Genomic DNA, 288,358 nt, shown 5'->3' with positions numbered 1-288,358 from the left:
AATCCTGCATAATTTTTAAGATTGTGAAAAATGTAAATTTGTCATTTACTAAATTTTATAATTATTCTGACAAACTTTTAACATCACCTGTAATTATGTTTTGTAGTCTGAACATAATTTTCAAGATCCTTAGGTAAATTGAACACTTGGATTAATATCAAATCAAACTAATTAATGAATAATTTTTGATTGCTAGATAATTTCTAAGTAAAATGGAATACTGAAAAAATTATTACTAAGCATAATTTCAAACTAATGTACATTTACTTATTTTTCTAATGTGCTATAGGGTGGCTGTGTCTTTGGTCATGTGAACGGACATGCTCATTTTTGAAACTTTAAGATGTAAAAGAGATGTGTGAAGCTATAGAAAGTTACGTACTTACAAGCTTTGCTATTCTACTTAATTTTAGTGTACAGTAATTTTCAATTACTTACCTCCCAGATTTTTCTGTGAAATAGAAGTTGGTTATTTTGGTTAAAACCTAAAATTCATATGAATATACTAGGAACAACAGTAATAAAGAAATAAACCTGGGTACACAAGGTAATGCTTGTGTTTTTTTCTTATCAAGGTATAAAGAGACTAAATTTTTTTCTTTAAAGCATCTGGTTATTCCAGAATGTAAAAAAAGGACAGAGAAAGACAAAGACTTAATGGGTGTACAAAGTTATAGGAGATTTTCAGAAAGGGAAATTTTTTTTGCCTTGGTTTATAATACTGAATCTGAAAAACGGCAATGAAATGTGTTGAAATTTTGCCAAGGTTTAGATTAGTTTTGATGGGTTTGTTCATAAGGGAAAAAAGCTTCTGAAATTTTACTACAAATGTTATATTAATGCAAAACTAGACCTTGATTTTCTTTCGGTTAAAACAATAAATTGCAGAGGGATAGACACATAGATCAACAGAATAGAATATAGAACCCAGAAATAGATCCTCACAAATATGCCCAATAATTTTTGACAAAAAAGCAAAAGTAATTCAGAGGAGGAAGGACAGCCTTTTTTAAAAAAAATTTTAAAAAGATTTTATTTATTTATTTGACAGAGATCACAAATAGGGGAGCAGCATTCAGAGGAAGAGGGAGAAGCAGGCTCCCCGCTGAGCAAGGAGCCTGATGCAGGGCTCCGTCCCAGGACCCTGGGATCATGACCTGAGCGGAAGGCAGACACTTAACCAACTGAGCCACCCAGGTGCCCCAAGAACAGCCTTTTCAATAAATGGTGGAGAAATTGGATATCCATTGGCAAAAAAAAAAAAATGCATCTTGAACTAAACTTTAAATGGAAATTAACTCAAAATGGATAATGGGCATAAATGTCAAATGTAAAACTATAAAATTTATAGAAAAGAATATGGGAGAATATCTTTGGGATCTACATAGGACTAGGCACACTGCTTAGACTTGACACCAAATAGCACAGTTGATAAAATGAAAAATCGATAAATTGGACCTCATCAAAATGAAAAACTTTTCCTCTGTGGAAGATTCTGTTAAGAGCATGAGAAGACAAATTCCAGTCTGGGGGACAATATTTGCAATTACATATCTGATATGTACATAGACCTTGCATCTAAAATATATAAAGAACTCCCAAAACTCAACATTACAAAAAAGAAGCAATTCACTTAGAAAGTGGACAGATGACATGCGCAGATACTTCACACAAGAGAATATTAGAGATGGCAAATGAACACATGGAAGGATGCTCAACATCATTAGCCATTAGAGAAATGCAAATTAAAACTACAATGAGATACCACTGTACACCTATCAGAATGACCAAAATAATAACAACACCAAATGATGGTGAGGATGTACAAAGACTGGATCACTCATACATTGCTGATAGGAATGTAAAATGGTACAGCCACTCTGGAAAATAGTTTGACAGTTCCTTTCAAATATAAAAATGTACTTAACATATGATCCACCAACTGTACTCTTAGCATTTATCCCAGAGAAATGAAGGTTTATTTTCATGCAGGAATTTGTACATGAATGTTCATAGCAGTTTTATTTCTGTTAAACACTGGAAACTACCCAAATGGCCTTCACTGGGTGAATGGTTAAATAAACTGTAGTAATCCATACCATGAAATACTACTCAGCAGTAAAAGAGGATGAGTTATTGATACATGTAACAACCTCAGTGGATCTCAAGGGCATTATCCTGAGTGGGGGAAAAAAGCCAATTTAAAAGCTCATATACTGGGGCGCCTGGGTGGCTCAGTCATTAAGTGTCTGCCTTCGACTCAGGTCATGATCCCAGGGTCCTGGGATCGAGCCCAGCGGCATCAGCATCGGGCTCCCTGCTCCACAGGAAGCCTACTTCTCCCTCTCCCACTCCCCCTGCTTGTGTTCCCTCTCTCGCTGTGTCTCTCTCTCTGTCAAATAAATAAATAAAATCTTAAAAAAAAAATAAAAGCTCATATACTGCATGATTCTATTTATGTAACTGAAATGGCACGGTTATAAAGATGGAGAAGAGGTTCATGGTTGCCAGTAATTAGAGGTGGAGGATACTAGTATGACATAAATGAGTAACATGAAGAAGTCTGTGGTAATGTTACAAATGAATATCTTAATGTGGTGGTGATTATAGAAGGTTACACATGAGATAAAACTTCAAACACACACACATGCACACACACACACGTGCGTGTATAATTGTTGAAATCTGAATAAGCTCTGTGTAGTACACCAATATCAATTTCTTGGTTTTGACATTGTACTATAGTTGAGTAAGTTGTAAACATTCGGAAAAGCTGGGGGTAGAATATGTAGAACTTCCCTCTATATTTCTTTGCAACTTCTTATGAATCTATAATTATTTCAAAGTAAAAAAATGTAAAAGATGATAAGTTGGTCTCCATGCTCTTTTCAAGAGACAATGAGAAGTTATATTTACCTTCTGTGTAATCCGCTTTATAGCAGAGATTTCACATATCACAAGAATAATTTTGTGTGCATTTTATTGCCTTTATCATGTCCTTGATTAAAAAAAAAAGTACCCAAAAATGCAAACAACAAAGGCAGAAGAACTAAGTTTTCCTATAACCATGTTACCTTCCCCTATGGTTATTTTAAAACATTATATTATCATTTTGATTAAATTGATAGCCAAGTATTGTTTCTCAGGTACCCATGTAAATATTTCAGAAATTGTACAGTTTTATAAAGGCACTAGAGACTTGTCAATGTCTTTTGCAGTTTAATATGTTCTTATACCTAGGCAAAACATTGGTCAAACTCTTATGAAATCATTCTGTACTATGTGCAAATAGAGAATTTTACTCTCCCCTATTCTTTTATTATTGGTGACTGTAATAAATTAACCATAACCTGTCAGTCTCTTGTGAAACAGATTTCTATTTCCTGATGCATGCCTGAAATCTTTGCTATAAGGTACTGGCTAGAATTTATGTCTACAACAAAGGAGGACTGCTGCAGAGGCTTGGGAATGGGATGTTACCAGATACTCTCAACTATTGCTACTTTAAGAATATACTCTTGGTTACAGGCTTCTGTTGCTTAGATGAGTTTTAGACTGAATGAATGGAGTGAATCAGAGTTTCCGGACTCTTGATAGTCCAGAAATAGATGTATTTCATGAAGGCAAACTGCTCATCCATGATGCAATGGACACAAGTGGAACAAGAATTAATGACATAGGCATGAATGAACTGATGAGAGAATCTTATTACAGTTATTTCCTTGTAATATGGTAGGCATCACTTTTTTCTGATTTATTGAGTTATCACTCATATACTCTAATATCAACCTATTGTAAGTATATGACTCAATGATTTATAGTTCTTTTATAAAATTGTGCAACTGTCACAAAATCTAGTTTTTGAATATTTCCATTCCACCTAAAAATGTTCTCTGGTCCTCCTGCAGTCAATTTCCACTCCCATCCCAAGCCCAGGCAACAACTGATCTGCGTTCGGACTTTATAAATGGCCTTTTCTAGATATTTTATATAAATAGAATCATGCAGTATGAGGTCTTTTGTATCTGGATTCTTTCCCTTAGCATGTTTTTGAGGTTCATCCATGTTGTAGCATACATCATTATTTCACTCTTTTGATAGCTCAATAATGTTCCATTGTATGAATATACCACATTGTGTTTATTCATCAACAATGCACAGTTGAATTGCTTCCAGTTTTTGGCTGTTATGAATAAAGCTGCTATGAATTTTTGCATACAAGTCTTTGTGTGACCTATATTTTCATTTCTTTTTAAGATTTTATTTATTTGACAGAGAGAGACACAGCAAGAGAAGGAACACAAGCAGGGGGAGTGGGAGAGGGAGAAGCAGGTTTCCAGCTGAGCAGGGAGCCCGATGCAGGGCTCAATCCCAGGATCTTGGGATCATGACCTGAGCTGAAGGCAGACACTTAACGACTGAGCCACCCAGGTGTCCCTATATTTTCATTTCCTTTGGGTAGATTCCTAAGAGCTCAATCACTGAATCATATAGGTTTTTTTGGATCATATAGTAAGTTTATTGCCACTTTTTAAAAAATTAATTTTATTTATTTGAGAGAGAGAGTGAGCACAAGCCCCGGGGTAGGGGCAGAGGCAGAGGGAGAAGCAGACTCCCCGCCAAGTAGGGAGCCCGACGTGGGGCTCGATCCCAGGACCCCGGGACCATGACCCGAGCCGAAGGCAGGCACTTAACGACTGAGCCACCCAGGCGCCCCAGTTCATTGCAACTTTTTATGAAACTGCTGAATTGTTTTCCAAAGAGACCATACCATTTTACCTTTCCACAAACAATGTATGAAAATTCCTTTTTTATAAGATTTTATTTTATTTATTTGAGAGAGGAAGAGAGAGTGAGAGAGAGCACAAGAGGGGGTAGGGTCAGAGGGATAAGCAGACTCCCCACTGAGTAGGGAGCCCGACGCGGGACTCGATCCTGGGAGTCTGGGATCATGACCTGAGCCGAATGCAGTCACTTCACCAGCTGAGCCACCCAGGTCCCCCAGTGTAGGAAAATTCTTGTTTTTCCCACCAGCATTGGGTTGGTTTTTTTTTTTTCTTTCTTTCTTTTTTTCTTTCTTTGGATATAGCTATTCTAGTGTGTGTAAAGTGGTATCTCACTATGTTTTTAATTTGCATCTCTCTGATGATTAATTCTGTTGAGCATTTTTTCATGTGCTCATTGGCCATTTGTATGGCTTTTTTGGAGAAATGTCTATTCAGGTACTTGGCTCGTTTTTAAGTTTGTAGTCTTATTATTGAATTTTAAGAGTTCTTTTTATATTCTAGATTAAATTTCTTAACAGTTAAATGACTTGCAATATTTTCTCCCATTCTCTGGGTTGTCTTTTCACTTTCTTAATGGTATCCTTTGAAACACGAAAGTTTTTTATTTTGATGAAGTACAGTTTATTTACTTTTTTGTCATTGTTGCTGGTGCTTTTGGTATGATATCTAAGAAAGCTTTGTTTAACCAAAGGTTACAAATATTTTCTCCTAAAATTTTTACAGTTTCAGTTTTTACATTTAAGTCTATAATTTAGATTTATTTTTCATTTATTGTGTAAGGGTCTAAATTGTTTTTTGGCATAATATAGATATTTAATTAACATAGAACCATTTGTTGCAAGGACTGTCCTCCTCCCATTGAGTTGTCCTGGAGCCTTAGTGAAAAATCATTTGATCATAAACATATCAGTTTATTTCTGGGCTCCTAGTTCTATTCCATTGATCTACATGCCTGTCCTTATGCCAATACCACAGTGTCTTGATTACTGTAGTTTTTTTTTTCTTTCTCCAAATTTTTATTTAAATTCCGGTTAGTTAACATACAGTAGGAAATGGGAAAAAGAAAGTCTCTTCAACAAATGGTATTGGGAAAACTGGAACATGCAAAAGAATGAAACTGGACTACTTTTTTATACCATACACAAAATAAACTCAAAATAGGCTAAAGACCCAGGGTACCTGGCTGTCTCAGTTGGGAGAGCATATGACTCTTGATCTCAGGGTTGTGAGTTTGAGCCTCACATTTGGTGTAGAAATTACTTAACAATAAAATAAAAAGTTTAAAAAATGGATTAAAGACCTACATGTGAGACCTGGAACCATAAAATTCCTAGAAGAAAATATAGGCAGTATTCTTTTTTAAAAAAAAGATTTTATTTATTTATTTGAGAGAGAGAAGGGTGAGGGGCAGAGGGAGAAGCAGACTCCCAGCTGAGAAGGGAGCCTGATATGGGGCTCAATGTGGGGCTCGATCCCAGGACTCTGGGATCATGACTTGAGCTGAAGGCAGATGCTTAACCAACTGAGCCACCCAGGTGCCCCTTTAGGCAGTACTCTTTTTGACATTGGCTACAGAAACATTGTTCTAGGGGCACTTGGGTGGCTCAACTCTTAAGCATCTGCCTTTGGCTCAGGTCATGGTCCCAGGGTCCTGGGATCAAGCCCTACATTGGGCTCCCTGCTCGGCGGGAAGCCTGCTTCTCCCTCTCCCACTCCCCCTGCTTGTGTTCCCTCTCTCGCTGTCTCTCTCTCTGTCAAAATAAATAAATAAAATCTTTAAAAAAAAAACAAAACATTGTTCTAGATATGTCTCCTCTGGCAAAGGAAACAGAAGCAAAGTTAAACTATTGAGACAAAATAAAAATAAAAAGCTTTTACACAGTAAAGGAAACAATCAACAAAACAAAAAGACAACCTACTGAATGGGAGAAGATATTTGCAAATGATGTATTTGATAAAGGGTTAATATGCAAAATACATAAAGAATTTATACAACTCAAACCAAAAAACCAAATAATCCAATTTAAAAATGGGCAGAGGACCTGAATAGACATTTTTCCAACGAGGATATACACATGGCCAACAGACACATGAAAAGATGCTCAGCATCCCTAATCATTAAGGAAATTCAAATCAAAATAATAATGAGATACCTCACACCTGTCAGAATGGCTAAAATAAAAAACACAAGAAATAACAAATGTTGGCAAGGATGTGGAGGAAAAGGAACCCTTGTGCACTGTTGGTGGGAATGCAAACAGCTGTAGCCACTGTGAAAAACAGTATAGAGGAAAACAACTGGCTGTTTACCCAAAGAAAACAAAAACACTAATTCAAAAAGATATATGCACCCATATGTTTATTGCAGCATTATTTACAACAGCCAAGACATGGAAGCAACCCAAGCTGTTGATGGATGAATGCATAAAGATGTGGTATATACAATGGAATATTCCTCAGCCATAAAAAAATGAAATCTTGCCAATTGCAACAACATTGATGGATCTAGAGGGTGTAATGCTAAGTGAAATAAATCAGTTAGAGAAAGACAAATACCATATGATTTCACTCATATGAGGAACATAAGAAACAAAACAAATGAACAAAGAAAAAAGACAAAAAAACAGACTCTTAAATATAGAGAACAAACTGGTGATTGACAGAAGGGAGATGGGTAGGGGAATGAGTTAAATAAAGAGGATTAAGAGTACATTTATCATGATGTAATGTATAGAATTGTTGAATCATTATACATCATTTATACCTGAACCTAATATAAAACTGTATGTTAATTATACTTGAATAAAAAAATATTGAGACTTAACAATCTATTAACATAGAATGTCTCTCCGAGGGGCCCCGGGTGGCTCAGTCGGTTAAGTGTCTGCCTTTGGCTCAGGTCGTGATCCCAGGGTCCTGGGATTGAGTCCCACATCCGGCTTCCTGCTCAGTGGGGAGTCTGCTTCTCCCTCTCCCTCTGCCACTGCTCTTGCGCTCTCTCTCCCTCACTCTCTCAAATAAATAAAATCTTTTTTTTTAAAGAATGTCTCTCCCATTTATTTAGATCTTTTAAAATTTATCTTAGTGGGCACCTGGGTGGCTCAGTTGGTTAAGTGACTGCCTTTGGCTCAGGTAATGATCCTGGAGTTCCGGGATCGAGTCCTGCATCGGGCTCCCTGCTCAGCGGGGAGTCTGCTTCTCCCTCTGACCCTCTTCCCTTTCATGCTCTCTGTCTCTCACTCTCTCTCTCTCAAATAAATAAAATCTTCAAAAAAAATAAAAAAATAAAATTTATCTTAGCAATGTTTTGCAGTTTTCAATACACATATTTTGTAATTCTTTTGTTAAATTTGTTCCTAAGTATTTTATTATTTTTGATGTTACTAGAAATGTTTTCCCAATAGTTTTTTCTTCACTGCATTTTTTTTAAGATTTTATTTTTAAGTAATCTCAACACCCAACATGGGGCTCAAAATCAAGAGTCATATGCTCTTCTGACTGAGCCAGCCAAGTGCCCCCTTGCATTTTTTTCCTTGTTCACTGCTAGTGTATAGAAGTACAATTAATTTTTCTATATGGATCTGGTGTCTTGTGACCTTGCTAACTAAATCCATTTATTAATTTTACTAGTTGTGTATGTGTTTGTATGTATTCCTTAGAATTTTCTTAATATAAGATCATGTCATTGGCAAACTAAGAGAGTTTTTATGCCTCCTTTTCTAATCTGAATGGTTTTAATTTTGTTGTTGCACTGGCTAGAATCACCAGTACAATGTTGAATACAAGTGATGACAGTGGACAGTCTTGTCTTGTTTCTGATCTTAGAGGAAAAGTATTCGGTTTTTCAAGATTACATAAGATATTTGCTAAAGGTTTTTCATAGGTGCTCTTTATCAGGTTAGGAAAGTTGCTTTCTAATCATACTTTGTTGAGTGTTTTTATCATGACAGGGTGTTAAATTTTGTGAAATGCTTTTTCTGTGTCTATGTTAATGTGCTTTTGTCCTTTATTCTATTACCATGGTGCATTTAAATGTTTTTTAATATTATGCCAACTTGCATTTCTGGAACAAATCTCACTTTGCCATGTTTTATAATCCTTTTCATATGTTGCTGAATTTAGTATGCTAATACTTTTTAAGATTTTTTGCATGTGTATTCATGAGGGGTATCAGTCTATGGTTTTCTTTTCTTCTGATGTCTTTGATATCAGAGTAATGCTGGCCTCATAGAAGTTAGGAAGCATTCCCTCTTCTACTTTTGAAAATGTCTGTAAAAGATTGGTGTGAGTTTTTTTCTTTAAATATTTGATCAAACATACCACAGAAGCCATATGGGCCTGGGCTTTTTTTTGGAGGGGGGGAGAATTTAAATTGCTGAATCAATTTCTTTACTTTTTTGTCAATTTACATGTCTTATAATTTTCTGGTGAATATCAGACATTTTGGATAATATGTTGTAACAACTCTGATTTCTGATTTTGCCTCCTGAGGCTTGTTACTGTTTTTTATTGTTTGCTTGTTTGATTACTAACTTACCTGAACTAAGTTTATGATCTCTGTCTCTACTACAGTGTGTGGCTACTGATGTCTCTGCTCAGATTTTTTCCCTTTGCTTTATTTTCAAAAACTACCTTCCTAGGGGTGCATATGTATCTGCATAGTGTTTAGCTAGAGGTTGTTTAAACACCTCCAGCCACCATGTATCCATTATCTGTTAATGGATCTGTGTGCGGACTGGGGAACATATGCAGACTTCAAATTGCTGTCATGTCTGCTCCAACGTTTTTTTTTTTTTTTTGAAAGATTTTATTTATTTTTTTGACAGAGAGAGAAAGAGAGAGTACAAGCAGGGGGAGGGGCAGGGGGAGAGGGAGAGGGAGAAGCAGGCTCCCCGCCAAGCAGGGAGCCTGACGCAGGGCTCAATCCCAGGACCCTGGGATCATGACCCAAGCTGAAGGCAGACACCCAACAGACTAAGCCCCCCAGGCGCCCCATGTCTGCTCCAGCTTTTACTTTCTGTCGGTCTCACTTGCTTTTCCTCTGTATATTCACATAGGTGCCAAAGGCCAGGGATCTGTGGACATGTGCACAGGATATATGGATAGCTTATCAAGTCCACTGTGGCTGTCTCACTTCCTGGAATTCCCTGTTATGTCCACTGTTAGTCCATTGCCTGCCCCAAACAGTCCTGTAATCTCAGGCTAGCAGGCCTTCTTACCTGCTTGCCACTGAGATCACTACTTTAACCACTGCTACTCTAAATCACATGAGTTCTTTACAGCAGCAGCAGCAGCAGCAAAGCTGCTAGGTCTTATTTTACAGCCTGCCTCACTTTGGTTCAACTACTGTGCTAACAGAGCTGGGGTGGGAGTTGGGGGTGGTGGTGGTGAGTAGGAAGTTGAAGTAAGCCCAGTGTATTAGTCAGGATTCCCCAGAGAAACAGAACCAATGGAATATATAGAAAGATATATAAGAAGTGATGTATTATGAGGGTATTATGGAGGCTAAGAAGTCCCACAATCTAATGTCTACAAGATGGAGGTCCTGGAACACTGATGGCATAGCTCTAATCCAAACCCAAAGTCCTGGGAACCAATGATGTAAATCCAAGTTTTAGTCTGAAGGACCAAGAACCAGGAACACAATGTCTGAGGGAGGAAGATGGAAGTTCCAGCTCAAGCTGAGCAAATTTGCCCTTCTTCTGCCTTTTTGGCCCTCAATGGATTAGAAGATGTCTACCCACACTGGTGAGGGTGATCGTAGTGATCTTCTTTACTCAGTTTACTGATTCAAATGCTAATCTCTTCCAGAAACACCCTCACAGACACACTCAGAAATAATGTTTTACTGGTTACCTGGGCATCCTTTAGCCCAATCAAGTTGACACATAAAATTAACCATCACACTCAGACAAGAATACCATATAGACTTGCTCAGTTCTTACTCAAAGTTCAGAATTTCTCACTTTGTTGTATGCTTGGGTCAGTTTCCAGTGTTGAAGCGACTGTTTCTGATAATTTGTTCAGCTTTTTAGTTACTCTGTACATAGGCATAAATTCCTCAAACTCAAGAATTTATTCAAATATGGAGAATTTCTTCCATCACAGTCAAAGAAACTCTTCCAACTGAGGGAGACATCAGTTCTTGGTGACCATCAATGCAAAAAACAATAGTAATATTGACCTGGAAATTTTTCTACTGTTTTACAATATAGCCTTTAACCCAAACATATGAAGAAGGGAAATATTTATTGGAAGATGGACATCAGCTTTTATGTACACTTCGCTGATGTGATTTGAACTTGGAGCCATGTGGGCAAATCTAGATGGCAGAATCAGAGAACAGAAAGTCATATATCTGGGGGATGAGAAAGAAAAATTAGGAAAGAAAGGAAAAATATGAATGGAGTCTTAATGATCTTTCTGGAGGGCTCTTTATACCTAGATCAATTTTTTAACTACTTTTTTTTTAAAGATTTTATTTATTTATTTGACAGAGAGAGAGAGAGACAGCGAGAGAGGGAACACAAGCGGGGGAGTGGGAAAGGGGGAAGCAGGCTTCCCGCTGAGCAGGGAGCCTGATGTGGGGCTCAATCCCAGGACCCTGAGATCATGACCTGAGCCAAAGGCAGTCGCTCAACCAACTGAGCCACCCAGGCGCCCCAATTTAACTACTTTTAAATCCTTTCAGAGAAGGGGCACCTGGGTGGCTCAGTCGGTTGGGCAGCTGCCTTTGGCTTGGGTCATGATCTCAGGGTCCTGGGATCAAGCCCTGCATTGGGTTCCCTGTTCAGCAGGGAGCCTGCTTCTCCCTCTCCTTCTGCCACTCCCCCTGCTTGTGCTCTCTTCACTCTCTCTCTCTGTCAAACAAATAGAATCTTTTAAAAAAAATCCTTTAAGAGCAAGAACAGTCTTTTATGTGCCGTAAAATGTGTTAATGTAATGTGAGTCTTGTACATGTGTTAAATTAAAATAATAATCAGTAACTCCAGTGGTCTGAGTCATACTGAAGGTTAGATTTGTTAGTATTATATGACAATGAAGCCATAATTCCAAAATTCGTCTGTAATGTGATGTAAATATGTCCCTACCTAATCTAGAAGATGGGGCACTGAGACACTGATACTAACAAAACTTCAGACACAAAGGACTCAGATTTTCTGACCTTCATTTAAGTAAACAATATCTAAAACCAGGCATATTAGAAACCAAAGATAGCTGAGCTGCCAAAATGCAGGATACTTGGTCATGTAACGAGGAGCTGCATCTAGGTACAGCTATACCATTTTAAAAATGCACAGGGAAAAAATACACAGGAAACTTAAATTTACTAAAAATCATTGAATTGTACACTTGAACTGGGTGAGTTATAGGATATGTAAAATATGCCTCAATGAAGTTATTTAAAGTACCCAGAAGACTGAGAAAAAACCACATTTTTTAAATATGTATTTTGGAAATATACAGATGCAAAATAAAGTCAATTACAGGCATAAGAAAAAGGCAATCTCTTAGGTGGTATAGATATTTAATTCAAACAGATGTCTTACACAGCTGTACTTTAATGTAGGTGAAATATGCCACTTTTGAAAAGAACTTATTAATGAAATGTCATTTGCATTTCAAATTCCAGCTATTCAGGACTAAAAATCTCAACAAATTGTTTTTTTTTTCCTTTTTCTAGAACATCTACCATCAACGCATATTTTCAGAGATTTGCAGCACATGTAACCAACCTATCAACGACTTTCACCTTGGTCACAGATTTATTCATATGGAAAAACACAACAATATTTGCTAAGTATATGCAATATCTTCCATCTAATTGGTACCTCAGGGCAGGTTGTTGATAAATAGAAAACAATAAGGGACATATTAAATATCCCCAGCAGTACTCTCTGCATACTATCAGGTTTAGAAAGAAGGAAGACGGTTTGCATTATCAAGCAATAAACCAGCTAAATACCAGATTGCCATTAAGTACAAGGAATCCAACTAGAATAACTTGTGATTCAGGAAGAAATAATCCTGTCTGCAGCTTCATACATTGGAGAAATAAATATGGTTCCCTTTAGCTTCAAGTTAGAAATATGTTTAGAGGACAACATGAAAATAGATACTATTATTTTTGTTTTCAATATTAATGATAAAAAATGTTACTAGAAGTATTTCACAGTCAATGCTAAATACATCCCAACTCTGTACATCCTCCGCTGCCAAGTGACTACCTAGTATTCATTTACTGGGATCACTATAGAAATCAGCCATTAATCTGGGAGCATTTGGCTCAAGGGGACTTGTAATGGGTTGCAGAGGATTGCACATCCTGTTTTACATGCAGATGAGGTTGCCATCTGGTGGATATTCTCTAACTAAAAGCTAACAACATTTATAGGTATACGCAGAACAATCCTATTGTAGGTGGGCAAATGCTACTTTTAGCAAGCATTTATTAGATGTCCACTTTATGATTTGCACTGAATGGATACCTGTTTTTTGTACGTTATATATGAGTAAAAAACGCCAGGAAAGGAAATACACTAAAGCTTTGGATTTAAAAGGTAATAGACGTGGGATGAAGAAAGATATTCCATGCAAATGATAACCAAAAGAGAGCAGGAAGGACTATACATACTCATATCAGGTAAAATAAGATTTTTCAGTCAAAGATAGTCACAAGAGATAGGAAGGTCATTATGTAGTGATGAAGAGATCAGTTCAGAAATAAACAGCATTACAATAGTAGGGGACTTCAATATGCCACTTTCAACACTGGGCAGATCATCCAGGAAGAAACTTAATAAACAGAGAGTGGACTTCAATAACACTATAGAACAATGGGCCTACCAGACTTATACTGAACATTCCATCCAAAACAGCACAAGAATACACATTCTTCTCAAGCTCACACAGACATTCTCCAGCATAGATCATATGTTGGGTCAGAAAGCAAGCCTTAACAAATTTAATCAGATTGAAACCATATCAAGTATCTTTTCTGACTACAAAGGTATAAAAACTAGAAATCAGTAACAGGAAGAAACTGAAAAATTTACAAATATGTAGTAATTAAACAACATACTCTTTCCTGAAAAACCAATGGGTCAAAGAAGATATCGAAAGGGAAATAAGAAAGTGTCTTGAGATAAATGAAAACAAAACCAAAACATACCAAAACTTGTGGGATGCAGCAAAAGCAATCTTTTTTTTTTTTTAAAGATTTTGTTTATTTATTTGACAGAGAGAGACACAGCGAGAGAGGGAACAAAAGCACGGGGAGTGGGAGAGGGAGAAGCAGGCTTCCCGCGGAGCAGGGAGCCTGATGTGGGGCTCGATCCTAGGACCCTGGGATCATGACCTGAGCCAAGGCAGACGTTCAACGACTGAGCCACCCAGGCACCACCAGCAAAAGCAATCCTGAGAGGAAAGTTTATAGCAAAAAATGCCTACATTAAGAAAAAAGATCGGGGCACCTGAATGGCTCAGTCGGTTAAGCTTCTGCCTTCGGCTCAGGTCATGATCCCAGGGTTCTGGGATTGAGCCCCCATTGGGCTCCTTGCTCAGTGGGAGTCTGCTTCTCTATCTCCCTCTGCCCCTCTCCCCTGCTTGTATTCTACCTCTCTGTCAGGTAAATAAATGAAATCTTAAAAAAAAAAAAAGATTCTGAATGAACAACCTAACTTAACACCTCAAGGAATTAGAAAAAAAAAGAACTACCTGAGTCCAATGTTAGCAGAAGGAAGGAAATAATACAGATTAGAGCAGGAAATGGGGTGCCTGGGTTGTGCACTCAGTTAAGCATCTGACTCTTCGTTTCAGCTCAGGTCATGATCTCAGGGTCATGAGATCGAAGCCTGTCTCGGGCTCCAAGCTCAGTGCAGAGTCTGCTTGAGACTCTCTCTCCCTCATCCTCTGCCCCTCCCCTCTGTGCTCGCTCTCTTTCTCTCTCTCTCTCTAAAATAAATCTTTTAAAGATTTTTTTTAAAGATTTTATTTATTTATTTGACAGAGAGACAGCGAGAGCAGGAACACAAGCAGGGGGAGTGGGAGAGGGAGAAGCAGGCTTCCCACTGAGCGGGGAGCCCGATGCGGGGCTCGATCCCAGGACCCTGGGATCATGACCTGAGCTGAAGGCAGACGCTCAATGACTGAGCCACCCAGGCGCCCAATAAATAAATCTTTAAAAAAAATTATAAATGAAATAGAGACTAAATAAAAATAATACAAAAGTCAATGAAACTAAGAATTTTTTGAAAACATAAAATTTACAAACCTTTAGCTAGACTAACCAAGAAAGAGAAGTCAAAAGGTAATAAAATGACTTTTTTATTAAGCAAGTTCTTACTAAACAAAATTTTGTTACATAATATTAAATATGTCTAGAAGTAAAACCTATGATTATCACATGGGCTCTGTTTTTAAACGTTAAAGTGACTTTTGGTGTCATGTATGTCTTTACCTAACAGCCTTACTATGAGGATTCAGGGTCAGATACATGCCAGAATTATAAATGGTTCTATCTCGAACCTACTCTAATACAAAATGACTATTGATTCAGATATCGCCACCCACCCCCACCTTTTCTAGTTTTTCCTCTTCTCTCCTTCTTTTCCCTAATGGAACTCTCCGAAAGCCATCTCCCATATATTGAAATATGGCATCTATCCCATAGGAGGCATGACAGTTGATGAAAATGGTGTCCTATAAAACCATGGTTATTTGTTCCATTTTTACACATAGGCCAGTTAACTGAACTCTGCCTCATGGTCATTACCCAGCCATTTCACAACTATATATTACTTATTGAGTAAAGGAGAGCAGGTAAAAAAAGAACATGGGCTTTTGTGTTGGATCTGGATTAAAATCCTATCTCTACTGTGTTTAAGTTATTTCTCCTTCATAAATTAGTTTTCTGAGACTCATTCCTCAGCTGTAAGAAAAAGAAGTGGAGGAAATGACACCTGTGGGTATGGTATTAGTGTTGTTATATAGATGGAGCAGGGGTGCCTGGGTGGCTCAGTCTGTTAAGTGTCTGCTTTCAGCTCAGGTCATGATCCCAGGGTCCTGGGATTGAGCCCCACATCAGGGTCCCTGCTTAGCGGGGAGCCTGCTTCTCCCCCTCCCTCTGCCTGCTGCTCTCCCTACCTGTGCTCTGTCTCTCTCTCTCTGTCAAATAAATAAATAAGATCTTTAAAAAAAATAAGATGGAAGCACTGGGGTGCCTGGCTGGTTCAGTTGGTAGAGTGTGTGACTCTCAATCTCAGGGTTGCAGGTTTGAGCCCCACATAGGGTGTAGAGATTACTTGAAAATAAATGGAGCTCCTGGGTGGCTCAGTTGATTAAGCATCCTACTCTTGATCTCAGGGTCATGAGTTCACGCCCCACGTTGGGCTCCACGTTGGGGATGGAGCCTACTTAAGAACAAATAAAAAATCTTAAAAGATGGAAGCACTTACCAAATAGTAGGTTTTTAACACATCTTAAATACCAGAAGTTTCTTTTAGAAAAGTGTATACTTTGCTGCCTTTATATAGTCATCATGTTAATCTATGAATTTTTTTTAATGGAGTCCTATCTACTTTTCTACTCCAGAGGTTACAATTAATACTACCATGTTTGTGTGAAATAACCTATATCAAAACCAGTTTAAAAATAAATGAGCAAGTAGGGGGCGCCTGTGTGGCTCAGTCGTTAAGCGTCTGCCTTTGGCTCAGTGGGTCCTGGGATTGAGTCCTGCATTGGGCTCCTTGCTCAGGGGGGAGCCTGCTTCTCCCTCTCCCTGTGCTGCTCCCCCTACTTGCACTCTCTTGCTCTCTCTGTCAAATAAATGAATACAATCTTAAAAAAAATCTTTAAAAAAAATAAGCAAGCAAATACATACATTCATATAAACATGAAAATATCAATACAAACTTAATACAAATATTAATTCAAATGCAGTGATTAGTCCTGAGAATATGACATCACAACTGCAAATGTGATGTTACGTGAATGGGTATTTATGACTTGGGATAAAATTTCCTTCACAGTAAGATGATATAAATAGATTCATATGTAGAAGTGAGGACACTGAGCTCTGGAAAATAGATGACAAGAACAGACTCTAGTAATGACGCAGACACTAATGTTGAAAATGCATCTGGAAAATTAAAGTTATTTCATGAAATATGAGGAGAAAAATCAATAAAGCTAAATTAACATATTTTTATAATACAGCTGTAGTTATTTTACTAAGTGAAATTTTAAGTGCTACAAGTAGATATTTTACTAATTCATCTGTATCCCTAAAACTTTTTATAATCCAGTTGACAAGAAGAACTTTTTTTAAAAGATTTTATTTATTAGAGAGAGAGGGAGCATGGGGGTGGGATGGGGAGGGCAAAGGGAGAGGGAGAAGCCAAGTTCCTGCTGAGCAGGGATCCCAATGTGGGGCTGGGTCCCAGGACCCTGAGATCATGACCTGAACCAAAGGCAGAAGCTTAACTGACTGAGCCACCCAGGCCCCCCGACAAGAAAATCTTTTTAGTTTCTCCTTACTGAGGTCTCCTTATATTTGAGGATGTAACCCATGCTGATGACTGCAAGATCTGTATCTCTAGTTTCTTTCTCTTGAACTCCAGACTAAGACATCTAAATATTTCCCTGATATCTCCACTGGCATGTTCCCTAAGAGACAAATGTTAAGAGTGCAGATTAGGAGTGAAACAGAGTGAGTTCAACTCCTGACTCCATCATTTACCACCTATGTAATTTTGGAGAAGTTACTTAGTTTCTCTGAGCCTGTTTCTTCTTTTGAAAAACAAGATAAAAATAGTACTGACCTATTGTGAAAATTAAATGAAATATGTAACTAATGCACTTGGGTGAATGGAATCTAATAAACAATCAATAGGATATATATTCCATTAAAAGAAACACACATATGTATCTCTTCAAAACAAGTAATTTTTTTTCTCATAGTGTACCATACCTGGTAGCTCTTTTTCTGGACTTGGACATGAACTGTTATTTTTTTCTAATTTTTTCTAGATTTTATTTATTTATTTGAGAGAAAGGGAGAGAGGGCCCACGAACAGAGGTAGAGGCAGAGGAAAATGGACAAGCAGACTCCCTGCTGAGCATGGAGCCTGCCTCGGGCTCACTCACCGCAGGGCTCCCCAGGACTCTGAGATCATGACCTGAGCTGAAGTCAGATGTTCAACGGACTGAGCCACCCAGGAGCCCCTACCTGAACTGGTTTTAATGATGTTTGACAACTGTTTTCAAAGGTCAGCATGTATAAATATTATACAAAGAAACATATATTTGGGGTTCACTACATAATTCATTCCATTTATATTGCATTTTGGCAAAACAAAAAAATCAAAATATTTGTAGTCATTCAAGTGGCATTTGTCACTAACACCATATATAGTAATTTTGCATATGTCTTATCTTGAACACTAAATTATGACCTTCTTGATAAAACAAGACATTCTTATATCCTCTCTTCCATAACACCCATCACAACTTCTTACACAGAGTAGGTACTCAGTACATACCAATTAAGTAAAAAAACAAAAAAAAAATCTATCTCGTTCTTTTACAATAAAAAATGCAAAATTTTCAGGACGCCTGACTGGCTCAGTCAGTGGGAGCATGCGACTCTTGATCTCGGGGTTGTGGGTTCAGGCCCTGCATTGGGTGTAGAGATTCATTAAAAATAAAATCTTAAAAATGCAAAATTTTCAATTTTAAATAATCTGCAGGCTCAAATATATCTTATTAGTCTTTGGGAGAATTATTATTTTTTTAACTAAGCTCTACATCCAGTGTGGGGCTTGAACTCACCCCCCTGAGATCAAGGGTTGCATGCTCTACTGATTGAGTGCACCCCAGGAGAATTAATTATTTAAATTCTCATTTCCTCTCTCTAGATTATTTCCTTTGATCCTAGACCAATTTTATACATGTTTCAGACCGATGCATTCTTGGTTAATTTGATTGAATATATATTAAATCACCACAGGTTCCTATTATCTAGAAGTTTTCTAAAAATTTGGTCACTTGGAAACATCAGCTGTATTACTCATAAAAACAGATTTAAAAGTTATAGCAATGCCTTGGCAGGCTACTCTTTCTTCTCCTCTTTTTTATTCCATATCTTCTGTTAAAAAATATTTGGTGGTATATTTTGCAAAACAGTGAACTATTTAAATCAGAACTCCTGCTTGAAGTTTTAAATCATTAACCTTCAAATTCAAGTATCTAAGATAAACTATTTAATATTAACATACTGAAAAAACACCAAAAGGCAGGAATAGTATACAAAATTATGCTGTGAATATAAGTAAGTCTAGAGTATACTTGAGAAAGGGAGGGATGGGGGGAAAATAGGAAATGAGAACATTATGGAATCTTTGGTGGCAGTCTTCCCTCGTCCTCCTCACTCATTTGTCCTTCCTTTTTAACTGTTTAAATTCATTTGTCAAATAATCACTAACAATTTACTATAAGATAATTCATGAGGGTCACCTGGGTGGCTCAGTGGGTTGTGTTTGACTTCAGCTAAAGTTATAGTCTCAGGGTCCTGGGATTGAGCCCTGTGCTGGGCTCCCCACTCAGCGGGGAGTCTGCTTGTCCTTCTCCCTTTCCCTCTGCTCCTCCCCCAGCCCCCATTCATGTTCTCTCTGTCTCTCTCTCAAATGAATAAAAATCTTTTTTTTAGAAAAAGATAATTCATGAAAAGTGTTTACCACGGTTACCAGTACATAGTAAGCACTTGGTAAAGGTAAATAAATGTTAGTGATTATTATTAATGTGTGCAACCCCCGCCCCCCATCTTTGCCTTTACCATGACCTCTTTTCCCAAATTTACATATAGGCAGGATGTGTGGTCAGGGCTGGGATAGAGAAGGATCATGCAGACTTTTTTTTAATTTAAGATTTTATATATTTATTTGTCAGAGAGAGAGAGAGAGAGCCCAAGCAGGGGTAGTGACAAGAGAGCAGGCAGAGGGAGAAGCAGGCTCCCCGCTGAGCAGGGAGCCCGACGCGGGACTTGATCCCAGGGGTCCAGGATCATGACCTGAGCCGAAGGCAGTCGCTTAACTGACTGAGCCACCCAGGGGTCCCCAGACTTTTTTTTTAAATACTTAAGATCTGAATAATTTTTTTGAAATTGTGTCTTGAAATCACCCATTTCATGAAATCCACAGGAGCTGGTCCTTCTGGTCACTAAATGGCATGCTTCTTAAAGTTCCTCAATGAGGACAGTTAATGTCTAAAGACAATTTTTTATAAAAAGGCATTCTGTATCCAAAAAACACTAGACAAGGGCGCCTGGGTGGCTCAGTTGGTTGAGCGACTGCCTTTGGCTCAGGTCATGATCCTGGAGTCCCTGGATGGAGTCCCGCATCGGGCTCCCTGCTCAGTGAGGAGCCTGCTTCTCCCTCTAACCCTCCCTCCTCTCATGTCCTCTCTCTCGCTCTCTCAAATAAATACATCTTTAAAAAACAAAAAAACCCAAAAACACTAGACAAGCCCATATATCTTTTCTCCCATTTATTTTTAATTTTTAAATTTAATTTCAATTTTAATTAACATACAGTGTATTAGTTGTTTCAGGAGTAGAATTTAGAGATTCATCAGTGGCATATAACACCCAATGCTCATTACATCAAATGCCCTCCTTAATTCCTATCACCCAATTATCCCATTCCCCCCACCTACCTCCCCTCCAGCAACCCTGTTTGTTTCCTATGGTTAAGAGTCTCTTATGGTTTGCCTCCCTCTCTGTATTTATCTTAGTTTATTTTCCCTTCCCTTCCCCTATGTCCATCATTAAGCGTCTACCTTTGGCTCAGGTCAAGATCCCAGGGTCCTGGGACCGAGGTTTTCTATTGCAACAGAGCTTACTTTTTCACGGTGCAAAAACCAAAACTACAAAAGTAACAAAAGTCAAAGCAAAAAGAAACAAAAACACCCACTATAATCAGTATCTTTTCAGAGAGATGAGAGGATACTACATTTGAGACATAAGAACAGTATTCTGTAAAATTGAACTTTCAAGGAATGAGAAAGAACATTTAGAAATTAAAATATTATCATAGTAATTTTAAAATCAATAGAAGAATAAAAATTTGGGGTGCCTGGGTGGCTCAGTGGTTAAGCGTCTGCCTTCGGCTCAGGTCATGATCCCAGGGTCCTGGGATCAAGCCCCACAACGGGCTCCCCGCTCTGCGGGAAGCCTGCTTCTCCCTCTCCCACTCCCCCTGCTTGTGTTCCACCTCTCACTGTGTCTCTCTCAGTCAAATAAATAAATAAAATCTTTTAAAAATAAGAATAAAAATTTAAAATTCAGGAGCTCTCCTGGAGAGTAAAATAGAAAGAAAAAGAAGTGGAAAATAGAGTAAAGATTGAGACAATTCAAGGACTCAGTAGTGGAGGGTCAAATTAGACCAACAGAAGTTCCAGAAAGGCAACACAGAAAATATAGAAGGGAGGAAATTACTAAAGGAATAATATAGGAGAAATTCTTAGCACCGGAATATATAAGTATCCAGATTGAAAAGGTTTTTTTTTTTTTAAAGAAAAGTTCTACCAAGTTTCCAGAATAGTGAATGAGAAAATGATCCTCAATAATGTACATTATAGTGGAATTTCAGAAGATGGAATAAAGAGATTTTAAAGCTTCCAGAGGGAAAAAAACAGGTCATATACAAAGGATCACAAATAATATTAGGAACAAAATTCTAAACTGTTCCCCCAGAATCTAGAAGACAAGTTTTTAGGGAAAATAATTTCCAACTGTGGTAGCATAAATAATGCCTCCCCACAAAGATGTCCTTATCCTAATCCTTGGACCTGTGACTATGTTACCTTACATGGTAAAAGGAATTTTGCAGATGTGATTAAGTTAAGGATCTTGATATGGGGTGATTCTCCTGGATTTTGGGTGGGCCCAATATAATCAAAAAGATTTCTTCCTCTCCCACTCCCCCTACTTGTTTTCCTGCTCTCACTGTCTCTCTGTCAAATAAATAAATAAAAAATCTTTAAAAAAAAGAGATTAGAACGAAGTGTTTTCAGACATTCAAGAGCTCAAAAAAGGTACCGTCTTTCTCAAGAAATTACTGGAGGGTATTTGTCCACCAAAATGAGGGAGTTAAAGCGAAAGTGAGGGAAACATAGTGTCCATAAAATGGGATCCAACACAAGAGAAAGGCAAAAACAATTTTCAGGATAAAGGTGTGGGGATAAGCCAGGAAGGTAGCTATTCAGAAAGACTAAACCAGTTCACATTGGAACAGAAGGACAAATATCCCCGCCACAGACATCTTTAATTAAAAAAAAAAAAAATACATCAGATAACCTGATGTATTTGAACACACAGAAAGGAGATGTGGAGATTCTTGGAAAAACCTATTTGGGGATGAGTAAGTCATAGATGCATAAAAAAGTCCTAAGCAAATAAAAATTAATTTGTCAAAGAAATTTTTAGAGGAAGGGAAATGTAACAACACACTCAATACTTGTTTAAACTCTGAATAATGTTTACAAAGTCATAGTAACATCATCACTGAATATAGATTTCACCAAAACTTTTGGAAGGAGGGAAAGTGTGTGTTTATGGGTGCATAAGAGCCAACCCTGCCACCTTTCATAAGAAGAGAGTTTTAGATAAAAACATGGTAGTAAATGCTATAGGGAACAGCTATAACTGTTTAAAGTTATTGCTCTTCAAGAATGAGAATCAGGAATGGAGAGGGATAGGATAGAGGACTGTTGTTTTTTTGCTGTGCTATTTAAAAAAAAAATCTCTGTGCAAGATATCAATTTAGTAAAATTAAAATTTTAGTTTAAAGATGAGTTATTCTTATGAACAATGCATTTTTGTGCTTAGCTTAATTCTTCTGAGATGCATTGTGTGCATGTTCTAATCTAAAAATCACAATTAAGACAGGTAAAAATCCTCTTACATATAGTGGCATATTTGCCACTTACTCAATTCTTGAGGAACACAAATAATAATCCTCACCACGACCTATAGGCCTTGTTGAACTCTCTAATCTCATTGCATGCCACCGGTTCCTTTGTTTATTATGCACTACATACACTGTCCTGTTTCATTTCTTTGTTCAAACAAGCAAAGCACCTTTCCTGATGACCTGCCCACAGTCTATTCATTTTGCTTTGAAGGTTATTCCCTCAATCTTCTCCTGGTTGTGTCCTTATCTTTCAAGGCTCAGCTTAAATGTCACTATTGCAGAGCTTTTCCTGACCATTGAATTTAAAGGAGGTCTCCACACCACTCCCAGTCTTCCTGCTATTCTCTCATGTCTTGCTGTTTTTAATTGCATTTTACCACAATTTGTAAAAACATACTTGTATACATGTTTGTGTGTTTTCACTAAACTCTAAGCTGTCTAGTGCACCTGTGTGTAGCAGAGGGACTTGGACATAGTAAGTGCTCAATAAATATATTTTTATATATTTTTTAAGATTTTATTTATTTGTCAGAGAGAGAGACAGCACACATAAGCAGGAGTGGCAGGCAGAGGGAGACGGAGAAGCAGGCTCCCCACAGAGAAAGGAGCCTGATGTGGGACTCGATCCCAGGACCCTGGGATCAAGCCCTGAGCTGAAGGCAGGTGCTTAACTGACTGAGCCACCCAGGCATCTCTCAATAAATATTTTTTAATTAATTTCTTATTAAGTGATTTATCCATGTCTCTGACATTTATAAACAATGACGTTATGTTCTGTAGTTTTTGCTATGTTAGCAATAACTAGATAAAGAGAATTAAATACAAACAAAATAATACAATTCAGACCTTTTGAAAACTTGAGTTCTTTTTTTTTAAGATTTTATTTATTTGAGAGAGAGTGGGAGAGAGAGAGAGAGAGAGAACATGAGCCAGGGGAGGGGCAGAGAAACAGCTTCCCTACTGAGCAGGGGGCCTGATGCAGGACTCGATCTCAGGACTCTGGGATCATGACCTGAGCCAAAGGCAGATAGATGCTTAACCCACTGAGCCACCCAGGCACCCAAAACTTGAGTTCTTGAAAAACATTAAAACCTTAACATCTTTGGTTCGTCTAAACGCTGGCCTCCTCATATACAATGGATTCTAAGCAATGTCTGGAATTATGGTTTACTCAGTACAGTCTCCTTTAATCAAGCATTATATCATTTGTAGTTAAGCTGATTATGATAATTTTATACAACAAGGGGTTAATTAACATCACTGATCCACACAGGAGGCACATACCCATATAATAAGGATCACATAAATGTCTTCTCCTTCTAAAAATACGTGGTAATGAGATGTATAACTTAGTCTTGTAGTCACTATAATAGAATTAAATGCTTCATTTAGGTGACTTGTTCCATACTCAATTGGATTTTACTTAAAGAGAGCATTTCATGGTTTTTGATCTTTGTCTTTGTAGCCTGGGAAGGGATGTGAAGTGAAATTCACAAAGGTTCGTTTTCATTATTACAGTAATATTGTAGCTTTCATATGATTTCTAGTGTAATTTTTTTTCTTCATAATACATTGTTTTATTTTTTTAAAAATTTGATACAATCATGTACTTACAGAAAAGTAGGAAGTATTTTTTTCCCCTGAACCATTGGAGACTAAGTTTTAAACCTGATGTCCTATCACCCCCAATTCTTTAGTGTGCATTGCCACAAACAAGGCTATTCTCCTACATAACTATGACACAAACATCAAGATTAGGAGATTAACACTGATACCTTACTACCATCTAATGCTCAGGACATGTTCAAGTTTCCCAGTTGTCCCAGCAATGTCTTCTATAGCAAAAGGATTTACTTCTGATTTATATATGGCATTTAGTTGTATCTCTTTAGTTTATTTAATCCTGGAACATTCCCCTAGTTCTTCCTTGACACTTTTGAAGATTACAGGCCATTTATTTTGTAGAATGCCTCCTCATTTTGGGTCTGTCTCATGTTTCCTCATGATTAGGTTTAGGTTATGCAGCTTTGGCGAAGCATTTGTTTTTTTTTTTTAATTTTTATTGTTATGTTAATCACCATATATTACATCATTAGTTTTTGATGTAGTGTTCCATGATTCATTGTTTGTGCATAACACCCAGTGCTCCATGCAGAATGTGCCCTCTTTAATACCCATCACCAGGCTAACCCATCCCCCTACCCTCCTCCTCTCTAGAACCCTGTTTGTTTTTCAGAGTCCATCATCTCTCATGGTTCGTCTCTCCCTCTGACTTACTCCCCTTCATTCTTCCCCTCCTGCTATCTTCTTCTTTTTCGTTTTTCTTAACATATGTTGCATTGTTTCAGAAGTACAGATCTGTGATTCAACAGTCTTGCACAATTCACAGTGCTCACCAGAGCACATACCCTCCCCAATGTCTATCACCCAGCCACCCCCTCCCTCCCACCCCCCACCACTCCAGTAAACCTCAGTTTGTTTCCTGGGGTTAAAAATTCCTCATATCAGCAAGGTCATATGATACATGTCTTTCTCTGATTGACTTATTTCACTCAGCATAACACCCTCCAGTTCCATCCACGTCATTGCAAATGGCAAGATCTCATTCCTTTTGATGGCTGCATAATATTCCATTGTGTATATATACCACATCTTCTTTATCCATTCATCTGTCGATGGACATCTTGGCTCTTTCCACAGTTTGGCTATTGTGGACATTGCTGCTATAAACATTGGGGTGCACGTACCCCTTCGGATCCCTACATTTGTATCTTTGTGGTAAATACCCAGTAGTGCAATTGCTGGATCGTATGGTAGCTCTATTTTCAACTCTTTGAGGAAATTCCATACTGTTTTCCAGAGGGGTTGCACCAGCTAGTGTAATTTTTATGAGTAGTAATTTCATGATCAGATTTGTAAAAATCTTACAATTTAAGCCCAATAAAAAGAGATCAGACATGTAATATGTCTACCACAGTGCTTGGCACATTAGGAGCATTCAATAAAAATTAGGGGTTTTTTCTCTGACTCTGATAATTCAAGTAGTGGTGCAGGCAACTCATTCATTACAGTCCATTAAAACCCAATTTTATACTTGTATAGTGTTTTATTAACCTTAGCCTAAGACTTTGATCTGATTTATTTGAACTCATTGTTTCTGTTTCTTAATATTTTCTTTCACATGTTTTTTTTGGTATATTTTTGAATACTGATTTTATCAGCTGTCTTGCACACCCTTAGGTAAATGAAGTCCTTTCTTTTTTTTTTTTAAGATTTTATTTATTTGACAGAGAGAGAGAGAGACAGCTAGAGAGGGAACACAAGCAAGCAGGGGGAGTGGGAGAGGGAGAAACAGGCTTCCCACTGAGCAAGGAGCCCAATGCGGGGGCTCGATGCGGGCTCCATCCCAAGACCCTGGGATCGTGACCTCAGCCGAAGGCAGACGCTTAACTACTGAGCCACCCAGGCACCCCAATGAAGTCCTTTCTTTTACTCACTAAGATCTTGAAGAAACTAGGCAGCCTAGTCTGAATTTTTTTAAACGTTGTTAAAATAAAAATATCAATTAATAAATCATAGAAGAGGAAAAAAAGATCTTTTTTGTTCTCTGCCCTTCTAGATTCTCTACCTAGGGCCTTATAAATTAGACTGGCAAAAAAAAAAACAGATTAACAAGACAAAAACTAACAGAAGTTTATTAATATGTGCATCATGCATAGCACATGGGAGTACTCGATGAGTAACCGAAAGGGGTGGTTAGAACTTGAGTTTATACAGCATCTTAACAAAAGAACAATTTTTATATTAGTGACAAGACAAAGGAAAAAGACTTGAGTTTCCTGGGTGGCAAACTGGGGGAAGGTAAAGATAAAACGGACCATAAGGGCGAGTTAGTAGTTTGTTACGTAGATTCCTATAGTGCTGACTCCAGGCTTATAAAGGTGTAGAATAGTCTCTGGTGGTTAATTTCTGTCCTTCCTGGTACAAAGGGGAGGGTACCTTTACGACTACTTTTAGGCATAAAGGGGAAGGCAGAGAGTTTTTCTTGTATCCGCTCTGTCAATCAACAAAAGACAAAACTGCAAGCTGCAAAATAAAATATGTGTGTTTTTTTGGGGTTTTAGGAATTGCAATCCGGGAGACAGATTCGCAGAAATCGAAAACATGCTCCAAAGAGACAAAGGAGGTTAGAGTTTTTAAAGAGGAAACAGGGGATTTACATAAGTTGTTTTGAAGAAAAGGTGATTGGTGCTGGTTTCTCTACAATTACACTAATCTGTATGTGATTGGTTGCTAAGGCTAGTGTTAGGCAGAAAGTCCCATTATGTCCATTTTAACATATAGCAGATGCCTTGGCTTTTAGCTGAGTTCAGCAAAAATTCCAAGAATTTGAGACAGAAGATGTGCATAAGCCACATCTCAATGTCCTCCCGGCTCCATTTTAAATAACTCTTTTAGCAATGGTTATTCCAATTTATTCTCTCTGTTGTCAGCTTCTTTTCAATTGCCATCAACTTGAAATAATTCTCATGTCAAAGTGCATTTTTTGGGGTGGCATATTCTGCTACCCTTTAAAATTAAACCATTTTCTTTATGGTTCTCTAAAAAATGGACTCTATTATAGTATAATTTTAATCCAAGATTTGACCAGTGTAGCCAAGAAATAGTTATTTTGGTATCCCTAAAAGTAAGACAGTTGTATCAACAACATTTTGGAGGTGCAAAAAGAAAAGGAGAGTCAAGTTTTGGCAACTTTTCAAGAACAAAAGGGATCCACAAAGCAGAGATTAAAAACAAATGTTTTATAGCATGTGACTTCTCAGCTTTGATAAGATATTTACTATAATAATAAAGAAAAGATAGACACAAACCTTTCAGGAATGATGACAAATTAAAGAAATCTAAACACAAGTTAGGCGGCTCGAAGATTCTATGCTGTGCTGTGTTTGAAAGGATTAAGAAGAAACACTTCTGATTTATCTTCCTTTAAAAGTTATATTGCTGTTATTGCTTTATGCCATTATTGTAGGCTTATCATTAAAGGATAACTCAGCATAGTATAGGAGAGCACTTACCAGGCATCTGGAAGGTTGGGTTTAACCCCTTACTCTGCTATTACAATATTAGGAAAAATCATAATCTATTTGAACCTCCGTTTCTTGTCCTTAAGATAAAAAGAATGGATTCAATGGTTTCTTAATTCTAAAAGTCCATGAACCATTTGTCAGCCAATGAACAAAACAAATACTCTATTATTGGAACAGAAAAGGAACTATGTTTCAGTTATCTCTAATCCCCACAGGGCCTAGCATGGTACCTAATAATTTAACTCTGTTTAGTTCAATAAACATTTATTGAGTATTGTCTAGATTCCAGGGATAGCACTGAATCCTGGGAATTCAGAGATGAGGTAGACATGGTCTCTACCTTTTAGGATTTTATAGTCCAGAGGAAGTAAAAAGTATATATGTAACTTAAACATCAAGAATTATGACCGAGGTAGGCAAAGTAGTATTTTACATAATGGACATAACTTACAAGGGTCAGAGAAAGGCTTCCTGGAGGAAATTGCACCTCTGCTGAATCTTGAAGGATTAGTTATCCATAATGATGGAGAGGCAGAGAAAATAGTAAGAGCAGAAACAAAACATACAAAAAGAATATGAATAAATTAATATGGTATGCATTCATTACAGTTTCTTCCTAAATTACTTAAAAAATCGAATAGCTCTTCAGTTATATAAAATAATTAAGAGACCATGCTTATCATAGGGATAACTAATGCTACTTTATTTTCCATATTTCCTTTAGATTCTCAGCAATAGTTCCATCTTTATTTTATCTGGGAAGGGACATATGATTTTTTTTTCTAAAATGCACGTCAGGGGTGCCTGGGTGGCTCAGTCGATTAAGCGACTGCCTTCGGCTCAGGTCATGATCCTGGAGTCCCGGGATCGAGTGCCGCATCGGGCTCCGCGCTCAGCGGGGAGTCTGCTTCTCCCTCCGACCCTCCCCCCTCTCATGTGCTCTCTCTCTCTCTCTCTCATTCTCGCTCTCTCAAATAATAAATAAATAAAAATCTTAAAAATAAAAAAAAAATAAAATGCACCTCAGGATACCTGGGTTTCATATGATGAAAAATTCTGAAATATTTTGAAAGAGAAAAAAAACAAAGAAAAAAGGATTACTAGGCATCTGATGGAAGGCTAGGCATTGTTTAGCACATGCATCCTGGTTATCCGATGCTATGCTATCTGTGCCTTTCATTGGATTAAAATAAACCCTGGGGGCACCTGGGTGGCTCAGTCGTTAAGCGTCTACCTTTGGCTCAGGTCAAGATCCCAGGATCCTGGGACTGAGCCCCGCATCCGGCTCCCTGCTCAGCGGGGAGCCTGCTTCTCCCTCTGCCTCTGCCTGCTGCACCCTCTGCTTATGCTCTCTGTCAAATAAATAAATAAAATCTTTAAAAAATAAATAAATAAAATGAACCCTGGAAATCTTGCCTCAGTCCACTGGTATGGTCTGAAAGTTATCTAAGTGATGTCAGCTCAGAAGCCTGAACCCCAAAGTCTATTCTTTGGAGTGGCAATCATGTAAGGTACCTGATATGGTCCCTCTCCATGAGGCTCTGAGATTGTTCTTTGTTGAAGATGCAAATTCTCGCCTGTAGTTTACAGTAGAACCTTCAGGTAAGCTTTAGAGTAAAACAAGAACATTAAGAGATTTAATGGCTGTGGTCAATTTATTACTATTGCCAATTCCATATATTGCCAATCCTCAGTAGAGAGAGGCAAAACTCTATATTGGAGTACAGTATATAATTATTTCATCAGAGTTTTGATGAGGGTTACCCCTGAAGGTAAAACAGTATTATACACAGAAAGGGCACTGACAAATCACCAGGGACTTCCCATAAAGCATACACTTTCTAAAATGTTTATATTAATAATATTTTACCAGAAAATCCTAATTTAGGGATGACTGTGTCCCTTCTGACCTAACAACTCTTCCCATGCAACTTTACGGTAGGAACACATAAACAAACCTAGTTATTTCCAGTATCTCTCTTTATAAGGAGACAGAGCAAATCTTTGTGATTCCAAAGGCCATCTGAGAAATCTTAGTGGTTTTACACATAAAAGTTTTTACTTTTAGTTTTAAAATATATCCTGAAAATTTTATTTGTTTGAAATTCAGGAACTGATTTTGGGAAGGCAAAACCAAAGAGTTGTCAGAAGAGATCTGTGCACTTGACTGGATCATGAGTGACTAGGAAACGATACTTACCTATTTAATCAAGGCACAGCAGCCCCCCCCCATTCACAGGGAATGCATTCCAAGACCCCCAAGTGGATGCCTGAAACTGCAGATAGTACCAAACCTTATATATACTGTTTTTCATACCCAAACACACATATGATAAAGTTTAATTTATAAATTAGGCACAATAAGAGATTAACAATCATAACTAATAATAAAATATAATAATATACTGTAATAAAAATTATATGAATGTGGTCTCTCTCTTTCTCTGTCTTTCAAAATATCATATTATACTGTACCCACACTTGTGATGATATGAGATGATAAAATACCTATGTGATAGGATGAAGCAAGGTGACTGATCTAGGCATTTTGATGTAGTGCATTAAGCTACTATTTTTTTTAAAGACTTTATTTATTTATTTGAGAGAGAGAGAATGAGAGACAGAGAGCATGAGAGGGAAGAGGGTCAGAGGGAGAAGCAGACCCCCCGCTGAGCAGGGAGCCCCATGTGGGACTCGATCCCGGGACTCCAAGATCATGGCCTGAGCCAAAGGCAGTCGCTTAACCAACTGAGCCACCCAGGCACCCCGTGCATTAAGCTACTATTGACTTTCTGATGATAAGACAGAAGTCAGGAGGAGGATCTTCTGTTTCTGGACTGCAGATTGAGTGGGGTACCTGAAATCCCGGAAAGAGAAACAGCTAATAAGGGGGCTGGGGGGGGGTGTTCCTGTACAAATAAAGCATTTAAAAGAAACACAAAAGCTAACAATATTGTTTAAGTGAAGAGCCTATATTCTATGGGGTTTTTCCCCCTTAAATAATCAGGTACATATAAAGGCAACTTAAATCATAGAAAATTATTCTTGTGAGACACAGAATCTCTGCTACCTTGGCATATTGCATGTAAAGAACAACCTTTTGTATTGTAGGTAGAAGAATTAATTACTAAAGAAAGCAGGACCATCTAAACTGAGGGGGTACTGTAAACATTTGAATATATTTCATAGCTGCATTTCAGACTCAGGTATTATAAGCCAAAGCAAATAAAATTCACTTTCTAAGTTCTGTCATTTTTTTATACTTTCATGTTCTTTTAGATAATCTGTGAGATCAAAATGATTTTCATAACAATACTGAGATATTATCTGTCTTTTTGACTCTCTTCCTCTCATGAGTAGACAGTGGAATTTTCTAGAGGCTATGTGATGTGTGAAATGCAGTGGATTAATTACAAAAGTAGATACAAATATCTGGCTTTCTTCTGTTACCCCAGATAGTAAACAGTGCTATTCCTTCCATGAAAATATTTGGGAAAAAAAGCTATTTTCATAAAAAATAGGTCACTTACGTTAACGTGCAATGTGGTCATCATTGCTACTTTCCAATGAATCAATAAATATTTTAAAATTTTCTCTTATCTTGAAGATGGTAAATATCAACAGTTTAACATACATTATAATCCACATAAACAAAAGCTCTTCGAGGTTCTTGGTAATTTTTGATAGTATAAAAGGGTCTGAAAACGAAAAAGCTACTTTAGACAAAAACTATTCTTTTTCTTTGAAAAAAGAAAGCACATATTGTAATTGTCACTTTTACTCTTTGAAGAGCCTCAACTACCATATTAATTATAACTTTATTTTTTAAAGATTTTATTTATTTATTCATGAGAGAGAGAGAGAGAGAGAGAGGCAGAGGGAGAAGCAGGCTCCCAAGGAGCAGGGAGCCCGATGCGGGACCCAATCCCAGGACTCTGGGGTCATGACCTGAGCTGAAGGCAGACGCTTAACCATCTGAGCCACCCAGGTGCCCTAATTATAACTTTAGATCAAAGTAACAAACTTCTATTTTAAAGAGAAAAGTGAAGGACGGAAAACAACTCTATGGCATATACAAACATTTTTACAGACTAGCAGGCTTAAGAATACACATGACAAAACTTCCCATAGCCATACAAATCCTTTTTATAACTTCCTAAAGTGGCAAAAGTGAATATATTATACAACTCCAAGATATAGCTTCCCTATAGCATTTCTTTCTTTTTTTAAAGATTTTATTTATTTGACAGAGAGAGAGAGAGAGAGAGAGAGACAGTGAGAGAGGGAACACAAGCAGGGGGAGTGGGAGAGGGAGAAGTAGGCTTCCCACTGAGCAGGGAGCCCTATGCGGGGCTCAATCCCAGGACCCTGGGATCATGACCTGAGTCGAAGGCAGACGCTTAACGACTGAGCCACCCAGGCGCCCTCCCTATAGCATTTCAAATTAAGATGCAAAATATATAAAACATTATATTGGAATTATGCTTAGTCTAAACCAATGTTTCAATATTGTTTTACTGTGAAAGCATCTAGTGGTACAATGATTATGCATCCATTAACTCAATTTAATGTCAGTCCACGATTTTAAGTTGTTTAAAGATCCTGAAAATTATCTTCAAGCTGGCATACTACAAAGCATATTTGCAGTTGAAATAAAGTTTGTCAGAATACTGACTTAATGTAGTTGAAAACATTTACAATTTTGGTAACTATAAACATTTTTGTAGGTAATGTTAACTTATTTATCAGTAAGCCTGTGTAAGTTTAGGAAAAACACACTTAAGTAAAGTAAAAAGACTTACTTGCCAAAATTTTACATTAATTATGTAATCTTGGGGCCTTAAAACATTTCTGGATCAGTTTCTGCAAGAAGATGCTTTACTAAAGTCCAGCACATTTAAAATATTAGAAATTCCAAGTTTCTGATTTTCTGGGAATTTAAGAATATTCAATTTATATGTGTGCTTATTTTCTCTCTCTCTGCTAATCAGAACAGTGCTTCTTTAATATCTTCTAGATATAGGAAAAGATTTCACAGACACAACAAGAGGTAAAGATCTTTCTGAATTACAGAGTATTTTGGAATATTTTCTCTTCATATTTCAATAAATATTCATAGTTTATTCTTGTTGGGCAGAAAATTGGGATTATGCTTATGTTTTATTATTTAACCATGATCTTTCTACATTTATTATGAGACTGTAGTTTGTTTCACCGTATCATTAATTCATGAAAATCGTTATCAAGAAAGGCATAGCAGCATATCACTCCTCAAAAAGACAATTACCCAAGCTACAAGATTTAAAGGAACAGTCCAGTAGAAATACGCCTTAAGAGGTTTTTTTTCAGCTTATGTTCTAGGCCTAATTCACCTCTAATCCTTTTCCTCTTTATTTTCTTCTCACAGCTTCCTTTCTGTATGTAATCAGGCAGGGGAAAACACAAATATGAACTAAAGTGAGATTTTAAGTAGGAAATACAGAAAATATTAGAATGAAATAAAGCATCTTAGTAATGGTGGTAGGAGAAAAAAAGGGAGTCTTGAGAAATTACCTCCTGGGTACTTGCCTACTTCAGTGCAATGTATCTGTGGTGTTTATTCATGCTAATGTATACATTTCATAATTTAAATTTATCATAATTTTACATTTTAAAGGGCTCAATGGATGAGTTCAATGAATTATAGATGCAGCCTTCAGGCCCTAGTGCCTCTATTTTACATACAATGCTTGCTAGTGAAGGCAATCGACTCTTTGCAGCTTCCAAGAGACCCTGTAGGGCTCTGGCTTCCTGATAACTAGTTTGAAGAGCCTATGCTAATGATCTTGAAAAGGCCCTTTTTTTTTTCCACAGGCTCTCAACAGACGAGGTAAAACCATAGCTCAAACGAATATTGGCAAACAGGGTAGCAAATAGAGTCCCAAACTCCTGTATCATTCAAAAGATGTGTGGTACCCAAGCAATAACGCCAGCACAGCGCTTAGGTGTGAGGTTTCACCATTATTTTCTAAATACCTTTGGAAAAGAGTAAATCTGTCAAGTCCCACCTTCCGATTGTGACGGCCCGGTGAACTCATACACACATCACGTTTCTGGCACGTAGACCATTTGTACCCTTCGGCTCCACCCCTGCCCCCCGCGCGCCACACCCCCCGGTTCCCACCGCCCTCTGGCTCCCTGGTCGACTTCCGCTATCCCCACCAAGCGCGGCCGCTGGCAGCCCACGTGGCCTGCGCTACGTCACATCCGGCCCTTGCGATTCGGGGCTGGGAACCCGCGCGATGAAGTGCGTATTTGTTACTGTAGGGACCACCAGCTTTGACGACCTCATTGCGTGTGTCTCGGCGCACGACACTCTGCAAGTGAGTGAGGGGGCGGGCGTGCGGGCGCGTGGCGGCTTCGTTCGCCGCTCGCCGCCGCTAGCCTTACCACTAGCCTCGGTAACCTTGCCTGACTGCAGCGCTCGGGAAGAACCCCCCACAGCTCTACCTCAGGTGCCGCCGCCCCTTTGCTGGCTCCTCCCCGCGCTCGGCTGGGCCCTCCTCCTGCTCCCCTTCTCCTCGGCGTCCTCCGCCTCCTCTTCCCGCTTCCCTGCCGCCCTCCGGGCCGCTCCTCCCCATCTTTTCTCCGGCTCCTCCTTTCTCCGGCTCCTCCTTTCCCCGGCTTTTCCCTTCCGACTCTCCGCCTCCGCCTCTCCTTCCTCGTGCTTCGCCCCTCCTTCCCGCTGCTCCGCCTCTCCGAGTGGGGCTCCTCGGCCCGGGCCAGCCTCCAGCCCCTCCTCAGGCCCACTCGGGGTCGCGTGGTCGGCGTCAGGCGCCTCGGCGAGCTCTGCCTGGCCCGGCCCGGCCCGGCCCGGCCCGGCTCGGCTCGGCCCGGCCCGGCCCGGCCCGGCCCGACCCGACCCGGCCCGGCCCGGCCCGGCCCGGCCCGGCTTGGCTCGGCTCGGCTCGGCTCGATACGGCAGGTCCCACTCGGCGCGCCGTCCCCGCCCTGCCCCCGCTGCGCTCGGGCGAGCCCGCGCCTCGAGGTCTCATCAGGCGCCTTCGAGGCGGGCGTCCTCCGGCGGCGGCTGTTGCGGCGGCTCCTCGGGGCCGGTGGTTCGCGCAGCTTCAGCCCTGAGGCGGATTGGAGCCGTTTCTTCGTCTCTTCTCTAGTTTTTGACGCCTTCCTCAGGGTCTCGCCTGGTCTTCTGCCTGTGGCGTGGCCGGTCCTTTCAACGGCTTGGTGAGCAGGGTCGCATAGATCTTACCGATAGGACTTGTGAGGTACCTTGTCGGGGCCCGGTACCGGGGGCAAAGCGTCGTTCTGCAAAAGTAAAATCGGCCGCAGGTAGATTTTGCGGCGCGCGCTGCGGTCTGAACACCGACTTTAGGGTTTGTTGTTTTTTACAGTTTTAAACAGTACCCTGTTTAAAAGTCCCGCTTTTTTTCTTTCTTTTTTTTTTTTTTTTTCCTCTTTTCAGATCATCAAGAGCCTGGGCTACAGCCGACTTGTCCTTCAGATAGGTAGAGGAAAGGTGGTACCTGAACCATTCAGTACTGAGTCATTTGCTCTGGATGTTTACAGGTACAAGGATTCATTGAAAGAAGATCTTCAGAAAGCAGATCTTGTTATTAGTCACGCAGGTAAAGTGCCTTAGAATACCACAGTTGGGGTTTTGGTAGTAAGAACAGAAACTTGAATTTTTTTGAGGTAAAGTAAAATCGCTAGAGTAACGCACTGTAGCCCTTTTGAGTATAATACTTACTTGAATATACCTGTTGAGAACATTATTAGAGAATTTATTATTTCTGGGTGGTACAAGTAAATTAACAACATAGACTAAAGAAAGAAACTCCAAACACGGGCAAAATAATTTACCCAACGTCGTGCGTAAAGAGTTATCAAATTTGAAATTAGTATTTGGGCTTAGATTTGCAGGAATGTTCAGCTGGCTTATTGGTTGGATTGGACATGGAGAAATTGGCTTTGAAAGTTTGTTTTTTATATTATAAATGGGAGTATGAAATGAATGCAGTCAAAAATATTTTTTAACCACATGTTGTGTAAATCATTGCCTGCTCTTCAAAAACCATCCTGATCTAGTTAGACTGCCAGTACCGTCGCAAGAACTGTTTTTGGGGAGCATTGCAATTTTGATTGCTGGATAAGTGAGGGAAGAAGCTTCTTAGTTCTTAGGAAGTCTAGTTTGAAGGGAGCAAAGTTACTAGAAGTAAACATTACCAACAGATTAGTGATTAGAAATGTATAGGTTAATAGTTAATAGCTCTTGGTACCGTTCTGTGTGCTTTGTGTATATAAGTCATTGAATCCTCCCAGACCTATGAGCTACGTATTATTAGTATTCCCATTTTTACGGATGAAGAAACAGACACAGATGAACTGTACTTCTCCAGTCAAGTTAGTAGATAAAAGTCTTGGTGTTAGTCTGTCCTACCTACTACTCTAAAGTAGTCAACCCCAAAAGGTTTGTCTACTTCTCAGTCTCCTCACTCCCATTTACTTTTTAAATTTTTTATTAACTTCTTTTTAAGGTTTTATTTATTTGAGACAGCACGAGCTGCGGAGAGGGGTAGAGGGAGAAGCAGACTCCCCACCCAGCAGGGAGCCCGATGCCAGGCTACATCCCAGGACCCCGAGATCATGACCTTGAGCCCAAGGCAGACTTTTCACTGACTTGAGTCGCTCAGGCGCCCTTCTCACTTCCATTTAAAATACCTAAACGATTTTAGATTTCAGAGCTGAATTGACCCAAATGTTGTATATATGCACATTTATGGAGATTTATTCTTGACATTTTGGGGATGGTACCTCACAGACAGACTTAAAAGGATGGTTAGGGTTTTTCTTTTTGGTGCCTGTCACTGTTGAAGACTTGCTTTTTCCACTTGTGTTTGAATAGAAGTGCAGTACAGTTTCATGTATAGTATGTTGAACTTAAATCTTAATTGAATTCAAGGCTCATGCCCAGGGCATACTAGTAGAGGGCAAGTGGCAAAGCATTGAATCGTAGGTCATAATATTGTTGGCAGTGGTAAAGAATGTATTTTTCAAGTTTATAACATAGAGAACTGGTCACTACACTTTGGTCGTTTGAATGCATAATTAAAAGGCCTGGTTTGTAGTTTTGCCAGCTAAGTTTATCATCTTCAGTTCTGCCTATAAAGCTTGGTGGAGCACCTTAGCTTTGTTTTTGTTTTTTTTTTTTAACTTAATTTTGATTTAGGTGCAGGAAGCTGTTTGGAGACTCTGGAAAAAAGAAAGCCCCTTGTAGTGGTTGTAAACGAAAAGTTGATGAACAATCATCAGTTGGAATTGGCAAAGCAGCTACACAAAGACGGGCATCTCTTCTACTGTACCTGCAGGTATACTACAGACTGATAACTTGACTTCTTGCCTTAAATCCTCCCTAGCTATTCTTAACCACCTACCTAACTTGTCTGTCTTTTCAACCTCTTACATTCTCCTGCTTATCAAACATACTTTGATTTTTCTCACCTGTAAAGCCCTCTTATTTGTCCAATGCTGTGAGTGTAATCTTATATTTCTTTTTGTGTCTGTGCGTGTTTCATTTCATGTGAATATCTGTGTGTGTACACATGTATGTAAGTTCCATCTGGTGCGCAAGTCTCTGAGAATATAATTTTTTGAGTTATTAGATTTTCATTATTCAAGGAAGGCATTTGCTTAATTTTTATAATTAAGGTTTTGCCTTCAGTAAATCCATTGGGATCCCTAAGTGAAATTTACTCATTAATTAAACTAGACCTAATATGTCATAGGTTATTGTTTTTAAGTTCTTGTGGATACAGTGATAAACATGAGGTAAACCCCTGCTCTCTTAATACTTATGGTCTGGTAGGGGGACATAGTTAACCGTTCATAAATAAACGATGAAGATAATTTCACATGGTGAAATGTGTTATGAAGAAAATAAGGCAGGGTATGATATGATAGCTGGGAGTGAAGATTAATTAGATTGGTCAGGGAAGGCATGACTGCGTATATGACATTTGAGCTGAGACCTAAATGACAAGAGCTAGTCATGTGAAGCTCTAGAGGAAGAAGGAACAGCAGCGACTGCAAAGGTCCTAAGTTAGGAAAGAGCTTGGAGTTTGTTTTGTTTGAGGAACAGAGGGAAGGTTCAGTGTGGCAGGAGTATGGCGAGCAAGGGAGAAGATAGTATAAGATGAGACTGGGTGGGGATAGCTCACGTAAAGAGTTCTGATTTTATTCTGTGTTTAGTGAGAAGCCATTAAAGTATTTTAAGCAGAGGAATTACTATGGTAAGGAGTATTATTTTTCTAGAAGTAAATTAAAATTCAACAAGAACTGGTCAACATCACTGTAGAAGGATGAAGAAAATTGCTGGTTGGTTTTCTATTAATTCTTCTTGAGACACTAGAAGCTTGCCAGAGGGTCAGGTCAGTAATTCCCAATTATTTGTCTTTAAAAGCTATCCTAGTTTGATGTTTTAAAAAGTAAAGACCTTATAGAAGTATTATAAAATATATTTTTTATGTTATAATAAATTGAAATTAATTTTAAAGTGGAAAACCTTAGAATAAACTGGCTAGAACATAAAAGGCTTGTCTTTTAACCTCACTGCATCTGTCTCTTGGGCACTCAGTAAATACTTGTTCTTTTATTAAATATTGAGCACCTACTATGTGCCAGGCATTATTCTAGGTACTTGTCACATATTGGTGAACAAAACAGACAATTCTGTTTTCATTGAGAGGAGACAAATTCATTGATTGTTTCAGGAACAATTGGTATCCTAATCCCTGTATGATGGAGGAGAGGAAAGATCAGGGTGGCTGTATAACACAGAAGCCATTATTAAAAGTATTGTGAGTCGGGAGAAGCTAGGTAATAAAAATTATGTAGGCTTCAGATAACGGTCCTTGGGTAGTTGAGATTGTTAGGGGTTAACGTTTTTTGTTTTTTATTATTTTTAAAGATTTTATTTATTTGACAGAGACACAGCTAGAGAGGGAACACAAGCAGGGGGAGCGGCGGGCAAAGGGAGAAGCAGGCTCCCCGCTGAGCAAGGAGCCCGATGAGGGACTGGATCCCAGGACCCTGGGATCATGACCTGAGCTGAAGGCAGGTGCTTAAATGACTGAGCCACCCAGGTGTCCCGGGGTTAACATTTTTTAAAGAAGAATAAACTCCGCCTCCTAACAGGTTTATGCAAGTCAATTTTTCCAGACACTTTTAATGAGTATTTTTATTCTACATGTTAAGTCAGCTTTGATTTTATGTCAGTACGTTTAAAAGGAGAATCAGAAAATGTTTTTCTGATTTCGGAAAGACATCCTGATTCCTTACTCAAGTTGAAAAGGAAGCTGTATGGGGCGCCTGGGTGGCTCAGTCGTTAAGCGTCTGCCTTCGGCTCAGGTCATGATCCCAGGGTCCTGGGATCGAGCCCTGCATTGGGCTCCCTGCTCGGCGGGAAACCTGCTTCTCCCACTCCCCCTGCTTGTGTTCCCTCTCTCGCTGTGTCTCTCTCTGTCACATAAATAAATAAAATCTTTAAAAAAAAAAGGAAGCTGTACAAGTCTCCCAATTTATTTCTTACAGTTTTAGAAGTCTTTTTCTTAATATTAATTTCAAAAAAATTCACATACGTGAATGCTGTAAGAATCAATAATTGGTTGTATTTTCATTTTAGGTACATTATTCCCCCAAATCTAGGCTGGGTAGTTGTATGTCTGTTCTAATTTAAGTGGCTGCTTAAATTTCTGAAGTAATGCTTTTATGTCATGGTTTGGAATCTTCCAACATGCATGGTGATTGTACCTTAATTATATATGAATTTATGTTAGTAAATTACTGGCAAAAGAAAGCTATTTCACAATCTTCATGCATGGTCCAGTAGTCTCCCCGGCTTATTGTTCTTGTCTGGCAGCTATTAATTTTGTTTTCATTTATTCTGTTTTCATAAATTAATTTTGCTTCAGTTTATATCTGCCCAGTCCTGAGAAATGTTCAAAAGCCATGTGACCACATCTTTCATGAAATAACATTTCTGTAATATTTGTTGACACAATATACAGTATCTGTTGAATTGGTATTGACAGGTACTACATAGTGCTCTTCGTATTGCCCTAATCTTTGTATGTACGGTTGACCCTCGAACAACACAGATTTAAATGACATGGGTTCACTTATACAAGGAGTTTCTTTCAGTAAATGTGTTTTCTTTATGATTTTCATGATAACATTTTTTCTCTAGCTTATTGTTAAGAATACAGTGCATAACATAATGTACAAAATGTGTGTTAATTGACTCTTATGTGACCGGTAAGGCTTCCAGGCAACAGTAGGCTATCTGTAGTTAAGGTGTGGGGGAGTCAGAAGTTATATATGGATTTTCTGTTTTTTAAGATTTTTAAATTTATTTGAGCGAGAGAGAGCATGAGTGGGCAGAGAGGGAGACGCAGACTCCCTGCTAAGCAGGGAGCCTGACATGGGGCTCCATCCCAGGACCCTGAGATCATGACCTGAGCTGAGTCAGACACTTAACCGACTGAGCCACCAGGTGACCCTGGAAGTTGTACATGGATTTTCAATTGCATGGATTGTCGGTTCCTTTAACACCAGCTTGTTCAAGGGTCAACTATATACCTAAAATAAAATTATTAAAATTCGCATGTACAGTTTGAGAAGCATCACGGTATTCTTGGAAGTTAGATTCAGTCATCAAGTGGGCAGCAGATGAATTACATAATTTTCTCCCTTGTTACCTAATATTTTTCTTCTTTTGTTTTAGCACGCTTCCTGGGCTGTTACAGTCAATGGACTTATCAACACTGAAATGTTTTCCTCCTGGCCAGCCAGAAAAATTTTCTGCATTTTTGGATAAAGTTGTTGGATTACAAAAATAAACACTAAACTCTGAACACTTTAAAAACACCCCCCAAATCCAACCTATGGAATGTGGTTAAATCAAATTAAATATATAGTATATATTTGCAGAATAATATAAATTAATAAACTTATACATCTATAGAATGTATAGAAAATTTTATGGTGTGAATGTTAGCATTTGGGTCCAAATCCTTACCGCAATTTTAGTAAATACAATAGATTTTTACTTTATATTTTAGTTAAAATATGTATGAGCATTCACAGATTTTAGCCTAGAGTCCCAAAACCTCAAATGTAGTTATTGGTTTGGTGTTCTTTAGAATAAATAAAATGAAGCAGTAACAAATTGTAAGGCATTTGAGAGTCAGCATCATTAGCTGTACAATTTAAGGAACGAATTTTTTAAAAAACAAGCAAAAATGATGAGTTGTGTTGTGTGAAATAAAACATTCAATAATTACCTTGAAAAGGTTAAGAGTAATTAAAGGTTAACAAGATTAAATATCAAGTCAGTTGATTATGGTACTTGGAGAAATTCTAGTGGAATAGATTTGTTCTCTTTCCTCTAAAATGCAAATAGAAAATGACAAAATAATCTTGTTCAATATCAAAGTTTTATTGGTTTGAAAAGAGTAAATCAAAAAGGACTTAGGCCAAGAGAACTTGATGTTATTTTTAAGGGCCCCTTCTCACAGTGGTGTTGAAACATTTATTGTAACATCACAGAGGAATTTATAATTTACTTAAAAAATTAGTTTTACAAGCAACTATATGATCAGATGTATAAAATGGCCTAAGTACATGACTTTTAGGTTCATGTTCCTCAAGATACATTATGCAATTCTGATTAGAGTAAGTCTTGATTCTAAGTGTTCATAGTTTTCTGGTAGAAATTTTAGATACAGTTTATAAAAATAGTATACACTATAAAGACATACTTTCCATAATCAAGATTTTGGCTATTCTAGGCATTTTACTTGGGATGCTTTATATGATGTTTCTATAGATTTATTTTCCTGATTGTGTTTTACTTAGGCTAATATTAAAATAAATTCTTACTAATAGTAGAAGGTGGTGGCTGAGAAATACTCTGGGTAGCAGGAGGAAGCCTACTTGGATTAAAATTTTGCTGAGAATAATCTAAAAAGTGAGTAATCTATATCTATGTAGTTGAGAATTCACAGCATCATAATCATAAATGTACATTAATCTCAATGCTAATGTTATATAGGAAAGGCCCTTTCCAAATATTTGGAGAGAATTATCTGGGCTCTTTAATATGTGCTCTAATTTGAGAAAAATTGTGGCTTAAAATGTATTTTGATCACTTGATTTTTAGTTATGTCATGAAGGACTAACCATAGAGAATCAGAAACAGGGTCTACTTAAACATCAGACAACTGTAAAGTAATATGGGACCCCAAATCCTCTCTTTTCTTTCCCACAAGAATATATAACCGATTCCATTATTTCATTTAGCAGAGCTTAAGCCAATGGTGTTAATTGCATGTAGTGATACCCCTTACTATATACCTTTGTGAAATTTTTTTATCAGTTGTTTGGCTTAAAAATCCGGGGATCTCTCCGGATCAATTTTATTTGGCAGGAATTCTTGGGATCATCTAGTCCAATCCCATCATTTCTCAGATGAGGAAGGCCAAAGGTTTACAACTTGTCTAACCGCCTTTGAAAGAGAGCTGCCACTAGAAGCAGCTTCTTGACCCCTGGTCTTGTACTCTTTCTACCACACCATAATGTATATTGTAAGCTTTTTGATTCTTCATAATTGTCTAGTATTTAGTTACTTTACTCCCTTCCAAGGAGAGTTTTGTTCATTTATTAGAAGTTTACTTTAGTAGGAATTTCACACTTAATTGGGTTTTTCTTTGATGTATGATAAACTTACCTTGGACTTAGAAACCTGTGCTTCCTGCGTTTTTGGAAACCAGCAAAATGCCATGGGTAGGATTGATAGTAGATTGAATAAAGGAAGACTTTAAGACAAAGACTTGCAGATGTTTGGAGTTGGAAGAGAATTTTAAACATACCTACTACAAACCACTTTAGATGAGGAAGAAGGCTAAGATTAATTACCAAAATTACCAGTTATTGGTCCTTAATGAAAGATTAACAGTAATCTATTGGGAATATTTGCTCTGAGTGAAATTTATTTGGTTTCATTGCATGGCAGGGCTTCAGGTTCTTGAAGTCAGTGGGTAAGTGGAGTGTAGTTTATTTAGCAGTTTTCTGTTAGAGGTATTTAAATTTCCAGGGTTAAGGAAGCAAAGGAAGTATTTTGAGAAATTCATATCATGGATATGTTCAGAGGTGGACGAGTAATAATAGTAGAAAGTTAATGTTGGAGTAGATGAAAAGTGATGTGAGGTTATAGAATGACCTTGGGAAGTAGGGAGTTTTGATGACTGATTTGGGAGGAAAGAAAGCCGGAAGGATTTGGTAGGTAAGATAGTGCAACTGATGAACTTGAAGTGGGATTCTGGAACATTAAAAATTGACTCTTGAACAGTGTGGAGGGTTAGTGGTGCAAGAACCCTGCACAGTTGAAAATCCACATACAAATTTTGAGTCCCCAAAGATTTGATTAATAGCCTGCTGTTGACTGGAAGCCTTACTGATAACATAGACTGTCAATTAACACATTTTGTATATTACGTGTATTATATACTGTAATCTTTAAGCTAGAGAAAAGGAAATGCAAAGAAAATCAAGGAAAATACATTTACAGTATTGTATTTTAGAAAAAGTATAAGTAGACCTGCACAGTTCAAATCTGTGTTCAAGGGTCAGCTGGTCATTATCTGAAACTACTGTCAAGTGTCTTGATTTTAGACACCTTAAGAGTACTATATGCTTTTAAAGGTAAATCATGTAGATAAAAAGGGCAATATAAAAATATGTACCACCACTTTGATAGTTTGAGGAAGAGTTTTCCAAGACTAAAAAAAAGTCTATAATGATTAGAAGTAATGTAGACGTTTTTCTTGGCACTTTATTATGGTATAAGCACTTAATCTCTCTGATTCGTTCAAATTGTAAAATTTTCAGACATGACCAAAAATCTGCATACAGTATAAGAAATGAGATACATGGGCAGACTATTTGAAACTGATTTGGGGGAAAGGTTTGGAATGGGTGGTCCAAATAGTTGTACTAATCTGTTTTTCTGCTGTACAACTAATATATATTTTTGTGGGGGAGTGGGGAATGAAAAATAATAGTTAACACCTGTTGCATGCTTAGTATGTTTCAGGTACTATTTAAAGCAGTTTAGGGGTTCCTGGGTGGCTCAGTCCTTTAAGTGTCTGCCTTCAGCTCAGGTCATGATCTCAGGGTCCTGGGATTGAGCCCTATGTCTGGCTCCCTGCTCAGCCGGGATTCTGCTGCTCTCTCCCTCCCCCCCATCCTGCTTGTGCTCACTCTCTCTCTCAAAAAAATTTTTTTTTAAAAAGTTTACAGGTACGAAGTTACTTAATCTTTACAAGAGTTCTATGAAATAGCTACTATTCTCCCATTTTGCGGATGAGGAAACTGAGCTCAGCATAATGCAAAAAGGAAGTGTTATGCTACTTAAGTGTCTGATAGACTGGGAATTGTAATTGCTAGAATGCTGATTTCCACTGTATTTTCTTCCATCATTTGTGGTGACAGGACAATATTTGAAGTCAGGACTATTCCAAGAAATTTTGATTGTATGATGACCACAGGTATATTACTTATTTCAGTCTTTACATTGTTATTTTTAAAAGCCTACTGAATGCTAATCAAAATCCATGTGGAGAAACTCCCAGGTGGTTTGCCTGGTTGCAAGTTACTTAACTGGCTCTTTTGTTTTCTCCAAATATTTGTTTTAGGTTCTGTTTTTGGTTCTGTTCTCTCTCTTTTTTTCTTGATATTTTCATTACTCCCAGAGCTACTATTGATGCTCCTATCTATATTCCCCGACTCTGATCTGAACTTCTGAATGGTATTTCCAGTTACCTATTGGTCATATATGTCTGTTAATTCTCTAAGCATGGTAAACTTAATGTGCCCCAAACTAAAATCTTATTTCTCCTTCCATCCTTCTGAGATCCTTGCCCATATTGATGGTTTTATAAGCCTGGAGGACTAAATGATACCTCTAACCCATTATATCTGATTGATCACCAGGTTCTCTTAGCTTTACTTTTTAAATATCTTGAGCCCATTTATTTGCTCATTTAGTCTTTTAACAAAAATGCGTAATAAGCATCTACTTTTTGTATCAGCAGCACTCAAGACATGATTACTGCTCTGGAGGAACTCTTTTTAACAGTCTAGTTAAGGAACTGTCTTACTCATTCTTGAATCCTCTGCCTGCAGCACAGTAGGCTTTCCATAAATGATAAATGCATAAATGCACTTTTTCTCATTGTCTTGATTGGGATTAGGTCTTTAGGAAACACAGTAATCTTGCACAGTCATTTCATGGAGTCTAGTATGTCTCTTGTTCAGAAGAAAGATGTGACCATCACATTCTGTGGTGAAATTTGTAGTATCAAACATTTACAGGACTGGCATTAAAACATAGCAATACTGATACTGTGTAATATCTTAAAGGTACTTAAGTGTCCGTCAAAAAATTGGGGATTTTTAGTAAAACGTGTTAAAAATGAAGAGGTTTGTTAAAAGCAGTAGCTGTAGTGTTTTCCAATAACAGATTACATGGAAAAGGGTTTAAGATAACCACTAAACAACATTTAATTTAATTCCTTGTTAAATGGTTAATTCCTTACAAAAGTGAGTATTCTAGCACAATCTTTATATTGAATAGTTCTTTAAATTAAAATTTTTGTAGGTGGCTAGATAGAAGGTGAGCAAACCTAGCTTGCTTCAAACAGGAATCTCCTGAAGAATATATGCTTCTTGACTCTGATATCGATAGAATATTTTTAAGGTCTTTTATACTGTTAAATACCATCTGTTTTGGTATTTGACTTCTAGCTCTTTATTGTGTTTATGAATTTTTACCACATCCTGACCAAAATTATTTTGATTGATACTCTGCCATTTTATTTTGATGGCTATAGTCCTGCTCTCTCAGGCAGTAGTATAAGCCTCTTTGGGTCATGGAACCCTTCAAGATACTTAAAACTATTGCTTCTCTTGCATACTGACACATATTTTGCAGTGAATTTCGGGGCGTTTTTCCCAGGTACTTTGAGGCTCCAGGTTAAGAATCTCCAGACTGAGGACAATTTAAGTATTTTCATTCCTCGTTCATTGTTCATTAGTACTCTGGTGATAACTACTAGGCTCCTTTATAATGAAGCCCTCTGATTAAATACATTTAAGTTTAGTAATATCCAGTTTTATCACATAACAAATTAGAAACTTACCAAGTTTAACACATACGGAACACAATTTGAAACTAATTTTGATACTGTTATACTATTAACTGTCTATAACCCATGTCTTGTGTAGCACTGTTTCTAATTGATAAAAGGAACTAAGTGGGATTTTTTTCATTTGTAGTAATATAGGATATACTAGATTAGGCTATCTGGAAAAGCAATACAGTTTTGTACCTTATTTACTGTCAATGTGCTTCTAATGTATTTGCTGAACTGATAGTCACTGTTGGAATGATGTCTGTGAGGCCATATATTACATCTTTTTTACTGTTCATTTCTCCTTTTGTACAGAACATACTGGTTGGTTCTCCACTGCCAGTGTGCAGTGGGTGAGTAATATACTTCCCAAATTTAGGAGTGAAAAACATTCTTAAGTCCTTGGCCTAAGTAATTTTCTGAATCTCAGTTTTCCCATTTGTGAATTATTAAAGCTAACTTCCTTCATAGGTGATTTCTGAGACACAAAACCAATTGTGTGGCATCTTTGAAAATAAAAAAATGTCATTGAAATAATACATTTTCTCGGTTAGAGTTTTTGTTTTAAGAGGTAGGAGTAGACTTAGAGATATTTCCCTGGAATACACAGTATATACTCCTAACTGGTACAGAAAGCAAAGTCTTCATTGAATTTCATATTGAAATTCATAGTCTCTAGCTGGGGTTATAGTTAGAGAATTAAAGATTATTTAGAAGCTTAAGTGAGCACATCAAAACAAGAGTGTTCTGGTCTGTATTCTCCTTTCCTTCAATCCCCTGTATGTTGGTAGACTGTTCAGACACTGTAAGTATCTTGAATAAAAAACCAACCCTTAGCATTTCTTTGCCATTAGGATGCATTTTTAAACAAAACATTACTTTCCTTTTTTTCCCTAATCTATATTAGAGTGCTTCAGATGGAAGTGGGGAAGAGAAGGAAATGAAAGCAAGTGGCTCTTGGTAATGTTTCTTTTATTTTGCCTATCTGAAGGATCACTACTCTGGGAAATCAGTTCTTTATTGTCTCTTTCCTAAAGCTTTAAGAGGAGGGAGGTTGAATAGGATCTAATGGCCAAATTTTGTTTTGGAACCATTGTGTTCCCTTCCTTCATTAATTTTGCTTTGTTCATTTTGTTTAAATGTCTACTATGAAAAGAAGCAACAGGTTCTATTTCCAGGGTGCTGTTAAAAATGTTTTCAGAATGTTTACCATTATATTTTTAAGTAATGAAAAACCTTAAAAATAGGTCCTGTAGGGTTGAGTTATATACCCCAATTGGCTCCATGTTATTTTGGTACTAAAAATAAGTGAAATAAATGAGTTTTTTTAATACTGATTGCCTTTCAGCAGTTTCCCACAAATCTTTACATAAATGTGATTGTCATTTTTATTTTTTGCAGTTTTAGATAAAATTGACATAACATTGTAAAAGTTTAATGTATTTGACATAATCGGATACATGTATATATTGCAAAATGATTACCACAGTTTAGTTAATACCCATCACCACACATGGTTATAAATTTTGTTGCCTTCAAAAATCTAGGTCTGTTTATTTCATCTGTAAGGTAAGATTTACTCATTTTTATGTGAGCCAGTCAACCCCATGATTTGCCGGGGTAATAGGTTAATCCTCCTACAAGCTGTTTTTGTGGTTAATGTTGATCACAAATTTGACCATCTAAAGGGAGGGCAAATCTGTTATCCACCATTGAATCACAGTTCCTTGCAGTTCCTTAGACCTGAAAGAGCTTAAACATGCAGCATACCTCCTTCCTTTTATAGATGAGGAAACTGACTCAGAGTAGCATAACCAAGTTCATAATACTCTTTTCGTGATACCATATTGCCTCTCAAACTAAAATAGTAACTCAGAAGTATCATGTCCTATATACCTTTACAACTAAACCTTCTGTGTCACAGATAATGTATGCTTTAAAAAATTTTTCAGGCATGTACCTCATTTAATTAGTTGGAAATGTGAAGAAGTGTTACCTCAGAACTAAAACTATTAGTATTCATGTATTGTACTGCAGAGAATTTCCCTATTTGATCAGTGAAGAAATAAGACAATTCTAACAATTAAAACAAGTCACATTTTGCAGGTTAAATTTTAATATAAAAAGCAGTAATTATAAAATGAAAGCATATCAGTTTTATAAGTCAAATAATGTTAATTATTTTAAGTTACTTGGATTTTCTTAAGTCTGTTTCATTTTAATCTGTACCCAGAGTACAGTGCCTAAAAGTTTTTAAGGCAATTATTTTTCTTTCCATTATTTTTAGAAGTGAAGAAACTATCAGTGTTGGGGAAAGCTCCTCTGGGGAGCTATATGTGAACTTTGGCTTGATTTTCAGTAGAATTTAGTTGAAATTGTTCTGGTTCTTACCTTTTTTTTTTTTAACCAAAGATTTTTTTTTTTAAACCAAAGAATTTCTTAGTGAATTGTTTTGTAAGGTAGCAGCTAACAGCAGTCAATATTTAAGCACTTTTGTGCTAAGCACTTAACATTCAGTATCTTATGTAATTATCCCAGTAAGCTTAGGTATAGATGACAAAAAATTTGTACAGAAACATTTTTCAAACTTTGAAACAATTTAAAAGCAGTAGCTATTGTGCATTAAAAACTTGTTAACTTGAATGCTGAAGTTCCCTGCCTAACTTTGATCTGGCGTTTCTCAAATCTTCAGAAAGATTTGGAAAGTCTTTGTAAAAGATTCCCCTATGGAAAAGGCCAGATCAAAGTTAAGCAGGTAACTTTAGCATTCCTTAGAGCCTTTAATATTGCTGATGGACATTGTGAACCTCAAAGATTGGATTATAGTGTGCAGTATTTGCTGAAATTTTCACCCTGAAACTCTTTAGAGACACTTACTAAGAACTTGTGAAACAACATTGTTTGAGAACGCTAGTTCCCAAAGCTCCTGGACCAGCAGCATCAGCTATCATAGGAGAACTTTTTAGAAATGCACATTCTCAGGACCCACCCTAGACCTGCTGAATCAGAATCTCTGGGCATGGGGTAGTTTGTTTTATGGAGCCCTTTCTCTGTTCTAGTGGTTTACAGGATTTGGAGTAGTTTGCTGTAGAAGAATAGTCAATTGGGATTTCGAGTGCAATAGATACTTTGAAGGACAATATTAAATAATATGAAATGGCTATTACACACAGGATGAAGTCTACTATTATCCCGCAAGTTTTTTTAAAAAGTCCTATTGTACTGATTTGGGGAATGTAACCTGTACTTAACCATCTCTGAGCCTTTGTTCATCATTTCTTTTTTGATATGTGATTCCTCTTTACAATAATCAGACAATATATATTCCTTGTACTATTATTGATAGGATGTGAAAACTTGGACAAATTTCATAATCATTTGAAACTTGTTTCTTCATTTGTAAAATAGGTCCCTGTAGCTATAAAATTCTATTATTTATTTTCCTAGTTTATTCTGTTGTTTTTACTTACTGAATACTTTTTAAAATTTTTATTATATCTTACGATACACATAAATAGTATAAAATATTAACTAGTTCTACAAGGTATATGACAAACAGTTCTGTGTCCCACTTCTTCCCATCTGTGATCTGCTTTCTGTAGTTAACAGAATATATTAATATATAAATAATATATATAAATAAAATATATATTCTGTAAAATATACAGAATATAAAATGTTACATTTTATGTTTTATAAGTGAATATGTTCAAACTTGTTTTCATTTTTTAAATTTAAATATCTCTACATTTGCTAGTATGGAGGAGGAGGCTTTATATTCCTCTTCTACAGTCTATAGATGACATTTAAGTTGAAAAAAATTATTTTAGTCAGTTCTTGTGAGATCTGTTTTCAGTATTGACATGATTACTTAAGTACAATATTCACATCAGAGTCATGTAGTCAGTATTCATTGATTACATTCCTTTTTCTATTTACCTCATTTTTAATGTTTTCATTTGCTTGATTTTCTATAAAAATATTCTCAAGCTCTCCAACAGAGGTATACATCTTTCCTAGTATGTTTAAATAAATTAGGCTATCTTTAACTTTCATTATTATTTATTTTTGAAATGTCTGTGCTGGGGTTCTGACCCCTTTTAGGTGAACTGGTCATTGATTCTGTAGTCCTGCTGAATGTCTGCCCTGGGATTTCCCCTTCACCCTTATCCTAGAAATTCCTTTTGCTTCTCTCTTACATTGAATCTTCTGTTTCTAGGACTCTCTGCCCCCCCCCCCCCGTTGTGGTTTAACTTATTTTGGTTTCAAATATCCTTCATAGCTTCCTGAGAAAGGATGGTAAATTTTTTAATCTTTCATGTTTGGAAACACTTCTACTCCCATCTGATTGATAGCTTGGTATAGAGTTCAAGGTTGGAAATAGTTTTCCCTCACATAAGGAACTTTATTTTTTTCTAGCTTCTAGTTATTCTGTTGAGAAGTTGTATATGACCCAGTTTTCATCTCAAAGCTTTAGAGTCTTTATCCCTGGCTTCAGAAATGGTGTGTGCATTGCTGAACATCTTTTTTGCTTTTATTGTTCTGGCTACTTCATGGACCCTTTCGATCTAAATATAGGTACTCCTATTCTGCAGTGCTAGAATTTTCTTTTCATCATTATCACAATCATTTCTTCCCCGCCACTTTATCTTTTTGGGGGCCTCCTGTGTTAGATGTTGGCTATCCAGTAGTGATCCTCTGATTTTCTTGTTTTTTTTCTCTTCAATTTTGTCCATTCTGTGAGTTCCTCAACTCTGAATTCTTTCTGCTGCTTTTTCTTTGCAAAATCAGCATTTTTCTTGTATAGTTCTGTAAATTTTGACAAACATAATTGTGTAACCACTACTACAGTCAAGATACAAAATATATCACCCCCATACATCCCCTTTCTTCCATCCGTTTGCAGTCAGGCTTTTCCTACAACCCTAACTACTGTCAGCAACTGATCTGTTTTCCCTTTCTTTCCCAGTTTGTCATAAATGCAGTCATACAGTATGTAGCCTTTTGAATCTGTCTCTTTTTACTGAATACAATTCATCTGAGATTCATGCAGGTTCTTTTGTGTATCAAACCTCATTTTTTATTACTGAGGAGTATTCTGTTGTATGGATGTGCCAGTTCATTTACCAATTGAAGGATGTTTGGATTGTTTCCAGTTTGTGGGGGGGGAATCATGATTATGAATAAAGCTGCTATAAACATTCATGTACAGGTTTTTGTGTGAGCTGAAGTTTTCGTTTCTCTTGGGTAGATAACAAAGTGGGATTGCTGAGTTATGTGGCAACTCTGGTTAACTTTATAGAAACTACTAAACAATTTTTTAAGAGTGGCTGTACTATTTTATTCATACCAGCAACATATGAGAGTTCCAGTTGCTCCATGTCCTTGTCAACACTTGCTGTTGTCAAGTTTTTTTTTTAAATTTAGTCATTTTAAAATGTATATAATGATATCTCATTAAAGATGTACAGATGTCCATTAGACACATGAAAGGTTTTCAGCATTGTTAGCCATCAGGAAAATGGAAAACAAAACCACAGTGAGGTACCACTTGATACCCACTAGATGGGCTATGGTCAAGAGATGGACAGTAATTATGGATAGGATGTGGAAAAATGGGAACCCTCATACACTACTGATGAGAATGTGGAATGGTGCAGCTGCTGTGGAAGACAGTCTTGACAGTTGCTCAAACGGTTAAACATAGATCCAGCACCTCCATTCCTAGGTATTATCCAAAAGAATAGAAACATGTCCAAACAAAAACTTGCACATGAATGTTTATAACAGCATTAGTCATAAAAAGCCAAAAAGTGGGAACAACTCAAATGTCTACTAATTGATGAATGGATAAGTAAAATAGTTTTAACTATAGGATTAAAATATTGATACATGCTACAACAACATGGGTGAACCTTTTTTTTTAATTTGTTTCCAGTGCAAAAAGGTGGTTTTATTAAAGTACAGGGAGGGGACCCATGGGCAGAAAGAGCTGCCCATGGATGAACCTTTAAAGTCTCCTAGGTGAAAGAAGTCAGTTGCACAGGACCATATATTGTATGATTCCATTTATTGAAATGTGTAGAATAGGCAAAATATAGAGAGACAGTAGATTGGTGGTTACCTGGAGTTGATGGACAATGGGGGATTAGGTTGGTTATGGGTGTGGTTTCATTTGAATGTAATGAGAATGTTCTAAAATTGTGCCAATGGATGACAACTCTGTAAATGTACTAAAAGTAATTGAAATGTACACTTTGAATTGTATGGTATGTTAACTGAAAAGCTGTTAAAAATCACCACTTTTAAGTGTACAATAATTTTTAGTGAATGTACAGAAATGTTGCAACATCACGGTTTTAGAACGTTTTTTATCACACCAGAAAAGATCCTTTGCGCTTGTTTGCGGTTAATAAATATTCATACCCCAACCCCAGGCAGCCACTAATCTGCTTTCTCTCTCTATAGATTTGCCTTTTTGGTATATTTCATATAAATGGTGTCCTATATCTTTTGGAATCAAACCCCTTTGCACCTACCTTCTTTTACTTGGGTTTCAGTTTCTCCACATCCTTGGTGACACTTGTTACTGTCTGTATTTATTATAGCCATTCTGGTAGGTGTGTATTTATATTTCATAATGGTTTTAATTTGCATTTTCCTAATGACTAGTGATGTTGAACATCTTTTTAGCTTATTAGCCATTCCTATATCTTTGGTAAAATGTGTAGTCAAATCATTTGGGCAATTTTTTAGTTGTGTTTTTTTATTGTTGACTTTTGAGAATTCTTTTTATACTTTTGATACAAAGATTTTTAGTCAGATGGGATATATTAATATTTTCTTCCAGTCTGTGGCTTGCATTTTCATTTTCTAACGGTGTCATTTGCAGAGCAAAAGTCTTTAATTTTGATAAAGTCCAATTACTCATTTTGTTATATCTAGGAACTCTGCCTGACTCAAGGTCTTGAAGATTTTCTCCTATGCTTTCTTCCAAAAGTTTTGAAATTTTGGTCTACATTTAGGCCTTTGATCCATTTTAATTATTGTATAAGATGGGAGGTATAGGCTAAAGAAAATTTTTTTTATATATGAATGCCATTGTGTAGCACCATTTGATGAAAATACTGTTTGTTGAACTACTCTTGAACCTTTGTCAATAATCCATTAGCCATATTTGTGTTGGTCTTTCTGTGTACTTCTCTTTCCTCTTTTTTTCCTTTTTGTTGTCTTGTCTCTAATTTTTGTTTACTGCTCTTGTATTACTTTTCTAGTTGTTTTTCCTCTCCCAGTTTTGCCTTTTATTCCCTTCATCAAAATGAAGTATGTAGATTAGTACGTACCTTATTTTTAGTTTCAGTAGCAATAAATATGAAGAATTGGCATTTTTTTCTCAAAGTAAAAACTGCCAAAAATGAGTTAACTTATTCTCAGTGAATTTGTGGCCTTAGAAAAAGATGGTGATCCCTCTTCCCAAACCATGTTTCAGGACTTTTTCAAAAGGAGTAATTTCCCTAGTGTTCTGGTTTCCTTAAAAAAGAAATTAATTACGGTAATTTCAAATAAAGGAAGTCAAGATTTTATTTCTTACCATGATTTTATTTCATTCCTATTTTATTATCGATACTTTTTTCTATAGGCAGGGCAGTCATGATAGCTACTGGATCCACAGATACAAGAAAAACAATTTTCAAAGCAGCTTAATTTTGCAACTTCTCCAAAGCCGACTTAGGGTCTGTTTAACACTTAAGAAAGGCATTTAAATAAAAGGAGACACTTGACAGTGGAATCAAGTAATGTAAGTGATCAGTCTTGTTTTTGAACCTTACAAATACAGCTGTATTTACTTTGGTTTTCTTAGAATCCAGAGTAGTTTTTCCAGAAAATTGTCCTAATAATACATGGAAATACTCTCATGTTCAACAGCTCTAATGCTGTGCCACAGCATTTTAAATGTAGTCTGTTAGAAAGTTTGTGGGTAAGACATTTTCTTTTATGCTGCTTCAGTTTAAACTTTCATTGTTTCCAGTCTTTAAGAAACACTTTTTGCATTTTCTCTTTTTGTTAATGCTATACAATAATTTGGGGGTATTAGTCAAGAATTGTATCTGTTTTCTAGTATAGTTAATGGATTTAGTTTCTGTGATCCTAGCAGAGAGTTGTTATTATCTAGGAGAACCAAATGAAATTACTTAAAACTCCTTACCTGAAATAACTAGGCAATTGCTTTAGCACTTTATTTTGCTTGAACTGTGATCTTGGCCCCTATAGATCAAGGGCGCCTCCAGCCCCTGACTTTCTTAGTTTTTGAAGATCTTAATACAGAAGTTCAGTAGTTAATTAGGTTTCTAATTTTTTCCTCTTGTCTACATGAAATTATGAGGGGAGCAGGGAACTTGGGCAGAGAATGTAGTTAAAAATTTGGGGCAGAAATCTTAAAGCGATATAATGTGGGCCAGCCTGCATCATATACACCTGAGTCTTGTTGCAGTCCCATCGCAGCCTCGTGCAGCAGTTGCCCTGAGTTAAGCTGCAAACTCGGCTTCTTTTTGGTCCCAAAGCTCAGCTGCTTGTGCATATTTCTCTCAACCTTGGGCTGATTGCATTAATCCCATCCTTCCCCAACAAGGTAGCTCCCCAAGTGCCTTCTCCCATGTCTTCTCAAGTCCAGTTCTCTATTCCTAGGAGCATCGGCTCTTCCTCTTCTTTTCACAGGGTCCCGACTTGTCCCGGGCAAGCCAGCCCTTTGCTTCTGCTCCTGAGAAGTGCCAAGATTCTGCAGCGCTGACTCCAACTGCCTTCTCATCCCTAGACTTTGGGCTCCTTTCCGGATACCTGCATAAGCAAGCCCTTGTCACTGCTACCCATTCCTACCTGCATCCTGCTTTTTCCTTCTTGCCACATTTGTGTTCCTTTCTCCCCTTCCCCACCTCCACCCCTGGCAAAATGCATAAAGGATGGAAAAAGTACAGCGGCCAGAAGTCTCTGAATGAGGCATCAATGGATGACTATTTAGGCAGCTTAGGGCTGTTTCGAAAGCTGACTGCCAAGGATGCCTCTTGCCTCTTTCGGGCTATTTCGGAGCAGGTAAAAGGACAAATATATCTTCCCTATACTGAGTTTTCAGGGTTTGACACATGGCATGGTACTGGAGCTAGAAGACCTGGAGCCCACCAGAAAAAAAAAATCCCTTTTCTCTTTTCTAGTAAAGATACCCAGGCCTGTCTGCCACTTACTAGCTTGGCGTATGCCTTTGCTGATGAGTCCAGATATATTGCTGTGCCTTTGCTGTCTTTCTGTTTTCTAAATGCTATTTGGAATGTAAGATAAGAATGGAATTACAGAAAACTTTGAAATGAATCTTGATCCTTTATAAGCAGCCCCTACTTTTCTAAATTTAGTGCCTAAGGAAAAATTTATAGGTTGTGCCCATAAGGACTAGAAAAAGGGTGGGGGTGGTAAGACAGAACCATCTCTTCCAACCCCAGTAAAGATGGCAAAAAGATTTTAGTAAGATCAGGACTTAATTTCCTACATATGTTTCGAATAAGGGGTACTTAGTGCCCAGTTCATTTTAATTTAAAAGCTATTTCAAATGACTGTTGACAGCTGGTCTTTCTCTTCTTTTTAGTTGTTTTGCAGCCAGGTCCATCATTTGGAAATCAGGAAGGCTTGTGTCTCATATATGAGAGAAAATCAACAAACTTTTGAGTCTGTAAGTAGAATATATAACACAAGGTAGAGATGTTAGTAGAGTGTGTAGCAAATGGGAAATGAATTTTGAGCCATCTACATAATGAAAATTAGGTCCTGCAATCTCCTCTCAATAGCAAATACTTAATTTTCAGCTGTCTTCCCCTAGCTAGCATGCTTCTAGACCACCTCCAGAATAAGATTGTTCTGTACTCCAATTAAAAGTTAAGAAAAAACAGTTCATCTGTATCCTTCCCACTACTTTCTACTCCCCACATACTGCCCATAATCTGGCAAGCCCTAAAAAGTTACATTTTGACTACTGTATTATCCATACCACTGTTTTCTTGAACCAAGTAATCATAGTTCACAAAGTTTGGCTATGTTAATATTTTTAAATGTATACTTCCAAGTATGTATAAATGGGAAACCCCTCTGTGCTCTTAATTCTGTACACAATGATCAGCCAATATGAAGAATCTTATAAAACCTAATTGTAAGGAAACAAATTAGGTTCCAACATTTATCTTCATGTGACAAACTGGTAATTGGTGCTCTGCCACTAATGATTGGCTTTAAAACAACTTCTAGAAGACATGTTTGAATACTTTGAAATATTTGAATTCTTGTTAATGGAATGAGGTTTTATCAAGGTCTGATTTGTATTGTGCCCTTTTGTGTGGCTTAAAAAAAACATTCTTAGCCTTTCCAGTACTATTTGTTTTCTTCTGACTGTATATTATGGGTATTTGCCTGCTGTTCGAGGTTTACTCTTAATTTTCTCAACAGGTTTCAGTGAATTTTAAAACTATGTGACGGCTTCTTGACTTTAAAGCTTATTACCTAGGAGTTAATTACACTCTTTACTACATCTGGGGAAAGGATTATTCATGAAATTACTTCAAATGCAAGACCATGATGTAAAACAGTGCATCTCAAGTATTTTTGTGCATACAAATCACCTGGGGATCTTGTTAAAAGTGCAGATTCTGATTCAGTAGGTCTGAGCTGGGGCCCGAGATTTCTGCATTTTAACAAAACTCCCAAGTGATGCTTGCTCTTGTTCATGATACAGTAATAGTAACCACATTTTGAGTAACAAAAGATTTGTGTAAAATTTTAAAACTTACATGGATAGATCTCAAAATAATTATGCCAAAGGAGAGAAGGTAGACCCTCCCCCAAAGTACGATTTCCTTTATATAAAACTCTAGAAAATGCAAGCCAGTCTCTAGTGATAGCAAATCAGTGGTTGTGTGGGGGTCAGTAGAGTTATAGAGGGACACAAGGAAACTTAGGGCTGTGATGGATCTATTCACTATCACAGTTGTCATGATGGTTTCCTGGATGCATACATATGTCAAAATGTATTTGTGCCATTTAAATATGAGCAGTTTGTTGTATGTCAGTTATACCTCAAGCTGTTTAAAAAGGGATTGAGAAAAATTAAAAAAACTTTGTCTAATGATATATGTACATGGAACTAGACATATATTCTGTTCCCCAAGTTTAATTTTATTTTTATTGAGGTATATTTTACACACAATAAAATTCACCATTTTAAGTTTAGCACTTTCAGTTTTGGCAATCATATTGTTATGCAACCGCCACTGCAATCAAGATTTACCCCAAGAAGGTCCCTTGTGCCCTGGGCTTTTCTGAAACTAATAAAATTCCCTAGTAAAGTTCCTCAGTTTAACTTTGCAAATGCATGTCTCCTATCAGATTTAAAATCCTTATAATTATTGGGCTTGCATGATTTATGAAAATTGTCAAGTTAAATTGGCATTTCAAAAGAAACTCAAAGGTGTTATAGTTGATGAAATGCGCTGATATTGTGGATCAGCCAGGCCATTTCCTAAGATAGTTTTATAGTCCAGCTTTTCTCCACTCATAACTTCTTTGTATGTGCAAATCTTCTTGAGGTGCTGTGCAAAATAATAATTTAATACCATAATTGAGCTGAACAAAAACCCATTGGAGGATAGTATTGCAGAATATAATCAGATTTTAGTAATGCTGTGTATTTGGTTAAGTCAAGTTTGTTTTATTTTTGAAGTATGTGGAGGGATCTTTTGAGAAATACCTGGAACGGTTGGGAGATCCCAAGGTAAGATCAAATATGGGGGTTTAATCTTTTCAGAGTTTTATGGAATAGTAAACCTAAACATTCATCTGTGTCGCCTTAGCTAGTCGCAACCTATTTTCTTAAGTAGCCAGCTGTGTTGAATCAAATAGTTCTTGGAAAAGTTTAGAGGCTGGCAATTGACCTATTGTTTTGTATTGAATGTTGAGAATTGTGTGTCAGCAATTTTATCATCCATAGACTGTTTGCAAACAGGACAAGCCTAAGCCTTTTCACTTTAATGGGGGAGGAGGGATAGTAATGTTACTAGGAGGTCATTATTTTTTTATTCAAAAGTTCACCTGAATTGTAGTTACCTTTTATGTAGAAGTAAGCTCTATAAACACATATTTAATTAAAAATAATTTATATGATTAATTCCGTAGTTCTGGACTTCGCATTTACTAAGTACTCTGCTAACTTCATATTCTTAACATTAATTCCATTTTTATTGTGCCTTTTAAATCTCTCATATTACCTGTCCTTGTTACTTAATAGGTAACTGAGGAGGTCTTTAGGACTATTTTTTTTTTCAGAATGTTAATGAGTAACACAATATCCCAAACCTCAAAACAAGTTAATAGTGTGTTCTACAAATTCTTCATCTAAAACAGTGCTAAGCATCTAAAATAACAATGTTGAACTTGAAGAAACTTTTATATCCTAGCTACAGAATGTTTTTAAAAAGTTTATGTACTACTTATATTTAGGAAAGTGCTGGCCAGCTGGAAATAAGAGCTCTTTCTCTAATTTATAAGTAAGTTAAATCTGTTTTTAAAGACTGAGTGTGTATGTGTGATTGTGTGTAAAGTTTCTTTTCAAGTCTCTCTAGAATTTGGGAAATTTGGATTTAATGTAATATGTAGAATGAAGGAGGTTTAAGCATTGTTAATTGGTGTTAATTTTTAGGTGGAGAGCCTCTAGCATTTGTGTCCATTTGAACGAAATAAAGGACTTAAGAACTGCTAGTGTTCCTGTAGGAAATCAGAATGTGTTTCTTAGAATTCTTGTGTATTTAACTTTGTGCCTCTTGCATGTGTCTTCACTGGGGCAGTATAGCTTCTAAGAGGGTAGAAACTGGTTCTTCAAGACAAAAAGATAATTAGATACTACAGTGCTTCAAAGGGTACGGTACCTAAACAGAGACACAGTATATCTGTGGTATTAAAATTTCAGAGGGAAATTATGAAAAGTAAAAAGGCTTTCTAAGGAAATGATAATGGAACATTTTGAGAACCATTGCTCTATCACTTTGTGGTCTTTAAGACAGCAAAAGTGGCATTTCTGGAAGCTGTGCAGTTTTGAAAAATAGTTATATAACGTAGGTTAGAGGCTAGTGGGAATCTTGTTCATCTGAGGAAGTTGATTTCTATATGTAAGACTCTTCACAATTTTTAGGATGGTGAGATGGCATATACGGTAGAGTCCAAACCCTCTCGTGGTACTCCCTCAAGTTAGTGTTTTGCAGCCTGCTCATTTCTCACTAAATCCATCAAGAAGTCGTATAGAAGAGGCATTGGACAGGTAGCTGATCAGTTGTTGCTTTTAAGTCAAGGGCCAGCTTTTATTTTTTTATTTTTTTTATATTTTATTTATTTTTAAAGATTTTATTTATTTATTTGACAGAGACACAGCGAGAGAGGGCACACAAGCAGGGAGAGTGGGAGAGGGAGAAGCAGGCTTCCCGCAGAGCAGAGAGCCCAGTGCGGGGCTCGATCAAGGGCCAGCTTTTAAATTGGCCTTCTTTCTATTTATGTATGGCCCTCGAGCTAAGAATTTTTAAAAAGTTGTTTTTTTAAAGATTTTATTTATTTATTTGACAGAGAGAGATAGCGAGAGCAGGAACACAAGCGGGGAGTGGGAGAGGGAGAAGCAGGCTTCCTGCCGAGCAGGGAGCCCGATATGGGACTCGATCCCAGGACCCTGGGATCATGACCTGAGCCGAAGGCAGACACTTAACGACTGAGCCACCCAGGCACCCTAAAAAGTTTTTAAATGGTTAAATCAAAAGTAGAATAATGCTTCATGGCATGTGAAAATTATATGAAATTCAAATTTCAGTGTCCATAAGTAAAGTTTTATTGGAACAGTCATGTGTACTTGTTTATCATGGTCTGTGGCTGCTTTCTTGCTACAAAGTCAAAGTTGAATAAACCATATGGTCTGCAAAAGGTAAAACACTTATTATCTGGTCTTTTACCAAGTAAAATTTGCCGGCCCATGCTTTAAATAAGTGGGGAGCCAACGTACAGCTGGTAGTCTATCTTCTTTACTCCTCCTTTCCCCAAATTAAGGTTCATTTTAAAAATCCATGGACCTTTAGGGACAGTTAGCTGTCTACTTTGAATTAACATTATTTAGCCTCTTAAACATTTGGATTATTTTGTATGAATAAGGTGGACAGTTTAAAAGCCCACATACTTGTTCTTATAACTGTCTCTTGCATATACTAAATTATCTCTTTTCAACCACCTATGTTTTCTACCCATGTAGTCGGGATTTCATTCTTTATCGCTATCCCGGAAAGCCTCCAACTTATGTCACAGATAATGGCTATGAAGACAAGGTAAGAAGACGAGCGTTTACTAGAATAAAATAAATTGATGCTACTGGCTTACCAAGATAGTAAGAAATCATCCTTTGTTACCAAATTAATGGGAATAAAAGCACAGTCTAAATGCCAAGCTTCTGTCACTAGCCTTTTTCTCTCCGTTCGGTTATCCTCAGTGTTGTTAGCCACCCTTCTGAACAGATCTGATCTTAGCACTCCTGTAATAGGTTAAAAAAAAACAACAACCCAAAACCATAATTGGCTCCTTGTTGACTAGAAGATAAGGTTCAAACTTGGAAGTTAGGCATTTAGTCCCTTAAAGGGTCCCAAACCTTTTCATCTTCATTGTCCTGCAACTTTAGTATACCATTATTCCAGATAGTCTGGTTTTTATACTTTTTTTCTTTTCCTTTGTATCTCAAATGTTAATTCCTTTGAAACTTTCCCAACTCCCCTGGAGTTATTTCCTCTCTATGTGTTCCTCTAGTACCACCCAAGTAATTACAGCATTTATCACATTGTGTTTGTTTTCATGTCTATTTCTCTCATTCTGAAAGTTTTCTTGAGGACAGGACAGTGTGCTATTACTGCCTAGTAAGGTACTTGGAAAATAGTAGGAGGTTGTTTTGTTGGTTGAGAACTCTTGGCAGTTAAACAGATTGCTCTGCAGCATATAATTTTTCTTCCAAAGAGTTTTCAGAAAAGCTTTTATCCTGATTATTTGATTAGTGAGTATAGACTATACAGTAATTGCATTTTGCAAGTCTTGTTTCACACGGTGGGCCATAATTCAGGCAACATTTTGATGATCATTAAGACAAGACTAGACATTGGGAGAACTGTTAGGATGTTAAAGTAATCTAGACAACAAAAGACCTGAACCAGGCAAGTGGCATTAGGAATAGAGTAGAATGCAAGAGAAAACTTAGAAAATAAGTATAAATTGGGGCACCTTGTTTTATCAGTGGTACTGCCATCTAATTTGTTTGGCAACATTAAGCCCCTCTAATGTACCAGGTACTTCACTGGGCTTTGGGGACACCAAAATGAATACAACATGCTTGTTCTCCAAGGGCCTAACAGACTATGAAGACAGACATGCAAATAGTTAATTTTACAGTGAAGTGGTAAGTTTTATAATAGAAGTATGTACAAAGAACATAGAAGAAAAAGTCCTCTCTGCGTGAGAGAGTTTAGAAAGTTTCCTGGTGATAGTGGTATTTAAATGGAATATCAAACAATGAGTCCAACAAGTATGAAGGGCAATCTATTCAGAGGAGTTGTACAAAGACGTGGAAGCAGCAGACGCTTTCGGACTCAAGTAGTTGGTTGGGGGAGAGGCCAATGCTGTAAAGATAGGCTAGAGTTACATAATGAGTGGGCCATGCCAAGAATTTGGCTTTTCGGAATAGTTGTAGCTTTTTTTCCCAATATTTTATTATAAAGATTTTTAAAAATACAGAAAAGCTAAAAGAATTTTATGGTGAACATTCTAATTCCCACCACTTTTAGTATCCTTATTTTATCACCTATCCATTCATCAGTCCATCTTAATTTCTGGTGTATTTTATTTTTAAAGATTTATTTTTTTAAAGATTTTATTTATTTATTTGACAGAGAGAGACACAGCGAGAGAGGGAACACAAGCAGGGGGAGTGGGAGAGGGAGAAGCAGGCTTCCCGCAGAGCAGGGAGCCCGATGCGGGGCTCGATCCCAGGACCCTGAGATCATGACCTGAGCCGAAGGCAGACGCTTAACAACTGAGCCACCCAGGTGCCCCTCTGGTGTATTTTAAAGTAAATTTCAGACATTCAGTACAGTTGCTTCTAAACACTCATTCATAGATTTTAAGCAAGGATGTGACATAATCAGAATTCTTTGAGGAAGGAAGAGTGGTAGCTCTTGTTATTTTTTTTTTTTAAAGATTTTAATTATTTGATAGAGCACAAGCAGAAGGAGAGAGGGAGAAGCAGGCTCCCTGCTGAGCAAGGAGCCTGATCTGGGACTCGATCCCAGGACCCTGGGATTATGACCTGGGCCGAAGGCAGCCGCTTAACTGACTGAGCCACCCAGGCGTCCCAAGTGGTAGCTTTTGTATTTTAGCAATTATATACAGCATTGCCGGAGAAGAGATTTAGACATTTAGACCTTTACCAGGACTCTAAACCTGCAATTTAGTTTTTTTCCCGGACATTTTATTCTGTGAAAATTTTCACATAGAGAAAAATTAAAAGACTTGTATAGTGAACATTCATAATCCCTATCACCTAGTTCCTACAGTTATACATCTCCATTTTTAAATGAGTCCTGTATATTTTACAGAGATATTATTGAGCTAATCAAGGGGAAAACCTCATCCATTGGGAACCATAAGAATACAAAATGTATAAGACCTTTTGAATGTGTTCAACCACGAGAATATCATGTATAACTCTAATCTGTAAATGCATACAAAGCTAATGCTTAATCAGCACTTGGGCATTTGCATGCACAGGATAATGTGTATATGTATGATTTGCAAATGTATAAAGTATGTTCATCTTGAAATTTAAATATGAAAAAGCCAGTTGGCAGCAGGGTACTTGTGTGACACCTTGCTTTGTCAAAAACTTAGTTGCTGTTTCTCAGTTCAGGCTCAGTTCAAAAATGACTTTATTAAAAGCAGTAAACATTATTGACTTAACTTTGCATTTTACATAGTTATTCAGTATCAGTGAATGCCATTGGAAGGTAGCCATCCATCTTCACTTAGCCTCTTTACCTAGAAAGATGTACTTCTATTAAAAACAAAACTTAAATCTGAAAGGTAGAATAAAAAGCCCTCATTCATGCTTTTCAGTCTCCTGTGCTTCAAAATAACAACTATTAAGTTTGAGTGGGTATCCTATATCATTCTCTTAGCATTTATTTTTTTTAATATAGATGGGCTCATACTAAATATATTACTTGTTCTTTTCCCCTATCCTGATCAGTAATACAGTTCTACCTCATTTTTTCACTAGTTTAATGTCCTGACATCCCACTTAACCTACCCACAAGTGTGTATCAGAGAACTGTTATGTTGGGATATCCCCAGGAACATAAAAGCCATCATGTCTAGTTTACCTCTTACAATCAAAATGGAACTTGCCACATGAATAAATTACACCATTATCTCTGGGTTTTTTTTCCTGCTTATTTATTCAGTTCTGGTTAGCTGGATTCCTTTAGCTACTCAACAACTGCCACCAGTTATTTACCTTTCTTAGTTGGAGTTTCAAGTTTTTCCAGTCCAAGGTACAAAGGGCTTCTCTGCTCAAAATCTGTTCGCTGTTCTTTTGGATTAATAAACTCTTAAAGGCAAATACCCCTTCGGGCGTGTGATACTTCATAACTTAAACTTTACTGTGAGTTAACTTCAGCTTACTCTGAAATGAATTATATTGATGGAGTTGGAATTGTGATTTCAAGAAAAAGCTGGGGAAGAATAACAGACTTGAGATAGAGAACTTTATTATTGGAAGGAGTAAGCCCAGAGTAGGTAGAAAGGGAGCAAACAGGGTGCTTATAGTTTTCTGCCAAAGAAGCTTGGTGGCAACATCCTCCTATAGAACAGAGAGAATCATCTTTGGTACTTAGGTTTCTGGTACCAGAGGTAGCTTCAAAATAAAATAGACTTAATTGCTAGGTGTTAATCCTTTACACAAGACAGGTTTTTGAACAAAAATTTTTTTAAAAGGCTTTGGTGCTGTTATTCAAACACATTTCATTATATAGAGCCCATAGGCATTTTTAAAAAAATACTTTGGTTAGTAAGCATGGCTTTGGATTGTTGTTTGGGAAAACTAGAGATTAAAGATCAAAGAAATTAACTCATTTTGTAGACATCTCAGTTCCTTAATTCATTAAGGAAGTCTCTTTAGCAATATTGCTCCTATATGGTGTATTCATATATTGCTACTTAGTACAAGGGATAACATTTTGAATAAATTAAGTCTCTCCCCCTATATCCTGAGTTTAGAGATTTGGGTATTTAACCTAATTTTTCCAGTCACTTTTTGAAGTTAAGCTGGGTCTTTTGACTTCTGTTAGGATTTCTATTAGATTTACTCAGTTTATAAAAGTTCCCATCTTTTTGCAAATTTGTGGATCAGTACTTGTGTGGTATATTCAATGGGAATGTGATGTAGGCTCACAGTGTAGCCTTAGTAGTGATTTTAATCTTGGCATTTAAAAGTCACTTTCAAGAAAATCCCTTTGACTTCTAGCTTACCATTTATCTGTATTTAAATTTAAAAAAATCACTTTGCCTCAGCTTTCTTGAGACATCATGTTAAGTGACATGAGTCAAAAGTACTGTATGATATCACTTAATCTGTGGAATCTAAAGTCATGTTTTTAAAAACATTAGTTATCAGTTTCTAGTTAGCGATTTAATTTCAAGTATTTCGTGGTTGTAAGATGTGTAACATTCACTTAATTCTGTGTGTTTTTCTTTTCTTCAGATTCTACTCTGCTATTCAAGTAATGGCCATTATGATTCAGTATACTCAAAACAATTTCAATCAAGTGCAGCTGTTTGTCAGGGTATGTGAAGGCTGTATAAATGCTTAGGTATATTTCAGATGATTTTTTTTTGCCCATCTTTAAATTGAAGGACCCGCCACAAATAGCTCTTTTAAGACTTTGTTCATACCTATTGAAATTGTATACTGGTTTATGGCTATTTTCACATTGTTATAAAGAGATCTTAATTTGACAATTGGAGTTTTGGCTCTTTTTTCCTTTAGCTGTATTGTATGAAATTCTCTATAAAGATGTGTTTGTTGTGGACGAAGAAGAGTTGAAGACTGCAGTTGAATTGTTTCGAAGTGGTTCCAAAAAGAACAGAAACAATGCTCTGACTGGCAGTGAAGATGTCCATATTGACTACAAGAGTTCAGCTCAGGATAGGTAATGCAGGGAAAGGGGATGTCAACTACATGATCATGTTTCATGTTTCTGTGCATCATCATTTGCAAGTGGAAGGGGCTTGACAAGTTTATAACTTAACACTACACACATGTATATGGATACACATTTTTTAATGGGGGAAGAGAAATTTTACCAAGAAGATATGTTGTATTTTGAGATGTTCAGGAATTGGAGGTTTGATCCAAGTCAGAATCAGTTTTTTTATTGCTGGAGGTGACTTTAGAACTACCTAACCCCATGATTCTCAAACTTCAGTTGTATACAAAGGTATACTTTACAGTGCTTGTTAGGCGTATTCTTGGGGCTACTTTTATAAAATTTGAGGTCACAGTGGCGCTAGAAATCTTTTTAAACAAGTACACCCCAAGTGTTCTCATGTAGGTAGGCTGTGGACCTGGACCATACTTTTGAGAAAAAACTAATTCTAAACCAGCACCATCATTTTGTTGGTAACTGAGGTTCCACAGTGGTTGCTTGACATATACATCCAACTAGTAGAAAAGAATCAGGCTAAGGGAAGTTTTAGGAGCTTCGGAGTGTCTACCTTTGGTACTCACTAGGAAGGTAGTTTGTGGCCTCTGAAGAAACTGTTAATAACAGATTTGGTCAAAAATTTTGTGTTAGAGATAATAAACTAGGCATTGTCTTGTATTTATTCTTGATTCCTACTTCTGTCTAGGAAATTCATATAGGGTTGGTGCCAGTCAGGTGTCACCTTGTCTTTTTGTCTTGCTTGCAATTTTATTTCTTGGATATTTGTGGCTTGCAATCTTTTTTTTTTTTGGGTAGAGGAGTGGTTTTTAATTTTTATTTTTAAAGATTTTATTTATTTGACAGAGACACAGCGAGAGAGGGAACAAGCAGGGGGAGTGGGAGAGGGAGAAGCAGGCTTCCTGCTGAGCAGGGAGCCAGACGTGGGGCTCGATCCCAGGACCCTGGGACCATGACCTGAACCAAAGGCAGATGCTTAATGACTGAGCCACCCAGGTGCCCCAAGGAGTGGTTTTTAAAACTTATTTGGGAATGCAGGGGTAGAAGTTGCTTTATTCTTCACTGGTGACTTGTCCTAAGGACGTCAGGCTTTATGGAAACTATAGTAGTAAAAAGGCAAGATGTATTACTTATTGCTGCGTGACTGTGACCGTATTACCACAGATTTTGCAACTTAATATACACTTATCTCACAATTATATGGGTTGGGAATCTGGGCACAGTTTAGCTGGGTCTTCAGCTTAGGGTCTCAACAGGACTGCAATGAGGTTGTTGGCCAGGATTGAGTTCTTATTTCAAGTTTTGACTGAGGAAGGATCCACTTTTCCACTTAACGTAGTTCTTGGCAGCATTTAGTTCCTTGCAGCTGTGGGACTGAAAAAAAAAAAATTTTTTTTTTTTTTTTGGTGGCTGTCAGCCAGAGGTAACCCTCAGCTTCTTGCCACATGGGCTTGGTGAAATATTGCTTGCTTCCTTATAGTCAGTAAGAGAGAGGTCAGCAATACAGGCACTACATTCTTATGCACTATAATAACATACCTATCTTGGTTAGAAGCAAACTTGAGATAGGGGAATCATACATGGATGTGCACACCAGGAGGCAAGGATCATAGGGCCATCTTAAGAGATGGAGGTATGAAATTTAGGAGATAATCTGCTAAGTATATTGTAGCACATACTTAGATAAAGGAAGCATAAACGTAAATGTTGGGGTAAAGTATTTGCCTCATTTTTAGACCTGAGCTACTTTACCACTAGGTGGTGGTATAGTCATTAGACTTAAAATTTAGCTACTGCATTTATATAAAGCTCTTTGTTCTAAATCTTTCAATTAGGACTGAAGAGTTGGGTGCCTGCTGCAGTGTTGAAAATATCCCAGAGGGGTACAATCAAGGAACAGAAGAAGCAAAGGTTTGAAATTTTCTAGGGAAAGAATTTTCATAATCTTGGCTTGCAGCATCATAACAAAGAAGTTAAGGTCAGGTGGTCCATTCTAGTTATATGGTGTGGGGGAGGAGTTCAGGTTTACCTTTGTGGAAGTTTTAATCTGAAAATGTAAAATGGGTGCTTCATGTTCTCTGAATTTTTATTCTTAATGGAATTGTTTGGATTGTTTCCAAGCAAACTCTGAACACTTGAGAATTTTCAGAAACTGCTCTTTTTCAAGTTAAAGTAATGTTACAGATCTAGTAGATACTTAGTTTGTAATCAGTCTTCTGATGCTAAGGTTTCTTTTTGTCATTAAAGAATATAATGCTTGTCCTATTCAAAGAAAATAGGTAATAATCCTGTTTAGAGAAAGGGAAGAGATTTTTATCATCTTTATAGGACTAAAATCAAGCAGACCTTTAGTTTGAGGCTCACTAAATAGGGCAGATACTATTATAATAATCTATGTATGCCCCAAGTGCTGGTAATTTGGGAACAGTAACAGTATTAGATGTGATGAAATTCTAGGAAAGCAGAAGAACAAGGTAATTTCTTTGGAAGTTGTAACAGATTTTGACCAAAGTGAAATAAAATTTTCAGATTTTTTTCAGGTGATTTTAGGGTACCGAAAAAGTCGCACCTCTGTGTTGTATATCAAGATGAGATTTATTGAATAGCCTGACTGAATCTTTAATCTGTGTGGATTGATTTATATGAGATGTATCCTGAGTTGTAGACAGTATTTCCCTTCTGCCATCTAAAACCTTTTATATTATTTGCATATTGCTTCTTTAATGTCCTGATTTTTAACATACACAATAAAACTTATGGCATTTATTTTTTTAATAAAAAAGGGAGGTATATGTACATACTTTAAAAAAGAACTTTATTTTTTTCATAGAAGGGACACTAAAGCTAAGGATGGTGAATTTGTAGCATGATTATTTTTGTTTTAGTCTCCAGAAAGTCCATCAAAGATGCTCTTCCCCTATAAGGTGCTCAAAGCCCTGGATCCAGAAATCTATCGTAATGTAGAATTTGATGTTTGGTTGGACAGCAGAAAAGGTAATGAAATATCAATGGTGTACTGTTGAATCCTGACAGATCCAGGGAAAAAATTTTGCAAATTGTTTCTGATGAGATGTTCTTAATGTACTGTTATAAAAAAAAAAAAATAGCCTGGTACTTTTTAGCTCACTCAATACATGATTTTATTTTATTTTTTTAAGAGATTTTATTTATTTGAGAGAGTGAGAACACCACCAGCAGGGGGGCGGGGGGCAGAGGGAGTGGGAGAAGCAAGCTCCCCGCTGATCAGGGAAGGGAGCCCTACTCAAGTAGGGCTGGATCCCAGGACCCTGGGATCATGACCTGAGCCAAAGGCAGATGCTTAACTGACTGAGCCACCCAGGCGCCCTGTATATTCTCATGATTTTAAATCCAAAAGAGGAAATAAATAGGTTTAGAAGTGGGAAGGGATCTTTCAGAATCTGATGTTTATCCAAGACTTTCAGTTTTGCAAAGACTGTGTGGAAATAACTTAGATAACTTTAAGAGTACCTGAAACTTGTTGGGGTTCCTGGGTGGCTCAGTCATTAAGCGTCTGCCTTTGGCTCAGGTCATGATCCCAGGATCCCGGGATTGAGTCCCGCATCGGGCTCCCTGCTCAGTGGGAAGCCTGCTTCTCCCTCTCCCTCTGCCCCTGCTTGTGTTCCCTCGCTGATGTCTCTCTCTGTCAAATAAATAAAATCTTCAAAAAAAAAAGGCCCTGAAACTTGTAACTGCAAATAAGCTTATCTTAAATTTAAAATGTTAAGACTACCCTCACTGATAAATGAATAGGTCAGGCGTCTGCAAACTATGGCCTACAGACCAAATCCAGCCTGCCAGCTGTTTTTGTTTTTAAAGATTTTTATTTGAGAGAGCGAGAAGAGAGAGAGCACATGAGGGGGGAAGGGTCAGAGGGAGAAGCAGATTCCCTGCTGAGCACAGAGCCCGATGTGGGACTCGATCCCGGGACTCCAGGATCACGACCTGAGCCGATGGCAGTCGTTTAACCGACTGAGCCACCCAGGCACCCTGCCAGCTGTTTTTGTATGGTCCAGTGAGCTAAAAATGGTCTTTATATTTTTAAATGGCAGAAAAAAATGTAAAAGAACAGTATATTGTGACATATGAAAATTATATGAAATTCAAATTTACTGTCCATTAATAGTTTTATGGCAGAGTTGAGTAGTTGTGACAGGGTCCGTATGACCCACAAAGCTTAAAATATTTACTCTCTGGCTCCTTAAGGAGCAAGTTTGCCAACTTTTGAAATAGGTAATTGTTTATCTCCTTCCAAGAGAAGTTGATCAAATTAGCTTTCAGGGTAGCCTTTAATGTTTCATATTCAACTTCTTGAACCTTGGTTAACTTAGGTATAGTTAACAATCTAACAATCTAGAATGAGGTTAAGACCCTGTGGAACACAGTAAGTTGTTAAAAATAACAGGTTACTTTGAAGAAGCTGTGTAGTGTTTTTTTTTTTTTCTTTTTTAATCAAGGTGTGTTACTTCAAATTGTACCTTACTGGTGTTTGACCAACTAAGATTACAACCTCCCAATTTCCACCTATCTGTGTTCTTTAGCACAAAACTATTTTGGTAGGTCTCCTTAATTGACTATAGAAATGAATATCAAGAGTAAGAGAATGACCCTTTAGGACCCCCCCCCCCGATTTTACCTTATAGTAGTAGCATTGTCAAAAACACTGGTAAAAGTAAATTAGAAAATTAAATGATGTAAAATGGGAAAGGAACCCATTCGGATGAGCTTGAATCTTCATTTTCTTTTAATAGAACTTCAAAAATCTGATTACTTGGAGTATGCTGGGAGACATTACTATTTGGGAGACAAGTGTCAGGTTAGTTCATCTTTTAAAAACTCAGTCATTTGTTTCTCCAAGGTTGTGGTTTTAGTCATTAATATAAGTTCAACAAGGCTCATTTACAAAATGCTAAAAAAATTTTAATGTTTGTTAAATTTTAATTACAAACTTATGTGAGAAGATGTAAGGATCTTCCAAAAAAAATGTAAGGATCTTCCAGCATGTGTCACCTATATTAAATCAGACTGGATGGCAGTGTTGATTATCAACTGCTTTAGTAAGTAGATACTGAACTCCATTTGGGGAGAAGTTGTATTTTTGTTTGGCAGAAGATATATCTGTCAGTAGATTTGGAGATTGGATGTATTTTTACTGTCTCCTATCCTCTTTCAGGTTCGCTTGGAATCAGGTGGAAGATACTATAATGCTCATATTCAGGAAGTTGGAAATGAGAACAATTCAGTAACAGTCTTCATTGAAGAATTGGCAGAAAAGTAAGAATAGTATGGTTTGTTAAATTACTAAAATCTTTGGCTCTTGATGCCTTTTGTAATATTAAATTGAGAATTACCAGAATTACCAGATGCTAGTAAGAAATTCAGTTGCGGTAAGATGACTTACCGCAGATTGTTAAAAGCACATGCTGAAGTATGAAATCTCAATACTCCTATATATGAATAGTTTCCAAATCCCTAGGCCCTAGCCAGTTTACTAGAAATATTAAATACAACAGAATTCTGGTATAAAACTGTTCATACTAATTGGAAAGCTAGTTTGCTGACTGAGCCTCTGCCTATATTAAGATAAACTAGTCTAGTCATTCTCAAACTTTAACATGCCCCAGAATTACCTAGAGAGCTTGTTAAAACAGATCGATAAGTTCCATCCCCAGAGTTCCTGATTTCAGTATGTCTGTGGTAGGGCCCAAGAATTTGAACGTCTGACAAGTTTCCAGGTGATATTGATGCTGTTGGTCCACTTGAAGAACCATTAAACTTGCTTATGCTGCCTGTATAGTAACCAAAAAAAATCTCAGTAGCTTAAAACAATAAAGTTCATTTCTTGCTCACTTAGCATTTCATAGTGCATCAGCAAAGGGGGGCCCAGGCCAACAAAAGTTTTATCTAGACACAGTCTTCCGTGATCACAGGGAAGAAATGAACATGATCAACCATGTGCTGGTTCTTAAAGCATCTGCTCACGTGTTATTGGCCAAAGTGGATTACATAGCTGAGCCTGAAGTCAGTTGGGTGGGAAAATACAATCCTCTTCCAAGGAAAGGCAACAAATATTTGTAGACTACTCTGTCAACAGTATTTCCTCTGGAATGTGATATGTGCTACAAATAGCTGTAAAATTGTACAAACTACTCTTAGGTTTTCTAACCTAAAAAGAAAACCTCAATAGGGTAGCTAGTGTCAACAAGTTTAAGTAGAATACACTTGAAAATGAAGCAGGACGGGTGAGGGTATGTATATCCAGTGAGAATTAAGTCTGTGTTGCAGTGGCTTATGGTGGTGTCTTTAACTTTAAGGCATGTGGTTCCACTGGCTAACTTAAAACCAGTTACCCAAGTCACACCTGTTCCTGCCTGGAATGCTGTGCCCAGTCGGAAAGGAAGAGGTTACCAGAAAACTTCTGGGGGCTATGTCCCGGAAATGGGTTTGTATGCTGAAGGTTTTTATTATAGCCCCCTTCTTGTACTTACATCTTTAAAAAGAAAAAACAGACAACATAGATAAGTCTTGTTCTCTGGTAGTTTTTCAACTTAGGCGTTACTGACATTTTGGGATGGATAGTAACTTTGTTGTGGGCAACTGTCCTGTGCATTCTGTGCATTGTAGGTTGATTAGCATCCCTGGCCTCTATTCACTAGATGCCAGTAGCATCCTTCCCCACAGTTGCAACAACCAGAAACGTCTCCAGACATTGCCAAATGTGCCCAAGGTGGGGAAGGGCAAAATTACCTGTGGTTGAGAACCACTGTTCTAGGGGACTTCATATAAACTTAAGCTGGAGTGGATTTTAGACTCTAAAACTTCAAGGGAATAGATTTCTCAAGGAACTAGGAAAACACCTCTTAGAAGCAGCCAGTGGCATTAATAGGCATAATTTCTTGGAAAATAGGTAATGTAGGTGACTGACCAACTATGTTTTGATGATCAGAGCCACCTGTATTAAAGATAGTTCTGAGATGTCCATTGATATGGAAATTACCTGCTGGTTTTGCCCTTCCAAATGGAAGATCTAATACATCCTTAAGGAATACAGACATTCCCTCCCTGTATTTATTTGGTTTGTTCCCTTAAAAAAAAAAGTTGTAGGCATTTGGGGGAGGGGAGGACTGGATCTTTTGCTTTGGTTATGAAGCTTATTTGGCTGCTTCTTTGTTTGCCTGGAAGCTGTGTCAGAGATGGACATGAAACAACGGAAGAAGATGTTCAAAAAAGTTAGAGGAAAAGAGGTTTATATGACTATGGCTTACAGCAGGGGAGATGCCCTCCTCCCGCCCAGGCTTCAGCACAGTATGCATTATGGGCATGACCCTCCAATGCACTACCCACCGACAGCTGGCAGTATTATGTCTAACGAACATTTTCATCCTCAACATGCCTCTCAGAGACAAGGTCGGGGATATGGGATGCCCAGGTAAGGCTTAACTGACTTTCAAGATAATGTGCATCTCTATTTATGTATTATTGTTTTTTTTAAGATTTTATTTATTTGAGAGAGACAGAGCATGAGCAGGGAGGAGAGGGAGAAGCAGGCTCCCCACTGAGCAGGGAGCCCAATGCGGGGCTCCATCCCAGGACCCTGGGATCATGACCCAAGCCAAAGGCAGAGGCTCAACTGACTGAGCCACCCAGGCGCCCCTCTGTTTATGTATTGTGACTAATTCCTGGACAGAATTACAGTAGAATTTAGAAATGTCTTAGCAGTTTAGCTCCCTTTTGTAATGTCTGCATAGAGGATGGAACTGATGTATACTTAAATTTTTGTCAAATGAATTTATTGGGAGATTTATATTCTCACTGTCTAAGGAAATATGGAATGGTTGAAGACATGCTAGGGCTGTCAAGTTGAATGCCATGTATTTTACTCTGTATCAGTTAATAATGGATAGGCCTAATGCCAGTAGTGAGGAGAGTACAGCTCTTTCTGTTAGGACAATTTTATTTTATTTTTTAAAAGATTTTATTTATTTATTTGACAGAGAGAGACACAGAGAGGGAACACAAGCAGGGGGAGTGGGAGAGGGAGAAGCAGGCTTCCCGCTGAGCAGGGAGCCTGTTGCGGGGCTCAATCCCAGGACCCTGGGATCATGACCTGAGCTGAAGGCAGATGCTTAAAGACTGAGCCACCCAGGCACCCCTATTAGGACAATTTTATTTTTTATTTATCTATTTTTTAATATTTATTTATTTGAGAGCGAGAATGAGATAGAGCATGGGGCGGGGAGGGTCAGAGGGAGAAGCAGACTCCCTGCTCAGCAGGGATCCCGATGCGGGACTCGATCCCAGGACTCCAGGATCATGACCTGAGCCGAAGGCAGTCGCTTAACCAACTGAGCCACCCAGTTACCCTCTATTAGGACAATTTTAGAAAGATGTGTTAATTCTATTTAAGTGTAAAGATTGACGACTCAAGCACTAGTGAATAAAGAGTTTTGTTGTCCTTTCTCTTCATTCTTAGGGATTCATCTCGCTTTATAAACAGGCATAACATGGAGGGCCCTAAAGTTGGTTTTTACCCTGGCCCAGGTAAAAGATGTTGCCAGAGCTATGATAACTTCTCCTATAGATCTCGGTAAGTGAATTTTAAATGTTGAAAATCAGAAAATGGGTAAGTTTGGCTTCATTGCTGAGCAACAAATAAACATGGATTAAAGTTTTTAGAAGTGTCAACACAGAGATGTTTGAACTGTTACTTAGAACTGTTACCACCAAATTTTATCATTCTTTCCCCTTTTCTCTGAACTACTTAATACTTAAGTTCCTTTAGACGTAGTCACCGCCAGATGCATTGTATGAATAAGGAATGCCAGTATAGCTTTGCCCCAGAGAGTGGACAGATGCCCAGGGGCTTGGAAGAAACCATTACCTTTTATGAAGTTGAAGAAGGGGATGAGACTGCTTATCCAACTTTACCTGTAAGTAGGTCAAAGATTTATTCAAAAAAGCTGTTTACTTTCTCTCTTTTTTTCTTTAAAGTAAAGGCAGTGTGGATAGATTTTAGATTTTGACAAACCACCAAATAAAGCACTTCTGGAAAACAAGAATTTTTATCTTAGAGCTTTTAAAAGATGGGAGAGGAGAACTTTTTAAAGCTATTAGAGAAAAGGGGTGGAGGTGGACCAATAATCTTGCTTTACATAGTATGGGCTAACATTTTCTGTTTTCTTGATCGTTTTCTCATGTTTTTTTGATTCTCAAATACATTAAGATATATTTACAGCTTTTTTTCCTGAACTGCATGTCTATGTGTGTGTCTTTGGTACAGAATCATGGAGGGCCCTCTACAATGGTTCCTGCTGCTTCGAGATATTGTGTTGCAAGGCGAGGACATAGGTCGGGCAAACAGACTTTGAATTCAGAGGAGGGCAGTGGCCAGAGTGACAATGGTGAGTCAATTACAGTTAAATGTTTCTTTAAAAGATGATTCTTGTGGCATTAACACATCAGGGCTGTGAAGTAGATTTAAAGTTTTGGTTTGAGGGGATCTCACACTGTTCTGGTAGCTCATTTTGAACGAGTTACCAGTTGTCTCAGCTTGCTAGGCGTTTGAAGATGTCTTGGTCTTTCTCAGAAGGATGGACTTCTATAGGACACCACATTGTCACAGTTTACTTTCAGCTCTCTCACTAGGTCTTCTAGTGAATTTTGATTTGGTGAGATTTTATTATGGAAAATACCCATTCCTTGTTAGGAAGGCACTATTTTTATTATGGTGAGGACTGTTTGTAGAACTGCTTTGGGCTTTTCTGTGACTAGCTGCTATTTTATGAGACTATTTTATGAGACTGCTATTACGAAAATAATTTCGTTGCCCAAAGAAGTCTACTTATAACATTACTGTTCATTGTATCCTATTGGTCATCCACTGTACTAAAGAACTATATTTATAATTTAATATGATACTTAACTGCATTCCTCTAAGGAATATGGTATCCTTGTTTATAAGGAAATTGAGGTTTAAAGGGTACATGACATGGCCAAAGTCATACCCTTTGGTAAGTGGCAGAGATTTAACTTTTTTATAAGTTTTATTTAGATATAATCTACATACGGTGTAATTCACCTGTTTAAAAAGGGTTTAAAAGTCACCTGTTCAGTGATTTTAATATAGTCACAGAGTTGCATGACCATCACCACAATCAATTTTAGAACATTTTATCACCCCAGAAAGAAATCCTGTACTCATGAGCAGCTTCTCCCCATTCCCCATCCCCCCCCCCCCCCGCCTCAGCCCTAGGCAACCACAAGTCTGCTTTCTATCTTAATGGATTTGCCTATTGTGGACATTTCATATAAGTGGAATCATGCAATATATGGTCCTTTGTGATTGGCAGAGGTCAATTTTGAATTTGGTTTGTGTGACACTAAAGTCAGTATGTATGTCCTTAACAGTTGCTGTGGTGCCTCTCACATGGGGTGTGCTTGTTTTTACCATTTACTGTAAAATGATGCATGAGTGACAGACAATTCTGAAACAATTCTGGAGGAATTGGGTGGATTAAGGAGGTATGAGGCAGTCTCACTGACAATAGTCAAGTTTTTTATTTTCTTGTGATGTTTTTCTTTGTACATGTGTAGAAGAAAATAGGTATTTCTAGGAATTTAATGAGGACAAAACATCTAGCACAAGAATGACCTGTGAAGACTTTGTCCCCATGCATGTGCATGCATGTGCTCAAGGGCGTATACTCTCTGCTCTTTTACTCAGCATGACTCTTTTGTCTTTTCCCTTTAGCTTGGTGGGTACCTTCAGATGTATTGCTCACCTGTAGTGGCATATTCAGAGTAACCAAATCTTTGTTCTTAACTTAAATCCTGCTGTCTGGAGTGGTTGCATGTATGTGATTGATAAGTGACATGTTTAAGAATCAAATCCAGTTTTGATCCGTGGGGTTTATTTGATGGAAAACTGTCCAGTTGATGATTAACTTTCTCTGCATTTCAATGGTATAGTATAGTCTTAGCAGCAAAATACTTTAGATCACTGAGCCATCCTCTGAGAACAAACCAATTTTAAAAAATGTATTATTTACTTAAAACAGGCTGAGAAACAGATGAGGCATGATATACCCTATTTAATGTCCATAATATGGGTTATACTCCAATTACTTTACAGACACCATTTACTATATATTATGCTATGTTCTTTTCACCCCCTTATGATCTGGGTACTGTTATCCTATTTTATCATGCAGAAATTGAGGCACAAAAATTAAATAACCCACCTAAAGTGATGTTAATCAGGATTCAAATGTAGACAGCCCTAACTCTAGAGCCAGTGAACTCAATCACCATATTCCACTGCTTGACTGGAAAAATTGATTACAACTGGGTTTTTACCTCTGTCTGAACTTTTTAAGAACTAAGGGAATTTTCAGAGGAGAAATTTGTCCTGTTTACAGTCAGTATCTGGCTTCAATATCTGTTGACTAGTATGAAAGTTCAAATCACTTGTTTCAAGGATGTATACATTTTAGTTCTGAATATATATCCATAAACGTTGAGAAAAAGCAAGTGCTGGCCATCTGGCTCTGCTGAGCTAAAAAGCCCTACATAAACACTTCTTCTGTCTTTTTTTTGTAGGGAGATATCATGAAGAATATATTTATCCTTCAGGTCAGTGAGATCTAGATATAATCTGACATTCATCATCGTTTATACAATCTTAAATTATAAAATAATGCTCATTTTTTTACTTTACTTTGGCTATATTCTCTAGAACCAGACTATGAAACGTCAGGTGTTTATAGCACAACTGAATCTACAGCAAACTTGGTAGGTATTTAATAAAAATGGCAAGCACTTTATATCTCTTGTGTACTAGGGCACTGTTCTAAGAGTGATACGTATAAATGTATTTAAATCAGAATAATCCTATGAGGTAGTTAGGGCTTTGTTCCCATTTTGTAGATGAAACTAAGAACCTGAAATTAATCTATTTAATGATATTCCTATTGTGTTGATACAAGAAGAAATTCAAACATTGGCAGTGATGATTTTTTAGAGGATTTTATTATGATTTTTCGGTAAGAATGGGTCATAAGTCTCAGTTACTTCATATAACAAAAGTTTGTTTCTTGGTTATGCTTCATATCCAGTGGAGGTCTACAGGAGGGCTCTGCTCAGGGACTCAGGCTGATAGAAGCTCCATTCATGGTTGCCAAGGAAGGAACCAAAAGGTAGTGAATGGTACCCTGGCTCTTACAGCTTCCACCTGGAGATGACACCTGTCACTTTTCTTTTTCATTAGCCAGAATATGTTCCATTGAAGTATTAACTTACATGTGCCTGAAAGTCAAAAAGTTGGAAATATTTTAACAGCACTAAGGACCACAGCATTCAACTCACTCCCTCCCACAGGCAAAAGACTTGATTCCACCTCAAGGGATGCAATCCAAAAATCTTATTCAGTGTAATAATTAAACTCAAAGCCCAAGGTTTCTAGGAAATGTGTAGTACTCTGTGCATTGGGTCCAGATGTGGCTCATCTTCATCTGGGGGCCTAAAACCAAAGACACAAAGTTATTTAACTGCTACATACCTAACTTATAATGGTGGAGGAGGGACTGAAAGATGGCAGTAAAAATTTCCATTCAGAAAGGGGGGAAAATGGGAGAAATAGTTAATGGCCTGTAGCAGTTCTGACATCATGGACAGACATTGTGAGGGCCCCCAACCTAGGCATGGGGATTGTCCCCTGGAGGAGCTCTCTGATTCATTGTTTCTGGGGCTCTTGGTTGCTCCAAGGCCCTTTGTTCCTTGGCCATATTTGAAGTAGGCTTTGGGGAATAATACTTCTTGGCAGCTGAGCAGCTTTCTCAGCCTGCTTCTTACTTAGAGAAAATTGGGAGCCCAGGGGTCGTTTTATCTCAGTTGGATGGTTTTAGTTCTGCTCATGGTTTCTTTGGCTGCGTGATTAATTTATTCTGCTTTTCTCTATGATTCCTCTTAGTTTCGTATGCCAGTAGCCATACTGACAATTCTTTTTTTTTTTTTATAGATAATACTACTTAGATTTGCTATAATTTCCTTTCTTATCCCTGTGTCTCTCTGATTGCAAGTACCTTGACCTTATCAGGGATGGAGGAGCCATACTTTTGGAGGCTTTTCCATGAGCCATTTTGTGCAATTGCAAGGATTCAGTGGGTGTTGCATTCTTAGTTGGACTCTTGCTTTGAAATATCTTAATGCAATCAGATTTTAACAGTTTGATTTTTGCTTCAAACCCAAGTTTTAACTGCTTTTTGTTGTCCAAAGTATTTATCAGTTTTATATTTTACAATTTTGGGTTGAAGCAATTGCGTCTTCAACCCTGTAAGTCCCTGTATTCAAGGATTCTCTATTCCTTTTCATTCCTACCTACAAGCTCCTTTCCTGTACACATCTATCTTAAAAAATGTTGCTAAACTCTGCCAACAGTAATCAAAACACAAAACTAACATTGTTTTCCAAACCTCCCCTAAGAGACAAAAGTTCATTCTCTCATTTTCAAGTTACGTTTTTGTTACAGTAGCACTGCACCCTACTTCTGATTACCAAATTACTGTTTCAGTCAAGCTAAGTTATGCTGTAGTAACACCTTCCCCCCCCCCCAAATCTTAGCAGCTTAACACAGGACAGTTGTTCTTGCTCATGTTCTATGTCTAGTGTAGGTTGGTAGCAGGCTTTTTTTCATCATAGTCACTCGGGGGACCCAGGCTGATGGACATGTGTGCTTTCACAGTCACTTTGCAGGACCAAAGATAGGGTATTTGAACACTGGCTTTTAATATTTCTGCTCATACTGACCAAATAAGTCAGGTGGCCGCACCTAACTTTAGATGGGGCCAGGAAGAACAACTTACCATGTACCCAGAAGAACTAGAATATTTGTAAGAACTTGAATAACAACTGTCTGTTCTCTAATTACGGTTAATCTTAACCTCACATACTAAATTTTTGTTAACACTGTTTAGGCAGTACATCTTAGGAATGAAGAAAACTATGATACGTGATTTATTTCTCTTCCCCTTATATCTCCTTTCCTTTCCTTTTCTCTTCTAGAGAAATAGTTTTTCTTCTCACTGTGCCATTACTATTCTCATCATATGCTTCTTAGGCCATTTCTTGAAATAGCTGATACTTAATTTCTTTCTGTCCCTTTAATTTCATTTGTCACATGTTCATTTTTGTTCTGAACTTACTTTATCATACATCCCCAGTAGTTTTCAGTCTCTTCAGGATGTGCTCCACTCCCACTCCCCAGTCACCAAATCTATAGCAAGTTTCTAAGTAATTTTTTTCACAGCATGCTGTGGGTAGAGGACCAGTGCAGGACTTACAGATGTCCAGGCATAGAGCCTCCTAAAAAAAAAAAAAAAAAAAAAAAAAAAAAAAAAACCCTATAAATATTTATTGCTATTTATTTCTGTGCCCAACTCTCAACTAAATCCTTCTGTAGAATTGTTTAGCATTCACACTGGGCCCCCTGAGGCAAAGCCAAAGTTTACTTTTTGGCAGGTGCTTTGGTTGTACTTGAAAACTGACTTTAGAAATGTGCAGTGGCAGTGTTGTAGCCAATGAGGTTTATCCGAGGAGCGATTATTGCTAATAGAAATGTGCAATCCATGGTAAGTTGGGCTCATCTTTGTCACAATATGATTCCTCTTGTTCTCTGTGATTACTTTCCTTGATTCCCTCTGTGCTCTTACCATTGTTAAACCAATTTCTGCTAGGTTTTTTGTTTTTGTTGTCATGACAATTTGTCATGTATAACTGAGCCCTTTAAAAATCATTTTTGCTTTCACAAAGAAGACCTTAAGCCAGAGGGGAGTGGTGTTTGGATTATACTCCATCCTGCTTAGATAGGATACAGCTGAATAACCAGATATCCACCCTTGTCCCAAGCTACATTTTTAGATGGAATGCTTTTGTTTAGTAAAACTGTTGTTGGTCCTACTAAATTTGAAGCTTTTAAGGCAAGAAAGGCCACTGAAAAAGTGTTTAAATTATAATCCTCCACTACATTTTAGTATCTACATTGGACTAGAATTGGATATGATTAGGTTCTCTGTAGATGGGAAATAGCATAGTCACCTAAATCAGGCACTGGAGTGATACCTTTTGGAACGTTATCTTAGTAGTTGCTTCCAAATCTGAACACTTTCAGGACAGATCACTTTTCACTTAATTTTAGGAGATGTTGGAACAAATCAGATCTTTTATTGATATGTTGTTTGGTTTCTTGATTTACCCTTACTTAACTATACTTCTGTATTCCTTAAAGTCTCTTCAGGACAGAAGACCATGTTCTATGTCTCCTCAGGACACAGTTACCTCATACAACTACCCCCAGAAGGTAATCTTAATAGTGTTATCAAGCAATCACACGGGTGGGGGGAATGACTTTTTTCTTTTTGTTCTCCTTGTCCTTCATCATATTTAAGTATTATTGTACTTTGTGGTGCCTGGCACAGTGATCAGTAAAATTCATTCAACAAATTGATTATCTACTGTGTTCCAGACATTGTTCTATGTGCTGGCGTTTGACTACTCATAGTCTTTCTGTTCCAAACCTCTTGTATAACGAGTGAATTAATATAAATTACTGGTCAAGTCTCTCATGTACTGAAACTGAAATGTAAAGAATAGGGAGCTAGTGTCAGAAAGGTTGCTGAAACCATGGGAGCGAATAAGATAATCCTGGGGAAAGGAAGAGATTGAGGAGAGCATCCAGAACAGAGTCTGTAGATCACCAAATTTTAGCAAATGTGGGTAGGGAAGGAATAGTTAAGGAGAGGAAAAGTAGGAGAGTGTATTACTATGGGAGCCCCAGGAAGAGAATGTTTCAAGGAAGTCGTCAGTTGCTGCCAAGAGGTCAAGCACCATAAGGACTAGCAAGAGTCTATTAGGATTTGTTGCCATGAAGACCACTGGTGACTTTGAATACAGTTTCTGAGGATCGGAGTGGGTAGCAGCCACACGGCAGTGTGTGGTAAGAAAATGGAGACTGCATTGAGAGCAGCATGTTCAAGAAGTGTCTGTTAACTATGTAGTGAACATCTCTCTGCACAGTGCTGTATTGGGTGCTGCAGCCTCATCAGAAAAACAAATTGCAGTCCCATGAAGTTTACACGCAAAAAAGCAAAGCACCTTTTCTGTAAAAAAAAAAAAAGTATGTGTTAGCGTGGGGAAATGTATCCACATGTAAAAACAAACATAGCAATCTCTGGATAATATGTAGGAAATCCAGAGGTTACCTGTTCGGGGAGAGGGGAGGGGAACTAGGCAGATGGAAGATAGGGGTTGGAAGGAACCATTTCATTGTACACAATTTTATACTTGGTTTTTGAATCATATATTTTTCAGAAAAATTTAAAAATTAAGATCTTAAAGTTAATTGTGCTCTTTTAAAAGAAATAACCTTATATACGGTTTACATAAAGATTGATTTGTCAGTATTTTAGTTATCCAAATACTATATCTTTTAACTTAGGATCAGATAAGAGACTAACAGTGTTTGAGAAATCACTAAACTTTTCTAAACTTTTCTTCTACACTTACAGATGATGGGAAATTCTACAGCAGTTGCAGCTTCTTGTGCCAATAGTGTTCCAGCTGCAGTCTTACCTAATTGTGCAGCAGCTAATCAAGCTAGTAGTACCACTTCAGTTTCCTCACAGAATGCTATACAGCCTCTATTTGTGTCTCCACCTGTACAAGGCAGGCCAGGTAGGTTATTGGTGGTTGCTTACTTTGGGAAGCCTCTTTTCCTGTTCATGAACATGCACATATAACAGTTCTAGTGATTAGATAGGGTTACTTTAATTTCTAGTATTAAATTTGTTTAACCTACTTAATAAAGTATGTTCTGTATTTGAGGAATCCATGAGATTTCAGGGCCAGGGTTTCAATTTTTTTCTTGCAAATTTGGCTTTGATATGATTTTGTAGCTATTGTTTTGCTACCTTACTGAAAATTTAGAGGACTTTACTAGTTAAACTTTTAAGTTTTATTATACAGGAATTAAAGTAGAGGTGTTTCACACTTCACAGAATTCCTGAAAAGTTTGCTGTAAAATACATTTCTGTATGATGAATCATTTTCCCATGGATGTTTTAAGAAAGAATATAGGCTCTAGGATGTAAGAAACTTAGGTTAGAATTTTGGTTTTACAACTCACTACCTCTGTAATTTTGGACAAGTTATTTAGCCTTTCTTACCTATGAGCTCTTGGGGGTACTGGTAGTACCAATTTATAAAGTGGTCATGAAATTCCAATGAGTTAATATAATTTAGAATTCTCAGAATTCTGGGAAGGTGGTGGCAATAACAACATAGCTGTTTAATCTGAATCCTCAAAAATGGAAATAGCAAAACCAAAACCCATGGACAACATTTACAGTGAAACTAGGTGACAAGGTATCCCCACAAACCCCAAAACTTAAGGAGTTAGGGACAAACCACCAGTCACAAGACCTGCATGCTATCAGGGTCTATATGGGAGCAAGAAGACGGAAGCATCGGGGATGTTGTCTGATGGATCTGAGAACAGAAGAACCCCAAAAGAGCTAATAAGAATTCACTGGAAAGTGGGGCGGCCAATTTGGAAGGAGCAGCTAAGACTGGGAAGGGATTTGACCTCTCCAATACTAGGTGAGTGCTTTGGGTACCTGGTAAAGGGACTTGAAGGGCTTGGAGCAATCTGGCCCCTAAGAACCCTCAAAAGTGACCTGCCAGGGCTCCCTGTTAAGATAGTATTCCTCACTGGGGAGAAACTACTGGGAGTGGAATCAGAATTGATCGGGATTGGGAAAAGAACATGTCCAGACGAAAGCAGAGGAGAACAGAGCCATGGAATCCTGGAAAGCAGTCATGTTTTTGAACACTACACAAAAACAAAACTACCCTATATCCACCTCATTCTGAAGTTCATGAAAAAAAATTTTACGTAACAAAGGAAAAGCACTAAGGTGAAATCCTATGCAAAGATGTTTTAAGAACAAAAAAGAATAATATCCCTACAGACAGTAAAAACATGTCAGAAATGTGCCAACTAAAATGTGCCAACTAAAGTAACAGCTATTTCAGAATGAGCTAAAGATACAAATAATATAATACAAAACATTTAAAGAGTAACTGGAATTAAAAATCTTAGAATAACAAATCAGAATTAGAAAAACTCGAAGTGACAGAAAAGCATTAAAAATGGCAGAAAATCATTTCAGTTATGAAGACTAAACTATAAAGAACATGACCAAGTATATACAACATTTAATGCTTTAAAAGAAACATATAAGAAGGAGGGAGAATCTAAAATGAAGAAAAAGGAAGATAAAAGATTCAAAAGTGACTTGTTAAAAGTTAGGCAAAGGAGATCAAACAGTGATAGAAGTCTCTGAAGAAGAAAACCAAAGTAAGGGAAAAGAACAAATACTGAAAACTATAATTCAGAAAACTTTTCCTGAAATTAAAAAACTTTAAAACTATATACTGAAACAACACTCTGCATACCTGAGAATATTGACCCAGAACAGCCAACACCAAAATAATTCTAGTAAAATGACCAGAGTTTAAAAAAAAAAAAAGCAAGTCCTTTGATTATCTAGATAAAAGAGCCTATGGAGTGTAAAATAAATAAAATGATAATCATCAAACTTTAACAGCAGTTCTTTATGCTAGAAGAAAATGGAGTAACATTTAAAATAAGGAATGTGTAAAACAAAGATTTTATATTCCACCAAAACTGATTTTCAAGCTTAAAAGGCAGTAAGAATTCAGAGAATATTACTTGCCTGAGCCCTTCCTGAAGAATCTACTAAAACTATGCTGTCAAGCAAGATAATCACTAGCCACATGTGACAATTTAAGTTTTAATTAATTACAATTAAATAAAATCTTCAGTTGCTCAATTGCACCAACCACATGCCAAGTGCTGATAGCCACATGTGGCCAGTGGCTAGTGTATTGGACAGCACAGATACAGAATATTTCTGCCATCACGGAAAGTGGTATTAGATGGACATCAGTGTTCCAGAGAATGAGTTGACTTTTAGACTACCAAAACAAAGACATCGAAAGAAGACCTGGTGGTAAGTATTAAATGTATAATTACATAATTAAGACAATGAGGGCTAAGAGGTGGAGAATACACTATGTAATAGCAATAACATTATGTTTGGACAATGTGGATATTGTATGGCTATTCTTAAAAATAGAGTTTGAGAGACCATATGCCAAGCATTTTTTAATCCTCTCAATAATCACATGAGGTTCTTTTATCTAGATAATCAGATTGTTATTCTGAGACTGTGTAATGTCGGCTAAAACAAATGAGTGAGTATGGGATACTCTAATTTTATCCCCTTGTGCCCTTGCAAACCAGGAGCCTAAGTATGGAAGAAAGGTAATATGAATATAATAAGGCTAAAGAAAAGTTTTTATGGTCTCAAATTTGAATTGGAAGTATCAATATAACTTCAGGTGTTTTATCTTTAAATATATGTGTATATTTCCCAGCTCTGTCCATTGAAAAGTCCTAGAAACAATATTCTTAGCACGCATTTTGTGGTCTTGATGTGCCATTTCTCACTTAAAAAAACCAAGCAGCTTTGTGGAGAAATGACTGGATTCCAGGTCTGGGCAGGAAATGTTCAAGATGAGCCTATATCGTTTTGTCATACCAGATAGCAAAGAAGCTATCAGACTACTGGGACCATGTCAAAAGAACTCAGGAGCCATCTTGAAGAGGTTCCCATTGGCCAAAGATGGAACAATTTGAGTCTCAGCGATGATAATTGCAGCAGACTGGAACATACCAAATATGTTAAACATAAAAGTTCTTAATGATATTTTAAAAATTGGTCACCTTAAGAGGATGACAAGAAACCAGTTCATTTTCTTAACTGGAAAATAAAGTGAAAGAATAAAGCATTTATCCTGCCTACCTTATCTGAACTGTACCACTGGGTAACCAAATAGATGAGGGGAAGTGTTGTTTTTTTTTTTTTTAAGATTTTATTTATTTGACAGAGAGAGACACAGTGAGCGAGGGAACACAAGCAGGGGGAGTGGGAGAGGGAGAAGCAGGTCTCCCGCTGAGCAGGGAGCCCGATGTGGGACTCGATCCCAGGACCCTGGGATCATGATCCGAGCCTAAGGCCGACACTTAACAACGACTGAGCCACCCAGGCGCGCGAGGGGAAGTGTTTCTATATATTAGTATTCTAACTAATCAGTGAAGATAATTATTTTGCAGTCCTTACTGAATTAGGTATTAAACAGCAATAGCTACGAAGATTGCAGAAACATTACCTATAGGTATGTCAAAGGAATCAATCCTGAGTCTGATCTAGTCTCCTGGATCTAGCTGCCTATTTTCAGGAAATACAGAAGAACATATTGTAACACACCATGACTGTATAATTGGGAAAATACAGACTGTGGGAAACTCAACAGGTCAAAGGGCCAAGATTTTTCAAAAGAAAAACTGAAAGGAAAAGACAGGGATGGAGAAGGGACCAATAGTTGAAAAGATATTCAAGACCTCAACTTTTTTAAAAGCCATCTAGGAATGCACGTTTGGATGACAAAACTCTTAAAACCACAAAGGAGTGATTACTGTGAAAGGGTAATGGTTAAATAACAGTGGGAGGGAGAGAGTTGTGATTGGGATGGAGCACAAAGACATTTTCTGGAGTGACTGGCAAAGTTTTATTTCTTGACCTGGATAGTGTCCACTTTAAAATAATGCATTTTGATTTGCCTTCTGTATCTGATTAACTTATAATTTAAAAATTAGTGCTTAGCATAATTCCTGGAATAAAAGCATTCAATATATGTTAATTAATGACCATAGAAATTTTTCACTGAAAACGTTAGTGTAGACCCTGGTTTTACTACTTTGTGCTAATTGCAAGGAAAAGCATTAATTGTCTGCTTTGCAGACTTCTGAGCTTCATATCAAATGACAGGCGAATCAAGCATTGGAGTGCCTCATTTATGTAGTCATTGAAAGCTTTCCATTTAAATGTCAGATTGTGTTTTGTGTAGATGTTTCTAAAAACGTATTTATTTTACTTCTTGTTCTTTGAGTCACTTATCAACCTCAGCTATAACTCTACTAGGTCATGGCTGCTATTTAATCACTCTTTTAACATTTCTTTCATTCCTCTATATGAAACAGCTCATGTTTCCCATTGTGTTATTCTTGTGTCTCTCTGGCAGCCCCAGCCCATCCTCCATTATGAAGTCACTTATCTGCCAGGCAATTAGATGCCATGATTGCCTTTAATATGAATCTCCCCATAGGCATTAAGTACTGTTAACTGAGTTTTGATAACTGTTCCAAGGCTTTTGTCAGGGCCAGGACTAGTGACTCATTTGCCTTGGGTGCAAAACTTAAGAAAGTGCCAAAAACCACAGTAATCAAGGTAAATAATACTTTAATTGTACTTTTTTTTTCCCTTAGAGCATGTTTGTGCATAGGAGCCAGGTGGGGGGACAGAGGGAGGAGAGAGAGAATTTTAAGCGGGCTCCACGCCCAATGCAGAGCCTGATGCAGCGCTTGATCTCACAACCCTGAGATCATGATCAAGCCTTACTATGTATATTCAGATGCTCTTCTGAAACGTCCTGAAACAGACTGCAGCTTCATAGGGGAAATAAGCATTTTGAATGGACTATGTTTGTTTCCATTAATATTTTAGTAAAGTTTGTATTGTTTTGGAGTTATCCCTTAAATTATACCTGTTAAACCTGTAGAGCCCTGTTAAGTTTACAGATGAGATGCTCATGTATCTCTAGAGCAATTGGAGATTATAAAACTTTTTCTTCGGGGAATTACTATAATATGCATTTTCAGGGAAGGTGAGTTCAGATAAAATAATCTCCAAATTTCTTCTGTTTTTGATTTTCTCAGGCCCATGAGAACTTAACTTAGCTATCCATGTCTAGTAGTTGGTTTTTACCTAGTGATCATAATCACATTCTGCTATCTTTAGCTAATGGCTAACTTATTTTTTTTAAAAAATGGTGTGATTTGAGTGCTAGTTTAAAAGGAATATAAGTGGAGCTTTGTTGAAAAACTATTACTTTATGGAAAACAAATTCATAAAGCCTTTTGAATATTCGGAGATATTCTAAAACTTAAATGCCTCTTCCAAATCTGTGAAAGTGGAGATTTCTACGTACATGACAAAACTCCAAAACAGTTGAGCACGTTTTAAAATTTTACTGTTTAATTTGGATACAGTAAGAATCATTTTTTGGTGCCCAGTTCTGAGTTTTGACAATGCATAGAGTTGTATAACCACCACCACAATCAAGAGAAAACAGTTTCATCACCCCAAAGAGTTGTTTATCCAAGTTTTAAATCACCCTAAGACATCTTCTATCACTGTTAGCCTGTAACTGTATAAAGGGTATAGATAAGTATATTGTAAGTATTTATGTCAGGGAAAAAAAACAGGGATTATTTCTAATGACCTTAAATTCCTCTTGCTAAATTAACAGATTAACAAATTCAGCTTGTGTGTACCATTCCTGTACTAAACTAAGTGTTCTAAAACTCTGAATTTAAATCTTTATTGAACATTGAGACTAAAGTTTCTGTACTTCTCTGGGTTAAAATTATAGTGCAGGTAACACAATAAATTTAGTACTTGAATGTCTTAAGTTGGCTAAAATGATTGAATTGAACTTGAAGGGTTGTATCATTCATCTTTCATCAAATTTAACAAATTTATCTGGAATGTGTATGGGAGATACTTATTTTTACTATGTTGGAATTTCTTATGTGAAAAATTGAAACTCCTGAATGAATATTGATTTTAAACTTATAGCTACAGGTATAGAAAGTCAAAGGGATAAGATATTTCATCTAGCCTGTCTTAGATTCTGTGTGTCCTTAGAAATGGAACTGTCATGGTTTAGAATGCCCAAATTCCAGTGATGCTACTAATAAGTAGAAACCTTCAAGGTTTACTTAAATCTGTAATCTGTGTAATTTAGTCTCTCTTGTTAGCTTCTACATCTTGTGATTTGACTAAGACTGGCAGATGGCTGAAAACATCCTTAACTTTATAGTAAGCTAAGTAAAAATTTTGCTTTAATGGTATTTCATTTATGTATCTGTTAGCTGATGTTTTTTTTATCATGAAGCCTTTATAGTCAAAACTCTGCAACTTCCAGTTTTTTTCCTTTTAATTTCAAGTAATTACCTTAATTCAAAATAACCTGTAATGAACTCCCAGTTTCAACTGGCAATGTCTAAGAATGTGGGCAATTCACCTTCCAAGTTTTTAAGTCAAACCATAAGAATTAGAATTCTTTGACCATATTGGGGACACAAAAGTAGAAGATGAACTACTGCTTATAAGGTGTTACAGTTGTGCATTGCTACTTTGTTTTCTTTTTTAGTGATTGCTTCACCATCCTATCCATACCTTTCTGCTCCTATTCCTGCTGCTGCTGCTGCTGCTGCTTCTTTACCACCTCCACCTCCACCTCCTCCTCCTCCTCTTGAGGTGGGAGGGGCTTCAAACTTACCACCACCACCTCCACCTTATTCCTGTGATCCAAGTGGCAGTGATCTGCCTCAAGGTAAAGAGATTTTGAGACTTGTGTCAGGGTTATTTAGTCTGAAATTTTTTTTATTTTAGAGCATATCTCTCTTTGGTTGTCTACTGGGGGTAGGGTCCAAATGGAAATTGACCTGTGAGCATAATGCTAGGTAAGTGACTAAGAAAGAACTGAAAGCTGAGAAAACCTTCTCCATAGTCAAGAAGTGGATGGTTTTTTGGATAGCTACAGGTCTGTCTTGAACATTTTCTATTTGTTCTCTCAACTATTTTTAAAGATTTTTTTTTTAATTTTATTTATTTGAGAGAGAATGAGAACGAGAGAGTGCACATGAGGGGGGGGTCAGAGGGAGAAGCAGACTCCCTGCTGAGTAGGGAGCCCGATGCGGGACTTGATCCTGGGACTCCAGGATCATGACCTGAGTCCGAAGGCAGTCGCTTAACCAACTGAGCCAGCCAGGTGCCCTATTTTTCTTTTTTTGAAAAGCAGGAATTGATACCAAAATTTCTCCATTTCTTAGATTCCTACCACAAGTGTATGAAATTGTTGCAGTTTTCAATATTTGGGATTCCAAGTGAATTTTGAAGTTTGAGAAGGTTTTTTGTTTTTTTTGTTTTGTTTTGAGGAATTGGGGGTCTGATCTGCCTCAGATTTTAGCCATGTGGTCTTGTTTCTTTAATTAAACTAAGGAGTAGCTTACTTACCTATCCCTGCCCAAGATCTACTCTGTCACCACATAATGGTGATTTTGCATTTCCCAACATTTTATTATGAAAATGTTCAGGGGTGGTTCAGTCGGTTAAACATCTGCCTTCGGCTCAGGTCATGATCCCAGGGTCCTGGGATGGAGCCCCATGTCAGGCTCCCAGCTCAGCGGGAAACCTGCTTCTCCCTCTCCTCCCTGCTCATGCTCTCACTATCTGTCGGTCGGTCTCTCAAATAAATAAAATCCTTAAAAAAAAAGTTCAAATATACATGAAAGTTGAATTTCAATATGAATATTCTTGTATTTGCCACCTAGATTCTATCATTAACTGTACTTTATCACATATCTATCCATCTTTCCCTCCATCCATCTCCTTGTCCATCAAGTCATCCATTTCAATTTTGGTGCATTCCAAAGTAAATTGCAGACATCAACATTCTTCCCCATAAAAACTTCATACATATCATTAACTAGAGTTTGGAGTTTATTTTTTCTTTTGATGTAAAGTTAACATATAATGCACAAATCTTAAGTGTATACTTGCTGAGTTTTGAGAAATGAGTATATGCACCTTTGTAACCCAAATCCCCATCAAAGTATAACATGATACCATTATCTCACTGTTACCTCATGCCCCTTCCCAAGTCTTCTTCCATCCCTACTTCTACTTACCCGCAAGAGGCAGCCACTGTTCGATTTTTTTTTGTCATAGTTTCACTTGTTTTAGAATTTCATATGAATATACAATATATACTTTTTATGGAAGGCTTAAGCTCAGCCTTATTTTTTATATTCTTTCATATTGTTGCATATATCAGTAGTCCATTTGCTTTTATTGCTGAGTTAGTATTTCCTTGTATAAAAATTCCTGTTTAGGGGCGCCTGGGTGGCTCAGTCCATTAAGCGTCTGCCTTTGGCTCAGGTCATGATCCCAGGGTCCTGCTCTATGTCGGGCTCCCTGCTCAGTGGGGTGTCTGCCTCTGCCTCTTCCCCAGCTCATGCTCTCTCAGTTACTCACACTCTCAAATAAAAAAAAAATCTTTAAAAATTCCCGTTCATTCTTTTGTTAGTGGACATCTGGGTTATTTACATTTTGGGGCTTTTATGAATAAGGCTGTGAGTATTCTTGTAAAAAGTCTTTATAAACCTATGTTTTCATTCCCTTTGGGCAATACCTAGGAGTGGAATTGATGGGTCATAGATAAGTGTGTTTAGTTTTATAAGAAACTGCTGGTCATTTTTCCGAAGTTGTATCTTATCTTTTTCTACTTTTTTCTAAGGATTTTATTTATTTGAGAGAGTGAGCGAGAGAGCACAAGCAGGGGGAAGGCAGAGGGAGAGGGAGAAGCAGACTCCCTTCTGAGCAGGGAGCCCGATGTAGGGCTCGATCCCAGGACCCTGAAATCATGACCTGAGCCGAAGGCTTAATGACTGAACCACCCAGGCGCCCCTTATCTCTTTCTACTTTTGCAAGAACTCTGCACCTGATTTTTTACTTCTAAACGTTTGCTGGCATATGGTGATCCACTCAAATTCTTTCCCCTCCAGTCTTCCATCTTCCTCTTAAAATCCAGTCATTTTCATGATACCCCCTCATTATATCTCAAAGTGATGTTTCTGAGTTTTTATAGTCCCTATCTATGCACCTTTTTTTTAACAGCTTGAGATCTAGTTCACATACTATAGAAGCCACCCATTTTAAGTGTACAGTTCACTGGTTTTTAGTATGTTCCCAAATATGTGCAATCATCACCACTATTTCTAGAATATTTTTGTCACCCCAGAAAGAAACACTGTACCCATTAGCAGTCACTTCTCATTCCCCAGGCCACCACTCTTCTACTTTGTGTGTCTATAGATTTGTCTGTTCTGGACATTTGACATATATGAATCATGCAGTATGTGGTCTTTTGTGACTGGCTTCTTTCACTTAGCATGATGTTTTCAAGGTTCATCCATGTTGTAGCATGTATCCGTACTTCATTCTTTCTTATAGCTGAATAATCCATTGTATGAGTATGCCACATTTTATTATCTATTAGTTCATGCACATTTGGGTTCTCTCTTTTTTGCTACTGTGAATAATACTGCTATGGCTAATTGTATGCAAATTCTATGTGAACATACATACACCAAGGAATGGAATCCTGTGCCATTTGTGAATTTATTTCCTGCTATTATCTTTTGATATTCTTTAGCTTAACCTTTAGTCTTTATACTCTACTCCCACATAATGGTCAAAATAAAAGCTGATTGTTTTAAAATGGTAATAAATATATTCTACATATCAGAAGTCTCCAATTTAAGAAAAAGGGGTTTTCTTAGTTTGTTAGTGGGACTCAAGTTACTTAAAAGAATATACATGGATCCCAGGTCAGTCAATAAAAATTCATTTAGAGATACAATTAGAATGCTAAGATTATTCCCTCTTATCCCATACATCTAGTTTTTATTTATTTGTGAAATATGTTAAGTTCTATGAAGAGGCTTTTATCACCTTAAGATATAAATTATTTTGAGTTACCTTTCTTATTGCGTCCTCTTTTTGGAGTTCTAGTGGTGTGGTATGTTAGTCATGTTAAGTAAAAGCGAGGTGAATTGTTTGATACAGTGCTAGTTATATTAGGCATCATTAATCTTGGCATTAGTAGAGCATTAGTTTGTACTGTGTAGTAGCTCCGTTAACAGAAGACAATTATGATGGGTTATGTAGTAAATTGCTTGTCTCAAGAATAAAGTCTTGGGGGCGCCTGGGTGGCTCAGTTGGTTAAGCGACTGCCTTCGGCTCAGGTCATGATCCTGGAGTCCCAGGATCGAGTCCCGCATCGGACTCCCTGCTCAGCGGGGAGTCTGCTTCTCCCTCTGACCTTCCCCCTTCTCATGTACTCTCTCTCTCTCATTCTCTCTCTCAAATAATAAAACCTTAAAAAAAAGAGAAAGTCTTGGTTTTATTCTTGAGACAAGCAAGAAAATGCCTTTACTGGATTCTTTCTAAATACTAGAGTAGTATTTCTGTAACATCTGCCTAATATTCAGACTAGAAATAAAATATGTATTTGGTAATTAAACCTTGGATCAGAAAATGATCTTACCTATAGTGGCAGGTAAATGGTCATTTACTATAAGGTAGAATTGAGGGTGGTGTTGATGCAAGAAGACTATATAACTACTTTATACTCAAAAAAGCTTTTAAGTGGTAGTTCTAATTGCTTATGTCTTCTAGTCACTAAAATTAAGATTTTTAATTTTAGATACAAAAGTTTTGCAGTACTATTTCAATCTGGGATTGCAGGTAAGTCATGTTAAAATTGCTTTGACAAACTCTAATAAGATTAAATATGTAAGCTGGTTTGATAATCGTAGTCTTGAACTTTAAAAGCCAAGAACACTGTGAGGAGCCTAAAAGTTGTCTTTATAAGATAATTCTGAAGATGATATAAGTCAGTTTTGTACTCAGCCTCCCAGTGCTTCACTTTCTCTTATAAAATAGTTAAATTATGGCAAGTGGTGGCTCTAAGCACAACTTCAACATTTATTGGCCCCCATATTTAGCATCATATATATGCCAACCCTTCACTGTGTTTTTCTGTTTCAATAATGAATGGATCATTTGTCTTGCTTGAAACATTTTTATGGTTATTTCTACATTTTATATGAAAAGTAATTGGACTGATTCAAAGACATTTAAAGGGCTGTATTATTTTTAAAGCAGTTATGTGTTCATAGATATTTACCAAACACTGATTTTCACCACTCCCCTGAATTGTAGAAGGGTGAGGGTTCTGACAAATATCTTAATATCCCTGAAAGGTGTCTCTGATTTCAGGTAAGAGTTCTTTTATTTTATTCTTTCAGACATCATCCTCCCCCCCGAAATACACCTGACTTCTGATACAGCAAGATGGCATATTTCCTAAAATGGAATGATACATTTTAAGATTTGGCAGATAGTAAACTAGACAGACTCCTGGATAATGCTCAGATTAGTTCATATTCCCAGACACTGATTTCTCTAGAAAACTGTCTTCTCCAACTGGCACACATTTATAAATAAGAATAGTGGGATGGGATGTTTGTTCTTATTTCCTAAATGCAATTTCAAGAATTGAAAATATAAACTACTTGCACCTTCAGTTATGTTAGTTTATTATAGTTACATGTGGAAACATGGTAATTCATGTCAGATGTCTGAGGCATTTTAAAACATCTCCTGCATTTTACATCATGGGAATAGAAGGACATTCAGAATAGTTACTTGAATGCTTTTTTATATCAAAAGTAATAGCATTCATTGTAGTACGTGTGAAAAATACTAAAGTATAAAGATAACTGAAATCATGTGTACAACCACTATACACTGTGATATATTTTCTTATAGCTTATTTATTTCTTTTACAAAATATTGACTAGGCTATGTAATTTTGTAAACTTTTTTTTTTTAAAGATTTTATTTATTTGAGAGAGAGAGAATGAGAGAGAGAGAAAGCACATGAGGGGGGGAAGGGTCAGAGGGAGAAGCAGACTCCCTGCCGAGCAGGGAGCCCGATGCGGGACTCGATCCAGGGACTCCAGGATCATGACCTGAGCCGAAGGCAGTCGGTTAACCAACTGAGCCACCCAGGCGCCCTTTTTTGTAAACTTTTAAGTTAACAATATGAGCACTTTTTTCTTAAATATTTAACAGCATAATTTTTTTTATCGTCTCTATTGTATCCCATCACGGATATATCATAAATCATCCAGTTCCCTATTGTTGAATATTTAGGTGGTTCACTGTTATTTTTCTTTTTTAAAAAATTATTGTATAGTTGACATACAATGTTATATTAGTTTCAGGTGTACAATATAGTGATTTAAAAAGTCTACACATTTTGTTATACTCATCACAAATGTAGCTACCTACCATCTGTCACCATACAACGCTATTACAATACCATGGGATATATATTCTTTATGCTGTACCTTTCATCCCTGTGACTTATTCCACTCTATTTTGCTTTTAAAAATAAAGCTAGGAAAGACATCTTTATACACAGGTCATTGTGTATATTTGTAATTTCCTTAGGATGCCTTCTTAAAAGAATTCCTATGTTCAAATATGAGATAGATGCTGCAAAAGAACTTAAAAGTTGTAGTAGAGAATAGATTTTCCAAATGTTCTTTTAGGTCAAAAATGCTACTCTACCTGAAAATCATAGCCTAGTTTGTTTGTTTGTTTTTTAGTGAGGAACTGTACTACTTTAAGAAAAGAGATAGTAAAGTGTTTCTTAATTTCTTACCCAAGTGCTATCACCACAACTACTGGCACTCCATGGTCTATGTGCCACAGATGCAGCAGCAGCTTCATGTAGAGAATTATCCAGTCTATGCTGAGCCATCTCCTCTGGTAGAGCAGACAGTTCCTCAGTTGTATGGTGAAGCAGGGAGACAAGATGGCACACAGGTGGAAGCATCAGCAAACGGTGAGTAGTATGTAATGAGAGTGCCTGCAAGAAGGACAATTGGACTTTATTATGTGTAATTTAATAATAACCTTCAGATATCTCATTTGGCCCATATTTTAGACCCGTGTTTTCTTGTTTGTTTTAGAGAGCAAGCGTGAGCAGGGATGGAGGGGCAGAGGAAGGGAGAGAATCCTAAACAGGCTCCACACTTAGCGCGGACCCTGATGTGGGGCTAGATCTCACGACCCTGAGATGATGACCTGAGCCTAATTCAAGAGTCAGACACTTAACTGACTGAGCCACCCAGGGGCCTCTCTCTCTTTCTTTCTCTCTCAAATAAGTTTTGGAAAAAACAAAGATAAAAATCCCAGCTTTCAAATAAAAATTAGAATTTTGGAAAACTTGTATCTGCTGCCATGCGCTTGACAGCTTCTCAATACTTTTCTAGATAGATGGCGCTATTGGGGCCCCTGGCTGGCTCAGTCAGAGCATGCAACTTCTTGTTCTCAGACTTGTGAGTTTGAGCCCCATGTTGGGTGGAGAGATCACTTTAAAAAAATAAAAGCTTAAAAAAAAGATGGGGCTGTTAATGTGGTTTTTCACACTGTATAATAAAATGTGTGAACATTTGGGAGATTTCTGTAACTCAGTACAATAATACTTTTACAGTTACCAATGCATGGTGTTACCTATGTATAATTTTGTAAAAGATATATTCAAAGTGCAAGATAAAACAGTGGATTTCAATATTCAGAGAGTATGAAAAAGTCCACATTGCTACTCACCTTTGACAGCTACCACTTACCTAGTTTTGGTGTAGCATCAAAGAATATCTAATTATCTGAAAAGGCTGGTTATTAAAAGACTTCTCTCTTCCAACTGCATATCTGTATGAGGCCAGGTTTTCTTCATATACTTCAAAACAACGTATCACAATTGGTTAAATACAGAAGCAGATGTGAGAATCCATTTGTCTTCTATTAAGCCATACGTTCAAGATTTGCACAAATGTAAAACAATGACACTTACCTCACAATATTTTTGTTTTGGAATATAAACTTATTTTTACATGAATTAATATTTTTAACTTTCTCAGTTTAATTCCTAATACAGTAAATATTGGTATAACTCAAACAAAAGCTGTTTGAAATAATCAATTTTTAAGAGTGTAAAGGGATCCTGAGACCAAAAAGTTTGAAACCACTGTGCCAGACTATAAAGATGGTTTCTCTGTGAGTTAACAGTATTGTATAGATGGAGCAGCATTTTAAAAGATTTAGAATAGGATCTTGACTGCCCTTGGAAGGAATCAGCAGGAGGTAGAAAAATTAATATAGACTAACAGAACCAAATCTATCTCACATTACAGCACTGCTACTTGATGGTTGTGATCTCAGCTAAGTTACTTAACCTCCCTAAGCCTGATTTTCTTTAAAATGGGAACTATCTGACAGGAATATTGCCAGGGTTACTGTAAGAACTAAATGAGATATATGTATATACTATGTGTAGAAGTATACTGTGCCTGGTGCATGTGAGAAATGTGAATTTCCTTTTGTTTCTCCCTTCATTTAAAGCATTTTAATGGTTTGGAAATATTAGCAGTATAGAATCTTATCCCTAGTGTGGTGATGTGATATGGCCCATAGTAATAAAAATTCAAGTGTCAACCTTCATTGCATTTTTGTACCATGTACCTTTTATAGAACTATTTTTAATTGTAAACCATGAGACAGTGGCAGTCTTCATGCCACAGAATGTGCTCATCTATGTTATTCCAGGTAATGAAGGACTCCTTTTTAATATTTACATAGTCACTATAGCAAGGACAGAACTGCATCTATTTCCACTAAAACTGACTCATGGTAGCAAAAGTGGTGTAAAATTAAAGTGATGCTAGGTTCTTAATGACATTCAAGAGATGACACTTTAATGTTTGGTCTTTAGGATGCTTTTCAGAACCTTCAAGTATAGACCAGATTGTATACACACCAGAGTTTTTAATTGCTAAAGTAATACAGGATGGTTATTTGGATAATATGTGTCACTGTGGGAAACTATTGGATAACTTAATTGGGAACTATCCTTATAAGAACTTAATTGACTAGGACTCTAGAGAATGTTTCTGTATGTATTTAGTCTGTAGGTACTAAATCATCCCAGAAAGACAGCTATCTCTAGGTAGAATACATTTGACCCATTCTACACACATACATATTTAAATTTTTATAATTAGGAAATTTTCATATAATCTTTTAGTAGCTGGCTTCAGTCACTAATGTTCCTATCTAAAGTGCTCTGGGATGCCCGGGTGGCTCAGTCAGTTAAGTTTCCAACTCTTAATTTCTGCTCAGGTCATGATCTCAGGGTCAAAGAGATTGAGCCCCGCGTTGGGTGCTGTATTAGGCATGGAGCCTGCTTGAGGTTCTCTCCCTCAGCCCCTTACCCCCCCTTCCTGTCTCTCAAAAAAACAATAAATATATGAAAGTGCTCTTGCCACATTTGCTGTGATCGTTCCTGTAGTTAGTGCTGAGTTTCACTTTTACCTGAACATCCATTTATGTTGGTGTTTTAGTGAATCTTTGTATATGAAGTGTGTACTGTTTGCATTCTTTGTTTCAGGTACTTTTCCAAATGCTGACCCTGCATCTGTCCCTCATGGAGCAGTCTATTATCCAATGATGTCAGATCCCTATGGGCCACCACCTTTGCCGGGTTTTGATTCCTGTCTTTCTGTTGTGCCAGATTATCCCTATGTTCAACCCCCCTGGCATCCAGTTGGTGCAGCATATGGTGGTTCCTCTCAAATTCATGGTGCTATGAATCCTGGGCCAGTTGGCTATATTGCTTCACCTGCCTCAGCTTCTCATTACATACCTCAGAATATGTAAGATTCAGCAGTATGAAGTATTCTTGCACTGCCATTTTTTGCTGTTTTGGTTTTTAAAAAGTGTTTTATGTTAAAGTGATTTAGGTGGTTAGGGTGGTTACTATTGTATCTGTCTTTAAGATTATTTTACCTTTTGATTTAAAATACTACTTTAAATAAAGGAATATTACTTTGGGTTGTGGATAAAGAAATTGAGATGGATGTACAGCTAGCTCCATGTTGAGCATATTGCATTACATTCAGCTGTTTTCCTGTCAGCCAGCTTGTCAACTTTGTATTAGCTGATGGTTCCAGTTGATAAGAGGAATAAATCATACAAACTACTTCCTTGGTTCAGATGTCACACATCATATTAAACCGTGCAAAATTGGAATAACTTTCACTTTTTTCTAGGAAATAAGCAGCAAAACCAAGAACAATTGCTTCTGGATAATTAAATATTAAATGAGAGCTTTTCAGGGTTCTTAATTGTCTGAACTGAGTTATGTTCTGTGATATTAATCAGTTTTGAAGGCACATGGTGCTCTGCTTTAGATTTATCCCATATGCTATTGTTTGATATTGGATTTATGTAACTGTTTTACTGCACAGTATTGAATTGGTGTCATTTGCACAGTTAGCAGTAAATAAAAATTAGCATTAAAAATTGCTAAAATGAGTGGGATTTTCTTTTTTTCTTTTTTTGTGTCAGCAAACAGTACCAGATATCGGATTGTCCTAATGTTTTTCCCCTGCTATCTTGGTGGCAAAAAAAAAAAAAAATGATTTTATGACATGAACTTGTGGGTCCCAACTGAAATGTTATTCAATCGCAAGGCATTATGATGCATACCACCAGTTCTTTTCCCTTGAATATGTCCCTTTTTAGGTTGTGGGTTTTTTTGTTTGTTTTTTTAAATTTTAACTCCCTTATGGAACTTAAACCTAGACTTACGTTCTCATTGTCCTATATTTCCAATAGTTGTATCTTTCAGTTTTTGTTTTTAGACTTACCTTGTATCTCTGTAGGCCTGCCTTGCCTTGTCTCTGACTTTCTGTGAGAACTCTCATCTTTTCCCTTTTATTTACCCAAAGACCACAAGATCCTCTGTATTCATCAGTTCTCCTGTAAGGGGTTATTCATAATGAATGCTTTGCTGTATCTCACCTGACAAATAGCTATTTAAAAAGAATTCTTTGGTTGCCACAAAACCTATTTATATTGCCATCTTTAAAGGTTATTCTTGTGAATCAGTCCATTTTTTCCCACCTTCAGCTACACCCTAGGCAAAAAGAACCATTTAGAACCTCCAGGCTCCAGGAAACCTAACAGTTTAAAGTATTGGGGGGGGGAACCATTTTAAAGAAGATGTACTATCTTCAATGTACTGTTCTGAAGATAATTGATATTAATGAGTTCTAAATCCATGTACTAGTTAAGACTCCTCTTAATAGATATGGAACTGGTTGTGTTTTGTTTTTACATCCTTCATCTTAAGAAGCCCTTGCCGTACAAGTTGACATCAGGGTTTAGTAAGAAAGATGGGACAACAGTGTGCTGATCTTTATAACAACCTGACTCTGTGTATTAATGTTTTAGCTTCTTCTCTCCTGACCTCCTGGGTCCTCAATTTGTGCAGCCTACAAATTGTTTTATGTTTTAAGTAAAGGTTTATTTTAGTCAAGCTTAAAACATGGAGCAACCCCTCTCCAACATTTTTCAAATATGCTAACATTTCTGGAATATATATAACTCACAGTAAGTGATTGTCTTGTATCTTCAACTCTCAATGGTTTATTAATTAGCTTCTAAGGATTGTTTTAGAAGGTTATATAGTCTATCTTGAGAATGTGGGTCTGGAAATTGTGTGGTTTTGAGACAAGCATGTTTGCCTTAAGCTCCCAGTTGATTTGTTTTTATTTTAAACTTACAGGTTGCTGCTTTGCTTTGAGTTCCATTACTAAAGTGATTTAATGAGATACTTGTTCTTAACCAGGAAACCAGAGATTGTGGTGTATACTAGATCAACCTAATTATTAACTGTCACCAGCGTGGAAATCAGTATTTATGGTCTGTTAAAATCATGCAAGTGTAGTCCTTTGTTGATGTATTACAATCAGTCTTCTTAAAGAAGTAATCAAGCATGTTCCCTGACCCTCCTATTGTTTTGGGGTTTGAGAGGGTGAAGGTAACCTGTATTGCTGCAGAAGTCTGCAGTGGTTTTTGAAAGTAGCTTCCAGATAAAAAGGAAGTGGTTTTTCTGGTAATTACAAAGTCCTAAGACTTAATGTGTTTAATCAACCTATAGTATAAACATAGCGGTAGACTTTTTTCTTTTTCCTATTACCTCTTTAGGGCCCTTAATGTTGCAAAAACCTTCCTGTCTTCCCTCTGCTGCAAAGGCACTGTGGTTCATTCTTGACCCTTTACTTCTACCCCCTTCCTGAGATAGATCTGATTACACCAAAGCAAAGGTAGAAAGCTGGATCATTTCCATACTGAGGAAAACAATGAGAATTCTTTTTTATGCTGCGTATATTTACTTTCAAAATTAATTGCAGTTTATTTTTTTAAAGATTTTATTTATTTGACAGAGACACAGCAAGAGAGGGAACACAAGTGGGGGAGAGGGAGAAGCAGGCTTCCTGCTGAGCAGGGAGCCTCATGTGGGGCTCGATCCCAGGACCCCTGGATCATGACCTGAGCTGAAGGCAGACGCTTAACGACTGAGCCACCCGGGCGCCCCTTAATTACAGTTTTCTGCCTTGGTTTAAGAGCAAATGAAAATACTGAATCTGTTTTACTATTGAAATTCAAGACTTGTGAATTTTTCAAACATCTTTCATTTCCTTTGGAACCTATAATCAAGGCATAACCTTTTAATTAGCTTTGGAAATAGAAGTAGGAACAAATCATTTATGTGAACACCAGACATCCAGAACTTAATTCAGACATAAATCTGTATGAATAATGAAATCTATAGCCCATTGAGGAAGGGCTGTACATGAACTTAATCTAGACTTTTTCTAAATCTGGGACAAATGTTCATTTTGCATGAAACCCTTGAAGCCATTTATATTTCCATTTGTAATAAAAACTAAATTCGGGAGAATAAATATAGCAAAAGACAACCTCTTGTTCCTCCCATCTCACTAGAATAAGTTTCACTTGGAGCAGCTTGATTAGAACACTTGTCTTCTGTTTCAGTTATCAAAGGCAGTTTCAGGGATGTGTGGGGTCCCTGTGCGTGGGGTGATAACAGCTTCAGGAAAGGATGGACCTGAGTTCAGGTAACTACTGTGGGACTAAAACCACTTCAGAGTGATAAATCCTGGGTATCACCTCAATCTGGGTGGCAGGGTATATAGATGAAAGATGAGCTGCATGTTAATTGTTGAATACTTGTTGAAGCTTGGGTTCACTATGCTCTTCCCTCTACTTCAGTGATTGAAGTTTTTCATAATAGTTCTTTTTTAAAAAAAAAAACTACCTTGGCAACTGGCAATATGGAGAATAAATGTTTACGAAGTGAAGAGTTAAAGTTTTAAAAAATTTTGCCTTGATTGCTGAAAAACAATTTTAGAGAAGCCATCACATAAGGTCCGTAGATAGGTACCTAACAAGGCACATCTGGGGGTTGGGAGAAGCCCATAGTATAGGCAACTGAGTCTTCAAATTTTTTAATTCTCAAAAGTATTCGCTAGCTACTTGGTAAAACTAAATTTTGTTAAACCATGATATACATTTGTAGTTGAAACTAATTGAGGTGAGTGAACCATTTCAGGTTTTACTGCTTTACTATTTCTCTAATAATCAATGCTTTTTGAGTTCACTGCTTATGAGCTTGGAAATCGGGAAGTCCTTTACTGTTGAACAGCTGCTGTGTTTTGGGGTTTTCTGGTAGGTGGTCCTTGCCACTGCCTAGATTTTTTGTGAAAGGGGGCTGGGAGAAGTGATTCACAATATTGAGGTTAAACTGGATCATTTCCCATGAAAATACAGGCCAGTCCATGAATAAAAATGTTAAGATCTAGTTTGGCAAACATTACTGATTAATAGTATTGATTTATTGATGTTCTGTGGGCGGTCAGTTCCTTCACCTAATCAAGTAATGGATCTTTTCTGGCAGACCTTAATGGTTTTTCCAAACTATACAATACGGGTTTTTCAAATCGTTTGCAGAATTATAGAAAAAAAATTCTACCCTAGTACTGGCGTACTAAAGTTCTAGACTTAAAAAAACTAATGTTTGCTTTCCTTCCTGGTATATTAGCCAGATCAAAGTTTTTATCTTGATAAATTTCATTTACACAAGATGAAGTTCTAGAGATGTGCTGTACAATATTGTGGCTGTAGAGAACACTTCTGTATTGTACACTTAAAAGTCTGTTAAGATGGTAACTCTCATGGTAAGTGTTCTTACCACAATAAAATAGAAAAGTTCTACCATATGGATGGCCTTACCAACCCGCCCCCACACACACACAAAAAAAAACCCCATGATTTTATAACTTGCTTTGCCTGCTTCAGCGGTTGAATTTTGTTTTAATTTTCTTTCATTCCTTTCGCTCTGCTAAAATAGCTTCAACTACCTAAGAAGTTTTCTCCCTCCTACTTTTGAAGCATGGTATAGATTTGGCTTTTGTTAACTTAGTTATTTTCCTTTACTCACTGCTTATTTTTTCCAGCATTTTATTATGAAAAATTTTAAGCGTACAGAAAAGTTGAAATAATTGTGTAGTGAACATCTGTGTATCCACCATCTAGATTTTACAATTAACGTTTTACTTTACTTGACTTTTCACATATCCATCTATAAATCCTTGTTTTTTTATGCATTACAAAGAAAATTGGAGACTCCAGTACACTTCACCCCTAAATGTTTCAGCATAACGTTAACTAGAATTGAGTATTTGCTAAAGGTTCACTTTCTTTTTTGAGGTAAAATTTACAGGCAATGAAATGCACAAATCTTGTGTTTGATGCAGTGAATTTTGATAAATCCTGCATCTGTGAAACTCAAGCCCTTATTAAGATAACATTTTCATCACCCCAGGAAATTCCCTCATGCTCCTTCCTAGTCAATCTCTGTCATCCCAGACCATCCCCTAGGTAACCACTGTTCCTTCTGATTTTTCCCCCATCATAGATAGTTTTTCAAAATGTATATAAATAAATCAGGGCATGTGCTCCCTTGTGTAAGGCTTTCAGCACAGTGTATTCAGGATTCATTCATGTTGTGTGTGCCAGTAGTTCACATTTATTGCTGAGCAGCATTTCTTGTATGGATATGCTATCATTTGTTTATCCATTCTGTCGAAGGACACCTGAGCCATTCCTAGTTTTTAGATATGAATAAAGCTGCTATTGTTATGAAACCTGGACTGGATTGCCCGATGGAAGAACTGAGGGGCACTCGGAGATCTTGGAGGATAGGAGGTTTATTTAACGCCGGGGGACTCAGAGGAGAGTGGTCTCCAAAGGTCTGAGCCCCGAGCACAAACAAAGGGGGCAATTTATACACTTATACTTCCACATACTGGGCACTCTTGGCGTGTGCGCGAAGGGCAGGGAGAGGAACCCGGATTGGCACGTGCGGGAAGCAGAGCAGAGAGAACGTGGAAGAGCCCTGGGGCAGGGGGGCTGGGACTCCCTCGCTGGCCTGGTCGACCATCTTAGGACACAGATTTTTCCTTATCATTCCCCCCTTTGATACCCCTTTAAACACCTAGTTTAGAGGACATCATTTTCATCTATGGGGCGATAGTAAGGAGCAACTGGAGTCTGATCTTAGCAATTTGAGCAGTGATAAACCTAGTAAGGGCATTAAGAATACAAGGACCAAATGCTGCTGTGAGGAGGAGCATTAGGAGGGGGCCGTCGAGGGGGGCGAACCAAGGGAACCATTGTGAGAGGGAATCCCACCATGTCTTCCGCTGGAGTGCTTCCCACCAGTGACTTACTTGTTCCTGTAATTGGGTCAGAGTTTCTTGGACCACCCCCGACTCATTAGCATAGAAACAACATTCCTCCTGTAAGAAGAGGCAGAGCCCCCCTTGTGGGGCTGTGAGCAGGCCGAGCCTGCACCTGTTTTGGAGGACCACTGGGGCCAGTGAATCGAGTTGGCACTGCAGGGCCAGGGTCAACAGTGAGGGCAGAAAAATCCACCGTGAGTTGTTGAGTTAGCAGCCCCTGGTACTGAACTTGAGACATCAGGCAACACCTGACACAGCCCACAGACTCAGGATAAGAGGGATGGCTGTGGGGGAACGTCGGGGGCAGCTAGGAGGTCTCCATATGAGTGGGGCCCCGGGACTGAAAGATCGAGTAAGAGATTGACAAGTGTGCATGATTGATTGTGCGGGGTGATGCAGACATATACAACTTGATCACAAGCCAGAAAAGTGTTAGGCACACAGAACTGACTGTGACCCTTGACGGGAGAGGAAGAATTTCCATACAGCAGTACCAGAGCCAAAAAGAGATAATCTGAGGTCCCTGGTGCCAAGGTGGGAGGTGACACGGTGGACTAGTTGAGGTTGACACCTAGGTATTGGACGGGACCGGGCTTCATACAGATCCAGCTGTCAGATGCTAGGGGTGGATTTGAGTGGTTAAGTGCTTGACGGGAGGTGTTAATCATACCTCACACTTGAGCTATAGATGCTTGCTATGTGTGGATGGGAGACCTAGGGATATGCCAGGGCAAGTTATTTTCTGTGTGACTCTGAGGGTTGACTGCAAGGCTTGGGGCGAACACGGACTTAATCATAAACTTGGCCATGGGGTCGGTCCCTATAGAGTGATATTGGCCCAATAGGAGAGTAATTCCTGTGGCCCATGATGTGGCATTGGGTTCTAGGACTGAGAGAGTGAGCCGTATACAGTGATAGAGCAAGAGGATGGGGTGGCGCTGCGTGACAAGGAAATCCGAATGTCACTGCGCTGTTTGAGGCTCCACCACCCATTGGACTATTGTTCCATTCCTGGCCAAGTTGCCACACAGGACTTGCATCCCCAAGTTTGTGAGCAGAACTGGGAGCAGGTATTTGGCTGTTGAGGTGTAGGGCCTCCACAGATGTAGATATCTACTAGCCGGTAACCTGAGTGAGGGCCATGGTAGGAACACCGTCTATTAGGTTCCCAGGAGGTATCAAGAAGTTGGCATCCATCAAAGTGGAGGTCAACCTTCAGTGTATGCCCATCCCAGGTGGAAGAAGTCAGTGGGGGCGCTGGTGCAGGATTGAGGGGGATAAGCTGGAAAGTCCGTTTGCCAGTAACGGTGATAGAGAGTTTGCCCCCCTTGCCTGGCTGGGCAAGCTAGAGGTAGTGAGGAGGAACAGCACACCAGGTAGCAGAAGACCGGGACTGACTAGGGCCAGGAAAACCATGGTGAAATGTGCTGAGGAGTAGACAGCAGAGGACCGGTAAAAGTGGGGTCTACGACCTTAGGTAGAGGGAGCCATTGTGGCTAACCCGTCAGCAGATGAAACCTGTGGAAGAGTAAGTGCAGTAATACACCCTAGGGTCACCCAATAAGCAATGACAATAGTAGTAAGCCTTTGGAGGAAAGTCCAATCAGGTGGGGCAACAGTGTAGAGTCTGACTCCCAAGATGAGGGAAATCACGCCAATAAGAGCCAGGGACCACGGTGAGCAGGTGTCCATCAGTCGGTGGGATCTTGTCGAAGGTGAAGTCAGAGCAGGTTCATGAGGTCTGGCTGGACTCCACTGGCACGGCTCCTTGTCTGCATGATGAGCTTTCTTCACTCTGGAGTGGTGGACCCATGGGGTGACACCTGAGACCTTGAGGGCAGTAGGGTGGTTAGAACAACAGTGTGGGGCCCTGTCCACTGCAGTTTGAGGGGGTCTTTCTTCCAATCTTTGACCCAAACTGAGTCCCTCATCTGGAAGGAGTGTACCTGAGACCCTAAGGAGACTGGGGCCCTCTCAATGGTGTACTTTTGTGATTTATTTAGGGTGGCCCCCAGGGCTCCTGAATCTGCTCCTTTATTTTTTTTATCTCCAACCTGATGTAAGTTTCCTGGAAGGCTCCCCAAGCACGGGGGAGGCCATCCATATATTAACTTGAATGGGGAGAAATCTAATGTCCCAGGCGTGCAGTGAGCATGCAGGAGAGCTAGGGGTAGCAGATCCGGCCATGGGAGGTTGGTCTCCTGACAAAACTTTGCCAAGGTTCCCTTGAGGGTGTGATTCATTCGCTCTACTTTCCCTGAACTTTGGGGCCGGTAGCGGTGTGGAGTCTCCAAGTGATGTTGAGAGATTTGGTCAAGACCTGTACAATGTCTGCCAGAAATGCCGGTCCATTGTCACTATGGATTGTTAATGGCAGGCCGAACCGGGGCATGATCTCCTGCAAGAGGACTTTAGCTACTTCCCGGCTTTGCTCCGTCCTGGCTGGGAAAGCTCCGACCCACCCAGAGCTGCTTATCTGTGAAGTCTACCTCTGGATCCTCGAAGGGGGTTGCTCACACCCTCTGGACACCTGGCGGGGGCTGTGGTGCCAACTGAGCATTATTTTTAGCACATGTTATGCACCGTTCACTCATTGCTCGGCACAGTGCTGGCAGCTGACTGATGTAGTGTACTTCTTGAGAAGGGCCTCTAATGCAGTTTTCCCCAGATGAGTGAGTCCGTGGTGCTCCTTGACTAGATGCCCTCCAGTTGCTGTTGGAGCAAAGATGCGCCCATCTGGCATCATCCACCATCGCTTTTCAGTCAGGGTGGCCCCCTCAGCCATGGCCCATTCCTTTTCCTTTTTAGTGTAACTGGGCGGAGGGACTTCTGGAGGTGTCAGGGCCATGGTGAGGGAAGGGGCTCTGTGCATGTCCTCACCGGCTGCGGTCTCGGCTGCCTCATCTGCCAGACGATTTCCCTGCGCTATGGGGTTGTCTCCTTTCTGGTGTCCCTTACAGTGCAGGATTGCTACTTCCTCTGGAAGCCAGCCGGCTTTGAGGAGTCTCAATATCTCCTCCTTGTTCTTGATAGCCTTTCCTGCAGTGGTTAGGAGGCCCTTTTCCTTGTAGATGGCCCCATGTATGTGCATAGTAGCAAAGACGTACCGAGTCAGTATAGATATTGACTTGCTTGCCTTCACCGAGGGTGAGGGTGAGGGCTCCGACTAAGGCATATAGTTCCGCCTGTTGAGCTGACCATCCAGCTGGTAATGCCTTAGCTTCTAGGACTTCAGTGGTTGTGGTTACTGCATAACCTGCTTTCCGGGCACCCTCTTGTAGGTAACTGCTGCCATCGCTGAACAGCGTGAACTCTGGACTCTTTATGGCTTGATCCCGCAGATCTGGATGGCTCGCGTAGACTTCATCAGTCACCTCGGAGCAGGCATGGTCTGGTCCCTCCTCGTCCATGGGGAGAAAAGTTGCTGGGTTTAATGTCTTTACTGTTTCGAATGTGACCTGCGGGTTTTCACAGAGGAGCCCTTGGTATTGTGCTAGCCGAGAGTTGGAAAGGAAGCGGTATCCCTGTGCATTCATGAGGGACACAACTGCATGAGGGACCTTGATGTTAAGTTCTTGCCCCAGGGTGGGCTTGTCTTTCTCCTTGAAGAGTGGCCTGTGGCTGCCAGCGCCCTGAGGCACGGTGGCCATCCCGCTGCCACGGGGTCCAACTTCTTTGACAGATATGCAACTGACCATTGCCAGGGCCCAACAGTCTGGGTGAGTACCCCGAGTACTATCTTTTCTTTTTCATGTACAAAGAGATTGAAGGGTTTCTCTATATCTGGTAGGCCCAGGGCTGGAGCCCGCCCCAGGGTGGTCTTTATCTCTATGAAAGCAGCTTCTGCTTCCTCAGTCCAGACAGGGGGTTTTTGATCTGGTCCCCCCAAGAGATCATAGAGGGGTCTTGCTATTGCCGAGAACCCAGGGATCCAGATGCGGCAGAATCCTGCAGCTCCCAGGAATTCTCGTAGGCCCCTTTTTGTCTGCAGCTGTGGCAGGGAGATGATGACTTTCTTTCTCTCCGGCCCCAGTTCTCTCATCCCTTGGGTGAGGAGAAAACCAAGGTATCGGACCCGTTGTTGGCAGATTTGTGCCTTCTTCCATGAGGCTCGGTGTCCCGAGTCTGACAGGAGCTGTAGGAGGGCCTTTGTGCCTCTTGTGCAGTCGTCTTGTGTGTCACTGGTGAGGAGGAGGTCATCCACATTCTGGAGGAGGGTGCATCGTGTGGCCTCTCTTGGGAAGCTGGCGAGGTCCATGGCCAGTGCTTCCCCAAAGAGGGCTGGTGAGTTTTTAAACCCCTGAGGGAGGCGTGTCCAAGTCAGTTGCATCCGGCGCCCTGTATCAGGTTCAGTCCATTCAAAGGCAAATAGGGGCTGGCTCTGGGGAGCTAAGTGGAGGCAGAAGTCATCCTTCAAATCTAGGCAAGTGAACCATCTGGCCGACCCTGGGATTTGGCTGAGGATGGTGTATGGATTCAGGACCACTGGGTGTGGAGAGATGGTCACCTTGTTGATGGCCCGCAGGTCTTGAACTGGTTGGTATCCCCCTCCTGGCTTCTTGACTGGCAGGAGTGGGGTATTCCAGGCCAGCTGGCACTTGACTAGAATACCTGCTTCTTTGAGTTTGGCCAGATGTTCTTGGATGCCGATCTTAGCTTCTTGTGGGAGGGGGTATTGCCTTTGCCTCTGAGGTTGGGCTCCTGGGATCAGTTCAACGATGATAGGGGCCCGATTCCGGGTTAGTCCAGGTGGGTCGTTTTCAGCCCATACTGAAGGGAAGGCGAGTCTGAACTCCCGCAGCTATTCGGTTGGGCCTGGGCGCAGAATAGCCTCCATTCTTCTTCCCTTGGTGTGGTAATTGCTAGTACCAGAGACCCCATCCCCTCTTGCCTTGGGTTCAATTGGAGGCTAGTGTGTCCAGTGGGCTCAAAGGTCATCTGAGCCCTAAGTTTGGAGAGTATGTCTCGGCCCAGGAGAGGGATGGGGCAATCAGGCAGATAAAGGAATTCGTGTTGGACCTTGTGGCCCCCGAGTTCGCACTGGCGAGCCTGGCAAAAGGGCTGTTGTATCGCCCGCGTCCTGGTGGCCCCAAGGATGGTTGCAGTCCTTTTGCTGAAGGGGGCCACTGGGGAGGTGACAACAGAGTGCTCGGCTCCAGTATCAACCATAAAAGTCACTGGTTGGCCCCCCACCTTCATTCTGACTGTGGGCTCATGGGGGCCAAGGAGGAAAGAGCCCGGTCCCCCTCAGTCTGAGTCCATTCCCGCAAGGCCTATGAGGTCCTCCTCTCGGGGTTCTTCCTTGTAGTGGCTGGGCTTCTGGACCTTAGGGCTTAGGGCTCAGATAACCGGTTGGGACATTCGTTTTTCCAATGCCCTTTCTCCGTACAGTAGGCACATTGATCCCTTGCCAAGGGGGTTCTGGGTCTCCCCCCTTTCAGTGGTCGGGGTCTCCCCACCTTTGTGTTGTCCTTTTCTTTCAGGGCGGCGGTGAGGAGGCTGACTTTCTTTTTCATCTTTTTGTTGGCTTCCCTTTCGGCTGCGACCTCCCTGTTCATGTAGACCTTATTGGCAATCTCTGTTAGCTGGGTGATGTTCATCCTGGGAAAACCCTCAAGTTTCTGAAGTTTTTTTCTGATGTCTGGGGCGGCCTGAGCCACGAAGGAGGTGTTTACCATCTGTTGGCTTTCCTGTGCCTCAGGGTCAGATGGAGTGTATATCCTGTAGGCTTCACATAGTCTTTCGTAGTAGTCCCAGGGGGACTCCCCTGGTTGTTGAGTGACCGAGGATACCTTAGTCGTGTTCATGGGTTTCTTAGCTCCTGCCCAGATTCCCCGGAGGCGGGCCTCCTGGTATCAGCGGATGTGGGCCTGTCCCTCAGTTGTGGTGAAGTCCCCCGCTGGGCGCTTTTCGGGTGCGGCCCTATTAGCCCAGGCAGCAGGGTCGATGACTCCCGCTGGTGCGTGCTCTTCCAGCTACTGCCGTGCACCTTTCATTATTCTCCTCCTTTCCTCTGTGTTAAACAGGGTGCGGAGTAACTATTGGCCATCTTCCCAGGTTGGCCTGATGAGTCTGGAAGAGGGATTCTATCAGGTCTACCATAGCCTGTGGTTTCTCAGAGTAGGATGGGGCGTTATGTTTCCAGCTGAGGAGGTCAGTGGTGGAGAAGGGCTGATAACACATCATGGAACGGCCAGGTTGGACTGTCCCATCTTCATTGTGCCTCTCGGGTTCCTGTGTCTCTCATACTGGCATTTGGAGGGCACTTGCACCCAGCCTGGGGTGCAGCCTGGCTGCTGGTCCTGGAGAAAGTGGATCCTTTGGGCCTGGGGGCGCCGGTGAAACTGATGGCGGCAGAGTGTCTGGAGCTGAAGGGCCAGGTGTAGACTCTTTCGGGGTTACGTACGGTGGGGGCAGGATCGGTTCATCCTCGGGATCTCCGGCTAGGATTTGTGTAGACTGGGGCTTTTGCTGATTTTCTTTCTGTCACTTGGATGAGGCAATTAAGACGCTGGCCTGTCCTTGCCTATTGCAAGCAAATCGCACCCGGGGCGGGTGGGCGGGGGAAGGGTCTGAGCAATTCCTAGCCAGAAGTCAATGTACAGAAACTGGTCAGGGTGTCCTGGTTCTCCTGTTACGACTCGCCATACTCGGTGAATCCTTGGGATGTCCAATGTCCCTTCTGAAGTCCACCCAACATCAAAGGTGGGCCATTCCAATTCACATAGGGTTCTCAACTTGCCGGGGTTTATCCTGACTCTGTAGTCTCCTGAAAACCCCTTCTTGAAATTTTTGATCATGGTGTCTAGAACCGTAGGTTTACTCTGCCCTGACCCCATGGTGATGTCCCCGTGTGCCGTGGCGCAGAGACAGATAAAGCGGGGGGGGGTGCCTCCTGAGGTGAGAAGACCAATCAGATGCCCATCTGGCTGTGTCCCGAAGGAGCTTAGGTGAGGCTTAGCCATAGTGGTCTCCGCGTTGTGACTTATGATCGGAAACTATTCCGATGCCACCCTAGACTGTATGCCATTCACCACGGAATCACAGACGGGCCCACTCAGACTGTAGGCTTCTGGGGTCCTTAAGGGTGCCCACCCGTGGAGTCACAGAATCAGTCCACTTAAGCAAGCCAGGTCGAACTGCACATTCACTCACACATTCACACTCCAGAAGTTATTACATTCCCTCCCTGGGAATCCCTACCTGGGAGACCTCCAAGAGGTCTCTGGGAGGTGATCAGGCTTCCCTTCCACCCCAGTGGGTGGGCCGGTCTGGGTCCTGGGGCGCCAGGCCTTACCATAATCCGACGTCAGGACGGGGTCCTCACCTTCCAAGTCTCCTCGAGTCCGGCAGGAACAGCAGAGCGGAGCCAGCCCGAGGTGACCAGGGCGGGAGACTGCCGAAAATTAGGCAGGGTGCGTCTTCTCCGCTAGGATCCCTTGTTCCGTCACCGCCCCGCCGTTGCCCCCAAACCGGTGGCAACAATGGGCCAGCGCGGTTGGGTTTCCCAGTCAGGGAACCAAATGTTACGGAACCTGGACTGGATCGCCCGACGGAAGAACCAAGCCACACCCGGAGATCTTGGAGGATGGGAGGTTTATTTAACACTGGTGGGCTCAGAGGAGAGTGGTCTCCAAAGGTCTGAGCCCTGAGCACAAAGGGGGCAATTTATATACTTCTACTTCGGCATACTGGGCGCTCTTGGCACGTGCGCGAAGCAGGGCAGGGAGAGAAACACGGATTGGCACGTGTGGAAAGCAGAGCAGGGAGAAGAATGCGGAAGAGCCCCGGGGCAGGGGCTGGGACTCCCTTGCTGGCTCGGTTGGCCATCTTAGGACACAGATTTTTCCTTATCACTATGAACATTTTTGTACAAACCTCTGAGCATTTGTTTTCATTCCTTTTGGAATGGAATTGCTGGGTCATAGTTTAGATGTATGTTTAGTTTTGTAAGGAACTGCAGGACATGTTTCTAAATTTGAGTATACCATTTCACACTCCCACCAGCAATGTATGAGAGTTCCACTTGTTTTTCAGCCCTGTCCACATTTGGTAATGTCAGTCTTTGATTTTAGCCATTGTGGTAGGTGTGTAGTAAGTTGTATCTCGTTGTGGTTTTACTTTGCATTTCCCAGATTGTGTTGAGCACTTTTTCATGTGCTTATTTGCCAGTTGTATATATTTCTTTTTGAGGTATGTTGAAATTTTTTTTTTTTTATTATTGAGTTGTAGGAGTTTATTGCATATGCCAATTGCAGATCTGTTCAGCTATGTTACTGCCTATTTGGTTGTCCTTACTCACCTAACTAATGTGTAGATGTTATACACCCAATCATACTTTAAATAATTAGGCCTGGACTTGCAAGTGAGTTATTTGGCTGAAAGTTAAGCTGTTCTGGTATACTAACCAGTTTTCTGGTGGCCTAAAGTTAATGTTAGTAAAATAAAAACAATAAAACTTCGAATCTGAATTAATTAGGGGCAAGGTAAAAAAAAATTATTTTTTTGAGAGAGCTCTCTTGCAAGTGTAGGTGGGGGAGGGGCAGAGGGAGAGGAAGAATCTTAAGCAGGCTCCATGTCGAGTGTGGAGCCCATGTGGGGCTTGATCTCACAACCCTGAGGTCATGACCTGAGCCTAAATCAAGAGTCTAATGCTTAACCAACTGAGCCACCCAGGCGCCCCATTACCAAAAAAAAAAAAAAAAAAAAAAAAAAACTTACAGCACCAACTGATACTTGAGGAAATACTGCCCTAATGTACTTAGAGTATACTAGTTTAATAATGACCAGCTTAACCTCAGTTTATGTAAATTCCTTTTTTCCCTTTAAAAATAGATTTCTTTGTTATTAAAGTTTTTTTTATTATTATGTTATGTTAACCACCACACATTACATCATTAGTTTTACTTTATGTAAATTCTTGCTGGCCCACAGATTCAAACTGTTCTGCACAACATGTATTATACTTTGGGTACTCAATAAAGAATAAGAAATTTTCAGGATAAGGCCTGTAATATTGCTCAATGTGTAAGCTCAAGCTTTATAACTGTCTTGGTCCCTTTATGTCATTATCTCAAAGTTCTTTATTTTTTTAAGATTTTACTTATTTATTTGACAGAGAGAGACACAGCAAGAGAGGGAACACAAGCAGGGGGAGTGGGAGAGGGAGAAGCAGGCTTCCCGCGGAGCAGGGAGCCTGACGCTGGGCTCGATCCCAGGACCCTGGGACCATGACCCAAGCTGAAGGCAGACGCCTAACAACTGAGCCACCCAGGCACCCCTCAAAGTTCTTTATGAATGCTTATTCAGTTTTTAAGTATTTGATAGTCACAGCTCTAATGGTAAATAAAAAGGTAGAATGATATTAATGTTTATTCTCAATCATCTGCTTTTCAAAATATATGGAACTGCAGAGGTCTCCCTTAAGTGTATGGTGGTTAAATTCTAGTGTAAAATCCATTGTTCACAAATGTTTATTAATAATAGGTGGCTGTAAATGATGGGAAAACAGAGAAACAAAACACCTTGATTCTGAGCAGCCAGACAGTTTGGGGGGAAGAAACTCAGTACTTTATTTTTCTTCATACTGAAGCTAAAAATACACAAAATCATTTTATTGTACAATATTTTTTAACACATTTGAAGATGACACTAACTTTGCACTTCTTACGGAAAGTGTCCAAATGAAAGTAGAATTTCTCAAGGAGGTTTTAGCTTTTAAAATTGTAGTCTGCAAAGCCAAAATGCCATTTACACAAACACATTTGGAATTTTCCCTTCTCATGATTAAGCCCAAGAGATCTAATTTTAACCTTAAGTTTGATGCAGACATTTTCTGTATGGTGATGTGTGATCGGGCTGTCACCTAGGTTAAGGAAGTGAATTAAACACCACCTGTGTTTTTTACTATTCCTTGTCTTGGGTCAAATGTGAGTTCCAAACTACATTCATTGTTTCAACCTCAGTTTCAACCTCTTTTTTGAGAAATCTTGAAACATAATTCTGTGAAAGGTTTAAATATTGGTATTTTCTTGAATACTACCACTGGTGTGCACTTCTATGTTATAAGAAACAAAGACAAAGTGTTTTCACTTGAGAAGGATGTGTTTGTTTATACTTAACTGAAATGTCCTTGAGAAAGTCTTTCCTTTTACAACTGAAATAAGAAAACACATGGGTTTACTTTTGCTTTGTTAAAGGAGCAATTTGAACAGTTAAAACTTTTAAAGCTAATAATTTATCAAATTAGACTGCCTTTACATTAAGAAAGCCAGAGACTAATGTGTTAACCTTTTGGGTTTAGAGGTTTCCTCATGAGCTCACATGACATTCATTTTAGTGTCATTGGTTCTAGTGATCCCCCCTGTTAGTTACTTGAGAATTCTGCTTCTTCTGTCCAAATATACGAAGCACAGTTATCACTGTGCTTGTTGGACTACAGGCTGCATTGCTTTGGTTATTTAAACTGATCACTGAATATCTGTCATAAAAGAAGTCCTGCAAGGCGGTACCACAAAGTGCTGAAGCTTTACCTTAAATCATGTAACTAGACCTTACGCAGGAAATATGTGACTTTCAAATGACTTGAACATTCAGCTAGCTGCGGCAGCTACCAGAGCTCCTCCTGGGTCCAGCCCCCGCCGCCCTCCATTTTTCTACAAAGCCTGGGGCTTTTCTGTATTGCCCCTTCTTCCTGCTAACAGCCTAGTTGTCAGAACCTCTGCATCATAAAGTGTCATTTCTTAGGGCTCCGATAAGGTTTGGGAAGCCAGTTCCGGGTTTATTTCTGACAAACTATTGGAACTTGGGATGTGTTTTAGTATTTAAACACAAATGTTTCAAGGGTTAAGTCATTATGGTTTTTGCCAAATCAGTGGAGGTTCAATACCTAAATATCGTGTTCTTTAATGTTTCTTCCTTGGGAGGCTTTGGCGGCCACTTAACTGCTCCAAGCATATTTAAAACTAGATTTCAGACTGCAAAGAGGAACGAGGACTCTGGGTGTGGTGGAAATTTTTGTATCTTAATGTTGGTGGTGGTTCCAGGGATATATACAACTGCAAAAACTCACTGAATTGTACATTTTAAAGGGATGCAGGTAATTGTACACGTCATTCCTCAGTAAAGTTGATAAGAAAAAAAATTAACTGGTTCCCAAAGAGCAGTTTCAGGTCACTTTACAAATCACACAAGAAACCATTTCGTTTTATATTTGTGCCTATTATGTATTAGCACTTGAACCAGAAAAAGTAGAACTCAGCTTGATCACCCACTTTTTTACCAAATATGGACCTAAAATTATTTTTGACTGTTTTAAAAATTTTTATCTTATAGGATCATGATTTTCTACCATTGAGGATATTCAGAGGTTGTTTTAGGGATTTTGAAAGTTCTCCCAAAAGCAGAAGTCCACAGTGATTTGAGTAATGGCAGCCTTTGAATATGGGTGCAGCTTAAGGTGATTACTTTGAAGAATAGCATTCATTTGGGCACATACATTCCAGTGTGCTTATGAAAATATCAATCTCATTATTTTATAATCTCACTTGATATTTTTATTTCAAATTTATGAAGCTAAAAGATGACACCGGATATAGAATCTAGCCTTCTATACTATCCTCCCCCAATTTTACCTTTTATTTCTCTTTGATGTAGAGTTTTGACAAATTCATTTTATTTCTTAGATAAAATTTGGAGAGATCAATCCCAGTAACCAGTTAAACGTGCACATTTATAAGAGCTAATCGACGATATTGCACAATTTAAATGTAACCTTACTATGAGCCTGATGTGTTGAACTCAGCAATATAGTGACCACAAGGTGAGAACTTGCTATGATCTGAAATTCAAACCAAATTTGACCCGACCTTTGAGAAATGATTTACAGTTTGTTCGGAGCTGGTTTTCATATACTGTTACACTTCTGGATTTTTTTGAGTGAGAAAATGGTGATGTTAATGTTTTAATTCAGGAACTACACTTTTTTTTTATTGGGGAAGTCCATCTCAATTTGGTCATCTAAAGAGTTCGACAATTTGGTGGTTTAGTCCTATGTTTTAAAGTGTTTGTCCAAACGCATTCTTTGCAAGCTTTTCCGTCTGGTACAAGCTTTTCTGTCTCTTACTATACCACCACCATCTAAGTACCTCAAGACTCCCGGTAAAAATTCAAAGCCTCTTGTTTGTCTTGTCTTCCAAGGGTCAGTTTTAAGGGTTGTATAAGACCAGAGAACTGTCAACAGGTTCTCTAAGTTGGAAGGCAGGTTGTGGCAATGAGTATTTTGGGGTATGTTGAACTTTGTGGGAAAAGGCATAGAATGGCCAAGCCCAGCTTAGGTATACTTGGAAATGGTTGGCCACCTTAGGCTAAAATAAAAGGCCACAGCCACCTTCTTGTTCAGGTGCCAACGAGGATGTTGCCTCCGTATGTACCTGTGCATGTGTTGAGGGGCAGCTCCTGGGATGTTAGGTTCCCTGAAACCTGCTCATCGATGAAGTCAGATGGCAAAATAGGCTGCAAATCGGTGAAAACGACCTTCACACTGCAGGCCCTTCTTCCCTACTTCTTCATTTAGTCTTTTGTGGTTCTATCAAGTCATTTGGAGAGTTGTCAAAAAGGCTTTTCTTTTTGAGGGTGAAGAATGAGGGTAGGGTAGGTGGATGTTACAGTTATGGATTTATGAAGGTGGACTACGATGGTTGAAAGTGATGGGCTCTTCCCCATTTACTACAAAAATTGCCATTCATTAACAGGAAGTTCCTACACGGCTTTACAACTTTTCACACTAGATAAGAAAACTAGCTTTGGCATAAGGGCATTCTGCTTAATTTTATATTTAGATATTATCATTCTTAATATGTGCATGTCTCTCAGGTTCCACAAGCACTGATGGTACATCTAAAAAATGAAAGACCACAACTCAAATCCAATAAAGTAACAAGTACAAGATACAAGTCCACCCTAGAGTAGGAATAAAACAAATACAGAGCTTAAAAACGCTAGAGCAGCCTGGTCTGCTGCCTGTATCATCCCAAACAATTCCCTCCTTGGTTTCTTACTGAACGTTTCATTTTCTAAAAACAAACCTCTTCATCTCTGGACCATCAAGCAGCCGATAGGTGGAAATCCTAGGCCACATTTCAGCATATGAATAGAAATGTCTCAAGTATGCAATAAACCCAAAGTATGCAGATATAATTTAATTCGCCATAAATGCATGTTTTTATTTTTGCAGGTAGGTTCTTTTCTTCTGACCTAAATGCTTTATTTTTTCTTCAAGCCAGAAACCCAAAATTCTGAGAGCTTTCAATATTAATAATTGTGCTACAGCAGATTCTGTCATGGCAGTTTATTTCAGAAATTCCTCACCCTATCTCAGGAAGTTTCTTTGCATTGAAGTTATTCCTGTTCCCCCTCCCTTCAAAATGATCAAATAACTACCAAAAAAGAACAATCTGGCCAAGGCCAGAACGATCAAATGCTATTAAGTTTCACTGTGTGCATGTGCATGTGTGTGTAACACAGATAAGGTTCCCATTTTCACAAACATCCCCCTAAAGGCAACACAAGCCAAAACTCACATCTGTTGGATGCAAAGTGATGGAAAAGGTCACTGGAAATCCAGTAGAAATAGCATTTCTCTTTACTAAAGTAATGCTCACATTGAATTGCAGTACTCGGTTCCCAGTGGCTAATTCTTCACCAGCAAAGTGGATATTTGGAACAATTATCTAGATAAGGCAAGCCAGAGACACAAACTAAAATGCCCATAGGTTTTAGGCAAAGCCACAGGGGTTAGAGGGAACTGCCAGGTAGGTATGAAGAAGTTATTTAAATGATCTGAACAATTACATCAACTTACATTGGCTCTGTCTATACAAGCAATCTGTTTGTTAGCACTGTTTTGAAAACTCGATTACCAGAATAATATGGTCAATTTTTCTTATGTACTTTTAAACAGGAAGGAATGTCTGCCTAACTTCAAGTACTTTTTATCTGATGATTTAATAAACCAAGCAAGGTCTGGGCCACTTAAACTGTTAGTCAAAACACCACTTGCGTCTCACTCACAAGGCCTAAATAGGAACATCAAATGGTCATTGGTATTTTCTGGCTAAGGTATCAGCTCATATTTTTCACTGAAATTCAATGAAATTTACAGGAGAGCTTTTGCACTGCCATAACAACTATAAAGTTCTTATTGAAAAAGTATTTGTTTATTATTTAAGTCATTCAAAAGGTAGAGGCCCTAGTTTTTTTTTTTTTTTTCAGTTCTTTAATCACATTGCAGGCAGATGTTTAGATGTTTTGGGCTTAGCTGAAATAGCCTAAATTAGGTCAGAGTAGAATAAAAAATGACTATGGGAGGCAGAAAGAAATCTGCAATATTCTGATGTAAGTGGACAGAAATATAACTTAGAGCATTTATACCCCTGTAAAATTTGGCATCTTCCAAAAACGATGACTTTGAATTTGAAATCTTTCCTCTGTCTTTGTACTCCACTGGACTTAAGGTGGGAAGTGGAAGAGATTCTTCAACAGTGGTCATTTTCTAATATAATTCAGACATTTCCTTTGCAGGATCTATACTCTTACTAATTATCAGGGACACTCTGATGGAATTATGGTGGAATCAAACAAATGAATACAGGTGTCTAGAAGTGACAAGAAAGCCAACTATAATGGAGGTAAACCGTGGCATAGATATTTGGACAAGTAGTAAATGATTTTTATACGATGTATTATTACATTTGACTTTGGAGTACATTCTTCGCTTTACATTTAAATATGTCAGTCTGAAATTTTGGGGGCAAATGAAGAAAATGTATGTGTAGCGGCCATTCCATTTTCACATCTCCTATGTATACTATATCATATATATGCTTAATAATAAATGTCTTGCTTCTATGATTTAGTAGATCTGGATTTATTGGTTGGCTCTGTGACCTTGAGCAAGTCATTCTTCTTCTCTGGGCCTTTTTTTTTCTGTTTGTAAAATAAGAGGTTGGAATAGAGGTCGGGATAGAGTGGCTTCTCTCTAAGGTACCCTCTTAGCTCCAATTTTCTCTGTTTATAAATTCACTCTCACATTGGCTTATACTTTCTCTGGGGTCAGATGACATTTAAGCGCTGTATTTGAAATACCTTTCTTGATAGTAGCTGGTCCAGAGGGTCTGCGGAGGCCCAGAGGTGAACACAAATCTCTTTTCCTTTCTACTTTCTATGTTACAAGTTCCTACTTTTCTGAGTTAGAGTGAATAAAAGTAGTGATGTCACCAATATGGAAGTTACGGCAATAGCTGTCCAGCTTTAACAGCTCACTGGCCTCAATCCCCATCATAACTAGGCCTCAAGGTAGCTAGTGCAATCGTAAGCCCAAGTCATAAAGACCATAACCCTGAGAAGATCTGAAAAGGAATGTACTGCCCATGAAAGTAGGACACTGGTTTCTTTTTAGTGGTCAAGACTGGCTGCTATCATTTATACATGTTCTCTCCTCAGAACGTAACTGAGAGAGGACTATTTTGGAGCATGGCTTTGTAGCTACCCTTGTTTTCTGACAAACTGTTACAGTGACGGCCAGAACAACTTTTACCTAGGTTATCACAAGTACATGTATTTGTGAGAAAGAGGTATCTTTTTCTTTTGATGAAGTAGGGCCATGTATTGGTTTTGGTGCCATCAGTATGAATTAGGGAGGTAGCCCGGGTGCTATTTATTATCGAAAGTAAGTTTGACAACTGGAGAAGTCGAATCTGTAAACTTAGAAACCTTCCTTCTGGAAAATCACGTGTTATTGATGTCAAGGTCATTTATGATAGCCCCACTTAGGGGAGCGGGAGAGAAATTGGAGTTGAGTAAATAATCACTTCAGATACGATCAAAGAATTATTTGGGGACAACCAAATAATTGTACAATTTACAACCTCTTATCAAATGGGTCTTGATGCAGCTTGTTCTCCTGATCACTTTTCCTGGGATCTGAGCTTTATTCAGATATATGGAGGCATATATGCATTCTTTGAAAATGCTTCATTTTACTTACTTGTATCAGAAAGTACACACATGAATTTAGATGGATTTCTATTACTGTTGACATTTACAAGAACAGAACAACATCTAACTTTCTTACTTTTCTGAGCTATGCACTATTAATTTACTCTCTAGGACCCACACCTAGGGCTGTTTGGGTCATATGGTAGAGTGTGAATTGGGGACAACTCTGTACTAATGTTGGTAAAAAATAATAAAAACAAAACAAAACCCCACAAAACCCAAAGCCAAAACAAAAACAAAAACAAAAACACAAAACCACAACCCCACCCTTGGTGAGCAGGTTATCAATCAGTGGTTATTGGGTCAACATGATGACCATATGCGTTATAGACTTTATTTTTTAACCTGCACGTTCAGATTTTGATGAGGTACTCTTAAGCTGTGGAAAAGAGTTTGTTTGTATGTATAAATTCGGCTTTCTTTGAAGACAGAATTTGGGTCACGTTTATAGTTCCATGAAGTCGCTAGGGTTATGTTATATATCTAACATAAGTTGACACATGCAATTCCACTGCCTGCAATGAATATTAAAACTGCAACCTGAATCAGGTTATCTAGACCTAAAATTGTTTTTTCATCAGAATGCAATTAATTAAAATGAAGATGCTCTTTTCGGATTTCGACACCTTAGCAAGGTGTTATTTTTCTGATAAAAAAATATTTTCAAACCCAGGCTTTCACCTTAGAAACGCTTTTGATAGCAATGATGATTAAAACTATCAACAGTAGATAGGCCCCTATATATGTACCAGCTAATTATTTTTCTTGCCAATGTATGAGATGTAGCGACTACCGGTTAGAGTGCAGCAGAGGTTCTTAAAATAGCACACGTCCTAAAATACTAATCTCAATACTATCACATTTTGAAAGGTAGTAAGTCAACTGAAACACACAAACACAGGAAAGGAATTCACTAACTTATTAGATAGGACACATACTATGTGGTAAATGTTCACTGGCACACCTTGGGAAACTAACACATCTTTAGAAACAAAACACTCAACAGCCCCCACAATAAGGAGAAGTCGTTGTGTTTAAAAACAAAAACAAGGAGAAGGCCAGTTCTACCTAGAAACCACAAGCTCACAATTCTTTGGAGTCTGTTCAGTCTCCCTTTGATGCTGTTCATTGAACTGGAATGGGCGACAGAGATGGGCAGGTTGGCTAGCCTCATCTGATAGCTGGTGGGGACTGCCGAGCTCGTCCTGCGGCCCCGTGGGGAAATGGCGTGAGATCCTGACGAAGGTCAGGAATCTGCGCGGCAGCAACAGTAGCAAAATGGCACCTGGAGCTTCAAGGAAGCAAGGGTAAGAAAAGCAAAGCCAAAGGGTAGAGCACCCGGCTGCACCTCTGCTGATTCGGGGCAAACACCCCTGCAGTTGGTTGTGAGATGGACTTCGAGTTAACAGGCATAAAAAGGCAAATCATAGCAATAATAATAATCATACTAACAAGAACAAAAAAAATGGAAAATGTGGCTATAAAAGATAGTGAAGATAACTAGGAGTTTCCCTCTCCTTTCTGGTGGTGGTGGGGCGGGGGGTGGGCAATGAGGGAATCAGATTCTATGTCACCTCTGAGAGCAAGGAAATTACAAATTTTCTCTTGTGTTCCACAACGGGATAGGGGCTTGACTTAGAGCCGCGTTGTAACTTGTTCTTCCTGTCCATCACCCCATTTGTGCATGAGCAAGTCGCAAGCCTCTCCCCAAGTTTCAAATACGTCCTCCGAGGAGTCTAAAAGTTTAGAATTTGAGGAGCAGATGCTGGATGCACAGTGGAGAGAGCTAGAACAGGCTAGGGGGCATTCACTGCTCTCAGCGGCGCCCCGGGCTTCACCTAATTCTACCTCACTGAGGTTAATTTCGCTTTGAGAGCAGGCCCCTGCTTTCCCTTTCTCCATCTGAGAATATCTGATGTCCTGCCACATATAATGCTGCTGAGCGATGCCATCCGAAATGGTGTACATTGGCTCTGAACTGGATTCAGACATATGACCGTTAAACTTGGAGAACAGGAGCCCGAGTTTCTTGAGGGAAGGACCCATGAAGGACGGTTTGCTTGATGACTCAGCTTTTGGCTTCCCTTGGGCACCCCCGGCTCTCGGCATGGTTCTGATGAGAGGTGGCCCATGGCAGGCCTTTTTCTTGCAGCCTAAGTTGAAAGAGACACTCTTGGATTTGGCCCGAGCCCCACCACTGCCATCATTGGTATCATCCCTCTGAGAGAGTTCAGTGCTGCTTGTGGAAAAGCTTCTCCTTGAGTGCTTCCTATTTCCTAAGAGGTCAAGTACTTCATATCGAAAGCTGGAGATGTCCTGCTTTAATTCCTAGGGCAAGAGAGAAGACGCCTTACATTAAGAAGCTTGGTCTTTAGTTCAAAATAGGCTCACTGGGTGTCCTTTGGAATGTTCCAGGTTTTGCCTAATGGCAAATCACAAAGTACACAGACTACCAGCAAAATCTCACATTATTCCAGCACAAGAAAAACTTATTAATAATTCTGTGGGCAGGGCTGGCCATTGGAAAAATTGTGCAGTTGGCAAAGTTGATTTCAGATGGCCCTTATCAGGAGGACACCAAGAGACTTGTCCCTGCTAAAGCGCTAACCAGCAACTAAGGTACTAGCTCTCATCTGCATATAGAAAGACTGTGGAAGATGAAAAAGCTTTTAGGACCCTAAGGAATAAAAGTAGGGAAGTGGAATGTGTCAGGTTAGAGACTGCTCTTTGGGGACAGGGGGCCCTGTCCACTCAAGTCCCCAGGAAATGTCATTTTCTTGTTTTTTTTTTAAGATTTTATTTATTTATTTGTCAGAGAGAGAGAGAGAGAGCGCGAGCACAAGCAGGGGGAGCGGCAGGCGGAGAGAGAAGCAGGCTCCTCACCTGAGCAAGGAGCCCGATGCGGGACTCGATCCCAGGACCCTGGGATCATGACCTGAGCCGAAGGCAGACGCTTAACTGATTGAGCCACCCAGGTGTCCCCAGGAAATGTCTTCTCTAACTGACGGCCTAGATGCTAGATTCCTCCTTTAAAAGCCACCTTTTAAAAGCTTAAGTTGGGGGGCGCCTGGGTGGCTCAGTCGTTAAGCGTCTGCCTTCGGCTCAGGTCATGGTCCCAGGGTCCTGGGATCGAGCCCCGCGTCGGGCTCCCTGCTCCGCGGGAAGCCTGCTCCTCCCTCTCCCGCTCCCCCTGCTTGTGTTCCCTCTCTCCCTGTCAAACGAATAAATAAAATCTTTAAAAAAAAAAAAAAGAAAGAAAAAGAAAGAAAAGCTGAAGTTGGATCCTATTGCTCTCCTGCTTAAAACTTTTTAAGTTTGTCACTGACCTTGGATACAAGTAGAAATGCCATTCCAAGGGTTACAAGGTCTTTCAAGGCCCTGTGTCAGCCCCTCCTACTCTTTCCTGGGGCTCGCTCCTGCCCACCCGCATGAGCATAGTCTCTCCTGCCTCTGGGGCTTTGCCTGTGCTGTTCTCTCCACTTAGAACACTCTTCTCGGCGACTCTCCTTTATCTGGCTCCTCCTGAAAGCCTCAGCTTAAGCACAGCTTCTTCCGTAAAGCTGCCCTGACTCCCCAGATCCCAGTTGAGTGTCCCTCCTCTCTGTCCCACAGCACCCTGTGTTTATCCTGTCAGAATACTCAGTCATTTGTCACCTTCTCTTGTTACTGTCTGTGTGTCACTCCACGAGAGTGGGGGCTGATGATATCTTGCTCATCACTATACCCCAGCACCCAGTGGGGTGCTCGGCACACAGCAGGCCCTCAATAGATGAGTTATATCTATGGATTAGGATAATGGCCTTTTTAAAAAAGATTTATTTATTTATCTGAGGGAGAGAGAGAGAGGTGGGGAGGGGCAGAGGAAAAGGAAGAGAGAAACCCAAGCAGACTGCGCTGAATGTGGAGCCCGACACGGGGCTTGATCCCATGACCCTGAGATCATGACCTGAGCCAAAACCAATAGTCAGAGGCTCAACCAACTGCACCACCCAGGCACGGATAATGGCCTTTTTATGTTCCTTAGAAAATATACATGTGTGGACGCCTGAGTGGCTCAGTCGGTTAAGCATCTGCCTTCGGCTCAGGCCATGATCCCAGGGTCCTGGGATGGAGTCCCACATTGGGCTCCCTGCTCAGCGGGGAGCCTGCTTCTCCCTCTGCCTGCTTGTGCTTTCTCTCTCTCTCTGACAAATAAATAAATAAAATCTTTTTTTAAAAAAAGAAAATATGCATGTGTTCTAAGGTAGGGTTTCTCAATCACTTGACATGTTAGCTGGATGATCTTGGTTGTGGGGGGCTGTCCCGTGCATTGTAGGATGTTTAGTAGCAATCTTGAGCTGCACCCACTAGATGTCACTAGCACACACATCCAGTGTGACAACCAAAAATGTCTCCAGACATTGCCAAATGTGCCCTAGGGAACAAAATTGCCCCTGATTGAGAACCACTGTTTTAGGCTAATGCTAGTATTAGGAGAATTTTGCTGTTTTGTGGTAGGGTTTGTTAAATCTTAGATTTAATGATGGATTAGTTGGTCTTCATCTTGTATCTCTGAAGTAAAGAAGGCCTTTACGTTTGCAGGCATCTTCCTTTTGCTTTCTTGCCCCTCATTGTGCATCCTTGCCACAACACTTAAAGCTCTCAATTCCCACACTGGGAGACACCCAGAATATTACAAGGATGAATAAGGCAAATTTCTTTTGTACATAAAGCTGATTGTGGTGACAGACATTGATGAAATCTCTCCATTAGCTGGATGACAGACCATTCTTTTTTTTTTTTTTTTTTGAAAGAGAGAGAACATGAGTGGGCAGAGGGAGAGGGACAGGGACAAGCAGACTCTCTGCTGAGCGTATAGCCTGACTCAGGACTCGATCTCACTACCCTGAGACCATGACCTGAGCTGAAATCAAGAGTTGGATGCTTAACCGACTGAGCCACCCAGGTGCCCCAGTAACAGACCATTCTAAGAGAACATAAAAATCATAGCTGGTTTTGCTGTATTATAGGCAGTTAAATGATCACCAGAAAGCTCGAACCCTGTGAAGATTACAATGCTTAAGAAATGTGAAGTGAGAAATTAAACCACTTCATGATTCAATTACCTTAAAATTTTCTTCTGTTAGTCCCTCGTTTGTTTTGGAATTTCTTATCATAGCAGCTACATATCTTTTGACTAAATTCCTGATGACTTCCTGGAAATTAAAAAAAAGGGGGGGAGCATTCAGTTTTCTTCTCAGGCTCTCAGGAAAATAAGAAACACTGTCAAGAAAAAAATATGCTCAGGCTGTCTTTGCCATAGGAAATCCTCCCGGGATCCAGTCATTTTCCTCAAAAATCCTGTTCAGTCCATTGGTTAAATGAAGAATGACTGTGTGTCCAAATGTGGTGGCAGAGTGGGCCAGCAAAATCAAATTCATCCAACAAGAAACATTTCTGCCCACAAAGAAGGCAAACACAGGTTCACATTTATAGAATAATGAGAGTGGAATAATCTTTGGATGGTCATGGCCAATACCCTTCCTTTCAGGCTGTATTAAACTTTAACCCTCCTTGTAAGATGAGAGTTGTTCTTCCCTCTTGTAGAATTGATAAAGTCATTCTTTGGTGTCACGAAGTCTGCTGATTTCAATGTCTGCTAATTACATAATCCAGATATTTTTCTTAAAGTCAATGTACACATCTCCTTTACAGGGATGGCCTCTTTTTTTAAAAGAAGATTTTATTTATTTTAGAGGGAGAGTGGGGGAGGGGCAGAGGGAGAGGGACAAAATGAATCCTAAGCAGGCACCCCACTGATCACACAGCCTGGTGCGGGTACGCAGGGCTCGATCCCACAACCCTGAGATCATGACCTGAACCGGAATCAAGAGTTGGAAGCCCACCTGACTGAGCCACCCGGGCACCTCAGGATGGCCTCTTTTTACCTAGCCTCCTGGGAATGGCACACACGTGGTCACTCTACTTGGTATCAGTAACGGTGATGATGATAGCTACCACTAAATGTGCCAGGACACGTGTGCGCACACACACATGCATGCTCACCACTTGATTCTCACAACAACCCTGTGAGTTAAGTTATATCACCCCCATTTCACAGATGAGGAAACCGAGGCTCAGCAAGGTTAAGTGACTTGTCCGAGGTCACACCAACTGACCAAGAACAATTTTGCTTAGTCACTGGGACGAGCTTTACCTGATAATGTTGATTCTGTATCAGGCTGTCAGCGTGGCGTTCCTGTAATTGAAAATGGACAGAGAGCTTACATCAGTGGTCTCCCAGCAACCCAGCCACTCGAATATATTTCTTAATATTAGGACTGGAGAATAACACAGGAGCTCCTGCCTGACAAACCCCCAGGCCTCTGTAGGTTGGAGTGATTTTATGTTGTTTAATATAGGGACCGTCATGAAGGGTGGGGAAGATAGAAAACAGTTTTGTTTAAAAAGAAATGGAATTAAAGGGTATTATGCTAGGTGAAATAAGTCAATCAGAGAAAGACAATTATCATATGATCTCACCGATATGAGGAATTTGAGAAATAAGGCAGAGGATCATAGGGGAAGAGACGAAAAAATGAAACAAGACGAAGCCAGAGAGGGAGATAAACCGTAAGAGGCTCTTAATCTCAGGAAACAAACTGAGGGTTGCTGGAGTGGTGGGGGGTGGGAGGGATGGGGTGACTGGGTGATGGACTTTGGGGAGGGTATGTGCTATGGTGAGCGCTGTGAATTGTGTAAGACTGACGAATCACAGAACTGTACCCTGAAACAAATAATACATTGTATGTTAATTAAAAATAATAATATTTACTGAGCACCTAAAAAAAAAAAAGGAATTTTAGAAAGCCTTACTGTGAAGCTTCTCAAGTTGTGCCTTCTCCGTCTACCATCAGGGTCTCTTTTGGGGCAGAAGGTGTTGTTGAACCAGTTACCAAGGTAGAGAAATGACTTGGGACTGGGGATGATGTTGAAAGGAGGTGGCAAGGTGCCGCCTTCATCAAAGTAACTCATCCAGAGTTTTGTCCTTGCAAACTTCCACTCAATATCGGCATGATCCTGTGAAAGAGAGAAGTTCAGGAATTCGGAATAGGAAACTGCAAAATGCACGCATGCCTCATTCTAAAAGTTCGGCTTGCTTCTATAGAGGGCTATCTGTCAGTAGGTATAAAAATTCAGCGGCGCCTGGGTGGCTCAGTCGTTAAGCGTCTGCCTTCGGCTCAGGTCATGATCCCAGGGTCCTGGGATTGAGCCCCGCATCGGGCTCCCTGCTCCGCGGGAGGCCTGCTTCTCCCTCTCCCACTCCCCCTGCTTGTGGTCCCTCTCTCGCTGTGTCTCTCTCTGTTAAATAAATAAATAAAATATTTTTAAAAAATTCAAATTACACGTACCCCAGGACCCAGTAATCCTACTTTTAGAGATTTATCTGATCATCATACTTGCAAAAAGATGTATGCACAGGGTCGTTCACTGTTAGCACTGTAGCTTGTCATAGCGAAACAACTAGCAATGACCTAAATATCCAACAGTGGGAGCCTGCTTGAGTAAATGATGCTATGTCCACAAAATGGCTTGCAATATAGCTATTACAAATATAGTAGATCTATCACCATTTTATATATAGAACATATATGTGTGTATATGCGCTTATCCATATATCTGTAAGAGCTCCAAGACCTGGAAGTGAAAAAAGCAACATAAAGCATCTATTGTGCACCATGATACCATTTATGCACCCGAAGAACCCTTTATATGACATGCTTACATGTTCTAGACAGGTACATACCAAACTGTCAACAGTGGTTATTTCTAAGGAGTGGAATTGATGTGGGCAGGCTTTTCTTCTTTAAGACTTATTTATTTATTTCAGAGAGAGAGAGAGGAGGGGTAGAGGGAGAGAACCCCCAAGCAGACTCCCTGCTGAGTGTGGAGCCCGACAGGGTGCTTCATCCCAGGACCCCTGAGATCACGACCTGAGCCAAAACTAAGAGTCGGATGTTCGACTGATGAGCCACCCAGGCGCCCCGAGGCTTTTTTTTTTTTTAAATTCCACATCATTGAGGTATGATTTCCATACCATAAAATTCACACATTTTAAGTTTTCCATGAGTTTTGACAAGTGTATATATCTGTGTAACCACCATCATAATCCAGATACACACACACACACACACACACACACACTTTTCTAGGAATTTTAAGACCTGAATGGACTGCTGTAGCCACCACGGTCAGGATACACAACAGTCCCACCACTTCCCCCAAATTCCCTAGTGTTGCCCCTCTGTAATCAATCTCTCCCCAACCCCTATCCCCTGGCAACCACTGCTCCATTCTCCAGCACTTTGTTTTTCTTAAAAAGATTTTATTTATTTATTTATTTGACACAGAGAGAGAGAGCACAAGCAAGGGTGGAGGGGCAGAGGGAGAAGGAGAAGCAGGCTCCCTGCTGAGCAGGGAGTCCAACTCGGGGCTCGATCCTGGATGCCGGGATCACGACCCGAGGTGAAGGCAGACACTTAACCGACTGAGCCACCCAGGCGCCCCTCCGTTCTCCAATGCTTTAGTTTGCCTCTTCCAAGATACCAGATACGTGGACTCATACAGTAGATAGCTTTTTGAGATTGGCTTTGAGATTCGTCCATGTTCCATTTTAGTGGAACATTTAATTCCAGTTAGGTAACATGCAGTGTTACATTAGTTTCAGGTGTGCGATACAGTGATTCAATACTTCCCTGCATCACCCAGTGCCATGTGTCAGGTTTTTAAAGTTTAGGCATTCTAATAGACAAGTAGTTGGAGCTCATTATGGTTTTAAGATGCATTTCCCAAATAGCTATTCATGTTGAGCATCTTTTCATATGCGTTATATTGATATATCCTCTGTGGTGAGGTGGCTGTTCAGATCCTTTGCCCATTTTTATTGCATTGTTTTCTTACAGGTGAATTTTGATATATATATATATATAAACATACCTCAGAGATAGTGCGGTCTTGGTTCCAGACCATCACACAGCAAATATCACAATAAAGCAAGTCAAATGAATTTTTTGGTTTCATAGTGCATATAAAAGACGTTTACACTATACTGTCGTCTGCTGAGTGTGCAATAGCGTTATGTTCAAAAAACAATGTGCACACTTTAATTAGAAAGTACTTTAAAGATTTATTTATTTTAGAGAGTATGTGTGGGGAAGGGCAGAGGGAGAAGGAGAGAGAGAATTCTCAAGCAGACTCTGAGCTGGGTGTGGAGCCCGATGTGGGGCTTGATCCCAGGACCCTGAGATCATGACTTGAGCCGAAATCAAGAGTCGGATGCTTAACCAACTGAACCACCCAGCCACCCCAGTTAGAAAGTACTTTATTGCCAAAAAATGGTAACCACCATCTGAGCTTTCAGCAAGTCATAATCACTGATCACAGATCACCATAACAAATGTAATAATAATGAATATGTTTGAAATATTGTAAGATCTACCAAAATGCGAGAGAGACAAAAAGTGAGCAAATGCTGTTGGAAAAATGGTGCTGATGGACTTGCTCGTCGCAGGGTTGCCACAAACCTTCAATTTGTAAAAAAAAAAAAAAGAAAACCCAAAATCAAAAAAAAAACCCAAACAAACCACAGTACCTGTGAAGCACAATAAAATGAGGTTTGCCTGGGGCGCCTGGGTGGCTCAGTTGGTTAAGCCTTTGGCTCAGGTCATGATCCCAGGGTCCTGGGATGGAGCCCCACATTGGGCTCCCTGCTCAGCGGAGAGTCTGCTTCTCCCTCTCCCTCTGCTGCTCCCCCTTCTTGTGCTCTCTCTCTCTCTCTCTCTCTCTCTGTCAAATAAATAAAATCTTAAAAAAAAAAAAACCACCCATGAGGTATGCCTATAATCTGGATACAACCTCTTTGTCAGGAATGTGACTTGCAAATGTTTTTTCCCCAGCTGCATCTTGTCTTTTCATACACTCAATGGTTTCTTTCATAGAGCAAGCTGTATTAATTTCAGTGAAGTGGAATTTATCACTGTTGGACTGAAGATCTTAGTCCCTTGCTGGCTATTGGCTGAAGACCTTCCTCAGTTCCTTGCCACATGGGCTACTCCATAGGACGGCTCATAACATGGCAGCAGGCTTCACTCAGTGGTGGTGAATGAGAAGAGCTATCGTCTTCATGTACCCTACTCTCTGAACTGACATCACTTCTGCCATGTCCCATATGTTAGGACTGCGTCCCTAGCCCACAGTCAAGGGAAAAAGATTGTATAAGGGTTCAAATGCCTGGAAGTGGGGGTCAGTGGGCTCCGTCTCAGAGGCTTCTTACCACACAGGATTACTTCCCAGAAATTGAGAAAATGAATGACTGTAATCTTGAGTAACAAATCCTTTTCTAAGTCACGTGGTTTATAATTCCTTGCTTTTGATAAAAGATAAGGCAAACCTAATCAAGGTGTCAGATGATAGATTATTGAAATATTATTTTACAAAAAATCATTACATGACTTTTTGGCATGTAACTCAGAGTTCTAGAAAATTGAATGACAGTGGCATAATAAAACTGTCCATTCACATATACTTACTGATATGAAAAGATTTCTTAGCACTTAATTTTATAAAAATATAAAAATATAGTTGATGCTGAATTTTGTTCCTGAATATTACTTAATATTCTGTGGATATAATAACTAGTTAGATGAAAAACTCTATTCACCTATATAAGCAATTCATTTCCAATAAAAATGTATTTTTATGTCTTAGTTATTTATCAAAATTTGTATTATATTTGTGTTCTTTTGAGCTGTTTTGTACTGCTAATCATGGAATCATAACTAAATTCAAAGGAAATGCTTTAACATTTATTGCCTTCTGGCCACAGGAAATAAAAAGTTAAAATTTAATTTATATTTTTGTTATGAAGAACTCTTATAGGGTGATCAATAGTAATAAAATATTTAAAACAGAAATTTTATAGCATTAGGGTAAAATCCTGTGGGGATGTGAATGGAAATAAGAATGCAAGGAGAAAAGGAATGATGTAAACTTTCTGCCTTTAAAGAAGATTTTAGCCATTTAATTTTAATTTTTTAAAAAATTTATTTATTTATTTATTTATTTATTTATTTGACAGAGAGAGAGCACAAGCAGTGGGGAGCAGGAGTGGGAGAAGCAGGCTCCTTGCTAGGGATCCCAATGCTGGTCTTGATCCCAGGACTCTGAGACCATGACCTGAGCCAAAGGCAAGATGCTTAACAGACTGAGCCACCCAGGTGCCCTGCCATTTAATTTTTAAATACATGGTTATCAGTCACAAATTGCTATGCTATTCAGATTTAATGAAAAGCTATACATTTAAATGAGTGATTAGGTAGTTTTATTTTAAATGTCAATATTTATCCTATTCTAGAAATTACATCATTTGCAATGGCTAACTTAGGATGACATATTTAGATGTCAACTCAAAAACATATAAAAGAATATATAGATTTTTTTTTCCTCCAAATTCATTAGAGTATGCTGGTAAAGCGCTTGAATGTCCTTGATGAGACCCAGACTAAGACAGCTTCAATATATAAATTGCATATATATATATATATACACATATGCACACAATTATCGGTATAGTAACTATCACTCCCTTGAGAGACAATGGTGCTATAGGCAAACTGCCATGCAGAGGAGGACAGGGGTTCTTTCCACTACATTTCTGAGCCCATAACACCAGAAACAAACCTTGAATTTTCATTTTACCCTCTGATGGCTCCAAATAGCCAGTCTTTCAACCGCAGAATGTTTCTGTAGTTCTTGAAATGAAGTAGCTATTCAATAAGTATTTAAGATGAACTGACTCACATTTTCAAACTCGCCTAGATATCCTGGTATCTAGAAATGCTCTTTTCTTTCTTTTAATCCCTATGTGAGTTAAGCTTTTTGTTTGTGTTTTAAACACTAAGAAGTGATGTCCCTTTTTTAAAAAACAACAGTTGTTTAAAATGCTGAGGGAAAAAAGGCATTTGATCTCAACAAAGAATAGAGTCATACAGTGGGCCAAGTGATAAACCATAGACATCTTTGTGAGCTGAGGAGGCTTTCTGGTGTCCCTCCTTGCCCCTAGTCCATTTAGATGGAGGATATGATTTTGGCTAAGCAATTTGAAAAGAGCTCAAGGACCCCCACTGCTACCATTTCCTGCCCCTAGTAGTCAGGTGAGCTGTTGGGAATTTCTATGTACTAATTTAACAGAGAAGTTACTGCAAATTACTGTCTCAGTAGTGCTTTTCCATTCATTTATCATGTATTGATTCATAGTCCACCTAACCTCCATCCTTTGGTTCCCATGTTGGGCAACGAGCTACTATATTCCAGGCATTGTGCTAGGTGCTGGGTAGAGAGAGATGACTGTCCAAAAGTGGTGGTGGGAATATCACACAGCACATGATTAGCATACAGAATTAATGCCTGAAACCTGAAGATCTGGAAATAAGAGAGCACCTGGCAGGATTAAACTGTGTGAGCTGTAAAGGGATTAGTAAACACTCGTTCATACATTCACTCGCTCATCAAATATATATAGACGCTAGGTGTTGGGATTGTAGCAGTGAACAACAGGGACAAATGGATGATTTGGCGTCTAGAAATCTGTTTTATTTTCAACCCTTGATCTAATTTGAATTGCAAGATTATAGCTGTGGCTTGCGTAGTTGTATTTGTCTACAACTTCCCTGAATGTATGATGCCCAAAAGGTTTTCATGCATCTGCACAGGGCTGGCCTTTCACCTTGTGTGATGGGCAAGTCAGACATTCTTTTCCTTGCTTATTTTCAGTGTTTGGTGGTGCTGTGTTCTCCTTCTCTCTGCCCTACCCTTTCTGCTCAGCTATTACTCTTGAACATTCCCCAAAGTCAGCCCCTGGGAGGGTCCTTTGTGGTTCTTCCTCTTCCAGACTTCCCAACATTTTCAGGACTTTTGTGCTACCATAGTGTGCTTTTATTTATTTACTTTTTAATTTTTTTAAAAGATGTTATTTATTTATTTGAGAACGAGAGTGAGTGAGGGAGAGCGAGTGAGCGCATGCACAAGCACAGGGGAGGGGCGGAGGGAGACGGGAGAAGCAGACTCTCCACTGAGCAGCGAGCCCGATGCGGGACTCTATCCCGGGATCCCGGGATCGTGACCTGAGCCGAAGGCAGATGCTTAACCGACTGAGCCACCTAGGCGCCCCCATAATGTGCTTCTAATGACACATAGATTTACATATGTGTTCTAGTTCACGCGTGTGTCATGCATTGCCTTTGAGATTGTCAGGTCCTGTAGAGCAGGCCAGGGCTTCTATTTATCTCCTTTCACTGTCCCAGTGTAATGCTCTGTGGCTGTAGAACACACCCTCAAATGTTGTTGACTAGCTCAGATCCTGAACACATGGCCACAGCGAGGTCAAAGGCACATGTCTGTTCAGTTTCACATTTCTCAACAAATCCAAGCTCAAGGTTATTTGCCTTGCAATCAAACCATGAGGCCCATTTCTTACCAGCTTTTGACAAATTCTTATGCACGCTCTTCGATCTCCTGCCAGCAACCATCTTGCCTTAGCAAATTGGAAAGCTTTATAACATAATGCAAAGGGAGAGCGGCAGGCATAGACATAGCAGAGAAGAGCTAATAATAACCTTTAAGGAGAAAAGCTACTCCCAGGAGTCTTGGGCCCAGTGGCAGGCTGGTTGGAGGGAGTTTTGGGTAAGGGATATTTTGGCATTTTTTTCACATTAACTAGTAGCTGCTTGCTTCATTTGGGCAGAAGCCCCACTCTGTTTCCCTATGAGGGGAAGGCAACACACCCCAAACTGAAGCGAGAGAATTCACTTCCCTGGCATTTCGAGGGACGCTGACCCCACTTGGAGTGCTTTCTTCACCGGGTAGAATTCAGGGCACGCTTCTCAAAGGTTGGTGTGCATATGGGGCATTTGTTAAAAATGCAGATTTCTGGACCGCACCCAATGCTATACATTGTATTATGGTTTTGCCTCAGGGCTAAAAATGCCATTTTAAAAAGATGTGAGCATTTAAAATATATCATGGTTTTTGTAACTCCATTTTTGTTTGAATTCAGTTAAAAAAAATACACAGGAATCTTCAGAATATGGAAGTAGTTCAGGTCTCTTGGAAGCCCTGAAGTAGAGAACGTCCCCGCGGTGAGTATCGCCATTCCCCTCCACGCCCTGACCTCCGGGCTTACTGCGCGTGTGTGGTGGTCTAGCGGGGAGTCAGTTCCCCAGCTCTAAAGAATCAGCAGTCCTCCTCTCTTCCCCAAGGTGGCTGGCTGGTTATGGTTAAGGAAAATCTGTGTCCTAAGATGGCCTACCGAGCCAGTGAGAGAGTCCCAGCCCCTGCCCCAGGGCTCTTCCAGGTTCTTCTCCCTGCTTTGCTTCCTGCGCGCACCAATCCTGGTTCCTCTCCCTGCCCTGCTTCACGCACGCACCGAAAAGTGCCCAGTGTGCGGAAGTAGATGTGTATAAATTGCCCCCTTTGTGCTCGGGGCTCAGACTTTTGGAGACCACTCTCCTCTGAGCCCGCCAGTGTTAAATAAACCTCCTATCCTCCAAGATCTCCGGGTGTCGCTTGGTTCTTCCGTCGGGCGATCCAGTCCAGGTTCCGTAACAGAATGTCCTGTTCCCATCATTCTGGGGCCTGCTGCGAGTGACTTTGAGATTGGTTTATCTACTTCAGAGCCCTCGTAGCAACCTCAGTTCAAGGGCACAAACTCAGCTGCAAAACGTCAGGGTACAAAAGCCAGTCCTTCCTCCAGTGCCAACTCCCCACCCAGTCGTTGTCCCCAGCATCCCTCGCACCCTAGTACTGATGCCCCCTCAATAGTCCAGTTAACCCTTCTCAGACTGCAAGAGCCCCCTCGTTGGGTGTTACAAACAGGTCCTTCTCCCGACTGAACATATGCAGTTGTCTAGTGGGCGGCCGTTGTGTCTGTCCCTCCTCGCCCCTCCCTCACCCCCTCCCCAGGTGGGAAACAGCTGCGAATCCCGCTCTGCGATTGCTAAGTGGTTGGAATTACTGCTCTGACCACTCAGGGGCTTGGTGTGTGTTACCCTTTTACTGGTTACCCAGCTGAGATCAAGAGTCAGATGCTCAACCAACTGAGCCACCCACACACTCCAGTGTAGGTAAGTTTTGGTTGAGGAATAGCACCTTACAAGCCTTTGGGTAATCTAAACCATGTAGATCATATGGAAACAAACCATGTTACTTTCTCTAGGCATCCCGTTTATCACTGCAAAAAAGAACTTGTGATATCTCCGGTGGTCCTCAAAGAAAATAAGCTCTAATTGGACTCTCAGATCCTACTGAGCCCCGTTGCTGGAAGAATTGTCCCTCCCTACGTCCTGACAAGGGGTGCTGGCTGTCATGGCACCGGGGCTCTCTTAGTGCTTTCTGGAGCCACTGTCTTCTCTACGTAAGTGCCTTCTGGCCATTTTCAAACACAGTGGGCCAGAAAATAAAATGCCAAGTGTTTCACCTTTAGCTTGCCCCTGGGAAAGGGACATCAGACAGCCAGAACTTGCCGCTTGTCTCGAGCTACATTTCTATGGCAATGGTGGAAGCATCCCACCCCCAGGATCCCAGATGCTTAACCGACTGAGACACCCAGGCACCCTTAGGACACAAGCTCTTAACTACTAAGGTGCTAAGGTGTACTGTCTCTTTGGGAAGTGCTCCACGAGTGGGATTTTGCAACAAGCAGCAAGTTTACTCCTGTGTGTCAGAAAAGGTACCTGCAAAAAGTGCAGAGACAGAGCCTGCTGAGCAGACTCTGAGATTTATGAAAACAGATTCCACTGCACACTTGGCCAGGCTTCTGTCGGCCCAGGTTTCTTTTCCACTTGTTTCCTTCAGCTTTTTCTGCTTCTGAAGAGACCTTTGCAGGCCTCTTGCATTCGGCCGTGTAGGTTGTACGCTGCACAATTCTGGCAGCACCATTCACAGCACACGTGGTGGTCCTGAAGCTCACTGAACTGTCTGTCCCCTTTTCTGGGGGTCTCCAGAAATGTAAATTGAAAGGAGACACAGATTGTTCTGCTTGCCTGTATCTTTCATTTGGGGAGAACAGGCACCTTTTCCTTTCAGAGGACAGAAGCCATCAGATGGTGGTGAGAGCTGTGGGTGGCTGAGTTCACCCTGCAGTTTTCAGAAATAACCAGGACTAATTCAGTCAGGCCTTCCATTTCTGAGCCTGGGCAGAAGAGAGAGGTGTGCCTGATCACGTGGGCATGGGAAAATCTACTTGTCTGTCCCCATCTGCCTCACTTATCGGGACTTTACTTTGAACTCTCTAGACCACACTTCTTTTTTTTTTTTTTTTAAAGATGTTATTTAGGGGTGCCTGGGTGGCTCAGTCGGTTGGGCATCTGCCTTTGGCTCGGGTCGTGATCCCAGTGTCCTGGGATCGAGCCACACATCGGGCTCCCTGCTCAGCGGGGAGCCTGCTTCTCCCTCTCCTCCCCGCTTGTACTCTTTCTTGCTATCTCTGTCACTGTCTCAAATAAATAAATCTTAAAAAAATAAAGATGTTATTTATTTATTTGAGAGAGAGAGAATGAGTGGGGTGGGGAGGAGCAGAGGGAGAAGCAGCCCCCCTGCTGAGCAGGAAGCTGGACATGGGGCTCTATCTCAGGACTCCGGGATCATGACCTGAGCCAAAGGCAGATGCTTAACCCACTGAGCCACCCAGGTGCCCCTCCAGGGCACACTTCTATTTTCTGGATTGCTTCTTAACATCACCTGAGGAATCACTGGCCCTGCATTCACCTTGACCTAATTGCTTGCATGCGGCAGCCTCTCAAGTCCTTGTAGAAAGAATGGATTAATGAATGAACAAACTTGCCATGTAGCCCCGGTCAAGTCTCAACCTTTGGAAGCCTGTTTCCTCATCCGTAACCCACAGATAATATTGCCTACCCTCAAAAGTCCTGATGAGGATCAAATAAGACAATATCTGCAAATGTGCTTTGGGAAGTATAAAGCGCTATGTTACTATAATTATGAAATCCATCATGTAGGCAGATCTCTTTTCAGTCAGATAATGCTTCCACCCATTGCCATAGAAATGTAATCTCCAAAGACCAAACACTTGCGATGGATATAAATCCTCATTATGCATTTTTTAACACAGTTGACAAACCAAAGATCAGGGATTTCCTCAAGCTTCTCCCTGTCAATCAGTGAAAAAGTATGTGTTGAGTACCTATGATGTGTCCCACATGTTACTAAGCAGCAGGGGAATATAAAGAAAACCTAAAGCAGAGCCCCTGTCTTCAGGGAGCCTCCGTCTACAAAGGTAAAAAAGAGATACATATGGAAACAACTAGAACAGCAGTAGGCAAACGATGGCCTGCAGGCCTAGTCTTGCCTGCCACTTGGTTTTGAACAGCCTTGAGATCTAAGAGGGGTTGTTACATTTCTAAGTGATTGAGAAGACATCAAAAGAAGAGTAACAGTTTTTACACAAAAATTATATGAATTTCAAATTTCCATGCCCATAAATAAAGTTTTATTGGCATACAGTCATGCCCATTTGCTTATGTATTTCTACGGCTTCCTTTGTGTTATAATATCAGAATTGGATAGTGGTGACAGAGGTCTTATAGCCCACAAAGCCTAAAATATTCACTGTTTTCCTGTTTGTAGAAAAAATTTGACCAACCCCTGAACTAGAGGCCAAGGAGTTCAGCTTTGGTCAGCTTTGTCCGTTGCTCCGTCTTCAGACTTTAAAATATTTTGTCACATGCATTGGGAACTCATGAATTTACTCATTTATTCAGTAGATATTAAGTGAGAGCCACCTATGTGTCAGACACCTGTATCCTGCTTAAGGGTGGAGGGACTCCAGCATCAAGTATCTTGCATTAGTTTTCTTGTATGAAATGTATGCAATGAGGTATTAAGAGAAAAATCCCTGTAGCAAAATCTCCTAGAAGATTTATTGGGGGCTAGAAACTTCTTTGTACCCCCAGGAATCTTTAGGGCAAGGTCAATAGGAATTTTGGTGGAGTTAGTTGAGAGGATTCTAATTCTAATAGTTCAAACCTTCTTTAATAATGTTGATTTTCTAATGAATGAGGGGATCTAGAACACTTTCTTAACTATGGGAGCGTCCAGATATGCCACATTTAGTAAGGGCAGCTTTGAGATAAATATATTTGTCATAAAGCTTTTGTGATGAGCTCACAATTTTATAGGCCCAGGTACTTCTCTAGAAGGCCAAATCCCCAGGGGAAACTGGGAACGAGAACAGAGGAAAGAGCAGACTCCTGTGACAGAAGACAGGACGATAAGAAAGAAATACAATGACCCTTTCTCTTCAGTTTTACTCTTAGATCTCCTCTGTTTTTCTCTTTCAAACGAAAACAAATTTACTTTGACAGCTGATGTAATGTAACTTTGCTCTCAGGACTCGAGGGAAAGGCAGAGTAGCGCAGCGGGTTGTTACCTCCGATGCTCCTTCTGGGTATTGTGACTTCTGTGTTGTAGCTCAAGGACACCTCCTGGCCTGTGCTGTCTCTCACATGGATTTGGGCTACAACCTGGGGCTCCGATGACCACAGGAAGAGAGAGGCCTTATTAATATTAATCACTCCGAGCTCACATTTAGTTTCTAAACCTCAACTGCTCAGAAATCAAAGCTCATTTGTACCACTTAGCTTTCTAGTCAACTGACTCCTGGTGCCCAGAACAATGATAATGGGAACAAGCAGAAGCCAAGAAGAACCCCATTTCCCAACAACGACCTTTTGGCCATGAGCCTTTGACTCGTCCACAAATATGATTTGTAGCCAATGAAGAGAACATTCAGAGACCAGTCCATAGGGGGGTCAGGTCTTCCACAAGGAACAGTTCTTCCCGAGTCTCAGCTCTGAAATCATTGGAAATAAAGACACGGTCATTTTTATGGACACAGATTGTCCATTGGTGGTTGTTATTTTACAGAGTGGCTGAAGGCACCTTTGGCTTCGGGGACTGTTGCACAGACCTGATGATCCTTTGCAAAGCTGCGATGATGGTGACATTTTCCTTCAGTGCCTCTAATCTCTTTTCCTTGTTGGTGTCCCTTCCGCAGTCTTCAGGTACAATTCCCTCATGGTCTGTCTCGCTCGCTTGGCCCCCTGTGCAAACCTGATCTCAGTAAGGGATCAGATTCATTTACACTGAGTCACAAGTGACCTCCTAACAGCTTAACACATATTTGCATGCTAACTGGCGACAGGTCTTAAGGTGAGCTATTTCTGGATGACAGCGGGAGGAGGTTTGTGAATCCTCTGAGATTTTATGCTGCATTTGATCACGTCTGCTCATATGTGCATTTCTCTTGTCCATGTTTAACAGATGATCAAAGCAATCCATGACCCAGAAAAGGTTAAAGGCAATCTTCAAGGAAGAAAGGAAATGCAAAGAGAAATTTGAAACTGTGGTTCCGTGATTGTAGACCCCATGAGGACAGAGGTCTGTCTGTCCTGTTCACCTGTCACCTAATGTGTCCCCAGTAACAAGAATAGTAGAGTACGGTGTAGTCTCTCAATAAATATTTGTTAAATATAAATATATTTATCCATCCAAGAGATATTTATTATTAAGTGAATGGGTGAAAGAGTCCAGGACGTCAGCCAGTAGACGGACAGAGGGATTCTTGGGGCATTAAGCCCTTCCTGTCTCTTGCATACTTGGTCTTGTTTGGTTTGAGTCACCCAAGAGAAGAGTCACCATGACAACTACTGATGTTCCTGCTGAACATCCAGGACAGGAGAATCTGGGATGCAGAGGGGCAGTACGGCCATCTGCCCTGTCTGGTTGCCTTTTAGCATGGGGGAAGGAAACCCCACTTCCCTTCATTGCCTTCTTCCCGTCCTCCAACTCCCCCGTCCTCGTCTTTGTCCGTGACCAAGATCATTACCAGGTACCAGGCATCAAAGGCTGTTGCTGCTGCCAGAAGCAGAGACTGCCGCTCAGCAGAGACCTACCAAAGGATACCTTCGGCATTTTGAGGTGAAGAGCTCCATCCTCAGCAGATGCGGGCTCTCGGACCACTGGCTGACAAAACCATGAGTGGGCCTTGACGCAGAGAGACCGAGGAATCCATTTCTGTGTTAGACCAGCAGGGGGAAGGCCAGGCCCAGGCAAGATGCAGAGATCTGAAAAGTCAGCCTTTGGTGCCCCCTGCAGCGTCCGCAGAGAGAATGCTCCTCTTCTAGAGACTTCCCTGAAGTCCAGTCGCTTGTGAGGATATACTTTCAAGAGAGCCTTTTGGCCCCGCAAGAGCTCTCTGGGAAGCGACAGCATGAGAGGCTGATCCCAAGGCAGGATGTGTAAGTTGAATATGAGGAATTCTTGTCATGCAAATGAACTTGAGAGAGCTGAACTTTTTACCCTTTGTGGGTGGGATTATCTCAGGTGGGTTGTGTGAATGTTCATTGAGGAGGCTGGCAGTATTCAGGGCAGAGCTAAGAAGAAACTGGAAGCCTGAAGTGCGCACAGGCACACTGAAGGAGAAAAAGAGAGCCAGCATCTGTGTGTGTGTGTGTGTGTGTGTGTGTGTGTGTGTGTGTGTGTGTGTTGGGGGGGAGGGGGCAGGGAACCTCAGGGAAATGGAAGACACTTAATCTCTAGAACCAAGGGAAAGACTCCTTAGAGGATAGTCCTCTGGTTAGAAGTCAGGGGACAGTTCGAGTCAGTGAATCAAGTAGGATAAAGCTGAGGGAGTCCAAGGTTGGGTGTAGGGTGGGGTGGGGGGTGTGCATCCAGGTCTGGGGAGTTGGAATGCAGGCAGGGAAAGGGGTGGGTATAGTATTGTGATTACTTTGGATTAGATACACCTGCCAGTGCCCTTGGGTAAGTCACTTTGAGCTCTGTGCCTCAGTTTCCTCACCTATCAAATTGAATTAATAATAGTACCTGCCTCACAAGGTTGTTGTAAAAATTTAATGAGAAGATATGTATGAAAAGTGCTTTGTATTGTGTCTGGCATATAATAAGTGCTCCATAAATGGTAGTTATTGATGGGAGTTATAATGATAATAGACTGAAAACAGTTGAATGCCTATCAGATGAATAAAGGCTGTCTGTACGCTAGATAGGCACTGCATGCTTATTACTGACTTCTCTAAGCCTTAGGGGACTGAGAAAGAGCTTAGCTCGGGCCTAGAGGTGGAGGCAAAGGGCTTGTCCAAGGTAAGGTCCACGTAAGGCAAGGTAGTTAGCCCAGGGTGCTATGCTGAGCCAGATGGACAGCAGTATAAAGACACAGAATGGGGATGTGACAAGCCATAAGAGCAGGCCTCATCTTTTAAAATTATTTTTCTAAAGGCAGGCTCTGAACTCAGCCAGCTCCTAGAGATATGATTCCCCTACATGCTTCTCTTCATTGCTGGGGCATGTTCCCTATCGGCACAGGGAGGGCATTATTCCCATTTGAAGATATTTTCTTTTACTTTTCTTTTAAAAGATGTTATTTATTTATTTGAGAGAGAGAGAGAGAGAGAGAGAGAGCACAAGCAGGGGGAGCGGCACGAAGGAGAGGGAGAAGCAGGCTCCCCGCTGAGCTGAGAGCCCGATCTGGGGCTCGATCCCAGGACCCCGGGATCATGACCTAGGCTGAAGGCAGACACTTAACCGACTGAGCCACCCAGGTGCCCCCCATTTGAAGATATTTCCATGGGAAATCAAAGAGGAGGCAGAAAAGAATGAGGCCATCTCCTATACCCTTGTTGCCTTCAAACAACACCAGGCTGATCCTTGCTGATGTGCAAACTATTTCCCTGCCAGAAATGAGGTCTGAAAGCTATCCCCCCTTTTCTGTCTTTCCATATTTGACCTTCAAGTCTCAGCCCCATCTGTCCTTAATAAACCAACGCCACAAAAACCTAATCAGAGACATACGGATGGGTTGGGGGTACAGCCAGACAAATGGAAATCACTCTAGGTCTTTCAAGCAGCAAATTTAAAACAGGGATTAGTATGTTGATGATGGAAGAGATAAGAAGCCAAACAGGACAGTGAGACAGCTCAGAGAATTTTCAACTGAGCAACAGCAGGGAGCCCCTCTTATCCCTAGAGTTGGAGGGACAACTGGAAGAGGTGGTGAGTGGTGTTACCAGAGCCAGCAACGGCCCAGTAAACCCTCCTCATGCTTCGAATCTCTGACATCTTCTTTCGTTACCAGCTGGAGAAAACTCTGCTTTTACAGGACGTATGTGATTAGATTAGGCCCATCTGGATAATCTCCCTGATTAGTAACCTTAATTACATCTGTAAAATCTCTTTTGCTACGTATGCAATGTAATCACAAACGTGCCATCTAATCATATTCACAGTCCTGACGATTAGGGTGGGAAATCTTAGGGGAGCATTTTAGGATTCTGCCTGCCACGATGACATTCAGACTGTTTAATAAACCGACCAATCAGGGACGCCTGGGTGGCTCAGTCTGTTAAGCATCTGCCTTCGGCTCGGGTCATGATCCCAGGGTCCTGGGATTGGGTCCCATGTCGGGCTCCTTGCCCAGCGGGGAGCCTGCTTCTGCCTCTCCGCCCCCCTGCTTGTGCACACACACACTCTCTCTCTTTCTCCAATCAATAAACAATATAATTAAAAACAAAGAAACTAACCAATCTGAATGTACGCCAGCAATAGCACTGGAACAGAGGCGTGCAAAATACCTGCTGTTGCAGGCATCACCTTTCACCCGCTGAATTGTGAGGTGATCTAGGGGCATCCCAGAGGGAACAGCTGGAGTGGCAGCTATTTACCAACTGGTATGGAAATATTTCAATGTCTTCACAACTGGATGCCGTATCAGTGCATAGCAGTTGGTTATCTGCCTTGTTAGTGGGTTACGAATCATGGGTGTAGTGTGCGAGTTGTCTTCTCTGTGCTTTGGAGGTCTGAGGTTGGTCTTGGGTGACTGGGGGTGGGCAGGAAGACCACCTCCCCCCTCCCTTGGCATTCCCAGGTGTGCGGTGGCCCCTTCCGGCCTTGTTTACTGTTTTTGCAGTGCTGGGATTGTTTTGATGAATGTCTTCATGGGCATAGCTGTCTTTTGCAGTTGGAGACTTCATCCATTATCTGAGCCTCCAAATGCTGCCACCCCAGGGGAGATAATCAATTCTGTGTATTTGGGCTCTCCCCAAGCCTTGCAGCAGATGTGGCTCAGTGAGGCAAGTGCTATTTACTTAATCTCAGCTTTAGAGTGAACACTCCACAGTAGCCAGAGAAGCAGGGTTCTTAGTAACTTGCTGCACGAGGCTATATCACACAGATCAGTATAAGCCCCATGTTTTGTGAGGACCCGTCTCAGGCAAAAGAGATGCCCCTTGTAGGTGAGTCGGACGTAGGAATAGATCCTAAGGTAAATGAATGTTGTGGGGCTGGTCTGTCTCTCCCACCTCATATTTTCATAAGGGTAAATTTGATGAAAATGGTATCAAGGGCAGCTTCACTTGATGGAACTGGGAGCATACACATGAGGAGCAGCAGTGACAAGGTGGATGTGTTGAAAGAAGTGTCACAGAGAAATAAGCAGCTTGAGAGAGAGAAAAGGGTAAAGGGAGAAGGGAAATCGATGCTAATCACAAATAATAATAATATAAAATATGGCCAGCTTCACCTGATGATGTTGGCTGGGACCACAGAGCACTCGCCTGGAGTGATCCTTGCTTCCCCATATCTTGAAGCTGACTATCTATGACTGCAGTGGAGCCTCCTCTGGCACAGAAATATGAATTCCTCAAGAGCCATATCTCTACTCCACCAGCAGCTCTGCATCCTGTGCAGAGCATCGAGAAAGAGCTTGACCTTTCAAGGGACTGCTCTTACCTGGTGTTCCTGAGCCCTGTCTTAGGATGTACACTAAACATATTCCCAGTAAACCATGTCAACAACTGAGTCTCCACTTAGACTGAGTCAGCCTGTTGATACCTTTTGAAGTAGGAGAGATTTATCCTCAGTGGCTTCCCTTCCTATGACCTTTCCTCCACGTCAGGGCCCTTCTAAAAACTACATTGACTTACAGAAGTGGAGATGTGGCGAGTGGAATCAAATCTACTCGCTGGTCTTTACTGCTCAGACAGATCCAGATAGTTTTGGAATCTGGTTGCCCAATATCAGGACCCCACTGGATCCAGTTCCAAATGATAAAGACACATAAACAGAAGATTATTTCCATCCTTCCTACCAAATGTCACTGAGCTCAGTGGGAGACACCACAGCCCTGTATTAGGTGACAAGAAAATCTCTTTGTTTTCCACTGCCATTAGGAGCAATCAGCTGCAAGACACTCAGGGAGAAAATGACAAGTGCCTCAGCATGAATATTACCATCTTTGGCAAGGTAAGGGGATGCTAGGCCTAGTGGTGGAAAAATAACCCCCTGAGATTTTAGGTCTGTCCCCTTTATACAGACAGACTTGGAGTGAGCATAGATCATTCCAGAATTCTTGGCCTGGTTGGGTTCGAACTATTGAGAGAGAGAAGTATAAAATTGAGTGATATTCCATTTCAAAAGCAGCAGGTGGACAACATTTCAGAGCTAGAAGAGACCTTGCAAGCTTAGCCTTGTTCATCTAGACATCCAGACTCACAGGATGTCAGAGCCGGCAGGGATATTAAAGACCACTGCATCGGACATGGCCGACAGGTGCAGGAAAAATTGCTCAGCATCAGGAATCATCAGAGAAATGTAAGGCAAAACCACCAGGAGCTATCATGTCACAAGTGTTAGAGAAGAGCTATTATCAAAAAGATAAGAGGTAACAACAAATAATCCAATCAAGAAATGGGCAGAAGACATGAACAGACATTTCTGCAAAGAAGACATCCAAATGGCCAACAGACACATGAAAAAGTGCTCAACATCGCTCAGCCTCTGGGAAATGCAAATCAGAACCTCAATGAGATACCACCTCACACCAGTCAGAATGGCTAAAATGAACAAGTCAGGAAACGACAGATGTTGGCGGGGATGTGGAGAAAGGGGAACCCTCCTACGCTGTTGGTGGGAATGCAAGCTGGTGCAGCTACTCTGGAAAACAGTATGGAGGTTCCTCAAAAAGTTGAAAATAGAGCTACCATATGACCCAGCAATTGCACTACTGGGTATTTACCCCAAAGATACAAATGTAGGGATCTGAAGGGGTACGTGCACCCTGATGTTTATAGCAGCAATGTCCACAATAGCCAAACTATGGAAAGAGCCAAGATGTCCATCGACAGACGAATGGATAAAGAAGATGTGGTATATATACACAATGGAATATTATGCAGCCATCAAAAGGAATGAGATCTTGCCATTTGCAACGACGTGGATGGAACTGGAGGGTGTTATGCTGAGCGAAATAAGTCAATCAGAGAAAGACAAGTATCATATGACCTCACTGATATGAGGAATTTGAGAAACAAGACAGAGGATCATAGGGGAAGGGAGGGAGAAATGAAACAGGACAAAACCAGAGAGGGAGACAAACCATGAGAGACTCTTAATCTCAGGACACAAACTGAGGGTTGCTGGAATGGAGGGGGGGGTGGGAGGGATGGGGTGGCTGGGTGATGGACATTGGGGAGGGTATGTGCTATGGTAAGCGCCGTGAATTGTGTAAGACCGATGAAGCATAGACCTGTACCCCTGGAACAAATAATACATTATATGTTAATAAAAAAATAAATAAAAAATAAAATGAAAATAAAAAAAAAGATAAGAGGTAACAAGTGTGGTGCAAATGTGAAGAAAAGGGAACCCCGGTGCACTGTTGGTGGGAATGCAAACTGGTGCAGCCACTATAGAAAACAGTATGGAGGGTCCTCAAAACAATTAGAAATAGAACTACTCTATGTTCCAGCGATCCCACTTCTAGGTGTATAGCCAAAGAAGAGGCAACCATCATCTTGAAGAAATATCTGCACTCCCGTGTCCACTGTGGCATTGTTCACAAGAGACCAGACACGGAAACAACCTAACTGTCCCTTGACAGACAAATGGAAAAAGAAAATATGGTGTGTATATCTACAACAGAATATTCCTCAACCATGAGAAAGAAGGCAATCCTGGATGGATGCAACTGGAGGGCATTATACTAAGACAAATAAGTCAGGCAGAAGAAGGCCAGTATTGTCCGATCTCAGTTATATGTGGAATCTAAAAGAGTCAAATACAGAGAGACAGAGAGTAGAAGGGAGCTTGCCAGGGGCTGAGGGTTGGGGGAAATGGGGAATATTTGTCAAAGGGTACAAATGTACAGTTAGAAGTTGAGTAAGTTCTGGGGATGTCATGTCCAGCATAGTGACTCCAGTTCACAATATTGTATTGTATACTTGAAAGTTGCTAAGAAAGTTGCTATCTTAAATGTTCTCATCAAAATGGTCATTTATGTGAGGTGATGGATGTGTTCACTAGCCTTATTATGATAAACATTTTGCAATATATCTGTGTATCAAATCATCACGTTGTACACCTTAAACTTACCCAATGCTATATGTCAATTATATCTCAATAAAGACCATCCATTTCAACCCTCTTACTTCTTGGATGAAGAAACTGAGGCCTACAAAGGCAAAGTAAGTTACTCAAGGTCACAGTTATAAATGACAGGACTAGGACTAGGGTCCCTGGTCTTCTAACTCCTAATATATTTTTTCACTCTACGCCTCCACCTAAGTACCTAAGATCTAAACCATCCTAATGGATACTTTTATATTCTGATTTCTTTAAAATGTCCAGTGAGAGAAATTCTACAAACCCACCTAGGAGAATATATCTCATTGCTATTTATGGTTAGGAAATTTCTCCTAATAGATAACGCAAAAGACTCCTGCTGCAACATAAGCCCATTCCTCTTTGGTCTGTCCTTAACTGAAACGGATCACAGAGGGGCGCCTGAGTGGCTTAGTCGCTTAGTTAAGCATCTGCCTTCGGCTCAGGTCATGATCCCAGGATCCTGGGATGGAGCCCCATGTCGGGCTCCCTGCTCAGCTGGGGAGTCTACTTCTCCCTTTGCCTCTCCCTCTGACCCTGCTCATGTGCTCTCTCTCACTTACTTTCTCTCTCAAATAAATAAATGAAATCTTAAAAAAAAAAAAGAAATGGATCACAGATGGTCACTATCACCAGGAATATTCTCGAAATATGGACAATATGTGTGTGTATATCTATGTGTGTAAAAATGTGTGTATATTTATGTATATATTTATATGTATACTTTTATTTATATAACCAATAATTTAAGCTGCTTCTCTGTAGGCTAAATGATTCCTCAGTGGCAGACAAAATCTGAGAAATAACATCAATGAAGGAAGACAAGAGTCAGGTCTTTTCATCTGTCTTCTGTGCTATAGCAAAAACTTTCAGCAACAGATAGACCCATGGGGGTGATCTAGCATCTTAATATGAACGAAGCATCCAAATCCACTGACACCCAACTAAACAGGACCTCAGATACCCAAAACTCCTTTGCTAATACTCCATTTCTAAATATGATAGGCAGATCATAAGAAAATATGCTAAGGTTAGATATTTACTTTGGCATCAAAAACCAGGGCAGGACCTGGACCAATCCCCTGTCCTAAACCTTCACCATTTCTCGTTTAGGGTAATATTGCTGATCCAAATGGTAGCATGATGGTCAAAAAAAGATTCAGTGATTGACTCTACCAAAGAGTGTCTCACAGTGGAGTGTAATTACTCATGTATCAAAAAGTAGTCACTCTCTGTCTGAATCCATTTGGCTATAACTTGTCACTCCAAACTGTGCTCATACTTCCCAAGCTCTCCTTCCTAAGGCAAGAAAATGGATTCAGAGTTTTAAGGCTACCAGAAAGTCTTATTAACTAGAACGTCCTCATCTAGATTACTGAGATTCAATGCACTCAGAGTCCAAATCGAGTTGCCTTAGAGAGAAATAATTCACTCTAACAACTGGGAGAGCTAATGGAAAATACTTGATGCCGACACACTGCTTCATTGAGCTTCCAGTGGGCTCCAGGCCAATGTGACCACTCCTGAAATGAAGTAATCACCTTGTCAAGCAAAGCTACTCACGGCAATGAGCTGGTAGGAGTTGTTCATCATGGCAATCAGCATGTTCAGCAGCACAACTAGGGAGATGACGTTGTATGTCCCAAACATGGTAGCTCCCACGAACTCTGTGAACTCATGTCTGGCTTTCACATTGGTAACATAGAGATTTAAAAGGCCGAAGACAGACCAGAAGAGAGACTGGAGGGTCTCGAAGAGCCTGAAAGAGGTCGAAGAGCAGGTTAGTTAATACTCTAGGAAGGGCAAGAAAAAGAGACAGAAAATGTGAAGGGATCTGCTTAATAAGGGGCCTGTCAGATTTACGTCCCAACAGGGAGACTATGATGTCCCATGATTTTGGTCTCTTTCCCCACACAAACCAATCAGGTGGGCTCATTTGTCTGTTACCGCTTCTGTCTCTTAGGCTTTCCCCTTCCGCCTGGAATACCTTCTCTCTCTTCTCAGTCTACACAGAGCCTATGCTTTTCTTTTTTCTTTTTTAAAGATTTCATTTATTTATTTGTCAGAGAGACAGAGAGCGAGCACAAGCAGGGGGAGTGGCAGGCAGAGGGAGAAGCAGGCTCACTGCTGAGCAAGGAGTCCTACACGGGACTCGATCCCAGGACCCCGGGATCATGACCTGAGCCGAAGGCAGATGTTTAACCGACTGAGCCACCCAGGTGTCCTGAGCCTATGCTTTTCTAAGAGTTATTTCCAGGGCTCCTTCCCTTGCCAAACTTTCTCTTTCATCTTGAGACCATGTGATTTATCACCTTTCTAATTACAGAATGGCAGTAAATGAGTAGTTAAGAATATGGTGCTTGGGTTAGAAATCTCAGCTCTGTCATTTGCTAGCCGAGTGAATGTGAACAAGTTACCATTTCTCATACTTCTTTTGTGGTTCTGACAGGGCCCAGCGGAGTGCTAAGCTCAGTGGAGGAGCTTAGAGATCCTTGAATTAACACATTGTGTAGATTATTTTAAATGATATGTCAACTAATAATCACCGAGAACTTACTATGTATAAACATGTTAAGCACTTTTCCATACATGATCATTATTATCCTTATAAAACTTTATTGTTATGGCTGAGGAAGCAGAGATCAGAGGTCACTCAGCTCTAAGTGCTGAGCCAGAATTCAAAATCCAAATCCATCTCACCTTCTCAAACCACTGCATTATTTTATATTAGATGACTTCACAAATTATTGTTTCCTCTCCTAGTCTCCAAATATGTAACTTTGCAATATGTTTTCAGTGTCTAGGGTTTCTTTGGCTTCATATTCAGAAGTCTGTGAGGTAGCAATAAAAGGCAGCTGGCTCCGGGTTGCAGAAATCAACCATTTCTCAAGCACACAGATGAGGGGCAGAACATAAGAAATGTTACTTTAAGATTAGATGCCCTTTTTCTATTGCTCAAAATATGTTGTTTTTATGTTTTTAAAGATTTATTTATTTTTAGAGAAAGAGCATGAGTAGGGGGAGGGGCAGAGGAAGAAAGAAAAAGAGAGAGAGAGAGAGAGAGAGAGAGAGAGAGAGAGAGAGAGAGAAGCAGACTCCCTGCTGAGCACGGAGCCCCGATGCGGGGCTTGATCTCACAACGCTGAGATCATGACCTGAGCCGAAATTAAGAGTCAGATGCCCAATTGACTGAACCACCCAGGTGCCCCCCAAGTATGTTGTTTTTAGGCTGCAATACATTCTGAGAGGCTTAGAGATCTGTTCTTGGGTTCATTTAGGGGGTATTTGGGAAATGTTTTAGAGATTCCCTCTACCTGGGTGTGATCTTCCCCCATATCTTTGCATGACCATCTCTTTAACATAACTGGAGTCTCAGCTCAAATGTCACTTCCTCAGAGAAGCTTTCCTTGGTCACTCTACCAAAAGTAGCTCCACCAGTTTTTTTCTTTTTTTTTTTTTAAAGATTTTATTTATTTATTTGACAGAGAGAGAGACAGTGAGAGAGGGAACACAAGCAGGGGCAGAGGGAGAGGGCGAAGCAGACTCCCTGCTGAGCGGGGAGCCTGATGCGGGGCTCGATCCCAGGACCCTGGGATCGTGACCTGAGCCGAAGACAGACGCTTAACGACTGAGCCACCCAGGCGCCCCCTTTTCTTTCTTTTTTTTTTTTAAGATTTGTCTTTATTTATTTGAGAGAGAGAGTGCGAGCACAAGCAGGGGAAGGGGCAGAGGGAGAGGGAGAAGCAGAGGGAGCCTGACCTTGGGCTTGATTCTAGGACCCTGGGATCATGACCTGAGCTGAAGGCAGACGCTTAACCAGCTGAGCCACCCAGGCATCCCATCTCATTTAATTTTCTTTGTAGCATTTAAAACTCCCTAAAAATTTGTAAATAAAATCTTCAAAAGTGCAGACCGACTGCCTGTGACCTACAGTGGTGAGGGCTTCAAAACTTAAAAAAAAATAAAATAAGTAAAAAAGGGCGCCTGGGTGGCTCAGTTGGTTAAGCGACTGCCTTCGGCTCAGGTCATGATCCCGGAGTCCCGGGATCGAGTCCCACATCGGGCTCCCGGCTCAGCGGGGAGCCTGCTTCTCCCTCTGACCTTCTCCCCTCTCATGCTGTTTCTCTCTCTCTCTCTCTCTCTCTCTCTCAAATAAATAAATCTTTAAAAAATAAATAAATAAATAAATAAACTCCCTAAAATTATATGAAGTAATTTCTTGTTTAAATGTTTATTTTCTGTCCATCCCCACTAGAATGTAAGCTCTAGGAAGGCAGAGACATATGGTTACTCTGTGCCTGGCACATGATAGTCACTGGATCATACTTGTTGAATAAATGAATGGATACTTATTAACTATTACTATTACTGTTATCAATGGATTAAAGTCTAGAAGACTCCAGTCCCATCGACAATTGTCCAGGCAATAGGCGGCACAGTGCTGTTAGTCATTTTGATGAAGGTTGCGCTCTGCCTGCACTAGCCTGACTCTCACGGAGCCTCCTTCAGGGCTGTCTGGGCAACATGCACATGGCCCTTTTCAACCAGTTACGTGGCTCTTCTTGTATCATCGTAGGTAACTTCCATGATTCTTTCAACATCACATTGCTTGTGAGCTAGCTTAGAAGGAAGAAATTTGCTTTTTGTTTGATGAAAATAAGTGCTGGTTGGTGAAGCATTTGAGAATCAAAAGTAAGATGAGAGCCTGGAGTTCAGGGGCCAGGTTGGCACAAGAACCAGAATATGGCAAGTCAGACTTAGCACAGGATCTGAATTTCCAGGAGAGTCTAAGAGGCAGGGCCAGGCAAGACAGTGCATTACAGAGCCAGGCAGAGGACCACAAATGGGAAAGATATGGGGCTCTGGAGTCTGGTTCTACCAAGAAGGCACAACCAGGACATGGCAGGGTCCATCTGAAATCAGGGCAGGTGGGAGGCCAGCAATGGCACAAGCAGCTAGCCAATAGCTGGAGAGCAGAAGCCAGGGTGGGTGTGGTTCAGAAAAATAGAAAGGAGTTGCAGCAAATTGGAATGGTAGTTTGAAAAACCAGGGTCTCTGGAAGTTCAATGACCTCGAGTACAGAAAACATTCAGTAAGGGGCACCTGGGTGGCTCAGTTGGTGTAGTGTCTGCCTTCGGCTCAGGTCATGACCCCAGGGTCCTGGGATCGAGCCCCACATCGGTCTCCCTGCCCAGCGGGGAGCCTGCCTCTCCCTCTCCCTCTGCTGCTCCCCCTGCTTGTGCTCTCTCGTTCAGTCACTCTCTGTCAAATAAATAAATAACATCTTTAAAAAGAAAAAAAAAAGAAAACATTCAGTAAATGTTTGCTCATTGCATGACAGACAACAAAGCCACAAACCAGGGCAAGTATATAATCCATATGTTGGCAGGGTCCAGAATGGAGGATGTTACACTCCTCTACCCCTGTCCCCATAAACAATTAAAATCGCAACGGTAAGGGGTGCCTGGGTGGCTCAGTCAGTTAACTGTCTGCCTTCGGCTCAGGTCATGATCACAGGGTCCTGGGATGGAGCCCCGTGTCGGGCTCCCTGCCCAGCGGGGAGTCTGCTTCTCCCTCTCCCTCTGCCCCTGCTTGTGCTCTCTCTCTCGCTCAAATAAATAAATAAGAATCTTTAATTAAAAAAAATGCAACGGTTAAGCTTGAGTGTAGAACTTAATACAAACTGTTCCAATGACTGATACAAAGATTCCCTAAAAGTGAAAGTTCAAGCATTTAAAATCTTCCTTCAACTGTGGTGCTATTCTAGTCAGGGAGATCCTATATGTATAATTGTACAAGAGAGAAGAAAAAGATGAAAAGATTGTTCCTCAGTTTTCATAGTTCATACTGAGAATGCCTTCAGTATGGTGCACAAAATGTCGGAACATGGCCTGGCCACTAAGGGAAGCTGGCTTGTTGAAAGGTATGCCCAGGTAAAATGGGTGACTGACATATGGGGTAGATAAGAGCATTCTAGTGCTACCTCTGTAGGAAATCCTGTGGCTTCTAGGCTCAGGTGCATTTACATGGAAAGGGCCACCCCCTAGAGGAGTAAGCATTACCTGGTGGCCAGGTCCATAATAAAATCATCACAGATCACAGGGATGGAAAGGGATGTTGACCAAACCCCAGAAGCCTAATGTCGAAGGAATATCTTTTTTGATTTTAAAGGATATGATTTTAAATAAAATAATCCATTTTTATTTAGCAGAGAGTAAACAAACATATGGAACTTGATAGCTCAAGAGGGAGCACAAAGTGAGGATACAAAGATTCAAGAAGACTTGATATTAAATGTCTGGAAGACAAATCCATCCCAGCTGGTTAAGGGGGAACTTGAGTATGTTGAGAGCCATCCACAAATAGATCATAAAGCTAAGAGGGGCACAGTGGAATAAAGACAGGAACAGAACTGCAGTCCTCTGGACACTTTCTGAAAGTCTCATCTGTGAGATGGGGAGTTCATCTTTTGAAAGGTAGAAGGATTATGGAGAGGGTTTACCCTGCTGGGACTTAAGTCAGACCAGTGGAGAACGGGAGGATAAACCGAAATAGAAAGGCTCCTTGGGTGAAAGCAGTGATGTCATCCTGGATTTCACATGCCCATTCTGCAGTTTCCTAGACTTGCCATTTCTTATTCCATCATACATTTCATAAGCTTCTAACTCTGGATGGAATGCTCCACTCCTGCCATGCTCCCAACTTCTAGCCTCCACTTTCATCCTGTCTCCTTCTCTGCCCGCCTCTTGTTTGTCCTGCCCTGCCTCCTTCCCTACAAGGTTGGGTTAGATGCTCCTCTTTTGCTCTCCCATTGCACCTTAGCCTGATTCTACAAAGGCATATATCACACTTTAGCGACAGTATAGGGGAGTAGCTAAGAGCAAACTTTAGACTCCTCCCCTACTAACTATTTAACTTTGAAAAACTTAAATAATCTTTAAACTTCAAGTTTCTTCATCTCTAAAATAGTTTATTGGAAGGATAAATACTAATTGCTAACATTTACTGTGCCCTTATTATGTGCTGGGCACTATGCTAAGTGCTTTGCCTGTCTTGTAATGTTTGATTCTCAGAATAACCCTGTGAAATAGCTACTATTATTATTATTTTTTTCAGATGAGAAACTAAAGCGCAGAGTGGTCACACTGGTAGGAAGTGACAAAGGTAGGATTTGCCCCAGGCTCTTCTGATCCTGGAGCCCACATGCTTACTCGCTTTTCTCTATTACATGGGATACCACATATAATGCACTGGGCACAGTGTTTGGCATAAACATTAAAAATGGCAGCTATTCTAATTATTTACTCGTGTTCTTCATTAGACTATGAACTTCTTGAGGATAAGAATGCCATCTTAGTATCCTCATCGCCTGGCACATAGCAGTTGCTGAATACACGTTTGTTGAATAAATCCGTTAGATGATGGGAGAAGCACACAACTAAGGAAAGTACAGATAATTGGTACCATCCTGTGATAAGAGTAGCAGGAAGGCTATGAACATAAAATAGGGGGAAAAGCAGGAGACAATCAACAACAATCTTTAAAACCTGGCCAGAAACATAAAGAGCCTTTGATGGGGACTGAGTTTGTATCCATGAAATAAGATGGGAAAATATGGGCTGAATGCTGGGTAGAGAAATCACCACTGATTAAATAGGAATAGCCACAACTGAATGGAGTTAGTCTACAAGGAGGTCCCAAGTGACCTGCTGTGTCACTGCTATGACCTGCCATGGCTTTGCATGTGTTCGTGATTGTTGCAACTTTACACAACAAATTTTATGTAACTTCACAAAACCAGTCTTACACCTGCATCCCCGGATAAAAGCACAGACTACAGCTTGTATGCCTGGACTGAAATCCTGATCCGGCCACTTATCATTTGTGTGACTGGAGGCAGCCTGTTTAACTGCTTTGTATCCTAATTTCTCTATCTGTAAAACGAGTAATAATAATGCCTACCTCATAGCATGTTGTGAGGATTAAATGAGTTAATTCATGTAAATCTCATTTTGTACTAGTGCCTAGACCTAGCACTCAGTAAATATTAGATACCTTTATGATTATTGTTAACCTTCACATCTTTATTGTCTTTATAGATTGTCATCCATTTGCATATCTAGTTGTACATAGTTGCAACCATAGTGTGTATAATTTTTGTGTTTTTAAGATTTACACATTTGGGATATGTTACTTTTTGTGTATATATAGAAACTTCACATGTATCATTTTAATAGCTGCCCAATATTCCACCCAGTGAATATCAAGCCTGTCTGACATTTTTGTCAGTGCTTTGGATAAGAATAGATAGCAAGCTTCTAAGATCTTCAGATGACACAAGACTGCGAGGGATAGCTAATAGATGGGATGACAGGATCAAGATTCAGAAAGGTTTCAACAGCATGGAGCAATGGGCTGGAACTAACAAGATAAAATTTAATAGGGATCAATGTAGAGCTTTGCTCTTGGGCCAAGTGCCCAAATTCAGGATGAGGGATGTAGGAGAAATGCCAAGGATTTTCTCTGACAGCAAGCTAAAAGTGGATCAGCAGAGTGACACTGTGCTAAGTGCTTTGCATGTGTTGTAATATTTGATTCTCAGATCTTCAGTATGGCCAGATACTTCAGCCATATGAGGGGGACAGTGCAAAAGTAAATCTTCTAGAATCGAGGATAGGATGGGCATGTCGAACATCATTATGTCTTAGACCTCTGTGGTAGGTACAAGGCTTACTAAAGTGGGGTAATCTCAGTCTGGTGGGTGAAAAAGCCAACAATGACTAACATACAAGTTATACTCTCATGGAGATGTGCCTAGAATGCCATGGAAAACCAGCATAGGAGGAGCCTATAACTGAGAGTGGGGTTAGAATGGGTAAGAAGAGACTTAGAAGAGCAGGTAATTTTTCAGCAAAGACTTGAAAGATGGGTTAGAGTTTTCCAGGCTGGCCAGGTGGGGATGGGCATGCCAGGCAGGCAGAGGGAATGGCATCGGATGCGCAAAGGCCCATAGGTCCAAGATGCTCTCCTGCAGTTGGGAAGAATAAGATGTTGCCTATGGGGAAGAGAAGTGAGAGGCTGGAGAGGTGGGGTCCACATTACCAAGGCCCTGTGTGTTATGGTAAAGAGGTGGATTTTACACTGGAGAAGATTTCAATACCTGGCAGGCATGAAGCTGGGTGGTGACAAGATGAGACTGGTATTTACAAAGAAACTTCTGTGAGGCAGGTGGGATACTGTTTGGAAAAGAGAGAAGACTGGAAGCAGGGAAACCAGTGTGTGGGTGATTGTGTGGGTGGGTGGGCGCACGCCCACGCACCCACGCATGCGCGCGCAGCCCACGCACCCACGCATGCGCGCGCAGCCCACGCACCCACGCATGCGCGCGCAGCCCACGCACCCACGCATGCGCGCGCGCCCAGCCCACGCACCCACGCATGCGCGCACACGCCCACGCACCCACGCACCCACGCTAGTGCCCGTACGTGCACGCACGTGCGTAAAGGATAAACCGAGGATATACTTCGGCAGTCCGACTAGCCGGGTGTGGTGAGAGACCGGACGGGTTGCGTGAGGAAGAGGGTAAGAGTCATAGATGACTCCTAGGATTCTGGCTGGTGTCATTTAATAAGATGAGGAATTAAAGGGGAAATAGGTTTGGGGTGGGGATATGGAGATAACAGAATTTAGCTGTGGATATTTTGTGTTTGAGACGCCCGTGACACAGTCATGCGCTTTCAGGAGGTATCTGGGATTGAGGGCAGGAACCCCAGAAAGAGATAATAAGACCGGCAAGTTAGCTTCTTGCCACTTCCACCGTTTTTCTGTCACAGGTCCCATGCCCTCAGAATGCTGATGCCTTCCCAGTTGCTTCTCTCAGTGGTAAACGAAGGCCAGGTGTCCCCAGGATAGAATACTCGACTTAAAACTGCCAATAGTACCGTCATGTGGTTGTCAGCAAGGAGAGTGAGGTCTTCCTGAACTGTGTGCCTGGGGAAAATATCTTTTTTTTTTTTTTTTTTTTTTAAAGCCAAAGAATAGCCAAGGCGTCTCTGGAAAATCAGGGAAAAGGATGACGATAAGCCGATGGTATAGTTTATGTTAGGTATATACATGGGCTTGTTTTCTCTTTCTCTTAAAAGTTGAATTTTTCTGGTGCTCTGACCAAATAGTATGTATTTTTGCAGGTATTATAAATGCCTGAGTTGAGGTGTTTAAAAGAAAACATAAAGCTGAGTCAGACCTCTATGGAGGAAAAAACTCAGCACCTAGAGGAAAAGTTGAGGTAACATTACTGCTGATTTGGCTCCAGCGTGACAATACTTCTTTATACCTGATGCTCCAAGGTATAATTTTGTGTGCGCCAGGTACCCATTCTTGTCAATTGTCCCTGCTGGGCAAGTGATGGGAACAAAAGCTTAGTTGGCAACAGGGGTGTTAATAATGACTATACAAACTTGCAAGAAGGCATCTCATAAACTTTTTCAGCAGAGTTTACATGAAAGGGTAATTGGCAGGGGACCTGGCCTCCTGGAAGGCACCTCACATTCAGGTGTTCAGTTCTTTTGCACACTTTGATGTGAACAAATGCAGCCGCCTGGTGCTCAAGCTATTACAGAATTGCTCTTCTTATTGAAAACAGGTTGATAGGAGTTCTGCCTCTAGAGGAATGCAGGAGAGGAAGCAGGGCCTTGCCAAGAGGCACTAACAAGGTGACGGGTTGCTGTTATACACTCCTGGTTGGCTTAACCAAAAAAAAACACTGTCTTCTCATCAACCCATATGGCCTTTTGTTTTCCTTTCACATGAGTCTGATTTCCTGAAGCAAGATTTTCCCCTGAGTTCTGGGACGAGAGGCAGGGGGTGTGGTCTAGTGGAGGGGGTGGGTACTGAAAATGGGCAATGGAGTGAGCCAACATTTTTCAAACTCTGTGCATTAGTACATCATCCTGGCCAATGCATTTAGGGGTAATCTCTCCCTACATCGTGGGTTCACAATGAAACATATCCGAGAAGACCTGCAGTTAAGAAATCTTTTAAAATTTGTCCTAGTATTTCCAAAAGTCGGTCATATTTATGTCTCTCAACATCCCCGTGAACTGTGGTTATTTGTAACCCATTTTAGAAAATGCTGCTAGAAACAATAGGGGTAGGCTACATAGGATTGTTTTTTCCCCTCTCTATTGGTGCAACTTGGGGGTGAGCAGAAACTCCTTTTTCCCCCTGGCCTTTGTTATTGAACACATTTCTAAGACATCTGAGTTCACTGAACTGCCTTAGTTTATAGGGTTAAGAGGAAAAAAAAATGTATCTTAGTTTAATGTGTAAAACCCTCTCATGACCTTGGGGTCATTACTGTGAATACCAGTGATGAGTGGCACTTTCCAGAACTGGGGGGTTGAGATGGACAAGTTATAGGACATTGAGTCTAGAGTAAGCCCGGGACCTCTTCTGGAATCTAACAAATTTCCTATCGTGTGCTTATTTTCTTCTTGTTTGTTTCCCCTAACAGTGATTTGTCAGAAAATAAAAGCCATCTTTGAGGCTTGAAGGTCCTAAAGAAGTAGACGTTGAGTTTACAAAGAAAAGGTACAGAAATTCCATGTGCCTGGCAGCAGTGCACTCATGGACAGCCTCATGAGCTGTTTCCTTGTGTCCCAAGTGGGAAAAGGAGACATTTCTGATCCGTGCTAGGGGCCCTAAATTAATCCCAGAAGGTGAACTGATTCTAATCTTGCCTTCAGCCTGTCCACTGTCTAGCTTACTCCTGTGAAAGGGGAGATGGGTGTCACTGGGAGGTGCTCACAGGCTTTTATTGTAAGCCCCGTCTATGCTCTACTTCGGGCTATGGCACGGAGAATTTGTCCCTCCCAGCACTCCAGCTTCTATTCCACACTGTGTGGACTCAGGCATACTTACTGGTTCTTATGAAGCGTGCCCAATTAATATTGCTTGAAGGGTGGATTTGCATGCCTTCTGTCTTAACAATGCTAGGTAGGAGAAACAGTCCCCACTTGGATATAATGTCCATCCCCACAGTGTAATCCGGCAAAAGGGATGCAGCCACTTTGCCTAAAGCCTGTTCAAACATACCAGTTCTCCTACAAACTTTTACCTTAATTCCATCAACTCCTATGGTCCTACCTCCAGTCTCTGTTAGGATTTCATTGACAGGCTTTGGCTTTATAATTCTTGGTAGGGGAAGTTTTCCCCAGCCAGACATAATATTCATTCCCATAAAAACATTTAGGTAAAGGAGACACAGTGTTTTTACATAAAGCCTGCTCAAACATTCCACCTTTCATGATCTTATCAACCCTTACGTTTTTATTTTTTTATTTCTTTTTTAAAATATTTTATTTATTTTTGACAGAGATTGAGTGTACAAGCAGGGGAAGCAGCAGGCAGAGGGAGAGGGAGAAGCAGGCTGATGTGGGGCTCGATCCCAGGACCTTGGGATCATGACCTGAGCCAAAGGCAGATGCCCAACCATCTGAGCCACCGAGGCGCCCCTTTATTTCCTTTTAAGTAAGCTCTACACCCAGCATGGGGCTTGAACTCATGACCCTGAGATCAAGAGTCACGTGTTCTATATACTGAGCCAACCAGGCGTCCTTACCCTTGCATTTTTATATTTTCTCAATCTAACTGTAGCCTGAGTCAGGGTGTCACCAAGGGGTTTTGGTACCACAGTTAGGAGGAGTCCTGAATGAATGAGTCCAGAAACTTCTCTTTTCCACCCTCTGACCATTTTACCCACTCTTGTGCAGAAGGCTTTGGGTCCCCAGCCAGAGTTTGAGCCAAGGGACCCTGGCCTTTTTGTCAATTTTAACTTGATTAATCTGTCCACAAACACTGCCCCAAATTATTGCTGGTCAGGTTTCTCATTGCAATTTTGCCTGCTGGCTTTTTAAAGTTCTCCAAACTGGGATAAATAGAGTAGACTTGTTTTGGGCCCTTTAATGTTGAGGGACCAACACAGAGTCCCTTTGGCCCTCCCAACCTTTGGCAGTGTTGTATTAAAATCTTTAACTCTTATCAAAGTCTGTTCTATTCATCTCATTTCTTAATAACCATCTAAAGATTGCCATCCTGTGGGATGAGTCCTGGGACTCCTCTCTGTTTCCTCTTTGTTTTGCTCCTTTCAATATTTGCTTTATTCACCTTATTCCTTACTAACTGTTCAAAATCTTCCACCTTTGTGACCTCTTCCTAGTCTATTGTTAATTAACCTGATGTTTTTATTAAGACCCATGAGAGAAAGCTGAGGCATCAAATTGGCAAAGGCTTCCCAGAGTGTTACTGGTTTTGCAGCGGTAAGGCTATATGGGGGGCCCGTGTGAAAGAGACCCCTTAACCACAGCATTTACCATGATCTGGGTAAGCGGCATATTCAGCAGGCAAATATGTCAGTCATCTTAAAGCCAGTTCCATGTAGCTTGCATATGAAGCATGTCAGCGGCTTCATCTGGGGTATTCCACTTGGCATTTTTGGGGGAATTGAGAAGTCCCCCTTCTCAGGGTAAACAGACCCTACAGTGGCTTTTATCCAGTTAACTGGCCTGGTCATTCCCTTAGGAATAACCTCCTTTGTATCTGGATCACGTATAGCCATCTGTGATTGTTCAGTCGTGAGCCGTGGGTCCTGTATCAACCCAAACATGCCCTTCCACTCCACAGTATTCAAAATCAAAGGCACAGCTCCTAAGTTAGTTCCTCATAATTTATTTTAGTAAAGGGTCTTCAGGAAGCTGATGATACTGATCCACAAAATGAAAACAATTCCTTCACACTATACTCTCTGGCTTCAGTAGTTTCTTGATTTTGCCCTCCCCCTCATTGACTACTTTCTTGGTGACCAGAGGTCTTAGAGGGACCTTCTGTTGTCCCTGTACAATTTTTACCTTGGGGGGTGACTTTGAGTCTAGTGGCCCAAACTCAGACTGACACAAATCTGAGCTTGGTTTAGCATCAAGGCCCAACCCAGCACTTTCTCTTTTACTTTCATTTTAGCTATTATGGATAATCACCAAGGGATTTTATGTTTAGCCTGGTTCTTATTATTTTGTATTTCCTTATATATCCAATGAGCTAACTCCTCGAGAGTTAGGTTTACTACTGAAGTGGTTCAGAATAAGGCTCCCCAAAGTATACCATTTTGGCATGCGAACCATTTTGAGCTGAAGGTAATCAAGACCCAGAGGGCTCAAGAGAAATTTTCGCCCCTCCTTTAACTACCTAGAAGATTTAAGTTGGAAAATTTTCCCAAAATGAGAGTTTTTACCAGAGATAAATTTTGTCTAAATGACCATCTGTATGGCAGGGCAGACACCTAATTGCCAAACATCTGCTGTTCTTCTTGTCCTGTGAATCACCCTTTGAAGCCCCAGGCCTATATCCCATTCCTTAGCTCAGGATGGCATATATACCTCATTTTACCTTTCTGTCTTTGAACCTCTCAGGTATGGGGGGTTCTCATACATATGAAATTAAATTTGATTTTCTCCTGTTTCTCTGTCTCATATCAATTTAATTCTTAGACCAGCTGGAAAAACCTTTGAAGGGTAAAAGAAAAATTTTCCTCTCCAACACCACCATTTCTAAATTCCATTGGTAATTTTTATCTTTAGTAATGGATCACAGTGCAGCTGCAGTTTCATACTGTGGGTGAGTAGGTAGCCATCCAGGGATCAAAGGTTCATCATCCCCTGCCCTTTTATCCTTTCTCTTCCCAAACCACACGTTTCCATGTGTCAGGGCTCTTTTAGCAAAATCTATTTCTCTGACGCCAACTAAGGGCTTCTGAACCCAACATGTGAATGTGGGGAGAATTTCCCCCCATACCACGGATTCTCCAGCACCAGCTGGGTGTCCTGTAATTCAATGCAATTCTGACACTACTGGGAGATAATGTTAGATTCTGTGGATTAAGTGTTCAGTTCCTATAAGACTACCCTCTTTCCCCCACTTCGAATGTCAGTCCAGGTTGCTACCTGTGCTTCTGACTGATGGGTTATAGATCAGGGGTTCCCACAACCTTCTCTTTGGGTTCAGTTAATTTACTAGAGTGGCTTACAGAACTCGGAGAAACATTTCACTTACTAGACTATTGGTTTATCATAAAAGGATATAAGTCAGGAACAGCCCGTGGAAGAGATGCATAGAACAAAATAATGGGGGAAAGGTGCAGAGCGTCCATGCCTTCTCCAGACACCACATTGTCCCCAAATTCCCATGTGTTCACCAATCTGGAAGCTCTCCAAAACCTATCCTTTGGGTTTTTGTGGAGGCTTCATTGCATAGTCATGATTGATTAGACTCATTGGCCACTGGTGATTAAACTCAATCTTCAGCTCCTCTCCCCTCCCTGGTGGTTGAGGGGTGGGACTGAATGTGTCAACCCTTTAGTCACATGGTTGATTCCCCTGGCAACCAGCCTCCATCCTTAGGTGGTCCAAAAGTCACGTCCTTAACACAGCAAAAGACACCTTTGTCACTCTTGGCCCTTAGGAAATTCCAAGGCTTTTAGGAGCTCTGTGCTAGAAACAAGAAGGCCATATACATGTTTCTTATTATACATCATCATATCCCAGGCTGCATTAAGAAATTCTTGCATCCATCCTTTTTCTTTGTTCTTGATTCAGAATAAATTATCTTCGGTAATCAATTGTTCAGAGGAATAGCCTTGCTCTTTCATTTCCTTGGTTAGTGATGCTTTTTTGAGTGAGGAATTATTTATTCCCTCCCCACAAATTCTTTTAAAAATATGAGGTGCTACCAAAATCATTCAGAACTACCTCTTTAGATGAGTTCCTGGGAGCCCATGTGTGTGTTTGTCTCTTTCCTCTCTCACCTAACTGCTTCCTCTCTTAGTCTTCAGACCCTTTGGGTTGATCCATAAGTGAGGTTTGTGTGCACTGACAAGAAACAGTGATAAAGGGGCGCCTGGGTGGCTCAGTCGTTAAGCGTCTGCCTTTGGCTCGGGTCATGATTCCAGGGTCCTAAGCCTGGCATCAGACTCCCTGCTCCACGGGAAGCCTGCTTCTCCTTCTCCCACTCCCCCTGCTTGTGTTCCCTTTCTCGCTGTCTCTCCCTCTCTCTCAAAAAATAAATAAAATCTTAAAAAAGAAAGAAACAGTGATAAAGCTGTGGACTGAAAATAGAGCAAAGGAAGAGAAAGCAGAAAAAGGCCAAGGGTGGGGGGGTCTTACGTGGAGAAGGCATTATTCTGTTTCTCACATCGGATTCCCTTGCAGTTGTTTGGCTCATCGATCGCTCTGGTCTCATAATAAAAGTAAAGCTGGTTCAATCCATTGGCAAAAGCCAGCAGTACTAGGCAGTAGATAAAGAGGAATTTGAGGATATCAAGCAGCATGCGCCCCAAAGAGATCTGCAGAGGCCCTAAGTGGGAGTTGGCTGTGAACAGGGATATGAGACGCAACGAACTTAAGATGTTGGATATTGCAAAGAGTGCTTCTGCAATCAGGGTCGGGTGCCACATTTCCCATTCTTCCCTTGGACGAGAACCATTATACTGTAAGAAACAAGTGCACAAGATGAGAGGTACAGTGAACATTTGTAAAACTTTTTCCTCTTTTCTCCTGTCTAGCACCCAAATAAAGCTACAAAGTAAGCATCAAGCATTCATTTATACAACAGGCCCCGTGCATGGCACTGTTTGTCTCCTCTCCCTATCCAATCAATATATGATGCTAATAACTCTTTTCCTCCCACTCTCACCCAAATATATTCCCTGCATATATACAGAGAAAAATGAATTTTGGAGCAATCATCTGGAGCAACCACCTGTGGTTTATCCACAGGCATTTTCTAACTGTGAGTTTACCAGATTGTTGGGGAGTGTCACTGGAACAGCGCCATTGGTACACCCCAGGTAGTGGGGACAAATTACTCTGCTTCCTAATGAGATTTCAAATCAGATTTACCTCCCCAATCCCCCCGTTTCCTTCTGAGCACCACGGACAACTTGTAGTTACTGAAGGACTAGGGATAGGTTCAGCCTCCTCGGTGTGCAGTGTTCATCCTGACTTCCTGGCTGACTTGCAGTTTGGGGCTGTTAGAGCAACCTTGTCATTACTCAGCCTTCTGCTGAATTTTAGCAGTCTGTAATGTATTTCAGACTATTACAAAAAGCATGTCAACCTTCCAGGTAGTGAATTTAGTACTGTGCCACATGGTGGTGTAGGCATGTATTTTAGAGTTCCTTTGACAGCCCTACAAGTTCAAATGTCCTTCTAGTACAAATGAAGAACCAGGGGGTTGAAGGAGGGGAAGAGCCAGTATTTCTGGTGCTGGTTGCCCATTTTTCAGCCCTATTCTGGACTTCCAGCTCCTGGAATATGGGGAGCAGCTTTATAGAAAGATGGCTTCATTGTGAGACCTTAGGTCCGATTTGGGCTTTGGGCTTAAAACTGCTTGTATCTCTCCATTTCACCATAGTATAGTATAATAATGCATAGTATAATATCTACTCCTATCCAATGCACAGGTTTGTGACTATGTATCCATATGTGAGAGAATGTGTACTCCATAAAGAGAGATGTTATGGAAATATAAGAATTTGCGTATTACCTTCCCCAAGACAGAAGTAGATTTTGCCTGGAATTCAATCTGAAGCATATTGCCTAGAGCTCTCATCTAAATATCGCAATTTCTTAGGACTAAATGTAAACAACTTTTCTGAGAAAATGTTGCATTGGGGGCCAAATCATATTGTTAGCATTTCTAAACTGTGCTTCAGTTCCAACAACTGACAAAACTGGTGGTGGTAAAATCATTTGTGGGTATACAATATTCTTCATTGTCAGAGGAGTTGGGAGAGACCTTGCCACCCGTGTGCTTCTGTTTTAGATGAACTCTAGGTGGCTAATCCATTTTATACACTCTTGGCCAAATCTTGTATCTCTACATTTTTCCTTCCCAAACAACAACAACAAAAACACCCCACATTGGCTGCCATTGCGGTGAGGGGTGGGCATTGTCATGCCTCTTTTACAAGTGGAGGAACTGAAATCCAGATAGGTAGAGTGACTTGCTTCAGATCACACAGCAAGCTGGTGGCAGAGCCAGGACTAAAATTGCGATCTCCATACACTCAGTTTGGCATTATCTCTATTAAATATTCACTCAAATGATAGTTGATGTCACAGCACATATGTTAGATGGGTCTTTAAAAGTTCTGAGCTCTATGTGAGAGATGGAGACTACTGATAATGAAACAGACTTATATTTTAAAACTAGAAATTATCAACTGGAACATGCACAGCTCATAATTCAGGATTTTCTCCCTCCATAATTACAGCTGTAAGCACAGGGAAGTCTGCTGCCCGGGGGACAGTGAGTCTGCATTTGTAGAACGTTCAGAGGTGTGAAAAATGATTCTTATGGCAAATCTGTGTTTTGCATCTATACCTTTGGAGGAAGATATAGAATATGAGAGCAGGGAATAAACTTGGAGCTCTTTTAGCATCAAGGTCAGCAAACTTTTTCTGTCAAGGGCCATATAGTGGGTATTTTTGGCTTGGTGGGTTATATGGTCCTTGTCACAACTACTCAACTCTTCCTTGTAGAACTAATAGGGAATACGTGAACAAATGGATATGGCAGCAGGCCAAATTTGGTCTGCAGACCATAGTTTGATGGCTCCTGGTCTAACACAAGTGGTTTGCAAATTGTGTTCCCTGAAGACTGAAGGTTCAGTAGAGGCATCTGGGAGCCACTCTGGGAGCCAAAGAGGAGACCTGGGAGGTTGATTCCTCAATCCAGATTCAATCTTTGAGCTCTCTAATATATTGAAGTTCTGAATAAGTTCTAACTTCAAGATATGTTTTCATGGAAAAAAATAAAAGGCTGACAGCCACTGATCTAGTTCAATCTGCTTATTTTTCAGAGGCAGAATCTCAGGCCCAGGGAGGTAGAAGGATGACCTATGGTATTCTAGCTTGGGTCAGAGCAAGGATTACATTCAGGTTTCCTGATTCTTGAGTTAGTGATACTAGGAGGCAAGTGATTCTTCTTATATTGTTTGAGATAGAATTCAGATTGAAAATTGGCCTCCATGTCTTTCAAAGGGGTATAAATGGCACTCTGACAATTCAGAAGCAAAATGTGAAGAGGGCCAGCCTAAGGGAGGGACTTAATTATAAGGACGGAGTGGAAGATTGTGTCTTCAGCCAAGTACTGGCTGAAGAAAGGACCATAACTCAATGGGTACCAAAGTTCAAATTCAGTTTGAATGTATGGAAGTAAGGTGGTGGTGGGATAAATCTAGGTGGTACTATCCTAGAAGACACAAAGATAATTATTCTCCATTTGTAGGATTATCTGGGGGGCACTGAAGGCCGATCTTATGTGTATTTATTCCTTTTGAATACTTTGGTATGCACCTTTTGGTTTCTGTTGTTGAAGACCATGTGCAGTGGAGTATGTATCTTGTTTTTGCTCTAATAAAGGATCTTCTGTAAGGCCAGCTTATCCCATGGCATTTCTGTACTGCCTTAGTACAACGGTGATCAGAAATGTTTCAAGGGGCCTGGGGACCAGCTTTTGTGGCTTAACCTCATAGAGGTTGTCTCAGCCTACTTGGAGAAGTTCATCTCAGACTAGTATGTCACTGTGGATGAGCAGACCAGACTGACCATTTGCAATTTCTCATTGCGAATCCAAATCTGCATGTGGCATGTCTTGCTTCATTAATTCTCCTTTTTTTTTTTTTTGAGAACGCCAACTTTTTGGCAAATGTCTCCTTTGGGTTAAGTGTTTATCAGTTGAGGGGCATTTATTCAGCTTAATAGAGCTGACTTATCCTTCCACTATGTGATGGGGAAGTTCTAGCTCCTTGGAATCCCTGCGAGTGAAATTGAATAGGTTATAAAATTAGTTAATATTGGGAATCTATAGACATGTTTATATCCCTAAGAGTAAATCCTTTTCTTGATCATTTATTCTAAACTTTCTTGTTTAAGCAAAACCCACCGATTTCTAGATTGATAATCTGTTGTCCCTCCTGTGTATAAATAACACTTCCAAAGGAAGAGGGTTTTTTTTTTGTTGTTTTTTTTTAAGGCAAACAGTGTTACTTAGTCAGCAGAGTGCCAGAATTACATGAATTTCATCCAGGCACATTAACCAGAGAGATTCAAACATTTTCCTCACCAGCTTTTTCTTGTAAGGAAGTTGTAAGTATGTGTTAAACGATCACCACAAGTATAAGGCATACTCTTAGGCTTCTTTCAAAAATGTTTTATGACTGCATTCAGTATTCATGCTCCACATAACTAACTCCCAAGGTCTTCACATTTATGCAATATGCATATTAGGGATATAAAAATAAGTTGTTGGAGATTTGGGGGACAGCCATATTCCCATTCTAAAACTCCCTAATGTGGGAGTTAGTGCCAAAAAGCATGACTGACTAGACAATCTTGGAGATTGAATTGTCAGCTTTTTCTCATGCTGGAGAAGTTCAACTCAGGGTAGAAGGAGCCAGCCATTCTATCATCTAATGAGCACCAAATCTGAACCCAGAGCCTAGGACTACCCAATATGAGATGTTGGACATGAGGCTATTTTTCAGGATAATTTAGGCTGTACGTTGTGTGGGAAAAGCATTAAGATACTCTGTGTGTGTGTGTGTGTGTGTGTGTGTGTGTTCATTATCTGAATTGGTACAGAGGCATAGGTTGAGTGATACTCAAAAAGCTGGATTTATAACAGCTTGAATGATCATCCGGGTGCTGGAAGTAATGAGGGAGGCAGAGATGATTAAAAATCTGTCTCCTGCAGTGAAGTTTCTAGGGTTCCTCTACCTGTCATATGAAGAACACTTGAGGGAAGTGTGAATACTTAGCTTTGAGAAGAGTCAGGTCAGCAAGTTGGGGAGAGATGGCTTCACACTGGAAGCACTACTCAGAAAAAGGAAGAGCTTTGTTCTGTTTGACCCCCCAGGGAAGAAGGATTATTAATGGATGTGTCACAGGGAAAATAATATTAGAAAAACATAAAGTAGCACTTTTTAATGAAGTGACAAGGGTTAAGAGAGGTTTTTGGAGATTATGAATTCAGTGTGTTTTCTGTCCCTGACCTATGGAAGCATCAGTGGACCATCTTGGCAAGGATATTGTAGAGAGGATTTAAACACTGACTGGGTGGGTCGGTGGCTGAAGACCCTTTTCTGTCAGAGTTTAAGAAGCTGAAGATTCATTTGTAAATTGTTCTTTTCTTCACTTAGGTGGAAACTACTTACAAACTATTGAAAGAATGTCTTTTTATATGGTACTTTCCCGCATGGATTGGACTGTCAACAATTTTCCCCTAAACGCTTCATGCTCCCCATGCTAAAGCTTAATGTAACCCAAATCATTGCTTAAGAAAAAGGGCAAACATTCCAAGTTACCTTGACATAGGCCACAATCTTCAAGGAAATGGTTGCCAGGTAGAGTGAGTTCATTGCAAAATCCATCAGATTCCACCAGTCATGGATATATTCAGTAAATCCACCATCCCACATTTCCTTAATCTCCCCCCAAATGAAACCTAAAGAATGGAGGCAAGAGGTTTATTTCTAGACAGGGCCAAAATAGTATCATAGTCATCACAGTAGGATTCCCCTGAGTAAAGATAGGCAGAAACAATGAATGGATTGAGATCACTGGAGAGAAGCCCCCAGAGATGATAATAATAACATATCTCTTTTTCTTTCCTGCATCACCTCTCAGTTGTGGACTTGCCAAACCTGATAGGCTTTACCTGAAGATGCTCATGCATTATACTTTTCCGGATGCTACTCACTTTTAGCATTATTATTATAGTTACTGGAATGCTGTTGGCAATTTTGGGTGCTTGATTCTATTCTATTCCCATTTTGAAGTAGGAAATTTATTAATATCATTAATAAACTAATGAAGTCAATATTATCCTATAGTCTTTAGTTTCCATCATGTGCTAGAGGGAAAACTCAGTAAGTTTTTGAGGTGAGCTAGCTGACCACCAACCGAATTACTGGATGTTGAGGCTGACACTAGACAAAGGGCCCCAAAATAATTTAGAATCCTCTTTTCTCCTTTCTCCTCTCATTGTGTGGGGGGTTTTGTGGAATTCTGCCTGATGACATAGATGTTTCTTGAATCTTGGAATCGGGAAACCAGTAAAAGGTGTGGCTCTAGTCTAAGACAGTGCTTCTCAGACTTTAAAGTGCATGTCAGTCACCTGGGGATCATGTTGAAGTTCAGATTCTGATTCCCTAGATCCAGGGTGGGACTTGAGATTCTGTATGTCTAACAATTTCCCAGGTGATGATGCTGACATTGCTCATTTGGGAATTACAGTTTGAGTAGCAAGGATATGAAGGATAGCAATGCATTGGAGGGTCCAGTGCAATCGAAACATGCTTGGAGACTACTGGTGAAGTTCCTTTTACCATGAATTGTGTGAATTTCCCAGGTTCTCCTCCCGACTGTGGAATCATTACCCATATAGGATGTGGACCCTGAATAAGTACTAGGATTTTGTAGAGTAGCCACAAGAAAGGTTCAAGTGCTCTTGAGTTATAGAAAGGGCACTGAATAGATTGATTAACACTTGCTCTGTCTAGCTTACCTGAAACCCATTCTGACTGATACTAGGCTTTCCTTCCACACCAACTGATAGATAATTTCCTGTCCTTGAAGATGTTAGGTTAGCAGACTTAAGCCCTGGGTTCACTGCCAATCTCACTGTGGGCCAGGTAATACTAAGTGACCAGGGTCTGGGGAAGAAGGAACCACATTTCTGAGACTCCCAACAAAGGGCTTCCCCACAGCACAAATAGAAGATGTCCTGATTCAGGGCCAGTCCATCTGCCTGCTCCAGTATTTTCTGTAAACAGGAGCAGCAGGCAATCTGGCCATAGCTCCTGGTTTCTTCAACTCACCGAGAACCCAAGGCAATATCATCCATTCCACAACAGTTGGGGGAGGCCCCTGTACATGAAGGTCTGTCCTGACGATATGCTGAGAAGCCAGGAGAAGCATGAAGAGGAAGGTCAGATATGATGCTGTATGGCAGATAAACTTGATAAAGGGTTTCTTGATGAACAGTCCAAGGTTGCTCCTGGGTGAGATCAGATAAGCTATAGACAGCATGGGAAACAGGAACCCAATGGTCATGCAGGTAAGCAGCTTGACTACCCAGTGTTTCCGTCGCCATCCAGGGAAGCCGTCGTACCACAGGGTGGCAAGTAACTGTTGGCAATTAGGCTGAGCAACAAACTGGGGAAGAAAGAGGACAAGTTAGGCATCTTGGACGTCCAGGGGGACGTCTACATTCATAATACCTCTCCTAGTTTACAGCCAGCTTCATGGCCAATCCCCAGAAGAGGCCTTTTTTCCAGATTTCCATGAATGGATCTAACCGCAGAGACAGCTCTACATGTTGAACTATGAGACTGGGTTTTCCTTAGGGTTATTTGCTTCATATATTAAGCAAAATCACTCTGTTGGGTTTGTGCTTCATCATACTTCCCTCTTCTTCCTCCCATCATGTTAGGGAAATGGTTCCCAAACGTTGGCTCTCCATCAGAATCATCCAGCGAAAATTAAAATATTCAGATTCCCAGATTACACCAAAGACTGACTAAATGAGCATCTCTGCGGAGTAGAGCCTGGGCAGCTGTTTTACAAAGTTCTTCTGGGAATATCCATGTCTTTTAGCAGAGAATCATGGGGACATTTTGTTTCAAATTGGTTCACTTTTACTCGTTCCCCGAGCTTACGTGAGGTCATCAACAAATGTGTGCTATGTTTGGGCAAACACAAACTGGCAGAGAATAAGCTCATGCCTATGGCTATGGTTTAGAATGGAAATGAGTTCCCTGCTTGATTTTGTCTTTTTTCCCCTTTGGTTCAAAACCAAATCTCCGTAACTCCCTTTCCCTCCCTACGCTTAACCAACTTCTACGCATCATGTAATGCTCCACTCAGGTATCACCTGCACCAGGGAGCCTTGGCTGAGCAGTCCAGATTTGCTCTCCTTTGTGCTCCCATTATGCTTTGTTCATATCCATTTTAACTTTAAGCCCTTACTATACTGTTTTATAACCGCCTTTTTATACCTCCATCTCCCTCACTAGATTGTGCACTCCCAGTGCTCTTCCCACTGCATCCAAACATCTTGCTTCACCCTTCTACTTTGCTGTCTTTTTTTTTTTTTTTTTTAGGACTTTTTCATCCCAGCCTCTGGCATAGGCTGTTGTGCCAAGAAGAGTAGTAAGAGACTGTAGGATCTAGCACCTCTTGGTTGGCTAGCAGTGAATCAGCTTGCTGCTTTGCCATCTATTAACACCCTCTCAAGTCTAGACGTGCAGAAGAGGGAACAATATTTGGGGGCCCAAATTACGACACTGTGTACTAACTCAGCTGGGATTTTATTTAATGGCAATCTCCAAAGTGTCAGTGATTAATAGTTAAGGAATCATCAGCATTGCAAGTCATCATCAAGCTGCCACTTCCTGGTAAGCAACTCAATAGGGAGCTCAACTGTCAGCCGTGATTTTAAATACTGCCTACATTTCCCAGCTTCCCATGGGAAAGGTTAAATAGAGCTATACCGTATAGCTTACTAGGACAAAGGAAATAAAATTCTTCCATCATTTACCTGACACCCGAGGTAGACTAGCCCAACTTTACTGTTAGTATATCTGTGAAGGTCACTGGCTTCCCACCAGAACCATTCTGCTTTTCCTTGAGCACACAGTTGGACTACACCTTCCAGTCTCCCTTGCAGTGAGATGTGGCCACATGACTAAGTTCTTAATAATGGTGGGACTGCTGAGAAATGATGGGTGGTACTTCCAGGCCTGGCTTATAGAAGTTTCCCGTGTGTGTTCCTCCATGTTCTCTCCTGCTTCTGGCTGACTGGGATGTAACCCAGGATGACCTAGGAGTTTCTGTCAGCTCGTGTCCATTAATGACCAAATAGAGGAGAACTATCCTGCCAATACCTGCCTTGGACTGTTACATGACTGAGAGGATTCTAGTGTGTTTGAGCCATTATGTATTTGGGAGTCTAGACTACCCTAAAGCACTTTACTATTATGAAACTATCAAAAATAAACTCTAAAATTTTTTTTATCATGTGATCTCATCTTCTTCAAAGATGCTTATGATCCCCAACGTGTCCTGGATCACATAGACACAATCCTTTAGTCTCTTACTACTCTTCTTGGCACAACAGCCTATGCCAGAGGCTGGGATGAAAAAGTCCTATAAAAAAAAAAAAAAGGACAGCAAAGTAGAAGGGTGAAGCAAGATGTTTGGATGCAGTGGGAAGAGCACTGGGAGTGCACAATCTAGTGAGGGAGATGGAGGTATAAAAAGGCGGTTATAAAACAGTATAGTAAGGGCTTAAAGTTAAAATGGATATGAACAAAGCATAATGGGAGCACAAAGGAGAGCAAATCTGGACTGCTCAGCCAAGGCTCCCTGGTGCAGGTGATACCTGAGTGGAGCATTACATGATGCGTAGAAGTTGGTTAGTGTAGGGAGGGAAAGGGAGTTATGGAGAGGGAAAAGGAGTGAAGAGCCAAAGCAGAGGGTATGACATGACTAAAGGCATGGAGGTTTAAAAAAAAATGACCTGTATGAGGAACTAGAGCAGTCTGGGGTGGCTACAGCTTGAAATACAAAGCTGTGAATGGCAGGAGATAGGGCTGGAGAAGTAGACAGGGGTTACAGAAAATTAAAATGATAACCTTTGGCTACTGTAAATAGTATGACTCATTTTAAGAGAGATAGCCATAAGCAATATGTTTGTGTGAGTGTGTGCGAGTGTGAGTGTGTGTATTTGTGTGTGTTTAGAGTAGTGGAGTAGTTAAGACTCTCCAGTGTAGACTCTGGAGCTAGATTGCATTGGTTCTCTTTGTTCTTCACTGATTTTTGTCTGAAGAATGGAGATCATAGCATCTACCAGCCAGGGTTGGTGTGAGAATTAAGATCACTTATGGGATGCCTGAGTGGCTCAGTCGGTTTAGCGACCAACTCTTGATTTTGGCTTGGGTCCTAATCTCAGGGTGGTGGGATCGAGCCCCATGCTGGCCCTGTGCTTGGTGGGGAGTCTGCCTGAGATTCTCTCTCTCCCTCTCCCCCTGCCCCTCCTCCTGCTCATGCGCACGCACACACACACTCTCACTCTCTCTCTTTCTCAAATAAATAAATAAATAGGAGTGCCTGGGTAGCTCAGTTAACCGTCTGCCTTCAGCTCAGGTCCTGGGATCTAGCCCTGCATCAGGCTCCCTGCTCAGTGGGGAGTCTGCTACTCCCTCTCCCACTGCCCCTCCCCCTCTACTCATGTTCTGTCTCTTGCTTTCTCTCTCTCAAATAAATAAATCTTAAAAAAAATAACTCTTGAAAAAAAAAAGATCACTTACTACATACAAAGTACTTAGAACTATGCCTAGCATATAGTAAGGGCTCATTCAAATTTAGCTGCAGATATTATTATGCATGTGATAGGATCAGACTTAGATTTTAGAAAGATCCTTCTGGGGATCGAGTGGGAGATGAATGGGGGGCAGAAAGTGGGCAAAACTCGAGGCAGGAAGACCGGTTAGGAATCTGGTATATGATGATTGTGACTTGGACTAAGGTAATGGCAGTGGAAATGGAAAGCCTCGCTCACATGCAAAATGCTGTGAGGAGGTGGAAGGAAGTGGCAGAATGTGGTGATGGATGGGGAGTGAAGTAATAGATGGGGATTGAGTGTAAAGGGGTGGGGGACTTCTCTTTTGGGTGAATTGGTAGCTATTAGTGTCATCAACTGAGAGTGGGAACACTGAAGCTGGGACAGGTTTACGGAGATGCATGCAGAGTTAGATTTGTCTGTGTGATGCCAAATGGAGATATCTGGACTGATGTACTGATGCAGGGGTTGACAAACTTTCTCTGTAAAAGGCCAGATAGTAAATATGTGGGGCTTTGCAGTCCATATAGTTCCTGTAGAAACTACTCAACTGTTTCGGTGCTAACTCAGCAATAGACAATATGTAAATATGTAAATGAATGGGTGTTTATTTTTTATTTTTTTAGAATTTTTTACTTGAGAGAGAGGTTGGGGAGGGGCAGAGGGAGAGAGAGAAAGAATCTCAAGCAGACTCCCTGCTGAGTGCAGAGCCTGATACAGGGCTTGATCTCATGACCCTGAGATCATGACCTGAGCTGAAATCAAGAGTCGGGCGCCTGGGTGGCTCAGTCGTTAAGCGTCTGCCTTCGGCTCAGGTCATGATCCCAGGGTCCTGGGATCGAGTCCCACATCAGGCTCCCTGCTCAGCGGGAAGCCTGCTTCTCCCTCTCCCACTCCCCCTGCTTGTGTTCCTGCTCTCGCTGTGTCTCTCTGTCAAATAAATAAATAAAATCTTAAAAAAAAAATGAAATCAAGAGTCAGATGCTCAACTGACTGAGTCACCCAGGTGCCCCCTGCCAATTAACACTTTAATTGTAGTTTGCCAATCCCTGTACTATGATATTTTCCCTGCTGCTGCTAGGACCAAACAAATATTTGGACCATGTCAGCAGTGGTCTTTATGACTGCCTGGGACTTCCCCTCATGTATCCCCAAGAACTCTGACCCCAGAAATCACTTTCCCTTAGGCAAAAGTGCAGAGGTGAAGCTTCTTTGAATAAAGGATATTACCATCCAACCTCTATCTTCACTGCCTCTGCTCTGATTTTCGACTAGGCTGAAGAGCGTAATTTTAAATTTTGGACAGGTTTTTATTTTCTGTTTTTACATCTGACAAGAGTAGTGTAGGGTGGTGTGGATTCTGGAAGAACAAACTGCAATTAAAATATTATAAAGGAAGTTTTTGTTAAGCCACCACATAGTATCGAACCCCAAAACATCTGTGAGCCTTGAAAGCACAATCCTATCCCTGTTTGCATACTGAAGTTCAAATTTGACAGGTTATTTAATCAATCTCTACTCTATTTCAAGAATGCCTCAGAAGGAGAGATTGCAGGAAAAACAGCAGAGTGTGTACTCGTTGGATGCTCGATTGTACTAAGAGCCAAACTGTACAGAGACCAGAGTGGTAGTTTTTAATTTTGATGGGGTCCAATTTGTGTTTTATTTTGTTGCTTGTGCTGTTGCTGCCATATCTAAGAAACCATTACCCTATCCGAGGTCACAAAGATTTGTACCTAGGTTTTCTTCTCTGGATTTGATAGCTTTAGCTCTTGTGTTTAGGTCTTTGATCCATTTTGAATTAACTTTTGCATATTGTGTGAGAAAGGGGTCCAACTTCATTCATTTGCATGTGGATATCCACTTGTCCCAGTGCTGTTTTTTGAAAAGGCTATTATTTCCCCGTTAAATTGTTTTGGCATCCTTGTTGAAGATCAACTAACCATAAATGTAAGGGTTTACTTTGGACTCTTAATTCTATTCCATTTATCAATAAGTCTATCCTTGTCTTGTTCCTCATTTTAGGGGAAAAGCTTTCAGTTGGTCTCCATTAAGTGTGATATTAGCTATGGCTTTTTCATAGATGGCTTTCATCGGTTTAAGGAAGTTCTAATCTGTTTTCTGAGTGTTTTTTTTTTTTTTATCATGAAAGGGTGTTGGATTATGTCAAATGCTTTTCCTATGTCAATTGAAATGTGTGTTTTCTCCCTTCTATGGATGTAATGTAATACATCGATTTTGTTATGTGAATCACTCCTACACTACTGGGATGAATTCCACTAGGTCATGGTGTACAATCCTTTTTATCTATTTCTGGATTCAGATTATTTTTTGTTAAGCCTATCGTTTGCCTCAACTGCTATCTACTGTTTCCCAGGCTGCTGTGATGTGAAACAATTTCTGCTGAATTTTTCAACAAATGCCCTTAGGGAAAGGGCTGTTGGTCCTGAGTAAGATCACATAAACACAAGCTCTGTAAATGGAGCTTTTCTAGGGAGTTGCCAGACAGGTCATATAATGACAGTTTTCTGGGGATGGGTCTTTTGGGGGAGCTCCAAACTCAATCTTCTCCTTTCCAGTGGAGAAGCTGCCAAGCTGTTGCTCTTCACAGTTGCTATGGTTCCAAGGCTGTTGGTTTTTAACACTGTGGTGGGGCTTGGTAAAGGGGGAGAGGAACAGGCAAGTTAAAATATTGCAAAACTTGCTGTTCTTACCAAGATTCAGCTGTTTTTCTTGAATACATGCTCCTCTGGTTATTACAAGCCTTTGGTTAATTTTCAGAATTGTGAAAATGTTTATTTGGAATATTTTTCCTATGCCTTGTTGCTTTTTTGGAGGAGTGGATTTTCAGAAGTCCCAACTCCACCATTCTGGAAGTGTTTTCCCTTTGTGACTTTTTAACTTTTCATGGGAGGTGATGTTGTATTTGGGTTGTTAGATTGTGGCTTAATGCAGAGGATAGAGCCCTTTCCCAATTTCTTCCTCAGGGGGCTTCAAAGAAAAAAACACCAAAGTTTGAGGAGTATGAGAGCTTCTTTTTTTTTTAAGATTTTATTTGAGATAGCAAGAGAGAGCAGAAGCAGTGTGAAGGGCAGAGGGAGAAGCAGACTCCTCGCTGAGCAGGGAGCCCGATGTGGGGCTCGATCCTGGAACTCCGGGATCATGACCTGAGCCGAAGGCAGACACTTAACCCACTGAGCCACCCAGGAGCCCAGTATGAGAGCTTCTTAAAAGCCAGAGGGCTGGGTATTGGTCAGGGAATAGGAACATGTCTTAGTTTCCATTATATTCCCAGTATTTTGCTAAATGCCTGGCACAAGGTAAACACTGAATAAATATTTGTTAAATGAGTGATTGAATAAATAGGTATGTGATAGGTGAGCCCTGGTGGAATGCTCTCTTTCCAAAGCTTTCTTTCCTTAGTGTATATAGGGGGTGATGTGTGGTAGTTAAGACAAGCCTCCTGGAAGTTGAAATGACGAACTACTCTTAACATAGATTAACTACCATATATTGAGCTCTTATAATGTACCAAACATTGTATCAGATTTTCTTTTTTTAAAGATTTTATTTATTTGTCAGAGAGAGAGGGAGAGAGCACAAGCAGGGGGAGTGGGAAGCAAGAGGGAGAAGCAGGCTCCCCGCTGAGCAAGGAGCCTGATGCAGGACTCGATCCCAGGGCTCTGGGATTATGACCTGAGCTGAAGGCAGATGCTTAACCTACTAAGCACCCCAGGTGTCCCTGTATCAGATTTCACATGCATCACCTCACAACAACCCTAAAGGCAGATATTAGCATTACACTCCTTTCACAGATGATGGAACTGAGCTCAAGATCACATTTGTGGTACGTGGTAGGGCCAGGACTGGAGCCCTGGCTTGGCTGATGCTATAGACCAAGCCCTTCAACACTGTACTCAGGCAGTCCATGGATGGTATGAACTGAGGCCTGCAGAAAGCTGAATTTCCCAGTATTGTCCCCACTGGCTTGGCCACAGTGACCAAAATGCTCCTGTCACGTATTGCTTTGGGTCAAGGTGTTGAAATTATATTCATGTTTTTATGGGGCACCTGAGTACCTCAGTTGGTTAAGCATCTGCCTGGCTCAGGTCATGATCTCGGGGTCCTGGGATCGAGCCCTGCATTGGGCTCCCTGCTCAGGGAGGAATCTGCTTCTCCCTCTCCCTGTGCTCCTCCCCCTGCTCATCCTCTCTCTCTCAAAAAAAATCTTTAAAAAAAGAAAGTATATTCATGTTTTTAGGAGGTGGTAACATATAAAACTATTAACTAACAGTTTAAAAGTGAGTGTATCGTATTAGCCAGTTACCTACCTATAAGGGGCCTGCACACCAGCAAAGCTGAAGAACAATGATCAGAAGCCCAGGTCTGGGCTCCTGAGTGGCAACTAGGAAAGGCAGGAGGGAAGATGCAGAGTTTAAGGACACAGGGGAGGGGAGGAGGGGGAGGAGACGCTGAAGATCTTAGTTTCTTGGTTTAGCCGCCCCAGACCAGATCTATATAGGAACCCCCTTTACAACCGCCCAGATCTTTTCTTCACAAACCTGCTAGGGCCCTCGGTGCAGTTCCTTTTATTTTTAAAAAATCTACGATGCTTCATTTCTCCAATGCTCTCAGGCAATAGCTGAAAATGAAATTTTTCCTTACTGTATAGGACCTTTGGAAAAGCCCTGGCTTTTTTCCTTTCACATAAAGCTGTATTGTAAATGGAGGGGCTCAATAGCTCTTTGCCCCTCGAAAGAGAGATTCTTGATAGGAATAACGTCAGGTTCTACTGGTAAGAGCGCCACCTTCCCCCAGACCACTAGCAAAACTGTTTTGATTTCACCTAGGCAGAGCTCTGACTTCATTCATTCAGTGAGGAGAATTCTCTCCCTAGGTCCCCACCAGTCCATCGCATGCAACTCTTGCTCCTACAGCTGTCTAAATAATCATGTGGCTTTAGTGCTTGGTTCACATGCTGAACCCAAAGCAGAACAGAATTTGACTTGCTCATGGCGAAGGGAATGCAAGATCAATGTGAATCAGTTTAGCCATTTCAACAAGTATTTCTGTACATCTGCTCCATGTCCAGTTCTGTGTGGTCCGTGGGGAGAGGGTCACAACAAGAGAGACCCACAGTGATTCTGGCCTGCAGGATCTCACTGACAGACCAGCCAAACTCACATGAAACAAGTAATAGAACAGTCATGTTTGTGTTCAGATGGCCTGTGCAAGCGGTACAGATGGTAAGAGTGTCAGGTTCTCAGCTGGGTGGTGGCCACACACTGGTGAAGGCTACTCCCTTCCAAATCAGGAGATTTTGCCAAGTAAGGACGTGATTAAAAAAAAAAAAAAAGCCCACGCCCCTTTGACTCTTCTGTTCGCACCACTTCATAAAAAGAAATGTCAGAATAAAGTACAGTCATTCAAACTGGATCCATTTAGCGTTAGGAAAAATTGACTACATTGTCATGAGGCACAACAACTTAGGAACTCAGGGCATTCAGAGAAGGGGTGAATCAGCAGGCACTAGAGTCTGAAGGAAAGACTACAGAGATTCATTAAATCAGAGAATCTCACTTCCTTCTGGAAGCCTTCCCTGATTGCCCCAGCCAGAGGCGATCCCTCCTCCTCAAACCCAGACCACTTTGCTTCTTCCTTGAGGTACCTCTTAGAGTCTGACCTGTGTTACACTTACTTTTATGTAGAGCCCGTGACTTGGCTTTCTTACCCCAGTAAGCTTCTGAAGGGGAGGGATAATTTTGTATGTTGTATGACATTTCATAGCCCAAAGGGCTTTGCAGACATTTACTGTACTTGTTAAAGTGAGAAAGTTCTCTTTTCTGCTTTCCTGCTAAACTTTGGTCCTGAATGTTCACTGCCTAGTGAGCATTTCAAATTCATAACCCAAATGGAACTTTTTCTCCCCCAAACCCCTCTCTCTCTCTCTCTCTCTCTCTCTCTCTCTCTCTCTCTCTCTCTCACACACACACACACACACACACACACACACACACACACACACACACTTTCACCTCATATTCTGTGTACCCACAAGGTATTTCTCTAATACTAGTCATAATAGTCACAGATTAAATGTCCATAGAAGTTCCTGTGTTTTGGATACTTTCAACAGCCCTTTATATGTATGAACCAACCCAGGAGGTGGGTACTGCATTTACATCCATTTTACAGATGAGAAAAACTGACGCCCAGAGAGGTTAAATACTAATGATAACAGCAACAATGAACATTTGAGTGCTCACTGTGTGTCAGGCACTATAATGAGTGCTCATTTAAGAGTAGTGAGCCTGGGATACACTTCTCTGGTTAGTGACCAAGACCCCGTCTCTGACAAGACCATGGAAAATGAGGGGAAATCCCTTGGTAGGAGCAGAGGATCTGGGGGTGAAGGGCGGGCTCTTGAGAAGGAAACCAGGCTGTGAGGCAGAGAAAAAAAAAGCCAGTAGCAGTTGAGTTTTCAGTGGCTCCCCTAAGGATGGGCAATGTGGTCAGAGGAGAAAAATGTTTCTAACTCCCACAATCCACTCTGTTCTGCGCCATGGAGGCTGTCAGCAAGAGACAAATCAGATCAGGATAAAACAAGGCAGTCCCACATTGAGTCACCTCACTGGTGATTAGCACATGATTTTAGACTGTTGGGTATGTATAAAGTGCAGTAGATGAGACTAGGAGAAAGGTCACCTTGACCTATGTTTAACATTCAGAGCTTTGTTAAGCAGCTCAGGCCTGTTGTTCCCTGAAGTAATTGGCACTGAATTATCTTTGTGTGTTTTCTAAAAGAGAGCAGCTGATTCAAGCTGGGGGCCTTACACTGTAAACATTTCTTCCTTTAGTACACTTGGAGGAAAGGAAAATCTGAAAGGTGAGAATGAGCCCCCCCGCCCCACATCCCCCAGAGACGTCCAGGATGGGGAAGAAAACTTGAGTTCCCAACTATGGCAGGCTTTGAGCTAAGGGCCTTTCTGGGTGGTTGGAAAAAGTCTACTGATCTTTCTAGAACCTTCCTCTGCTCCCTCAGTGAGTGGCTACACAATGGAATAGGCCCAACTTTCATCGCCTGAGATGTCAGTTCTTCAAAAGAGAGTCCAGTTGTGTGTAAGGGTGTATTTAAAAAGCCAGCCAGCAAAAATGATCTGAGATAGAACAAGTTTTGTTGGTTTGTTTTGTAGTTGCCAATCAAGCTGGGCTCTGGTGAGGAGAAAAATGCTCAAAAAGGAAATCAGGGGCAATACAGAATTTTCCAAAGGGGAAAATGTACAAAACACCTTCCTTCCCTGCCATTACAGTGAGCTTGCTGAGCCGTACTGTTATGAAGTGGTTCAGCTTTTTACCACAGCAGCAGAAATTTGAGATGAAGAAATAGGTTTTGGTAAGTAGATTAGGCCCAGGTCATAGTTCAAAGTGGCCCTTACATTTTACATGTAGTCTCTGTCTAAAACCATTTTATATTTACTTAGATCACTAATCCGTGGTGAATTTTTTTGAAAGAAGGAGATGCGGTGGTTACCCAGGGATTACTGAGATATTTTGTACTCATCTGGTTGTTGCCGCAGTTACCTGGTGCCCTTGGTACCTGAACTAGCCTGCCTATATCACTGGCTACAGAAGTTCAGACTCATAAAATAAGTCAACTGGCAGTCATACCTCTAATTTCAAGTTTGAGCTAAGGCTCACTAGCTCAAACTAACTGAAGGAAGGTGAGGTTAGATGCTGAAAACTCAGTTTTAAACACATATTTAAAAAATATAGTCTCCCATTTGCATGTATATACAGCAGTGGGAATTTGCTAAATGGGGTTTCCTGGTAGATGTTATAATTCTCCCTTGTTGGAGGTGATAGACTCTGAAAGCATCTAGTGCTGCAAAATTAAGTCCAATGCCGTGGCTTATTCTAGCCATGAGAGGGCAGCAGAGAGTGGCGGGAACGCACTTCCTACTTCCAAGAATGGTATTCTAGAAGGAAAGAGGAGCCTGTCTTGGAAAACTTCTTACCTGGGAGGGAGCAAGTGAACCAGCATGTCAGGCAATTGAAGAGGAGAGCCTGGAAACTCACTAAAGCCAAATAAGAAGTTAGTCGGGGTGTGACCAGGTCAGCTAGTGGCCCATGGACTAGAACAGGGGCAAATATATTTTCTCATTATATATGAGAGCCAAAGGGGCAACCAATTCTGATGGCATCAGTCTTGGAGAGCTGGGTGTCCTGGGCAGTTCCAAGTCTAGTGCTGGGAGGATGCTACAGGTTCACAGATTCACAGTACTTACTCCAAAGTTCTTGTGGCCAGATGTGTTTTGGAATTCTAAATTTGTTGGATTTCAGAACAATAATATGCCATCTGTACCATATATTAGGTAACACTCCCAATGAGATTTAAGGCAGCACTCATAATTAGGGTTGCCAGATTTAGCAAATAAAAATACAAGAGGTCTAGTTACATTTGAATTTCAGATCGACAGTGAATCATGTTTTAGTTAGTATAAGTATGTCCCACATATTATAAGGAGATATACTAAAACATGATTCACAGTTGATCTGAAATTCAAATGTAACGAGATGTTCTGTATTTTATCTGAAAATCCTACTATAGTCAAACACGTTAGTATCACAGCAGTGAAACCTATGGAATGCTTAGACTCAGTGGGATAAATAAAGACAATAAATTGCTTCGCATCAGTTCATCTCATGTTTTGCCACCATATGAGTTTTGATAGGAAATTTATGAAAAAAAATTTTTTGGTTTTCAGGACTTGGTAGATTTTGGAATTGTGGACTTGTAATTGTTCAGTTAATAAAAGGAAACAGTGGAGAGATCTATGGTGAGATGTGTTCATGCCTGCAGTGTCTCTAGTTCTTGAGGGCCTGGGTCCTTCTTTTTTTTCAGGTCATAAAACTTGTGCAGGTATGGCAGGTCCTGAAACATTGGGGGTACAAAAGGAGACTAAGTCAGGTGCACCCAAATAGTTTTCACATTTATAAGAAGGCTTGGCTGGAGGTTTCATGACCTGCTGTGAGCAGCCCACTTTGAAATCTTCAGGATGAAATCAGAATAAAGGGAGTGGAGGAAACTTACCCCTAGCTATAAGAAAGAACACATTTTGGAAACATACATCTTGAACTCTGTCTTTTGGCCTGTGATTTGTGGTGGAACTCAGGGTGCATCTTTGTGTTTGGGTCTTTTTGCAATTGGCGGTCGCTACCCAACTGGCCTTCCTCATAGGGTTCCCCTGACAATCAAATGGATCATGGGGGTGGGAAAGTGCTTTGAAACATTCTCAACACCAAACAAAAGGAAGATGGTGTTCCTCATACATCTTTGTTCACCTATTGGTGCAATGTAGGCCTTACACACAAAGATATTTCTAATAAGGTAGAGTGGTAGCATGGTCTCTGTAGTCAGACCTGAGGTTCAAATTCCAGCTCCACGACTTCCTGGCTGGGTGACCTTGGGCAAGTTGCTTAATCTCTCTGGCCCTCAGTTTCTCCATTTGAAAAATGAGGATTATACCAGTAACCCATGTCATAGGGTCATTCTAAAGACTAAGAGAGTTAACTCAGTGCCTCGCAATAAGGAAAGAAACATTATTATTGTCATTCTCATCATGGATTATTGTGAGAATTAGACAAAGAAGCATTTAATAAATGTTAGCTATTTTCTTTTAAAGATTTTACTTATTTGAGAGAGAGCGGGAGAGAGAGAGCACACATGCAAGCAGGGGGAGTGGCAGGCAGAGGGAGAAGCAGGCTCCCCGCTGAGCAAGGAGCCCGATGCGGGGCTCGAACCCAGGACCCTGGGATCATGACCTGAGCTGAAGGCAGATGCTTAACTGACTGAGCCACCCAGGCACCCCAAATGTTAGCTATTTTCATCATTATGGCTCTCATTATTATGAGTTGGAGAATCATTGCTTCTTGGATAGTCTCGAAGTGACTGTATGTGTGACTCGACGCAGGCCTCACCTTGACAGTACATCCAACTGGAGGGAGTACGATCCTCATCGTATAGTCAGATCCTATAAAAAAAACTCTAACAAATTCCAGAGTGAAAACCTGGATTATGATGCAAGACACACTTCAGAGGAAGGGAGACAACTTGGTAGATAAAGGAGGGAATTTCTCATTGAGAAAGATTGGCAAGGCAGGATTGCAGGAAGGATGGATTTTGGGGGGCTGGCTGACAAGCTGAGGTATCTCAGGGGGTTCTTTAAAACCAAGGCACAAGATTCCATAAGTATGGTTTTGGGTCCAAGCAAAAATCTTACTCCGGGTGGCTTGCGCTGGATGATTATTCAGGAGGATGGCCCGGAGAGACCATTGCAGCATGGCTCCTGGGTACTTAATGTCACCCAGGAACAGGATGTTCTGTACTCCTCTGTCCTCTTAACCACTCACACTCCTATACCCTCCCCCACCATGCACACATGTTCTCTCTCTTGTGGAGAAAGCAGGGTTACTCCAAAGCCAGTTCAGTTAACTCAGCAATGTTTCCTGAACCCCTTACTCTGTGCCAGGCCCTGTGCTGGGTCCTTGGGACACAGGCATGACTCAAGCAGCCAGAACCTCATTTCTGAAGGAAACACCTAACAAATAAAGACAAAATCATATTCCTGCCCTCCCGCGATGGGGTTCCCAGGGCCTGACAAGAGCCACAATGAAACTCGGAGACTTTCTCACTAATGACTAAAACAGGAATGTACACTCCTAAAAGAGCAAGGTTTATGGAGCTGAAGGGGAGGAGAAGTAGCTGGAATCCTGAGCGAGTACTTATTGCTGCTGAGTATCAAGACCATTGGAGCCTTGGTGGCTTGATTTTAAAGACAGCAGTACCTATCCTAACCCCTGTCCTTTTTCCTTCTGTCTAGGGACCAGCCTCAGGGTGGGTTTTTATTAATGACTTACTGAGTACTTTACTGGGTGCCGGGAACTTTGTATTTATTCATTCCTTTAATCCCGAATTCTCACAATGACTTGATGAGGGAGGTATTATCACCATTTTACAGATGAAGATATGAGACGCAGGGAGACTAAAGAACCTGTCTAGTAAGTGGTGAGAGCCAGGTCTTGAAGCCAGGTCTATCTGAGTACACCCCAGATTCTCTGACCCAGGGGTCTTCAAACTACAGCCTGGGGCCACATCCAGCTAGTTACCTGTTTGTGTACGTAAAGTTTTCCTGGGATCTGGCCATACTAATTGGTTTACGTATTATGTATGGCTGCTGTGCTACAGCGGCAAGTTGAATAAGTACAGCAGAGATCATAGGGCCATGATGCCTAAAATATTTGCTATCTGGCCCTTTACAGAAAAACTTGCTGGCCCCCGGCTCTCCCCACCCTAGTACACAGTCTAGTATGTAGACTTTGGAGTTAGAGCTGAGGTCAAACTTTGGCTTTGCCATTTATGAACAGCATGCCCTTGGACAAGTCCTTCTAAGTCTCTGTGTCTCAGTTTCCTTATCTGTAAAATGGGAATAATAATATTACCTATCTTCTAGGATTGTTGTGAGGATTGTTGTGAGGTGCTATGCATGGAAGGTTCTCAGCACATCTAGATGCCTGGCACATGGTAAACTCTTAAAAAATGGGAGTTAAGGGGCCCCTGGTTGGCTTGGTCGGTTAAGCATCTGCCTTCGGCTCTGGTCATGATTTTGGGGTCCTGGGATTGAGCCCCGCATTGAGCTCCCCACTCAGTGGGGAGTTTGCTTTTCCCTCTCCCTCTGCCCCTCCCCCTGCTCATGCTCGCTCTCTTTCTGTCTCTCAAATAAATCAGTAAAATCTTTTTAAAAATGGGAGTTAGATTATTTGGAGTAGTAATGAGTGAGTGACGCTTCAATATCAAATCTCTGCATTTGTTTTGTTCCTGTTCTTGATGACTTTCCTAGGGCCTTGGGTTGCTGAATAAAACACTGAAGTCTGGCACTGGAGGTAGAGATGTGTGGAGCAGCAGTGCGGGGCAGTGAACACAGTGGTTTTGGCCTAGAGGGTGGTTGACAGCAGAGGATTTGCTCTGGAATAAGCGGTTTAATGCTTTAAGCCTGAATAAGCCTGAACCATATTATGTGACCAAAGTGAGGGGTGTGTGTGTGTGTGTGTGTGTGTGTGTGTGTGTGTGTGTGTGTGAGAAAGACAGAGAGCAAGAGAGAGCAGGAGTACACCCCCAATTCTGTGTGTATGTGTGTTTTTTTAAATCACATTCTCAAAATCCCTTTTCCTGTGTTACACTTGAATGGACTCTGATTCCATTCTTTGAAAATTTTGCAGTTTTCTTCAAGATTCCAGTATGTGCTAACCTCCCCACTCTCCAAGTTCCTGTAGGAACTATAGAAAAAAAAAAGACTCTGGGGTACATTCTGTTCTCAGTTGTGCTTGGTTGGTCTCCCTGATTAGACCTCCTAACTCCTGTAGGGCAGATACCATGGCCTCTATCTCCCAGGTTCAGGAAGAAGGAGTGTGTTGTTACTATTAAACAATGAAGGGATGTGTGCGGGGTGTGTGTGTGTGTGTGTGTGTGTGTGTGTGTTTCTGACTGGAGAGGTCTCTGATAGAGAAAGGAGAATGAATTTCAGAAGCAAGGTCATTGGGAGATAAGTGAAATGTTTCAATGTTTCAGTGTCCTCTTAAGCAACAGAACCAGAATGAGAACTTGGTGGAAAAAAGGCAGTAACCACACCAGGGGACCTTCTGCTGGGTGGCCACCATCTCTCAATTACCCAGATGAAAGACGTTACCTTCAAATGATAGAAATTCCCATATTTGACAGGTAAGCTGTTGGGTGATGGCCCTTCTATTTCTGAGAGCCATCTTTTCCTGATGTCTCTGTGAAGGTCAACCCTTCCCCCCCAGGGTGAGTTCCTTCATAAACAATTCACCACTTGCAGGTGTCGGAGAGGACATGGAGCATAGATATGTTTTGCAGAGGGAGGAAGGAATGAGCTCTCTTTCCCCTCTGGGGAAAGCACCTGCCCTTCTCCTTCGGATGTCAGTTTTCACTTCTCATAATCTATATTTGGAGTCCTATGTCCATTATTCAAATGGGATACATATTTCCTGTCACTGATATAAACATCTTTCAAGCCAATTCTCTTTTTTCTTGCCAGTCCGGGGTGGAAGGCCGATGGCTCTTGCAAACATAATTTGGAGCAGGACCACAGACAAGTTAAGACCCAACAGCCTAAGGGAGCAAGTGGATTCTCTCTCAAACTATCTTAGCTTCTGCATACTGTAACTTCCAGGTGATTCTGTGTCAGATGAGGACCAGGGTCATAACTGGGCTATACCACCCGGGACTTCCCTGGCAATGCTTACTTGCCTTAACTGTGGTTGTCATATACTTCTCTGAAGAAATGAGATGCAAAACTGTAAGCAACAGACTAGGAATTCCTGGCTTCTCAAGGGTATGGTAGTTGGTTTGGTTTGGTTTTGCTTTTCCCTTTTACTTACAGCTCATATTATTACTGGTATCACACTGTGTAGTGATCACGCTCGAATACCCGGGAGCTTTGGTTGAATACTGGTCTTAACAATTCAGTTCGCAAGACTTCCAGATTGCTGAGACGATTACCTATGTGTGCTCAGATGTGTGTTTCAGAATGATCAATCTTGGCTGAGTGGAGGAAGAATCTGCAAAGGGGGATGGGGTTGGTGTGACAGAGTGGCTGGAGATGGGCTGATTACAAGTCTGTTGTAACTTTCCAAGTGAGAGTTAACAGGGCTTGAGTTAGAGCAATGGGAGCGGAAATGAGAGTACCATAATGGAGATATTTCGGAGGTGGAATTGACAGTATTTGGGAATGGATTGCATGAAGGGGTGGAAGGTGAAAAGGAGCTGAGGATACCTCTGCTATTACATGATACAAGGGAACAGGCAGAGGACTGGGTTTGGGACAGATACTGATGAGTTCATTTTAGGTATGGTGACTTACGGGCCGGGTTTGTCTGCTATCGAGGGAATGCCCAGAATGTGGGACTCTCACTGCTAAACCCGGGTAAGTCCTGGGCAGACCAGGACAAGTTCATCACACTAAGTTTAGGATACGGTGGATTTGCAGACAGTGTCCAGGAGGTGGCTGGGCGTGTAGCAGGGGTGTGTAGAAAGGACATCAGAGTCAGGGGTATAGTTTGGGGAGTTGCCTGTTACAGAAGATGGGTGAGACCACAGGAGTGGGTAGGATAACTAAGGGAGAATACACGGCATGAGATTATACCTACCTCAAATCCCCTGTGGCACTCTAGATCCTTGTGAATATGAATGAATGAATCAAATAATTAACGAAGAGTAAGAGGTGAGTGAGAACGAGACAGCAGGCCACACTTTGAGGCACACCTATCCACACAGGTGGGCTGTGGAAAGAAATCCAAGGCTGAGCCATAAGAGGGCAAAAGAGAACCAGAATGGATGACAGTGTCAAAAAAGTCAAGGAGGAAGAAATTTCAAAAGGGTATGGGTTAGGAAGATTAACACTGAGGACAGGCGATTGGCTCTGGTAATTAATATGTCACTGACCACCTACCAGAGTACACTTTGTGTGGCGTCCTAGAGTCTGTGGCATCCTGAGATCAGATTATAAGATGCTGGTGAAATAAAGAGAAGAAAGGAAGTGTGGGTAGCAGAGATTCATCTTTCTCCCAATAATGAGGGGAAGGGAAAGAATAGTTTTCTCCTTTATATACCAGCTCAAGATCCAGCTCTTCTTAAATTTCCCTGAACAATTGCCATGCTCCTGTTCTCCCCCTTCTCAAAGTTGCTGCAGCCCCAGGGGCTCTGTAGGAAAAACATATTAGCTATGTGTGATATACTTCTTTATTTTCTGGTAGCTTCTAGTGTGCTTGTTTGGTCTTCCTATTAAACTCTAAGCTTCCTGAGGGGCAGAGACCACAGCTTAGATCTCTCATCGTGCCCACAAGAAAAGCCTTCGAGAATATTTGCTAGTTGTTTGGATGGGAAGGATGGAAAGACTCTCTGGTTCACATTTTCTCAACTTCCACAGTATTTGCATTTTGGGCTGGATAAGTCTTTGTTCTGGGAGACGGTCCTAGGCACTGTCGTGTGTTCAGTCATATCGCTGGCCTCCACCCACTAGTTGCCAGTGGCACTTCCCTATCACCCTCTTATAGTTGTGACAACTGAAAATATTTCCAGACATTGCCAAATGTTTCCCCGTGTGTGTGTGTGTGTGTGTGTGTGTGTGTGTGTGTGTGTGTGCGCACGTGCGCACAGGAATTGACTCAGCTGACACCCACTGCTTGCGAGCCTGGAGCCTAGCTTAGTTACCCCCTTGTGCTTCAGCAGGGGCAATCCAAAGCCATTTCCCATTGAGAAACGTGTGTCCAGTTCACAGCCTCCAGAAAGAGAAATATAACCTTCCCTGGTTACTCGCTTTCAGTTCTGAGACCCTTAAACTCATTCCTTTCTCTGCTTCTCCCTGGAGTGAGTTAATGGCTCAGTACTTGCACTTAAACACAAAGTACTGAAATGATGCCAACACACTTCCCTTATGATCCTGAATATCAAAGCAGAGCCAGAGAGACATCTAATTACAGCAGCGGTTTGTAATGTTTCTACTACTGTAAGGGAAGCATTTATTAATCTGTTCACAAAGTGTAACTAGTAGTTAATAATGCTTATTCTTTTCAAAGTATCTTTCAAATATTATATTATAACTCTGTTGGTAGCCTCCTCAGAGACTGACCAGAGGGTGGGGAAATCAGAGAAAGAGAAAATGTATAAAATATAGGTACAGAACGTTTCAGTGCCCAAGCAGAGCGGAGAACCCAGGAGTCCTGGGCTCTCATTCTTTAGGTTAAACTGAAATGTCTTCCTGACATTTTTAAAAACACTTTATTTTTTTTATTTGGGAGAGAGAGAGGCAAAGGGAGAGGGAGAGAGAGAATCCCAAGCAGACTCCACGTCCAGCATGGAGCCTGACGCTGGGCTCGATCTCACAACCCTGAGATTATGACCTGAGCCTAAGTCAAGAGTCAGACGCTTAACCAACTGAGCCACCCAGGCACCCCTCTTCCTGACATTTTTATGTATCATCCCAATGGGGCCCGTGGTTCCCAAAGGACATTTCATGTGGGTTGAGCTAGACTGCGGGTGAAGATAAGAAAACCACTCTGATATCTTGCCCAGTTCTAACACCATTTTCTAGGCTTCTGAGGTTCCCTGGTTAGTGCCCTGTGAATCTTCCTACTGCTGCTCTGTGGGAAAGTCCAATAAACCAGTCAGTACATTTTTATCAAGTGCATGATAAAAACTCTTAAGACACCAAAATGTGATGTGAATAAAAGGAGTAAGGTTTCACAACTCGTAGCTCATTCTTCCTGGTTCTTAATGGAGCATGTTAATTTATTGAACTAAGAATTTTCTGTATATCCTTGGATTTTAGCCCCATGACAGCTCCATGAAATAGGTATTACTAGTATCTGGCCTCTTTTTACAGAGAAGAGAATGTTAAATCAGTGAGGTTAAATCACATGCCAAAGGCATATAGCTACAAAGTTATAGAGCTGTGATTCCAACCCATTCTATATAACTCCAAAGTCTGTGTTTTTATCTACTATGCTAATGGGATTCATTTATCTGGTCCACTTCCTGTCCTTTTTTTTTTTTTTTTTTCAAATGGGTAAGCTATTCCATTTTATGGAAGGAAGAACTGTGGACCAGAAAGTATAAATGACTTGCCCAGGATGACGTGGTGTTGGTGGTGGTGATGATAAGGGTAGGAGTGGAAGAAGCTAGAAAACACATTTTCTTCCTTTTATTGTGTGTGCTCTTTTCTCCTTATCACATTATTTCTAGTTTAGAAGACAAGACACCTCTCATTCTAGGAAGCAATGAAAGGACTAGAAAAAGAAGTCTGCCATTAATTGTGTGATACTGAATTTCTGAATTCTGTGGCACTGACAAACCAGATGATGGAGCCATTTTCTTTCCCAAGAATATTGGAGGTCATTAGCTATTTTTACCCTGCCAGCAGGCTTTGAGTGGGGAGCACATTGCATCCCTTCAGGATCTCCCAGGAGGATTGAAGAATATATTGAATATATATAAAATAGAGCATAGAGAATATTGAAAGAATATACTACACACCTTGACCAAGGAGCTGGGCTAGAGAATCTAGCTGCCACAAAAGGAGAGGTTTTCTATAGCATTATGAAGTTGCTTCTGAGTCACTTTGAGGAGCGAGAGGGAGGAGAAATGCAGAACCAGTTGGCATCTTCCAGGATTTAACTGAGTAACGGTTCCAAGTCTGGAATAACCTTGGGAAATCCTTGACCTTGAAGAAGGTTGGCTTCCTGTTGTCAGCTGGAATTCCCCTGACCACCCCTGTGCAATGAACTCCCTCCCATCATTGGGTCAAGGTGAATAAATCAGAGGGATGGGGCTAGTCTCTTGTTTCTAAGAGACTTAATTTTATTTTTGTTTGATATAGATAGCATATTTACATGCAAGAATAATCCATTTTGTTGGCAGAATGCAGGCTATTAAGCATTACCATTTCTAACAACCCCAGGGATTACTGTAAATCCCTCAGATTTTTGTTACATTCAGTAGTCCCAGGCCTTCTGGTTATTCCTACCCTTTCTCAGTAACTTACTAGGAACAAATCTTCATGAAGTATCCTTTTTCATTTGTTTGCCTTTTTTCCCACAAAAGTCCTCATAGCCCAGAGGTTTTATACAATTGTAACCATCCTTTTATTTTCAGCCATTGTCCATGCCACACCCCTTGAGGCTTATCACCGGATTTTCACTCCTCCCTTCCCATCAAAACCATATCCCTGCCCCATCATCCAGAAGCAGGCAGAACTGAAGAAGGACTGAGCTGGTGATGAGTGGCTTTAGTAGAGGAATCTGAAGATCCTTAAAGCTCTTTCCTTCATTTCCTGAGATTTCTGTGGTCAGACATCAGTCCTGGAGTGTGGTGGCCCTGGAAAGCCCTTTGGCTCAGAGTCCGTCAGTTCTGGGTTGGAATCCTATCTGCCGCTTGCAGCCAGGTGATCTTTAGCAATTCTCTGTTGCCATCTTTTTAAAGTGAGGATGATATTCATTTGTTGCCATTTGTTTTTCTGACCACCTGGCCATTTACCCCCAAATTCCTACACCTATTCTTTCATTTTGAGCTGTGCCCATTGCTTTTGACTTTGTGATTTGGTAGATTGTTTTATTTAAAAAAAATGTTTTAAAGATTTTATCTATTTGACAGAGAAAGAGAGAGCACAAGTAGGCAGAGCAGGAGGCAGAGGGAGAGGGAGAAGCAGACTCCCCGATGAACAGGGAGCTGGACATGGGGCTCGATCTCAGGACCCTGGGATCATGACCTGAGCCGAAGGCAGACACTTAACCGACTGAGCCACCCAGGCGTCCCTATAGATTGTTTTAATTTAGCCTTCAACTAATGGCTGTACAGACCCGCCCTTGGTTTTGTTTGTAGAATGAAAACCCCACGAGGGCCAGAGCTGTGGTTATTTGTGCTTACCATCATATTCCCAGGCCCTAGGATGATATTTGGCACATAGCAAGTGATCAATACATTTTTATGGGATGAATGAATGAATGAATACACAGATTTCCTGATCCTAGTGCCCAGATCAGTCCCTTTGACCTACTACTACACACAGCCTAATGTGAGGAGTGGTTCTATATTACAAGAATAGGCCCTATTCAGGTACTATCCTGTGAGGAGGGCTACTTGCCCTCTTTGTCCTGGAGAGTACCCGCAAATTTCAGTTAGTTCATTCAGGGCTGATCCTGAGTCATCCTGTACTTGAAGGGGTTAATAGGACTGTACAGGCTTATTTAAGTTGATAAGGATGACAAAAATGATTAGTGGAGCCAAAGTGAACAAATGCTCGAGTTCAGCCTTATGAGACTTATACTCCTTTTACTGCAATTGTAGTATGTTATCTTCCTCCTCCTCCTCCTCCTCCTTCTTCTTCTTCCTTTTTTCTTCTTTCTTCTTTCTTGTAGAGAGAGAGAGAGAGAGCAGGAGTGGGGGACAGGCAGCCAGTGTGGGGCTCGATCTCACAACACTGCTACCATGACCTGAACTGAAATCAAGAGTGGGACGCTTAACTGACTGAGCCACCCAGGTGCCCTGCTATCTTTCTTTTTAATTCCCAGTTGTACATTATGGGCAGAAGCTGTAGCTGTATCTCCTGTCCTTGGGGAAGCCTTTCTTCTATATCTGTTACAAACTTTTTACAAAATGTAGGTGTCCTGGAAGCAGTTGTACGACCATCTTGACTGAATGAAAAGATTTATTTCTGGGTGGAGTGTTACCTAAAAGAGTTTCGCCTGGTTTCTTGGGGGTTATCAATTCAGTGGTTGCTTCCTGTGTGACACTATAAATCTGGCTGCAGTGAGGCCAGGAGTAGCTTATTTCCTGTTGCAGTTGGGTAAGGTGGGATTATGTCTGTTCCTTTTTATGACCCAGAGGGCAGCCTGAAACTGCAGGATAACTGAGGTAATGGCAGATGTAAACTAGGGGAGGTGAGGGCTGAAAGGAGTTTTTGATTGAGGTTAATCTTAGTAAAGAATCCTTAGGCATGTACAGTCCTATTAGCTGTAGTTTAGCCAAGGCCTAAGCAGTGGTTAATTAAAGCAAATCCAGGGCCTATGCAGGAGCACAGTCTAGATAAGGCCTAGCTGGGGCTTGAACCCAATTAAGCCATGGTCCTGGCATAGTTAGGCCTAACCAGGGCACAGCCAGGTTCAAAGCCTAGTTAAGGCCTAGTCAGCCCTGTTGAGGGCTAGTCAGCCCAGTTAAGATATAACCAGAGCCTAAGCCTACTTATGGCTTAGTTGTCCAGTTAAAGTCTAGATAACTCAGTTAAGGCCCTGCCAGGGCCTAAACATAGTTAAGGTCTAGTCAGAGTCTGGTTAAGACATAGCCAGGGCCTAAACGTAGTTAACTACTAGTCAGAGTATAGTTAGACTTAGCCAGAGCATGTTTAGGATCTATCAGAGTCTTCTTAAGGTTCAGCCAGGTTCTAAGCCTAGTGTATGTTTAGTCAGAGACCATTTAGGGCCAAAATTTACTTAAGTTTTAGTCAGAAACTACTTGAGGTAGATCCAGGACCTAAGGTTATTAAAGCCTGGTCAGAGCCTGATTAAGCCCTAGCCAGAGTCTTGTTAAGGTATAGCCAAGGTCTAAGCTGAAATAAAAGCTAACCGATAGGGTTAAGATCCCATCAGAGTATGATAAGGATTAGTCATGGCCTAAGCCTAGTTTATGTCTAGTCAGAGACCAGTTAGGGCCAAAACCTACTTAAGTTTTAGTCAGAAACTACTTGAGGTGGATGCATGGCCTACACTTACTAAAGCCTAGTCTGAGCCCAGTTAAGGCCTAGCCAGAGTCTTGTTAAAATATATCAGGGCCTATGCCTAGTTAAAAGCTAACCAACATGGTAAATATCTCATCAGAGTATATTAAAGAATAGCTAGGTCCTAAGCCTAGTTTATGTTTAATCAGAGAACAGTTAGGGCCAAAATCTACTTAAGTTTCAGTCAAAAACTATTGAGGTAGGTCCAGGACCTAAGCTTATTAAATTCTAGTCAGAGCCTGGTTAAGGCCTAGCCAGTATCTTGTTAAGGTATGGCTAGGGCCTAGTCTAGTTAAAAGCTAACCAACATGGTTTAGATCTCATCAGGGTATGATAAGGACTAGCGATGGCCTAAGCCTAGTTTATGTCTAGTCAGAGACCAGCTAGAGCCAAACTCTATTTAAGTTTTAGTCAGAAACTGCTTGAGGTAGATCCAGGGCCTAAGCTTATTCAAACCTAGTCAGAACCTAGTTAAGGCCTAGCCAGAGTCTTGTTAAGGTATTCCCAGAACCTAAACCTAGTTTAAAGCTAGCCAGGCCACTTGAGGCCTAACTAGGGCTAAAGCCTAATTCAGGCCTAGTCAGAGCCTAGTGAAGTCTAGTCAGAACCTAAGAGTCTAGTTAATGTATAGCAAGGGCCCGAGGCTAGTTAAGGGATAGTTTGTCCAGTTAAGACCTAGTTAGTTTACTTAAGGCCCAGCTAGGGCCAAAGCCCAGTTAAGGCCTAGTGAGGGCTCAGTTGAGGCTTAGTCAGGGTTCATTTCAGGCCTAGTCAGAGCCCGAGACTGGTTAAAGCTTAGCTAGTTCACATAAGGCCTAACCAGGGTCTAAACATAGTTTTGGCCTAGCTAGAACCCATTTAAGCCCTAGCCAGGGTCAAAACATAGTTAAGGTATAGTTGGAGTCTAATTAAGACCTAGCTGCAGCCTAAATTTAGAGAAGTTATAGTCAGAGTCTAGTTAAGGGATATCAAGGTTCTAAAGCCCGGTTAAGACTTAATCAACCCAGGGGTGCCTGGGTGGCTCAGTCGTTAAGCGTCTGCCTTTGGCTCAGGTCATGATCCCAGGGTCCTGGGATTGAGCATCGCATCGAGCCCCACATCGGTCTCTTTAAGGCCTATTTAGCCCAGTTAAGGCCCAGAAGGGACTAAACTTAGTTATGTCCTAGTCAGAGTGTAGTTAAGTCCTAGCCAGAGCCTAAGCCCAGTTAATGCCTAGATAGTCTAGTTAAGGTGAAGCCAGGGCCTTACATCTTGTTAAGGCCTCACATCTAGTTAAGGCCTTGTCATCCCAGTTAAGGCCTATTTAGGCCCTCACTTTGTTAAGGGTTAGTCAAGACCAGGGTAACCAGCTTAATCCAGTTTGCCCAAGACTTTGCATATTTAGCACTGAAAGTTCTGGGTCCTGGAAAATCCCCTGGTCCCTGGCAAACCTGACTGATGGGGCACTCCGGTTAAGGCCTTTTTTTTTTTTTTTAACTTAGTGTTACTATGTTATGTTAATCACCACACATTGCATCATTAGTTTTTGATGTAGTGTTCCATGAATCATTGTTTACGTATAACACCCAGTGCTCCATGCAGAACGTGCCCTCTTTAATACCCATCACCAGGCTAACCCATCCCCCCACCCCCCCCACCCCCCCCAGACCCTCAGTTTGTTTCTCAGAGACCAGTCAGGGCCTTTTAAAGAAAACTTTTCTTTGCCTTGGAGTTTACAAAGCACATTTGTAGTTTATGGTTTTGGTTTATACTTCACAAAACACATTTTCAGCATTATTTCATTTGATTAGTATAGCATCCATTTGAGATAGGTGTTACCCTCATCCCTGATGTGCAGACGAGTAAACTCAGGTTTAGAGAGAAGTGCCTTCCTCAGTGCTGTGCAGTCAGTGTCAAAGGTAGAGCTTAAACCAAACTTCAGAATGTTTGAATTCAAAAGCCGTGCCGTTATTTTTTAAGCTACAGTAAAGGGGCATCTCCCCATAATTAAAAGTTGTCGAAATTACAAAAGTAATACTTGCTCAAGGCCCTTACCATCATCCCGTTTTCAGATCAGGAAAAGTGAGTTATGGCAAGCTTAAGTGACCTGCCCAAGGTAAGAAAACTTTTAAACTTAAACTCAGGTTTCTTTGCCTCCAAATTCCTTATTTTTCCCCTTTAAAGAGAATCTCTTTCCTCCATTCTTCCTGCTTGCTCAGTGTCAGGTACTTCAGTACGTGTCTGTGTGGCTGAGACTGTTTCGGGGTCTGCAGCTTTCAGAGATGTTTCTGTGCATACATTATCTGAAGTCCATCAGGTGTTTGGTAGACTGTACTGGCATTGACACTTCTGTTTGCAGCCTGGGGTTTATCTGGTGACCTGATGCTTGTTGTCCCATGACGGCGAGTCTGTTGAGCCTGGCAGCAGAGCTGGCTTGGTAGTAGAGTTAAACCTCAACCACTTGATTTGCTGTGATCAAAGGACGAATACACTGAAGACAAACTTGGTCTCCTTAGGAATGCTCAGAAGGGTGACTGGATACATCCGTGTTATAATGACATTTTGGGGACCAGGGAAAGAAATCAGGCCTCCCTCTCTGTTACTGTGGGTTCTGCTGCCAGAAGGCACTGAGAACTTGGCTTGCCTTTTCCTGGCTGTGCCATTCTCTTGCCTCCTGTAAGCTTACCAGGGGTGACAGGTGTCTCTGTTAAAAAGCCTGTATGTAAATATAGCTGTATCTTGCACTGTGTTATCCTGAGGACAAAATAGTTGCCACCCCTGCAGAATGTAGCAGCTTCTGGATTGGATGCCAATGGTAGCAATGTGCCAAGCATGAAGTATCTTGTTCCCCCCACCCCTGCCAAATAAACACCAGCTTCCTCTTCAGTGGTACATTTCAAGGGACAGCCTCCACTCTGCTTGTGGAGATGGGGGGGGGAGTGTGGCAGTGATAGAGGGGGGAGCTTGCAGCACGGGTGGTCAGTGGCCTGGATGGGGCACTGACTGGGAAAGAGGCCACTAGGATGCACTTCAGGGCCATAATTTCCTGCTTTTTGCCATTAGGTTGCTTTGGAGAACTATTTGGTTCACTGTGTAATGTGAGAGGCAGACAGAGCTGGTTAGAAAGAAACAAATGATTTATTTCACTGAGCAGCTGGTAGATTCAAACGTTGCTTTCTTCCTTGGAGAGGACACCATGTGGGAATGGCATTATTTTCTCTGACATGCACATGGCGACTCCCTACATAAGCTTTAGATGACTTCATGTGTTTGTATTTCCATGAGCTGGTGAAGCACATTCAGCTTCAAGGCATTGGGTTAATGGCATAAGCAGGCCGTATCTCTGTCCTAAGAAAAGATCTGGAAGGCCTTTCCTGGAGGCCTGGGGGCTTTGCAGTACAATGTTGGAGGCTACGGAAAGGAAGCACAGAACTAGACTTCTGGTTCTACCACATTCCAGCTGTGTGACTCTGGGTAGATCGTTTTGTCTCTCTGGGTGTCAATTTTCCTAAATGTAAGATGGAGGTAATAAACTCTGTGTTGCTCTATCCATGCTATGTGGTAACTGTGGAGATCAAATGAGATATAATGTGAAAACAGTAGAAAAAGTATAAAGCCTTATAAAAAATGTGAGAAATTGTTAGTTCTATTATTCATTCAACAAATAGTTATTGAGTACCCACTGTGCGTGCTTAAATGAAACAGATCACTGTCTTGTTGGAGTTTACCTTCTGGAGTGGGGGGAGTCATAAAACAATAATCATAATAAATAAGTAAACTATACAATATATATATAGAAGGTGACAAGTTCTAAGAAAATGGAAAAGGTAGAGCAGAATAAATAAGGAATAAGGAAGATTCAGGAGTGCCAGGTGCGGAGGGGGAAGTTAAATTCTTCAAAGGGTGGCACGTGTAGCTCTCGTTGAGAAGGTGAGATGTAAGCAGAGTCTGAAGGAGGGGAGGAATTTAGTCATTCAGATATCTGAGCAAAGAACATTCCAGGCAGAAGTAATAGCCGGTGTAAAGGGCCTACAGAGGAAGTGTTCCTGGTGAGTTTGAGGAATGGCCAAGTGGCCAGGACGGCTGGAGTGGAGGGAGGGGGAGAGAAGTAGAAATGAAGTTGCAGACTATATCGTGGAGGGCCATGTAGGCCATTATAAAGGATCTGGGCTTTATTCTGAAGGATATGCAGAACCATTAGAGGAGGAGAGACATGGTCTGACTTACACTTTATTTTACTTATTTTATTTTATTTTTGAGAGAGAGGGCATGGGGAGGAGCAGAGGGAGGAGAGAGAGAGAGAATCTTAAGCAGGCTCCATGCCCAGCGCAGAGCCCAGCTCAGGGGTCGATCTCATGACCCCGAGCCAAAGTCAAGAGATGGATGCTTAACCAACCAAACCACCTAGCTGCCCCATTCTGACTTACATTTTAAAGGGCTCACTCTGGCTCTTGTGTTGAGAAGAGACTGGGGTGAGGCAAAGGGAATCCTGTGAGGAGGCTGTTGAAATAATCAGGGTGAGAGGTAGATGCTGGTGGCTCGCAATGACAAGTTTTAGATTTTGAATATATTTTGAAGGCAGAGCCAAAAGGATATTGGCTTTGGATTGTGGGGAAAAGAAAAGAGTCAAACAAAGATAAACTCAAGATTTTTTCACCTGAGTAGCGAGAAGGATAGAGTTGTCATCTAATGAGCTGGAGAAGGCTCTAGGTAGAGCAGGTTTTGGAGGGAAGACCAAGGATCCAGTTCTGGATATACGGAGTTTCAGATATCACAGGTCAGCATGAAGGCAATTAAATACACAAGGAGGAAATTCTGGAGAAAGGTCTGAACTAGCTAAATAAATTTGGAAGTCATCTGTGTTATAGGTATTATTTACAGCCTGGAGGAGATCACTAAGGAAGTAATTATAGATGGAGCAGAGGAGGACCTGGGGAGTGATCAACCATGTCAAGGCTGGAAGCCACTGGGGACTTGGACAAGGGTACTTAAGTGGAGTGGCCATTATATTTCATTAAAAGTGTGTGTTTTAGAACAGAAATATTTAACCTGGTAATATCAGTCATGAGATAAGAGAGATTTTGTTCTTGTCGAGCAAAACTGCCTGGAGATTCCCCTGCCTCTAACTAATATTAAAAAGAAAACTGAGGAATCCTGAAAGGACAACTCCACGCAGCCTTTCATTTGAGGGCTCTTGCCAGACCAAAGAGCTGGGGCCCTGATGTGCTTTTCTGAGTCCCAAGCATATAGGTAATGGGATGAGCTCTTTACCCATGTTTAAAATGCCAACCTTTGGCCCTTTTATGAACCTTGAGAGGTAGAGGAATGAAATCTTCAGAGGGAAAGGAAACAACGAATTCATGCCCAAGGGCAAAACATTTTTCTTTATAGGATATTAAGAAATGTTTTCTCTGCCTCCCTTCCTCCAGTTTATTCTGATTGTGTTTATCTCAGAGGTCAGAAATGGAGAAGTCTTATTTTTTATTTCCATGGAGCAGCATATGGTCCTTGGGTGATTTTAACGTTCATGTAGATTTTTGGTATCTCTCCTTTTTACTAGAATGTTCTGACTATAGGTGCACTCTGGGTACAATAGTATGTAGGGATGAGGACAATGGAATGGTTATCCTCAAGGGGATTTGTGGCCTATGAGCCACTTGGTAAGCCACCCACCATGGCCATATGGTGTTCTTGTTGCAATCTTAACGCTGTTTCTTATTCTGTTGGTGATTAGGAGCTGCCCAGAGCATTACTAGGTGGACCACAGTGTAAAGGACAGCACAGAGGGTAGAGAGCCTAAAGAATCAGATTCTCACTGTTGCTCTGCTACTAACCAGCTGTGTAATCCCGGCAAGTTACTTATCGATGATGCGTCTTCACTTCCTCAGTCGTAAAAAAGGAATAATCCTTGTTTCACAGGATGTTATCAGGATTAAATAAGTTAATGTACGTGAAGGTACTTGAGGATATAATTAGCAGAAGGAGGAAATGACGAAACACAGATGAACTACCAAGGGAGGTTATAGAATCATATTTTGAGATCATTAAAAACAGAAGCATTCTTCCTTTGGTGGATAAGTAGTAAGCACATTTGCAGGCAGAAGGAAGAACTATACGGACTCTGATCTTTTTTCCAGGTGGAAAAAGAAACGAACCAGGTCTCTCCTGGCAAACTGGCATTTGCCACAGAAACAGAGAGGAGGCCACGACTGGTGCTTAGTCTTGCTCTTGCCAAATTTCTGAGAAGTATTCTTGAAACGCAGGACTAAAGCCAGGCTTGAGATGGTAGAGAATAAAAAGCACACAAAGATCTATGTATGATGCTCCTTTTCTTACCCAAACGATTCACGTAGGAAGATCTCAAAGTCTGGGCTGGTTCAGGTGAAGTCATGCTAGACACAGGGTAATGGCCTTCATTTTCTTGCCTTAATGACTTTGCCAGTTACTTTCTAAGGGAATGTTTCCAAGGAATAAGCTAGTTAATGCTTTGAAAGATGCATCACCATAAGACCAAGCAGAGGGCCTTCTCCACGCAGCTGGCCCTATACTGGAGGAATAGTCAATGAGCAGTCTTGACGTGTAGCCAGCTTCTCCCTGCCAGAGCTAGGAGCCAGAGTGCGTGCATGCTTCAAAGGCAAGAAGGAGTTAGGCTAGGAAGATCCACTAATCCTCAAGGATTCCCTACCTGATTGGCCTCAGGTCTTCTGGAAGGATGACCTGTGACCAAGAGTCACAAGACAGTCCTGCTCCCTCATATCTTTACCCAAGTTCAAAGTCATGTTAGTTCTAACCATGAGATAAATTGTTATCTCTGGCCCTTCCTTCCAGTTTTTGTAATACCTGCAGCTCCTCCACTCCTACCTTCAAGGGGTCACTAGTCAGTACTCGGGATGCACCACTTGCCGGTTCCCGGATCCCAGAATTTCTTCAGAACAATTACATTAGCTAGCATTTATTAAGAGCTTCCTATATAGCAGGCACCATTCTATACTTGTTGCGTATATTAACTCATGTTGTTCTCACGACCCTTATTACCTTCATTTTGCAGATGAGAAACTGAGGCAGAGTAGCCTTACTGCCAGAGTAAGGTAGTACTCTAGTACTCTCCCTTCTACCTGGAAGGTAGTAAGTGGAAAAGTTGAGATTCAAACACAGATCTGTTTGACACAGATCCTACCCTTACAACCACTAGCATCACGTGACTGTCTCTCCCAAAGAAAATTACACGAACAAACAACGGCGATTTGCCTTTTTCCTTCTCAGAAAGCTGAGAGAAGATGTGAAAATAGAATCCCTTTTCCTGTTACTTCCAAGTTTTGTTCTTATTTCCCTTATTTTAGACCATGTCCTCTGCACTGGTAATATTTAAAAGCCAAGAACCTTTCTAGAAGTAGTACAGCTCTTTTTAGGCTCTCTGAGGTGGGGGGTGGTGGTGGCTGTGGGCTTCTCATAATAGCCAAGATTCAGGGACAAGCCTGTGCAGGGTCCCACCAAACCAAGATGGGGGGGCTGTTCTCCCGTTTGAATAGTTTTGAGGAAACTCTTTTGTCTGTCTAGGAAAATAACTAAGAGATACATTTTCAAAAGTGGTTGTTTTTCTCCAGTGACTAAGTTGTTTTTCGGAACGGTAAGCAAGAATTTGTGATTCTCTCTGCAGCAGTGAGCAAATTTGGAGGAGGAGGAAAGAAATTCAGTAGAATTCAGTTTAAATTGACCATAAGGACATTTCCTACTCCCTCTCTTTCCAGTTTCTGTTTTGAATTTTTCATATATTTTCAAGAAGGGACCATGTTTAGCTCTTCAGCTGCACAATTCTTTCCTTTTTCTCTTGATAAATTAAAGATGGTTCATGGGGATTTTAAATGTCAGATCCTATAACAGGCAAATGCCTCATTGCACACAGTTTTTTTTTTTTTTAAGGCATAGTTTTGTCGCTTAAAAAAAAAGTTTAAAGGGTAAACACTTGTTTTGTTCATTGTAGCCCCTCAGAGAGCACCAGCTATGTCAAAATTACAAAATTTTTCAGGGCGCCTGGGTGGCTCAGTCACTGAAGCTTCTGACCCTTGATTTCGGCTCAGGTCGTAGTCTCAGGGTCGTGAGATTGAGCCCCGTGTCAAGCTACGCACTGAACATGGAGCCTTCTTGTCCCTCTCCCTCTGCTCCTCCCTCTGCTCCTCCCCAAGCTCCTGCTCTCTCTTTCTTTCTCTCCCTCTCAAACAAACAAACAAAGAGATAAATAGAATCTTTTAAAAAAATTATAAGATTTGTCCTTTGGGGACAAGGACCTCTTGATGTTTTCCTCAGGGGTGAGGACAGCAATGAGAAGTAATGTCTGGGGGGTGTTTTTTTTTTTTTTTTAATCTGTATCGAATGCGTGTATCCAAATGGTACTGCAGCACCAGAGAAGGGAGCATTATGAAAAAATTTACTGTTTGTAGATAGGAACCTGGCACCTACACTCACCAAAGGCGCACTTTAATCTCTCTCACATAACTGCCTCTGTTCCCCCTGGATATGAACTAATTTACCTTGCCTGTTGCAGAGAAGCTTATCTACTATAAACATAGACCCAGAGGATTTGTATTCCTTTGCTCCTTTTCTATCCTACTGTTAAGACACTTATTGTCAGTTTGCTAGTTATGAGCATCACAAAATAGCAGGGTAGGACTATCAGCTAAAAGAAAAACGATGGCTCTTGATTAGTTGTGCTGACAAAAATGTCCTAAGAGTGAGATTAATAAAACCTATTAATAAAAATTAATAAAAACCTATGGGGTTAAAAAGCCTAGTTATCGGATGGCTAGCTTGCTCTCTGTCCCAGCTGTCTTTCTGAGCTACTTGTAAGATGTGGGTCATCTCATCTTGTGTCAGTTTATAACTCCATCTAGCTATAAGGCTCTCTTGCTTTACTTAGCACTGACCTGAGGTAGAGAGCCACATGGGCCAAAGGGACCCTGCTCTGTACCTTCAGATTTCATTCCATTGTCATTGGCTGTGATGACTGGCTTGCTAAACACTGCCAAGATTCTCATCACTGTCTTGCTGTCCTTACTGGTTTTACAGGAAAGAGACCCAAAATTAAAAGTAAAACAATTTTTTTGAGATATACATACAGTAAAGCACACAAATTTTAAGGGTAGAGCTGAATTTTTTTTAAAAACATATGTAATCATATTATGACATAGAACCTTTCTAGCACCCCAGAAAGCTGTTTTCATATCCCTTGCCAGTCAATAATCCTCCAGCCAAAGATAACCACTTCATTCACTTCCATTTCATAGACTTGTTTACTTATTTTAAAATTTCATGTAAATGGAATTATACAATATGCACTTTTATGCATCTGGTTTCTTTCAACATTCTTGTACATGTTTTTTGGGGGGACATTTGTACATTTTTCTTTTGGATATTGAAGAGTAGAATTATAGAGTCATGAGATAGAGGTATGTTTGGTTTTAGTAGATACTGTCAAATAGTTTCCTTTTTTTAAAGATATTTATTTATTTATTTATTTGTTTATTTATTTATCAGTGAGCGTTAGCGAGAGAGAGAGAGAGAGAACGCACAAGCAGGGGGAGCGGCAGGCAGAGAGAGAAGCAGGCTCCCCGCTGAACAGGGAGCCCGATGTGGGGCTTGATCCCAGGACCCTGGGATCATGACCTGAGCTGATGGCAGATGCTTAACAGACTGAGCCACCCAGGCATCCCTGTCAAACAGTTTCCTAAAAGTACTTATTACCACTTAACACTTTCACCAACAATGTATGAGAGTTCCAGTTGCTCCATGTTCTTCTCAATGCTTGGTACTGTCAGTTTTTTTCCATTTTAGCTATTCTTTGGTGGGGTTTTGTGTGTCTTATTGTAGTTTTAATTTGCATTTTTCTTATGTACTGTAATGAAAGCCTACTCATATGCTTATAGGCCATTTGGATTTTCTCGTCTGTGAAGTGCCATTTAGTTTGTTTTTTTTTTTAAATTGCGGGGGCTCTTTTTTTAAATTGGATTCTCTCTTTTTCTTATTGATTTGAACGACTATAAAAAATACATGTGTATATTGGATACAAGTCCTTCGTTAGATATACACATACATACTGTGAATATTTTTTTCCAGTCTGTGGTTGGCCTTTTCACCCTCTTAAGGGGTCTTTTAATAAATGGAAGTTATTTATTTTTATGAAGTCCAGTTTATCAATCTTCTTTCATAGTTAATATTTTTTGTGTCAAATAAGAAATCTTTGCCTACCAAGGTCAAGAAGATATTTGCGTATGGTTTGATCTTGAAGATTTATTGTTTTATCATTCATGTTAGGTCTATGATCCATTTACAATTATTATTAATTTTGGTATGTGGTGTGTAATGGATTAGAAATTTGAGAAGCCTGAAATTCAGGATTAGTTTTCTCTACTAGCCTCAAATATTATGCAGATTTCTCCTTTTCCACAGTAGAGTCCTTCTGCCTCGGGGCCAAACCTCATCTTCAACTTGTGCCCAGAATGAGCAAATGTCTCATGAAGAAAAAAGCTCTGGATGACCAGCTCACTTGGGAAAGGCTCGGTGCTCTCAGAAATTTTAGTTCATCTTGTCCTTGTTTCCACAGATCAGGGATATCTTTACATATTGATTTTGCAGTTTATCCTTCTTTTTGTTCTTTAGTTTGTGACAGGAGCATTCACATCCCCGCTTGAAAGCGGAAGTCCGGAAAACATTCACGGGCTGGAACCTTGACTTTCTCATCCATCTCAGCTCTATCACAGGTGAGTAGTTTGAGTGTTTGGGCCAATTCAGTAGGTCAGTAGAAGGGCAGATAAAATGGACACAGCATTTCTTCCACAGATGATGAGGATCCCTGAGGGCACCAGTCAGGCTGTTGCCATCCCTCCGCCTTAGGGCTCATAGTCAGCTTGGAATTTGGCCAGCTTCCAGGGATGGCAAATGAGATTTCTTTCCCTGCTCAGAATGAGATGTCAGCTCTGGCCTGAATAAGGCAAATTTTGCTCCTATGTAGCCACCTCAATTGGTGCCCTCCGGCATAGGACTTCAGGAGTCAGACTTGGGCTGACTTTTGGTTCTGCATCTTTACTTAACCATGTGACTGTGGGCAAGTTTGTTAATTTCTCTGATTCTCAATTCTTTCATCTGTAACTTCATAGGGTTACTGTGAGGATGAAATGTCCTAATATAAGACAAGCGGATTTCACAGAAACATAATAGGTCTTCTACAAATGTGAGCGTTTATTAGAATAATTATTCATGGGCATGTCATCTCATCTGATATATGGTTCTTGAGGCTGGGGATTATGCTTGGTTAAATTTTTAGAAGGAGTAAAATTTACATGCAGTGAGATGCACAAATCTTATGAGTACTATTTAATGAGTTTTGACAAATGCATATTCATATTTTTGTAACCCAAAATTCTAAAATATAATCATTACCATCACCCCAGAAAGTTCTCTTATGCCTCTTCCCAATCAGTTCTCCTCTAGATGCAACCACTTTTCTGATTTTTTTCCATCATAGGTCATTTTGCATTTTCTAGAATTGCATATGAGTGGAATCTTACAGTATGTATTCTTTCATGTCTGGCTTCTTTTATTAAGTATAATGTTTTTGATATCCATCCATGCTATGGTCCCTATCAGTAGTGGCTTTCTTTTTCTTGCTGATTATTATTACATTGTATGAATATACCACATTTTGTTTATCCATTCTCCTTTTGATTGACAGCTGGGCTTTTTCCACTGTTGGTTTTCTTTTTTTTTTGCTATTATGCATAAAGCTGCTATAACCATTCTTCTAAAAGTCTTTTTGTGAATTTAATTTCTCTTGGTTAAACAACTCAGAGTGAAATTGCTGGGGATCAAGGTGGGTGCTTGCTTAGTTTTGTAAGAAACTGCCAGACAGTTTCAAAGAGGTTGTACCATTTTATATCCCACCAGCAATGTGTGAGAATTCTGGTTGCTCTACAGCTTTGTCAACATCTGGTGTTGTCAGTCTTTAATTTTTAACCAGTTAATTAGTATGTTGTGGTGTCTTATTGTGATGTTAATTTGTATTTCTTTGATGACGAATGATGTTGACTATTTTTTCATGTGCTTATTACCTATTTATTTTTCTTCCTTTGTGAAATGTTTGTCCAAATCTTCTGCCCATTTTTAATTGGTTTATCTTTTTATTATTGAGTTGTAGGGGCACTGTTTTTTTTATTGGGGTATCATTGGCATAGAACAGTATATTAGTTTCAGGTATATGACAGAATGATTTGGTCTTTGTATATATTGCAAAGTGATCACCACAATAAATGTCAGTAATATCTGTCACCATACATAGTTACAAAACATTTTTTCTTGTTATAATTTTTGAGATTTATTCTTAGTAACTTTCAGATATGCAATACAATATTATTCACTATAGTCACCATGCTGTACGTTACATCCCTGTGACTTACTTATTTTATAATGGAAAGTTTGTACCTTTTGACTCCATTCACCCACTTCACCCACTGTCCACCCCCCAGTAGGGCTCTTTGTATATTCTGGTTACAAGTTCTTTGTCAGATAGATGTTTTATGGATATTTTCTCTCAGTCTGTGGACTGCTGCTCATTTTATTTACCGTGTGTTTTGATGAATTGGTTTATCTTTGTACCCCTTGCTATCTCTATTCATGGCTGCAACTTGATAATATTTTCTGAATGAAAGAGCTGAAAGTTGTCCCTTCCTCCTGCCTATAGGTACCATAATGCAAAAATGTACTGCATGCATAACGAGAAAGGGATGGTTAGGGGAGCTTTCTTAGGTTAGAGGGTGAGAAATCTGAGATGATATTTAAACTGAGAACAGAATGACAAGAAGCCATTTTTTTTTCCCCTGGGGAAAGGGATTGCAGGCAGAGGGAACAGCTAATAAAAGGGCCCTTAAGGAACCCTTAAACACTGTTGGTGGAAATATAAATTGGTATAGCCACTATGGAAAACAGTATGGAGCTTCCTCAAAAAATCAAGAATAGAACTACCATATGACATAGCAATTCTACTTCTGGGTATTTATCTGAAGAAAATAAAAACACTAATTTGAAAAGACACGCACACCCCATGTTCATTGCAGCATAATGTAATTGCCAATGTATGGAAGCAGCATATGTGTCTATCAGTGGGTGAATTTCGGAAAAGAAGATGTGGTTTATATACACAACAGAATATTACTTAGCCATAAAAAGAAAGAGATCTTGCCATTTGCAACAACATGGATGGATCTAGAGGGTATTTGCTAAGTGAAATAAGTTGGGCAGAGAAAGACAAATACTATATGATTTCACTTACATGTGAGCTCTAAAAAACAAAACAAATGAATAAGCAAAACAAAACAAAACTCATAGATAACAGAGAACAGATTGGTGGTTATCAGAGCAGAAGGCGGTTGGGTTGTGGGCAAAAGGGTGAAGGGGGGTCTGCTGTATGGTGATGGATGGCAACTAGATTTATTGTGGTGATCCCACTTTGTAATATATGCAAATATCAAATTACTATGTTGTATACCTGAAACTAGTTTAATGTTATATACTAGTAAAAAAAAATAAAAATAAAAACAAAAAGACTTAAGAAATATATTTTAAAAAATGGCCCTTAGGGTAAGTTGGGGCTAGGCACAAACTATCCAACATATCCCCTTTCAGGCACACTAAGGTCTCAGGGGTTACTTGCTTTAAAATTATCACAACTGGAATAAGCTGATGCTATAGTCTTACTCTTTCTTAGTACTGCAGTACTTAGCAGTTTCTCAACACCCTCCTTGTCTTCTCCAAGCCCCCAGGTCCTAGGTTCCAAGATGCTTTGAAGCTAGGAATTGTGGATTAGTTAACACAATGGTCAACAGGGTTAAGGCTAAGTCAGAATATTATTTTCCACTCAAAGGTGACCAAGTGATTGAAGAAGTAAATCAAGGTTTGCATAAGTAAAAAGTAACTACATTTATCTTTATAAAACAGCAAGCTATGAAATGTTCCACCTTTCTGCTTTTTACATTTAGATTGTATAATGTAAAACTTTTTCAATACAATATCAACTCAGTAAGTGGAATATAATTTATTTTTGAAATTTTTCCCAGTTTAGGGAGAGAGAGAAGACAAGATGCCGGGAAGGGATAGTGGAGGAAGGAGATACAGAGAGAGTCAAATAGAATGAAACACATAGGTGAATAAATGGAGGTCTGTTGACCAAGAGGAGGAATGTCAGAGTCCTAGAGGGAGGTAGAGATGCTGAGGAAAAAAACAAAACAAAACAAAAAACACCTGGGTGAAGGGGAAGCCAGAAGTTAAATCGGTTTTGTGTGAGTGTATTCCTCTAGTAATATTTAACAAACGCCTTTCTTCTGTGTTTCCCTTCTGATCCATAGTCTACATTAATGCCAAATTCTTCTCATAGTTTCTTTCCGTTATTTCCTTCCACCAGACTGATTTTTCTCTAGTCAAAATGCAGAGATTCTTTAAGCTAATAAAATAACCTCCAGTGCCCATTCTCCCATATTTCAGATGAGAAGTTATCTCCAACCATAATCATGCCTTCTGGTCATAATTGTTGTGACCCTTCTCGGGGCAAGCTTCACATCTACTGTCAGGATTTTAGACCAAAAAGAAAAAAAAAAAAGTATGGTTCTGAAAGAACTTATTTTAAGTGGAGGTAGTATATAACTGAGTGGGTCAAAGCAGGCCCCGTGGAGACCAGCAAGCTCCATCTGAAAATCACAGTTCATCTGGCCAGTGGTTTGCTGGACTCTGATAAAGGTCTAAGGAGTACAATTAGCCAGAGGTAGTGCCTGTGGTTTGCTGGGCCCCGCTCTGGTCAGAACTGATGGAAATAGGGCATTGATAGATTTGGCAATATCCTAAAAGGAGTGAAATGGATGGCTGCTTCCTAATACTTTCCACTAGGAAAAGCTCAACTGAGGCTAGAGAAATAAAAGCAGCCCCATTTGCAGGACTGGCGGCTAGAAATTCAGTGTGTATATGTACCCAAGGAAACACTTGGTCAAAATATATAGCTAAACTGATCAGCCATGGACTGAAGATGTATGTTATAATAAATGGAACATTACAGACTGGACTATTGCAGGAAAAACAATCTGGTGAAGGGAGATAAGAAAAGAAATCAATGAAAGAAATTTAGCAATTCATGTAGGACATGTACCAACTCGTCAGAACAGGAAGACAGAATGATCTATTTAGAGTAAAAGAAGAGACAATCTGACCTCCAAAACTAATGTGGACTCTACAGTCCTGGGGACTCCAAGTCCCAACTCAACTCCCTTGTCAGTTCAATTTAAGGTCACAGAATGGGCCCGTGAAGCCTCATGGCATTTGGACATGAATGTCCTAGGTAAGCAGAGGGGAAAGAGTGGGGGAAAATGTATGAATCAAACAAACAAGTGAGTAAGCGATATGAGACATGTCACATTACTAAAAACTTGCATCTTCAACAACTCATTTTTTTCTTTTTTAAAAAAGATTTTATTTATTTGCCAGAGAGAGAGCAAGAGCGCACAAGCCAGGGGAGCAGCAGCAGGCAGAGGGAGATGCAGGCTCCCCTTGAGCAGGGAGCCTGTTGCAGGAGTTGATCCCAGAACCCTGGGATCATGACCTGAGCCTAAGGCAGACGCTTAACCAACTGAGCCACCCAGGCGTCCCAACAAACTCGTTTTTAAGAGGAGTGGGGCATGTTAAACCAGACTAATGTGTGAAGTAGATGATACTGGGCCAATCTTTAGATTTTTAATTAAAGAATACTACCATATAGAAGTATAAACTTCCTCAGGAAGAGGGTTTGCAGAGCACACCAGACATGCAGATGAGAATAGTATGTTAATGGCTTTAGACAAAATTGAAGGAACTAGCTGCTAGATATGCAGTATTGGCAGTAATAGGAAATGACCAAGGAACTACTTTTATTTCAGAGGTCCAAAATTTGGCAAAAGACACAGACTGTGGAACTTTCATTTCACACATTCCCTAGGCTGCAGGGCCAATTGGAAACCTTAACGAATGGAAGACTTAAAACACAGAAAGAATTTAGCAGCACCAGATATAAATGGCAATAAGGTAAAGTGCTAATAAAGACAGACTTAATTGAAAGACTCTGAATGAATGTAACTTCCTCAATAGAAATGTTCAAGAAAGATGGACAAAAAACCTATGCTCACTTTATTCTCAAATCCTCTAAGAAGAGAGAAAGATGAGAAGTGTGAAGAAAAGAGAGCATGAGTAGTATATCCTCATAAGGCCATCCAAAAGGAGGATCGGTAACTAGGGATACTCTTTCAACCTTATCCTATAGCCAGAACCTGTAGGACAGATAAAGGCTCAAGAATAATAATTTTTATATTTCTCTTTTCTATTATTAGATCTGCTTTGCTGTTTTCTTTTGGCGGTGGGAATCTCTCTGGTGGTCATTATAATAGCAGTTTACTGCCAACACAAACAAGAGCATCGTATGTTAAGTTTTGTGGGAGGTTCACCAACTTTATCAAAAAGTGCTGTAGGACCACTGGCCTCATTCTGTACTTGGTCATATCAACAGCTTCATTTCTCAGCCAAACCAACCATAGAACCATTGCTAGCCCCATAGGATCCATTATCACCAAGAGCCCATTTGCTACAGCTTTCAGTAATATTTATCAATTGAGGAGATCGTTGAGGCATGGAGTCTGTGTCCATCCCCGTGCTGATTACTGGACTTGTTAATTGTGTAGCCCAGTTAATAAGAATAGCTGAAGAGCTTTTACAGCTGATTGCACAAGAACAAGTTCCTTGTGTAGAGCCAAATTGTGTAGAGCAAAATGATAGAGCAGAAGAGATAGAAGTGGATGCATCTCCTGAGGAATCTTCGCTCCCAGACCTTGCTGATTTCTCAGACTTAGACTCAATACTTACACCAAGAGAAGATGAAGACCTAATCCTTGACATAGATCAAGCGATGTTAGATGTGGAAGACTTATATGAAGATGTACTCTCCGGTGTTAATGAGGACCTAAGAAGTGGTTAAGACCTAATTGGCCCCCAGCAGCATGTGAGAAGTGATTGTTTTTCTGTTTTAAATAGATTCTGATTTTTCTGAGTATTAACAATGTTTGTTTTCTCCTAGTTCTGTACATTTTCATTACTAATAGCTTATAGAACAAGTAATACTAGATTTACTTCCAGTAGAAGCTGGTCTCTTTTCTTCTTTATATTTCTTTTAAAAGCTCTGACTTTAGCCATATGGCTCTTTCTCTACCTGTTCTTGTTCTCCTGTGGTGGTTCCTAATAACAGAAGCAAATAATACCAAAAAAAGAAACTCCTCACCTAACAATGGAGTGAAGACCTCATGGACTCTATCATGTGTTGGAACCCAGTGTCATCATTCTGCGAATGGAAACCAAAAGGAGAATATCCCCCAAGATGGTATTGTAATGAATACATCACACTGACAGGACAGCATTGGGACACTTTTATTTGAAAAGATGTAACTCCTCACTAGGCCTTTAGGAGAGGATGTGTCAACCAAAGAATGCTAGAGCAGACTAGGGGAAGCAATTCTGAAAAAGCACCATCTATCAGATAATAAAACTGTAGAAAGGTTTTCAGATAACTTTTGCCAGGGAGAAACCTTTGAAAAAGCTGAGGCCAAGAGGTTCCGATGCAGGATTATTCCCTCAAATGATGACCCACACTACAACTCGTCTTCAATATTGTTCCCCAAATGGAAAGGACGAATTACATCAAATAACAATGAGAGTAGTAGTAGTACTACTAACAGGTCTAAACAGAGCCCCATGAAGACTGTTCACCAATGGAGTCAAACCCTTATGGCATTGGCTCAGATGTGATGGTCCACAAATAGAAGTGGATAAAGTGTATCGTCTTGGGTATAGCTAGATTTATAAGGAATAGCTGATAGGCTTATTATAGGGTACCTGTTGCCACCTGGACATAGAAATCTTAACTATTGACAAATGGGAGCAATAATGAATTTGAATAAAATATGGACTGGTATTTAGCCCTAATAATTCTACAAATACCAGAAGGCTAAAATGCAATAGTTGGAGGACCCCCCTCCCCATATCAAAATAGAAAGAGACCCAATAAATGTGTGGGAAATTCACTGCTCATACTAATTCCATGCCATATAGTAATCTTGCTTCCATTTGGAAAAATAGCTACCCTTCAGACAAGCCCATGGACACTATGGTCCTCCTTCCCAGAGAATGGCATTTGCATCTTAACAACGTCGGCAACAACTAGGTAAAGGCATAGTAGTAGTTAGGGCAAATTGGTGCTTTCAAATTGTGAAGAAATGACATGTGGAAGTTAATCCATGCTGGTGGAAACCAGAATATACCCAATTCGTATAGAGTTCTAAAGCATGTTATTAGCAAATAGATTAAAAATACGTTGAATACAGATAGATTCATAACTAACCAACATGACAGATGCTGCATCTAATCCTAAGTGAGGTCTACATACAGGGATAATTAGCTGCTTTTTAAAGGTAGACGTGGGGGAAATTAGAGATCTGATGTGGATAAGCAGTGGCAGGAGAAACAAAGTCAATTTCACCACTGAATTTCAGGGTGAGTATATGTAACAAATTAAAGAAGGAGACTGCTGTATCAAAAAAAAAAAAGCTACCACAGATCCTTTTGAAAATGAGAGGCACTTAGGTAGCTACTCAAACATGTTGTTATGAGAAAGTTCCACAATAGACTGCTACGTGGGGTAGATGAGGATCCGGGACACTTAAATGGGTGCACAAAAACACAAAGAGGAGAAATAGAAGTTCTATCATCAAACAGCTACCGTGGGTAATTACAAGCCAGACCAGACAGCAGATTGAGGGACCTCACTGCTGTACTAATTGGACAAATTGAGCCTTACTTTCCTAGGGTAGGGGACTCTAGCTATTGCAGTATGTCCAACCAAGAAGAATCACAGAGGAATTGGAAAAAAGTTAAAAGATAGAATCTGTGCCTTAATTAAAGTTTTGGAAACAGCTGGGAAGATATATACTCTCCACTAGGAATTTGGACTTTAGGAAATTGGCTCTAATTTTGTGCCAAAATAAAACCCAAAGCAGGAGTACTTGGGCAAGATCAGGAAACATCCAAGGAGAGACCATCAGTCTGCTACAAATTCTATTTAGCGAACAATTTCACTGTAAATGGACAGATCTGGTGCTTTTCAAATATGATTGATACCGAACGGTAGCTATTCCCCTATGTAGAACTCTGGAATATAGATGTTATAACAGATTAGTGTGAGCTCATTAAAACTGTTAATATTAATGAGAGAACACAAGCAAGCATACTAACTAAAGCTGGCCATCAAAATACATCAAGAGAAATCTGTGGGACTACTCCAGACCTTGAAACAAGATAAAGCTTGAACCAGCCCTATAAAGCAACTAATGCTCAACATGGTCCTTATGTGTCAAAGCTGGAAGATGCTACAACCTCATAATATGTGAAGCTGGCTAGCCTCCTGGCAGATGAGTCATGTGGAAAGATTGTACTACAATGGCACCTCAGGATTAGATAAAATATATTGGATGTTTGCTTTGATTGTGTGATTACATGTGTTTAAGAACTGTTAAGATGTAAACCCGCAAAAAAAAAAAAAAAAAAAAAAAGATGTAAACCCGCTCCAAACAATGAGTTGTTATATTAAGTATGATTAGGTTGATAGTGGTAAGAAGTAAGTATAGGCAATAATAAAATACTTAGGAATAAGAGCTAGTAAGGAAGTATTTTCAGGAGAGAGTGATAAGAAGTAAGTGTAGGCAATAATAAAATACTTAGAAATAAGAGCTAGTAAGGAAGTATTTTCAGGCGAGAGAAGAAAAGCAGTAAGTTGTATAGAATAGTCATGCAGCTATTTAGGATGGAAAGCCATGGTATAGAGTTAGTTCCTAAGCAGGTTTATGAACAAAGCCCTGCTTTTATCCTTTGCAGATCAGCCAACCCTAAGTCGTTGATATTGATAGGAATAGCTGGTTGGCGATCCACACAGGTCATGCACTTAAAAGCCCAATTAGAAGGAGATATATTACTTAACTTGGCAGTCCACCTATTGGATACCTCTGATTGGAATCCTGGATTTCTCCTCCAGGAGAATGGAGAGAATGGCTGGTCCTTTATTTAGACTAGCCCTTTTCTGGATCTTCTTGAGACTAACACCAAAGCCAGTTCTTGTATGGCACGGAGGGATAGAGAGGGAGACAGGCTCGTCATTCTGAGACAAGCTTGAGGGTGTGAAAACCAAGGGAGAAAAGTTGGGAGATGGCAATGAATTGGGAAGCATTAGTCTTTATCCTTGGGTGTTTTGGCTAACTTGCATGAGATGTTGCGACTACAGAATTGTATCCTTATGTGATGATTAATGCCAGACAGTAAATTAGAATTGAATATCATCCTTGTTATTGATCCACACCGTTTTATTGCTATGTGCTTTAACAGATTTTAACTAATAAACTTTCATTCATAAATCAAAGAACTTGTGTTCATCTTAAATTACCTGGTGGTGAATTTGGAGGTCCCAAACGAGCATAAAAGAAGCCCACATGGCAGAAGATGGAGTACACTCAGAGACAGTATTGTACCAGGAGTTGAAAGTTCTACTTCTGGCTTTGTCAGATAATCCTGAACAAATCTCTGAAATATAGTCCTTTTTTGTTTGTAAAATGAGTTATAATAATTTTTCTGTCTACCTTCAATGGTAATAAGGAAGAAATACAGTAATAAAATTTTCAAAGACTTTGGTATAATATATCTGACAATGGGACAATATATGAAATCAGGACTTTTTAGGAATATCTGAAAAATGTCTATATGACAATACCTGAGAGTCTGTGTGACATGTAAAGATTTTCCAATAGTTTTACACCTGTTTTCTAAGAGATTAGAGCTTTCTTCTTTTATTCCATGTGAAAGTTGTAGATTGGAATCAGCTTTTGTTTCACTCTTCTGGGCTTTTTTTTTTTTTTTTAACCACCTAGTTAGATTCTTTGTGGGAGTCCACTCCAGTGCAAGTAGGAATAGTAATGAGGAAAAACCAACAATGAAAAAGCCTTCCAGGAAATAGTAAATTATATTCCACTAAGGCTAAGATTTTGTTCCTGAGGGGGTTATGTAATTCTGAACACTATTAACCCACTCTTACCCAATTAGATTTTTACAATGATTTTTTTACATCAAAGTTGACTATTGTGTTCTTTTTTTTTTTTTAAGATACTGATTCATTTGATAGAGCAAGTGAGAGAGAATGTGAGCATGAGTAGGGGGATTGAGCAGGGCAGAGGGAGAGAGGGAAGTAGACTGCCTGCTGAGCAGGGAGCCTGACACAGGGCTCGATCCCAGGACCCTGGGATCATGACCTGAACCAAAGGCAGATGCTTAACCAACTAAGCCACCCAGGCACCCCAACTATTGTGTTCTTGTATTGATAGACTTATTTCAATAGACTAGAGGTATTGAGCCATTGTATTGGGTATATACTTATTTTTTCAAGGACCCTATTCTTCCAGTCCATATTTAAAACTTGTTTTTCTTCTGCCTATATAACCCTTAGCTCACAAGCCAGTCAGCCAACCAACCACAGCCAACCAACCAAACAACAAAAACATAAAAAAAGAAAAAATAACCTCTAGTTCCTTTAGTTATTTGGGAGTTATTTGTATTGACAGATACAACCATCCATCAGTCTTAAATGTCCCGTCTCTTCAGGGTAATAACGAATCTTTGGAGGTGATCTCCATTATACCTCTGAAGGATGGAACTGCATTTTAGCAAGGTAAGGAAAACCACTGAATCCTTTACCCCTTGTCACAATTGCATTTTAAAAACCTTAGTAAAATGCTGAAAGCATCTCAAGAGGGATTTTTGAGTTTAACATAAGTATTCATATAAAGTGGACTAGGGAGCCACAGTTATGAAACATGACCTTAGTGTTTTAGATTCCTTTAATCAAAGATGCTAGTAACAATAACAGTTCATTGTGTAAGACTGAAGAATCACAAACCTGTACCCTTGAAACAAACAATACATTATATGTTAATAAAAAATAAATTATAAAAACAATAATAATTCATTTCCAAAAGCATCCAGACCGTGAGCCCTCTATGATTACTGACCACCATGGCCCCAGTATGTAGGATGGGGTCATTTGTTACGTGTTCTCATAGAAGTTCTCCTTCAGATCAATTAAGTTGCTTGTAATTACATATTCACTAATGTGATCATTTACGTAATGTCTACAACTAGGTTGTAAGCTTCATGAAGGCAGTGTCAATGCCTGTTTTTTGTATTCCAAACTCCTAGAACAGTGCTGAATAAGCATTTTTTGAAAGAATGAGTACTTTCCCCTCAACAAATCAGATGGTCAGTATTTTTCCCTACTTATCTGTCTATAAAAGAAAATATGTGGAGGCCGTATGTACCTTGGAAAATGAGCCTCTCTGTTTCGTTGAGGCCTGTTGAACCATTCAATTGTGAGAGGACTAAATGGTAGAAAAAATGTCGACTCTCATTCTGCTGCATGGGACTCTGGATGACTTAAGCTTTCCTGAAAGCAGAGAAAATCTCAGCTTACCTCTTTCTGGTGGTATTTGATTGCCACCTTCAGCTTGGCCAGGTCATGGTACTTCTGAGGGTCAAGCTCTTCACTGTGATCATCTCGATGGTTGAGGATGATTTCCAATTCCCGGGAGCTCCGAGCTTGGTCCAACAGGTCTTTGGCAAAGAGCTTGCATTGCTGGGAGAGCTCCTCATACTCGGCCTTAAACTCATTCTCCACCTTGCTGAGCTCCTTGAGCTCCCAGCCCAGACGGAAGGCAGTTAGGATGGGGTCCTCGCTTGACAAGGCAATGAGCGAGGGGCTTGCTAGAGCTTTATAGATGTTCAGCCGGGAGCGGGAGTGGCGCAGGCTGTCCACCTCTGAACTGGACACACACTCCACGCAGTTGCAGCGGATCTGGTGGGGCCGTGGGATAGTGACTCGCTTTTGGACAAGCAATTTAATGATCTCGTAGTTGTTGGTGTGGGCGGCCAGCATGATGGGAGTGATGTCTGGTGTGAACTCAGAGAATTGGGTATCCATCATGAGGGTGGGGACCTAGGTACAATAAAATAAAATCAGAAAGGGCATGATTAAGCCTGGGAGAGAGAGGGAGCATAGGGCCCATCCAATGTTAGTGATTTGGGAATTGGAGTCACTGTTCTCTTGTCAATTCCCCTTATTGCCATAGCTATTTGTGGAGTACTGGCCATATGCCAGGCACACAGCACTTTATGTGTATTTACTCATTTAATCCCCATGACCTTGTGAGGTAAATATTCTCCCCAAATGAAGAAGCTGAGGCACACAGAAGTTAAAGAACATACCCAAGGTTACATAGTTTCTAGTAATTGAGCCAAGATTCAAACCCAGGCAGTAGGACTCGAGCTTGGTTCTGAAAATTATGCAACCACAATATGCCCAGTTCTGTCTGAGGCATGATGGGGGTTCTAGAGAAGTAAGGGGCATTTTCCCTAACCTACTGGAGCTTAGTTGGGTAGATCAGACTTACGTAAAATTGGTAAGTAGGAGTACATAGTAGCATGTGTTCAGTTCCAAATGAGCAGTAGAGACTGCAGGAATATTTGTTTGAAAGGCTAAAGACAACCAGTACTTTTAAAGACCATACCACTAAATCAAGCTCCGGATGCTGAAGAAAAGACAATCTCAAGTGGTTCCATTGACTTTGTATGTATATAGGACATTAGGGGACCAAAGACCAAGGCCAGATAGTGTTCCTCCAACTTCTTGTAGGTCCCAGCAAGGTAGAGAGAATCTATTATTGTCAGAAAGAAGTGCTCTGTAAATGACCTCTTGGCTTGGATGAAGTGTTAACAATAGCAAAAGGGACCTTTGATAACATCATTCTGTCTATGATGTAATGCTTGGTGTAAATAGCAGCTATTGGAGGAAGGTCTGGGGTTCTTTGGGCATTCAGGAGCATTTTTAGGTGAGTTTGCAGAACCCGATCAATGAATAAAAAAATCTTTTCACTTTCAAATGTGTGTTTTGGGACCCAGTGTATTCTCAGTGTAATAGGGAAATGGAGGCAGCTCTGTACCCACAGAAGAGTCTCAGTGTGGTAGGATCTAGAGCTAAGGAATAAGGAGGATGGAAGAGTCAGAGGAGGTTTCACGGAAGGGTGGAGCTGAGCACTAAAAGCATGGATAGGATTCCAGGAAATTGTGAAATACTGATCTTAATATGCTTCGAAGAAAACACATCCAAATACTCATTTGCATTGGGGAGAACAAAACATGGATAATTGAGATTCTCACGGAATAGACAAATATGTTTTACTTAATAGTTTCTCTTTACTCTTAAAAAACGTTTTTTAGAACATGGTGGTTCCTGATGAACAGACAAAAGGATGTGTTACAGTTTGTCATCATCTTTGCTTCCTTCTCACCTTGGATGAAGGATTCACAAACAGGAAAGTGATCAGAAAACGGGAAGTGGGAGAGGGTTGGAGGAGAAGAAGGGGGAGGAATTTGCAAGAAATCTGTTTCATTTCTTTTTTTTTTTAAAGATCTTATTTATTTATTTGACAGAGATAGACACAGTGAGACAGGGAACACAAGCAGGGGGAGTGGGAGAGGGAGAAGCAGGCTCCCCGCTGAGCAGGGAGCCGGATGCGGGGCTTGATCCCAGGACCCCGGGATTATGAGCTGAGCCGAAGGCAGACGTTTAACTGACTGAGCCACCCAGGCGCCCCTGAATTTTTATACCTACTGACAAGAAATCTGTTTCTTTCATGGAGTGGTTGCGTCAGCCTCTGAATAGTTGAGAACTGGATGCACATTGGTCATCAATTACTTGGATGGAGCCGTGAGACGGCATTGTTAAACATTTAGAGGAAGCAGCTACAAACAAGACAGCAGGAAGAGAGCAACTGGCTCATAAAGTAAATTGGACACAGGAAAGAATAATCTCAGAAATTAACATAAGCCTCCAGGCTGAGGAAGAAGTACGTCTGAGTGGGCCCAGTAAAATACATAAACACAACAACCGACATAAAACCTTGATTTGGGGGAGATGGTAAGTGAGCAATATGTCACAGTCTGCTCAGAAGAAAGGAGCTCAGATCTGGAAATCTGCCCCTTCCCAGTGGACAGAAGCGTTTCTCAGTCTCTCTATGACCCAGAGGCAGGAGGTGGTGGGTGGAGGGAGGATAGCCCGTCGCACAGGATTCCCTGGGTTGGATTGGAGGAATACATCCTCCCTACCATGGTGCTCTTCCTGTCCTCTCTCCCCCCACTTCCTTGCTCTTTCTACTTTTCTTACTCTTTCTTCTTTCTGTCCCTCTATGCCAGTGCTGACAAGCCTGTCCAAGACAGACAATGGTACATGTAACTATTGCTTAGCCCCACTTGTGCCACGGAACTGAAAGGTTGCTGTCTATGCTTAGAAAATGAAATGTTTTCTGGAGCCATCTGATTCCATTGTCTTGGATGTGGTGCTCAACAAGGAGCCTCTGATTCTCTATTTGACTTTCTGAGTATGTGACACAAGAGAGGAAATCTTTTTTAAAAGAAAACTGGTCTACAATGATCAACCATGTCTTCCCACTCTCCAGTCAACCTTACTATTCGCAGGTTGCCACCCTCATCTCACTCATTGCTCTCTGGGTATATAGTCTTGTGGGATCCCCCATGTGTGGGGGATCTCCCCATCTCTCTGCCAGTGAAGGGCCATTGTGAGGCCTGGCTTCTTCAATAGCTCCTCCTCTTAACTTGATCCTACCTCTTACTGACCACCCAGATGTTGTGGGCACTAGGTTACATCCAAGATCTCACTTTTCTAATGCTGCCCCCTTATGTTTTTCTTTAATTACTTCACATATGCATTTCTTGCTTCATCAATAAGGTTGCGAGTCTAAGACAGAGCTGTCTTAGACTGCTTTTGTTTTCCCTTTAGCATCTAGTACAGCGCTAGACACACAACAGGCACTGGGCAAAAAAAAAAAGTTTTCTATTCTCAAATTAAGAAATTGAGTCATTTACAAACCTGGCTGGCTCCCATAATCTGAGTCAATGAGAGATAATTTCCTTGGGTCTTTCCTTCTCATGTCCATCTGAGAAGGTAGTAGACATTCCAAGACTAAGGAGGGTTAGCAAATGGGCTTTATAGGGACTATCCTGAGGTCTCCCAACCTAGGACAGTCCCTGCCTGCCATTTTCACAATTTGGGTGTTTTAAAGTGGAGACTCTGACGCAAAGACCACAGATTTATACTCCTCTTCCTTTCTCTGCTGCTGCTTTTTTCATCCTGCTGCCTTTCCCTTTCTAGGGAAGGGACCATGAGCTATCATCAGGACAGCCATGGTAAAGATAGATTCTATAATGAGGGTGAGAGATTTCTGATAATACTCAGGACTTTGTGATATGGTCTATAACAGTAGGTAACAGAAATGAAGGTTACGTGTGGGTGCATGTGCATAATCTGGATGAGTGGATGACAGGGACTAGTGAACTGTAGAGCACATGCTCTCTCAAAGGGGGTATTTGCTGCTGCACTCCTTGTTATAAAATTGTTATAAGCATGCACGAGGGCCCAATGTTGTGCTTGAGAGAAGTCAGAAATAATGGATTTTGTTGTAGAATTTCTTATTTTGTTGTCAAATAGCGTCCTTTTTTAACTTGAAGTAAAACGGGCAGACAATATCCTATTAGTTTCTGGTGTATATCATAGGGATTTGATATTTTGAAACATGATAAAAATGATCCCCATGATAAGTAGAGTTACCATCTGTCACCATTGAAAGTTATTATGATATTATGGACTGTATTCCCTGTACTGTGCATTACATTCCCATGCTTTGTTTTCTAACTGAAAGTTTGTACCTCTTAATCCCTTTCAGGGTAGAATTTCTTAAAGTTTTAAATGTTAGCTAAAAAAGCTAAAGATAGTGTGAGGTCCCAACAAGATACATATACGAGGCAATTTAGGCTTGAGTGAACCAGTTTATGACCTTTGAGCTAGCATATAACTTAGGAGATGAAGGAGGGGTAGGAGAGGAAGCTGAACATTTAGGCAGAGGCCTGATGATGAAAAACCTCCTATGTTATGTGAAGGAATTTAATGTTACCTGTTGGCCATGGGGAGCTACTGAAGAGTTGTCTTTTTGTTTTCTTTTTTTTTTAGAGAGGGAGGAGGAGAGGGGGCAAATGGAAAGAGAGAGACAGGGAGAGAGAGAGAGAGAGAGAGAGAGAATCTTAAGCAGGCTCTATGCCCAGCTAGGAGCCTGACACGGGGCTCGATCTCACAACCCTGAGATCATGACCTGAGCTGAAACCAAGAGTTGGATGCTTAACCGACTGAGACACCCAGGGGCCTCTAACTGAAGAGTTTTAATCAAGAGAGTGGCATAGTTGAACAAGTGTTTTACAAAGATCAGTTTGGCCCAAGACTGGGGCAGTTAAATGTGCTGGTAAATGTTTAATAAGAAGCTCTCCATAAAAAAAAAAAAAAAAAAAAAAAAAAAAAAAAAAAAAAAATCTTGATTTGTAGTGTTTGCCAATTTTTGTGGTGTATTCCCATTGTGGCCAATTTCATGCTACCAATATGACATCATAGAACCCAGAGCTGGGAAGCAATGTGTACAACCAGCTCTCACGGCCCAGTGTAAGCCAGCGCCAGCCTATCACTGGACTGAGTTTCAGAAAGATGAGACTAGTTAAAAGATCTCATTAGGTGAAGAGATGGTGGGATCTTAAACTAGACACTAGAGAGAGGACAGAGCAGATTTAAGATGTTCACTGGATGTGTCAGGTAGTACTGGAGGGAGCAGAAATCAAGGATGTTGCATGCTTGGTTGAATAGTGGTGTCATTAATTGAGATAGTTGATACAGGAGGAAGAGCAGGTTTGGCATTAAAACATTCAATTTTGGACATGTTGAATTTGAAGTACCTACTGGAACAGTAGCAGGAAATTGTCTAACTCTGGTATGAATCTTGAACGAAAGGTCAAGGCTGAAAATACAGGTGTGAGGGTGTTCAGCCTATAAGAGTAGTTGAAACCAAGGGAGTAAACAGGATCAGCCTCAGCCTGCCCCAGCTCCCCTGTAGCTCTGCCTGCTGATCTACCCCAAAGACTGGGCCCAGCCCATTTCCAGAGCAAGTGAAGCTTGAAGTGTAGGATGTGCTCAAGTAGCCAGTCTCAGCCTCTTCCATTCCAAATTCCAATCACAGGGGCCCTGCATTAGGGCACTCTTTTTTCTGTTAGTTTCTGAATCCCAGCTTCTTCCCCACTTGTGCCCTCATTTGTCAAACAGGATTTCTCCCTGGATCTTTTTTTTTTAATTTATTTTTTAAAAAATTTTATTTGTTTTAAATTTAAATTCCCTACCATTCAAATTTATTTTTATTTTTTTAAGATTATTTGAGAGAGAGAGTGAAAGAGAGCACAAGAGGGAGTAGGGTCAGAGGGAGAAGTAGACTCCTCACTGAGCAGGGAGCCCGATGCGGGACTCGATCCCGGGACTCCAGGATCATGACCTGAGCTGAAGGAAGTCGCTTAACCAACTGAGCCACCCAGGCGCCCTCTCCCTGGATCTTAATCTGAGTTTCATGTAACTGGTTTAATAGTCCAGGTCTTGTATATTTTCTGGATTATCTGGGCTTTCACTGTCTTTGAGCTATTTTACAAGGCTGTAAGTGTCATGCAAATATTTCTTGTTTGGTGAAATCCAATTGATCATTGCCTTAAGCATCTGTTTGTAAATTTCTTTGCATCTATTTGTAAATTTTTTTTCAGCATTCCTGATGGCCTATATCAGGGGTTAGTAAATTTTCCATAAAAGGCCAGATGGTAAATAGGTTAGGCTTTGTGAGCCCTACAGCTCTGCCACTGTGGCAGGAAAACAGCCATGGGCAATATGGAAATGAATGGGTGTGGCTGTGCACCATAACATTTCATTTACGAAAACGGGTGACAGGCAGAATTTGGCTTGTAGGCCATAGCTTACAGACCCCTGGCCTCCTGGATCCCTCAGTAATTAATAAATTAAATAAATTCTTTGACACATGTTTACTTTAAATTTGTATAAGAATCATGGTTTAACCTTTCTTTTTTAAAATTATCCTTTAACAGCCATTTTGTGTTGAGACTGAGGTCAGGTGGAAAATTCCATTTTATTCTTTTCTTACCAAGTTTTGTCTTCTCTTTGGACTCCAAAATTATACTGAATGATCTTGCGCTTCCCATTAAAAATTATGATTTTTTAAAAGGAAAAGGGGGGAGGGGAAGGAAATCAACACACCAAGAAATTAGATTTCGTTCACATTATCTACAACTGTATTTCTATAGAAACCTGCTGCATAAACTGACTTGACTGAGTTTTAAAATTTGCAATAATGTGGCTAATTTAGGGCAAGGCCACTAAAGAAGTTACCTTGTCCGCCTCTCCCTGGGACTTTGCATTCAGACACTAATGAGTTTGCCCCTGGATCTGCCCTAGGTCTCCCTGTTGAAAAGCTAGCGTTATATTCTAGGATCCTTTCGGATTAATGAGCACAGAACAGAGTCGCTACGCTCAGGGATCATCACATAAAATGCAGTACAGTGAACAGAATGAGCTAAAGTCAGCTTCTTTATATTTTTACCTAAATTCCATTGCCACAGGATACAGAGGAATAGATAATACTCTACCTTCCCCACTCTCAAGACTGGCTGGAGCTTTGACAAAGTTATTGTATTCAAGGGACCCAAAAGCTACATTCATTTTAACCTCATCACTGGACATAATCTGCTAATTGGAATTTTTCTGAACCTTATTGTTACCAGCCTTAGGCAGGTGCCCTTGCTGGAGTTTATCACAAGCTTCTGAAATTAAACCCCCCATTTGTAATTAATGGGCAGACCCTTATCAGGAGCCACCTCATTCATACCCACAATGTCATCTGGTCATAGGCCAAACCTCTCCAACTGGCACTACCTCATGAAGCTGGCCTGATAGCATCATGTTGGAAACAAATCTCCCATCTTGTGCCTGGATTTAGTGAAACTGTAATACTTCTTTTGCTACCTGCTGGATCCCCTCCTCCCCCACCCCTAACATGCCAGATAGAATCAATGTTCAATCTTTTTCGGAAAAGAAATTTCATTCTCTGTATTACTCAAAAAATGAAGAACACCAGCATCTAATCATGTCACATTACCAGCTGCCCACTCTGCCTTATCTGTAAGGTCAATTAGCTAGTAGGGGAGATAATACATGAGCTACTTTGGCATCAGATGGGAAATAATCTGTTTCCCAGAGTCTGATAAAAACAGAACCATCAGAATTAAGATTTGCTAGATCATCTCTGCTGATTTCAAGGCCAAAGTCTATATAATCCAGGTTGGAAGACAAAAATGGACAAAACTTATTTGGGGACAATGTTACAGAACCCACGTGGTATTTAAAAAAAGTCAATATTGATATATAAAAATCAATAACGTATATAACAATGGCCAGCATTAGCCTGATTAACATAGAATAAAAATAATACTAATGGCTACTGGTTATCAAACCCTTTCCATATACCAGGTGACATGGGACACAAAGGCAAAAGAAAAATTACATTTCCTTACTAATTATAGCCCATTGACAAGGCCTTGAAACAGGCAGAGTGACCTTCCTCTGGGAGCTCAGCTGCCTGGATGTTGACACTTTGCTAAGAGCAAAAGGCCATCTTGGCTTAACATTGTCCCCACCCCCCCAGGATCCTGTGTGTCTACTTTAAACATATAGACATTCCTTTGGAAAGTTCCTTTATCTCTGCCCCCCAAGATGTATTTTGGCATCCTCCTCCAAGCATATGGCGCACTGATACACATCTGAAGGGTTTCATTACTGAGGTTTTATTAAACAGTAATAAATAACATTTTCCTAACCATAGCTAGCCCCCTCAGGGTCCTGGTAACCTTCTTTCCAAAATACCTTGGAAGGTTGTGCTGTCCGTAACCCCCTCCCAACTTGAAAGTATATAGTCAGTCACCTGGCACAACCTCAGTGCAGCTCTTTTTGCCCACGGGTCCTGTCCCTGTGCTTTAAGAAAACCACCTTTTTGCACTGAAGACATCTCAAGAATTCTTTCTTGACTATTTGCTCTGAATCCCAACATTCCACTTCACCAGGCACCATGCTGGAGCATCTCATTTAGTCCTCACCATGGTTCTGTGCTGTAGGCATAGTAATTATTCCCATTTACACCTGAGGAAACTCAGTCTTAGAGACGGTGAGTGCCTTGTCCAAGGTCATATAGCTAGGGAGTAGAGTCACCAGTACTTGAACCCAGGCAGTTTGGCTCCGAAGTCTATACTGTTAACCACTATACTACTTCACCTCCAGCCACCAAAAGATCAACTATTTGGTTTCATTACATCAATAAACAAATCTATAACAATCCTAACACTGAATATTCAGATATATCATAAGTATATATTATAGGTTTTATTGGGTATTAAACCCAGATAAACATTATATAGCATTACTTAAGGTTTGGAAGCCTATAAAACCATTCTCGATTTCGCATCAGATGGGGGCTCTTAATTTTTCAAAAAGACAAGAGCTAAGTCTATGAGAAAATACATATAGCTAACTCCATAGGTAGTGAGAGTTTATAATTTTAGGTTTCTAGGTGGAGGAAACCTAGAAAGGCATTCTTCTCAAATCTTGGTGGTGACAAAGTGTAAATGAATCATTCCATACACTTTCCTTTGCAAAGTACGAGTATAATGAATGATGGGGGTCACTGACTCCAAAAGTAAGGCGCACCTTTGGATACATATTAAGTATGAAGGAGGAGGCAAAAGAAGCCAAGATAGGAAGGGCATATGCTGTGGGTGGCTTTTGGGGAGCTAGCCCTCTGTGAAGGCATTCTGTGCACAGTTAAGATATGACACTTCCCAGGACAGTAGTGAAGATGATGCAGCGAGTCAAAAATAAGTAAATCAGAAGATGTAGGTTATTATGGAGATGGGAAAAATGTCAGAAGTGAAGGGTTGGTCATTGTGTGTCTAAGACCACATAGAGGAATAGAACCCCAATCTGCCAATGTGAGTGTAGTTAGCTTGGCAGATAGCCCTATGGTGGAGCTGATACAAATATCTCTTTAGGATATTGGTTCATTTTTTATAGTCACCAGGTAATTTTTAAATTAAATTTTTCTTGTAGATTGCTTTACTGGGAAGAGGATGCTGCCAACCTGATTTAGAATTTTCCATGTCATTGTTTATCACATAACCAGTGTGAGTTTGGGTAGCATGGTAATGATTTCTGGACAGGGCTGAGAACCCAGATGCAGAAACCTTAGTGACTAAACCAAGGCAGAGGACCATGTGAGGGGAACCAGATTGACATCAACTATATCATAGGATTTGATACAAATTGCCATTGATTATTTTCCAATTTTTCCAGTGGGTCCTGATCTTTTGAAAAATATTTTTAGTGGCACCTGGGTGGCTCAGTGGGTTAAGCGTCTGCCTTTGGCTCAAGTCATGATCCTGGGGTCCTCAGATCGAGCCCCGCATCAGGCTCCCAGCTCAGCGGCGAGCCTGTTTCTCCCTCTGCTGTTCCCCCTGCTTGTGCTCTCTCACTCTCACTCTCTCTGTCAAATAAATAAATAAAATCTTAAAATTTTTTTCTAATTTTTAATTTTTTTAGAAGCGGGGAGGGACAGAGGGAGAGAGAGAATCTTAAGCAGGCTACATGCCCCGCATGGATTCCAATGTGGGGCTCAATATCACGACCCTGAGGTCATGACCTGAGCTGAAATCAAGAGTCAGACACTTGACTGACTGAGCCACCCAGACGGCCCCAGTGGGTACTGATCTTGATAGAAGCACGTTTGCCAGCAAAACAAAATCAGGATGAACCAAAAGAAAGGCTTTCGTGGGGGAGAAAAAAAGGAGCCAACAATCACTATTTCGTTTTAGGTAGTTCATAGCCATACATACACTTGAAAAGTATGTTCATTGCCATACAATTGAAAATTGGTAGGTATGACCAGGAGTGCCAGTTTAGGCCTATAAGAGCTTGGGTGATAAAAGTTAAGCTCAGTCGTTCTCAGAGTGTGTAACAAAGTTATAAAAGGGTAATTCTCAATATTACTCTCAAAAACAGTGTGGAATAAGGCTGGATAAAGAAAAGGGCCTCATGTCGGTTTGTGGTAGGTAAGAGACCTTTTAAAAAGGTATAAAGAAAACCAGGTCAGAAATCTAGAAGCCAAATTCATGTTAAATATTATCAAAAGTATTCCCTCTGCTAATAATGATTTTCATCTCATGCTCCATACACATGCCAAATGGTGTTTTGTTTTAAAGTTGCTCAGTTCATATGCAGGCATCGGACTGAAGGATTATATAATCGAAGGACAAGGCTTGAGAGAGGAGATTGTGTCACATTTGTGAAGCAATTATTGACCCCTCATTCCTTCTTCCCTTAGTTGTCCACACCTGAGACAATCCAGGCGGCTGGCCCTAGCCTCCAAAGGTAGAATACTACTGCCCAACAGCTACTTTAAATGTGGGCGTAGGTCCTCAGCGGGGGGGGGGATAATTTCTCTTTACATGACTATCCTCAATCTTTTTAGCAGAGGCAACATTATAAGGTCATCAATTCTGTCTAGTGGTAAAACATCTGCTGGGTTGAATTTTGCATATCTGGCCCTGAGGATTGCTGTTACATGGAGGCATTTGGCATATAATTAGACAAAGTGCAGTGAAGGGTAGGGGACAATTATGTAGTATAGTTTAGAGTTTCCCCAAGCTCAGAGTTAGAAGAAAAATGGGTTTATAATCTCAATTATCCAGTTTGGTTTTCTAAAATGAACATAGAGGTTTTACAGCTTCTTCCCTGAAGACAACATGTGAGAAAATGTACCTAAACTGCAGCATGGAGAAATTCAGAAGACCTAAAACATAAGATCTAGCCCAATGACTGTCTCAGGCTCGTGGGCCTTACACGCAAGATTTCTATCTCTGAGGTACAGGAGGTGTTGGGGGAGAGCATGAATTCCTTCCATGCTATCAATTTCAAAGAGGCATGGCCCTAATATGTCAGGCTTCTCCAAATAGTTCCTTATGATTTCAGAAGCTGTAAATATAGCTAAATCCAACACCTTTCGAGAATGTCTTTACCCTTTTATACTGTATCACCTTTTGGGGTAATGTGGTCAGCTGTTTTATTATATATTGTGGAAATCATAATCTGTCATTCATCCTAAAGCTTTGGCAGGTTCAAAGGCTCTATTCCTTCCCATATCCTATTAATTGGTGAACTAGATCCAGTTTTCCTTCTCTATAGCCTCCATCATCTTAGAGATTTCTTTTCTTCACAATTCAGATCGAAAAATTGGTTTTTGAAACTCTGTCCCTAATATGGAAAGGAACAATTTCCTTGCAGGTAATTTGAAAAGAGTAAACTGGGGTTAGTATGAACATTGCACAGAATTCTTCGGGAAGGTTAAAGAACTCTGTCCTTGGAGACCGTTTTTTTGTTTTGTTTTGTTTTGTTTTGTTTTGTTTTTAAGTAGGCTCTACACCCAGCATGGAGATCAACGTGGACCTAACTCACGATCCTGGGATCAAGATCCTGAGATCAAGACCTGAGCTGATATAAAGAGTCGGATGCTCAACCGACTGAACCACCCAGGTGCCCTTGTCCTTGGAGATCTTTAAGAGCAGAATAGATGCTTCCCTGTCTGAGGTTGTTTTAGAATTCACACTCCTCCAGGGCAGAGTTTCTCAAAATTCAGGGTCAGACAATTCTTTGTTGTCGGGGGGACATCCTGTGCATTATAGGATGTTTAGCAGTAACCCTGGTGTCTACCCACTAGACACCACTATTGGCTCTCTCTTCCCCCAGATTTCACAACCAAAAATATCTCTCGACATTGCCAAGTGTGTCCCCTGGGAAGCAAAATCACCCCAGTTGGGAACCGCTGCTCTAAGGCATGAGGCCTGTTTGGCAATGGGCTGACTGGAGCAGGGAGAGGCAGAACTAGATAGAATTAATAAGGCCAGTTTTAGGCTCATCTATCCCAATCCACCTGAGGATTGCAATACACTCCCATCAGCACAGTGGCTCACTAGGCCAATAATTCTCAATGGTTGGAAGGACAGGGAGTGGGAATGCCACTCTTTTCCCCTGGAGAGTTTATTGGAATTTTATTTTCAGTAGAATATTAGGTTTAAAAAACTTTAGAAGTGTGTTGTACATTATGATGACCACTAGCCATATTTGGCTATTTAAATTAAAATTAAGTACTATTTTACTTTTATTTTTTAAGTAATATTTTAAACATTTAGTTCCTCGGTCACAGTATCTACATTTCAACTACTCAATAGCCATATGATGGCTACCTTATTTGACAGCATAGATAAAAAACATTTCTATCATGGTAGAAAGTTCTGTTGGATAGCACTGCTCTGAAAGGTTGATAATCACTGGATAAGAGAGACCTGCTGAAGCAATCTAGAAATGCTTTAGCAATGGGTAAGAGCAAACATTTACCATAGTCTTCTTTTTTTAAAGATTTACTTATTTTTATTTTAGAGAGGGAGGAGGGGCAGAGGGAGAAGGAGAGAGAGTCACAAGCAGACTCTGTGCTGAGTGCAGAGCCCAACACAGGGCTTGACCCTGAGATAAGGAACTGAGCTGAAACCAAGAGTCCGACACTCAACCGACTGTGCTACCCAGGTGCCCCCATTTACTAAATTCTTAAAAACATGCTAGAAACTTTGCTAAGCACTTGATATGTATTATCTCATTTCTGATGTCAGAACTGCCACTATTTGTATTTTATAGATAAGAAAACTGAGGCTCAGAAAGGTAAAGTGATTTGTCTAAGGTTACACAGATCCTCCTCAAATGGAGGAGTCAGGACTTAAATCCAAGCAGTTTGGACCCAGAGCTTGGGTTGTTAACAGGAGTGTGATATGGACTCAAGGTGGTAGAATGATGGGTGTCTGGCATCAGAAGCAGTCCAGACATGCTAGTTGTGGATAAGAGAGCTTTCTTTTTTAAAAAAAAAAGATTTTATTTATTTATTTGTGAGAGAGAGAAGAGAGAGAGAGTGAGCATGAGCAGGGGAGGGGCAGAGGGAGAGAGAGAAACAGACTCTCCACTGAGTAGGGCGTCTGACGCAGGGCTTGATCCCAGGACCCTGGGATCATGACCTGAACCGAAGGCAGACGCTTAACTGACTGAGCCACCCAGGTGCCCCTAAGAAAGCTTTCTTAATATGTGGGCAGAACAGTGTATCTGGAGACTGTGGTTGTACACAGAGGTCTAGGAGGCAGGTGGTTGGTAATTGTAGTGGTCTGGAAACATGAATGGGGGTACTGGGCAGGATATAAGATAGGGACTCAGTTATTGGAATTAATCTAGGATATCTCAACCTTGGCACTCTTGACATTTTGGTCCAGATGAGTTTTTAATTGTTGTGGAGGGGCTGTCCTGTTCCTTGTAGGATATTTAGCAGCATTCCTGGCCTCTACCCCTTTGATACCAGTAGCAGCTCCTCCCCAAGTGTGACAGCCAAAAACATTTTGAGACCTTGCCAAATATGCCCCTTGTGGCACAAAATTGCCTGCAGTTTAGAAAAGCAGAGTGTAAAAGCAGGCCCTTGGTTATGTGACAATAAGCAAGGGCTTAGGAATGGCTACCAGAATACAAGACTCAGAGGGGACCAGCAGCGTGGCAGACTGGATACTGAGCTGCTGAGCTATTGGCCTCCAGGTTTAAGAGTCCCCATGAATAGGAACAGGACAAGTCCTAGAGCCTGGACTAGAAGAGTCACCCCATGGGAATGAATTATCTTCATCTGGAGGTGGTGGTACCAAAGGGCTACAGTGGCAGGGAACTAGGCAGCTCATCATGGAGCTCACCTTCCCATGGCACGATACTATTATTCTATTATCCTTAATAGCACTGAAAAGGAGTCAGGGCCCATGCATCTCATGGCACCAGCAGTCAGGGCCCTTGGTTATCATCCAAATGGAAACTCCATGAGTTATGGATGTTCCACGCAAACATGAGACAAACCTACAATGATTGCCATTCATGGCAGGAAACGTGTTATGGTTGGCGTTGCTGGAGGCACCCTGGGGAATTTTGTAGTTAGGTTCTTTCTTCTTGAACTGCTGACCTGGGATTTCCGAGTGGCTTCTCTCAGAAACACCCATGCAATAAGGAGTCCCTCACTCTGTAGCAGGAGTTGGCGGAGGTTGGAAAGCTTTTGAGAAAAGAAGCTTGAGCCTGGATAATGCCAAGAAGCTTAGGTCCACCTAGAACAGGAATCTTGGCAAAACTCATTTCAAGTATATATATATATATTTATTTATTTTTATTTATTAATTATTTTTATTTATTTATTTATTTTTTGTGGCTCCTGGGTGGCTCAGTTGGTTAAACCTCTGCCTTTGGCTCAGGTCATGGTCCCGGGATCCTTGGATCAAGCCCTGTGTCAGGCTCCCTGTTCAGTGGGGAGCCTGCTTCTCCCTCTCCCTCTGCCCCTCCTTTGCTTGTGCTCTTTCTCTCAAACAAATAAGTAAAATCTTTAAAAAAGAATTTTTTAAATTTATTTTTATTTTTTTAAAGGATTTTATTTATTTATTTGACAGAGACCCAGCAAGAGAGGGAACACAAGCAGGGGGAGTGGGAGAGGGAGAAGCAGGCTTCCCGCAGAGCAGGGAGCCCGATGCGGGGCTCAATCCCAGGACCCTGGGACCATGACCTGAGCCAAAGGCAGACGCTTAACGACTGAGCCACCCAGGTGTCCCGAGAATTTTTTTTATTTTTCAAGATTTTATTTATTTATTTGAGAGAGACAGAGTGAGAAAGAGCACAAGCAGGGGGAAGGAATAGAGGCAGAGGGAGAAGCAGATTCCCGGCTGAGCCGGGAGCCCGATGCAGGACTCGATCCCAGGACCCCAGGATCACGACCTGAGCTGAAGGTAGATGCTTAACCAACTGAGCCACCCAAGTGCCCCAATAAAAAAAAAAATTCTTTTTTTTAAGATTTTATTTATTTATTTGACAGATAGAGACATACCAAGAGAGGGAACACAAGCAGGGAGGAGTGGGAGGGAGAAGCAGGCTTCCCACTGAGCAGAGAGCCCAATGTGGGGCTCGATCCCAGGACCCTAGGATCATGACTTGACCTGAAGGCAGACACTTAACGACTGAGCCACCCAAGTGCCACTAAAAAAAAAAAAAATTCTTAAGAATATTTTCTTCTTCTTTAGCAGAAACACAGGATTCAAAATCTCTGATGGTGGGGTGCCTGGGTGGCTCAGTGGCTTAAGTGGCCACCTTTGGCTCAGGTCCTGATCCCAGGGTTCTGAGATCAAGCCCTGCATCAGCTCTGGGTGTTGGGCATTGGGCTCCCTGCTCCCTGGGGAGTCTGCTTCTCCCTCTCCCTCTGCCCCTCCCCTTGCTCATGTGCACTCTCTCTCTCTCTCTCTCTCAAATAAATAAATAAAAACTTAAAAAAAAAAGGCTGATGGCTATGGCAGCAAACATTATGAGAAACAGTTGATTTTTCAGTATACAATGGCCAGAATAAAATTACAGGGTCATAATAATAAATGGGTCATATTTAAAAAAGTATGTAACTTTTGGTTGATAGGAAAAGCAGCTTAGGTCATTGTATGATTGAACTTAATGCCCATTGTGTTGACACCATCAGTTGTGAACAAGTTCTTTCCAAACACAGTCTTTGACAAGCAAAGGTTTACTAATATCCATATAATGTACTGCATTTACTCATATATTTTCCCTCTATTGAATTTTGAGAGGAAAAACTCAAGACAAATGTCACCTCCCCACCATAATTTCTTCCTCTCTCTGACATTACTTTTAATTTTATTGCTTTGGACTGGCAGCTGCATGGTCAATAATGCCTTCTCAAGCAGAATGCCTTTTATTTGTGTCAGAACAGACCAAATGTTAAAGGAAAGGGGCAGGAGTTTGGCTGCCTCTGGTTGAAGACGGGAGAAGGGAGAGCTACTCTGGGCTTCTAACCCCAGGGCTATTGTCTCTCCTGTCTCATGCCTGTCTTTCTCCCATGCACTCCCAGGCTACAGGAGCAGGTTGCTGTCTTCCCAGAGAAAGGTAAGCTAGGTGCCGATCACTGCTGAATTAGGAAGACATCAGCTGCCTTGTCCTTACTTCCCTGAAGTCAAACGTGCCCCAAATCTGAAGCATGGAAAGGCAAAGACATTTCAAATGTAAGGATGACCTTTCAGTCACTTGCAAAACATTCCCCTCTCTCTGAAGGACACATGTAACCAGACACAACTTATGACTTCACTGACGTCTTTCACTCTGGGGCACCTTTTCAGAAATGCAGGCCAGGGCAATGGAAGGAGTCTAGAAGGAACTAGGGTGCCATATTAAATTCACTACTGCTTAATTTTCTCCTTCTTATTCAGTTAATAGGGGGACAAGAATCCCAAAGAGGGATGAAATGTTGCAAGAGGTAGTGATTGAGGCTCCCAGATGTCTGATTATTCCACCCCCAATTTCTCATGGGAGAGGAAACAGCGCCCAGCTCTCAGAGAGCTCCATAGATACTGGGGATTGTCTGTTGTCAGAAGAGAGCTGCAAAGGCCATCAGGTATGCAAGGAGGAGGCTTAGCTCCCAGCAAACTCTTCTTCATCTGTGCTCTCATAATACCATTCATTTATAAACTTGAGACTCCCTCGAGGACCCAGACATATGTTGGAAGAGTTCGGGGCAATTGACACTTGCACGGAATTGCCTTGGGATTTCTTTCCGACCCTGCCAAGGTTCTGCTCCATCAAATTATCACTGGGGTGCCTTACACTTTCTGAGGCTAGAGGTTAATACACATCGGATTGATTGCAGTGACACAGAAATGGCCTAGATTGCTACTATGTTTCATTTAATCCTGATGATTCTATGATTAAGCAGGCCACAGCCAAAGAGATATCCACCATGACTCCAGAAGTTGTTTTTTATGCAACTAAAGGAATCACTGGACACTACATCAAGAACTAATGATGTACTATATGTTGGCTAACTGAACATAATAATAATAAGATTTATTTATTTTTAGAGAGAAAGAGCACGAGTGGGAAGGGCAGAGGGAGAGGGAGAGGGAATCTCTGCTGAGTGCAGAGCCGGATGTGGGGATTAATCTCATGACCCTGAGATCACGACCTGAGCCGAAACCAAGAGTTGGATGCTTAACCGACTGTGCCACCCAGGCACCCCTCAAAACTCCAGAAGTTTTATTCTAAGAAATGTATCAATGACATCACACCCTGTAGAATTATTAGTGAAACTCCCCTATGGTTTTTATATATATATAGGGGCTTTGTATTCTTGCCTTTCTTTCTACTATACCAATTATGTGTCAAGCACAGTACCTTTTTTTTTTTTAAAGATTTTATTTATTTATTTGAGAGAGAGAGAGAATGAGAGCTAGAGAGCACGAGAGGGAAGTGGGTCAGAGGGAGAAGCAGGCTCCCTGCTGAGCAGGGAGCCCGATGTGGGACTCGATCCTGGGACTCCAGGGTCATGACCTGAGCCGAAGGCAGTCGCTTAACCAACTGAGCCACCCAGGCGCCCAAGCACAGTACCTTTTTAATGTGGGTTTATAAAGTAGTTTTAGAATAATTTCAAAACTTTGTTCATTTCCTGACAGCATCCCTGGGATATTATTTAGTATTATCCCTTTGCTTTTCAATGGTAAGAGGTTAAACTATAAAGAGATTGAGTAATTAGCCTAAGGCCACATAAAGAGTTGAGGGATGGAGTCAATATGAGAACTCTACTCTAAGATTTTGTTCATCATATCATGCACCACAGCTGGTATACACACTGCAAAATTGCAGGGTTGGAAGAGATGTTGGAGATGACATAGTGCAACCTCATAATAGATGTTTAATCCCTTTGGTAATGCTCCTACTAGTCTGCATCTGCTCAAGTATGTCCTGTGGTGATATGTCATTTTGTATCTCTTCACAACTGATATGGTTTTGAAATTGGGTGGCTACATTTCCTTCCTCCTCATCAAACACTACTCAGCACCCATGGGCTGCTCTTTCTAGTATGGAACTTTTCATTAACAATGTTTTCTTGAGTAGTGACATGTTATGCAACAGACAGTGAGGATGTACTCCTTCCTATTTCTTGACTTCATCTTCATGGTAGGGGCAGCTATGGCTGTGGTTGGTTCAGTAGCCGACACGTAGTTCTTTGTCTATGCCCAGGAGCTACACATCCTCAAGGTGACTGGCCAGGAGACAGTTGCCCAGATCAAGGCTCATGGAACCTCACTGGAGGGCATCACTCCAGAAAGATCAAGTGGTGCTTCTGGCAGGCACACCTCTGGAGGTTGAGGCTACCCTTGGTCAGTGTAAGGTGGAGGGCCTGGCCATGTCCTCCACAGCTAGCTGACCACCTGCTTGGAGGTGAGGTCCATGGCCTGTACTGGGAAAGTGAGAAGCCAGACTCCCAGAGTAACCAAAAAGGGAAAAAGGAAGAGTAAAGAGAGGAGGAGGAGATGATGATGGGCTGCATCCACAATGGATGTAATACTGTTGCTCCATCAATGTTCATCATTGGCAAGAAGTTCACCAATATTAACTCTTAAGTGCTTTGTGATACTGATTTTTGTGAATAAAGCCATTTGGTCTAGCCCCCCTGCTCGAAAAAATAAATAAATAAATAAAAGAGAACATGCTCATCTTGTAGTTAGTTCATTCCCTATAGGTACAAGGTAGCTTCTTCCTCATCTGATCAATTTATGGATGCTGGGTTCAAGGGTCTTTTAGGAAATATTTCAGCCTAGTTCCAAGGAAAGAGCTCTGGACTGAGAGTGCCAGCTCAGTGTTCTTATCAGGCCATACTGTTCTGTCTGGTTACTGGGTTGTGTTCTCTAATCCTGAAGATCAAGGGGGATGGAACTGACACTACCAGTCAAATCATTTGGTTGAAATTATGAAATTATGAATTCAGGATTCCTCCTAGGTAGTTTGAATGAAAAAGTAGTGGGAATGACCAAAGAATGATTTCCAGGTGAAGACAGCCTAGCTCTTTTGAGTCACTTCCCCCAAAGACCTATAGCACTTTCTCTCAAGTCAATTCTAGGATCCAGAGAACAGTTTCCATTCTGATCAGACAAGCTATTACCCAGAAAAGCTTAGCACTGACAGCAGAATATAGGAGCCCACCTTGTCCTGCTTCCGGTTTACAAATGGGATCATCCAGGGGTGCCTGGGTGGCTCAGTCGGTTAAGTGGCTGCCTTCGGCTCAGGTCACGATCCCAGTGTCCTGGGATTGAGCCCTGCATCGGGCTCCCTGCTCAGCAGAGAGCCTGCTTCTCCCTTTCCCTCTGCCTGCCGCTCTGCCTACTTGTGCTATCTCTCTGTCAAATAAATAAATAAAAAAAAATCTTTAAAAGACAACAACAACAACAACAAACAAATGGGCATCCAATTTAGAAATCATGTCAGTCTCTGATTAAAATGATGGAGACTCTAACACTGGAAGAAAGAAATCAAGCTCTCAGTTGGGAAGGCAGAACCACTGTGTACCCCCTTAGTAGTCCAAGGGAAGGTTGTTTGGTTGGCAAAAGCTGTGAATTATGACCACATCTATCTCACGGATGAATATTTCAGATGCAATATTAGGGGCTCTTGGGTTTGGTTTTTAGACACAAAAATGTTTTAATTTTAGAGAATATATTTTATTGCTCTCCTGCACTAACTGCACTAACCTGAAGTCAAAGATATTGTCACTTAGACATTTATGTGGCCTTATTTCCTTGGGTCTCCAGATCCCTGACATATAACGAGAGACTTGCTTCATGGAGTTGATATAAGTTTTTTCGGGCACCATGGCGATCAGAAACCTTGCCTTGGATTTTGTTCATAGCAAATATCAGCTCCTTGAAATAAGAAATATTTGATTGAAAGAAGGTTTGTGTATCTTTAGAATGTCTTTCCTCTTCACCAAGAGCTGAAGTAGAGAAAATTGTTTAGCCTATAAGATGAAGGATTTAGGTTAGAGGCAAGGAAGACAGACTCCAGAATGTGTGGCTATGGTATGTCATAGAATTTACTCTGGGTGGATTTCAAGACAGAATAACTTAATGTAGTGGAAGCAACACTCAGTTGTAAGTCAGAAGTTATGCATCTTGGCTCTGTTATATGAGTCAGTCCGTTGAGCCTGGAGAAATCACTTCCCCTCTGTGAGTCTCACTGTTCCCATCTATAAGATGGGGAGGAGGTGGACTAGACAGTCTTTCTAGGTCTGACATTCTATTCATTTCACTCATTCAAATAACTACTTATGTGTGATGATAGGAGTGGACTTGAGGGCATTATGCCAAGTGAAATAAGTCAGACATAGAAAGACAAATACTGTATAACCTTACTTATATGTGGAATCTTAAAAAACAAACAGCCAAACTCATCAACACAAGGAATATATTGGTGGTTGCTAGAGGCAGTGGATGGGAGCTGGGGGAAATGGATGACATTGTTCAAAAGATACAAACTTCCAGATAGAAAATAAATCAGTGCTAGGGATCTAATGTACAGCAAGATGATTATAGTTAATAATACTGGATTGTGTATTTGAAAGTTGCTAAGAGATTAGATCTTAAAAGTTTTTATCACAAGAAAGAGGTGTGTAACTGTGTGTGGTGATGGATGTTAACTAGACCTACTGTGGTGATCATTTTGCAATATATATAAATATCAAATCATTGTACAGTTGAAACTAATGTACTGTTTTATGTCAATTATATCTCAATAAAAACATTTACAGAGTACATGCCACATTCTAAAAGCTGTTCTAGGCACTGGGGATTTGAAAATGAACAAAATATACAAAGTCACTTCTCTAGAGAGGCTGACACAAGCAACAAACATATGTCAGGTGGTGATAAGTGCTGTGGATAATCTTGAAGCAAGGAGGTAGGGAGCATTGGGGAAGGTGTTATTTTTATATAGGTAGATTAAGGAAGGCCTGTCTAATAAGATAGCACTGTAGTAAATATCTAAACAAAATAAGGAAGCCAGCCATGCAGCTACTTGGATGAGGAACATTTCAGACAAAGGCACTGAGGCTAGATAGACCATTCTTGTAAGAGGTGACTATGGCTGGAGCAGATCGAGTGAGGGAGAGTGGTAGGAGATGAGAGCAAAGAGCGGGGGGCCAGATCATGCAGGGCCTTGAAGGCATTGGAAAGGGCTTGGAAGGGCTTTGACCAGGGTAACATGGTCTGATTTATGTCTAAAAGGGTGACTGATTGCTGCTGGGAAAAGACTAGATTATGTGGGGCTGAGAGGGCAAGCAGGGAGATTAGTTAGGAGGCCTTGATAATCCTCCAGGTAAGAGGTAATGGTGGCTTGGACTATGGTGAGGTGGTAGGGGGTGGTGAGAAATGGTCAGATTCTAGGGTGGTCTGGAATGATTCAGGGTTTGTAAAGGTCATAGAAATCTCATGATTTCCTCTATTCTTTGTGCTCCTTCCAGATATCATGAGTTTATAATTGCAGTTCACATAGTTCAAACACAAGAAATTTTTTGTTTATCCCTTTTGTGAATTCCCTAAATTCCTAACTCCTCTCAAATCAAAGTAGAAAAAAAATATGGTGAGTAACAGACAATGGAGGTTGTTGGTACCATCAGTCTAGAGAGGGCTTCTCCTCTGCTGGGCTTGTTAAGGTTGTTCTATTCCAGGGCTAAATGACATTTTATTGACTGCAGGACAAGAAGACACTAAAAGCTTCTACATTATCAAGAATCTTTCTGGCATATCAGTTAGGGTTGTCCCACCATCCTATTTTGACACAGGTATTCATCTACTCTGTCAGTGTTCCAAACGCATTCTTAATCTAGATGATTACATCAGTATGTCATCAAGTAAAGTAAGAATTTGGAAACTATCCTATTTATCTGATCCATGTAGACTATTTGGAGAGTTTAGACCCGAAACAGTATAGCCTTGTCATGTCACATTTCCTCTCTCATATGTTTCCTTCCTATTGAGGAAATTCAGGAAAATGTTTTCCTGTATAATTTGATACTTTCCCTTTTTTTCTGGAGTAGCAATTCTGCCAATGAAGCCCAGGCAAAGAATGCATTAAATGGATTTTTGTCATTGCTTGGGTGTTAGAACTCATTCTTCGGCTAAAGACCAACCCTTTTTCCTGTTTCTGTGTCATTTCTACTTCCCTTGCTCTTGATGTGTAAGCCTGTCTGGTCCTTTTCTATGCCCCCAACTTGGTAAACTCTAGCCATAACAGCCATATAGCATTTCTTTCCTTTGAAGAAAGGTACTTAAACACCAAACTGGCAACTTAAAGATAAAGGAGTGATTAAGCATGAATAGTCTTTCATCCTGGCTTTCTTATACCAGAGAGGCTCTAAGACATTTTAAGCATCACTTAAAACAGTTGTTTACTTTTATGCAAAAAAGGTTAAAAGATCTAGAGTACAATTAGCTTTGCTCTTTGCTCCAGACTTGCTGTAAAACTCTGAGTAAATCACTATTCTCTAATAAATTAGATTGAAAAATTTTCAAGAATGAATAAAGTGCTAATGACTTTAATATACAAAGAGTTTAGACAAATCAGTAAGAAAAAGATGAAGACTCTAGTAGGAAAATGGGTTAAAAAATGAATTCTGTTGATTCATAGAAGAATATAACACAATATGAAAGGGTATGAAATTAAAAATTCAAATGTAAAACAATAATAAGCTAGCGTATTTAACTGTCAGATTGACAAAGATTTCCCAAAATCATTGACTTTTTTGCTATCTATGATTCCAGGGGTGTGCGAAACAGGCATGCTCACACACTGTTGGTAGGAGAGCAATTTGGTAGTAGCTATCGCCGTTAAATAATGCACATACCCTGTGATTCCATAATCTCATTGCTAAGAATTTACCTTATAGATATAATCACACAAGTGTTCAAAGACACACACACACACACACACACACACACACACACACACAGATATTCATCACAGAATTGTTTAGAAAAGCAAAATCCAGCAACCTAAATATTCTTGAAACAATTTAAATGTTCATTAATAGAGGACTGGTTAAATAAATATGGCACATTTGTATGATATAATATTGTCATTAAAAAGAATATGGTAAAGATAAATATCTTCTTAGGGAAAGATGTTCACAATGTACTGTAGAGGAAAAAGAAACAAGTTGCAGAACTTTGTGAAAAGAAGTCTGTGTGTGTTTGTGTGTATATGTTTCTGTTTGAATATGCATAGAAAATACCTAGGAGGACACCTATATTGTTCATAATGATGACTTCTAGGGAGTGGGTTTTGAGAGTAATAACATGTATCGTTTTTAAAACAAAAACTCCGGGGCGCCTGGGTGGTTCAGTCGTTAAGCGTCTGTCTTCGGCTCAAGTCATGATCCCAGGGTCCTTGGATCGAGCCTCACATTGGGCTCCCTGCTAAGTAGGGAGCCTGCTTCTCCCTCTCCCACTCCCCCTGCTTGTGTTCCCTCTCTCACTGTGTCTGTCAAATAAATAAATAAATAAAATCTTAAAAAAGCAAAAACAAAAACTCCAAAATAAACATGGCTGTGGAGAAGGATGGTGGCGATCTGGGTCCCTGATACTTGAATAACCTCAGTTTGAGAGTTAAGAAATAATGGAGGGGGGAAAGGGAGAAAATTGCTTGAGTAAATATGACACATCTTCATTTCGGTTGGGTAGACAAAGCTCAAACTGCTCTAAATTCTGGCTGTCTCAGTAGGGATTGAAGCCTTCCCTATGTAGGCCCATGGGAAGGTGGCTATTTGACAACAAGGGAATGGATTGGAGGATCTCTAGAGGTCATTTTTAGCTCAAAAGTTCTATCCACAATTCTCATATGAATAATGGAGCTGATGGTGGCCACAAACATCAGGTCACTCCAGGTTGTCCTTGAAGAGCAGAGGGAGATTTACAAATTCTACTCTCCAGCTTCAGAAGTGTTCGCCATGGGTCATTATCCCCCTTTTCTGGAGGAGGAGGTAAAGGCGGTAGATTTGCTATTGGGACCGTGTTCCTCTCCCTTCTCTGATTTGTATTTCTTTCTTTGGAAAGTTCCTTCAGTGCCTTTTTTTTTTTTTTTTTAACTAATGGACCAGCAATAACAATCCACTGATAGCATGGTGAAACAGGAAACTCCTTCATTCAAGATCCTAGTAATCATATGCTGATTACCTTCCCTCTGCGGAAGACTTCAGAGTGCTGACATAATTTTAGAATAGAGAATAGCTACCAGATTAAGTGTAAGTTTACCAGCAGGTCCCTGAATCCAGGATGCCCCTCACTAAGGTAGCTGTCCTGACTCTGGAGAGTTTCTCCTGGTAGAAGAAACCACTTCCCTTAGATTGTCTTGTCCATTGGACCCACTATCCCTCTAAGCTTAGGGCTGGATTCATCAGTGACAATTCAACATGAATTGCCAGCCCTCTTTCCTCAAACTATCAACCCTGCACCTGTATTTGGAACTTTATTCTATAGGAAATAAGAAGCAACCCTGACCATGTGAGTGACATACCAGATACCTATGCCCCCCCCCCAAATACAGTACTTTCTTATTTCTAACAGCACTTATATTTTGAATAATTGTTTATATGTTTGCCTCCTCACCTCAGTTAAGTTATTTAAAGGGACTTGGTAACCAACTCGGTGTGGGTGGCTGAAGGAGAGGGGGAGGATGAAGACCACTGCAAGGTTTCAAATCTAGAACACTGGAAGGATAATGGGAGGGATGAGGGTGCCATCACCTGGGAGAGGGTACACTGGATGAGGAGGAGGGCATGGAGGGCAAAGCGAGGCTAGCACGGGCATGAACACAGACTGCAGCCAGACGGCCTAGGTTTAAATCCCAGTTAGTCTACCTACCAGCTGTATACTCTTGGGAAATTTATTTAACCTCTTTGTGCCTTCATGCCTCCATTTGTAAGAATGAGTATTATCCCACATCATAGGATGGTTGTGAGTATCGAACAAGTTAATGTATATTACGTACTTAGAATGGTGCCTGGTACATAGTGCAAATTAGTGTTTACTATTTTTATTATTAGACATAGTGAATTGTAAGGGTCTGGGGTACATCTAGGTGGGTATATCTAGCTGAAATTTGGAAAAGGAATTATAGATCTCATGCTAGATACTGAGCTACAAAGGGAGAAGAGATAGAGCTCTGGGTAGCACCGGTATTGAAGGGGGAAAAAATATAAGGACTCTGAATAAAAGACTAAAAGGCAGTGGTCAGAGAGGAAGGAGGCACCAGGTAGGCATGATATCATGGAAGCCAAGAGAGTTGCCAAACAATGAGATTAAAGTGGGACACCAACATTGGAACTGTGTGTATGGGGAGGGGTTGGAAGAGAGGAGGGAGAGAATGTCATCTGGGGAAGTAGTAGATGAAAGGGGAAAGAGTCAGAGATCAATATGGCCAGCTCCTCACAAATACTTGCTGAGGGGTAGCGCTGTTCAACCAGTCCCCGGAGTTATCAGTGGGTCCAGCCTCTTCCTTTCAACCCACTTCAGTCTTCTCTGCCCCAACTTCCAGTCAGAGGACCAGTAACAAGCAGCTGGGATGATGGTGACTGTTCACCAAGGTCTCAACTAAGGAGTGGCTCAACCAGTGACCATAGACTAATTCCCCTTTACTTCAACTAAGATCAGAGAAGACAAGAGGGAGGGCAGATAGATGAGCACAGGAACCTAACAGTTGCCATTTATATAAGACTCAGGATGCACCTGGTCCAGTGCCCTGACTCTGGGTGAGGTGTCTGGGCCTTCCATCATGAGGCTAAACTTGTGAGGGTAAGGGAGTCCCAAGCTTTGTTTTATCACTAACCCTTCATCCAGCAGCCACTGTGAGTAGGCCACCATCATTCTCACTCCCTTCAACATGGCTCATTCACTTCCCTCTGACCAGCGTGCCATCCTCTTCTTTTTTCCTTTCCAGCTCAAAGCCTATTTTTTAAAAGGTTCTCCCCTTGAAACCTCTGTGTCTATTTGTGTCTGGAGTGTCTTCCTATATTGTCCACATCACACATTTTGGATGATGTAGCATACATTTGCTTGCACTGTTCTATTTCTGTCCCATGCTTTTTGTTGGCATATGGAAAGGAACAGGGCTGTGTTTGGTGCACTGGGATAGGAAAGCTGGGAAGGGAGATGGAAGGAGAGCTCTGGATTTTGTACCAATATTTCACACTTGAACTGAATTTTCAACAAGAGCTATAAGCTGGAACAATCAATGGCAATGAGGAGCCTAGGGTGAAAAGGAGACAGAAAATGGCTGCCTTTTAGACAATCAGACATGTGAGGTGAAGGAGGAGGGGATGATATCACAGGCAGATGAGATATATCTGCCCTGGGACAGAGGAGAATAGGAAACTTCCTAGCTGGACATGTGTATGTCAGTTAGGGCTATACACAACCATGAGCAGGAGGCTCTAGAAAGGAAGCCCTGAGTTGGTGGTAGCCCTGAAGGGAGAGAGGGCTCACATGTGTTTTTACTTAGTGATTGGCTTTTTATAATACTTCATGGTTTCTTCTTTGTGAGGTATTATGCAGCCAGCTCCCTTGGTTTTCTTGAAACCAAGTTTAAGTAACTGTGTTTTTGTTTTTTTTTTTCCCTTTCTGAGAGGTGAATATCACTGTCTTAAATCTTATGTGTCTCTTGGAACACAGAAGGCCATGCTCACTAAGAGGGGTGGAGGCTGGAGGGACAGCATGTGCATGTTCTCCACACAATGCTATACATTTCTTGAGGGCACTCACTGTATCTTTCAATTGTGAGGCATATACTTAGCAGTCAAAAATACTTAGACAACTGAATAGAACTGAAGAGAATTAATCATTTGCTGAAACTCTGTCATCAATGAGTTGTTCCGGAGAGACACTACCTGGAGCTGCTTTGCTGATTTTCAGCTTCATTGTAATTGTTGCCACTTCCGATGATCCCTCCGAGGCAGAGTGGAGTAGTAGAAAGAGTAGCTTGGGAGACTGGAAGCATTTGTGCCAATTCAGACTCAGCTGAGTGACCTTGGACCTGTTACTTCAGGCCAAATAAACTCTAAACTCCTACAGTTGTGTTCTGGGAGTGCAGTAGGCCTTGTCCACTGAAAGTCAGCACAGATACCTGAGAGGAAGTAACTCAGTGTATCCGTTTGGCTGCTATGATGTGATGCAGTTATTCTGACTTCCTCCCAAGAAGTGGCTGATTTATTATCTTGAGTTGATTGGCACAACCCATTTTTTTGGTCTAGAACTTCGGTTTTAGAATGAAAATCAGAGAATTAAAGCTGTTCCTCAGATTATGACAAAGATTAAATACCTTCTGTTAGATTGGGTAATTCAGGTAACAAAGAGTTCACAGTATACTAATGTTAAGGATATAGGTATCATATATTGAATGCTAGGTACCACAAATTATGCCACATCTTCAAAAATAATTCTCATTTAAATCTTGCAACAATCTGTGGCATAGGCAGTATCATTATCCCCATTATACAGATAAGGAAACTGATGCTCAATCACGGTAAACAACTTTGTCAAGGTCACTCAGTCTGAACTTTCAGCTACTATGTGCGAGTGGGTGCTTACCACATTTTTGAAAAAATGGATACATGAGATTAGCCAGAAGGTGATATCAGCATGGCTTCACACTAGTAGGAGTAGGAGTAGTACTAACTACCCATTCCGAGTATTGGCAATGTGTCAGGCACTGTTCTAAGTAATATATGTGCATTATTCCACTTAATTCTCACTTTACCTCTATGAAGTAGACTCCATTGTTCCCATTTACAGATGAAGAAACTGAGGTTTGGAGAGATTAAGTGATATGTCCAAGGAAACACATCTAATAAGTGGTTGACTGCGAAGCCTATGTTCTTTCTTCCACTTCACGTTGTCTCTGAATAGCAGGGTGACTTTTGCCATTCTCCCTTTTACTTTCTGCTCTCATATTGAGTGTTTGAGACTTAGAGGTTAGACTCTTTTGTTCTCTTCTCTGGGCTCCAGTCATCTTTGCCCAGGCCCTCAGTGTTCCTCTCCACACTGTGCAATCTCTCCCTGAGACCACCAGTCAGATAGAAGGGAGTAAATGGAATGTCTTGTTGCTGATTTTCTACAATCTTAACACAAACACTTATCAGTGTTGTTGAAACTTAATCTCACTAGCTCATCTGTGAGACCAATTTTAATTTGGAGCCATCTGCCACAGACAAATGAGTAATTATGGCAGAGCCCAGAGGGGTGGGCCTTGGGGAGAAGGTTGGCTTAGCCTCTTTCCGCCTGCCTGCATTGACGCAAGTGACCAAGAAAGAAAATTCTTTGGGTGGGCTGTTGATGGAGAGGCCAGCAGCTCTACCTCCCTGTTGCTTAAATCCTTAAAGACACCAGTGAATGAGGAGGGATGACTTCAAGATTATACAGCTTGCCTAACAGCAGAAGGGAGATCATTGTCATCAAGGCCAGGCAGAAGGAGGTAATCTGTGAACTGGGCCAGCTTGCTCACCAGCCTCTCTCTGTCTCTCATTGTACTAGTGGTTCCTTGTGATGAGTGCCACTAGCCAGCTGGTTTCTCCACACAATATGACAGGCTAAGTCAAATTGATGGAATGAAGCCGAGAATAACAGTCATTGACCTCTGCCATTTTTTTTTCAAAAGTCTTTAACATATCTTTATCTTCTTTCCTCCTAATGACAAATCCCGAGATTAGGTAGGGACTGGTATCATTAGCTTCATTTTATATATGAGGAAACTAAGCTGTAGGGTGATTCTGTAACTGGACATGTGTAAAAGATCTTGTACCTTGCCCAAGGACACCCTGTTAGCTACAAGCTGGTTAGCACCTCAAACTCTGAATTCGAGTCTGTCATTCTGTCTTCGAGATGAGTGGTTTTCCAGCTACGCTTGCTCTTCAGGGTCCAAGGAGGTATAGGAGTGTGTGTGTGTGTGTGTGTGTGTGTGTGTGTGTGTGTGTGTGTGTGAGAACAAGTGGGGCTTTGGGCCCTGATCTGCACATAAACTAGGCCAGCTCTGCGTGGGTCTGCTTGTCTGTTTTACATCTGGGCAGGATTTCATTTAATGAAAGGCTCTGTTTCTGAAAATGTTTGAAAATCACTTACCTGACTTATATTTCTCATAGAGAGTATAGTGGGTTGAAAGGTGTCCCCTCAAAACTTATTGTCAAGTCTTAACCCCCAGTACCTGTGAATGTGACCTTATTTAGAAAAAGGGTCTTTGCAGATGTCACAAAATGAGGTCATCCTGCATTAGGGTGGGCCCTAAATCAATGGCTGGTGTCTTATAAGAGAAAGGAGAGGGAGCTCAGGACCCAGAGACACAGGGAAAAGACACAGTGGAGAACTCTGTGTGACGATGGAGGCAGAGATTGATGCAGCTACAAGCCAAGGCATGAAACAGATTCTCTCCTAGGGCCTCCAGAAGGAACCAGCCCTGCTGGTGCATTCATTTCAGACTTCTGACCTCCTGCTCTATGAGAGAACGCATTTCTTTTATTTTAAGCCTCCCAATTTGTGGGAATTTGTTATGGCAATCCTAGGAAACAATACAGAGTGGATAATAGACCTCTTACCTAGAAATGGGTGAGAGTGGGCTTATTAAAATGTTGGTCCCAGGCTCAAACCCCAAGATTCTGATTCTGTAGGGGCTCAGGCGTCTGTATTTTGACAAGTTCTCCATAGGTGCAATGATTAATCTTTGAGCTGGTTTTGACAAGACACAGGTACAAGACTCTGCTCTGGATTGTAGCTGGTTTGGCTCCTCTGGTTGATGATGCTCTTCTAGTGGCTCCCAGAGTCAGTGGGGCCAAAGGGAGAAGGCTTGATATACAAGAAATAGGTTGGTGTTAAACCTTCTGTAGTACAAAACTTTTGAATTCTGAGAATTATTTAAGAATGTTTACCCCAAGGAAATCACAAAATCTGCCACTGAGGAAATAGGCTGTAGTGGTCAGGGAGTGGATACTGCCAAGGGGGTCAGATTTCTGGAGCAGCAAGAAGACCTCAGAACAACACATACACAAGAAGACAAAAGACTAACACCACACACACACACACACCCACACACCCACCCACCCACCCACCCACCCAAGGGGGTCAGATTTCTGGAGCAGCAAGAAGACCTCAGAACAACACATACACAAGAAGACAAAAGACTAACACCACACACACACACCCACACACACACCCACACACACACCCACACACCCACCCAAGGGGGTCAGATTTCTGGAGCAGCAAGAAGACCTCAGAACAACACATACACAAGAAGACAAAAGACTAACACCACACACACACACACACACACACACACACACACACACACACACACACACACACACACACCCAAGGGGGTCAGATTTCTGGAGCAGCAAGAAGACCTCAGAACAACACATACACAAGAAGACAAAAGACTAACACCACACACACACACACCCACACACCCACCCACACACCCAAGGGGGTCAGATTTCTGGAGCAGCAAGAAGACCTCAGAACAACACATACACAAGAAGACAAAAGACTAACACCACACACACACACACACACACACACACACACACACACCCCAAGGGGGTCAGATTTCCGGACACACACACACACACACACACACACACACACACACACACACACCCACCCCAAGGGGGTCAGATTTCCGGAGCAGCAAGAAGACCTCAGAGCAACACATATGCAAGAAGACAAAAGACTAAACACACACACACACACTCTCTCTCTCTGCCAAGGGGGTCAGATTTCCAGAGCAGCAAGAAGACCTCAGAACAACACATACACAAGAAGACAAAAGACTAACAACACACACACACACATACACACACACACACACACACACACAGAGTCTTATACTTGTCTGGTGCAGAAAATTCTGATAAAGCATCGCCATTTTTACTTTGAGTTTTGGTCCCTATTTAAAACATAGATATCCATGTGAGTGTTGATCCTTGAAGCCAGTGTCAGCCATTTATGCCTGGCCTGTGATCTTTATCTGAGAGCACTTTTGATAGGCTAGAAGATGGAGAGGAGCACGGTAGGCTGAGCAGAGTGGTTCTTCCTGCCAGCCTGAGACCAAACTCTTTGCCCAGTAAAGCCAAAAAGGGCACTTGTTTATCCACCCAAGACTGATGAAGGTCAGCTGTGCCCAGTCCCTTGGCGAGATGGGGGAGGGCCCAGGAAAAAGGCCAGGTGTTTGGATTCTGTGTGGGAGGGGCACCTTCCTGAGGGTAGCCTACCCAGCTGGACCCGTGGTCCTTCAGGAGGTCTGTGTTTGCTCATATCCCTGATTGCTCCCAGGTAAACAAATCCTGTTACTATCTCCCAGAAAGGCAGAACTCCAGCACTGTGGCAGCCTGTTGTTATAGTTACTGACATATGACTTACTGCAGCGATTGTCAGAGCAATGGGAGAAAATAAAATTTAGCAGAGGCTGGTGGTGGGGGTTGGGAGAGAGAGGAGAGTGGGAAGAGAAAGTTTTCGGAAAAGACTTGGGGATGGGGCTGATGGCTTTGTGCATTTGTATATATGGTGTGATATTAGAGTACGGACAAAAGACATCTTACATTGGCAGCATGTCTGAAAGGATCTTGGGAAAAGACAGCCTGTCCCAAACAGCTTCACCCCTGTTCTGTATGCCTGACATTTCACCATTAGTGATTCATTCCTGTGAGTTAAGCACTGCCTTTCTCCAGGGGAGGTCATGCCTTAGATTATATTTCAGAGTAAGTTTTTCTGATGACTTTCTTCCTTAGAGTTTGCCAGAGCACTGGGGAAAGATTGGGGAGATGGGGGCCATCAAATAAGGACATAGCCTACTTTCAAAACTCAGATAGGGTTGGTATTGCTAGCCTCCTCTTTCGGAGACTCCCCTGTGCTCTCCTTTTACCACAGTTATGAACCTAAATGGGATTGAATATGAAAGTCCAGGATGTCTTATTCAATCAGCCATATACTTTTCTAAGGGATAAATGTAACTCCTTATTCATCAGCAAATATTTATATATCACCCATTATATACTAGGCACTGAGTTAGGTACATTGGGGGAAACATGGAAACGGTTGGGCATTAGACTATGCCTGACATTTAAGAAACAATTTAGGATGCTTGGTGGCTCAGTCAGTTAAGCATCTGCCTTTGGATCAGGTCATGATTTCAGGGTCCTGGGATCGAGCCCCGCATCGGGCTCCCTGCTCAGCAGGGAGTCTGCTTCTCCCTCTCCCACTCCCCCTGCTTGTGCTTTCTCTCTCTCTCTCTCTCTCTCTGACAAATAAATTCAATCTTTAAAAAAAAGAAAAGAAATGATCTAGTTACAGAGACTAGACATTTATGCAAGTAAGGCTGGCCAATAATACATAGTTGTGATTGGTGTCAATGGAAGGATAGAGCTAATGGCTAATCTCAGAGGTGGGCAAGGTCATCATAGAGCTGGGTATCTGGGTAAGCCTTAGTTCAGAGTAACACAGTAAATCACTCAGGCCCTTAGCAGGACTGTGGGAAAACAGGGCACAGAACAAATCAGTTTTGATGGGAATCGTGACACAGATTGAGTAGGGAACATGTTCATACCTCTCTGCTTTGCTGTTCATCCAAATTCTGGCCTGTCCTTTCCAGAGAGCTCTCTATCCTTCACTGATCAACCCTAGTCTCAGAACTCCTGTGCTGGAAATCCCAAGACTTAGATTGCTACAGAAGCAGTATAAGCAAGTGGTTAAGTGAGTTTAGGAGTTCAGTTGCCTGGGTTCGAATCCTGGCTCTGACACTGTGATCTTGGACAACTGATTCGACTGTGACTCGATTTTTCTCATTGGTAAAGTGGGGGCCGTCATAATAGTGTCTACCTAACAGAGTTGTTGTGGGGATTAAATGAGCTCAGTGGTGTAAGATGCTTAGCACAGTGCTGGCTGCACATGAACTATTATGAACTATTTGTTCATAGAATAAGTATTTTTTAAAAAAGATTTTATTTATTTATTTGACAGAGGGAGACACAGTGAGAGAGGAAACACAAGCAGGGGGAATGGGAAAGGGAGAAGCAGGCTTCCCGCAGAGCCCGATGTGGGGCTCGATCCCAGGACCCTGGGATCATGACCTGAGCCAAAGGCAGCTGCTTAACGACTGAGCCACTCAGGCGCCCCTAGAATAAGTATTTATTGAATGCCTGTGATATTACAGGCACTTTCCTAGTGCGGGGATACAGCTGCACTGTATTAAGTGCTGATGGAGCATGGGGGCATTCAGGACCTTTACTCAAGGAACTTTTAAACTACTGTTTTTCTTTCTGCTCTCTCCATTCTAATGCTTAGTCTATGTGTTATCACTTAGCTTACTTCCGTTCCTTTTTGTTTAACTAGGCAGGCAAGTAGTAGAGCTATGAATTCCCTTAAACCAAGCTTTGGTCGTATCCCATAAGGTTTGATGTCAAGTGTTTTCCTTATCTAAGCACTTTGCAATTTGGGGTTTGATTTGTACTATTTTTGCTTTTTAATGTATTATGGTATTCCACACTTGATAACTCTGTATTTTCTTTGTCCCTACTATGTTCCAAAGAAAGACGGTGAAGAGACCTGTCTGACTTGAGGGGTTTAGGAGAAACCTGCAGGAGACAGGACCGGAAAAGACCATTACTGAAGGGTATTGAGTACTAGACTTCATGTGTTCGTTTCTCTTGTAATGAGACCTTGTAGTCACTTAAAGCATGGACAGGAATGACAGGATTGTTTTGCTGTACTGGGGAGAATAAGCCAGCATTGTTGCTCAGGATGGCTTGTGAGAAAGAAAGGGTTCTATAGGCAGGGAATCCAATTAGAAGATTTTCATGTTAATCTAGGATAGTGGTTCTTAAACTTGAGTGTGCATCAGAGTCCCCTGGAGAGGCTGGTCAACACACAGCGTGCTGGGCCTCACCTCCAGAGTTTTTGATTCCGTCAGTCTGTGGTGGGGCCTGAGAATTTGCATTTGTAACAAGTTCCCCTGGTGATGCTAACTAATGCTGCTGGTCCAGGAACCACACTTTGAGGATCACCTATCTAGGAGAGAGATGATGAGGAGCACAGGCAGAGTGGTGGGAGGAAAGAAAGTATGAAAGAGAGATTGGGCAGGAAGAAACCACAGGGCTTGGGGATTGGACACGGGGCAAGGAAAAGGAAGGACTCAAAGATGATTCCAGAGTATTAAGCCTAAGTGCCTTGGAGGGTAGAGAGCCACAGAGGCAAAATCCTAAGCATTTAGGGGTGGAATGCTGTTGCATCACAGGTACTGGGAAAATACATGAGTCCCTGTATCTGTCTGCATCTACACCGTGACATTCACATTTAAAGGCCTTTTGTCATTCTCCAGGAGAGAGGCTGGTGAAGACAAATTCCATGTCTGTGTTTGGTCTCTTCCTTCCTAAAATGTAACCTTTGAATAGAGGAAGAAAATGAAGCTAGAGAGCAGAGGGTAGGGAGTGTTGAAGGAGCTTGGATATTATGTAAATAGAATGTACACTTTTGGGTTGCTAAGTACTATTTTTTTAAGATTTTATTTATTTGAGAGAGGAAATGAATGGGGAGAGGGACAGAGAGAGAGGGAGAAGCAGGCTCCCCACTGAGCAGGGAGCCCAATGTGGGGCTTGATCCCAGGACCCTGGGATCATGACCTGAGCCGAAGGCAGATGCTTAACCAACTGAGCCACCCAGGCACCCTTGGGTTGCTAAGTATTGAATGTATATGGGTAAATGCTTACAAGGAAAAGGCAAATGAGGAAAGCTCAGTGTGGACCATGCAGGGTAGCTCTAGGATACCACCGGAGATCACTGATGCTATTTCTGAGAGCAGAGGGTTGCCATGATAGGGCTTCTTAACTCCAGCCTACATAACCTTCCCTAGTTTCCAGGCTTCTGATCCTGGGGTGTTATTGTTCCTGGCTATTGCCTCAGCCCGTAGGAATTTCTCTTACCTGCTTCTCTCCACTTGGCCGCCGGTAGCTGAGCAGAAGCTCCACAGCGCCCACCACCTCCTTGCGGATGGCGTAGAGCAATGCATCACCTACATACACACTGTGTTTCAACAGTAGCTCCATGATCTCCAAGTTCTCATTCTCAATGGCAATGAGCAGGGCACTCCGGCCCAGAGGATCCATGCAGTTGATGTTGACATTGTAGTAGATCTCAGCCTCCTGTAGGGCCTGCTTCACAGTGGCATAGTCCCCTTTCTCCACAGCATTGAGGAAAGCCTTCTCTTCTGCAGAGAGCTCGGTCTCAGCTCTCACAATTTGCAGGGGGATACGATCTCTGTATGGTGAATAGTTGACTTTTTTGTAGTACAGTTGGGCCATGGTTCATAGCAATTTAGCAACCTGAGTGAGAGAGAGGGAGACCAAAGAGAGTCTTAGGTGCCTGAAGGTCTCAAGTGGCTGGTTTATGGAGGCAGCCTGGCTAAGGGGTTGGACAATCAACTCTTTTCACACTACCATCTTTCTCTTCTTACAAAGGGGTATAGCAGAAAAAGCCCAGGCATTTGGGTGGGAAAGACCTGGGTTCAAATCCTGGCTTTATCAGCTCTGTGACCTTGGATAAGTCATTCAAGCCCACTGTGTTTCAGTTTATTATTATTAAGGTTATTGATATTAATAGCATTAATAGCAGTTGTCACTTAGTTACTGCTTACTGTGTACCAGGCCCTGCGCTAAAGGATAATTCCTCCCTCATAAAGCTCTTGTGAGAGTCAGGTGAGATAATATATTATCAAAGCAACTGGCACAGCATAAACCTCCTAAGACATGGCACAAATTAATTCCTTCTTTCCCTTCTGCTGTCTGAAGATACTCATGAGAATACTTCTGATGGATGATGCAAAGTTGTAGCTACCTTTGGCCAGTTTCCTTTAGGCCCTGGGCCCATGGGCCCGAGCTAATTTTCAGGGTTACATTTGCAGCTGTCCCAGATGTAGATTCTGGATGGAAATCTGGTTTTCATGCTAACTGAAACCTTGCTTCTGGCTGCTGCTCACTGGGGAACAGCTATTGGCTCCACTAGACCAAAGTTAAGTACCCTCTCTGCCTATTCATGATTTTTCCCTCTACCACTTGAAACCAAGGAGCTGATGGATCTGATAATCTGTTTGGTTCAGTTCTGAGAAGTGAATGGTCTATTTTATAAGCACCACATCTAAAACCAGATTTTAATGGAATTGATTTTAAAGTAAAACCTATTATTGAATTCCTACAATGTGTTTAACTTTCTCTGGGAAACCAAGAAGAAAAAGACAGTCTTTGCCTTCAATTGTATGGAATGAATAACAGTATAGAGTTCTTGCCTTGTAGTTTACAGATCAAATTCATGCACGATCCTTACTGACTCCTTGTACTAGCCCTGTGAGATAGGAATGGTTATCCTTCCCAGGGGAGAACATGAGGCTCAGATCCATAAGGTGATTGGCTCCCCTTTCCCTCTCATCCCTGGGACCTCCAGGACCCTCTGGAGGCTGAGTTGGTCTGGACCGATTTAAGTGTCTCATTACTGAACTGTTTTGCCAGCAAAAGGAAATGGAAATGTGATAAAGGGCCACTTGTCTCATCTCCTGGATGGAAGAGAAGATAAAGACATGAAGCTTCCACAAACATTTGCCTCACTTTTCTAGGTAATGACATCCCTGCTTTGGCAAAGGGAGAAGCATATATTATACCAAGTGACATTTGCAATTCATGTGCTTGTGATCTTCTGGGAAGTTGGTATTTGAAGGTGAGTGTCACCTCTTGCCCTGAACAGGCCCAAATGACAGATTTCTCTCTGCATCCAAATCTCAGGAGAGCAGGATACTGTTTGGCTGTCTCAAGAAGCACTGATATTTTTCTGTGCTACTTTCAAGTAACTCAGCAGTGGCTAAAGGGAAGTGGCACTTAGAGTAAGCATTTGTCACTAAACAGCAAATGACTTTAATAATACTAATTGTAGACTGCCTCCCTGCCTCCGCATCTCCATTATAAACAAACAAGGAGGAGGAAGAAGAGACAGTGTGATCTCCTGAAGAGAGACTCAACAACCTGATTCAGTTTATATTTATTTAATCAGTGTGAACACACTGGAAGCCTGCAGTGTGCCTCGCACTATGCTAGTCACTTTGGGAGGGTATGAAAGAATAGGCCCATGCCTTCATTGTCTCTCACCTAAACCATTCCACTACCTTATGGTTGGTCATCCCAACTCCATTATTTTCCCCTCTGTGTGGTCTTCCGCACCACCCCCAAGTTATCCCATGAAACACACATCTGATTCCATTTCACTCCTTGATTAGTTTCTTGATGCTCTTGTGATGAAATCAACATTCCTTTCTGAGGTCTCCTAGGTCTGGGCTTGTGTTTACTTCTTCAGCTTCTCACCCTCATCCATTATTCTTTAGCCTTGTGGAACTTCTTTTCATTCTCCCAACATGCCAAGCTTTTTTGCCACCTCAAGACCTTTGATTACCTCCTGGAATGCTCTTCTCCAGCTCTCTTCATCTCTCATGCTTCAACAAAATGTCACCTCCTCAGAGCAGCCCTCACTAGCCACCTTGTCTAAAGTAGTTCTTTCATACTCTTCTCTCCATTATATCCTTTTCCTTCTTATGCCTATCACAATTGGTAGTTACATATTTCTTTGTCTTACTGGATAATCATTTCTTCTGTCCAATTTGCTTTAAAGCTCAAGTTCAGGGACTACATCTGTCCTGCATCTGCTCAAGTTCAGGGACTGAATCTGTCCTGTTACAGCACCTGCACCTAACCAAGTTCGTGGCGTGCCCTGGATGCTTGATATATATTTGATGAGTGAACGAGTAAACCTTCCATGATATTCTCTCCATCCCACCCTAAGTTCTAGCCATACTGAGCCGTGCTCTCTGAGTTTTCCTTTTATGACCATGTCTGCACATAGCTTCATCCCACTCTCTGCACCTAACAAATTAGTTCTCGGCTTCAGCACCTTGCTCACAGTTCTCCTTCTCTGTGAACTTTTCCCCCAACACCTTCAGAAAGGTAGCCAATCTCCCTCTGAGTTCTCCACTGGTACTTGGATGATATTTCTCCAATGTCACCTAACTGCATGCTTGTCTTTCTGCCACTAGGGTAGGAGTACCTTGATTCCTGCCTTCTGAGGACTCACACAGGTCTGGAACATGATGGGTGCTTGACAAATGAATGTTTAACAAATACGATCTAGCTATGAAGGGTTGGCATGGTCACAGAATGAAGTATTAAATTGTGTGGCACTGATATGATGCTTTGGGATTTCAGAAAGGGCTTGGTGAGGGCTGGAGATCTCAGAGAAGGTTTCATGGAAGAGGTAGCTCTTAAGTCAGTCTTTGGAAGATGAATTAAATGTGAAAATGTGAGGGTAGTCCAGACACCGTAGAGCGTAAGAACAACAGTGGTGAGATTGATCATGGCCTAGTTGGGGGGGTAGATATAGTTTTTAGGCTATAATAAGATACAAAGATTAAGGGTGTGCTAAAATTCCAGGGCAAAAGCTCATAACCTCAGTTTTCCCATCAGAAAAATGATCTTAAATACTTGCTGCCCATTTGCCACTTAAGAGGTTACCATGGGAGAAAAGGCTAGATGTCTTTTCAGATGGTGTCACAGATGTTGCCATGCTAAGCACTAAGAACTTGTCCACTTCTGTAAGGCAAGGCTGTGTGATAAACTGAAGACAAATGTATCCTAGTGCAAGATGAGAAGGAAGGGAACTAACTAAATTGGTGTCCTATTATATGCCAGGCACTGTGCCAGGAGCTGGTGCAACAAAATAATTAGTAGAGTTTTGAATACTTAATATGTCCCAAGCACTGTGCCAGGGCAGCACTATTACTACTACTGCTTCCTATGCTAATAGTAGTAATAATGAAGGCGACAAGCAGTACCATTCGTTGAACTTTCACTATGTGCCAGATGTGTGGGTTATAGTGGTGAAGAGCAAGGACAGTAAAACACAGTAATTTGAGACTCGAAGTAAGTATAACTGGATTATATATAGTCAATTCAGAGTCTAGATTTACTTTTCATCTCTTGCATTTGAAATTGATCTAGTCTATTGCATTTCCAGTGAGCTGGAATATTATGAGAAACCTCATAGTTTTCCCCTTAGAGAAAAATATCTCCTCCAGAGGTTTGCCTGAGAGTGTACTATTAGGGAATTGCTCCTTTGCCTTAAGGCATTACATCTCTAAAACTACCCCTGGAAGGAATAAAAAAATCATGTGACTAATAGCTGTTAACACCTTAATGTGGATTCCTTGAGGAGGGAAGTTACTGTGGCCTTGGGAGCAGAGAAACATGTGTCTAGAAAGGCAGGGAAGGTGTGGTGAAGGGGAAAGGAGAGGCCTGGTGTCCAGCCTTGGGAATCTCTTTTATGTATCCATTCCCACCTTGACATTACACATTGGCAATGATGTAAAATGGGTTCTCTGTGTTGTCTGTCTACATGTAGGCTTATGTAGACATCTAATGACTTGCCTAATGCCCTACCCTCTTCCATTCCCCACAGCTGGTGCCACGTGACCCTTACTTACAGCTTTAGCCTCAGCCTTCCTCCAGGCTGAGACCAATCCTTTCTTCATAAGCTGTTAATGATAGAGTTTCTGGAATCTCTTGAGGATGTATTATTGGGAAGGTTCCTTCCCGTCACTCTTTACCTTTATACTTGGCAGACTGTACTCATTTGCCATTAACCTAAGCCAAGAGATGAGGTTGGCTTTCCCATCATTATGCACTGGCCTTGAGATGTGTTCTTAACTGAACAAAACAAAACCAGCCAGCACTTCATGCCATTTCTACACATGAAACTCACTCCCAATGTAGTCCACCAAGTAAGGAACATTAGGAATGGTCTAACAGGCTGCCTCGGGGGGCTTATCGTGTTCTCTCTTTTCTATGCTGCTAGCCAGAGGAGAGTGTCTAATGGGATTTGTGACATTTGTAGGCTTAAATGATGCGATTTAAAGAGCTAAATCAATGGGCTGGGCAGAAGGCGAGGGTGCAAATCCCAGCCCAGATCACTGCCCATCTCGACTTTGTGAAGAGGAAAGCCTCGCTTTACACCTAACTAAAAAAAAAAAAAAAGTGTGCTTTTAGAGGGTTGTGGTATCTGTGCATGGCTTACACTCTGTTCCATGAGGATTGAGCTTGAATACCTTTGTGACCTCTCGCCCTTATCCATGCCTACCTATCCACTTCTGCATCTCTTCAGAGCCCTTTAAGACAAGTAAATTTAATCTGATAAACTTGTACAATCTCAAGTGTAAATGGTGGATAACGAGCATATTTAATGATTATGTACCAGGCACTCTGATAGAAGCTGATGAAAATGGCTGGGTGGCTTAAAGCCATACCTCTTCTAGGAAAAAATTACATTTGAAGAGGAACCTTGAATGCCCAATCCACAAAGTAACTAAAGTGGAAATGTTATGTACAAAGGCACAGGAGTGGGCTGGTCAGAGAAAGACTGTGGGTGTATCTGTGAGCGTGCGTGTGTGTGCATTTGGTGGGGTATTGATTTTGAGAGCATCTTGGCTCCTTTCATAGTACCACTTTGAGAACTTCCTAATTTTAATGTAGTAATACTAATCTTTCCCAGAAAGGCCCAGATCTTGAACCTCCTTCAGGGGACCTCAGAGGTCATCTAGAATAATCCCCTGCCCAATGATAAAGTCCCCTTGACAATATGTTAAGTGATTATTCAGTTAATGAACACTTCTGCCAATGGGGAACTCACCACTTTCTTGCCTGTGTGGTGAATGCTGACTTTCAGCAAATGCTTTTCTGTATTGAGCTGAAATCACCTGCCTACAACTTCTGTTTCATTGCCCTAGTTCTTTTCTCTAGAGCAGCGCTGAGCAAAACTCTTTCTTCTGCATGACAACCCTTCAAATGTTTGATTTCAGCTCTCATGTCTCTCTCTACTCCGAGTCTCCCCTTCTCTAGAATTATGATCTTTCCCATGGTCTGTTTCCAGTTACACTATGTTTTTTTAAATATGTTTAAATAAAAAGAATATGTTCTTTTTAAATATGATGCTCAGAAATGGAACCAGTGCTCTAGAATGGTCAGGCCAGCACAATACACCGTGGCTATTTTTTCTTCATTCATATATTCAGCAATGCTTTGTTGAGGTCAAGATATCTCTTGTTTCAGGAGGCACTTTAAACCATCCTGCATAGTAGTGTATTGCAGTATTGTTTCTCATTTGTATAAATCTTATAATTAAATAATTTCATTAATTTATAAATAATAAATTAACATTAAGCACTAATCATATGCCGGGAACTATGTTACTAAATGCTTCACATACATTATTTAAATTATTCCTCACTTTTAGATAGTTATTATTATAAACTCCCACCTCGCAGTTAAGGAACCTGAGGCACAGAGAGGTTAAGTAAATTGCTTTAGTTCACACAGCTAGTAATTGGTGGCTTGGGATTAGAGCCAAGCTTCTGAATCCAGAGTCTACATTTTTAACTACTTCAATGAAAGTAGACTCTTATATGTTCCATAATGCTTATAACAGTGCTAGGAATAGAGTGTTTCAACAAATAGTTGTTATGCACCTACTATTTGTCAGGCCCAGAGTACTTGGTAGTGGGGAATACCAATATACATATATAAATGATATAGCCCTTGCCTTTAAGCAGCTCCCAGTCCAGAGGGAGAAAAAAATGAAAATATGTTAAATGTACTATGGTATGATAAGGATTCTAACACACAGTAGGGACACAAAGGAAGAAGTGTTTAACTCTACCTGGGGAAGTAGTTGAAGAGAAAGTAATATTTGAGCTTTGTCTTGAAAAGTTGGTAGGAGTTTGCTAGACAGCAGTGCAGGAATGGTCATCCTAGGCAACAGATACAACATGTGCTCAGGTGTGGATATATGAAACACAATGGTATTTTAAGAGAACACTGACTTTCTATTCTTCATACTTCTCAAGCATGTGACTACCTTGGGACCTTTGCACATGTAGTTTGCTGCCTATAATCTTCTGCCAGATCTTCACAATTTCTTTCTTAACATGTAGGCTTCAGATCAAATGTCATCTCCTCAGTAAGCCTTCCTAGATCACTTTTCCTAATGCAGCAAGCCTCTCACATATTCCTCTCCATTTCATTACCCTGACTTGTTTTTCTTCAAGAACTTACCACTATCTGAAATGATCATATTTATATTTGTTTATTACTTTAACCACTAGCTCTCCCAACCAAAATGTAAACTTCATAATAGCAAGAACCTTATCGGTCATATTTACTACTCTATACCCAGAGCCTGGCACGTAGTAGGCTCTCAATAAATTTGTATGGAAGTACTACATGAAATAATGGTGAGGATAGAGATGGGGTAATGTTCTGTTGGTAGAGCTCTGCTTTTGTTTGTGTGTTTAACCTCCTCCCTTCCATGCAGCCCTGTGTTCAGGCAAGAAGCCCCTCCATCACAAGGAAAGTTTTAATTAGTCTAAGACTAAGTCAGTATAGGTAATTTCATTTCTTTGGCCAGTGATTGGCCTAGGTTTGAGAATTTGTTGCAATTCTGGCTAATGAGATGTCCTGGGGGGCTTCTGAGAAAGGTTTCTTTGTTCTGAAAAAGAGATGTAAAAAAGGAATATTTCTCTTTTTGCCTCTGAATGTTGTCATTTTCTTGTGACACCAAAGACTTTGGTAGCCACCTTGGAACTAAGAGGACAGCCAACCTAAAAGATTCAGCCTACATGCTGAGGATGGCATAAATCAAGTCCTTTATGATATCTTTGAGCCATTGAATTAACCAACCCGGGAGCTGCTCAATCTCTAGTCTTTTAGTTGTGTGAGATAAAAACTCCCTTTCTGTTAACCCACTTTTACGAATGCTTTTGTGTTACAAGAAGCTGAAGACATCCTAAGTGACTGCACTTCCTGAAAAATCACCAAAATTAAACCATAAATAAATGGGAAAACTGAACAGATTAGTAATCATAGAAGAAATTAACATAGTTTAAAATAACTACCAATTAAAAGTCATTCTGCTCAAGCGGTTTCACAGCTGTGTATATAGAACTTTAAAAAATACAGATAGTTATCTTGATATTAAAAATAGTTCATTTCTGACCTGGGCTGGTTCACCCCTCCTTAGGCAACCTGGTGGTCCCCCACTCCCAGGAGGTCACCATACTGATGCCAAACTTAGTGCGGACACCTGATTGGCATAGCGTACTACAGCCAAGATCTCCTGGGCTCAAGAGATCCTCCTGTCTCCCAAGTAGCTAGGACTACAGGCCTGCACCACTGCACCTGGCTAAAAATAGTTCAGATTATAGAAAAAGAAATAATTCTACAGAGCAAGCATAATAGTAATGCCAAAATCTAATAAAGATAACCTAAGAAGAAAACTATAGACTATCAGTCATGAGAATAATTCCAAAAATTCTAAATAAAATATTAGCAAATTATAAAGCAGTAGTGAATTTGAAGAATGATACATTATGACCAAGGGGAGTTTATCCTAAGCATGCAAGCATAGTTCAATATGAGGAAATTATTAATACAATTGAGTAAATAAGTCAATGACTTAAAGGAAAGAAAACACGATTATATCAATACATGAAAAAGAATAATTTGATATTAACTCAGCATCTATTTAAAAAAAACTAAAGTAAAATTGGAACAGAAGTAAACTATTTACACACAAAAACACTATTTACCTCAGAGCAATAATAAATATCATAATAAGTTGTGAAATACTAGATCCATTGCCATTAAAATCAAGAACAAGATAGGGATGCCACTATTATTCAATTATTTTAAGGTTCTGGCTATTGTAGTAAGAGGACATGAAAACATGATAAATATTTAACAGAGGAGACAAACTTACCTTTATATTTACATTATATAATTATATAATGAAACACCCAAGAAAACTTTCCAAAAATCTGTTAGAGCTAAAAAGGGTAAGGTGATAGAAGGTAAGAAAATATGCAAATATCAATAGCTTTAAAAAATTTAACCGTAATCATCACCATCACTCAGAAATTGAAATGGAAAGAAATCCAATGCACATTAGTGCCATCTTAAGATATCCATGAATTAATTTATTTAGAAAGGAACAGGACCCATGTAAAAGGAGTTATTGAAGGGGATAAAACAAGACAAAAGAGAATAGAGAAGCACATTATGTTGCTGAATAGAAAGATTCAGACTAATAAAAATATTTCTTAATTAAATTAAGATTTAGATTACAAAAAGTATGTCATACAGGTTTTATATGGAGCTGGACAAGAAGTTACAGTTTAAATGAAAGGATAAATGTGTGACTATTTCCACAAAATTTTTGATTAAGAAATAAAGGCAAGAAATGGCAAAGTAGGGAACTCCAAAAACCCATCTCTCCACTAATGCAATAATTAACCATTATAGCAAAAACCATCAGAATCAACTTTTTCTGAACTCTGGTATCTAATAAAAACTTAAAACAGTAATATTAGTGTTTAATGAAGAAAGAAGCTACTAAATTTTGGTAAAAGAGTTTTGGAGCATTTCTACCTACCTACCGTCTCCTACTCCTTAGCTTGGATAAAGCTGTGGAGACAGTGGCCCACATTCCTTGTTGTAGCTTGCTGGTGCCAGGCAGGGCAATATGGATTTTGTTCTCAAAGAATTGTGATTGTATGTTTTGACAGGTTAATATATATACATACATATATATATAGAATTGCTGTATGAAAAAGAGGGATCAGCTGAGAGGATTGCCTTTGTTTTTTTTTTAAGATTTATTTGTTTATTTTAGAGAGAGAGGTGGGGAGGGGCAGAAGGAGAGGGAGAGAGAAACTCTAAGCAGACTCTGTGCTGAGCATAGAACTCCATACAGGGCTCAGTCTCACAACACTGAGATCACGACGTGAACCAAAACTAGGAGTCAGATGCTTAACTGAATGCCCCACTGAGGCACCTCAGGTTTACCTTTGTTTTATACGCCCTCCTGCCTTGGAATTTTCTCAGAGTTAGAGCAGACTTCCTAGTAGTATTTGCCAAATGCTGAACAGCAGATTTGAGGAGCAGAAGAAAGAATCAGTGAAACTAAAGATATATCAATTAAAATTATCCTGTCTGAGGGGCAGAAAGTAAAAAGGAATGAAGAGAAGTAAATAGCACCTCAGATGTATGTGAGACACTACCAAGTGTACCAACAGATGCATAATGGGGGTTGTAGAAGGAGAAGAGAGAGAAAACATGGCAGAAAGTATATTTGAGGAAATAATGGCCAAAACATTCTAAAATTTGATTAAATACATGAATCTATATATCCAAGAAGGTTAACAACGTCCAAGAAGGCTAAACTTGAAGAGATTCCACACAGACACATTAAAATTGAACTATCAAAAGACAAAGACATATAAGGGATCTTGAAAGTAGCAAGAGAAGTGACTTGTCATAGACAAGGGATCCTCAATAAAATTAACAGATAATTTCTCTTCAGAAACCATAGAAGCCAGAGGCAGTGGGGTAATATGTTTAAAATGTTGAAAGAAAAAAAAAAACCTTCTCAACCTAAATTCTATATCCTGCAAAACTATCCTTCAAAAATGAAGGTGAAATTAAGACCTTCCCAGATAAACAAAAGTTGAAGGAGTTGATTGTCCGTAAATCCGCCTTACAAGAAATGCTAAGGGGAGTCCTTCAGGCTTGACAGCAATTCAAAACCATATGAAGAAATAAAAAACACTGGTTAAGTTAAATACATAGCTAAATATAAAATCCAGTATTCTTGTGCTTTTGGTTTGTAAGTCTTTTTTTCTACATATGATTTATTTATTTTTTAAAGATTTTATTTATTTGACAGATAGAGCAAAGCAGGCAGAGTGGCAGTCAGAGGCAGAATGAGAAGCAGGCTCCCTGCTGAGCAGAGAGCCCGGTGTGTGGGGCTTGATCCCAGGACCCTCGGATCATGACCCGAGCCAAAGGCAGACGCTTAACTGACTAAGCCACCCAGGCGCCCTCTATATATGATTTAAAAGACAAATGTTCAGAACAAAAATTATAAATCTATGTTAATGGACATACAGTATATAAAGATGTAAGCTGTGGCAATAACAACATAGAAGGGGAAGAATGGAGCTGCATAGGAACAGAGTTTTTATAGTATTGTAACTAAGTTACTAATTGAAACTAGCTTGCTATACATTGAAGATGTTGATTTTAATCCCCAGGGTAACCACTAAGAAAATAATTAAAAACATTTAGAAGAGAACCCCTCTTGGTGTACCTAGCTGGCTCAGTCAGTAGAGCATGAGACTCTTGATCTTGGGGTCACAAGTTCAAGTCCCATGTTGGGGGTAGAGTTTACTTAAAAAATATATATAGAATAGGAAATGAGAAGTGCATCAGAAAGATAAATTATTAAAAAACAAACAAACACAAAGGAAGGCTATAATGAAGAAATTGAGAAATAAGAAATACATAAGACATATAAAAAACAAATAGCAAAATGGCAGAAGTAAGTCCAGTAACTAAAGTTTGAAGGATTTGGGTGAGGGCAATACTAGATAATGATATTCCATTTAGATATATTGGTGTTTGAGGGTTTTTGGGGAGGGGGAATGGAGTTGAATCAGGAAGGAAAGATCCTGTCAGCATGTGTAACACAGCACTGAGATCTGGTGATATAGAATCGGGAGTCATCAGCATATTGATCAAAGGTTCTCAAATCTGACTGCACATTAGAGTCATCTGAGGACCTTTTAAAAAATACTCACGGTTGGGTCATAGTACCCCCCCCCCACAGTGATGGTTAAGAATAGTGCCCCAGGTGAATGTAATATGCAGCCATGATTAAGTACCATCATTATAAGGTAACTGGAGCTGTTGGGCATGGATGTGATCTTCAGTGAGAGTACAAAGAGATCAGGGGAACTAGAGAGGAAATTTATACTTAGAGTGGAGAAGGGTCTAGCTCTCCACTCTCCAGTATAGTAGCTGCTAGCTACATGTAGCTATGTAAACTTAAATGAATTAAAATGGAATGAAATAAAAAATTCAGTTCTGCAGTTACACCAGTCATGTTTCAAACACTTAATAACCACATGTGACTCATGACTACCATAGTGAACAGCACAGAGAGAGAGCATTTTCATCATTACCAGAAGTCCGACTCGACAGTGCTAGATGACCCAAATGTGGGTACTTTCGTTTACATAATGCATTTTCATGGCTATGGACATGTGGTGTTTTTATTCCTGTAAGGTCCTCAACTCTTTATTCCTTTCTCTTTGATGTCCAAGGGAGTTATGTAGAGCTGTTGGCAGCTGGATTAAATTGATGCTTTTCATTTTCACCAGAGGGAAGGCATGAACAAAAAATATATATTTGTCTCCCTCAAGTCACTCATCTGAATCAGGAAGTTTAAATCTGTTGTTCAACACTCATTATCACTTTGTCTCCATGATGTTCCTTGAAGTAGTCAAGGGAAAGGCAGAATGAGATGACACTGATTACAGTAAATAATAGGCAGTGTAATTGGTTAAAAGTCTTGCATCTGATTATTAGTCTTGGGACTGGCTTTCATCCCAGATTCCATAGGCCATGAGAAATGAGTGTCTGTCTCCTTTCTGTTACCCCTTCACTTTGGAATCTAAAGTGACAGTGTTCACATAGGAGCTTATTGGCCAAACGATCCTTAAATGGGACAGAAGGACTTCTTTAAAAGTTTATTTATCCCTTTTGACAGGAACCGCCACCTCCCAGTAATTCACCAAAATGACCAACACAGGGAAAAAGGAGAGGTACCCACTATATGTTCTCTAGGCCTTTTAGAAAACATGGAGTTGTTCTTTTGGTCACATACACGCAAATCTACAAGAAAGGTGATATTATGGACATTAAGGGAAAGGCACTGTTCAAAACAGAATGCCCCATAAATATTATCATAGGAAAACTGGAAGACTCTATAATGTTGCCTAGCATGCCATTGGCATTGTTGTAAACAAACAAGGGTGAGATTCTTGCCAAGAGAATTAATGTACGTATTGAACATATTAATCACTCAAAGAGCTGAGATAGCTTTCTGAAGCGTGTGAAGAAAAATGATCAGGAAAAGAAGGAAGTCAAAGATAAAGGTACTTGGGTTCAACTGAGTACCAACCTGCTCCACCCAGAGAAGCACACTTCGTGAGAACTAATGGAAAAGAGCCTGAGCTGCTGGAACCCATTCCCTATGAATTCATGGCATGATAAGTGTAAAAAAAAAAAAAAAAAAGACCTCAAGACTGAAATAAATAAATAAATAAATGAATAAATAAATAAATAAATAAAAGTTTATTTATGCTAATATTTAGGGAATATGAGTGAGGGGTACACAGGAGTTTTTTGTACTGTTCTCATACCTGTGTATGCATCTGAAATTATTTTAAAATAAAAAGTTACATAAACCAGCAAATCATGAATTTTCATGAAAAAAATCAAACAATTGGCTTAAACAAGGTTTTCCAGTCTTCCCCCATGCATTTTAAATGAGTTTATCCTGTGTATACATTTTCTATCCAGTTTTCTTCATTTTCTATCCAGAAATTCTTCACTTGTAAGAATTTCCCACACATTATTATCAATAATATCACTCTTTAACTCTTCCGCCCTTTCTACCACCATTTTTCTTTGTGGAAAAGTGACTCTGCTAGGTGAGATTGAGACAGTACAATTTGCACCATCATATGTTAGAATATCACGTTAAATGGCTATATGATATTTTATTGGATCGGATCAGGTATACCATAATATACTTAACTAGTCTCCAATTTGGGGATATTTAGGGTGTCTCCAGTTTATCTCTACTGTTATAAACAAAGCTGTGATATTTTTGTATATAAATTTTTTTAATATTCAAGATTTTTGCTCAGTATAGCTTCCCAGAAGTCAAATTACTGGGTCAAAAAACCAGGAGCATTTTTAAAGATATGTACTGTCGAATTTCTTTTAAAATTGTGTTATTTGCCAGCAGTAGCTTTCTCAAGGGAAAATAAAACATAAGAATACCCAGAAAACAGAAATAGACCTCACTTTTCTTATATATAATTAATGATTCAAAGCCCCTTCCTTCTCATATATTCTAAGATTCTGTGATTATGTGACAAGTGGGTAATGTGTCATGAATGAAGTATATTTTGGATGTTCCAAAATGTTATCTTCATCTTAGGAGGAAGAAAGATTGGTGAATTCTTCAAATGATGGCCTGGCACTCTCTGTAGTAACAGACACTAAGGGCTACATGAACATTGTCTGTCCCTGTTTCAGAGCAGGACGTTATTAAATGGGTCCCAAATTTTGCCTGTTAGTTTTTCCCATTTCTAAAGAAGCAAGAAGATCAGTGCCTTGAGCATAGCTGGCACTAATTAAAATTGTAAAGATCAGTACTGGCTGGAGCTCTGGGGAGGTGGTTAGGAAAGGTATGTGGAAGAGGTAAACCTGAGCTGGGTCTGAAAGGCTGGGTGGGATTTAAATAGGCAGATGTGGGAGTTGGGAAAACACCTCTGTTATATGTGGGAAGAGGATGGAAGTCAAAGGTTTGAATTAGCACTGTCTTGGGTATAGCAATATTTGGGAAGAGAGGGAAGTATGTAGGAGTAGCTAAGCTGGGCCCGTTAGTTGGAGGATATTGAACATTTGGTTGAGAAACTAGGTCTTGATCTTGTAGGCATTGGGGAGTCACTCTAGGTTCTTAAACAGGATGTGATCAAGAAAGCTGTATAAGATGACTCTTACTGCTGTGCCAATGGTAAAACAGAGTAGGAGAGAATAGGAATTTTTTCCCATAAGATAATGGAGTCCCATCTACAATGCTGGCAGTCAGAATGGAGAAGGGAAGAATGTTAGAGTTATTTCAAAGAAAGAGAGAAACAGGGCTTGGTAATGGATGTATTATAGAGGATGAGGTATAGAGAGAGCCTCAAGATGATATTCAAGTTCAAGCCTGAGTGACCATAAGACTCTTCACTAGGCTGGTTACTCAGGCCCTGATACTTTCAGAGGAAACTGAGTTTCTGTCAAACAGATTCCATTTCTTCATAACCTCCATTTTACTTCAAAGATGCTTATTTTGCCTTCTTCTTGGTCTTCATCTGGCAGGGGTTCTTAGCATTTTAACTTTGGTTCTCTGTCCCAGAGGATTCTGCCAAGTAATAATCGTAAATGCTTAAATGCACTCAAGAAGTTCTGCTGAGTATTCCCTTCTAATGCAATCTCCTTCAGTGTGACTGTTTTGTAACTTTCTCATTTTGCATATTGGGATCTTTAAAACCAGGTCACCCTTGTTGTTACTGAGAGAGTTTTACTTTTCTGCAAGGATACATTTCCTGCAAAGTTGGTTGGATCTCCACCTCCCTTCCTGACCCAACATTTAAGATTAGGACTTGAAATGTTACAATAGTACAGTTTCAAAACAAAAGTTAAAAATTTCTCAGGGGACTTCCCTGGAAATAATGGTACATACCTGTATGTGTGAAATGGTGCAGTTTAAAGAATAGTGTCAAGAGAATTAGGAGACCTGGATTCTATTCTCAGCTCTTCTGCTAATTGAAGTATAAACTTGAACAAGTCACATTTAGCTCTTCTTTATGTCTCTTTTTCCTTTTCTGTGAAATGAGAAAGATAAAAAAGATGACTGCTAAGGTCAATGCCAGCCCTAAAATCAACTATGTATTAAAACAGCATTAGCAACATTTATGATACTTAGAGGCTACGGGGTTAGATACACCACCAAAGTGTTCATTCCATAAAGTTAGGCAAATAGGATGATTCAGCTAAAAGAAACGAAGTTTGAGACTCAGTTACTGGTTTGGATTGTTTTTATAGATGAAATAAACTAAATAATTCTGACTGAATAACCATTCTCTTTGACACTGGGGTCAGTCCAGCATTATATGCTGGTTCTCCTAAAGTAAAATAGAACAGGACCTAAAGGTGGGGTTGCTCTGATTTTCTGAGGTCTGTGCCTACAGCCTGTTGAGTGCTGATTCCCAGAAATAGCAGTCATACTGCTCAGAGCCATCTTAAAGAATCCTAGTAATTTTATCATAAGGGGAACCAGCCCAAGATCCTTCCTCTAATAGAGACTTCAAGGAGTATGTTGTTAGAAGAGAAGGTTTTACTCCACTGTGCCCCTTCCAAAAATTAAGACGATTGCCAGAGTATCTCTATTGTCTATTAATGATCCCCTATGGCTGTGTTATCCACAACTTAACATTAGTGCTCCTGAAATCTGGATAGCAGATCACCGGGAGGTCAGAATGTTCTCTGTGTACCGTATAAAATATTGTTATAAATGTATTCCAGCTTCTTTAAGTATTTGCATCTACTACCTCAATATGTACAGAGCTCCATGTAAACAGAGGGGCATACTAACACAAAAACTCTGTTCAGCAAATTTTTCAGCTCTCAACTCAATTCAACCCTGTTCACGCAGCTACCTATTCTATCTACACCTTGCTCTCTGGATTAAATGCTAATGTAAACTGTGTTCTTCTTGGCTTCAAACTTTGGCTTCCTTTCGGACTTTTCTGCTTCTAGGACTGCCTCAGGTTACAATTGCCCTGTCTTGGATCTCCTGCTCTCCCCCCCACCACTACTTTCCTTTGTGAGCAAGTGGCTCTTACAAGTGGGATTGAGACAGTATGTTTCATACCATCATATGACCACAGGGTATTTTTAATAGCAGTTTAAAGTGCAGGCACAAGTATGTGACCACAAATGAACAAAAGCAAGCCATTGGTGACATGTCCATTTGTTTTGCTGTCTGCTCCAGTCACTAAAGGATTTAAGAGGAATCTGGACTGAAACTGAAATGGAGAAAATTCTCCCCATGAACTAAAATTGTGTTTGCAGATTAAGAAATGACTGCCACACAAAAACAGACACATAGATCAATGGAACAGAGAGCCCAGAAATGGACCCTCAACTCTATGGTCAACTAATTTTTGACAAAGCAGGAAAGAATGTCCAATGGAAAAAGTCTCTTTAACAAACGGTGGTGGGAAAATTGGACAGCCACATGCAGAAGAATGAAACTGGACTATTTCCTTACACCACACACAAAAATAGACTCAAAATGGTTGAAAGACCTAAATGTGAGACAGGAGTCCATCAAAATCCTAAAGGAGAACACAGGCAGCAACCTCTTTGACCTCAGCCGCAGCAACTTCTTCCTAGACACATCACCAATGGCAAGGTAAGCAAGGGCAAAAATGAACTACTGGGACTTAAGATAAAAAGCTTTTGCACAACAAAGGAAACAGTCAACAAAACCAAAAGACAACTGATAGAATGGGAGAAGATATTTGCAAATGACATATCAGATAAAGGGCTAGTATCCAAAATCTATAAAGAACTTATCAAACTCAACACCCAAAGAACAAATAATCCAATCAAGAAATGGGCAGAAGATGTGAACAGACATTTCTCCAAAGAAGACATCCAAATGGCCAACAGACACATGAAAAAGTGCTCAACATCGTTCGGCATCAAGGAAATCCAAATCAAAACCTCAATGAGATACCACCTCACACCAGTCAGAATGGCTAAAATTAACAAGTCAGGAAACGACCAATGTTGGCGAGGATGCAGAGAAAGGGGAACCCTCCTACACTGTTGATGGGAATGCAAGTTGGTGCAGCCACTCTGGAAAACAGTATGGAGGTTCCTCAAAAAGTTGAAAATAGAGCTACCCTACAACCTAGCAATTGCACTACTGGGTATTTACCCCAAAGATACAAATGTAGTGATCTGAAGGGGCACGTGCACCCCAATGTTTATAGCAGCAATGTCCACAATAGCCAAACTATGGAAAGAGCTTAGATGTCCATCAGCAGATGAATGGATAAAGAAGAAGTGGTATATATATACAATGGAATATTATGCAGCCATCAAAAAACCGAAATCTTGCCATTTGCAATGACGTGGATGGAACTAGAGAGTATTATGCTAAGCGAAATAAATCAATCAGATAAAGACAAATATCATGATCTCACTGATATGAGGAATTTGAGAAACAAGACAGAGCATCATAGGGGAAGGGAGGAAAAAATGAAACAAGATGAAACCAGAAAGGGAGACAAATCATAAGAGATTCTTAATCTCAGGAAACAAAGTGAGGGTTGCTGGGGTGGTGGGGGGTGGGAGGGATGGGGTGGCTGGGTGATGGACATTGGGGAGGGTATATGCTATGGTGAGCGCTGTGAATTGTGTAAGACTGATGAATCACAGACCTGTACCTCTGAAACAAATAATACAATATATGTTAATTTAAAAATAAAAAAAAACAATAGGGAAAGTCAAGAATATGTTTATTTGCATACATTATATGTTAAAAAAAAGAAGACGAAGATAGCAGGAAGGGTAAAATGAAGGGGGGAATCGGAGGGGGAGACGAACCATGAAAGACTATGGACTCTGAGAAACAAACTGAGGGTTTCAGAGGGGAGGAGCATGGGGGGATGGGTTAACCCGGTGATGGGTATTAAAGAGGGCACATACTGAATGGAGCACTGGGTGTTATACGCAAACAATGAATCATGGAACACTACATCGAAAACTAATGATGCAATGTATGGTGATTAACATAACAATAAAAAATTAAAAAAAAATCACAGAGGGGAGGGGGGTGGGGGGATGGGTTAGCCGGTGATGGGTATTAAAGAGGGCACGTACTGAATGGAACACTGGGTGTTATACGCAAACAATGAATCACGGAACACTACATCGAAAACTAATGATGCAATGTATGGTGATTAACATAACATAATAAAAAAATTATTAAAAAAACTAATGTGTAATGTATGGTGACTAACATAACATTATTAACAAACAAACAAACAAAAGAAATGACTCCCACAGATTGATTTCGGTGGTAGAATACCTTGATTCAACCTGAAGAACACCAGTGATTTGTGGGCCTGTAATCTGATGAATACCAATTGATTGGAACATTTTGAGTGTTATTTATATAATTAGTCATCCTGTACTACTACTTATAGTAAGCAGTTCTGTAAGTTATGTCTACAACTTAGTGTACAATATGGGACTTTTATTGACCCTCAAATTTTCTCAAATACTAGCATCTTAGGATACTAGTATTTATTAAAAATATTCCTCTTGGCCCTTGTCTTTCCCAGATGAACCATGTCTCAAGTCAGGAGGCTTTTAAGCCCACTCTTTATTTTAATGGTCCCAAATATTTATCAAGGGCTTTAAGATTACAAAGTTCTTTTATATATACCATATCATTAAATTATTTTACATATCCTTGCCTACCTCACTGAGTTGCTATCATTTACTTTTTAAAATACTTGAACAATGTAGGGGTTAGGGGTGCTGACCCCCTGAGCAGTCAAAAATCCATGTGTAACTTTTGACTCCTCCAAAACTTAACTACTAATAGCCTGCTGTTGACCAGGAGCCTTAGCAGTAACACAAACAGTCAATTAACACATATTTTACATGTTACATGTATTATACACTGTGTTCTCACAATAAAGTAAGCTTAAGAAAATGTTATGAAATCATAAAGAAGAGAAAATATATTTATAGTACTGTACTGTATTGAAAAAAATCCATATATAAGTGGACCTGTGCAGTTTAAGCCCATGTTGTTCAAGAGAATATTTTCATCATCACAGAAATTAAGAGTTTGCTATACCACCCAAGGACTAGTAAGTGGCAGAGTCAGAATTATAACCCAAGTCTTCTAATTCCATGTTCTGGACTTTCCCACCTGGTCCATTCAGTGTAAAATGGAAAAGTGAGGAATACCCTATGAAATACAATGATTTAAAAAAAAGTCTTTGTGTGACTTGACCTCTGCAGTGATCCCAGGGCTGCACTTCACATTGTATTTGAAGATGGTTACCACGTTTCTGCTGAGCTCCAGCAAGATTCTGCCCTTGGATCCTTTAGCAAGTTGAACTATGCTTATAAATCCTTTTAAATGATAGAAATTTTCCTCACTGATATGGACTAAATTATATCCCTCCCCCCAAATTCACACATTTAAGCCCTAATGTCCAGTGTGATTGTATTTAGAATAAGAAAGTAATTAAGGTTAAATGAGGTCATGAGGGTAGGGCCCTGATAGTATTAGTGCCCTTATAAGGAGTGACATCAGGGAGCTCGGTCGCTCTTTCAACCATGTCAGGACGCACTGCCTGCAACCAAGAGAGCTCTTGCCAGAAACCAAATCAGCTAGCCCCTTGATTTTGGACTTCCCAGCCTCCAGAGCTTTGAGAAATAAATTTCTGTTGTTTAAGCCACCGAGTCTGTTGTAATTTGTTATGGCAGACTGAGCAGACTAAGACATCCACTGTAGGTTTCTTCTTACAATGGAAAAATTAAAAAGTTTAAAGAAGTTATCATTGGTGGTGCCTGGGTGGGTCAGTCAGTTAAGCATCTCACTCTTGGTTTCGGTTCAGGTCTTGATCTCAGGGTTGTGGGATCGAGCCCTGAGCCCTGCTTCTGGTTCCATGCTCAGCATGGAGTCTGCTTAAGAATCTCTCTCCTTCTCCTTCTGCCCCTCCTCCCCACATTCTCTCTCTCAAATAAATAAATCAATCTTAAAAAAAAAGATATCATTGACATTCCAACAGTTGTGTGCATGGGACAGATTGATTATACCTATTTTGTTCTGAGGGGATACATTTAACTTAATGGAATCCACTCATAGTAGGCATTGAGAGGTTGCCCTGGGTTTGGGTTTAGAAGGAACTGAGGGAGCTTTATTAAATGACTTTTTTTTTTCACTAGGGGTGGGAGTTAGTAGTAGTCTACCCCTGGAAACTCAGTGTAGCAGACCAGGAATTTACGTTGCCTCCTCAGTGGATTGGCCTACAGCTTTGCATAGGAATTGCTAATTTATTATTAGAGGGGCTTGATCTGGCTCTTAATACTCTTCTTACTCAAAGGTGTTAAAAATGTTATATACATTCTATATATTTATGATATTATTATACATCACCCATTTGTAATTTTGGTTTATAATCTGAGCAAAACTATTATTTTGAACTTAAGTCAAAATGACAATTTCATCACAAACCCAGGTTTATATAGCAACTTCTCCTTCCTCATTTTTCTCTGGTTACTCATTATTATATTCCTTTACTTACATGAACCGCTGAACATTCCTAGATCTTTTATATTTTGGCATGGCTACTGTTGTAAGGGTATTTTATTTTATTTTATAGGGGTGTTTTAAACCTTTGACACTTATGGATGGTCTTGTTGTCTTTTTCTTCTTTCAATTTTTTTCCCAATGTAAGAATGGTCTTGAGGGGATGGGCAAGACAGAATGGTCAGCAGCTTTCCCTGTTAGTGGATACTAAGGCCAAGATAGAAGAAGGACACCAGCTATTCTCTTAATATTTAAAAACACAGTCCCACATGTGAGTACAATAGAGCTGACCTTCTGAAAGACTATGAAAAAGGCAGTTTCTTGGGCATATTTCTACTTTTCCTTTTTTGTTTCCTTTTCACATCTACTTCCACTGCCTGCACCAAGCACAGAGCCTACAGGCCAATGACACAGGGCCTTCTTTTCACTTAGCTGTCTAATATCCATAAAGGTGTTAGCTGACTAAAAAGGCTGAAAATATTACTGTTCACAGGAAATACCTTGCTATTTAAAAAGGGGATTCTTGGAAATCAAAAAGACTTCAAGACCCATAGTAATGAATTTTTAATAGTGGAATTTTGAGGATAGCTATTTTTGTTCTGGAGAGAAAAAGGTAGCCAAATGCTTTATGTATTTGTTAGGGTAGCCTAACACCCTTAGTGGGCAAGGGGCACACACACATGTCCCTAGGAAGAAGAATTCTGCTCCTTGCTTACAGATTATATGATGCTTCCACAGCGATTCTAATCTCTGGAGACAGAGGCAGTAGTGTGCTGTAGATGGCTCATACAGCCTCACATCTTGGATTTGGCAAAGGATTGTTGTCCAGGCAACATTAGCAAATATAGATAAATTAGACCTTGTCAAAGTTGAAAACTTTTCTATACTTCAAAAGATGCTACCAGGGAAGTGAAAAGATAACCTACAGAATGGAAGAAAATGTTTGCAAATCATATATCTGATAAGGGGTTTGTACCTAGCATATGTAGAACTCTTGTAACTCAGTAATAAGACAAATAACCCAATTAAAACTATGCAAAGGACTTAAATAGATGTTTCTCCAAAGAAAATATACAAATGGCCAATAAGGACATGAATAGATGCTCATCATTAATCAGGCAAATGTAAATCAAAACAATGAGATACCACTTCACGCCCATCAGAATGGCTATAATAAAAAAGATAATAATAAGTGTTGATGGCAATGTGGAAAAGTCAGAACCTTCATGCTCTGCTGTGGGAATGTGAAATGGAGCAGCCACTTTGGAACAGTCTGATAGTTTGTCAAATGGTTACAAATAGAGTTACCATATGATCCTGCAATTACACTTCTAGGTATATATCCAAAAGAAATGGAAGTGTATGTTCACACAAAACTTACACATAAATGTTTACAGCAGCATTATTCATCATAGATAAAATGTGGAAACCACCTACATGTCCATCAGCTGATGAGTGGATAAACAAAATATGGTTATATCCATACTATGAAAGATTTGGCCATCAAAGGAATGAAGTCTGATACATGCATCAATGTTGATGAACCTTGAAAACATTATGCTAAGTGAAAGAACTCAGTCAAAAAAGGCCACATAATATATGATTAATTTTTATGAAATATTAAGAATAGGCAAACCTATAGAGCCAGAAAGTACATTAGTCATTGCTGAGAGGTGGGGGACTTGGTTCTAGGGTTTGTGGTTGGTTTTTACTATAGTGATTGTTGTGCATATCTGTGAATATATTATACTAAAAAACAATGAATTATATACTTTAAGTCAGTTATTTATATGCATACATATATGAATTATCTATCAATAAAGCTCTTTTAAGATATAAATTAAATAGAGACATTGAAAATGAAGATATAAAAAAACCAAATTGAATTTCTAGAGATGAGAAGTACAGTATCTGAGGTAAGTAGTATACTGCATGGGATTAATGGTGAAGAAGAGATTAGATGATGAGGAAGAAAACATTAGTTAACTTTAATACACAGTGATAAAACTATCCAAAGTGAGGCACAGAGAGACAAAAGAAAACAAAACAGAATATTAGTGAGCTATGGGACAATTTCATCATATGTGTAACTGGAGTTCCCACAGGAGAAAAGAGAGGAGATGGCCAATAAGGGATTTGAGAAATAATAACTAAAATATTTTTCAAATTTGATGAAATATCTACCTATACATCCAAGAACCTCAAGTACAAGAAACACGAAGGGAATTATGCCAAAAGACATCTTAATCAAATTGCTCAAAATTATTGATGAAAGAAAAATCTTAAAAGTTATCCGAGGACAAACAACACCTTGGATTCAGAGGAACAAAGATAAGATCGACAGCAGATTTCTCCTCAGAAACAATATGAGCTAGAGGTAAGTGGGGAAACATCTTTAGAAGTAGTGGAAGAAAAAAGTCAAATTCTTCACTGGGGAAAAAAAAATCTTAAGAAAGAAAAATGAAATAAAGAGTTTCTCAGACTGCAAAATTTGAAATAATTCATTACCAGCAGACCCACACCATGAGAAATATTAAAGGAAGAACTGCAGGCAAAAGGAAAATAATGTAAGAAACAAATACAGAGGGGTGCCTGGGTGGCTCAGTCATTAAGCATCTGCCTTCAGCTCAGGTCATGATCCCAGGGTCCTGGGATCAAGCCCCGCATCTGACTCTCTGCTCGGCGGGAAGCCTGCTTCTCCCTCTCCCACTGCCCCTGCTTGTGTTCCCTCTCTCTCTGTCTCTCTCTGTCAAATGGATGAATAAAATCTTAAAAAAAAAAGAAATATGGATCTATACAAAGAAGAGCACTAAAATTGGAAGATACATAGGTAAATATACAACACACTTTTTTCCTAAGTCTCCTTGAATGTAATGGACTATTTTAGCAGTGTATTGTGGAGTTTATAACATAAAAAGTAAAACCTTTGACAGCAATAGCACAAATGCTGGGATAGAAAAAAAATGGGAGTATGCTGTTTCAAGTTTCCTATATGGCAGGATTTCTAACTCTAAGGCAGATACTTCTCTGCTGTGCATCTTAGGAAGAAAAACCAGCCCACATCTAGACACACTGGAAATTCCTTTGCCATTTTGCTTCTAGTCAGAGAATAAGAACTTGCTAATCTTTGTGTCAATAAGGTGCCATCTTCCTGTCAGTCAGTTGGTGACAAAAACTGGTTTATTTTCCCTAGTTCTGTTGACTGAAGCATTTTACATAGCACTACAGTTTCAGGGGTTGGTAGCTGATACTCTGTCATTTTCTACCCTCTCTTGTTCTTCATCTTTTTTTTTTAAAGATTTTATTTATTTATTTGCTAGAGAGAGAGAGCATAGGCGAGAGAGAGTGAGTGAGAGTACAAGCAGGGGGAGCTGCAGGCAGAGGGAGAAGCAGGCTCCCCACTGAGCAAGGAGCCCAATGCGGGACTCGATCCCAGGACCCCGGGATCATGACCTGAGCTGAAGACAGCCACTTAACTGACTGAGCCACCCAGGCGTCCTCTTGTTCTTCATCTTGATGCAAAATTTCCCTTGCACTTGAAAAGACAAGTAGCTTAGAAACATGAGGTTGTCACTTGGTCTTGAACTTAAAGTTTCTAGGCTGGTATTCAAGTACTGAGTGAACATCTGCTATGCTCTGAGCACTCTTAGGAGTATGCATTATATTATTTATCTTTATATTCCCCCCAAAATGCCTAGCATATTGCCTCCATATAAAAGGCACTCACTATATTGTCACTGAAGAAATAAATGAGACCACATGGTGCTTATGATTTGCCTACTATCTATATTCACAGTGCCCAACCCAATGTGCCTGACCACGCTTAGTTTCCTTGCATTTTAATGGTAAATAACTTCTTATGGATTCAAGTCCATGAGAACAAAAATTGGGTCTGTCACATTCATCAATATATTTCTTCACCTAGCATAGCATCTGGCATGTAGCAATAGTAGCTTGGCAAAATTTTGTTGAGTGGATGAATGAGCGAATAAACAAATAGACTTTGGGAAAGCTATTTAATCTTTCTGAGCTCTTGTTTCCTAATATGGAAAGTAGCATTAATAATCTTATTGTGATAACATACATGTAAAGTGCCTAGCACATTGCTTGGCACATAGCAGGCAATCAATATATGTCCAAGTTTTTCCTTTCTCCCCCTTGCTCCATCCCAACCACCTACCTGTATGCATGTCCTGAGACCATTTTCCATAATGACTTTGTTCTAGCATGTGAACTGAAAAACCAAATTATCAACCATGTTGATGGCCAGTGTTACCTTAATTTAACTCTCAAGGTGGGTCCAGGGAACTTTCATGGATGGATGGAAAACCCTTCAAGATCTAAAACTATAAATTCTGAAAGGAAGGTTTTTCAGACCCCCCATGAACAAAGGTAGAGGAAATATTTATGAGCTCTGAAGCTCTTCAGCACACAAGGCATGGGTTGGGGGATTCTTTCGCTTACCAGCTCTGGGAGGTCTGAATGCTCAGAATTTTCATACTCTCCAATCTGATGCTCCAACCTCATGTTAGACCAAGTAAGGCTTCCGTGAATGATCCTAGACAGCCAACTTTTGAGAAACTCATCTAATTTTGAGATTCTAGTTCCAACTATGCTGAAATTTACCTTAGGCCAATCCTGTAATTTCTCTGAGACTCAATTCTCTCTCCATAAAGAAGATTTGTAAATTTCCATCAAGGTGGAAGAGGATAAAGAAAATGTGGTGCTTTATACAATGGAATATTGAACTGCAGTTAAAAGGAATGGTCCAGGGGCACCTGGGTGGCTCAATTGGTTAAGTGTCCAACTCGGTTTCTGCTCAGGTCATGATTTCAGGATCTTGGGATTGATACCCACACTGGGCTCTGTGCTCAACGCAGCGTCTGCTTGTCTCTCTCCCTCCTGCTCTGCTCCTCCCCCTCCCTGCTCATTCACACTCCCTCTCAAATAAAAAAAATAAAATAAAATAAAAGGAATGGTCTAGATCTCAAAACAATGCTGAGTCAAGAAAGCCAGATACATACTGTATGATAACTTTTAAACAAAACACAAAAAATACTGTATGTTTGTATATAGAATTATCAAGTATGATCTGAAAAGAAAATCAGCAAACTAATAATAGTTCTTACATCTGAGGGGGATGGGAGGGCACAAGGAGGTGTACCAGATTGTGAAGAGGTCCATTAGATTTATCTGTAATATTCTGTCCCAAATGAAAAATAAAATTTCTTCTAATTTTCTATATTTTAAAAATAAATTTCTAAAATATTCTTTAAAAAAAAGGAAAGCGTTAGATTAGGTACTCCCTAAGGTCTCTTTGAGCTCTAAAATTCTAGGGCTCTAACATAAAAGGAAGAATTCAGTAGTGGAAGGTTGCAGCAGTCTCACTTAGCTCACTTTGGCTAAATTCTCCCCTGGGAGATCAGAGCAGACCACCTTTAAGATCTGTTCCAACACTGAGTGTCTTTGGAAACAAGAGAAGAGAGACTCAGCTCTTTTATATGATTCATTGCTTTCTGGGCTCCTGCATGAACTATGTCCTGACTTCAGTGTAGGAGTTGGGGATCAGAAGGGCTTGGCTACCAGATGGCTTACTACAGAAAGGTAAAATTATCTTGGATGTTTTTCACCATGGAATACTTCTATCTTTTGACAGGAATATCAAGGGAAGATGTTTTCCCTGTAGAATTTTCTTTCCCTGCTTACTTTTTCTTTTATGTTAACTGCTGCTGCTAATAGAAGCTGCTTAGAACTGCTTTATCTTTGATGAGTAGACAAGGGCTTGTCTGAAATTTAAAAAACCCAGACATCTGATTGCTACTTATTGTGGTAGAAAGACAGAAGAACTAATTGGCAACTCTCTCACACCCACCAGTTGTCTGCCTCTTTCCTCTTTCCTTTCTTGTGTTTCTATCCCTTCTAGGACAGCAATGCAGGGCTGTTAGGTACCTTCAGCTCTGAACACTGGGGATTCTTTCTTTCCCTCTATACCACTGCATACTTATTCCTGCTTCTAACATAGTAGTTATCCCAGTGGCTAGATACATTTGGAATATTTCCCCCTTCTCCTCTGGGCTTATGTCCAGCTCCCCTTCACAAAGCTTTCCCTGACCACCTCATTGCACAGTGACCTCTCTTCCCTGTCCACTGTGGCATATCAGCTGTACCATATAGATTAATCCTGATACTGCTTTGAATTCTCTCACCATTTAAACAATGTTCATCTTCTTTCCCTGTCATCCCATTTTATAAACAGGGCTGGGAATTGGATGGGTGGGTGACAGTGGCCAAGGGTAGTAGAATGTTAGGGCCCAAATGTTCATAGGATCTTTTTTCATTCCCAGTTTTTTCCCACCATTTAGAGTGAAAATGTTAGGTCAATGTGTGGATGGAGAACACACCTGAGCAAATGAGCAAAGTTGATAGATACATCAATTTGATAGAGAAAAGGCCTTTAAGGCTCCTATGCATTATTTTTGTAAGAACTAGGCAGAAATCTATCACTTTTAGGTCCATTCATCAAATAAATAGGTTGGGTAGGTTTTATTAAAAAATGAATTTAGCTGCTGACTGGCTCTGCTACCTTTGGCATAGTCTGAGAAACTGTCTACTGGGTAAATTAGAGATTTTTCAAAAGCTTATAAATACCAAACTCATTTTTCTTCATACACAGAAGCCCAAAATGATCCCTAGCATTTTGGTCTATCTGATAAATAATCTGCATCTTTTGTTTCTAAAAAGAAGAAATCAATCAGCCCAGTTGATTTCTTAAATTAGCCTTCTAACTCAGAATTTATCATCATTCTTCTTACTGTAGTTAGTTTGGATGTCAGCCTGAAGCTGAAGTTAAGCACTAAGAATTCCAAGTCACAGATCAGTAAACTATGACACAAATCAAATGAACCCAGTTATTAGGGACAAAGCTGATATGATCATTGGCAAGTAGAATCTCTGATAAGTTACTGCCTTGCATATTCAAAAAATAATTTGTGCTTGGAGACAGGGTGGGGGGAGGAAAAGGGGTGGAATGAGGATTTGCAAAAAAGCATGAAAACCTTTGAGGTGATGGATATGCTCATTATCTTGATTGTGGTGATGGTTTCATATGTGTATACATATGTCAAAACTAATCAAGTTATATACTTTAAATATGTGGAGCTTATTGTATTTCAATTATACCTCAATAAAGCTGTTAAAAATAATTTGAAGATATACATTTTTAAAAATTACATTCCATCATTGAGATGAATTCTTGAAGCTCATAATCTCCACCTTAACCCCAGTGGTTAAGAAAATGTGTTTTGGAGTTGGATGGATCTGTGGCCATATCATTTACTAGCTTAGTGACTTTGGGAAGTTTTTTTTTTTTAACTTCACTGAGTCTCAGTTTCCCATCTGAAAATTAGAGATTGTAATGAGAGCACCTAATTCATACTTTCAGGGCTAAATAAGAGAATGCATGAAAAGCACTTAACATAGCATAGGGCACTAATTAAGCCTTAAAGAAGTGGAAGTTATTATTTTACCCGCAAGTGTGATATTAACCTTGTCTTGGGTGAAAGCATACAGAATCCCCAGCAGATTCCTAAAGCAGTTTATTAAATGCAGTCAATCAGCTACCTTTATTAGACACTAGTGGGTAGATCCCCGTAACTGAAACTGCTGGGAAGTAAAAAGATATGCAAATCAGAGCCCCTGACCTCAGTGAGCTGATTAAATGAATGGGAGAGATGGGACACATGTATGAATGAGATTGTGCCAGAGCATGTATGGAAACATACGAAGAAGTCCTGATTTAAGTAGTGGAAGCAATACAAGGAATAGTGAGTGGACAATTTGGCAGGGCTCACTGGCGAACAGTGGTGGTTGGCAGTCAAACAGGTGAGGGTTTGAGTCCCATCCCTGCCACTTATTAGTTGGGAGAGCCTGGGTAAGTCACTGAGCCTTTCTGAACCTTAGTTTCATACATAGAGATACTAATATCTTCTGAGGTTTTTGTGAAGATTGAATGAGGTAATGCATTTGTAGCACTTAGCACAGAGCCTACACCATAGTAAACGTTCAACAAAAATGAGGGCAATTTCTATAATTATACCTCCAAATTTCAGGGTTCTTTTCCACTCTGTTCCCACATGTTTCTTTCTGCCATATTGATGGGAGATTTCCACAGAAGAATCTCAGGGCAGTTTCACTGACCAAAGCTTCCTGATTTGTCTGGCAGTGTGTCGGTTCTCAGCAGGCCTGGTGACTTCTGCCCTTTTGAATTCCACTTAGCCATTCTAGTGGATAATTAGAGCTAACACTTACATGGTCCTATGACACAATATTCTGTGTCAAACAATACAGGACATTTTAGAGAGACGATTCACTGGCCCAAATCTTTCTGTGCCCAGGTATATTATTAGTCAGCGTAGACTACCATAACAAAATACTATGGGCAACCTGAATTTATTTCTCATACTAACAGAGACTGGAAGTCTAGTTGCTTGCTGATTCCATTCCTGGTTTGCACACAGCATCTTTCTCACTGTGTCCTCACATGGTAGGGAGAGAGAGACACACACAGAAAGACACACATTCACACACACACACACACACACACACAGACACGCAGAGTGAAAGTTAGAGCATGTGAGAGAGAGGGAGGAAGTGTGTGATGTCTCTTCTTATAAGGGCACTATTCCCATCATGAAGGCTCCACCCTCATGAGCTCACCCAACCCTAATTACCTCCCAATGGCCCCATCTTCAAATACCATCACATTAGGGATTAGGATTTCAATATATGAATTGGGGGGGTGCACAATTCAGTCCATAGGCTACTATTTTCTGTTCATAATTAAGTAAATGGCAAGCAATCTTGCCATTTTTTTAGGCCAAAATACTTGAAGTCATCCAGCACTTAAGATCCTGGTTTGCGCCCAGGTGGTCCAGCTTTGACTCTTGATGTGTGTATACTGGCCTGGTAAAGAGGCAGTGGAGTGGAGTGGTTGGAAGTCAGACTCTTGAGCAGAACTTCCTGATTTTGAAACAAAGCTTTGCTCCCTACCAGCTGTGAGACTTCAAGAAACTTAGTCACTCTCTCTGTGAGGCTAATCATCTGCAAAACAGAGAAGATACCATGCATGCATACATACATACATTTTTAAAAAAATTTAAATTCAATTAGCCAACGTATAGTACATCATTAGTTTCAGATGTAGTGTTCAGTAATTTATCAGTTGTGACTAACACCCAGTGCTCATCACATCACGTGCCATACATACCTTATTGGCTTGTGGTGAGGATTAAATTAGTTAAGAAAGCAAAGAGTTTAGAACATAGGAAGTGCTTAATAAATGTGAGCTATGGATAATGGATAATATCCATTAGAAAACAAGCTCCATGAGGGTAGGGATTTCTGTTTGCTGTCTCCCAAGCACACAGAATAGTACCTGGTACCTATAGAAGGTGCTCATTTTTACTGAATAAATGAATGAAACTTTAGTCCCTCTCTTTCAACCATCATATTTAACCCACCAGTTCTACTTTCAAAATATATCTAGAATTGACCAGTTTTCCCCGTTTTCTTGGCTACCATCTGGTCAATAGCCTCTATCTCCTTTCACTGGAATATTACAATATCATCCTAACTGACCTTGGTCTTTCATTCTTTTACTGCCATTGTCCATGCTGGGCTCCCCTCCACTGAAACCTGCCTCCCCTCTCCTTGCCCAGAATCATTTCTTTAAATTTCACTCAAAGTGACTGACTCTTTTTTAAATACTTTTTAAAAAGTTTTTATTTAAATTCTAGTTAGTTAACATACAGTGTAATATTAGTTTCAGATGTACAATATAGTGATTCAACACTTCCATGCAGATGATTGATTCTTTTTAAGCCTAACTTAGATCACACAGCTCCTCTGCTCAAACCCTCCTGTGATCCCCATCTCATTCACAGGAAAGGGCAAAATTTGTACCTGATCTGCTTTTAGTTACCTTTCTGATCTCTCCTATTACTTTCCCCTTTGCTTAATGTGTTTTACTCACACTGGAATAGAACAGTATTTCTTTAATATACCATGAACAGACTCCTGCCCCTGGATCCTTCACTTGCTGTACCTTTTTCTAGGAGTGTTCTAAATTCACTTCCTCATTTTCCTCAGATCTCTACTTAAGTATTGCTATTAGAGAGACTGTTCCTGATCATCCTATATAAAACAGCATCCCAACTTCCAGTGTTCCCTCACCACCTTGCTCCACTTTAGTTGTCTCTGTAGCATTTATCACCACCTGACATATCTGTTATTTGTTTGTTACTTATCATCTGTCTCACCTCACCAAAATGTCATCTCCACCAGGGAAGGCACTTTGGTGATTTTATTCACTGCTGTATCCCCAGTGCCTGGAATAGTGTCTGGAATATTTTAATTCCTCAGTAATTATTTGCTGAATGAATTCAAGTAATTCATGAATAGACATTTTTCCAAAGAAGACATCCAGATGGCTAACAGACACATGAAAAGATGCTCAGCATCACTCATCATCAGGGAAATACAAATCAAAACCATGATGAGACCTCACACCTGTCACAATGACTAAAATTAACAACACAAGAAACAACAGGTTTTGGTGAGGGCGTGGAGAAAGGGGAACTCTCTTAAACTGTTGGTGGGAATGCAAACTGGTGCAACCACTCTGGAAAACAGTATGGAGTTTCCTCAAAAAGCTGAAAATAGAACTACCCTATAATCCAGCAGTTGCACTACTAGGTATTTACCCAAAGACACAAAAATAGAGATTTGAAGGGGCACATGTACCCTGATGTTTACAGCAGCATTATCAATAATAGCCAAACTATGGAAAGAGCCCAAATGTTCATTGACTGATTAATGAATAAAGATGTGGTGTATATATATACAATGGAATATTACTCAGCCATCAAAAAATGAAATCTTGCCATTTGCGACAACATGGATGGAGCTAGAGTGTATTATGCTAAGTGAAATAAGTGAGTCAGAGAAAGACAAATACCATATGATTTCACTCATATGTGCAATTTAAGAAACAAGACAGATGAACATATGGGAGGGGGAAAAAGAAAAAAAGAGAGAGGGAAACAAACCATAAGAGACTCTTAAATACAGAGAACAAACAGAGGGTTGATGGAGGGAGGTGGGTGGGGGATGGGCTAGATGGGTGATGGGTATGAAGGAGGGCACTTGTTGTGATGAGCAATGGGTACTGTATGTAAGTGATGAATCACTGAATTCTACTTCTGAAACCAATATTGCACTGTATGTTAACTACCTAGAATTTAAATAAAAAATTGAAAAGAAAGAAAGAAAAAGTAATGTCCCTAAATAGCATCTTCTTACGCTAAGGAGCAGTTTATATTCTATAACTTCCTTTGAAGGACAGCTGTATTTGGCTTTGATTATGGGAGAGTGGGAAAAATGAATTTTTCCTTTACAAAACAAGTTTGGTAAGCAAAATATAAGAAAACATGGGGTTCATGGGGGAAAACATTTACAAAAGCCCTTGGGGGTGAAAATTTGTAGGGACATTGGCCTTATTATGTGTTACCACTTCTCCATGCTATGGGTCTGGTCAAAATGTTGTCAGTCTGAGGTGGTGAGTACTGAGGACCAGCTCCCTGTGGCTGCATTTAAAAATCATTCTGAAAAGTCTGTTCTTTTATTTCCATAAAGTAACATTTTTCAAACTATTTTCAAACTATTAACAGTGTCTTCTGGGAAATGTGTTGTTTTTTTTCAGGTGGGGGGAATGGCAGAGGAAAATGGGAACAAGGGAAGGGAAAAGCAGACTTATTTTTATGTAATTCTGTATTATTAATTTTTTTAACATGGAGTGAGAATTACCTTTTAAAATAAAAATATATTCTCTATTCTGATTTTTTTTCTTTTGGGAAAAAAACTTGGAAATTATCAATTGATGACAATTCTTCCTATTTTAAAAAATTGATAACGTTCTATCTCTAAAAAACCTATATAGTGGGCAAGTATAGGAAAATAAAAAATGTAAAAGCTCTAGACAAGGTTAGTGAAGCTTGGATTATTTAGGTTTGTGTACTTACAGCCTCGTATAAAATGTTTAATTCACAGATCTTTGCTTGGGACTGTGAATTTATGCTCTAAAGTGGAGGGGATTTAAAAATTAGGAAGACTCTGGTTTTCCCATCTGTGTTAAATCCATATAATCAGATGAGTCTCAATGAGTTTTTGGGAGGAGGGGAAGCTCTCTGCTTTTACAAAGCACAAGTCCACCAGAACTCTCTGAGCCACTTTGTATGTTTTCCACACTCTGGCTGACAGTCAGGAAGTAGCACTAGGCTATCCAAGTGATCTTCACTCCAGCTCCTTTGGTTCTAGCCCAAACTGGAACCTAAGAACTGGGAAGGAGGGACAAGGCAGTCATCTAAAACTCAGGCTTGGGGCACCTGGGTGGCTCAGTTGGTTAAGCGACTGCCTTCGGCTCAGGTCATGATCCTGGAGTCCCGGGATGGAGTCCCACATCGGGCTCCCTGCTCAGCAGGGAGTCTGCTTCTCCCTCTGACCCTCCCCCCTCTCATGTGCTCTCTCTCTCTCTCTCATTCTCGCTCTCTCAAATAAATAAATAAAATCTTTAAAAAAATAAATAAAACTCAGGCTTGGGGGTAAGGAAGGGGTCAGCAAGTGGGAGCCGACTTTCCTAACCCTGATCTCAGCTGTGTGCTACTTCTTAGAGGTCCAGGAGATGTCTTCAAATAGCAGACATCCCAATAATGACAGCATAATGCAGATGCAGCCTCCCCTGCACCCAGCAAGACTGTCAGGGTAAGACCCACTGTGCCCTGTGATACCATTTTCTACACTGATTGGCACCACTATTCCTTGGCTCCAGTGCCTAAGAAGTATGTTTTTGCTCTTCTCAGCAGCTCCTCTCTCATTACACACCTGTACATACCTCTTGCTCTTTTTCTTTCTGATTGCCTAGACTATCAAATTAAAAAGACAAACAAACCACCTCCAAACCATTTAGAGCGTAAGCCATCTGTTGCCTTGATGTTCAATGCAGAGCCCACTAGAGAATTGAGGTGTTCACTTACAGTCCACTTATAGTACCACGTTCCAAGACTGTTAGACCCTTGACAGTGTTTTCCAAATTTTCTAAAAATTAAACAGGTACCCTGCACATCTTGAAAGTATCAAAAGAGTGAGTAAACAACATGCTTTAAACACTCCTTCATTTGTTTTAATATAATTAGGTTTGGGAGCAGGCAATCAATCAGAATGTCTATGTGTAGCATTTTGAAATCAGGAAGAAATTGGAAACATAACCATTGTGACTCCATTCTAATAAGCATGAATGCAAGCAGAATAGCTAAAGAGAAGACTCTTTCTACCCTTTCCAGTTCCTCCTCCTACTCAGAGAGTTCAGCACAAGCCAGTTGTTCTAAGACCCCTGAAACATGGCATGTAGTTAGCCACCTTTTCTCTTGGGACTTGAGTAAGCCTAGGGGTAATTATGTGGGCATTCATTTCAGAGAGAGTGAGTGCCTACTAGTAGCCAAGCATTGTGCTAGGCATTGGGTATACAATGGTGAGCAAAAACAGATGTGATGCCTGCTTTCTTGGAGCTTCTGATCTCATGGGTGAGATAGACATTAATCAAATAATTACACAAATGAGTATATAATTATAAACTGAGTTAAATATTCTGAAGTAAAGCAACAGAGTTCTAAGGAAGTATACACTATAATGGGGAGTTAATGAAGTCTTCCCTGAAGAAATATTGCTTAAACTAAGATTTGAAGGGTTAGTAGGAGTTAAGTGACTGAACAGAAAAAAAAAAAGTGTTCTAAGTAGTAAGAGTAACAGGTCCAAAGTGCTGTGGAGCACTAGAAACAAGATCAGTGTGATGGGTCCAAACAGTGAGGGAGTGGTGGGAGATGGAGCTGGAGAATTCAGTGGGGGTGTTTTACAATAGGGGTGCCACTGGCTTTGGAATACCACAATTGTACATGGGGGTGGGGAGTGCCAGTTCATATATGCAAAGTTGCAGGAAGTTTAGCCTCTCTGGTCTCTGCCCACTAAATGTCAAACTGTTCCCCTGGCATTTATGACAACCAAGAAGTCCCTAAACAGCCCCCAGTTAAGAACCACTGAATTTAAAGCCTTGTCCTACAAGCAACAGGAAACAGTTTAAGTGGAAGAAGAAAGTGACCCAATTTATATTCTGGAAAGATCATTTTGTAAATCCATATTGCTAAGTGAAAGAAGCCAATCTGAAGGGGCTACATTCTGTTTAATTCCAACTATATGACACTCTGGGAAAAGCAAAACTATGGAGACAATAAAAAGATCAGTGTTTGCCAGAGGTTAGTAGGGAGGGAGGAATGAATCAATGGAGCACAGGGGATTCTTTTTGGGCAATGAAACTACTCTGTATGCTAATGTAATGGTAGATAGGTGTCATTATATATTTGTCCAAACCTACAGAATGTACAACACTGAGAGTAAACCCTAATGTAAACTATGGACTTTGGGTTGTTATGATGTGTCAGTGTAGGTTCATCAATGATAACAAATGTACCACTCTGGTGAGGGATAACGGGGGAGGCTATGCCTGAGTGGGGGTATATGGGAAATCTCTGTACCTTCCACTCAATTTTGCTGTGAACCTAACACTGCTCTAAAAAATAAAGTCTATTTTTTAATTAAAATTAAACTTAATTAAATAGACTTAATTAAAAAGTAAAGGAAGGTCAGAAGGATCACTGTCCAAATATTGAAGATAGGAGGTGAAGATCCAATTCAGAAATATTCTTGGAATTAAAGAGGAGAAAGTCCCTTAAAAAGAAAAAAGATTATTCTGGCTGCAGTGTGAAAAATGGAGGGTTTCCCCAGAGTTGTTGTTAGAATGCAAAGGCTGCCTGAGGATCAGGGTGGTGGTAGAGTGGATAACTTGACAAGCTCTCACTAGATATTAATAGTAGCATGTTAATGCATTTGTAAGAGCAACTACTTACTGAGTACTTAATATGTGCCAAATGTGTGGTATGTGCTCTACACATGTTATTTTATTTTATTCCTGTGGTAACAGTGCAAAGTATGCCTGATATCCCTATATTACAGATGAGAAAATGTAACATTGGAATTTAGTGACTTTCCCAGTGTTAGCAAATAAGTGGTAGATCCAGGAGTCCATAAGGACTGTTTGGCCCCAGAGCCCATGCTCTTAACCACGGTGCTCTATCTAGATGCTGTATTATCAACAGAACATCTTAGCAGAGTACAGAGACCAAAGGACATGTGAAGAGGGCAGAAAAGTCTGGCTGGAGCATAAGACCTTTTGCTGTGGAGCATTTTGTAGAGCTAGTGACCAGCATGAAAACCCTAGGTGCTTGAGATACAAGGGTGGGGGTGAGAAGACACTAAAGAGAGATGGAAAGATGCTAAAGACAAATCTGTTCCTTTAATGTGTGCCAAGGGCAAATCCTGCTAGAGTCATTTCTTCCCTGGTACTGCAGGGTCAATTTGAAAGAGGCCTTCTGGAAATTATGGAAGGGGAGAGCAGTTTTTACTGAGTTTTAAGGGAAAGCTGAAGTGTTTTGGGCTTACACTATGCGTTCAGAGAAGAATGGTGTTATCCTATGTGACTCGAGTTCAGTTTGCAGAGACTGCCCACATACCTAGGCTTCCTCTACATGTTAGAGTGTATGGTTTCATTCAAGACATATTTACAGGGCTCTTTCAGAATGAATGCATCATTAAGCATTATAGGGGAAGCAAGCATGCCTG

The 288,358-nt window shown here is 40.5% G+C and overlaps 4 protein-coding genes and 1 pseudogene across 13 annotated transcripts; 4 read left to right on the top strand and 1 right to left on the bottom strand.

Annotated features, from left to right (window-relative positions):
* Window positions 1-34,103: 34,103 nt before the first annotated feature.
* Window positions 34,104-60,466, top strand: LOC148163000 (UDP-N-acetylglucosamine transferase subunit ALG13). 2 transcript variants are annotated; one of them, XM_088028679.1, is made up of 5 exons: window positions 34,104-34,205; window positions 35,306-35,468; window positions 37,070-37,208; window positions 40,622-41,866; window positions 60,400-60,466. In XM_088028679.1, the coding sequence occupies exons 1-4, from the start codon at window positions 34,125-34,127 to the stop codon at window positions 40,734-40,736; spliced, it is 498 nt and encodes a 165-aa protein (XP_087884805.1). In that variant the 5' UTR covers window positions 34,104-34,124; the 3' UTR covers window positions 40,737-41,866; window positions 60,400-60,466. The 2 variants fall into 2 exon arrangements, with proteins under 2 accessions (XP_087884805.1, XP_087884806.1); XM_088028680.1 differs by lacking the exons at window positions 40,622-41,866; window positions 60,400-60,466 and adding an exon at window positions 54,804-55,038.
* Window positions 55,020-98,665, top strand: LOC114200238 (UDP-N-acetylglucosamine transferase subunit ALG13). 9 transcript variants are annotated; one of them, XM_088028678.1, is made up of 25 exons: window positions 55,020-55,175; window positions 55,720-55,803; window positions 57,841-57,891; window positions 58,617-58,663; window positions 60,400-60,472; window positions 64,942-65,023; window positions 65,227-65,389; window positions 67,237-67,312; window positions 68,287-68,395; window positions 70,171-70,235; window positions 70,593-70,693; window positions 71,734-71,861; window positions 72,602-72,848; window positions 73,893-74,006; window positions 74,193-74,349; window positions 74,700-74,820; window positions 77,018-77,050; window positions 77,154-77,209; window positions 80,700-80,771; window positions 81,979-82,144; window positions 82,862-83,068; window positions 88,832-89,014; window positions 92,951-92,991; window positions 94,984-95,161; window positions 97,766-98,665. In XM_088028678.1, the coding sequence occupies exons 1-25, from the start codon at window positions 55,035-55,037 to the stop codon at window positions 98,032-98,034; spliced, it is 2,964 nt and encodes a 987-aa protein (XP_087884804.1). In that variant the 5' UTR covers window positions 55,020-55,034; the 3' UTR covers window positions 98,035-98,665. The 9 variants fall into 9 exon arrangements, with proteins under 9 accessions (XP_087884804.1, XP_027948079.2, XP_087884797.1 ...); XM_028092278.2 differs by lacking the exon at window positions 82,862-83,068 and adding an exon at window positions 77,533-77,613; XM_088028671.1 differs by lacking the exon at window positions 82,862-83,068.
* On the top strand, window positions 79,964-80,076 carry LOC148162999 (U4 spliceosomal RNA; annotated as a pseudogene).
* Window positions 98,666-121,679: 23,014 nt separating the features above from the next.
* On the bottom strand, window positions 121,680-251,772 carry TRPC5 (transient receptor potential cation channel subfamily C member 5). Its single transcript, XM_028092285.2, has 10 exons — window positions 251,395-251,772; window positions 215,937-216,458; window positions 169,480-169,816; window positions 167,965-168,104; window positions 162,761-163,083; window positions 148,113-148,308; window positions 126,900-127,103; window positions 126,241-126,282; window positions 125,150-125,239; window positions 121,680-122,372 (listed from the first exon to the last, which is right to left on the bottom strand). Exons 1-10 carry the CDS (start codon window positions 251,770-251,772, stop codon window positions 121,680-121,682), a joined length of 2,925 nt encoding a protein of 974 aa, XP_027948086.1.
* On the top strand, window positions 210,012-210,356 carry TRPC5OS (TRPC5 opposite strand). Its single transcript, XM_028092286.1, has one exon. It carries the CDS (start codon window positions 210,012-210,014, stop codon window positions 210,354-210,356), a length of 345 nt encoding a protein of 114 aa, XP_027948087.1.
* Window positions 251,773-288,358: the final 36,586 nt, after the last annotated feature.

The sequence above is a fragment of the Eumetopias jubatus genome, unplaced genomic scaffold, assembly GCF_037043125.1.
Source record: "Eumetopias jubatus isolate StellerSeaLion01/CBP00866 unplaced genomic scaffold, mEumJub1_p1.0 scaffold_11, whole genome shotgun sequence".
NCBI classification, from domain to species: Eukaryota; Metazoa; Chordata; class Mammalia; order Carnivora; family Otariidae; genus Eumetopias; species Eumetopias jubatus.
Note: the sequence above shows the minus strand (reverse complement) of the source record. Positions and strands in the feature narration are given on the sequence as shown.

What these genes read in the sequence shown, in the direction of transcription:
- LOC148163000 (XM_088028679.1), top strand. Translation starts at nt 34,125, where the DNA reads ATGAAGTGCGTATTTGTTACTGTAGGGACCACCAGCTTTGACGACCTC. An exon ending in CGGCGCACGACACTCTGCAA is followed by an intron (nt 34,206 to 35,305) that starts GTGAGTGAGGGG and finishes TCCTCTTTTCAG; the next exon opens with ATCATCAAGAGCCTGGGCTA. An exon ending in TCTTGTTATTAGTCACGCAG is followed by an intron (nt 35,469 to 37,069) that starts GTAAAGTGCCTT and finishes ATTTTGATTTAG; the next exon opens with GTGCAGGAAGCTGTTTGGAG.
- LOC114200238 (XM_088028678.1), top strand. Translation starts at nt 55,035, where the DNA reads ATGCATAAAGGATGGAAAAAGTACAGCGGCCAGAAGTCTCTGAATGAG. An exon ending in TTCGGGCTATTTCGGAGCAG is followed by an intron (nt 55,176 to 55,719) that starts GTAAAAGGACAA and finishes TCTTCTTTTTAG; the next exon opens with TTGTTTTGCAGCCAGGTCCA. An exon ending in ACCTGTACAAGGCAGGCCAG is followed by an intron (nt 82,145 to 82,861) that starts GTAGGTTATTGG and finishes CCAAAACTTAAG; the next exon opens with GAGTTAGGGACAAACCACCA.
- TRPC5OS (XM_028092286.1), top strand. Translation starts at nt 210,012, where the DNA reads ATGGAGTCTGTGTCCATCCCCGTGCTGATTACTGGACTTGTTAATTGT.
- TRPC5 (XM_028092285.2), bottom strand. Translation starts at nt 251,772, where the DNA reads ATGGCCCAACTGTACTACAAAAAAGTCAACTATTCACCATACAGAGAT. An exon ending in TCAAATACCACCAGAAAGAG is followed by an intron (nt 169,817 to 215,936) that starts GTAAGCTGAGAT and finishes TTTCTTCCCCAG; the next exon opens with TTTGTTGCTCAGCCTAATTG. An exon ending in AGATTGTGGCCTATGTCAAG is followed by an intron (nt 163,084 to 167,964) that starts GTAACTTGGAAT and finishes TGTTTCTTACAG; the next exon opens with TATAATGGTTCTCGTCCAAG.